The sequence below is a fragment of the Mirounga angustirostris genome, unplaced genomic scaffold (genome assembly GCF_029215605.1).
Source record: "Mirounga angustirostris isolate CCGP_5_RB_7025 unplaced genomic scaffold, mMirAng1.0.hap1 SCAF_2, whole genome shotgun sequence".
Lineage (NCBI taxonomy): Eukaryota > Metazoa > Chordata > Mammalia > Carnivora > Phocidae > Mirounga > Mirounga angustirostris.
Window position 1 is genome coordinate 163,506,212 of NW_026991710.1, and position 209,482 is coordinate 163,715,693.

Here is a 209,482-nt window from a genome sequence, read left to right on the forward strand (position 1 = left end):
CATATTTTAGTTCTATTTTTAATTTTTTGAGAAACATCCATGCAGTTTTCTACAGTAGCCACACCAGTCTGCATTCCCACCAACAGTGCACAAGGGTTCCTTTTTCTCCACCTCCTCGCCAACACTTGTTGTTTCTTGTGTTTTTTATTCTAGCCATTCTGACAGGTGTGAGGTGATATCTCATTGTGGTTTTGATTTGCATTTCCCTGATGATGAGGGATGATGAGCATCTTTTCATGTGTCTGTTGGCCATCTGGATGTCTTCTTTGGAGAAATGTCTGTTCATGTCTTCTGCTCATTTTTAATCGGATTATTTGTTTTCTTGGTGTTGAGCTGTATAAGTTCTTTATATATTTTGGATACTAACCCTTTATGGGACATGTCATGTGCAAATATCTTCTCCCATTCCGTAGGGTGTCTTACCACCAGTATTGATTTACCAACCTAAATGTTATCTATTCACTTCCTGCTATGACTGTTACAGATCTAGCTTCCTGGCACAGTTGCAACTCTCACAGCGCACTTAACCTTCCATTTCTTGTTCCATACAATGGACTGGTCCCGCCACTCCCCAATTCATGTTATGAATATTAGCCGCCCAGCTCTTTCTTTCTATCTTGGTCAGCTGAAGTTTGGTATTTGTTTTAAAATGTCAAAGTTGGTTACATTTATAGCTTGCTTGCAACCATAATGAACTTTTCTGCCATTTGTCTACAAGTTGATTCTAAATATTACAAATAATTAACAACATATACATTATTATGACTATAAATACTCTTTACTCAACAAATAGTGTCAATGAACACAGTGCTTTCTCACCAGCACTTGTGAGCACCCAAATGAGAATGGTCCTAACATAAAATTCAATCATGCCACATTTCAGTTTGCCTTGTATTTGGAAAATGTCTTTCTTATACTTTGCCTCTTGAGTTTCTAATCACCCTTTCATTGTGTTGTAAGAAAGACCTTAAGGATTAACATATGTCTTCACCCTACTCCCTTCCAGGTTCTTATTCATATTATCCATTGCTTGGAAACTATTCCATTTTTCTTTTTGAAATTCCAGTTTTTTTCTTATTTAGACTGTGGTTTTCTTTTATCAATTTTTGTTTTGCCTGGAGTTTCTGGTTACCTTTTTGGATCCAACACCTTTATTATATCTTCATTTAATTTTTCTGAGTGCACAATTATTCTGTCTGACCTCAGTAAAAGGTCATACCATTTTTCTCCCAGGGACCTCCCTTCCAGGACCCCCATGCCCTGATCTGGACCAGGCCATGTCCTGGAAGTGCCACCTTGTGTGATGTCATCATGGCATGATCCTTCATGTCTCTCCTGGCTCACACCCACTGTGTGCTAGAACTTACTCCTCAGTTACCAGGAAATTTTCCCCAAGGTTTCTAGTGAAGGAGTGCATATGGAGTAAATTTTGCGTGGACTTGCCTATCTTTACTCTGTCATCATTCTGGTGGAATAAGTGTCTTATAGACTTGTTCCTTCCTGTTTTGCTCTCTTGAGGCTTTTAGAACTTTTTTTTTTTTTTAAATCTCTGGGATTCTCAAATTTCACAGTGAAATTTCTGGGTGTGGCTCTTTTTTCACTTATCTTTCTGGACATCTTTGTAGTCTCTTTCGCTACAACTTCTAGAACTTATGTTATTTTTTCAGATAAACTCATCCATTCTGTTTTCTTTGTTCTGGAATTCTTATTAGTTGTGTGTTGGACCTCCCAGATTAAGCCTCCCTGTCTCTTGTTTTTTGGCTCAGGTTTCTGTATGTGTGTCATTTTGGTTTACTTTCTGAGAGATTTCTTTGATTTTATATTCCTACCCTTCTATTGAATTTGAAATTTCAGCAATATTTTTCTTTTTAGTTTATTTGCAAGAGCTTTTTCTAATTCTCTTACTGTTTCTTTTTCACGGCATTCTATCCTTGTTTCATGGGCATGTTACTTACTTATATCTCTGTGGTGGTACTAATTGTATTATTTAAAATGCTATCTTCGGTTTCATGAATTAGTTCTGTCTCTTCTGGGGACAGTTTTTCTCTTTGTTAACTTGTTCTTTCCCTTCCATTTTGCAGGCTTGACTCAAACATCTGATAAACTGTGGTTATCTGTTTATATTTGAAAATGAGGAAATTCAAAGTCTGACTGGGAGTGCAGGGTACAGTGGTGGGGTTTTCATCTGGACACATGTCGCTTTTGACCAGACAGGTAGGCTGGGAGGAGGCACCATTCCACAGAATGCTGAAGGAGGCGTGTTTTACCTGGATCACCAATACTGCTCTAATTACTATAGTTCTTCCTGGAGAGTTCTTTTGATGTCTTCAGAAGAGTTGTTTTTTCTTTGGGGGCTAAGCAGCTGGCTACAAGACATGTAGGGAAGTGGGGGAGGCAGATGGGGAAGATTGATTTTAATATATCTTTAATCTTTAATCTTCAGCAGATCCCCTATGTCCAGCCCCACTTCATGCCTGCCATGGGAGTCCCAAGGCTTTCCAGACACTATCATGTTGGTTTCCACTCACTCTCAATGCCTGCAGTACAGTCCTTCTTGATAATCTAGGTTTCCTAGGGCCTACTTATCATGAGACACATCTGTGCATTTTTTGTTTTGCAGAAATTTGTTGAACTCCATTGTTTGTTTGTTTTTTTAAAATATTTTACTTATTTATTTGTCACAAAGAGAGAGAGAGAAAGAGAGCATAAGCAGGGGGAGCGGCAGGCAGAGGGAGAAGCAGGCTCCCCAATGAGCAAGGAGGCCGATGCAGGGCCCTATCCCAGGACCCTAGGATCATGACCTGAGCCTAAGGCAGACGCTTAACTGACTGAGCCACCAAGGCATCCCAAACTCCATTGTTTGTTAATGGCACACTCTCCTATTTTCTTTATTGTCGGGGTTTTAAAAATATTATTATTTAGTATTTTAATGCAGAGTGTATACATTTATGTACTCAGTCTGCCATCTGAGACTGAAAATTTTCTATTTCCTTTAGTAATCAAGATATAACTTCATTATTTCTTCTCAGGAAGAAATGGGAAGAATGTTCTGAATTGCAGGCAATTTTGATGGCTAGAATGAAAGGAGTTGAGGAAATTCATGGAAGATGAAAGAGAATGTTTTTCTTCTGCCGGTCCCCAACACAACCCCCTAAAGGATCAGGGCAGGCAGAACTATCGACTCTCCCCAAACTGCATTAGATGTATTTGGTTTCTTTTCTCCCACACATATGTAGACCTGAATTTGGAACTAATATTTTCTTTTATGAATGTTCATTATGTACCATGTGTAAGTCACATATCATTTTATTTAATCCTAGCCACCCTACAAATTAGATATTATTATCTTTATTTTATAGTTGACTAAATGGGGACTGAATGCAGTTAAGTATTCTACCCAAGCTCATGCAGCTTATAAGAGACTCAACCAGAAGTTTAGCCAAAACTGTTTCCCATCTTCTCTCAACTTTCTGCTGCAATGAGAAAAAGCATATTAATGTTTAAGTTTTCATCTCCTCTTCCCCACTCTCAAAGTCTGAGGTATAGTAGAAAATGTACCAGTTTAGGAGTTGGAAAATTTAGATTTTAGTTTTGCCTCTGCCACATTTGGTAATGTTACCTTGGCTCAGTCACTAGACTTTTCTGACCTTTAGTTTCCTCATCTATATAGAAAAGTATTGGGGCGCCTGGCTGGCTCCATCAGTAGAGCGTGCGACTCTTGATCTTGAAGTGGTGAGTTTGAGCCTCACCTTGTGAGTAGAGCCTACTTAAAAAATAAAAGTATAAAAAATCAGCTCTGTCTCAGCCACAGATTGCAGGGGGATCACATAAGAGCATGCATATTAAAAGGCTCTGCAGGTAGGGGCGCCTGGGTGGCGCAGTTGGTTAAGCATTAAATGTTGGACTGTTGGTTTCAGCTCAGGTCCTGATCTCAGGTCGTGAGAGGGAGCCCTGTGTTGGACCCTGCGCTCAGTGCAGAGTCTGCTTGGGTTTCTCTCTCCCTCTGCTCCTTCTCCTGCCCTTCCACCCCCTTTGCTCTCGCTCTCTTTTTAAAAAAAATAAAAGAAAAAAGACTGCAGGTAATCACAGCAATAGCTCACACCTGTATAGTACTTTATAATTTGCAAAGTGCAATAACATTGTGAAATAAATCCTGTTTTGCAGTGGAAAGTGCAGCTGAGTGTTTTGATATAATACAGCTCACACTTTGCAGAATCAGAATTGAAACTTCATTCTTCTTACTCCAAATTCCATTTTTTCCCCACTTCATAAGGCTGCCATCTTATTTACAAGAGGATTCCTTAATTATTAAGCAATTAACAATAGAATTTCTTTACATAGCCTACTCATTTAATAAAATTCTATTTTTTCTATTCATAATTTTGTTACATGCTACTTTTCTGGAGCTCACCTATTGCATTAAGTAGAGTTCAGCTGTATTAATTATTTATTACTCATTCATTACTTTAATATATTAAATTGTGTCATAATGGCTGCAAAATATGAAGCAATTCTTTAAAGGCACTTAAGACCAGTAGCCTAACGGAACATGGCACATACCATAATCCCTGGCACAACTCAATACCATTTCTAATAGCTGGATGATATTTTCAATAAAATAAAGAGCTAGCATCTTCAGTATCTTAAAAAAAAAAAAGCATTCTAGCAAGTAATATAATGTTAACATGGTTCTTTGGCTTTAGAATACATCCCTGCCAAATGAGCATCAATCCTCCAACCTAATCTCTGGGAAGTCTTGTTGGAGAAGACCACATGGACATTCCAACCAGAGAGTCTGTTTGTCTAGATTGTGTCTGGGCCTCAATGCCGTGTCCCCGTGGATTAATGAGAAAACAAGCCATTAAGCCTTAGGACACGGGGTACAAAACGAGACACAACAGCTGGGGGCTGAGAAAGAACAGGGGGAGAGGCAGAAGGAGAAAGCAACGCTAGAAAACTAGGAGCAAACAAGAAAAAGGGCTTTGTGTATTCTCAGCATTGGCAACTCCCTGAGATGGGTAGATATACAGGAAAGAAAAAAGAGTGCTAATTAATATTCAGGTTACGGAAGCCAAAATGAACAGTTTCTAAGAATAGAGGTAATTAAATCTCTGCACATACGAAAGAGAAGCTAACAAGCACTTATGGGCCATCCACTTCGTTGGACCGGTGAGCTTCATGCCTTTAAGATGACAAGTTTTCCATCGATTCTGTCACTGCAAAGAAGTGGCTGCAGCCTGGCCTGGCTGTCCTACTTCTCAGGGCCAGGCCATTCTGCTCCCCCACCTCCCGGCTGAGGCAGCGTGACGCCGTCTACCAGTTGGGCGAAACTGTTAGTTTCACAGCAGAAATCAGTTTCAGCTTTAAGGTTTACAATTCCATTGCACCTCTACCCAAAGCAAATCCTAAATTCATCAAAATTAAAACTCAGAATGTAGTTGGAAAAATGGTGAGTTATGGGGGTACAAACTCATTGTAGAAACCAGAAAAAATATAAAACAAATTTTGAAAAATCATCCATATTCCCATAAACTCAGAGTAGTTGCATTCTTTGAAGAGTAATCTATGTATAATTAGGCTCTAAATTTTCATAATAGTCCTACGAAAGAGAACTGTCTGAGCCACAAATGCTGCCGAAACGTTACCTTCTAGACAGGATCAAAGGATAATGACTCTATTCTTCAATTTCAATGTACCTTTTTCTTTTTTTTAAGATTTTATTTTTAAGTCATCTCTACACCCAATGTGGGGCTCGAACTCACAACCTAAAGATCAAGAGTTGCATGCTCTACTGACTGAGCCACCCAGGCACCTATCTTTTTTTTATGAATGCTTTTGATATTTAGACTCCAGAGTTCTGAACAATATTCTGTACAATAAAAAAAAATCATATAGAAGCTGCTGCATGGGAAAAAAGACTACGAATGTCAAATATGATATATTTAATTCCAGAGTCATTTCTGATCTTTATTAAATGTACTCTGTCATTCTTATACAGTAGTTGCTTGTGTCTGCGTACTATTTTGCATTCTGCTTTACTCACTGTATGTTATTTTATATATACATGCTCATTTGCTAAGCTGTCACTTCCCCCCGTCACTCTGGGTTTTTTTTAAGGATTTTTTATTTATTTATTTTTTGACAGAGAGAGAGACAGTGAGAGAGGGAACACAAGCAGGGCGAGTGGGAGAGGGAGAAGAAGGCTACCTGCAGAGCAGGGAGCCTGATGCGGGGCTCGATCCCAGGACCCTGAGATCATGACCCGAGCCGAAGCAGACGCTCAATGACTGAGCCACCCAGGCGCCCCCCTCACTCTGTTTTTAACTCCATGCTGCCATTGGTTTTGTCCTGGCCAAAAATCTTCTCTTGATCCTCCATTATCTTTAGAATCAAAACCAAATTCATGACACAGAAAACCCTTCCAAGCTCGTCTCTTTACTTTGTCCCCCTCCTCCTGCACCGGATGCAGAGTATTATTGCAGGCTTTGGTAAGCACTGTGAGAATGCTCTCCAGGATGGATGCCTCTGTCCTGGAGCCTATAGTCCCACAGCCCTGGCACACTCTCCAGCTTGCTGATTTTGCTGGTCTAACTGATGCAAAATGATTGTGGGTGAATGATACTTGATGCTTTTGGTTTTCTCCCGTGGTGATTGCTTATTCACAATGTTTCCCCATGATTTTTTCATACTGATTTGCCTTAGATCCTTGTCAGTTTTAGATATTGCAAAAGTCTTCCCTTGGATCTGTCAAGACTTTATCCATAATGTTTTTCATTGGAGAGGAATACTCAATTTTGATATAAGTTAATTAATATAGTTTTTGCTTGCTTCTACTTTGCAAGTTGTAATACTTATTCTTCAAGATTGTTCTACTATAATTTCCTCTGTGAAATTAGTCATCACCTCCTCTCGGAACCTGGAAGATTTTTTCACATTTCTTTCATCTTACCCTCTTTTATTTATTTATTTTTTATTTTTTATTTTTTTAAAGATTTTGTTTATTTATTTGACAGAGAGAGACAGCGAGAGAGGGAACACAAGCAGGGGGAGTGGGAGAGGGAGAAGCAGGCTCCCCACCGAGCAGGAAGCCCGATGCGGGGCTCGATCCCAGGACCCTGGGACCATGACCTGAGCCGAAGGCAGACGCTTAACCGACTGAGCCACCCAGGCGCCCCTCATCTTACCCTCTTTTAAAGAATTTCTTTAGATGTTCTGTCTTGTCTTCTGAAGTCTGACTTCTTCCAGGACAGGAACTGGGCATTATTCACTCTTGAATCCCTAGCGGTCTGACTCATGGTAGTTCAGTGTTGGTGGAATGCATGAGTGACCCGTGTTAGTGGCCATTTCATTGTTTGTGTCGAGTTCTAGTAAAGTCATTGCCTCTCACTTCTACGATGCCTTCCCTGGTCCCTTTTGTCCACAGTTATTTGGAATTGGGGCTCAGACAGAACGAGTCCTTTAGCATCAGATGCCAGCCACAAGAGACCTGGAAGCATAGGGCAGCCGTTCAGGGGCATGAATGCAGATTAACAAGGAGTGGGAGATGATCTGCAGAGAGAAGAGAGCAAGAGTCCATGGGCGCAAGGGAGAGAGACCAGGCTTTCATTGGTTCTTGACAAGTTTTCTGCTTCTGATCTCTCATGAAGTTTTGGATGCATAAGACACCTGTACATTCCTTTACCAAGAGAAAGCTTTAAAAAAAAAAAAAGATTTTATTTATTTGCCAGAGAGAGAGAGAGAGAGAGAGAGAGAAGGCACAAGCAGGGCGAGTGGCAGGCAGAGGGAGAAGCAGGCTCCCCGCTGAGTAAGGAACCCAATGCAGGAGTCGATTCCAGGACCCTGGGATCATGACCTAAGCTGAAGGCAGATGCTTAACTGACTGAGCCTCCCAGGCGTCCTGAAAGCTATTTTTTTTTTTTTAAGATTTTATTTATCTAGGGCGCCTGGGTGGCTCAGTTGGTTAAGCAACTGCCTTCGGCTCAGGTCATGATCCTGGAGTCCTGGGATCGAGTCCCGCATCGGGCTCCCTGCTCAGCGAGGAGCCTGCTTCTCCCTCTGACCCTCCCCACTCTCATGTGCTCTCTCTCTCTCTCATTCTCTCTCTCAAATAGATAAATAAAATCTTTTTTTTTAAAGATTTTATTTATCTATTTGAGAGAGAGAGAGAGAGTGCGGGAAGGGGTAGAGGGAGAGGGAGAGAATTCCAAACAGACTCCACATTGTGTGTGGAGCCTGATGAGGGTCTCAATCTCACCACCATCTCAGATGATGAACTGAGTGGAAACCAAGAGTCAGACACCCAACTGACTGAGCTACCCAGGTGCCCTGACCAAGAGAAACCTTGAGTAAGTTCCTCTTGTTTATAACCAAAATATCCCAAAGGTACCTATCCATATGTTTTCTACATAGCAATAGAATAATTGCAATTTTCACATTTTTCACTGGAGATAATAGTAACTTGTTCAATACATACTTATTATAGCTAAGGCATCTTTTTGTTCTTTTAATAACCACACAAAAGTGGACTCATATTCAACTTGTCACCCACTGATCTCTTTTTAACTGTCTACACTTTTTATTCCTAAGTGGGTACTACCATGTTTACTGTGACTGAAATCATGAGGCCTCATTATGGTTAGATTCATCTTTTTGAATTAGCCATGTTGATTATGTGTATGGCCATGTAAACTTTGTTGCTGTCTAAGATGATATTAATTCCACTTTATATTTACAGTTGTTGGCATCCAAAATTTTTACATGAAAGTGGAAAACTCAGATAGCAATTTGGTGCATTGGTAGAAGGACCCAGTAAAAATGTAGGACACTACATTTACTTATATGTTACTCATTTACTTATATGTTAATTCTATTTAATGTGTTTTAAAAATATAATAAAACCTCCCCAAGTCAGTCTTCTATGATTTCACCTTTGTAGTAGTTCATACAGTAACTGGGTTGAGTGAATTTTTTATTAAAAAAATTTTTTGTACTGTATAATAGAACACAGGCACCAAAATCCAAACAAAACAAATATATAGCTCAATGAGTAATTACAAGACAGACACACCCTCATAATTAACCACCCAGGCCAAGAAATAGAACTTTGCCATCCACCCTGGAAGCCGCCCCCTGTGCCCCATCACAATCACAACCCCCTAGAGGTTAATTTTTAATTATATAAATGATAAAATGATAGGTAAGCAATAGTGTAATAATTTCAAAGAGAATGTTTACTGTATCAGGCTAATTTTTCATTTTTAAAATAATTTTTAAATCCTGCTTGTAGTAAAAAATTTACGGTAATATTGGAATACTCATGACTCTGTACGGTTTATTGTGTACTCTCTATAGATAGGTGATAGCCAGGTAGATAGACAGACATGAATATAGTTTTAATATATTATCCTAGGTAGCCAGACACTTATATAGTTTCAATATATTATCCTCACTACACCCTGCAATGTGTTATTTTAACAGATGAAGAAGCCAAAATCAAAGATAAGGAAATTTGCTCAAGGGACAAACCTAGAATTGAAATCAAGTAGATCTAACACTCCTTTCCAGTATATCCTGCTATGATAATTCTAAGTGGTTCTTATTTGTTCATTAAAACAGGTTTGCCTGTTATTTTATGCATGTAGTTTTGTTACTGTATGCTATTGAAAACAAGAAACTTTTATTTTTAAAATCGTGTAATACAAATATTTCACTTCTGAGAATGGTCTCTTTTCTTGATTTATCCTTGTATGTGCTTCACTTTATTCTTAGCCTAAATTATATAGCCTGGCTCAAAGCGAGTATACAACAACAACTCTTATGGAATCCATATTCTGTCAGACACCAGGCCGAGCAGTTAACACTGGGAATTTCATTTAACCCTGAAAAAGGTTCTTTGAGATGGGCGTTGTTCTCTCCATCTTAGAGGTGGGGGCACAGGGCGCTGCTGGTAAGAAGAGCTGGATGTATCATTGGCCACAGTTCACAGCGCTAGCCCTTCCAACGCATGCCCACTCTACACTGTACACCACCCGACTTCCGGGTCTCTGTGGGCACCCGAACTGCAGGAGACTTTTTTTTTTAACTTGAATATGCTTGAGTCACTCAACAGAACATAGAGCAATAAAAGAGATACACTGGGTGAAGCAAATGAACGAACCCCAAGTCCTATCTGTGCTCCCAGGACTGTGTCTCTTGGCTTTCTTTCCCTAATTTACAACGTGTCAGGGTAAGTGTTTTGAGGGAAAAGGTAGACTTCATCCAGTCATCAATAGAAAGCTCTGGTGGCTGCAGTTTCCATGACTCACAGAAAGGATACACAGGAGAAGAGGTACTGAAAACTTCCTTTCATACTTAATCATTACCATGGATATTTTTTAAAATATCAGACTGTTACGGCAGAGTGGCAATGAAACAATAACTTTTTCAATATGAACTGAAGTTATTTTGAATTTAGTTTGTGCAGCAACTTATGTAAACCTGCCTATCACTGTAAAAAAGCTTGTCTTCTGTGTTTTCAAAATCATAATTTAAATGACAACCAAATATGTTAAGTGGCTTTTGTAAACTCGCTACAATCTTTGCATGCCCAGACTTGTCTGGTACAAAATGTACAAAACAGACGTGTGATTTATAAACTATGGAGTAGTCAAATGAATACAAAGAAAATGAAAAGAATTCTCTATATTTGAGTGTTTGGGAGTGATACTTTAAAAATATTGTAAGAAAAACTTATTTGCTGCCATTTGTTTGACTTTTATCTCAAACAGATTGAATAAGGTTAATAAATTAGGTATGTTAATTATTCCCCATCAGTAATATCTGGAAACAATGCTTGAACCTCCAAATCATTTTGTTTCTATTATGAGGATCACAGAAACATAGAGTGGAAAGGATCTCAAGAGAGAACAAAAGTCTGGTTTTTGACATTTGACATTGGGCTGCTCCTTAATTTCTCTGCACCTATATTTCCTTCTGAAAAAATGGAGATTTTTTTTTTTTTTTAAAGATCTTATTTATTTATTTGACAGAGACACAGCGAGAAAGGGAACACAAGCAGGGGGAGTGGGAGAGGGAGAAGCAGGCTTCCCGTGGAGCAGGGAGCCCAATGCGGGGCTCGATCCCAGGACCCTGGGATCATGACCTGAGCCGAAGGCAGATGCTTAACGACTGAGCCACCCAGGCACCCCTGAAAAAAAATGGAAATATTATCATTACCTGAAGGATGACACAGAAGACTGATGATTCTTGATATAGTCAAAGTGAGTGATGACCTAGCTGTGTGTTCAGAGATGACAATTTGGCCTAGATTACTTGATTCATGTACTTTTTAAGTTTTCATTGGCTAACTGCCTTCCTGGTATCGCACAGAAAGCTAAAGAATACATACATTATAGGGCGCCTGTGTGGGTCCGTCGGTTGAGCCTCTGGCTCTTGACTTCCACTCAGATCATGATCTCGGGGCCCTGAGATCAGCCCCTCCGTCAGGCTCAGTGTGGAGTCTGCTCAAGATTCTCTCTCTCCCCCTCTCCCTTTGCCCCTTCCCCCTGCTCACCCACGCACGCACACACTCTCTCTCTTTCTAATAAATAAATAAAATTTTCAAAAAAAAAAAAAAAGGAATACTTACTCTAGCGGCCTGGAAGCATTAGGGATTCCATTCTTGTCTGATTTTGATCTTCAAACTTTTAAATATATAAAGTAGTTACACAGTGAAAGAATATTGAACAACAACAACAACATTGCCAAGGATCATTACATTTCTCTCCAAGGGGCTCAGGTATCATATCATTAAGAATATGACCATCCCTGGGGTAAAGGCAGTCTTATTCCCATTTAAGAAATGAACAAATTGGGGCCTAGTAAGGTTAATGATATGCTCAAATTCAAATAAATACAGCCCTGAGCAAAACAAGGCTGGAACTCAGATTTCAAATTCTGTCTTCTATTAACTAAACTGTTACCTAGTTCATTTTTAAATCTATATTGGTGCTTTTAAAGTTGTCTGAAAACATACAAAAATGTAGAGTTGCCTTTGTAATAAGTGGGACTTTATACAAACTAAATCAAATTTAAATTTTATTGTAACTTCTTGGGAGAAGGATGAACTAGATCCTTTTGATTGGCCCAAAATGACTAATTATAATAGAGTTCAAAAGGAAAAAAGAGGATTTGGACCACAAAGTGACTTCACTCCATTCAGAATTGTTTCAAGCTAAATTTACACTCAGACAGCTTGAAAAAGCCAATGTCAAGCTCAGTCAGAGCTGCCGGCCAACAGAACGGTGTCTGCATTTGTCATATGTTGGTTAACACATTCAGCTGAAATTTCTCCACAGCTCTAACTACGGACTAGTGTTTCTAAAAATCGTTTAATCCTTTTAAAGCAGATGAGATTTGCCAGGGTCCTTTTTTTAATAAACAAAGAAAGGGTATGTTTTATAAGTATTAAGTTAACAGAAGTAAGAATTGTTATTAATTCTCTTTCACCATGGCAATGGGCCACAGGCCATTAAGCAAGGCACCTAAGAAGTCGCCAAAAACATCCAGAACCTTAAGTGAGGTTAGAATGCAAGTAAATAAGCAAATTGTGAGTAAATAAGTTTCTAACCACTTTTATTCATTTATAATTTGTAGATAAATGAAAACCTGTCCTCGGAACTGGTGTTTCTAAAACCCAATCTCCAGTCTGCTGCAGAAAACCTCACAGGCGTTGAAGATGAAAAGAGAAGCTGGACTCTGATGATCCAAAGTCTCAAGGAAGAAAGGGAACAACTGCTTTCCCAAAAAGATTTGTTGGTAAGAGCGCTGACAGCCCGAAAAGGGTGCTTAACGTTTGTCTGCAATGAGCCAGGCCAGCATCCCCTCCTGTGTTCTGGACTGTTGACATGTTTCCTCCCTCATAATTGATTTCCAATCAACAATATTCTGTTGATTGATATTTTGCTGATATACAAGACAGTAACCACATGTTCAGTCTTGCTTAAGAACTAGAGATTGTGGAAGATGGTGACTTAAGTAAATTCAAGATGTGCTGCTGTGGTAACTCGCTAGATCTGAACATGACAAGGGAAGAAATTAATTTGTAAAAATGATCTCCTATGCCAGGTCTACGCTTTCAAAAAACAGAATTGGTCCCCTCAGGATTGTCTGAATACCAACTGGCAAATTCGTAGATTAGCTGTAACCTTGTCCCAGTCCCAGGCCAGCTGCCTTCCCTTCGGAATTCAGATAGCTGTGTACTTGCTGGTCATTATCATTAGGTATAATGAGTTTACAAAATTGCAAACCAATTAAAATGCCAGCATAGCAAAACCAATTTGGAAAGGCAAATGTATAACAAATAAACAAAAGTTAACATTTGTGGATTGTTTGCTTTTTTGGATTTTCCATGTAACCACTTTCATTGGTGTAATTAATGGAGACTTGATTGTTAAAAACATGTTTTAAAGATTTATTTATTTATTTATTTGAGAGAGTGAGAGAGCGTGCGAGCAGGGGAAGGGGCAGAGGGAGAGGGAGAGAAGCAGACTTCCTGCTGAGCGGGGAGCCCAACACAGAACTTAATCCTAGGACCCCTGAGATCACCTTAGCCCAAATCAAGAGTCAGATGCCCAACTGACTGAGCTACCTAGGAGCCCCTTGAAAAATAATTATGTATTTTTAAGAAATTGTAATGCCTGAAATGTATACAGTATATTGTGTTCTGGAAGATTGTGGAGAAAAAAATCCATCCTCCTTTTTGCTTTATGGAGGGTATTAATATATACAGCCCACACGGCAAAGCACTAAGGTCTTCTGCCAACAGCCTTGTGAGGGAGCCATCTTGGGAGCAGCTTCTGCTGCCTCAGCTGAATGCAGCCCCAAACTCACTGCAACGTCATGGGAGACCTGGAGCTACCCAACTGCACTACTCTTGAATCCTTCAACTGTGGGATCATGTTTGTCATTTTAAGCCACTAAAAAAATAAATAAAATAAAATATGATACATTGTTGGGATTTAACCACTTTCACAAAGTACACTGGGCTTCTAGAAAGAGCTGCAAGAGCGGTAGTATCACTGTTGCTCTCTGTTGCACTAGAAAAATAAAAAAAACTTTCAAAACTGTTATTCCCTAGGCCTGACTCCTTCCTGGTATAGCACAACACTGGATTTGACCTGATCTAATCAAGTAAATATTTGTTAAACACCTAGTATTTGCAAGGTACTCTAGTAGATAAAGGAAAAAGTTGACACCAGAGAAAAGAAACAGTCAGTGATTATTTGTATCTGTGTTTTTTTTTTTTTTTTAAAAAAACAGTCCTAAGCCTAAAAAAAGGCATTAATAAACAGTATGTTTGTCAGAAATTGCTTTTTTATATACCTGCCTTTGTACCTCTCCTGTTTGCCCCTGGAGATATTTCTTCCCACCCAATCTTCACATTTCTCAATATTGCAAAGGTGCAGGACTAGGAGACTCACATTGTTCCCCTTTACTCATTTGTAAAACAGTACTCAAAAGATCATTAGCTGTTATCATCTATCTTGCTGCCTCACAGAGATGCGAAATAAAGCAGAGTTGACTGTGCCCTGTTTTGACAGATATAATTTGTTTTTTTAGGAGTTCCAATGCATTTAACAATTTTGATGGGGAAAAGGTGACATTCTGATTGCTAAACTAAGATGATGGAGGAGGGCAGACCTGGAAATGGTAGCCAAATGAATAGGTGGAGTTTAGCTAATTGCTTATATGATATGAGGCCTTAAGAGGCCATAAAGCCTCTTATCTCTAAAAATTACCACTGCTCTGTAATGTCTGAAATCTTCATATCTCTCCAGTTAAAGGCTCTGTTAAAATGCAAAACAAATGCCCTGTGAGAAGTAACATTTTAATTGTTATGGGTCATTTATTCCTTTGTGGAAGTGTGTATTAGCTTCTTTCTTAGCAGTAGATTTTGATGGAGAACAGAATATTGAATGCTGTGGGATGAAGTAGAGAAGAAAGAAGCATAATGTTATCCAAGACCCCTTTGGACACCTTGTCTGTTCTTCAGTTTTGCCAAGGATTGGTATGACAAACACAAAAAAGAATCTGATTAACAAGAAATTGATTTACAAATATTTTTTCTATAATTAAAAAACCCCTCAAACTTATAGAAAAGTTATAATAGCACAAGAAACTTCTATATATTCTTTATCTTCACTTGGTAAAAGCACTATCATTGCGTCTCCCCAACTATTCATTCATTATATCTAGAGTTTGCTTAGATTTGAGTTTCTATCTGCTATCATTTCTCTTTTGCCCAAAGAACTTCCTTTAGTATTTCTTGTACAGCAAATCTGCTACTGATAAAGCCTTTCAACTTCATTTATCTAAACATATTTGAATAGCTACTTTAAAGTCCTTGTCTGCTAATTCAACATCTGGGTTGTCTTGGAGCCAGTTTATATTGACTATGTCAATATAGTCTTGACTGTGGACTACATTGTCCCATTTCTTCTCTCTCTCTCTTTTTTTTTTTAAGATTTTATTTCTTTATTTGACAGAGAGAGACACAGCGAGAGGGAACACAAGCAGGGGGGAGTGGGAGAGGGAGAAGCAGGCTTCCCGCCGAGCAGGGAGCCCGATGCGGGGCTCGATTCCCATTTCTTCTCTTGACTATGGATCTCAGTTTCCTGTTCTTCTCATTCCTGTAATTATTTTATTGTATTTTAGACATTGTGGGTGATACGGTACAGAGATTCTAGATTCTGTTTTCTTCCTCTGAAAAGTGTTGTTTTTGTTCTAGCAGGCAATTTGGCAGGACTCAAACTCCATCTGTTATGGTGGACAGCAGTTGAAGACTGCTTATTTCTTTCAGTTTCTTAGCTGTTTGTTTTCTGCTAGGCTCCTTTCTGCCAGAGTCTGTGATTATAGATTTGTAGTTCAGGGATCAATCAAGGACTTGTCAGTATTTATATGCAGATTTTGGGGTTCCCCCTTCTGTGGTTTGCTTCTTTCTGTAATGTTCCTTCTCACTTTCCAGTCTCTCCAGAAGCCCTGAATTCTGTCCTATTCCTCAAACCTATTTCACTGTAGCTTTCCACTTGAGTTCTAGCTATCTCAGCTATTAGACTAGGAAATACCTTCAGGCAAAAAACCATATAGACACAAACCTCAACCAATGCAGTCTTTTTCTTTCAAGGGTCATTTTCCTTCTGATTTGTCTGCTTATGGTTACCTTCAAATAGTTGTTTTTTATGTTTTGTTGTGAACTCATAATCATTATCTGTAAGAGTTAGCCTTATACAATTACTCTTCCATTGCCAGAAGTAGAACCAGATGCAGAATACTTTTTAAAAACATAAAAAATAAAACATCAGTTCCACAAATTGTTACAAGCAAATAATTAATTCAACAAGAATTCACCAGGCATTTACTTTGGGCTAGTTACTATGCTAATACCAGGTGCTAGAAAGCATTTGCGATCTAAGAATTGTATTCGATTTTAGTCCACTTGAATGGACCTGGTTTTTTAAATCTCAAAATAAAATGTAATTCAGAGGTACTTGCGATCACTTCCCCCAAAATGAATACATTAAACACACATTTACTTGTTCTGTCATGAATACTTTACCTTTATATGGTGCATTTTTTCAAGAAATTCAGATTTCTGAGGCCAGAAGCATTTGCAGTTTAAGTTTAACAACACCAACAGTTGGTTACAGTTAAAAACCTCGCTCTCTGTTTTCATCTTATTTTTCCTTCCCTTCCCCTATGTCCATCTGCTTTGTTTCTTAAATTCCGCATATCAGTGAGATCATATAATTGTCTTTCTCTGATTGGCTTATTTCGCTTAGCATAATACCCTCTAGCTCCATCCATGTCATTGCAAATGGCAAGATTACATTCTTTTTGATGGCTGAGTAATATTCCATTGTATATATGTACCACATCTTCTTTATCCATTCATCTGTCAATGGATATCTGGGCTCTTTCCATAGCTAGGCTATTGTGGACATTGCTGCTATAAACAATTGGGGTGCAGGTGTCCCTTTGAATCACTGTGTTTGTATCCTTTGGATGAATACCTAGTAGTGCCATTGCTGGGTCGTAGGGTAGCTCTGTTTTTAACTTTTTGAGGAGTTTCCATACTGTTTTCCAGAGTGGCTGCACCATCTTGCATTCCCACCAACAGTGTAAGAGAGTTCCCCTTTCTCTACATCCTCACCATCTGTTGTTTTCTGAGTTGTTAATTTTATCCATTCTGACCATGTGAGGTGATACCTCATTGTGGTTTTGATTTGTAGGGCAGACCATAAGAAACTTTTAACTACAGGAAACAAACTGAGGGTTGCTGGAGAGGAGTTGGGTGGGGGGGTAGAGATAATTGGTGATGGGCATTAAGGAGGGCACTTGATAGAATGAGCACTGGGTGTTATATGCAACTGATAAATCACTAAATTCTACCCCTGAAACTAGGAAAAAAACAAAACAAAACAAAACAAAACAAAACCCAACTTTCTTCAGCTAGTTTGAAATGTGTCAAAATGTTTTTCATAAAAATCCCTGTGGTGGAGCCACTCTTTCCTCACAGCGAAACCTCTGACCTTCGAAACTAGAAACATCAAAAATAAAAGTGAACAACACAGAGGGCCCTCAGCATCAAATTGGGGGCTAGACTACTACCCATAAGCCTGGACAGTGAGCAGCCTCCCTTGGATTTATCTCCCCTTCCTACCTAGAATGTGGGATGTTACTAATCTATATAATCAGCTTTCGTTTTTTACTATATCTGAATAAAATAAAGGTGGAGAATACGTCAGTATGAAATCCGATGCTAAATGCTCCTCATTTATTTTGGGGTGAGAGGTCAAGAACAGGAGGATGAGCTGCTGCTGAGTTTCCACATGACCTCAGGAGTTCGTAGGGCTTACCCCCTTGGTTCTGGAGCCTCTTGCCTCATCCTTACTCTCACATCCTCATTCAAGACTGTGCTGTGCATAGACTTGCAGGAGGCTGAAGAGGGACAAGAAGAGGGGTAGGAAAATTTTCTTGCTTTATAGTTTTGTATAGGTTCGGCTCTGGCTTTAGTGGGGCGGGGGGTGGGGGGATCCACCGGGAAACAGATTTAAGACTAAGCTCGAGGGGCGCCTGGGTGGCTCAGTTGGTTAAGCGACTGCCTTCGGCTCAGGTCATGATCCTGGAGTCCTGGGATCGAGTCCCACATCGGGTTCCCTGCTCAGCAGGGAGTCTGCTTCTCCCTCTGACCCTCCTCCCTCTCATACTCTCTGTCTCTCATTGTCTCTCTCGCAAATAAATAAAAAATCTTAAAAAAAAAAAAAAGACTAAGCTCGAGTTCCCACTCTGGGATCCTCACAGTTTTACATAGGCTGGAGGTGAGCCAAGTGTCCTTTCTATTTCCTTTTGGTTTTTCGGCCCCTATTCCTGTTCTGATTCTACTAGACTAGCATAGCCTCTAGAAGATCACAAGCAGCTAGCACAGTCTATACACCACAACTGCTTGTTGAACTAAGGACTTGGCTCCATAGAATATACTTTTGTCCCTCCCCCCTTTAATTATATTTTCTAAGTTAAATGTATTCTCATCTTAATCATGGAAATGACTTCTATTATGGTAATTTTATCTATTTCTCCTCCATCCTTAAAATAGTTCTGACATTACAGCAATTCAACTCTGCATTTCATTTATGAATCTTAAATAATTCCACCTGAATAGGTCAATAGCAAACACCTGTGCCCTCTGGAGGCTCACGTCTTCCCTTAGGGCAGCCAGCTGGCGTTAGCTAAACGCCCACTGATTTACCGCGATGGAGCTGTGCGCCCACAGCGAGGCTGACCAGTGCTTACTGCTGAAGATCTGCGTTAACAAGAGAAGAAACGAGGAAAAGGAGAACACAAGTGTTAGTTACCGGTTTATTAGTCATTCCAGTTTTCTTCCAAAGAAAATAGTTCCACTGAACCCTTGGATGGGCGGGGTGGGGAAGAGGTGGAACAATCAGCTGGTGTGGGCTTTGAAGTGTGGCTGCAGGGCTTCCAGCCCTTTCCCAGCTCAGCTGTTGAAGCAGGGCAGCAACTTCAAAGGCGGACTTGCTGTTGTTCCTGCCGGGGGTGGGGGGTGATTCCCATCAGTTGGCTTTAGAGAAAAGATGAGGAGGAATTCATCCTCTTCCTTGCCAAGGTTTGATGCTCACCGAACGATCTACCAGCTTTTGGTTCTGACTGTCTCTATCTAGTGGGTGCAGATCAACAACAACCGCAGTCAATTTCTTTGGGATTTACATTTATTTATGTACACTATTTTTACAAATCATCTGAGATGGCCAGTTTTGTAATTTGTCCAGATTGTGCAACATGTCAGTGATACAAGGAAACTGCTCCTGATTACATTTTCTGCTCAAAGACATATAAAGTGGCTTTCCTAAGAGCAAAGCAGAGGTTAAGAAGATTGCCCCCTTGCTGCCCTACGACCCCCTGCCTGTAATTATAACTGTTTACGTCCTAAAGTCAGTTTTTCATTCTGTGTATTGGTAGTGCATTCAGACTCTTCTGTGAGTCAAGAAAGTTATTCCATTTAGTCAACAATTCACCTTGTACAAGAAAGACATTTTTGAATAATATAATTAAATTAAAAGCAAATGTAATTTCCCTCAATAATTTTATTTGGTCTAAACCTTTCCATTTAAAATTTATGTTCTTTACTTCACAATTATAAAGGGAAAAGGAAATAATCCTTGAAATATTAACTTTTTTTTTAAAGATTTTATTTTTTATTTATTTGACAGAGAGACACGCAGCAAAAAAGGGAACACAAGCAGGGGGACTGGGAGAGGGAGAAGCAGACTCGCCGCTGAGCAGGGAGCCTGATGCAGGGCTCGATCCCAGGACCTTGGGATCATGACCTGAGCCGAAGGCAGACGCTTAACCGACTGAGCCACCCAGGCGCCCCTAACTCTAACTCTTAAAATTAAGAATAGCTTTGATTCAAAAACTAATTCTTGGACAGTGATGTGGACAGGTAAATTTCCCTGCCGCTACCTTCCACCAACTTTTATTTAAATAAATATGAAAAATTAGGTAAAAACATTTCAATGTACGGTACAAGATATGAGAGTCTTCAGGGAAGTTTATTATGCTAGAAAAGTGTAAGTAACCAGACAGTCACATTAAACGAGAGTTACATAACCAAAAAAGCAAGTTGCCAACACTAGTAGAGAGGTGCCCATTTATTCAGCAGCATGGTTCCAGCATGGCTCTAGCATGGTCCAAAGAAGACTGTTCTGGTGGGAATGAAACTGTGGGATTAAAAAAAAAAAAAGCAAACAAACTCCTGGGAACACAATGAAGGGAAAACATTCCAATCACAGAAAGCTTCCACAATTAGCAGATGGGCATGCTTCATAAAGAGAGTAGAAAAGACAGTCTCCTGTGCAAGTTCGGAAGAAGCAAAGATCATTAATTCAATTAAAGTGCAGTGACGACAGCAGGGAGAACACAAATCCGTCCACTATCCATATTACATTCATCACAGAATACAACTGAAGAGGATTATGTTCTTCCAATGATGGAATTTTTACTTTTTTTTTTTTTTTAAGATTTTATTTATTTATTTGACAGAGACACAGTGAGAGAGGGAACACAAGCAGGGGGAGTGGGAGAGGGAGAAGCAGGCTTTCCGCGGAGCAGGGAGCCCGATGTGGGGCTCGATCCCAGGACTCTGGGATCAAGACCTGAGCCGAAGGCAGACGCTTAACGACTGAGCCACCCAGGTGCCTCAGGATTTTTACTTTTTAATTTTGCAAAAATGTTTAAACCAAAGTGGCATAATCTCCAGAGTCTCACTTCCAAAGATGTATTTTTATTCCTGACTGATTGTATCCTGAAGAAATCAAAGGTCTTCACAAGGTAAAATCACCATCTCTGGTTATATTCTATCTTTCTAAGTATGTGCAGACTCTCTGAGTCCAGGTATTTTGACTGCTCCCCCCCCCCTTTTTTTTTGTATAATAAATGACTTGGAGATGTAATTTTAAAAAGCAAAACAAAACAAAAAACTGGGAAAAATGACAAGTAAAATGATTTTAGGGACATAGGGTTTAAAAAGAAAATGCTGTTCATGGATTTAGTATATTTAGGAGCTTACTACCACACTGCTGAACCATTACTTAATGTTGTTCATTTTCTGTGATTTTATTCCAACGAGAGTTGCACACTGTCAGCTTGGTTTTGTGGCTGTTGATAGTCATACTTCCTTGCTATTAAAAAACAAAACAAAACACAACAAAAGAAAGAGATAAAATTAATAAAAATAGCAAAATAATTATTAGCTAACATCATTAAATTGCAGTCAAGTCATGATTCTCAGTAAAGAATTAGCTTAGAATTAAATTTTTTTTTTTCATTAGAGGAAATTTATTATACTTTGTAATCCTTAATTTCTCAACACTGCTGATATCCATTTTTATATATTTACTTTATTATTATTATTTGTATATCAGGATTATTCAGAGCTTTAAACTATAAGGCAACCATTAATTAAGCTATTAAAGTTAATTAATATTTTTTAAAAAGATTTTACTTGTTTATTTATTTGAGAGAGAGCATGTGTGCACGAGTTGGGGGAGGGAGGGGGGAGGAGCAGAGGGAGAGGGACAAGCAGACTCTGCGCTGAGCGTGGAGCTGGATGCGGGGCTTGATCTCACAACCCTGAGATCATGACCTGAGGCAAAATCAAGTCAGATGCTTAGCGACTGAGCCATCCAGGCGCCCCAAGTTAAATTAACATTTTATAATTTCCTTCTTTCTTATCTCCCACATCCACCTTAAGATAAGTTAGTAGTAATGCTTTTGTCCGCATCATAAGGAATTTGTATTTCAACTTTTAAGTCTAAGAGACTTATTATTGAACATTGTCAGTGATATAAACTAGAAGAAAAACAGATACTCATTCTGTATTTTTTTTGTACTTCTGAGAAATGTTTATTGAAGAAGAATGGTTTTAACCTGCAACTAGAGAAAGTATGGAGTTAAAATCTTTGTGAATATCATTCCTTGCCTAGAGTTAAAACTTTCACTCTGTTCTTTAAGTTTTAACTAGCCAAGAAAGAGATACTATTTATTTATGCTACTCAGGGTGCATCCAAATTTTTGTGGCCTAAAGTTTATACAATTTTGGGAGTCCTCTTTAAGAAAAAGAATTTTGTTATTTCCTCTTGAACCGCCAGACTGTCAGGACTATATAGGTCACAAACACTAAGAATGATCCAATGTGATGGGATTCATTAAAGGTGCAAGTCCACACATATACTATTTATAAGAAAAATGGCTTCTAAAGATGTTTGCATCCTAGTCCCCAACATCTGTGAATATGTTACTTAACAGGACAAACAGGACTTTGAAGATGTGATTAAGGTAAGGATCTTGCGAGGGGGAGATTACCCTATATTATCTGGCCCAACCTAAACACATGGGCCTTAAAAATCAGAGACCCTTTCCTTAGTGCAGAGAAAGACTAAAAAATAAAAAAGGAAGAATGATCAGAAAGATTAAATGCTGCTGGCTCCCAAGATGGAGGCAGAGGGCCATAAACCAAGCAATGTGGTGGCCTCTAGAAGCTGGAAAAGGCAAAGTTACAGACTCTCTTCTAGAACCTCCAGAAAGAGTACCCTACTGACACCTTGGTTTCAGACTGTTGTAGGACTTTTCCGCTACAAAACTGTAAGATCGTACATTTGCGTTGTTTTAAGCCACAAGATTTGTAGTAACTTGTTACAGCAGCAGTAGCAAATCAACACACCTTACAAACACAGGAAATCTGATAAAAATGATATATTTTATGGCATTGCCATCAAAGAAGAAAAAAACCTGTACACTTGGTTTGTAATAGTATATTTATGTTACTGAGTGTATTACTGATAGGAAATAGCTTTGTTTTGACTGGGCATCCATGGAAACTTAATTCTTTATAATTTTCCATATAGAACTTCTGGCTCTGTACTTTTTTAGTATTTAAGTTTTTTTAAAGAACTTTTTTTATCGTGGTAAAGTATACACAAATATTGCCATTTTAACTATTTCTCAGGGCACAGTTCATAGTGCTTTGCAACCCTCACATCCTCCATCCACAGAGCTCTTCCGATCATCCCAAACTGAACTCCACACCTATTAAACAATCACTCCCCACTCCCTCTGGCAACCATCATTCTACTTTCTGTCTCTGCGAATTTGCCTCCTATAAGTAAAATATGTGTTCTTTTGTGACTGGTTTATTTGCCTTCATAAGAATAATTATGAAGCATAATGTCCTCGGGTTCATCTGTGCTGTAGCATGTGTCAGAATTTCCTTCCTCCTAAAGACTGAATAACATCCTATTGTATTTCTCTACCACATTTTGTGTATCTGTCAAGGACACTTGGGTTGTTTCCGCCTTTTGGCTATTGTGAATAATGCTGCTATGTTAAATTTTACTTCTTATTTTGAACTGGTAACATATGCAGATGGTACAAAATGCAAAAGGAACAAAGAGGAAGCAGTAAAAAGTGTATCTTCCTCCTACCTGATCAATCCTGCAGCTACCCACCCACTTCCTTCCCCTAAAGGAACTGCTCTCACTAGTTAAGATAAAATTTGTGCTTAAGACTTTAGAGGTTCTACTTGTGTTTATGCATGTGTGTGTGTGTGTATATATATATATATACACACATATGTGTTCATGTGTATACCCACACACAGACACACACACACACTTTTCTATTTTTCACCTGAAATTCTATTCCACCCAAGACATATACTAGTGATATCTCGGTGATCATCCTTTCTTGCTTCTTTTTTTTTTAATTTAATTTTATTATGTTATGTTAGTCATCATACATCATTAGTTTTTGATGTAGTGATCCACGATTCACTGTTTTCGTATAACACCCAGTGCTCCATGCAGTATGTGCCCTCCTTAATACCCATCACTGGGCTAACCCATCCCCCCATCCCCCTCTTGCTTCTTTCTATGCACACACACACCTGAGTTTTTACTGTAGACATCTTTAAAAAATGTCCAGTCTTTTCCCCTTAAATCCCACACAATCCCATCAAGGTAATGAATGTTAATAATCTGATGCATATCTTTCCAAGCCTTCCTCCATGCTTGCATAATTATATAGAACATTTATATTACACATAGATAACACAACGGATATTTTGGTCATTCGATTTTATAAGAGTAGCATCCTGGTATATATACTATTTTATCTTGTTCTTCTCACTTAATAATACACCTTGGAAACCACAACTCATTCTTTTTTTTTTTTAATTTTTAATTTTTTAGAAAGATTTTTATTTATTTATTTGAGAGAGAACACGCATGAGCAGGGAAAGAGGCAGAGGGAGAGGGAGAAGCAGGGAGCAGGGAGCCCGATGTGGGACCAGTCCCAGAACCCTGAGAATGACCTGAGCTGAAGGCAGACACTTATCCGACTGAGCCACCTAGGTGCCCAACCACAACTCATTCTTTTAAATGGTGGCATAAAAGGCTGTGGCTTAGATGTACAATTCATTCTGGCTCCATACATTTTAAACTTTATTTCTTTTCCCTGACATACATACTCATAGTGTTCAGTACTATATGACATATTAATATTGAGACATGAACTCTGGCCTTGCACATTGATATCGCATGCCATATTCCTGAAAGCTGTTGGGTTTTTCGTTCGTTTGTTTGTTTGTTTTTTAAGTAGGCTTTTTTTTTTTTTTTAAACAGGGGAAAGTGCGAATGCAGTCCCCCACTACCACAAATTATGCAGTCGAGTTTCCCACATTTGGGGAAATTGCAGAGGTCAGCACATCCGGAGTGCAATGGATAAGCCTCACCCTGGGAAAACCACCTTCGTGATCATGGTATCTCCCCTGCCAGGTAAGTAGGCTTCATGCCTAGCATGGAGCGCAAGGCAAGGCTTGAACTCACGATCCTGAGATCAAGACCTGAGCTGAGATCAAGAGTGGGATGCTTAACAGTCTGAGCCACCCAGGTGCCCCTGGAAGTCGTTCTTATTTTGCTTTGGCTTGCAGTAATTTAGTTATAATAGAAATGACTGCAAACTCCATAAATACAAAATTCAAACCCAAACTAAATGCAGCTCCAACTCAACCTCAGCCAGATCCCCAAATGCTCTTAGTCACTTCAATGCTACTCCACATGAAGGGATGTGCAGAAGAGGGCAAATTAGAAGAGACAGCAATCTTAACTGATGGTTAAAATATTGAAATTGTGCAAAATTTAGAAAAATATCATCATATGAGCACATTTCTAGGGCTGTTCTCAGGGTCCTGGAAGGGCCCCGTACAAGCAAAGGGTCCGGAAGCTTCAACTTCACAGCAGATCTGCCTTTGCTAATACTGTGCTGAGCATCTAAAAAGGGCATTATGTTTTCATTACGAATTATTTCTGATAACCGTTTGCTAATCGAACTCAATTCCAAAAAATCTATTTTAAACATGCCTCCATTCAACACAGAATATACTTACAAATGGAATACATTTCCAGTTGCTGTCTTAAACGGATTTTGCTTATTGTGTCATAAAAGCTGGGCTCTGATAAAGTTTCTGCTGTAGGTGGCACACTGAATATCCTCATAATTTTTCTTTTATTCCTAAAACATAAAACCAATATGTAAGGGAGATTTATATTAATAGCTACAGGACCGTACTGGACTCAGGACCATAGTAATCAGAAGCTACATTAAAAGGACTTAAGTAACAACGAGCTCATCTTCTCTTTTGTCTCTGTTGGATGCTTCCTTGGCTCAAGTGTTCTTCCCTTCACTAAAAAGTATGAAGCTGTCTGTGTACGGCCACAGGGCTCGAAGAAAGTGAAGAAAGCTGAGCACAGCCACTTCATACAGCAAAGTGACGTACCTCTGCTGTGCTTCCACTCCTGTCCCCCTCCAAAAACGGCTGTGCTTCCACTCCTGCCCCCTCCAAAAACCGCTGTACTTCCACTCCTGCCCCCTCCAAAAGTCTTATATGGCAAAATGCACCAACTAGAAAACATCTTCTTTTTCTCCTCCCTCTGGTGTCATCCAAATAAAGCTAAATTACTGGGTTAGAGAATAAACAGAATGCGAGTGGACCTTCATTTTGGAAAATAATGAATCACCACATTTCTTAAATACAATAGCATGGCCTTAGTGGGTCCATCTACTTAAAATCAACAACAGTGTCTCTCTGTTTTTAAAACAGGATGGTGGGGAGGAGGTGGGGGCTGTTTTTGGAGGAAAGCTGTTACCTGTGGAGCCTTCTCTCAGCTGCTCCTGAGGCCAGGCTGCCAATGGGCCAGCTGCTCTGGGGCTCATGCGGCCTAGAAGGGCAAACCTGCCTGTCTGAGAGCAGGTGCTCCCCAGGCAAACATCAATTATTTCTCAATTACTAATTACTCTGATCTATGTAATGCTTTTCTAACCTTGGTAGAGAATACCAAGAAGCATGTGGCTATACGGAGAGGCGACTTGGTCCAACTAATACCGTTTTTCCTCCTCAAAGCACCCACCTCTCTCTATATATATATTTAAAAGAAAGGAGCCAGGAAGTATGGAAAAGAATAAAATATGCTACAACATCTGGAATTAGAGCAGGAAATATTTATTGAGGATTTACCCTATGTGGCACACCAGGGACACAAAGGTTAAGGGTCAAAGTCCTTGTTCTGAAGGGACTGGAGTTTTTGTGGAACAGACAGACAAGTCGTCAGATAATACCATTATTATTCAGTAAGTGCTATGATACGGTTGTGTCCAAGAATCAAAAGGGAAAACTTAAAATGTGTGAAGAGAGAATTGCTAAAGACATAGGGATTAGGGTTTCTGCATTTCAGGGACACAGGCCAAAGAAATATGCTCATCCAAGAGTGACAGTGAACCCAGGCTGGATGACCAAACTGAGCTGTATTAGAAATGATAGAATGGGAAGGCAAAGCCAGTCAGGGTGCCCAGAGCTGCACTTAAATCTCTAGCTCTTAAAGCAATGGGCTCTTCAAAGCCAAACTGGCATCCAGGGCTCGAGAACAGACCTGAGGAGACAGTGCTTTCCTAGCAGGAACAAAAATGCTTATGAAATTATTTGTGTGCATTTAATTCGGAACAAACAAACAAACAAACAAACGTGTCAACTTTTGAAATACTAAAAACTTTACCTCTTGGCATACATGAAGAGAACAAAGCTAACAAGGATCACTACCAGGTAAACATTGGTGGCTTCGTTCCAGGCCTCATGAACGCTATAATCCATAGAGCCATCGTCAGCCATCACCCCGTAACCTCCAGGCATGGGGCTGGAAGAAAGAGAAGAGAGCAGGGTTTCTCTTAGTTAGTGGTAGTACGACCGTCTCTGCAGAAGGGCTGGCAAGCATATGGCCTACTGGCCAACTCCAGCCTGCTGCCTGTGTTTGGATGGCCCAGGGGCTAGGAATGGTGTTACATTTCTAATCAGACACATTTTAAATGGCTGTAGGTACCTGTACAATATCCTTGCTTTTTGCTTCCCAGCCCTCAAAGCCGAAAATATTTACAATCTGGCCCTTTAAGAAGAAGTTTGCCAACTCCTGGTCTAGATGACTAGGGTGTTTAACATATTTCCCCTTATTTTTGATTTGGAAACATTTTATCTTCTGCATGAAGGTGAAAACTGGAGTTTAAAAATCCTATTACAAAAAGATAACAGAAAGGATATATGGTTGAAATGTTATTGCCCAGTTTCTGAACTGTAGCTATCACCCAAATGAAAGCACCCAAATATTTGAAAACACAGACCCAAACAACAGGCTGTGATATCAAAAAATTGTGTTGTGCTCATGACCGTAGCCTAGAAAAGATGAGACAGCCATCGCAATGCTCTTCCACTAGCCTCCCCGGCAAGTGGAAAACGTTCAGAGCTTTATCTAGTTTTGGCCTCCTGGCCAAATGTGCTTGAAAGAAGCTATGGGATAAAAAGTTACTTTTTGCTATTTACACAGCTGTGACTTCTATTCAAGGAAACGCATTCTTTGGACATTCCCACAGAAAATAAGAGTGGTAAAAGCAAGTGTATCAAATAGCAAGTAAAAGAGTAATTGTTTCCTCTTTGTGTTTGGAGTTAGTTGAATTTTTCCTTGAAGAGAAAGTTCCTCCCTTCTGTTGGACATACAAGGTAAGTCTGATAAGTAAAATGACCTAATATGTGAAAGAAAACCAAAAGCATTTTTTTAGACATTCTATAAGGAGGAGGAGAAAAACTGAACAAGTGATAGGTGATCAATGTACTGTAGCTTCTAGAAATAAGACATTTTCTAATTCCAAGAAAAAGTATCTGAAATGTCCAAGAAATTGTTTTGCAATTTTTCTCTAGACATCCTACAACAATGAAGGCATTGCAGACATTCTTGCACTAAGATATCTTCCAATCTCCTGTAAGCCTCCAAAATGTTCTGTAATGTAGATCTGGCTTAGTAAGTTAGTAACTGTACATTAAGGGCAGTGTCTGTTTGCTTTCTTATAGCTTACCTCTGCATAAAATGAATAAAATTCTCCCGTAAGTTTGCTCCTAAGCCAGGTGGCATGTTTTCCCTGTTCTGACATCTGAAGTTTTTGTCAGATGTTTGGGGACATATTGTATTCATTTACGATAAAGTGAGTATCATGAATGATCATTTAACTTAAACTCTAGACACTGAGGTCAAGAGTGATCTTTTTAAAAGACCTATTGGTGTCCGATGAATATAAAGATTGGTCTTGTAAAAAAATTAGCCAAGTAATAATAAAAACAGAATTTACTTTAAATCATAAAAATTTATACATGCAAGATCTAAATATTATTTAAACATCACACCATACCCAATTCCTTGATATTAAAGACTGGCTACGGATTTTCTTTTTTTTTTTTTTTTTAAGAGAGTGGGACAAATAAATAAAAAAAATAAAAATTAAAAAAATTAAAAAGGGCACCTGGGTGGCTCAGTTGGTTAAGTGACTGCCTTCGGCTCGGGTCATGATCCTGGAGTCCCGGGATCGAGTCCCACATCGGGCTCCCTGCTCGGCAGGGAGTCTGCTTCTCCCTCTGACTCTCTTCCCTCTCATGCTCTCTGTCTCTCATTCTCTCTCTCGCAAAAAAAAAAAAAAAAAAGAGAGAGTGGGAGACACAGGGAGATTTGGTATATTCACAGTTTTAATTCTTATTCCTTAAAACTGAGCTCGAGTTTCTCTGAAAGTAACATTATGATTCATAGTAAGTAATCAGCCTATTTTAGAAATGGAAACTTTTGGACAAGACATTATAATTGTCTTTATGATTTATGGAATCTAGAATTTTACTCATGCTGAAAATAACAACGAATGTGTTTTTGGCAAAGAGAGATGACTTTGGATGTCTGATTTGAGATGCTGCAGAAGGACACTGACGATTATGCCACAAGGGTGGTAGGTTTCAGGATTGGGAGCTATTAAACTCAGGAAGAAACAGGGAACATACAGCAATGGCCACTAGAACATTTTGCAGGTGTCCTTTACCTGACAAATCACGGAAGTGTTTCCTACTTGTTTTCTAATACCTGAATGGATCTGAGCCAGGTTAATTTCTCGCTTCAATTTCTCACAAAATTCTGTTCATGGGCCACTTAAAAAGAGGGATATTCCTACAGGGCTTGTCTTCATCCTGCTACAAATATGCCAATCTTGAATTGTATTTAGAGAAGGATTTTGAATTACCAGTGACCCAGAATGGTAAAATTTTAACATGAATTAAACAACATGTATTATACAACATCATTGGTATGCAATGACACTACCATCCCACAGTTCCAGGGACACGCACTTGAATTATTTTTAGTACTGTAGTTGTGAAAGATTTGCACCGAGGGTAGGCCTTTCCTGCCCAGTCCTCCATCATGACCAATGGCATGACTTTGCTAGACTGCCAGGAATAAGGAATGGCCTTGTCCAGAGTCATAGTACAGACCCATGGCCCACATGTGGCCTGAACTCTGACCGTCACCTAGCACGCTACAGTCTAACCAAGTGTCACATACACACTTGCTAAGCAGTTACTTCATACCACCACAGCCTTCTTCTAAAGCAAAATGCCCAGGGGCATTACAATGGTTCATTCCTGGCAAGTTAATGCTTCAGCAAGATCACTAACGTAGCTAGCCATGTGCTTGGATCGTCATTCAGGGCTCTTTTGAGAAAACTGAACATTTTTCACATATTTTTCCTGGACACTAATGCCTGAACCATTTCAGTAAGGAGCTGAATTAAGACCCAACTAAAACATTAGTATCCAGAGACAGAGTTCCCATAATATGGCAATTAGGGCTTGGTTTAATTTGATAAACTTTTAGGTTGAGAACTAGGAGAAAATTTTCCAGGGATCAAGTGACTATATCTTAAGTTTTAAAATCAGTTTCCTGATTTTAGGTTCCTGATACCATGTCTAGGTGGTTCTAAAATTGAGTATCACTTGTCATTATGCCTTAAATATTATCATTTTTGTCTCTTAGACCTTTGCTATCTTAATACAAATTCAGATTAGAATCACTTATACAGTTCCTTACAACACAATCCAGTGAATAAATGTAATTTTCTTTCTCTGTCCTCTGAAACACTGAAGGTTCGGGTTCCTAAAGCAGAAGGGTACAAGGTAACAGGCCTTCAACCATGAGGAAGACGGCAATTTGTGGGTTTATGAGTAGGGCAGTCCACATACTTAATTTTTGTAACCACCCTGCTGGGAGGCACTGAATTCCATTTTACAGAAGAAACCGGGAAGGTGGTAGTGGTGGTTATGTAACTTGCCCAAAGTTGCACAGGCTAGGGTTGTCATATGTGACTGACTCCCAAACCTGAACCCTTCCCAGTCGTGACCCCGGTTCTGGGACACCCGCTCCTCCCGGAAAGAAATCCAGTCGCGCGGGTATAAAACATAAGCCCCTCCCGGTAAGTGACTACAGTAAGCCTCCAGAGCTGCTGGGACATCTTTTGCGTTTCCGCCGCTCGCAGGCTGCGGAATCACCTGCGGAACCTTAAAAACACTCGCGCTACACTCCAGCCGCCCCGGGGCCGTCTCGCCCCCACCCCTGCTCGCGTTGCCACGCGGCTGCTTCGGTGTGTTGTCTGCATCTCTGGCACTCGGAGCCCTACTATTCCTTACGACCCCGAGAGGCGCGGAGCACGGGCTGCACGTGCAGGAGCCTCAGAGGCCGGGGCTGGGGGCGCGCGGCGGGCAGCGGTCCCTCCCCTCCCCCGCGAGGCCCCGGCGGGGCGGGGCGGCGCGCGGGCGGGGGGGCGGGGCCGGTGACGCGGCCCCGCCTCGGGCCCGGGAGGCGCGGAGACGCGGGTCCACTCACGCTGCTGGCTCCGGAGGCGGCACGCGGCCAGGCTACTCCGCTCGGGGCTCTTTCCCCCCCGAGTCGGGGCCGGACGCGCGGGACCCGGTTACCGAACGGACCTGGACGACCTCTGCCTTCGTCATTTCCTGCCGGCCCGCCGGTTTCCGGATAAAACGAGGAGCCAGGTCTTTCCCCCCGCCCCCCTTTTCAGTTTTTGAACGGGAGCGACGCAGCGACGGCTCCGGTGCCGCCCCCGGGCGCGTGAGTGGAGCCGGGCTCCCTTCCCCTCCCCCCGCGGCGCGTCACCGCCGTGCCCCCCCCCCCCGCCCTCCGCGAGCCCCCGGCCCCGAGCCCGGAGCCCTCGCGGGAGGGCTGGGCGGGCCCGCGGCGCCGGGCGCTGGTGATGGCCGTGGGTCTCGCCGCCCCCGCCTGGAAGTCCACGTGGGTGTAGCTGTGGTGTGCCCAAACCGGGCGAGAAGTAGCGGGGACAGGTCATTGCCCGGGAGTTCCGTGCTTCTTCCCGCCCCACTTCGGCGCGCCCGGGCGTGACTCAAAGCGTGGGAGGGGGAGAATGTGCATTGTCCCACGAATCGGGAGTAAGCTGGGAAACACGAAGATTGTTTTTCGTAATGAGGACCTAGAGTTACTTTTAATATTTACTTTGATACCTAAGAAAGCGTATGCTCTCCAAACTGTCTTTCCATTTCCCCTGTCATAATGAATGATGCGTGGCTGAGACTGTTGAGGTGTTTTAAAAACTGGATGTCCCCAGGATGCTGCAATATTGTCAGTTGAAATGATTTTTGTGTCTTAAAAAAAAAAGTTGTGCATAGGGACTTGAAAAATATATTTTCTAGCATAAGACAGGTAATGAATTTATGCAGGATTTCAGCATCAGTATTGAAGTAATCAGATTTCAGCAGTTGGTAGCAGCCTTGCGAGTAAATGGTCACTTGTCCACATGCTTGAGGTCTTAGCTGTTTATGTTGAGCTAGTTCTCTAGGGTCAGCTGACTGCTAAGTATAATTCGTCTTAGACCTTGTAGAAGTTGTAGACTTAGTAAGCAGAGGTAAGAGCTAACATTTAGCCCAAATCCCTTAGCAAGTTTTCTCTACCTTTTTTGTGGCTCTTTCTGTTACAATTAAGCTCACCTTTGTCTGAAGAGCTTTACTTGGTACAATAAGGTACTAGCTTTATTTACAGTATTAATGCATGTTAGTTTTTATGCATTATATATACATTATCATATATTGCCTTATATATATATGTTTGACTGACGTTGGAAGAATTAGGAACAATAATGGGTAGTGTTGAGTACTGACGGTTTGCAAGGCCTGTGCCAAATGGTACATGCTTTATCTCATTTAATCTTCTGGGGTAACTTTTGCATAAGCATAGGTTGCTCAAAAATTTTTGAATACATGGGTTTGCTTTGAATAGGTCCAAATGTGGAGTATGTACATTAATTACTTCTGTTTTTGCTTTTGTGAAAAAGGGTGTTGGCAATATAAAGTGACTCATTGAGTAAATTAATATATTTTTCAAGTTGGAAGATGGCTTTAAAATTGCATAGAACTGCAAGTAGTCTCTTTATTTGGGGATTCAATAGTTTCTAAAGCACTGTGTTTCATTTATCCAAGTTCCCATAACACGCCATCATCATCCAATAAACAGGCTATTCTTGGACATTGGAAGAAGGTGACTGTTGGGGAAGCCATAATGGCCCTTCTGAAAGGCTCCCTCCTACCATATTTTTTCTAAGTGGCATTCCTAATTAGGGGTTGACAAATGACAATGAAACAGGAAGGGTAATTCTCCAATACCAGACCAAGGAAATAAAAATCAGCTGGTTGGTTATTACTTTGTTGATGAGTCTAACATTCGTGGGTATATGAAGAATGTTAGATTATCTGCATTGTAGGGTCTCTACCTAATTTTTCATTTTGCCTCTAAGTATCATAAGCAGTTTGGAGTCCAGTATTTTGTGCATTAAGAAGTTAACATTTTTTATTGTATTTAGTTGAGTAGTTTTGACTTCCTTAATCAAGAAGTTTGACTGTTTCCAAAAATACAATGTAATGATTTGTATAGGCATAACAATGATGAGAATGATAGTGAGGTCTAACAGTTTGCATCTTGTGAGAGTAGAAGTAGTTGAAAAGGACTGGAGAGGACAGGGGAGGTGCTTGGAAATGTGTCTTATTTGTGATGAGAGCATATTGGATTTAACCTGTCTCCTGATTCTAGTGGCCCATCGTTGGAGAGGAAGAGATTGGGAATGTTTTGCCAGTCAGTATTTATAAGAGGGCTCCTTTACCTCCAGGCCTTTTCTTTGGGGAGGGGATAAGTGGAGAGCTGTCTTCAGTGGAAGGATATAAGAAGAAAAAAATGCACATATTTTCTTTTGGAGTTAATATTTCCACTCATCGTGACTAACTGATTCTTGTCATCTTGTCACCACATGCATCTTCAGGCACTTTCCTAGTAGATATTTGATATTTGTGGGCAGCTGCTAGTAGATCAAGTAAAGAAAGGCAGGGGGTAGACTGGGGGTGGAGACAAAGCTCAAGGGTATACAGCAAAGCATTAATATAAGGCTTTTCATTTGGGCAAAATTTAGGAACTGGGCCTCCAATGGCCTCTGTTATGGAAACATTCTGGTAGTATTAACTCTTTGTGTTTAAAATCTCTTGTATGTTATTTGTATCCAGAAATATGGAGAATATCCCTTTGATGTGTTTTATAAACAGTGGAACATTTAGAATACAGTACATGAAAGTTACTGAATTTTTTCACATCAGCCATTTCTGTATGTTTGTCGTCGTTGGAAAGTCAGAGCGACCCTAATGCCAGCATTGGCTCCTGTTTGTAAGGCATTTAAGCAGTGTGGTTTCATCGTTTTGGAAGACAAGCTCTTCTCATTCCTTCAAAACTTGGCTATCACGTGGAGTGCCCTTTAAAGCTCCAGAGTGCAGGGATCTTTTCTGTCCCTCATTGCCGTAGCTCCAGAACCTGGAACACAGCCTGGCATATGGAAGGTATGCAGTGACTATTTGTGGAATGAACAAAAATACATCGGAATCCTCTTTTCTTTTCACTACTGAAGATCCCACTTCAGTTTAGGGGCCGGGCCACTCCAGCTTTACCTTCTCCACAGAATCTGCAGCCCACAATAAGCCCTTTGAATGTTAGATGTTTATGCCACATACTTTGGCATTTAATCTTTTATGGCTTTATACTGTTATATAAGCTTTTCCGTATTTTGTTTCCCCACCTAAAATAGAGGCTACTCGAGGGCAGAGAATATATATTTATAAGGTACTATGTTTCCTTGTTTATCCAGTATAACAATATGTGCAGAGTAGGTTTATTTACTTATTGAGTGAATATTAGATACCATAGGGGAAATGTCAGAGGTACTGAAAATGTGGTTCCAGTCTTCAAGTAGGTAGTATTTTAGTAGGCAAACATTGTGTACACATGTGAAACAGTATGAGAATTTGTAGCTAAAGGAAACAAAGTAATAATAAGAGCTAACATTTATATAGTGCTTAAATGTGCCAGATACTGTTCCAGGAGCCTTTGCCTGTAATCTTGTAACAATCTTTTGAAGTAATAGGTACAGTTAGAATCCCCTTTTTTTAAAATGAGGAAACTGAGGTGCAGCAGGGTAATTAAGTCACTTGCCCAAGATCACAATGCAAATAGTAAGTAGGGAGACTGACTATGAACCTAGGTGGTCTGGCCCCCCAGTCAGTGTTGTTTCTGTGGGAAATTTACTTTATCAAAGAGAGATCTAAAAGTTGACACTACTTTTTCAACTGTAAAGACTCTTTCAAATTTCAGAGTAGCATAAAAGATTGCAGTGAATGTGCTGTAGAAACAATGCTGTGGACTTTCCAAATACAAGTGGTTGACAAATGGTTACGGGGCATTGTGGTTTGAAATGACTAAAGGCAAGGGGACAGAAACTGAATTTTGAATCTCAGAGCTGAATGAGGATTATAACTCTTCGTAGGTATTGAATTCTAGGACAGTGATTCAGCAGGACATAGGACGGTGACTGTTTATTAATTTAGTGTCAAAAAACTTCTGTGAAATATAATACTGAATGATACTTGATGTCTTACTGCTTTTCTTTTTTAAACACTTATAGATTTCATCCCTAGTGGTAGTAATTTACCAGGAAGTGAGTGTTACTGAAAGTTTCCTGTGCACTTCTATCCATTTGCTTTGTTGTTACGTGGAATCTCAATCCGCTTTTTCAGCTTGTCTTGGGCAGTAGAGAACACTGTTGGGGCCAGGAGACCTCTTCAAACCAAGAAATATTTCTTTGCTGGAAAAAAAAAATGTAAAAATTGTGCTGTTGATTGGGTGACAGACCTGGAGTGAAGCATTCTGAAGCTGTGTGGAATTGGATGAGGGGCTGCCAACAAAAGCCAGCAAGATGAAGAAAAATGGGATTCTCTGAAAACCCACTTTTGTGTCCCTTTTGTCAGGAGCTGACAGTATTGTTTTGGGGGTGTTGGGCATCAACAGTCACTGAATCTAAACGACTGCAGAGATAGGGGCCTACATACATCAGCACCCCCACTGTCCAGGAATCAGAGGAGGAAGTGCCCTTGAATGAAGCATGGGCCACAAACCCGGTTAGCTGCAGCCAGGGAGGACACACGCTCTGCAGGTATAGTATCCTGTGTTACAGGTCCTTTCTGCTGGGCAGGAGGTCATGTTGTTTGTCTTGGGGATAGCTTTGTAATTTGAGTCAGTGAAGCAATGACCTGCTGTTGTCACTTTAATATCAGCACATATTTTGGGATGGCCTATCAGAGAAGCAACTTAGAACTATGGATATTGTCACACCGTTGTGTTCTATTTAAACATCCCAGGAAATAATTGGAGTTAAAATAATCTATGTTGAAGTGTTTATCTGATTCACATGTTAGCTTTAATCTTAATTTCAGGTTCTTCTCTAATGGGGGGTTTTAGGGAAAGAGAAAATGAAGCACTGATTCATTTATTTTAGTTCTATCAGTAAGGGGTAATTTAATAAAATCTCTACTGCCCCATTTGATGAATTTTAGGGTTGTAGAGCTGGATCCTGAATGTGAGCCAGTGCTGATCTAGTGCGGTGGTTCTTTAAGTAGGAGTACATCAGAATGACTGGGTTTATTATGAAAGTAACAGATATGTTAGCCTAACCCTAGAGATTCAGATTCTTTAGAGGTGGGCCTGGGCATCTGTATTTTAAACCATCCTCAAGTGATCCTAGTGCCCGCCTCCCCCTGTAAGTTCCAGCCTTGTATCTTATAGATAAGAAAATTGGGGCAAAGTCAGATGGCTTGCCTAGAGCTGGTTCAGTGGTACCAAGATTGTATCACCAGATAGCATGTAATTTCAGAATTTTATGGCTGGAAGATACTTTCCAAGTCAATTCAGTAGCTCATTTTACAGCTTAATATAAACTATGCTTGTTCATACAATTTCTAAATAATACACGAATGCAGCAAGATTGTGTTTTCTCAAAGCTTGTCTTCTGTCCTGGCCATGGTAAAGATTAAAATGTCAATCACCAGAATTTCTTTATAATTTTAACAGATATTTTTGTATTAATTTCAGGAATTGTCCATTATTTGCAGTATTTTTTTATTGTGTACTTTGTGATGCTGTTAAAGTTTTTTGAAAATATAGTATATTTAAAGCGGAAGTGAAAGGTTAAAATTTTTTTATTTAAATTACTTATTTTTCAGTCTTAGGTAAAATGTAATACTGTGTGAGAATTTGTGCTGCTTTATTAGAGTTTTGTGTTTTTAAAATCTGGTTGATTTTTAACTTTTGTAAAATTTTTTTTAAAGGCGTCTTACTTTGGAAACAGCAGTTTGGCTTCCATGTCATCTTTGAGTATGAGAGAGAATTCCTACTTTGAGCATGTCCTCAACAGAGACCAAAGAACCAGGTTTGTTCCTTCAAGAAGCCTCCTAAAGCCGGTGGAGCAGCATCCATTCCCAGAAGTCGATAATAATGTGTTCGTGATGCCTGTGAATGGACTGTATGGCCAAGTGACTCATTAAGTTACTCGTGGAAGAATGGTAAAAAAAATAAAGAAAGAAGAAGAAAAGGCAGATTTCAAGAAGTGACCCCAGTATCATTTAGGATTTTTGAGGAGTTGAAAGAAGAGAGTTCTGAAAAGAGGAGTGAAAGACTCTAGCACATATCTTTACGTGTTTCTTACAGTACCTCTGTTAACCCAGCTGCTTTTGTGTATAATATTTGAGTTCTTTTTCTCTACTGCGATAGCTGGTAGTCCCCTCATGAACAGAGTTTTATTTCATGTGGATAGAGAACTAGTAGCTATGGTCGGAGAAATGGGAACGGCCCCAGAAACCAGCTTCGGCTCGGTAATTACTAAAGGGACAGGGTGTTGCTGAATTGCTTCTTCATGATGTGCTGCTGCTTGTTCACAGTCTTTGCGGCTTTGGACCCATCTTCTTTTATCTGCTCTCAGCCTCTCTGTGTGCCTGCTCTTTCTTGCACGATTTTTTTAGCCTGAAGATCTAATGACCATATTTTTTTTGGTTCAAAAAATAAGACTTATATCTTCATAAATAGACCTTTGTTATGGTTCTGTCCTACCCTATGTTATTTCTAAGATCAAGAATAGAATAATTTCCATTCATTTTCAGACTTGCTCTTCTTAACTATTTTTATATTCTTGTTCAATGTTTGGTTTTCCTCTACCCTTGTTAGATGGAAATGAAGGATGATCTCTGTGTTGTGTTTTTAGTTATCTAGGAGACCAGAATAACATGGATCATAGAAATTTATAGAAAATTTACAACATCTTTTAACCATTACTGTTTTAAACTTGTTTTAAACCTCTGTCAAACTTTTTTGTAGCAATATTGATGCAAATGTTACCTTCTTACTCTGCCCTTTCTTTTTTGGGGAAAGTAGTAAGAAGCAGGGATTTCTCCAAATGCTGGTAAGTGCAGAAAGAGAGAGGGAGAGTGTGCTTTTGTAATTAACAAATGAAGCAGGAGAGAAAGCTTTTGTACTTAACAAATGAAGCATTTGGTCATTAAGGTCATTAATGTGTATATTCACATTGTCAGTGTAAAAATTAGTTTGTGGCTTAGAACTAAGATCATTAACAGTAAATTTTACTGTTTTCAACTCTTCTTACTTTTGCAACTGAGTCAGTTGACCTGATCCACAATTTTCTTCTTTGTAAATTGAGGAAACCTCTATTCTTATGAATCAGGTTTTACCCAAAAGAGAGAAATATAAGCAAAAGAGCAGCTTTTAAATTTTAATTGAATAAACTGAAATTCCAGAAACCATCTTTTTTTATAAATATGTCCTTCCCTAGTAAGCCTATTTGCTTCACCCTTTTTTCTCCTTTCTACCTTATCTGTTTATCACCTAGTGTCACTTTTACATTTTTTTTCCATCTGTCCAGAATTTCTTGCTTAGTATCTGTGTTTTGCCTACTTCCTGTCTTTTCCATAATTCAGCCTCCCATTGAAAGTGATTTCTGTTCTCCTTACCCTCTATTTCCTTGGCTGGGCCTCCTTCCTACTCCATGGCCTCCAGTCTTTTGTTGTTATCTCTTGTAATTCAGCTCCTGTCATCTCTAGCTCCTGTCTGTTTTACCCCTCACCTGTGTCCATCTCACTTCCTGTCCACTTGCATCCCACTCTCCTATCCCATCAGTGGTTATCTCGTCTCTTCCACAGCCCCGGTCTACCTCTGTCAGTATAAGCTCCCTGATCTGTTGTGTTTCATGCAACTCTGATCCCTTCTCATCTCTTAATGGCTGATGTTTTCTTTCTGTACTTTATAGTCATTGTTCATTTGCCTTGTGAGTTCTTTTTCTATTTTTCTTGTCCCTGGGTGGTAGGTATTACTAGATGGATTTGTTGTCAGTATTTGCATAGAACACAGATCCTTGCTGTGTATTTCCTGGGTAGCCAGGATGAATCAATTATTATTAACTTTTCTTGGAACATTGAGCTTCCTGTGTTTTCTGCTTCTAAGAATTAGATTGGTATTCTAGAAGACTAATGTTACTTCAAAGAGGGTCAGGATAGTCATATGATGCTGTCATTTTAACTCTTTATCCAAGAGTTCATGACATTTGAATTCACTCCCTTGTTTTGAAAGATTAAAGAAGACATCCAAACCAGGTTTGGAGAGTGGGTGGAAGGTGGGAAGAGAAAGGTAAATACTAGAAAAGGATTCATAGTCAATTTCTAGAACTGGAAAGAAGACTGAAAACACAAACCACATGCTTTAACATTTTTTAGGTAAAAGGTCCCCTAATAGAATGAAAAATACCAGTAATTTTGTTAACTAGTTTTAGTACTAGATCATCTGTATTTTTACATTTCCATTTAAGTTCCAACACCTTTATTTAATGTTTAATAAAACAGAAACTTAATCTTGTAAATATTCATTTTATTTTGAGAGACTTGATGTTGCCTTAAATATTAACCTGTGTCATTTTATAATTACACTGTAACATTCTCAAAAATGCCGTTAACATCCAACTCTGTTAGTTTCTTGTGTGTTAAAGCACATAAATTGTATGGTTTTGCCCCTCTGGACTCTGTAGTCATGTTATAATGAAAAGGTAGCTTATTGGCAAACTTATTTTATGCTATTGATGATTTATGTTGTCTTACATTTTTTTTCCATAATTTTTTATGTACTACGAATGTGGAGCGATCCTGTAATTGAGTTTTCTATAGTGTGTATGAACTACTGGAAGTAGACTAATGTAAGTGTAGATGCAGCTTTATGAAACTTAAAAAAAAGAAGAGCCCTATACAGCACGTAATGTAGTGCTTCAGATTTTAAGAATAACCATACAAACGGGTTGATTGTATGGAACATTCTTTCTGCCTGTGCCTTCTCTTAATTGTGGTGGTGGTGGTTGGGCATCTTGAAGTTGAAGGAATGGCTACTGGTCTGATAATGTGTCAGTAATATTCACCACCTGTGAGCAGCTAGCTAGTAAAAATAACATCAGAACCATGGATAAGCTACTAAGAAGAGATTTATGTAGATGTGCTAAGATACAGGACTATGTTCTGGGATTACAGAGATGAACAAAGTATAGTCTCTTCTCTCTGGAAGCTCATAGTTGAGTAGGAAAAATTGGTAAGTGCATGATTGCAGTACAGTGTGGCAAATGCTAAAATACACATATTTAGAAGCTGTTACAGGAACAGCCCAATTGTGTAGGTCAAAAACCTAAAAAAGTCAGAAAAAATACGTATGTAACTGTGTGTATATATTGTTTATAAATTCTGACTGTGATGTAATTGCTGGTATCTCCCTTATTACCTGGACAGGTTACTCAAGGCACTCAGGCTCAGTGTCTTCCCCTTGAAATAGTGATGATTATCTAGGATTGTTATATGGATTAACTGAGATAATATATAGGAGGTACTACTAGTATGGTCCTTTATTCAATTATTACTTAGAATTTGGAGAACATGATATAAGATTATACTCTCATTGCATAGATAATATTGCTGCTCAGAATGCTTGGAATTCCCATTTTAAATTTGCTTTTAATAGTTTTTAAGAAAACTAAACTTACTCAAAACCTTGTAGTCAGTCTCTTTTTTTTTTAAGCCAAAAGAAGGTTATTTGATCTATTTGCCAATTGTAGTTCTCAGTGACAGTTGTCTATTCCCATAAATCAGATCTGTTCTCAAAGAATTTAAAATTTGTTCCATTAAACATATTTGACAAAAGTGTGCCACAGGCTTCTAAAGTATTTAGCAAGAGTGACGACATCATTGGAATAGGTCTTTGTAATGACTGCTTTTGGGAAAGTTGGGTAAGACTTAATTGGGGCCAGAAACTTTTGAATATGTTATAAAATTAGTCTTTCTATAGGTGTAGTCCCAACACTGGATTATATATACCAACCTGAATAGATTTCCCAAATTGTATCTATGTTTTTGTTATTTTAAAAGGTGTTTAAATTGACTTCCTTTAAAAGAACCAAACTGAACAGTGTGCAGTAGTAGAAAATATTGGCATAATAATTTAATACGACTTTGTTCATGGTTGATTAATTTTTTCCTAAATGAACAGGTCTTTATTTAAGAATAAGGGTCTGTGTCCTAGACTATATGATAAATCAGGCTGGGTAAACTTTTCATTTGATGAAACAAATTGATTCTTCTGATTTGGGTTGTTTGGCCTTGTTATAAAAGTCCACTAAGTCGTAGCATGATTAGACTCGTCTGTCATATTGTGATTTAAAGATAACAGTACTGAGATAAAACAACCAGCCCAGAATTTTGTTACAGATCAAAATATATGTCTTGTTTAGAGCTTCTCTATTAAAGTTCATTATTTACAATCAAGAGATTTAAATAAGTTTAGTTTGTATCTTATGGCTGGTACTTATTTGTATTGACATTACAGTCATAGATAGGGAAACGATTTCCGTAGAAAGGGAGGCTTGATGTATTAATATTCCAAAGCTTAGTTTAAGTTGGTTATGATGAGAAAAGTGGCTTTCACTTGATTCTCTGGAAGATTCGCAGGTCTGTGAGCATGTTAACAATAACATGTTTAATCCCCATAATAAATATTTAGTTAGGAGAGATATTTGGGAAACTGCTGCAGATGATGTAGAATGAGCTGAGGTACGGTTTTGTCTTTTATTGTTTTGTCCCTGTTACATTCTTAGAGAAACTAAAATTTTTTTAAAAGATTTTATTTATTTGTCAGGGAGAGGTTGAGAGAGAACATGCAAGCCGGGAGAGCAGCAAGCAGAGGGAGAAGCAGGCTCCCCGCTGAGCAGGGAGCCCGATGACGGGCTCGATCCTAGGACCCTGGGATCATGACCTGAGCCAAAGGCAGACGCTTAACTGACTGAGCCACCCACGCGTCCCAAAACTAAATTTTTCAAATAGTGTTTTATTTTTTTCTTGGTTTTTATTTATCATTACCAATAAGAATAATGGTTACCATTATGGATCCTCAGTAGGGCCAGGCTCTTGACATACATTGAACTCTTCGCTACTGCTAGTTTAATTCTTTCTAATAAAATTTGATGTTAGGAAATAAGTTTTATATACTATCCATTCATATACAATATATAATGTATGTTTACTTTGACAAGTAAATAAATGTTAGGGAAGTTCTGCAGAACAATAGGTTTGTTGTATGACATATTTCCCACTATAAAAATGAGGACATTGAGGGAGGTTGTTGAACTGCCCAAGGTCATACGAATAGTAGGTGGTGAAACCAGGAATTTAAGCTAAGTCTGGTTAAATTTCATGCTTTCATTCACTTTTCTGTACTGACTTTTAAATTATTTCTCTTTGGGGCACCTGGGTGACCAGTCAGTTAAGTAGTTAAGCGTCTAACTCTTGGTTTCGGCTCAGGTCATGACCTCAGGTCCTGGGAAAGAGCCCCACATTGGCTCCTTGCTCAGTGGGGAGTCTGCTTGTCTTCCTCTCTCTCTGCCTCGCCCCCTGCTCACTCTCAGATAAATAAATCTTTAAGAAATAAAATATTTCCTCTTGGAAAAGTGAAATTTACTTTTATAAGTGCATATTATTTTGAACCAAGGAGTATTCTTATTAATCCTGTGCGGTATGCCTTTTTCCAAAAAAAAAAAATAATAACTTTGTTTATAGTTCATAAGATTATAGAAGGCTCAATGTTCAAGGTAGTCAATGCTTAGTGGAAAGAATAAAATCAGATAATACAGAAAAGTATAAAGGGGGTGGTGAAAATCACTAGTAATTCTACCACTCAGAGGTTAACATTTTGGTAATAAAATACATATATGTATATTTTTAAAACAAAAATAAGTTCATAGCATGGATATCGTCTAGTAACACTTCTTTTGTTTATTATATATTGGCCATCATTTCACATCATTGTTGTTTTTTTCCCCACATCATTGTTAGTTTATATCTTACTAAATTTTTTTTCATTTTTAAAAAATAATCGTTTTATTTTAGAACAGTTTGGATTTATAGAGAAATTGCACAGATAGTACAGAGAGTTCCCAGATTCCCCTATCATTAACTTCTTACATTAGTGTGGGGCATTTGTCACAATGAACCAAAACTGATACATTATAATTGAAGTCCTTGCTTTATTGAGATTTCCCTAGTTTTTACCTCACGTCTTCTTCTGTCTCAGGATCCCATGCACGATTCCACACTACATGTAGTTGTCATGTCTCCTTAGGCTCTCCGTGGCTGTAACTGTTTCTCAGACTTACCTTGTTTTTTAGGACTTGACAGTTTTGAGGAGTACTGGTCAGATATTGTAGAATGCCCCTCAGCTGGGTTTGTTTGATGTTTTTTCTCATGGTTAGAATGGGGTTATGTGGGGTTAGACTGAGGGAGGCCAGGGAGGCGAAATGCTGTTTTTATCACATCGTTTCAAGGGTGCATCCTATCTGTATGACTTTACTGTTGATACTGACCTTGGTATCCTGGCTGAGGTGGTGTTTGTCAGGTTTCTCTATTGTAAAGTTACTCTTTTTTTCTCTGCTTTCCATCTTGTGCTCTCTGGAAGGAAGGCAGCCCACACTTAGGGAGCGAGAGTTATGCTCCACCCTCTGGAGGGCAAAAGCAGAGTTTCTGCGTACATTATTTGGAATTTGTCTACACAGGAGATTTATCTATCCTCTCGCATTTATCTCTATTGAATCATTTATTTGTATCAATGTAGACTAGTGGGTATTGATACTTCGGGTTAAATCCAATATAACTTTATTGCTCTAATTTTTCTAGCTGTGGCCATTGGGAGTCTTTCAGTTGGTTCCTGTATCCCTTTGCCATACCCCTATCGTTGTGGGTTAATATCTTCATTTTTTTGCATAGCTGCATGGTATTCCATTGTAAGACTCTACAACAATATATTTAACTAAACCCTGACTGATGGTAATCTATGTATCAGATTTTTCACTGGTAGAAACAATACTGTGATGAGAAGTCTTCAAAATATATTTATAAAAGTATTATTTGATAATTACTCAGGAAAAATTGCTTTATTAAAGGGACTGCCTTTTATACCCTTACCTGAGGCAAATTTCTGAAGTGTGAGCATTTTTACCTTGCCTATGAAAAACAGTGGTATATTTATCACTGTGGTTGTTTCCCTGTTTTCTTTTTTTTAAGGATTTTATTTATTTTGAGAGAGAGAGAGAGCGTGCACATGAACGGGGGTGGGGGACAGGTGGAGAGGGAGAAGCAGACTCCCCGCTGAGCAGGGAGCCCGATGTGGGGCTCCATCCCAGGACCCTGGGATATGACCTGAGCCGAAGGCAGATGCTTAACCGACTGAGCCACCCAGGATGAGAGTTGATGGCGGGGGTGGCACCTGTGGTCCTAGAGAGCTGCTTTGAGATCACATCTTGCCTTCAGACACCTGTGCCTTGTTAGTATAGAAGCAGTTACTGTACACAGTGAACTCCGTTCATAAGAATAAAACAGCATTCTCAAAGAAGAAAAACTGGAAGCAATCTTAGAAATCATGGTCCATCCCTGCATTTTAGAAATCGGAAACTGTGGTACCACAGGGTAGGATGATTTGCCTGGGATTTTGCCATAATGGAAGCATTCAAGAACCTGAATTTCTGGGGTGCCTGGGTGGTTCAGTCGGTTAAGCATCCAGCTCTTGATTTCGGCTCAGGTCATGTTCTCAGGGTTGTGAGATTAAGCCCCAGGTTGGCTCTGTGCTGGGTGTGGTGTCTGCTTAAGACTCTCTTTTCCTCTCCTGCACCCCCCACCCCCACCCCAGGCTTTCGATCTGTCTCTCTCTTAAAAAAAAAAACAAACCTGAATTTCTGCTCAGAATTCCTTGTTACGTGAGTATATTTTATATCCTATTGCAAGGATATACACAGTTTTTATGTTGGAAAATTTCAAACATGTACCGAAGAAGACAGGATAGAATAATTCATCCCCATGGTCTCCATCTCTCAGCTTTACCTGTCAGTTTGTGGCTGGTCTTGTTTAAATTCGCATCCAATCGCCCCCCCCACCGTATTATATTAAAGCATATTCCAGATATTAAATTATTCATCTGTAAATATTTCAGTATGTTCAAGAAATCTTTTTCAAAACACAACCACAGTATCATTATTCTTAAAAAAAATTCTATTTAAGGATATTTAGTTGTAAAAACTTCAAAAATTTGTATTCACCATGGATTAGAATCAGGCATTACTGGGCGCCTGGGTGGCTCAGTTGGTTAGGCGACTGCCTTCGGCTCAGGTCATGGTCCCAGGGTCCTGGGATCGAGTTCCGCATCAGGCTCCCGGCTCAGCGGGGAGCCTGCTTCTCCCTCTGACCCTATCCCCTCTCATGCTGTTTCTCTCTCTCTGTCAAATGAATAAGTAAACAAAATCTTTAAAAAAAAAAAAAAAAAAGAATCAGGCATTACTGAAAATACATTTCCTTGGTATAATCCCCCCAAATTATAGAGTTTTTTTTTTTTTAAAGATTTATTTATTTTAGAGCAAGAGAGTAGGCATGTGCGAGCACAAGGAGAAGAGGAAGCAGACTCCCCACTGAGCAGGGAGCCCGATGTGGAGCTCGATCCCAGGACCCTGAGATCATGACCTGAGCCAAAATCAAGAGTGGGACACTTAAAACAACTGAGCCACCCAGGCGCCCCAGAGAGATTTTTTTTTTTTTTAAAGATTTTACTTATTTATTTGACAGAGCACAACTAGAGCCGCAGGCAGAGGGAGAGGGAGAAGCAGGCTCTCCGCTGAGCAGGGAACCCGACGTGGGGCTCGATCCCAGGAGCCTGGGATCATGACCTGAGCTGAAGACAGACACTTAACGGACTGAGCCACCCAGGCACCCTGCCCCTAGAGAGATTTTAATGTGTTACCTGTATAGCATACAAAATGGCCTAGGTTATGGCTTTTATAAAAAATGTATTAGGGTTTTACCCTGGGAAAAATAAGTTAACCTCTCATGAGATTTCTTTAGAGCAAAGAGAAACACATACAGACTGTATGACAGATATCATCCCCCAATTGTATACATTTGCTTTTTGGCCCTTCTTTACTCTATCTGTGCATGGGACAGAAATTCCAAGTATAAAAATCTCTTTCAGATTTTATCCTATTAACTGAAGCCATGGACGAGAGTATAGTGGTAAAGCCATTCTATTCCACATCTTCTGTAGAGGGATGTTTGAATGTCGAGTAAAATTCCTGCACGTTACTTCCTGAATTAGGAGTTTACAAAGCTTCTAAGAGAATCAACGTGTTGACATCATTACTGCATTTTCATTTGCTTTTAAGAAGATAATTTAAGAGGAAAGAATATCTTTTATGTCAGAGCTGATTTTAAAGGCAGAACCAACTGCAATTACTCTGTTTACTTCAAGCAGCACACTAAAGGATTACTTGACTGTCAACAATTTAAAAGGATGGCTAATACTCCCAATATTTTAAAATATCATATTTTCTTGGGGTTTCCTTGGATCTTTAAAATTAAAATTGAGGTGTTATTTTCCTCTAGAAAAACAGCCCTGTCTCACAGGCTTTACAACCAGAATAGGAAACTTCCTTTTAAATACCCATTTACTTGCATTGAATTTATCCTAGAATTGCTTCTGTTTTTTGACATGCTGTTAAAATATGCAATGATCTAAATTGAAGATGGAGTGAAAAAGAGGGCTGAAGTTTTCTTTCTGCTTTTGCTAAGCCAGACCGAAACCAATCTTAACAGCATAATTTTATTTAAAACTATTTTATTGCTAGTAAATATTCATCTTGCTCGCCTGTATTGTTCATTATATGCAGATTCATGTTTTATTCTAACCTAATTTAGACTTTTCTGCCTTGCATTTGACAGTGTTACAGCCTTTCCGTTTTCTTTCATGAATAGGCTTTGTTATAGTCAGTCAGCTTAATTTTCTTTCATTTTGAGTGCCCTATTTGTATTATTTCTGAATGTTGGCTCACTTTTATCTACTGGTTTTCATTCAGTGAACATCTTTTAAAGAAGAGAAATCATTGTTACTTCTCATTTCTGAGCAAAAGTTGAAAGATTAATAAAAAATAACCAGTTTCAACTACATCTCTGGTCAAGTGCATTCAGTTTTCCTAGGCTAATGTGTATTATGGATTTTAAGTTCTTGGAGGACATAGTATTCATCATCCTGTGCTATGATTGACCTCTGTAGCATTTCACCTACTCTGCCTATTTTAAGCTACTTTATAAACCTCTTCTTGATACATAAAGAATACTTTTCCTTAAAATCTTCTTTGCTTTGAAATTGTCTTTTCTTGACACCTTTACTACTTGTCAGCATGTGATCTTGGTTGAATTTCTTACCTTCTTTCAGTTCCCTCCTCTGAAAACTGAGGATATTAATCAGCAGTCATCTCATTAGATTGTTGAGTTAAATGAGATAAGTTGTAGAGCCTGGCGCATAATAAATGCTCCAAAAATATTATTCAAGCCATCCTTTTCTTTCCAGCCATCCTTATTGTATCTTTCCCCTTTCCTTGTTTATACCTCACTTGATTAGGAAAAATGGTGTATGTATCTTTTTTTTTTTTAATATTTTATTTATTTATTTGACAGAGAGACAGTGAGAGAGGGAACACAAGCAGGGGGAGTGGGAGAGGGAGAAGCAGGCTTCCCCCTGAGCAGGGAGCCCAATGGGGGGCTCGATCCTAGGACCCTGGGATCATGACCTGAGCCGAAGGCAGATGCTTAACGACTGAACCACCCAGGCGCCCCTGGTGTATGTATCTTAAATAAGTGACCACCTTCACGTTTTCCTCAAACTTTTATTGTTTTCCTCAAACTTTTTTTTAAAAACGTCATTTTGAAATGATTACAGATTCATAGGGAATTGCAAAAATACAGAGAGGTCCCATATATCCTTCACCCAGTTTTCCCTCAGAGGTAGCTATAGTACAAGATCAAAACCAGAAAATTGACCCTGGTGCCATCCAGAGCTTACTCAGATTTCTCCAGTTCTTTATGCACTCATTTTTGTGTGTGTGTCGTGTGTATAGTTCTGTGCAGTTTGATCACATGTGTATTTGTGTAACCAGCATCGCAATCAAGGTACAGGAGACTGTATCCCTGACCCATCAACCCTAGCTTCCTCTTGCTCTCCTTTATAATTTCCCCAAACCCTTGGTAACCACTAATCAGTTCTCTAGCTTTCTAATTTTGTTACTCAGAATAGTATACAAATGGAGTCATGCCGCGTGTGATCTTTAGAGATTGGCTTGTTTTACTCAGCATAATGCTTGTGAAATCATTCAAGTTGTTGCGTGTGTCAAATAGTCTGTTCCGTTTATTGCTGAGTTCTGTTCCATGGTGTGGATGCACCACAGTTTAACCGTCTGTCTAGTGGAAGGACATTTGGGTTGTTCACAGTTCTGGGTTATTACAAATAAAGCTGCTGTGAACATTTGTGTACAGGTGTTTTGTGTAGACCTAAGTTTCCATTTCACTGGGATAAATGCTTAGGAGCTTAGTTCCTGGATCAGAACTTTTTAAATGGACCGTTGTAAGCTTCTTTGAAAATACATGCTAATGCCATATGCAAAATATAAAAGCAGTTATTTCTTAATGCCAGCCATTATAAATAATATAGTATCCTTTGTTTTAAAATAATATTTCTGTATAATTTGCAGCATCAGTGCAAAGTATTGAATCCTGTCTTTTTGTACTGTAACTTTTTAAATTTTTTAATTTAAATTCAATTAATTAACATACAGTGTATTACTAGTTTTAGATCTTTTTGTACTGTAATATAATGTGTACTAAATAAATATTTCATTTTGTTAATGAATCCCCTTTCATACTGTATTGACATTTTTCTTGGGTATATTACTGTTCTCAGATACTAAATTCAAGTGGGGGACATATTTCAAGTAATGTTTTTTTCTTTTTATCGATTCTTCGCAATGTGATAGATGTTGAAATTTTAAAATACTCGTAAAGATAAGCATGAAAATTCAGGAAGTCCGTTAATTAATATCCAGCAATATTTCAAATAATCAGTAGACTAATGTTGGACTTTTGTTTTCCAACATAATGTTTGGGGTCCTAAGATGTTTCATAAGCTCACTGTCTCCAAGATTAGTAATAAATGATGTCATTATTAAGGCAAAGCTACAAATACTGTTGACATGTAAAGAGCTCCTAATGATAATACCCATAGATTTAAGTAATGTTATTGAAGTTGGGCATCAAAAGTCAGCAGTAGGACAATATCAATTACATGTGGTGGACAGGCATTAGCTGGTTGATCAGTTTGGCTTTCCCAAATATATCTAATAGCCTTAAAATAACTGATAAAGGGAAAGCTCTGTAAAAATTGGTAGAAGGGAAGGAAATGAAATGTAGAAAGCAGTGGTTCTTAACTCTGACTGCTCATTTGAATAGGTAACTTTTAAAGTGAAACAAACACCTTTCCCTGGGCCAGTTAAATTAGACTCTGGAAGTGGTGCCCAGGCGTTGGTATTTTTAAAATGTTTCCAGGCAGTTTTCATGTTTAGCTGGGGTTGAGAACCACTGACCCAACAGGAATGGCCTCTATGTGCTCCTATTTCTTCACCTTAGAATTTGATAGTGTTTGTGCTGTAAGCATCCATCTCTTATGTATTGGACTAATGTGGGTTCCACATACCTTTTATTTATGGCTCTGTGGAGATGCCTGTTTTCCTAAGGGGGGTGGGAGGCAAGCCACACTTGTAAATTGTGGACACATTGAAACTATAACACAGCTTTAATATGTGTAACAGAGGAGTGCCTATCTTTGGAATGAAATACCCCAAACAGTGAGAAACTCTAAATCACTGACAAGTCAAAAGGAAACTAGGTTTCATCTGGGGCATATTATGGGTGGGACACTTTTTGGGAAATTGGGCATTTAGAAAACCTGCATGGGGTGTTGGGGTGAGAGGCCTCAGTTTTTACTGATAGATCCTATTGTCAGCCTTACTTAGTTTTTCTTTTTTTATTTCAATTTTTCCTTGGCAAAAGTGTAACAAGTGAAAGTATGCAAAGATGAGTACAGACAAAAAGAATTAATATCCCACCAATGTTCACAGCCTGATGTGAATTCTTCCACACCTTTTTCTATATTCATAAAAGTATTTTTAACAACATAAAGTTTATGAGTTTTTTGTTTTTAAAATAGGATCATACTCTATACTTTATTATGAAGTGTTTCCTCCTTAATATATCATGGATATTTCTTTAGGTCAATATAGATCTAACTCTTATTTTCAAAAAATGAATAACATTTTCAATATGCCATAATGTATTGAGCCATTTGCCTGTGAATGGACATTCAGAGTGTTTCCTCTTTTTTTTTTTTTCAATTTCCCATAAACAATGGTGTATCTTTGTATATTTAAGCTTAGGTACTTTTGCTTTTGTTTGTAAAGTATTCTTATAATCCATGGTTTGGTTTTGGTCAGATTTCTTAGTTTCTGGATACTTTCTTTGATACTGAGAATTAGTGGGCTAATAATGTCAATTGATTTCCAGTTAATTGGCTCCTAGGTATTAAGTTGGGCATTAGATAGGAGAATCAGTTATTTTAGAAATGGATATTAATAAATCCTAGTGGCCAGAAATGTTTTTCGTAGGCCCTAGAATCCCTAAGGTAGAGTACCTTAATGGGACGCCATCAGATGGGCTTCATGGGGTCCACGAACCATCTGATATTGATTGAAAAGTTGTGTATAAATTGTACATTTAATGGCTTTAACTAATCTTTTCAAAGGGGTTTTTATTGCCCCTCAAAATGGTTAAAAATTGGTAATACAGGTATCAGAGAGTAGTACTTAGTCTACAGAACCTGTAAAGTACTGAGTTGCCATCGATAGCAACTGTTTAATCACAGTATCTTCTCTCTGTAAAGATCTGGATGGAAATACGTTTCTAATTTCCAGATGGCATAAGCCTAGGAGAGATGGCTAATGCCATAGCTAGCAGACTCCAGACTCAGAATAACCTGAATAGGTCATAATGATGTTCTAAAATCAGCAAGATGAAAGATATTAAGGATAAACATCTGCAGGAACTAAAGAATGCTTGGGCATGGAGGACAATCTCAGATGCACCTAAGATGAAAAAGAGCTAGGAGTTGATTTGCCCACAGGCTTGTGTGGGCTAACTCTGTGATGTGAGTGAGTTGGACCACATTGGATGAATTGTGTTTGCGTCTGAAAACCACATTTGAGATGAGACACAAGCAAAGAAGGAAGAAAAGGATAGCGATGGACTGAGATGTGAAGGCACATGAGCAACCACTGCAAAAGGAGTTTGGTTGTTGGATCTGAAGGGAGAGGGTGTAAAAGAACAGTGGTGGCAACCATTGCAGGTTAAGGAATAGGAAGACCAGAAACTGTGCCCAGTAAATGTTTGAATGAATGACTATTACAAGGCTAAGGATTTTGACTTGACCTAAGCTCTTGTGAGAGTTCTCCAGTAATGGGGTGGGCTCTTCTAGAAAGCAGTGACTTCCCAGTGGAGCCCTTTAGTCATAGTGATGGGTGACCGGGATAGGGCTGTAGAAGGTGTCCTGTTCTCAGTGATAAACTGTTGAACAGGACTTCAGAACTCTGTTAACTGAATTTTATATTTCTCTCAAGTACTTTAATTCTAGAACAGGAGACAATTCCAGGATAATATTGTAGGCTCTTTAAAAGTACTTTTATAGAAGGAGTGTTTTTGACTCACAGACTACATGATTGTCTGTACAGATGCTGCAACACTGAACTCTAATAGGTTTTTATCTGAAACTGTGATGTATGCGTTTTCCTGAAGTTAACCTGAAGTAGCTAGTCTAGACTTGTAGAGTGAGTGTGGTTAAAGATTGTATTTTTGTGACTTTAGAGAAAAGAAAAACCACATTCTTTTCAAGCTACAAAAAAGAGTAAGAAAGGAAATTTCACCACTTCCGTGGCCTCAGGAAACAGGCACACTATCTCCATTAGACTAATTGTCTGAATCCTGACTCAGATAATAGTAACACACCAGAGAACTGGTGTCCTGCTGTATCATTTACATAGGTGTGCCTCTCGGTGTGCATACTGCCCTGTGAAAATGGATCTTTAGTATTTGTTTAAGTTGGTTAACAGAGATATCTTTTTTTTTTATTCTTATGTTAATCCCCATACATTACATCATTAGTTTTTTGATGTAGTGATCCATGATTCATTGTTTGCGTATAACACCCAGTGCTCCATGCAGAATGTGCCCTCCTCAATACCCACCACCAGGCTAACCCATCCTCCCACCCACCTCCCCTCTAGAACCCTCAGTTTGTTTTTCAGAGTCCATCGTCTCTTTTATTACCCCTCAAATAGTCAAAACAATATAAAAGACCGTTAGGTTATAGAAATGGGTATTGTCCAAAGTATTTTCTATGAAGCTTTTTAAAAAACAAACCCCATGTCTCCCACTAGCAGTTTTCAAAGAGATTGGGGGCTGCTGCCTCTTAGGACCCCATGGTTTCACTCCTTTTTATAGGGCCCTAGAGGTTTAGGTCAGGGTTTAAGATGGGCTCCACCACTCACTGGCTTGGCGGCCCTGACATTCCCAAGAAAGATAGTGCTGGTGCTTCTGGCATTGTGAGAAGGCATGGTGCTGGGGGGATCGGGAGAACTCAGTACCCGTTCTGTTCCTGTATCTTCTGCTCTCACCTCATGATCTCCTTTCTGTTTTTCCCGATTCAACAGATATTGTCATCTGTATGTCTTGTACTATCTTGAAAATAGCCCATCTAAAACTAATTTTTTTTATCCCCATCCCCACCCCTTCCTCTTCTCATCCTAAACCTGCTCCTGCTCTCTCCTCCTGTCTCCTCTTTTTCATTCATGGGTACCACTCACCAGAGGTAGCACTGGGAGAGGCTAACATTGCAAGCTCTGGAGTCCTCCCATCTTGGATTAAATTCCGGCTCTATCACTATTGCCACGTGGCATTGGACAAGTTACTTAATGTCTGTTTCTAAATTTCAGTTTCTTCAATTATAAAATCAGTATGGTAGCCATCTATCTTATAGAATCGGGAAAATTCAGGGAGATACATACATGTTAGCACTTGGTATGGTTACTGATGCCTAAGTGAGTGCACAATATGCACTTATTATTTATAACTCAAGCTAGAAGTGATGATGTCATCCTTAATTCTTCTTTCCCCTCACCTAAGCATCCTCAGTGCTGTTGATTCTACCTCAGGAGTCTTTCCTCTTTCTCATCACTGCTTTTAGGTCAGGGTTTTTTAATTTGAATTTATCATACTCAAAGAGGTTCATAATCCCTTGAAATTATATGTACATCTTTTGACATATGTGTGTTTTTCCTAAGGAGAGGGCTTTTAGCCTTTGTCATTGACTTTCACACAGGTCAGTGACCCACAAAATGTTAATAACTACTGGCTTCGACACTTATCTCTAGCCTGTATCCAGTAGCATACACACTGACATTCTTCCTCTCGGTTCCATGCCTGTAATCTCTTCACACTGTTGCCCAGTTAACTTTTTTTTATTTTTTAACGTTTTTACACCACCGCCCTGCTAACACGGTTATGTTGACTCTGTTGCCTACAGTAGTGGTTTTCCCCCCAGACCACATACTAGAATCACATGGGAAGCTTTTAAAGAAATACCCAGGTCCAGTTAATTGATACTAACAAATAACAGGCATCAATATTTTGTTTTAAAGCTTCCCAGGAGATTTTTTTTTTAAGATTTTATTTATTTATTTGACAGAGAGAGCACAAGTAGGCAGAGCGGCAGGCAGAGGGAGAGGGAGAAGCAGACTCTCCGTTGAGCAGGGAGCCCGATGTGGGGCTCAATCCCAGGACCCCGGGATCATGACCTGAGCTGAAGGCAGCGGTTTAACCGACCGAGCCACCCAGACTCCCCTTCCTGGGAGATTTTAGTGTGTAGCCAGACTTGAGAGCCTCAGGGCTACAGGATACTGGCCGAACTTGTTAGCGTGGCACTTAAAGTCCTCAGCAACCCAGTGCTGATCTACCTCTTCAGCCTGATCTGCGTCCTCTCCCATTCATAACCCATCACTTGCTCTCTGGATTTATACTTTTGCTATTCCCAGAACATTCTGTGTTGTTTCCTCCCTCTGAGCTTTTGCCTGTACTGCTCGCTCTGCCTAAAATGCCTTTCACACTTCTCTGCCTGGTCATTTGAATCATAAAACAAACCTTCCCCCAACCCCTGAGGAGAATTGCAATGCTACTTTTGTACAAACTTCTATTATAGGCCTTAAAGTGTATTATAATTACTTGTGTATCTTTCACATTACACTGAACTCCTAGAAGGTAGGATCCTTCTTTATTTCATTTCTCTAGTGTTGACACCAGATTTAAGAAGCTAATGAGAGTCTGTCTAATGAATGAGTAAATGACAGTGAACAAACAGCAGCCTACTCTGGGAATTCTGGAAATCCATGGGGTTGGGGAAAGTAAAATATGGTATACTAGTTGTGGTAAGGAATGCTCAGCAGAAGTTTTATCCTCTACTATTGCTCTTCCATACTTTTATAAGAATGAAAGATCAATATATGGAGTTTCTCATCTGAGACTAGGAAAGTCAAGACCAGCTTTGAAAACATCTCTAAACACTATTGAATATTATCAAACATAATAGCGTAAAGTTGTATCATGTTTGTCTCCTGAGACTCCAGAGATTTCTTTTTTTTTTTTTAAAGATTTTATTTATTTATTTACTTGAGAGGGAGAGAGAATGAGAGAGAGAGCATGAGGCGGAGAGGGTCAGAGGGAGAAGCAGACTCCCCGCCAAGCAGGGAGCCTGATGTGGGACTCGATCCCGGGACTCCAGAATCATGACCTGAGCCGAAGGCAGTCGCTTAACCAACTGAGCCACCCAGGCACCCCAACTCCAGAGATTTCTAAGTGAGAGATGGAGAATCAGCCATTACGATGATGGCAGCTTTATTTTCCTCAGTGGATTATCCTAACTTAGTTACTGATTTAAAGACACCCTTATATGGACAGTTCTTCAGACATTATATGTTTCTAATTTTGATCTCACCCCTGGCCTTTATGTTTAACTGCTGCCTAGTCCTTCTGTTGGCTATTTTTAATACTTTTTTTTCTCTGTGTGTCTCAGAATTGTCCAACACATTCTAAAGAACAGTAACTTCAATGTGATTTATTCTTCCTGTTTCTTCAGTGCCCAGGATTAATTTAATGGTGATTTCAGAAGAGATTACTTTAGTAAACGATCTGAGAGAGGCTCTTTTGGATATTGTTTGGGGGATGTCTTGGGTTGTTTATTTGCCTTTTATCTTAGTTATTTTTCCTGAACCCCCCCCCCCCGCACTACACTCTGACAAGAAGAGATGGCTTATTTAACACTTATACAAAGGACAGTGAGTACTAGTCTGATGTCATGGGTTGGGTGTACATCGTTCTGATATGCTGTGTATGAACAACTAGAATACCCTTTGTCTAACTGGCTTCTGATTATTTTATAATCTTATAAGCTTGAATAATAAGGACAAGATTTTTCTTACATCAGAATGTTAGTTGGAATGTATTAATATGCTGTCCTTTTATGCTTCCATTCATCTTATTTAAAAAGTATTTTAAAAAGCCTTAAAGAAATCTGGATTTATCAAGAGCCCTTCCTTTAAATATGTTTATATAAAAGGATCTCAATCTGTGAAACTAAGAAGAGTAATTTTTAGTCATTTTTAAAGAGGATTTTTAGGAACAGATGTGAGTCAAAGAATTGGGAAATGCACCCTTTCCTGGCAACTGTAAAGACAGGAAAATATAATGTCAACCAACTCTTACAGTGACCACATTAAGGTCTAAAATGGATAATTGTCTATTATTTCACAGTCTACAATCAACCACAGATACCCCGGTACTGTCTGTCCACTCTTCTTTTGGTGAGCCAGGGCCTACAGAGAGGAACTGGTCCATGGTGTTTCTGAGAATGGCTTCTTGGATTATTATAATTACTGGGCTATTAGAATTCTTAGAACTGAGTTGTTAATCCTCTGGTTTTTTGCTGCTTTGAAAAGTTAGCACCCATCATTGGAGCACTGTTTTAAATGAACTATTTAGTGCTTAAGAGATACAATTATATATGTCTATCATCAAGAGATTAGGCTATGCCACCCCCACCCCTGGAAGAAACTAGCCACCTACTGGGTTCTTGTAGCAAGTGAAATTAGAATCTCTTATGAATATGTCAACAGACCACATCCATTGACAGCAGAGCTTTCAAAAGTTAGAGAATACATCTTGATTTCCCAAGTATCTGGGTAAATTGGTGCCAAGTATTGTATTCTGCCACACACTTAAGCATTTGCCCTTCACACAAACCTTACAAATGCTCAGGGACCCATAAGAACATATTTAAAATTATTAGTAATAAAACCGGTGGCTTTCAGCTGTTACTATGAGGATCCTTTCTTTCTTACCCTGCAAGTTCCCTCTTCATCCAAAATAAGATGGAGAGGGAACCTAAAAACCCAGAACCCCAAAGTAGATTCTCTACCACATACAGGTGGTTTAACCTGGAATTCCCCTTCATTGTTACTTTCTATAGCTAAAAATATATATATAACTAAAAAATATATAAATATATTTTATATATAGAAATCTGTGCCACGTACTGTTCTGAGTGCTATATGTACATTAACTCATTTTCTGAACAATCCTTGGAAGTGGGTTCTTATCCTCATGTTACAGGCGGGCAGAGAGAATTCTGAGTAACTCACCAATGGTCGCAAAGCTGGTAAACTTTGATTTGAATGATCTCAGCAGTATGACTCTGTTGCCCTCTTTTCCTTAGAAAGTCTTAAATCTCAAGTGAAAAAGTAGAGTAGCTCTTACCCTAAAAAGACTGTACATGCTCTTGAAGTAAGCTCGATTGCTGTGAAGCAGTGTGCATTGGAATAACAAAAATTAATACTTGGTGCTAATGTACCAAAAGCTTTTGGAGGTCAGTAGCCTGTTGCCTGGTTCTTAATAGTTTTCTTGTAATTGGATCAAATAAATGGAGAAGTGGGTGTTAATGATCCACAGCTCAGCCGGCGTGTTAACCCATGTGCTGGCCACCAGCACAGGAGTGGTAACAAAGTTTGATTTGTGGTGGGTGAAATTTGCCTTCGTATTATCTGTAAGAAAGAGGTTTCTAAACAAATAAATAGTATGAGATTGCAGGACATTTTTCCTTATTTCAACAGACTATTTTCAAGTACTTTTGCCTTAAAAATGGAGAGAACTCACTTTAACATTTTATTAATAGATTCAAGTAATGAGGCTGCATTTAAAAGTATTTTCAGTGTGGATTTATGACTACCTTGAAGCCAAATTAGAGTACAATGAGTAAGATTTTGTTACTGTTGAAATACTTTGAAATATCTTTTGAAGTACTGTGCCTTTAAATCTAATGTTTTCCTAAAATTTCAAATTATGGTACATTTGTTTGTTGTTTTGGGTTAGCTTGAATACTAATAAATTATAGCAGTTCCGATTGTACTTAATAAGCTTGTGCTTATTTTTTCATTTAAGGTGTATTTATTACATAAAGTACTAGTGCTCGTTTGTTCAAATCTGGCTGCTAGGCTGTGTCTGTGTAGCACTTTCAAGCAGAGCATCTTATATCAGCAAATGCAGAAGTGTTGCCCCAAGAGAAAGGAGGCAACTCCTAGTTTCCGAGTAGAGGAGGGACGGTCTGTGCTCTTCTGAGTGGAGGCTAATGTTGGGGCGCATGAAAACATGTCTGACCCTGTGCTCTAGTGTGATTCTCTATGAACTCCAAAGGGAAAGCAATTAAAAGCATATTTAGCACCTACTACATACCAGGTACTCTCTTTAGCAGTATAGCTGTGTCTATATATTCATGCAAGTTTGTCTATCTACCTTGCTGTTATGCATAAACATGTGAATTTATTTAATAAAATGTTTATATATTAAGCACCAGTGTTTTACATGCTTTACAAACATAAACTCGTTAATCTTCATAATAACCATATGAAGTGTTTATATTACTATCCCCATTTTAAAGATGGTGAAACTAAGACACAGCAAGAGTAATTGCCTAAGGTCAGCAACTACTGATGATGAAGCTAGAATTTGAACCCAGACAGACAGAGATGAATTCTGCATCTAGTCCATTCCCCAGACATACATTATAGCTCTCCTTTTTCTTTACCTTTGCTTAGGCCATTGCTTCTCCATAATGTTCTTTCCATTCCTTTTGCTCTTGAAAGCTCACCAGCATGCAAAGTCTCAGTTCAACTGTCACTTCCTCCAAGATGCCTTTCCTGATGAACCCAACTGGAAGCCTCTAATTAGATTCCTAATTGAATGGAATTTTACCCTTTGAGATACTTACTGATTATTCTCTTCTATGTAGAAGGTTTATATTTACTATCATATCTCATACCAGATGATAAGCCTCTTGAAGGCAGAACTGTCATTCACACTATTTTGTGCTATAGTCATGGGCATCCTGCCATTTATACAAATGTTGCAGAGGCTTGGGAGTTTCATGATGGCAGGAACCAGCTGTTCAACAAATGTTTGTTAAACGGGTGACCATTAGGAATGTATGCAGAGGGTAAAATTTCCCAGCATTATTCTAAGATACTTTAAAAAATCAACTATGTTAATGGGGCGCCTGGGTGGCTCAGTCGTTAAGCGTCTGCCTTTGGCTCAGGTCATGATCCCAGGGTTCTGGGATCGAGCCCCTGCATTGGGCTCTCTGCTCAGTAGGAAGCCTGCTTCTCCCTCTTCTGCTCCCCCTGCTTGTGTTCCCTCTCTCGCTGTGTCTTTCTCTGTCAAATAAATAAATAAAATCTTTAAAAATAAATCAACTATGTTAAAATAAGTATTCAAACAACAGCAGTAATAATACTGCCTTTATATTCATAGTCCTGATATAAATTATGTTATAAATGAATAGGGGCACCTGGGTGGCTCAGTCGGTTGAGCGTCTGACTCGATTTCAGATCAGGTTATGATCTCGGGGTCTTGGGATCAAGCCCTGCTTCTGGGTTCTGCGCTCAGTGAGGAGTCTGGTTGAGGATTCTCTCCCTCTCCCTCTGTGCCTCCCACCCTTTCCCGCCCCCGCTCAGGCTTGTGGGCGTGTGCGCACTCTCTCAAATATAAATAAATCTTAAAAAAAATAATAAAGCATGCTGAATTAACTACTTACCAAGGTTTTTATTTTTATTTTATTTTTTTAAAAGATTTTATTTATTTATTTGACAGAGAGAGATAGCAAGAGCAGGAACACAAGCAGGGGGAGTAGGAGAGGGAGAAGCAGGCTTCCCGCTGAGCAGGGAGCGGGATGCGGGGCTCGATCCCAGGACCCTGGGATCATGACCTGAGCCGAAGGCAGACGTTTAATGACTGAGCCACCCAGGCGCTCCTTACCAAGGTTTCTAAAAAGAATTGTCTTTAAGAGTTTGCTACTATGTGTGTCTTTTACTTACTTATTTATTTACTTTTTTATTTTTAGCTTACAAAAAAAAGAATGCTCTTTTGGAGTTAGATTTTTCTGTTCATGTGTGGGTAAATTGGTACTCTAATCCATTTTTAAAGTATTTTGACAGATTGAATAGCTATGAACTGTGCCAATATAATCACTCTGAAGCCTAGGATGAAAGAATCATCTCCTTAGCATATATGTATAGTTGTAGCATTGAAGGCCCCATATATTTGTTTCAAATTATAGGATAGAATAAATAGACAACTTCTGATTTTAGCAATTTTATAATCAGACCATATCACTGTTTCATTTTAGTTTGATTAACATAATAGTTGATTTGATGAAGTAAATACAGTAATCAGAATTGTGAATTTTAAGAATAACAGACATCAATTAGTCTTAAAAGGTTCAATTTGGAGATACAGGGATGGAATGTTACAGACTTTTTGAAGATATGTGTATCAGTGAGATTTTGCTGTGTAACGAATCACCTAATACTAGTGACTTAGAAAAATAAGCATATGTTATGTCTTACAATTCTGTAGGTCACCTGGGTGGTTCTTTTGGTTTGGGCTAGCCTGGCTGGTCTCTGCAGTCAGCAGGCAGCTTGGCTGGGGCCACGTGGTCTAGGATGGCCTCCCTCACATGTCCTGCGGTCGTCATGCTGGCCGGTGTGGGGGCCTCGGCAGCAGATGGTGCATCTTTGCTCCATGTAGTCTTCTCATCCTCAGTAGGCTAGCCAGGGCTTCTTCAGGTGGCATTCTTGGGGTTCCACAGTGCAGCAAGAGAGGGCAAGCAAGCCCCAGTGGGTCAGCACTTTTCAAGTTTGCCCTTGTCCTTCTGGCCAAATCAGAGTCAGTGTGGAAAGGGACTACCCAAGGGTAGATGCAGGGAAGCAGGAATAAATAGGGGGTCATTACTGCAATGGGCTGCCAAGATATGGAATTCATAGGTACTTATTTAGTCAGTGTTCCTAAATTCTGATGCAACCTTAGGCCAGCAACGTGAGGTGATAAAATAGAGAAAAAGTGAGCAGGCTATCAAAGCTACAGAGTTTTCAGAGAGAGAGTTTATAGACCCTAGGTTCCCCTGAAATACTTCATAATCATCTGAAGCCCCTTTCGGCTTTTTATTTTTTGAAGCTTTGAGCTATAAAAGTGGGGAGCCTTTCTTCCTCCCTCAGTAAATATCCCAAATTGATCTTCAGTGAGGACCACACCAATGATAGAAGGGGTATGATCATAATGGCTACGGCCACTTAGTGAGAGCTCCCGTGTGCTGGTGTGGTGTGGCATCTCGGAGAGCTCGGACACTGGCCCTATCTGTTGGCATTATTATCCCTGTTTTATAGGAGAGAAAGCAGACTCACAGAGGTCATGTAGCTGGCCGGTGAGAGGCTACATTTTGAACCCAGGTCTTTCTGATTCCATAGCTACATCCGAAGAAGAGTTGCTTACTAGTGGGTTGATTGTGTTTTTTTCCAGCATGAAGCCTTTGAGTATTTTATGTCACCCTTGAAAAACTGGGAGCGATGGAAAAACAGGAGGGTTTTTTTTTCCCTTTCTACTCTCCCTACCCTACAACCTCACTAGTTGGACCAAACAACCATGTTTAACTTGAAGATGATAAAAGCTCAGAATAGAAATATTACTGCTGGTTCCAGATGTAATTTTTAAATCTTTTGGAATAACTGATCCCTCCATCATGTCACCATGACTCTTCTAAGGTTCCAAAGTAAAATTTAGAATCCTGAGATATTCTGGAACATATATTTAAAATGTCGTTAGAAGATAACCTTCATTTAAAAAATCAACTGCTCCTCTCCCCAACTCTTACCCCGATGTGCGCTCCCAGAGCACAGTGCACATAACTGTCTCTTCATACTCACCGGAACGTTGTGTTTGCCTGGGTGGGTCTGTCCTTCTCACCAGAGTGTGAGCTTCTAGAACATGGAGCCCTTGTCTCTCCTCTCTGTACCAGCAGCACCTAGCCCCACGTGGGAGCATTCCAGTATCTGCTATGTGATTTTATAACTGAATTCCATGCCTGGGGAGGAATTCTTTTCTTCTCCCTCCTTTTGGTCTATTTGTCCTCCTTTGGTCTTTTCTCCTTTCTAGATCATTTTTCTTCCCCTTTCAGGCTGTCTCTCGTCTTCACCTTTCCTCAGCTTTCCTTTTCTCCCACTAGCTCATTAGTCATTTTTATATTCACTTCATGTTGAATATAAAATATTCATGAATATATCCAAGATACATTGAGTTCAATAAAATGTTATTAAAATTAATTTTCCCTGTTATTTTCACTTTTTTAACCTTACTATGAGAAAATTTAAAATTATGTATGTGGCTACTCTAGAGGGTCGATATCCAGGTGAATTCATTAATGCAAGTTCGTAAAAACAGTTGTTTTTGTTTTTGTTTCAATTGCATGGATCTGTTGCACTAAAGATCCCATAGATCACCATCTTCCACTCACATAACGCTGCCTCCTCTCCTGCCTCCCCCACCACCAAAAATTCAGGAGAATGAATGGGGTGAATTTACCTTGCTTTTAATAATGCACACAGATTTTTCTCTACTGTCATAAGTATGCCTGGAACAAAAGTACAGTTGACTCTTAAATTATTTTCACTAATGAAAAGGAAGCAGCAGAGTGACTAATGTAAATTGGAGGATACACTATTTTCTTTGGAATGTTTGGGTTCTTCCATTTTGGAACAGGTGTGGCCACTGTTGAAAGAAACAGTGGAGTCACACTCAGCATATTTGATACATGAGAAACTGGAAAACTGCTCAGCGTTCTCTGCCTTCCATATAATGGATGTAGGATTCATCATATTGTTCCTTTGAGGTGCAAACTCCAGTGCCTAAGTAAACTTGGTGTATTTGCTTTTTCTTTCTGGGTTAGAGAAGAAATCATGTTTTAGCTCCGAACTGTGACATAATCAGGTAAGGATAATTGTGTCAAAAATAGCCTTACAACATCCTCTTTTGGCATCAAGGATTCCAGAATTGCTGTGGATCACTAAGAATTATATTGATCTGAGGTTAGTCATCTTTGATTAGTGCCAACTTGTTTCCCTTTAGCATGGAGTGGGAAATTGTGCACCTCCAGTGACTTTGGCTTGGATGGTGGTGAGTGCACATCAGCTACCATCTCATGGGGGTGGAGCAAGCACAGCCTACAGCTGGGCAGCAGGGCTGGAATCCCAGACTAGCAGCTAGCAGTTTCTGTGAACAGCCTGGAGAGGGGGTCTGTGCTGGTGGTTACCAGCTCATGCCGATGGGAATCAAACTGTTTACCACTTTGGGTGTTTGTGCCATAGGTGGATAGTGCTTCATAAGGGCACAGTCAGGTCTTAAGGATCCATGTTATGGGATACCTGCCTGTGACAGAGAGTCAAGGAGTGAGCCAGCCCCTGGAGCACAGACCTGGGGTTTGGGAGTTGAGTAGGAAAAAAATCTTTTGAATTCTAAACTGACACACATTTTAAAATCAGGAAAACAAACAGCTCTGAAAAGACCTCTAGGATTATAGCTAAATGGTTAATATGGAAGACGTGTCCTAGAGAGGTTAGGAGGGGGATAGAATAATCCAGTGTTGATTCAGAGTGAAACTTTGGACAAGTCATTGAATTTCCCTGTTTTACCCATTTGTTTAAAAAAAGGAGGGGAGGGGGATAATATCTCTCAGAGGTGTTTGGAGATTTGATTGATGTTTGATTGTGTTTTGATATCTTTCATAAAGTGACCAGTCAGACCAAAGTATGTCATCAGAACTCAAATGTCTAAAACAAACTAATCTTAACCATCTTGAGTAGATGTTAAGCAGTTCTGTGGCTTTGATATAAACTGTACTTATTAAGGAAGTGTATATATTTTAAAGAAAGTTCTATGTTACTTCTAATTTTCTCTTGAATGTCAGATGTATGCTTGGGGTCTTTAGCTGTTAACCTGAGTTTCAACATGCCTTATAGATGGTCAGTCACCTAGAGGGGACCATTTACCAGTTCCAGCCACCCAGGCAGTTAAATGCATTTCAAAATGCTTCTTGCCAAGGACGATGGCCTTTTTTAAATATTTGAGATGTTTGTTCTCAGTTCTAATTTATCAGTGAACCTGTGTCCTCATAGCAACTCCTTGGGAGGTGCAGAAGACAAAGCAAGTAAGTGACATGAGCTCATTCTGTATCAGAAAAAAAAGCTTTCATTGAAGGGTACTTGTTGATAGACTTCTTAGTATGTATATTTGATGCCTATTTAATTTCACATCGTACCGCATCTAATCACACTGTTTAAGGAATCTGACAGCATGTCCTTTCACTCTGCTTTTCCTTGTGAGGAGCAAACAGCACTGCCACCTTGTTGTCAAAGTTCTGTCTGATTTGAATGTGCTTAAAACTCAAGTGAACGCCTGTCGTGAAAAAGAGCTTATGCTTTCTCTTTGTCAGTACTTGCGAAAACATCTTAAAAGAAGTTAGTATTATTGGACTGAATTCAGTAATTAGCATAATCATGATGCTATGTATTGTTCAGCAGAGCACGCCCCTTGGCCAAATTTCCCATTAAGAGGACACCGATGTTGTCCTAGTGAATAAATCCCGGCACACATGATGCAAATCAGCGAGTTCCTGCCTGTGGCGCCGGTGCGGTTAATTTTAGCCAGGGTTTTTGTTCGATGAGTTGTAAAACTGTTCACCCAAGTAGAAGTTAGTAAGCTGAAATGTGACTTGTCGGCCTAATGTGATAGGATATCTATTTTAGACTTCAGATTGTGTTTATGGTCGGGAGAGCAGTCTTCTGAAGAATTGCGGCTCAGGTTTCCTTTGGAAGTGCTTGTAAGTAGTGAGTGGTTTTTTAGGATTTCTCTTTGTTCTTTTCTCCTTAAATCTTCCTATAGTAATTTTTTATCTCTTGGGAAAACTGGAAACTTTGGGGTGGGGATTTCAGAGGATTCTAAGAATGGTGGCAAACGTTTTCTTTACATGTATCCTACTGCAAGAAACCTGCCTTTTTTGGTTTTCCCGAGAGAGAGTATTTGATTCTTACTGTTTTATCTTTGCAGAAACAGTCTGTAGATTATTTCTTATTTTATCTGTTAAAATATTTGACTAATGGAATGGTTGTCTCATTGAGCTTTATTTCTATGGTAACCTAACTCTTAGGAAAAAAAAAAGTTAAAAGTGGATTCCTGTTATACTTACTGTGAGCTACAAGTTTATATACAGAAATAATGGGAGTGTCATATGTAACTTTGTAAAATGTATAGATGGACGGTTTTTATTTTTTTAAAAAGATTTTGTGTTTAAAAATAGACCCATGTACTCCTAGAGAGAAGTACTTAAAAAAATAAATTCAGGAGGAAGGCTTTACAAAGTAATTGAAAGCATCCTCTGGAAGATGGAGTTAGTTATCAGAATTAACCAAAGGTCATGAAATTTTTAAATCTTAACTGCTCTTAATTTAACAAGTCATTGCCAACTTAAATTTAGACTAAAGAAAACTAAAGATCTTAATATCGAGTATTGTTAATAAAATCTGAAGCACCTTGCTTAGTTTGAGGTGTATTTTAATTCAGAGTACACCTGACTTCATGCCAAACAACATGCTTATAACAGAGAACCAGGCAGGACATTTTTTAAATCAAGTAACACATACATTTTATCCCCTGTAGGAATATTGGTTTTACTGAAACAATTCTAATAGGTCATGTAGTTGCTGCTCCCCAGGCATCCCGTCCTTATCAACTCTGTGAGCAAGGAGGGAGGCATTCCCTCAAATGCCATTTGCAAGCTTTATTCAAAGACTTCTTTGTTATTATGTATTGTCTGATTTTAAATCCAAATGACCTAAGGTGTCAACAATGAAAGGAAATGTTTCAGTGGTACATTTAGTAGGAAAAGAATGTAAGAAGGGAAAAACAGAACTGAGTTCTTGACCTATTTTTAGAAAGCAACTCCTCTTAAAACTTAAGTTTTTTGTTGAGCAGAAGAGAAATTTACAGTCCAGATTCATTGTATTTATAACAGAAAAGTCTGTGATACATCTTGAGTGGTAAAAGGGACTTTGTTCCAGTATTTGCTTCATGATACACACTTCCATCGGAAGAAAGTAAACGGGGTCTTATTCTTACTTTTAATTGTCAACGAGGCGCCATGAGCATCTCAGTGGAGTGTTTGTAAAAGTGCACCGTAGTTGGTACTCGATGGTTTTCAAGCTGTTATTCATTGGCTCTGCTGTCGATTAGTCCTGTGGAGAAGAAAGTTTGTTCAAAATGTATCCATTTTTAAAATTTAACAGAAAGACGCTTCCATAGGTATTTTTACTAGAGGAAGCGTGTGTTCTTCTAGGAGTTGCTAAAATGCTCATAAACACTTTCAGAGTGTCCCTTTTAGTGATTTATGTGCTGTGAGAGCCTGATATAGGTGAATGAAAGAGGAGATCATTTTAATGATGTGTCAGTGTGGGAATTCTTGCGTTTGCTGGGGCGGTGATTCTCTTCACTCCTTCTTATCTTGTGTGCCTGATGAAATGGTACTGGTTATGGTTCCCTCATTAGTAGAGTCTCTGTTGACTAGTTAGGACCTTGGGCATGACCCATCACAATGAGCTCAGTTCAGGGTCACAAGTGGGGGGGTCCAGATGCTGAGCAGCCCAGGCAACTGTGGGGCCTGCGGAAAGAGCCCAGCAGCCCACGGTTCCGCGTATGTGCTGTGCGCACCCGCACCTTCCATCATCGTCACCCTCCCTGCAGTTGGCTTTGTGCATTTCTGTCCTCCAGTCCTGTTTAAGCTGCTTTCCCCGGCGGCCTGCCCTCTCTTCCTAGCCCTCTGCCTCTTAAAATAGTTATAGACCCAGAGGCTCTGACAGAGTAGCTCCTGCTTGCAGTAGATTTATTTTAATGTTTCTCTATTCCTAGAGAATTAGCCTTCTGCTCTGAAGCTTTGAGAGATTTTTCAGGGAAGCAAGAATCTTTTTTGGGGGGGGTCCTCTTCATTCACATGAAGTTTTTAATAGGTAACTGGACTGTGGGGTTATATGGGAACTTACATTATCTAACACGTTGTCTTTTGGTTTGGAGCTGAATGCAGGTGCACGGTGATCACATCTCTAGAATGTTCTCTTTAAAAAGGAAATTTGGGGGGTTCCTGGGTGGCTCAGTCTTTTAAGTGGCTGCCTTCAGCTCGAGTCATGATCCCAGAGTCCTCGGATCAAGCCCTACATCGGGCTCCCTGCTCCATGTGCCGCCTGGTTCTCCCTCTCCACTGCTTGTGCTCTCTCATTCTCTCTCTCTCTCAAATAAATAAATAAAATCTTAAAAAAAAAAAATAAAAAGGGAAAGGAAATTTTGTAGTAATAGGCTTTGTTATACTGAATTTCAACTCTTTTATCTAAAATGAAAGGAACAGTGCACAGAGGGATGCCTTGAGCTCTGCCTGTCTTGTATACAAATAGATGGTAATAGGATTGGACCCTCTGCTGGAATTCTGATTTCTCCTGGAAATACTGGCACTGCTGTTATTATTTAGCATGTGTTAAGCACCCCCAGAGCACATACAATGCACAAAGACAACATAGTTCCTACTTGCAAAGGACTCACATGCTGAAATTAGGCAGTACACAGAGACTGGGCCCCCGACATCACACACTAAGTAAACTGGCAGAAACCAGAATATGAAAGGGAAGAAAAGGAAAACAAAATGGAGTGGGAGGGTTGGAGGAAGCTTGTGGGGTAGTTTTCAGATTGTCTGGGCTTTTGCCAAACAGGACAAACTACATTGCCCCCCAGGGTGCTCCTTCCCTTTCTCTTCCAACAGCTGGGGAAGTGATGGAGATAGATGAGACTGACCCCAGCAACCAGATCCCCAACGCCAGTTCCCTGTTAGAATTCCCCACAAAAGGGAGGAGATTCACTAGTTTCTCTGCACCTGGAACGCTTATTATGTGGAGGAGGTAAACTTAGTGTCTTATAAAGTCCAATAAATGTAAGAAGCATCTTTCCCAATATCATGGTAATGGTATTTGGATAGAAATCTGAATATGTGTTCCAGATTTTCTCTCTCCTCCTGAACGGATAAGCACTTGTCAAAACTAGTTCCTTAACCCTGCACTGGGTTAGGATGTTGAGTCACCTGTTGAATTAGAGCAGTGCTTCGAGCTTCTCAGAAGAAGGGCATTATGAAGGTTACCTAAGCATTACTGCAGCTCATAAAGGAGTCAGAAGAACATGAATCAGAAGGGAGCTAGTAAGACAAGCTTCGGGTATTGGAGATTAATAAATAGGAATATACTATATGAATCTGTGAGTCATTTTCCCCTTTATAGGCAACCTCAGCCAGTCTCTGACTAAGGTTCTGGGTCTAGTTCATGGCTCTACAACTAAGAGACTTGGAGAAGACTCAACAAAGAACCTCACAAAATGGTTAAAGGGTTGAAAAATGATATCTATAATAAGATGTTGGGAAACTTCTATTATTTAGCCTGGAGGGAAAAAAATGACCAGGGGACTCTTAAATTGTTAGGGAAGTAAGTATATGCCTCAGAACCAAGGAATGATGACCCGCTAGTATCTATTTCCATTGAGAATATAAGGGTTCAGTCCAGCAAAGTTTAGGTTAGAACCGTGGTCCTCACAGGGCAGTGCTGGTTCTCTCAGCATCAGCACCACCTGGGATCTTGTGAGAAATGCACCTTCTCAGGCCTCACCCAAGATCTGTGGATTCAGCAACTGAGGAGATGGGGCCCAGCAATCTCTGTTTTGACAAGCCCCACAAGTGATTCTGATACACACTAATGTGGGACCACTAGATGACATATAAGGCAAGGTTTTAAAAAATGGAGAATTTGAATACTGGAAAATGTAAGCCTTTTTCTGGAAGTTATCTAAAATATGGGTCTGTATTTGTTTCTGATGTTTTCGATATTCTTTCTGAAGTCTAGAGATAAATGACCCCTCAAAGTCCCTTCTAGCCCTGACTTTGGTCTGGATTTCCTCTGTCACTTAGCGAAGATTAATAATTAACCAGGAAAATTTTGCAATTACTTTTCTGAACTCAGTAGTTAAGACAGTGCCCATTTCAAATGAGAATCAAATGAGAAAATGTGATGGTACTGTTGTATTATCAGATAATATCCCAGTGTTATTCAGTAGACTCCCTGCCCCCCATGGGACTTTTTTACAGCCACCTGAAGGGGAATTTGGGCAGAGGTCAAAACAAGGAACGTTAGCTGGTGATCCTTTTGTGTCACAGACTGCTGGCTGGATTGGTCACTTTCTTCATGAAGCCTGTGTCAGAAGATAGGTGGCTATCGGGGAACTTTGACTGTACCCCATTTTCCCAACTCTGTCCCTTCTGCAGCAGGAGAACTTTGTCAGTGAGCTCTTGTATCACCTGTGGGAATGCCATTTCTCGTCCCTGCCATGGGGCGTTCCATCTGATGCCCTGGGTGTAGGGGTATGTTAGCAGTTTGGAGGGTCTCTGCTAGTGGTGAAGGATAGTAACCTGTTTCATCTTGACGTTTTTAGATCTGCAGCAGTCAGTGGTACATGTGCTAGACACTTAGTGCAATTGAATGGTTAGTTATGGAGTAGAAATGTTAAAGGCCACAGGCGCTCTGCCCTCCCCTGTGTAATAAATTAGCTCGAGTTAGGAAGGAGGCAGTTCTTTCTCTTCCCAATCAAAATAGTTACTCCTCCTCCAAGTCCCTCTACTCTTTGTGCTTTTGCCTGATGGAATTGTCTTGGGTTGAAAACACAAACTACTGAGAGTGTGTCTATTTGTTATACTTTGTATAGCATTCTGTACCATAAAAGCTTTTTGGGGTCACAACAAAGCATTCTCTGAGGACGTGTTTTGCCAGTGCTGCTTAAAAAGTGTCACCCAAGTGGCACAGGGCTGTCTCCAAAGAAGACATGGTCTGTCTTGGCGAGGATACTGTGCGCTCCTATTTTAGCACTTAAAAACGGGTTAGGTAGAATGCTTGGCTCTTATGGCTATAGTTAATTACACATTTGCAGAGTATTAAAAGTTCCTTGAAGTGAGAAAATACAAGTGAGGGCATCCTGGCTCAAACTCCAGTTTGCCTTGTCATGGGAGACAGAGGGGTAAAGGTGGCAAGTGTATATAGCAATGTTGCCCAATCTGCGGACCGGCCTGTGTTTGAAAACACTGAACTCCCAGACGTGAAGCTGCACGCACTGTCATTTCTCCTTCTGTGTCGATTTACAGAGTGTATGAAATCCTGTGAATCCTGGTTGCGCACTGATAAGATAGCCATATTTCACCAATCCAGAGGACAAAGAAAGCTGATTCTTAACACCTTGAATTCATCTGAATATAAAATGTTCTCTTTAAAACCGGCGAACTCTCAATAACTATAAATCCAATAGAAAATTCAAAGGTTTGGTCGGTTTGGTTCCTACTGAGAGCAGGCAACAGGCTATTTTCATTTCTATACAAAGAAAAATTAAAGTCATCCCCTTTGGTATTTCAGCCTGGCAAAAATAATTTTGGTTTTAAAATCAAGCTTATATCTAGTCCACATATGTTTCATTCAAAATGAGAGTGGGTCGGAGGGCGCCTGGGTGGCTCAGTCATTAAGCGTCTGCCTTTGGCTTAAGCGTCTGCCTTCGGCTCAGGTCATGATCCCAGGGTCCTGGGATCAAGTCCCGCATCAGGTTCCCTGCTCAACGGGAAGCCTGCTTCTCCTGCTCCCACTCCCCCTGCTTGTGTTCCCTCTCTCGCTGTCTCTCTCTCTGTCAAATAAATAAATAAAAAATCTTAAAAATAAAAAAAAAATTAAAAAAATGAGAGTGGGTAAGTGGCTTGGGCTAAACCTTTTTTATTATAGTTGTTCAGTCCAAAAAAATTAAACTTGAAGAGAAAGGAGGGGGAAAAGCTCCTTTGCTTATTATTAGACTACTGAAGAATTACTGACCTAATGATTCAATAAAACATCCCCAGAAACAACCTAATAAGGTACTAGTTAAATAATTTATGTTGTTGCCACATAATGCAACTCTGTGCAGTGATTTAAATGATGATGTTCCATCTGTAATGAGTGAAACTTGCAGGTTACAAATACATAGGTATAACCATTTTCCAAATGGAAGGCATTTTTTTAATGGCCTAATGGCTTCATTTTCTTTTTTAAAAGGAAGGTACTTATATGTAAATGAAAAAAGAATGCTGTGCACCAAATTAAGCAATGGTTATCTCAAGGAGGTGAGCTGATGTATGATGTTTTCCCCCCTTCTTTTTGGCTACCTATATGTAAGATTTTTTTTTTCAATGAGCATGTATTATGTAATAATGAAAAACTTCCTTTTCAAAACACAGCTATTATAATTCATTTTGATTTTGACTTTTATATTTTATTTAATTTGGCAGTGGCCTCCCAGTGCCTTACGTAAGTAATGTGTCCTCGGGTGGATAAAACTAGTACACCAAAATGTACACAAAACAATGGTTATTTTTCAGTGGTGAGCTAGGAGCATTTTTCCTTGTTTTACTTTCTTGTGTTTTTACCATATTTTTATATGAGTGTGTATTATTTTTGTAATGGGAAAATTTTGACTTATTTTTAAGGCAGAGACTTGAGACCTTGGTTCTTAGGAAGAGGCCCACACAAACTGATGGGTGGCAGTTATTGACAAAGGGTAATTCTGTGAATTCTGTAGCATAAGAGGTATTCCCCAAGGGTCTGCTTTCACTACTTATAGCTGTGGATGTTCAGTGAACTCTATTATGACCTCAAATTGAATAGGATCTCAGGTTTAGTGGTATTATTTAAAGGAAGGGAGCTGGGGAATCCAGCATATTTTTAAGTCATTAAAATAATGCTTTGTGTTAGGATTATCCATTTAAATTTTATAAGGGACCATCATTCTTGATCTTAGCTATAAAGTAGTGAATGGTGGACCCATATATTGTAGAGCTCAAGAGAATATTTTGAGTGACAGTGATGAGAGTTGATGGAAAGAACAAGTCACCTAGCTAGTATTTCCAAAGCACTTCTCTTTGCAGTATCAAAGTGTATCTCACCAGTGTTTATTAAAAGTGATAGCACTTTTAAGAGAGTACTGGCTCCCTCAATTATTTCTGCCAAATGCTGCTAGGATGTTCTTCTGGCCATAATCAGAAGGTTATTTGGGGTAACTATTTGGTACTGGTGGCAGTTGATTTAAGAAAATCGTGAGCAAAAACAGTAGCCCTCCCTTTTAGCCCGTTTTGTGTGGTTAACGTGTGAGAATAAGTACTTTTGATGGTTATTTAAAGGGTCTCTCTTTGAAGTGTCTTCCTAAGTCTGGTCCTAAATGAATAGAATCTGTCACCAGGTTTACTTGGGGACAGAGATTTAGATTGAGACTGTATTGAATCCACCGTCAACAGGACTGATACCCTAAACTGAAACCAGGTGCCTTGAGAAACCACAAGAAATCTAGTAGCATGTATGTACTACCATGTTTTGGCCTAGCCTTTGTTGCACGACCTTTGTTACTCATAGAAGAGTATTTCCTGCGATACTTGGAACTAAGAAAGCTGGTTTTTCAAGTTTCCTTCTTACCATTTTTGATCGTTATAAGGAGTGCCCCTCTTGTCATCCTCTCCTGTATTTCTTTATCATCTTGTGTCTCTCTCTCCTGCAGTTAGAAGATAGGAATAATCGAGTCATTCCTCTCTGCACTGTTGGCTCTTCAGGAAAGTAAAGACACATCCCACATGGGTTTATCTTCATTTCTTCTGGGGAGGGGAGGGGAGAAAGAGATGTTGGGGAACGATTTAACCCCAATAGTCAGACACGCAGTGGATTGAGTACTGCTGCCAATGAGATTTGTGATCCCCACAGTGGCATGTCCAACAGCGGCTGGCACAGATGTGTGACACGCCACATGCGTATCAAGGAGGAATGAAATAGGTGCTTACAGCCTGATCGATAGAATGCCTTGCAGGTTGAGTGGCCCAAAGGAAGAAAGAGAACAGCTTTTTTAAAAGTGATAGAACAGATAAAAATATTTCTAGACTATATTCTGAGAGTCTGAGACTCTAGACCAAGTTAGAAAAGGTAGAAAACCTCTCTGGTTGCTGTCAAGAGAAAGGGTGGCTTTTGGAAGAGCAAGAGGAGACTGGATCTCAGCTTAAAGATTTAGAGTGAGTTTACTTTCTTCCTTTTTATTTGTTCATTTGTTCATTCATTTCTTTGTTTTGTTTGTTTTTGCCTTTAAAAATTAAAGCCAAAGTAGGAGGATATGAGTGCACTCAGCATAGTGAGGTGGTTGGGAGTTACAGATGAGCTTATCTAATATTATAAAGGTTTTAAAAAGAAGTGATTGCTTAAGACTTGAAGTTAAATTGGCAGCTAGAGCAGGAAGAGAGAATTGCTGGGATATTCTGTCACTTTCTGCCTCAGCCTACTATGCAGAGTTCAGTATCCCTAGGAACCTAGAGGGTAGAGTGTCCAGCCAAGCACCTCTTTCTGTCAGACCTGATTTTTGCCATCTCTCCTTTTGTTTACATTTTTTTGGTTTTTCCTTGATCTTTAAATCACAGTGTCTTCAGGCTCTGCGAGACTTGTCAGTAACAATTAAATAATCCCGAATTTTTATTTGAAGAAAAATGACTTAAAGCTTAATCCAGAAGAAACTTCTGATCAGGGATAGAAACTTGACATTGTCATAAGAACTATTAAGTATTATAATGACACATTTTTTAAAGTTGAATTTTTATTTTATTGCATTCTGAGAGGAAATGACCCTCAATTGGCAGTAGTATAATGAGAAAGATTTTGTTTTCTATCTCCTCATTAAATATTAAGTAGTGAACTTCTAAGAACTCAAATGTCCTAATTGGATCCAACTATGTGAGAGCAATACAGGTTTAGAAGTATCTTTTTTTAAAGGCAAATCATGACCACTTCAACAAAAATTATATATAGTAAAATTTACTTTTTCTGGTGACACTGTAGTTCTGTGAGTTTTTACATACACTCAGGGTTTTGTGACCACCAGCACATACAGGATAAATAATAATTAGAACTCCCCAGAGGTTACCTTTGTGCTGCCCCTTTGCATTCAGACCTTCCCTCCTTCCTTTACTTCCTAAACTATGAAAGTAATCTCTAAGTTCCATATGCAACCATGGTAAAGGGTGAAAATCTAACTACTTAAGGGGGCTTATGCACAGTCTTTGACCAGTTAAGTGGCTTATGGGTGATTCTTAGGAAGCCAGACTAAAATGTGAAAACAAGGAGGAAAAAATATGAGCAGGGACATCAACAGCTGTATACTGTGTGGAAAGTAGACTTCACAGAATTAGATCAGCCAAATAAACAAATATCAACAGCAAAACCTCTGGGGGCTGGAAATATCAGTAACCAGAGTTGCTACAATACGTTATTTAAAATGTCCAATTTTCAACAAAAAATTATGAGAAAGTAAAGAAATTGGAGACTGTGACAGATACATAGGAGAAATAAACAATAAAGACTGCTTTTGAGGTGGCCCATCTATTGAACAAAGCAGACAAAGACTTAAAGCAGCTATTATAAATATGTTCAAAGATTAAAAGAAACCATTCTTAAAGAATTAAAGAAAGGTACGGTGGCAGTGAATCATCAGATAGAGACTATCAGTTAGAGATAGAAATGATAACGAACCAAATGCAGATATGATACCAAAAACACAAACAATAGAAGTGAACATAGATAAAATGGAGTACAGCAACATTAAAAGCTTCTGCACAACAAAGGACACAGTCACAGAATGAAAAGGCAACCTTTGGAATGGGAGAACATATTTATAAATCATTCATCTAATAAGGGCTTAGTATCAGAATGTATAAGAACTCTTTCCTACAACTCAACAGCCAAGAGCAATTCAATTTAAAAATGGGCAGAGGACTTGAACAGACATTTCTCCAGAGAAGACATACGGACAGCCAACAAGCCCATGAGAAGATTCTCCTCAACATCACTAATCATTATGGAAATGCAAATTAGAACCACTATGAGCTATCACCTTTGTGGGACTATAAAATGGTGTGGCTGCTGTGCGAAACAGTATAGTAGTTTCTCAAAAAATTAAAAACAAAATTACCACATGACCCAGCAATTCCACTTCTGCACATACACCCAAAAGAACTGAAAGCAGCAGAAACTTGGAAATATATTTGTATACCCATTTAATTTAATTTAATTTGTCTATTTATTTATTTATTTTTAGAGAGGGAGAGAAAGAGGAGGAGGGGCAGCGGAAGAGGATGAGAGAGAATTTTAAGCAGCTCCACACCCAGCACAGAGCTCCACATGGGTCTCAGTCTCACAACCCTGAGATCATGACCTGAGCCTAAATCAAGAGTTGGATGCTTAACTGACTGAGCCACCCAGGCGCCCCTGTATACCCATTTTAATAGCCTTATTCACAGTAGCCAAAAAGTAGAAGCAGCCCAAATGTCTATCGCTGGATGCGTAAACAAAATGTGGTATAAGCCATACAATGCAATATTTTTCAACCTGTAAAAGGAAGGAAATTTTGACACATGCTACAGCATGGATGAACTTTGAAGACATTATGCCAAGTGAAATAAGGCAGTCACAAAAACACACTGATCTCACTCACATGGATGTATTTAAAGTAGTCAAACTCATAGAGACAGAATGGTGGTTGCCAGGGATTGGGGTGAAGGGGAATGGAAATTACTCTTCAATGGGTACAGAGTTTCAGTTTTCTAAGGTGAAAAGAGTTTTGCTGATGGATAGTTGTGATGTTTGTGTAACAATGCAAATGTACTTAATGCTACTGTACACCTAAAAGTAGTTAAATGGTAAATTTTATGTTTATTTTATGTTTATTTTACCACAACTTATCTCAATCATTCATAAGGAATTAAGTACCAGGAGCACTCTCATAATCAAGAAATAATATTCAAAGAAATCTTAAAAAATTTATCTCTCTAATATTTTTAAACTGCTATTTTCATCATTCTTTGAAGGTGATATCAAGCAAATGCTTATGGTTTCTTAAGTTAGTAAAAACATTTCAATTTCAGTTGTCTCAGTGAGAGATACGAAGTGCTAGATTTTCACCTGACTTCCTGACCCGATGAACAATTTTTTGGACTTACTGCCTTGTTTAGACTGTTTATACCACTAATTTGGGTGGAATTGAATCAAGTTTGCTGACTTCTGATGAAGCACTTGAACCAACTTTCCTACATTGCAAATGTAGGAAAAGTCTCACTGAATCAACTTAATCATTTGCTCCCTCTTGATTTTTTTTGCTGCCAAAGAACTATTGCTTAAGAACCTTTGGAATGAGAACAAGAACTATGGGGCTGTAAGTTGAGCATGGAAAATAGTTAAGATAATAATCTCCACCTATCAACTCTCCTATTTATATTAACGTTCTGTTAGTAGAAAGAATATGTAGTAGTATCAGGAATCAATCTTTTATAAGTATCATTCATATTTCTGTTGAGCTTCTACTGTAATCAGAACAAAATTAGCAAATAAACCTGTAAGAACCAAGATATCTATTTACATACATAGTTCCATTTTAAACTGTGGCTGAAGAGAAAGTATTTTCCTAATATAGCTCTTGGAGCTTAGCCAAACAGTCCAACACTCAGGGCACAGAATCGGAACAAGTGCTCCCAGGTTTGCCATGTGATAGAAATGATGCTAAGTGATTTGCTCATGAAAATGAATCTATTTTTGGTTATGACTGAAGAAAAAAAATTAGACTATCTGAGGGGAATGTTTAGAAGCCATTTCTCTGCTCGAATGGGAATACATATATAAAGGCCAGCTATCCTTGATCCATGCTTCCAAGCAGTATTGTACCTACAGCACTCCAGCAAGGTGGTCCTAATCCTGAAAAAGAAAAATCTCTATGCAGGTTAATTCCACATTTCTAATGGGAGTGCACTGTGTGCAGTAAGCCGTTCAGTTAGAAATTTTTTCTTCCTCTCCAAGTGCAGTCTTATTACAATGAAAGACTGTTTGCCATATCTCCAAATTTGATCAAGAATGGCCGATATGTATTTCCTTATACTAACTTTTTCATGAAATCATCAAATTATAAAATCGAAATAGAAGGAGCAGGGGCACCTGGCTGACTCGGTTGGTAGAGCATGTGACTCTTGATATTGGGGTTGTAGGTTCGAGCCCCACGTTGGGTGTAGAGAGTACTTAAAAATAAAATCTTTAGGGGCGCCCGGGTGGCTCAGTCGGGTAAGTGTCTGACTCTTGATTTTAGCTCAGGTCGTGATCTCAGGGTTGTGAGATTGAGCCCATGGTCAGGCTCTGTGTTCAGTGTGAGTTTGCTTGTCCCTCTCCCTCTGCCCCTTCCCCCCCCAAATAAATAAATAAAATCTTTAAAAAAAAAAAAACAACAACAAAATAGAAACAACAAACTAAAGTTTCTGAAAATAATTGCTCAGTCATTAGATTCCATTTGAACATCTCTAAGGAAATGGCACTTCCATGTCCTGAGGCAGTCTTTCAGTTTTTAAAAACTATTTTTCACTTAGGTACTGTAGGGCCTTCTCCATCTTCTCTTCTTCAGGTCAGATTGTTGTGATTCTTTTAACTTTATCTCCTTTTTATTATTTTTGCTGTTTCTTTCTTTATCCTTTTAAAAACCTATTTACTTAATGGATTCATACAGTGCCTTCCCAGAGAGCAAAAGGCTACTGGAAGACATCTAAATAACACACATGCTTTATGAGCCAAAGAGAAACTTAAATGTCAGAATGACAAAAATGCAGGAGGGAGAGTTAATACAGCAGGAATGAGGCCCGGAAAAGAAACAGGGTCCAGAGGGGCTAAGCCCGCAGGGTCTGCAGTAGAAACTTTACGTAGAGGACCAAAATGAGTTTGTGCAACGTTCCATAAATTCATGAAGGCCACTGACTGCATTGTTTTAGAAAGGGTCAAGAATTTCCACTCCTCTCCCCACAGCACAGTCCTGTGGTCCACAGTTGCAGGCTGTACTGCCTCTTCTTAGTCCTGTGGTCTCTGGTTGATACAGAATAAGAGAGCTGGATGGGACCTTGAAAATCTCCAAGGATCGTGGCTCTGCGGCATTCTTTGTAACCCATTCTCTTTTTCACCGTTTTCTCCTTCCCTGTTGTCCCTGCCTCCCACTCCCCAAGTAGGAGCTAGTATCATTACGAAGGCCTGGTGAAGGCCGACCAGGGGCACCACTTACATTGCTCTCCTTTGAGTCCCCCCCGACCCCCCGCCGTGCAGTCAGTGGATAGCACCTCTAGGGAATAATCATCTTGCCTCTACTTTCAGTTATGGCAGTCACATCTTCAGGATGACCAAAATTGGACCAGATGCTTCTCAAGTCTTTTCAAACTCTAATGTTCTCTGATTCTCTAATTCTGTGAACCAAAATAAGGAATAAGAGACTAATTATAGGTTGTTTCTTGAAAGCATTAACCTCAAAACTGTTTCAGTCAGGCTTGCAGAGTACTTGGCACCAGCAGGACATTTTCTTACTCTCTGGGTACAGTTCGGTTCTGATGGCCAGTCCTCAAGAGAAGCACAGAAAAGATGAAGGGAGAATTCTAAAGGAGGACCAGGTGTGACTGAGGATGCGCTTTAGAATCCTGTAGATGGGAATATGATAGAAGGCTCTGAACTGTGCAGCGACCTTTCCATCCTATGCTCAGATGCCAGAACAATGGGATGTTCTTGAAAGTGAAAAACAAAGATAAGATCAACAAAAAGTATAGAAGATGTATTTACCTCTTAAGTTGTAGGTCGTAAGCTTGAAGGAAGAATTGTCGGGGAGGCCTGGGCTGAAAACAGACTCATGATAAATTCATTTTGTTTATTGTGAAAATGAAACATATTTTGGTAGACATTCCTAACTTCTCAAAAAAGTGTACATTCCTCGGTAGTGTTTTGAAGGGTTTATCCGATGCTAAAAGTAGTAATTGCTCATGGTAGGAAGTTTTGGGTAATATAGAAAAATGTCAAGAGCACCTAGAGGGAGCCACTCTGAACCTTGGGCATATTTCTTTAGTCTCATTGCTGGTGCATTCTCAAACACAGTCGAGATCATTTGGCACACACCATTTGTATGCTGATTTTTCCCTTAGCAGACTATGTTCCAATGCCGTGAAAAACTCAAGTTACATCATTTTATTTTATTTTATTTTTTATTTATTTGAGAGAGAGAGAGTGCGAGAGAGATAGCACGAGCAGGGGGAGGGGCAGAGGGAGAAGCAGACTCCCCACTGAGCAGGGAGCCCCACACGGGGCTCAATCCCAGGACCCTGGGATCATGACCTGAGCCGAAGGCAGATGCTTAACCCACTGAACCACCCAGGCGACCCTCAAGTTACATCATTTTAGTTACTATATAATATTTCTTCTTTAGAAGTCATCAGTGTTTCCTTAGCCTTTCCTCCTGTCTGGGGTATAGTTACATGGTTTCCTTTTTTTAATGATCGTAATAAATAACATCTTTGTACATCAGTCTTTGTTCCCATTTAAAATTATTTGCTTATTTTCTTGGACGTGTGAGGTTAATGTCAGAAAGCCACCCATACCCTCCCTTGTTCAAGACAGAGCCCTGGGACTGCCATGCATCTGACCCAGCCTGGCACGTTTACAGGCACCATTTCCCATATGAAAAATAAGTGCTCCTACTTAGAACTGTTTAAATAACTTCCAGCTGTGCTTATGAGAGAGAACATTTCCGAACTGATTTTAGAGTCAGTATTGGAGTAGGTGACTCTTTTATTTATAGTTTGCTTATGCTCTTATTTTAATTGACCTCCTTGAAGCTTTTGGTGTATGAAGTGTCCACAAGTCCAGATTTAAACTGTCTTTAATCTGTGGGCCTCCGTAGGAGTGATTTTCAGCTGAAGTATTTATATTTGCCCTAAACCTGAATGCTAATGAATGGGTTTCCACCTTTTAGATCCTTGAGAAGCGAGGTTGAAGACTTGTCTCCACAGGAACGCCCTGCTTTTCTTTCTCTGTGGAAACAGTACGTGCCTGGTTGGAAGAGAGGTCACTAGTCGGTCCCCACAGCAAGCCTTCCTCTTTGATCTCTGGCCTCGAAAGAGTTGTGTCTGAGTCCCTTTCTGTGGAACTTTGAATTTGCAATTCTAAGTCAGCCACATCCTCTCATTGATCTGTGTTTGCTCTTTGCTTCTTGATGCCATTGTTTTAAACAAGGTGTGACACCTTGTCCCTGAGCCCTTGCTCAATTGGTCAAACTGGCTGCTTTTATGGAGTCTGAGTGGAATGTTCCTTCTTTCATTGAATAAGGAAGCTACTCTTTTCTCTTCTCTTCTCTTTTCCTTTTAACTATTTAACTTTTATAACTTACCCTAAGGGGGTTGGGGATGGGGGTGGGGGAAGGCAATGCTAGCAATAAAGGAAGGGAAAAATAGCAGAAGTGAATATTACCTTTTATGACCAGTATTGTATTGGTTTTTTACCTCAGCTTTACTGAGGTATAATTGACAAAATTGTAAGATATTTGAAGTGTACACCATGATGATTTTATACACATATACATTGCAAAAGGTTTCCTCCCATCTAGTTAATGAATACATCCATCACCTCACGTATTTATATATGCCAGTGTTATTTATAGTCCGTTTTATTGAGGTATAATTTATGTACAATAAAGTTCGCCCATTACAAGTGTACAGTTTCGTGAGTTTTGACACACATGCTCATAGTGTAGCCACCACCGTACTCCAGATAAAGAATACAGAGTTCCCTGTGTAGACATAGGTTTTCATATCTCTTGGGTGACTGTGCCTCAGAATGGAACTGCTGACTTATGTGATAAGCATATGCTTTATAAGAAACTGCCATCCTGTTGTCCAAAATGGCTTTACCATTTTGCATGGTATTTTTTTCTTAGCACCTTTAGAGGTATCTTCATCTACCTCTTCACCCCCCTCCACCCCCTCAAAACTGTTCCTGTGCCTTACAGTGTATATCAGTCTTTAATCAAAGACAAGGCCAGAATTTGTACGTTGAGGAAGAAGAGCAGGACTAGAGGGAAGTGGGCTGGGTATATCCACATGACTACTGGGGGGGGGCGGTGGGCATAAGAGTGAGAAAGATCCTTCTAGAAGGACTTTGGAGCTTCAAGTTGTTCTTCCTGTGTCTATAGTGATACTGATAACTTCAGGTTGCTTGAGGCTAACCACAACTACAAAACACTTATGCATACGTTAGGTTTGATCCTAACAATAATTCTGTCAAGGACATATGTTATTACTGTCCCCATTTTACAGATGATGAAACTGGATCAGAAAGTGGATGTGACTTACCCAAGGTCACACTGCTAGTTATTAACAAAGCCAGGATTAGGCCTCAGGTTTCCTAACCATGACCCCAGGGCTTTATCTGCTAATAATGGTAATAGTCACCATGTATTGATCCCTGGCTCTGAGCTAGGACCTTTACCTAGCCACCACATTTTGTATCATTATTCCCATTTTCCAGATGAGTCCTTTAAATGACTTTGCCCCAGTTGTGTAGCCAGCTAGATGAACAGGAATGGACCCAGAACCTCTGACTGCAGGTCCTGTGCTCTTTTCCTTTCTTCATGCAGGAGAAACAGTGTTCCTTTTTTAACAACAGAGAGGAAAGGAGAAGGTGAAGAACATGCAGTGCTGAGAATGGCCACAGTGTGTTAGTAAACTGTCCTTGCCATTTATTTCCAGTTTATGTTGGGTTTTAAATCTGCAGCTTGTTCACTTTGAATGTCTTTAATAAAGATTATCAGGCTTTATCCCTGTTGAGTAAACTTGCTTCTTCTTGCTTCTGTGTCCCCATGTTCCAAGCTGGGTCTAACATTTGGCTTGGTTGTCTTGCCTTCCCTTTGGACATTTTTCCCCTTTCTCCCTCCCTCTTTCTTTTCCCTTCCCCTCTTCTCTATCCCTCTCTTGCTTGCTTTCTTGCTTCTGCTTCAGTCACAATATCATCTGCCTTTCTCCAGGCTCCTGTGCTCCCATAGACTGCTTTGCATCTTTGTAAAATATGCCATTTAAAGGTACTTAAAGCAAGTTTCAGAGCCATTCTTGTCATGTTTCCATTTTTTATCATTATTATGAAAATATGAAACTCAATATGTTTTATCATAAATATACTATTACTTTTTAAATTAGTTTTTGAAATTTAAGAGTGAAAAGTAGATGTTTTCATGAGCTATTCAAGAATGTTGGTGTTGATAGAAACTCCTTATGATAAGATCTACATCCCGAGTGTTGAAAAAAATGCTTCTGCTGTAATGTTCTGTAAGTAAGATTTCAAAAATGAATCTTCCATTTTATCTTTCCATATTATCAGGAAAGGCTAATATTTTTTATGGCAGAGTAGTCAGGTTTACTCACAGGTAGCAGTGAGTCGTTAGATTTTACATCATACCATTGAAGAGATTATCTGTGTTCAAATTTCTACCAAAGTGTCAGAATTCAAGATTCAACCCTAGCTTCTAGGAAAATAGGTTTTACATTTTTAGAGGGTAGGTGTGAGGCACTTTGGGTTTTAGGTGAGGTGTTGGAAAATTACTTCAAAGCACCGGGGTCCTCTGCATGGGGGGATCTGGCTCCTTCTCTTCACCTGTTGGAGGGAGAGCTTGGCCTGGGTGCAGTCCATGAAATCTCAGGGAAAAGCTTGGCATAGGCCAGAAGCAAACATGAGGAAGGGAGGCTATGGGCCAGGCCTTTAAAACCGCAAGGTCCCTGGGAAGGAGTCCTAACTAAGCCACAGTCCACTACAGACCTGATTGTCTGGGACGGGTTGTGCCAGCTGAGGAGCTGGTGGGACTCCAAGGCTGAGAGAGAGAGGAAGGCGGATGGAGGGCTGCAACAGGCATCTCTCGGCATGTTTGCTTGGGAAGGCCAAGGGTCATCACCTTTAGCAACGTTTCAAAACAGGGAACCTCCCACCCAAGGTTTTTTTTTTGTATTAATGTCTATTAAGTGCTACAGCTCAGCCACATTCCTGCTTTTAAACTGTGTACAAATTCATCTAGAAATATTCTGAGAATGTTTGTTTTCACTTTTTCTTCAACATTCAGCTTTCTAGTGTAGATAAGAGGGTATGAGGTAGAGCTGAAGCAGATGCTCACAGAGGAAGTTCTAAATCCTGACTCTGGAGTCCCGCTACTGCTCTCACTGGGCCTGGTGAAGGAAGCAGGACTGGTTCAGAGATCAAGGCAGAGAAGGGATGGTGGGCAGGACTCAGAGTTGAGGAGCTTGCTCAGAAGAATTGAGGGCACTGAGAAAAGAGAGTGAGGATCTTGTTAACGTTACAAGTTTGGGTGGTAAAACTTACAAAACCCCTCAGGACCTCTTCCAATGATTCAAAACATTCTAAGGTCTCTGTTCCTCAAGCGTGAGAGGTTGGTGGCACTTGAAAATTGAAGAATATCTTGGAACGTTCAGTCCTGTGCGTCGAAGCCATCTAAGGGCTTTCATACTGGGTGAAGGAGAGAGAGAGAGGGAGGCTTGTTCTGACCCTTTTCAGAAAAGCCCTTGCAGGAGAGAGAGAAGAACCAAGGCATTAGCTGGAAGATCTAAATACTGTTGCACCCTCATTGAGAATCACTGCTGAGGAGGAGAGGAGGCATTTCCATGCGACGCCTCCACACATCAGGCCTCTCTGTCTCCCAGCGACATGATTTCTATGAACTCAAATGAGTCGATTCTTCAGTATCAGGTCCAGGCTCCCCCATTGCAATATTAAGTAAATATTTGCCTCTGTGTTTTCTTCTTTTCTTTAGGTTTCAGTTTTTACATTTAAATTTTCAGTTTATTTTGGATGGAGGTAGGGATCTAACTTTTTTCTTCCTTCCAGATAGTTAGCAAGTTGGCCCAACATCACTTGTTGAATAAGCCAACCTTTCTCCGCTGACTTGATTGCCCACCTCCGGAATCCTGCTTTCAAACAGCCCGCACTGTCCGGTGACACACTGGCCAAAGCTCAGCCGCTCTGGATTTGTGCTTCCATACTCCTGACAGATTCCCATCTTGGCCTTGTGCTTGGTGCTCCCTGGCCCCCCTGCCGGGGGAGCCGAGCTCTGTTTCGGCAGCAGATCATGCTGTTGTTGAAGTGCTTTATTTTGATAAAGATTAATGGGAGAGGGAGAAAATCAGGGTGTTGGTCCTTGCCATAAAAAAAACAGGTCTTATAAATAGAATACAAAATAGAAGTCATTTGGTCTCAAAAAAGCCTTTCTCCTCATCCAGATGCTTATTGGATATAATGTGAAGGAGAAAAGCTGCATTAAAGAACACAGACATGGTTGTAGAAATAAGTTACCTAAGATTATCTGAGTAGGATAGGGGAACCCTGGTCTGAAATGGTGCCTAAGGTATCATAAAGACAATTAAAAGCCTCCCCAAGCCACCCTGGGCTGAGGACATACCTGCTTTGGTGCTCCTGGACTTGACCTCTGTGTGCATCCTGTCCCGGAGTGAACTTGTGGGCGAACCTTGCTTTAACATATAAAAACAAAACTAGAAACAGTGCAAAGGAGAAAACATAAAAACCCTCCTCGGCTGTTTCTCAGCCCAGTCCCACGAGTCAGCAGCCATCTGTCTCTCTCAGTCCTTGTGTGCAGGCCACCACCACTTGAGCCCCTGAAACCTCCTTAAGTGTCCTTTCTCTTTGGTCAGTGCCATGGCCACACCAGGCCGGGGGCCTCTACAGAGGCCTGCCTGAACCATGCAGTAGCCCCAAATCAGTCTCAGCAGATTCCCTCTTCTGTCCAGCCCCTTCTGCACATGGCGGCCAGTGTGGCCTTCTCGAAATGAAAGTCTGATCACGTTGGCCTCCCTCTGGTTACAAGCGTTCAGCGGCACCCCACAGTCTTCAGCTTGCTGGACACTGCCTTACACCGGCCTGCCTGTCCCGCCCCCACCCCCTGCTGCTCCTTCCCACCCGGGCCATGCCTGGAATGCCTCCCCCAGCCCAGAGTTCGCTGCCTCATCCTTAGGTTGCCTTCCCTGTCCTCTTAGACTGGGTCCTGGCCCAGAACTGCGCTGTCACAACGCAGTGGGCCGCGGGCCTCCTGCCTCCATAGCACTGGCCCCAGCCAGTCATACATTTGTGTGTTTATGTGGTTAGCGTCTGCCGCCCTCACAGGTCAGTGAGCCCCACATCCATTTTCATTCATTGTCATAGTCCTAGTGACTGGCACAAGGGAGGTTCTCAATAAGTACTTGTTGAATATTGTTCTTGTTTGCCCTGTTGGCAAGCTAACCTGACAAACAAGATTTCATCAAGAATTTAAGATTAGATCATACTGGTCCAAAATATTCCTATTTTGTATTTTCACATCTAGATTTAATGTGTCCATGATATTAATAAAATACTCTTTTAATAGGATATTGTCCTTTGCCTTTATAATGGTCTTTTCATTTGTCTCACATGGGATCTAAATCTCTAGAATTGCATAGGCTTCAAATCTTAGCAAATGATAAACTCTATCAGTATATATTTTCTATTTCATTATATGCCTATAACATTGCATACATAGATGACTCTATGACCAAATATGATTTATTATATACTATTTTAATTTGAAAAGCATGTGATCCAGTTTGCAGTTTTGGGTGGAAAGGAAAAATCATCTATTACGCTACCACTCACACTTAGCCACTGTTCTGGTTTTAGTATGTTACCTGCCCGTCTTCTTATATGGATTTGAACATCACCATGATCACAATATACATAAAATTTAGTGTCCTGTTTTTTCCCCCTAAGTAATCTTAATGTTAATTGATGATTATACTGTCTATGACATGACATATGAGCCTAATTTATCCAGTTCAGGTCAATAAGCATCTATGAAGAACCACACTGTGCTAATAAGTACCATTCTGCACACCTAATACCATTCAAAAAAATACAGATTTGGTACCTTGACTATATAATAATAGAATACCACAGTTCCAAAGCTTTTAGTGACATTTTTACTTCATGGATATATTAATTTTGTGACATCGCCTCTTTATCTTGGAAGACTTTTCTCCATGTTTAATAGCCTCTTTTTTCATGTATTCAACAAATTGATTAGGGCTTCCCACATGCCAGGCACTATTCTATGACCTGGAGATACAGCAGTGAATCCAATAAAGTCCCTGCGCCCTCCTGAAAGGAGACAGATAAGAATGAATGAATAAATGAATGAATGAATGCAGTGATAAGTAGAACAGACAAAAAGCAGGGTGAGAGGGATGGATAATGGCATGGGGGAGGAGCTGGTCTTTCACGAGGTCAGGGAAGGCCTCTCTGATGGTGACATTTGAGCAGAGACTTAAATAGCATGAGTAGGTACACAGCTGTCAGGGAGATTTTTTCTGGCATAGGAATCAGCAGGTGCAAAGGCCCAGAGGTGAGAGTGCTTGGTGTTTTCAAGGACTAGAAAGGAGCCTGTGAAGGAAGGGGCAATAGGAGCTGAGGACAGTGGGCTGGGGCGGGGCCCTCAGGAGACCTTGGAGGGCCTTCCAAGCCATGGTGAGGCCTCTGGCCTCTCCTCTGAGCGAGGTATAGGTAGGCATGGAATAGTGACATCTGAATCGTGTTTCAGTAGGATCATTTCATTCTGCAGCTTTCTCTCTTCCTCCTGAGGACTTCAGTTTCCACCTTTGACACCCTCTGGATGAGTCATTTTATACTAGAACCTATAAGCTTCCTTTCAGACACATGCATGGTATGCTGGTAAAGTGCTCATTCTTTGTGTGTAAATGTGCAGGCAGGTCATTAGCCATACCCTGTGGCGTCACAGAATCATATTTGGTCATCATCGGTGTAAGAAATTAGGCACATTCCACATATCTGAAAAACTCTGTAACTAAATTTCTCATTTCTTTACCTTTTTCCCATTTAAAGCAATTTTCTTTCTGAAAATAATGACCAAATGTATTTTTCAGATTGCAAAAAGTCATATCCTATTAAGGCTTATTGTCAGACTGTAATTATAAAGCATACTTCAACCTCTGATATTCTAGAGACCAGCTTTTTTTGGTGGGGGGGGGCGCCGTTAACCCATTATAATCTTCCTTGAGTTGCTTTATGGTTAGATCTGTCACATGCCGAAGTTAGATCCCATTAGTAGGCTTAAAACACTTATTTCTGAAAAGAACAAACCGTTACAGGTTGCTTAGGGTAATTGATTTCTTTTGTTTTCTTTTCTGTTACAGGAGGAGACATCACAGCTTTCCCAGATTGGGAGGAAAAATATGGAATGTGTTTTACCGCTGACTGAACACAACCAAATGAACTGTACTGACAGTAGTTTGAAAACCAGCAGTTAGCAGTTTGTTCAGGCTCTAACATTGTCCAGCACTTTCCAGAGCAAACTCACTGTTTACAAGAACTCTCGGCCTTACGACGTTTATAACCTCAAGCTTTGTTTATTTAAAATATTTCTGCAAAAGAAAAGTACCCGGAGCCCACTTTCCAAAATGGCCATGGATGAGTATTTGTGGATGGTCATTTTGGGTTTTATCATAGCTTTTATCTTGGCGTTTTCTGTTGGTGCAAACGATGTTGCCAATTCATTTGGTACTGCTGTGGGCTCTGGCGTGGTGACCTTGAGGCAGGCGTGCATTTTGGCTTCAATATTTGAAACAACCGGCTCAGTGTTACTGGGAGCCAAAGTGGGAGAGACCATTCGAAAAGGTATCATTGATGTGAACCTATACAACGAGACAGTAGAAACACTAATGGCTGGGGAAGTTAGTGCAATGGTTGGTAAGTAGCCTTATTCTTTACATCAGTGGGAACTGTGTCCGCTGGCCTATTTCCCTACAATGTTTCTGTCGTGTCCATAAGTGTGATTTTTGCTTTAACTTCAAAAACTGGTTTGATGTTCCATATTCACTACATCTTATTTTGCTTTCTGCATTTTAATTTGATTTTTTTTTTTTTTTTAGTGTTCAAATATCAAGCAAACATTTCTCAGTTTTTTAGCAAAGTTGGTTGTTAAAATAGATTTGGCTAAAAGTACTTTTTATAAAGTACAGACAAAGATGTTTGTAGACTAGCTATCATTTTAAAGTGGTTTGAGAGTTCTTAAAGAAATAACGTGTCTCAGTGAATGTGTTTGTAAGGTTGACTTGTGAGATATCCTTGACAGTTGATGTCTGTTTTTCCATAGATTATTCATCAGTTAGGATGCAATGTTTTGAAAACGTGGATGCCAAAAACCAGTATTTATTAAGTTTTGTATTCTCAGCTCAAGGTTTTGAGTTGACTGAATCAATCTCAAGCGCTTGTGTTTCAGGAAATTCTAGTCTTCTACATTGTTTGTAATCCCTTTGTTGGCTTTTGTTTTGATTTTCTGATTCTACCTCTGGGAGCTCCATTTGGGATGATATTTGTTTTGTTTTCTGGCCAAATGACCATTTGTGTGTCACCTGTTTATATTGGTAGTTTCAAGTTGTCTAGATGAGAGGGAAGTGTTGAGGGCAGTGAAACATGTTAACAAGCAGACTGACCGGCCAGTCGGTGTAATTTCTCCGTTGGCCAAGCTGACCATCAGCTTAAAGCACCGTGGGGGCGCTGCCCTTCCTGCCCTCGCTACCACCAGAAAGAAGACTCGGGCAGGAATGCTTAAGTGCAGCTGACAGGACTCTTGCTCTGCTTGCCTCTGGGTAGAGATGACGTCACAGCAGACAGTGGATCTATATGGGTAATTTGGTTAGGGAGAAGAGGGTTAGAGAGGAATCCTACCACCTTCTGCTTTCAACAGGACATATCCTTTTGTAGGAAGGGTCCTGCAGTAGGAGGTAAGATGCTAGCATACCAAGAACACAGCTACATTCCACAGGTCCCTAGTTCTTTACTGTCACTAGCATCCCTGAAGCTCCCAGAATGTGGACATTATTTGCCAAAAAAAGATGCACCACCATCTTTTTTGCGACAGCAAGTTAGTCTGAGAAGTTGTTGAGGCGTTTGATCCATATCCAATACCGATGTACTAAGGTATTAAATACTACTAAGCACAGGACACTGATAATACATGCTAAGGAGTTCTGTTTTGTGTTTTAACGATGTAAGGTTCATGACTGCTTTCATTCCAACAGCTGTTGTAATGACTGAATCTTATTTACCTTCACTGGGTATCTATTTCCCATCATACTCAGATAAAAGTGAAATTCCCCTTAGAAAAATGACAGTTCTTTGTAAAAATCACCCTTGGTTATCATGATAGGTATCTAAGACATAATCATAGTGAGCTGAAATTAAGATTTCTCCAGTCAGGATGATATGGGCAAGAAATGTTGAAAGTAGGGGTGAAATAAAGAAAAGCATTTATAAAATTAAATCTTAACAGCAGCTTCTCCTTTCAGTGGATAAAACTTCTGAGGAATGGTTGTGGTGTTTTTTTTTTTTTTAAGATTTTATTTGTTTATTTGAAAGAGAGAGTGAGTGAGAGAGAACACAAGCAGGGGGAGTGGCAGGCAGAGGGAGAGGGAGAAGCAGACTCCCCCTGAGCAGGGAGCCCAATTCAGGACTTGATCCCAGGACCCTGGGATCATGACCTGAGCCGTTGGCAGATGCTTAACTGACTGAGCCACCCAGGTGCCCCGGAATGGTTGTGTTTATTAAAGAGACTTGTTAGCGAGGCCACACAGAGGCCCCAGCTTAGACTGAAAGCCTTGTGAACTCAAAGCTTCATTCACTGCTCACTTTTCTTTTTTTTTTTTTAAAGATTTTTATTTATTTGACAGAGAAAGAGATAGCGAGAGTAGGAACACAAGCAGAGGGAGTCAGAGAGGGAGAAGCAGGCTTCCCACAGAGCAGGGAGCCCGATGCGGGGCTCGATCCCAGGACCCTGGGATCATGACCTGAGCCGAAGGCAGACACTTAACGACTGAGCCACCCAGGCGCCCCCACTGCTCACTCTTCATGTGGGCAGTATGACTCGTCCAGTTTTTCAGTTCTCCCACCCCTGGCCTTTGGCTCTTCACTGAAAGAATGACGAATACTTACCTCAACTAGAATTTAGGTTAACCAAAGCAATTTGAGGTTTTGCTTGAATAACTTGATTTTGTTTGCTTTGGTTTCTTTCTTTTAGTCTTTCTTTTTTTCTTTCTTTCTCTTTTGGTGTATGGGTAGATGAATCTCAAAGCCTATTTTGTTGGGAAGTTGTGTGAGTTACCTAGATTTTTAGAATTGGGTTCCTTGCAAACGAGAGCTTTGTTAATTTAAGGTGGTGGTATAATTATTATTGGCCAAAACCAAAGCTGATTCTTTCCTGATGCCTGAATTTTCCCCTTCTCCCTCTTCTAAATTCAGTATCCATTTCTTCTCTCTTTTTCTCCCCCTGTCCTATTCTGTTCTTTTATTTTTTATTTTTTTCCTTTAGAAATGTCTCCCCAAGCCCTTGAGTCTCTGTGCTTTCTGATAGAGTGGTGGTAGGTTTGGGTTGGTTGGGTGGAAGAAACTATTGTGCCAGCTAAACTTCCAGAACAGGGTCCCTTTTTGAACATTAAGTTCAGCGCTAAAGCACTAGTCGGTCCACTTAGTGTGAAACCACCAATGGTTCCAAAAATCTGAGAATTCAGAACTCACCATCTGCTCATGGAAATACCCCCAATAGCATGAACAAGCTGTCTCCTTGAACCAAAGTAAGAAGTGCCCCATCCCCTTAAAGCTCCCTAACTGCTGAGCCTTCTCTGCGCCAAGCACACTCACCCTGCCTGCCTGCTTCCAGCATAACCCCGCACCTTTGTGCGGTCACCCCCCAACCTTCCCAGGAATTGTTGCCTCAGAGATGCCCACCTTCCCCCCGACTTTCCCTAGGTTTTGTCTTACACTCTTATTGAGTACTTAATCCCTTCCTCTTTATAAGATATCATTATCTTAAGGTAAAATATCTCTGACTTTTTTCCCCACTGTTTTTCTTAACACTAATGTAATCCCATTGGCCTTCAGAAATTCCCAAGGCTTAGGAGGCCTTGCACTCTCGCTTTGCCAGGCGCCCTGCAAATACCTGCCTCTGCCTTCCCCTCCTTTCCGCTGCCCCTCCCCTTCTGCCCACTGGCCCCCATCCTGGCCAGGCAGCCCTGTCCCCCTGACCTTTCCTTACAAACCCTGCTGCCCCAGGACCTATGTTATAAAGTCAGCCAGAGAAGGGAAAGCAGCTTTCAGGAAAGAAAATCTCATGGTCTGAATTCATCTGGGTGAGTTTATACTCTTCTGTGAACATCACTAGATTATTTTCAGTTGGTAAGAATAGAAATCATAGAGTTTCTTTCTCAAGTTATAGTTCTGTGCCATGTAACATGCTCTCAACTCTGGCCCTGTTTTTAACACAAACGAGTCAGTCACTCGGGAGCTCAGGGCTTAGATGTGAAGGCTTAAGGAATTGTCCACAGGGAGGCCTGGCGGCCACCATGCAGCCTGTCACCAATTCGGTGGCACGAGGCCGGCCACTCCTCCTCCCGACACATGACACACGCTTCAGGGGTAGACGCGGACAGGGTCAGAGCCCAGTTTGGCTCACAGGTGGGCATGCCCAGCACTCACGAGCAGTCGTCAGCGTTGCTGCCCAAACTAGGGCCCGTACAGCTAGGAATGATCCTCTGTAACTCAGATATTTTTGAACAAAATGCCAGGGATCTGCTTAAAAGTGCTGCTGCCAAGCAACCAGATTTCCAGAATTAACATTTGGGATTAATAACGTGCCCTGCTTATCAGCCAAGCCCTTTGTTCCCTTACAGTTCTGTATGAGCTTTTCAACAGCTGTTTCTGAAAGTGATCTCACCCAGCTGATGCTTTTAATACGCGCTGCAAAATTTGATCTGCTTATGAAAATATCTGAAGTGAACTGTAGCCTAGAAAAACAGTAAGCCTGGAAAAGGAGGTGAAATTGAGGTAAAAGGACACAAAGCCAAAGCTAAGGATCCTCTTAACTGGTAAGAATTAGAAGACTTGAGGAAGCATACAAAGAAAATGCTTGGCATTCTGGGCAGGGGCTGAGAGCAGATGCCCACCTGTGGGTTAAATTTCACAGTGACTTCTCATATGAGAGGCACAAATACAAAAAGCAATGTGGAATTACTCTCTTTTTTTATTGAGGTGTCATTGACATGTAACACTATTACTAGTTTCAGGTGTACAATGTAATGATTCACTGTATATTACAGTTTTTCTTACAGACTAATTGATGTGAGTTCGCCAGTGTCCAGCCCTCCTCGTTACATGACCATAGGCTTAACTGCAGTGACATCTTTTCCAATGTGCAGCCTTTCCTACTTTGCTGTGCTCACTAGAATCTGTAATCTCTTGCTTGGTCTTGGCCACACTTCACATCAGAACAAATTCATCGTCAGCACCCGTACATAAATGTGACAAAGGCAGTTAATAATTGGCATCAAGAGACTTTCCTTTAAATATTTTCAATAAATCATCATTATCCCTTCAGTGTTGAAGAATGTTCCCTTGACTAGAGTTAAGTGAGTGATTTTTGTCAGGACTTCAGCACTCCGTAAAGAAACAATCCCGGGCGCCTGGGTGGCTCAGTCATTAAGCGTCTGCCTTCGGCTCAGGTCATGATCCTGGGGTCCTGGGATTGAGCCCTGCATCAGGCTCCCTGCTCGGCGGGAAGCCTGCTTCTCCCTCCTTCACTCCCCCTGCTTGTGTTCCCTCTCTTGCTGTCTCTCTCTGTCAAATAAATAAATAAAATCTTTTTAAAAAAAAAGAATCCAGGGCGCCTGGGTGGCTCAGTTGGTTAAGCGACTGCCTTCGGCTCAGGTCATGGTCCTGGAGTCCCTGGATCGAGTCCCGCATCGGGCTCCCTGCTCGGCAGGGAGTCTGCTTCTCCCTCTGACCCTCCCCCCTCTCATGTGCTCTCTCTCAAATAAATAAATAAAATCTTTAAAAAAAAAAAAAAAAGAATCCATAAGAAAACAACCCTAGAGAGATACTGTTGCAGAGAACAATAATTTGGATTTCTTCCTTTTGTGGCTGTTTGAGATACTGTATTCTATATCTGACTTTTTTTTTTTTTTTAATCTTTCAACCGATAGGTTCAGCGGTTTGGCAGTTGATTGCATCCTTCCTGAGACTTCCCATCTCAGGAACTCATTGCATTGTTGGTTCTACTATAGGATTCTCACTTGTCGCAATTGGTACACAAGGTGTGCAGTGGATGGAGCTCGTCAAGATTGGTAATTGCCATTTTCTTTTACCTGTCAGAAGCAAAGTTGACATTCTCTAGAGTAAGTCTTATTAAAAGTCGCCATTATAATCTGTTTTTCCCTTTGAATGTTAAGGTTTAGAAAACAAGACCTATGTGGGTAATACATTTTCCCCTACGATTTCTGCTAACGGAGATTGTGAACTTTTATGTGTTAAATAGTTTTTTAATGCCACTCTTTTCAAATGTCATCTGGCTTGGAAAATCAGTATCTATCTGTTGTTTCCAGACAGAAAAGAAATTTATCTGATTGAAATCAGTCTGTAGTCAGAAAAACTAGGCCCTGGTGAAGAAAATACCTTCTGTGTCCAGGAGGCAGGGTTCGTGGTCATGGCAAAGCCTGGGAGCGAGGCCAGGCTATTTACTTCACTGCATTCAAGAGGTCTCCTAGTCTGCCCGCACACAGGAGACACTCTAGCGCTCCTTCTGGGTTGTAGGCTGCCCAGCAGGGATGGGTCTGACAGGTCTGATGGTCTGCCTCCTGGCTCTGGCTTTTAGCAAGAGGGAGGAAATCCATTCAGCCCCATAAGTACAGACCCACCCATTCTGAACAACATTCTCTCGCCCCATCTCCATCCACTGGGTTACTCATCCATATAAGAATCACAGTGGCCTCAGGAGCCACTGTGTCAAACAGATCCCTGACCTACCAAGCCAGGGACATGGATGGCCAGGAAAATCACCTTAGATCCCAGGAGGCTTCTAGAACAATGTCTCTCAACTCTGGCTGTACTTGAGAATTACCTGGAGAAGCAGTTAAAAAATACCAATGCCCAGAACCCCATTCCAAACCTTTTAAACCAAAATGCTTGGGGTGGAACCTGAGCATAACTAGTGTTTGAAAACTCCCCAGATGTTTCCAGTATGCAGCCAGAAATGAGAATTGCTGGGCCATAGTGTCAGGATGGCAGTACCAGGCTGACCTAGGAAAATGAAATGGAAGGTGGCTCACCTTTTAAATAACTTTACTGTTGGAGCAAGGACCAAGTCTCCATATGTGGATGGGTAAGAAGAACAGACAGAAGGAGCTCAGTGGGAATCAAAGGAGACTGTTTTTCTGAGGCCAGGCTCAGGGATCCCTTCCCGGATTGTGTGCTGGGAGTGCGCTCCCTTACTCGGGACTCTGTGTATGTGTGAGGATTAGCTGTGCACGTGTGAGGGTCAGCCCTGCCAGGGAAGTGGGGTTGGTTAGGTTCTGAGTTTAGGTGAATAATTCCAGGAATATTTATTGATGTATGTACTGTGTGTTGGTTATCATTCTATTGTATAAATATGACTTGAGTTACGTAGAATTTTAACATTCATTAGATTTTTTTTTTTTTAATTATTCAGTTGCTTCTTGGTTTATATCTCCACTCTTGTCTGGTTTCATGTCTGGCGTGCTGTTCGTACTGATCAGAATTTTCATCCTAAAGAAGGTAAGTGAGGCTGTTATGTTTTTAAGTTTTAGAACTAATTTGGTTCTATTCAATAGAAATTAATAGTTAGGGAGTCAGAGGAATGGTTGTATTTTTACGTTGTTAAGGCACGTCACCCTGCAAGTTAGAATTAGACTTTATTTTAAAATAGGCAGAAAGGGGTGTCTGGCTGGCTCAGTCCATAGAGCATGTCACTCTTGATCTCAGGGTTGTGGGTTCGAGCCCCACATTGGGTGTAAAGATTACTCAAAAGTAAAATCTTTAAAAAAATAAGGTAGGCAGAATGAGTCGAGGTAGGGTCCCAAGGGCCCCCCCCCCAGAAAGCAGCATTGTAAATAGGGTTCCGTGCCCTGTGATTTAGTTCGTGAGCCAGTGCTCCCGGGTATTGCACACAGACCTCAAAAAAGGAAAAGTAATTCTTTCCTGATTGTTAAGTAGAACGGAATGTGATAGTGTGAAGATTTTGAAGTAGACTATCACTAAACACAGCTGGAAAATTTCTTTCCCCAAATATAAAGTGTTTGCTATATTTTAATGGAGAAAGCAAGCTTGAGACACTGACTTTTTCCTCTCCCGGAGGAAAGGATAAAAAGAAGGAAATATACCTATTGGGGGTAGATTTTATAAAAAATGAAAGGAGATTGAAATTAGAACTTACTGAGATCCCTATTCTAGGGAAAAAAACTCGACTGTATTTTTTTGACCATCAAGGGGTTGTCGCAGTATTTTATACTCCCTAAAGCAGGCCCCGGGTCCCTGTGTCACAGCGCACGCTGAGCACGTCCGGGACAGGCCTTCCCTCAAGTGGATCCTCACTTGAAGACGCCGCTATTTCCCCTTGGCACTGCCTAGCAGTCTATTGGAGGGCTCCTTCTCTTGGATCCATACAAAGCTGCATTCCTTCTCTTGGGTTCTCTCCATACTAATATTTATTTACATCTTGGAAGGTGCCACCCTCTCTTGCCTGCTAGACTTCACTTTTCTGACTTCCTCTGCCTGGAACCCATCCTCGCCTGGCAAACTCCTGCTGCTACCCAGCCATCACATGCCACTTCCTTGAAAGCCTTTCTTCTCCCACCCAGTTCTGGTTGCTTCCCTCTCTCTCATGCTTCTGCAACGCTCCATGCTTTCTTATCATTGCACTGTGGTGCTGTGTGGTGTTGTATGTCTTGCGTGCTGGCCTGGTTGCCATCGACTACAAGATCCGTGAGAGTAGAACCACGACTGTCTTGCTTACTTTGGTATTCCAGTGTCCAGCGCTGTTCTTGGGAAGACACTGGTATTTAAGAGGGAATGATGGATGCTTACATAGGTGGCAGATGATGGATGGATGGATGGAAGGAAGGAAAGAAAGGAGAGAGGGAAAGAAGGAGGGAGGGAGGGAGCCAGGAGGGAGGAGAGAAGACAGGTCTCGAGACAATTGGCATTTGAGTTTTAAGAATAAGTTATTTGAGAAAACATAAGATGATTCAATTAAAAAAACCCATAAACTCAGCATTCAACACCTTCAGAAGTTTCGGGTGGGAGTCTTTCTTCAGCAACTCTTGTCCTAAGAAAACATTTTGGAAAGGAGGGCAGTAGGCATTCGAGCACCGGAGCATTTCATTTGTAGTGGGGCCTGGGTTCTTGTCACGTGGTATGTGACAGGTGAAGAGCACTGTACCTCATCCCTGGCTCCAGCCCTGGCTCCTGGCTGCTTCCTGTTCACTGGTCTGGCTATGAGTCTCATGCAGTTGAATCCCGTGCGACCCCTGCTCTTACTGGTCCTTCTGCCTCATTACCATTCAACTCAAGCCTCTTGACAAGTGCTGATGGCTACTTGAGACATTCCAGAATAGGTTCTTAATGGGTTGTACTGTTCTGCAGACACACTTGATTTCCATACATGTTTGCATTTGATAGTAAGAATCTTAGTCTCTATTTCTCCTTACTCCCGTAACCCACAGCAGTTGTTAGATCTCATTTTCCTTTCATCACGGGTGGGTGGCAGAGTCATATAAATACCGGGGTCTTACACGGTTATTAGAAATTAGTCCTTTCTTGAATTAATTAAGTGACATCTAATGTGCCAGGGCTGTATTGAGTTCCCAGTCCATGGTTTTTTTTTAAGATTTTATTTATTTATTTGTCAGAGAGAGAGTGCACAAGCAGGCGGAGCAGAGAGAGAGGGAGAAGCAAACTCCCGGATGAGCAGGGAGCCCGATGCAGGACTCGGTCCCAGGACTGTGGGATCATGACCTGAGCTGACGGCAGACGCTTAACCCACTGAGCCACCCAGGCATTCCCCCAGTCCATCTTTTTGCTTCAAAATCTTCTGTAGATCTGCTTAAAACCTTCCAATTCAGGGGCACCTGGGTGGCTCAATTGTTAAGTGTCTGCCTTCGGCTCAAGTCATGATCCCAGGGTCCTGGGATCGAGCCCCGTATCGGGCTCCCTGCTCAGCGGGAAGCCTGCTTCTCCCTCTCCCACTCCCCCTGCTTGTGTTCCCTCTCTCGCTGTGTCTCTGTCAAATAAATAAATAAATAAATAATCTATAAAAAATTTTTTTTTTTTAAAATAACAAATTTATAAAAAAAAAAAACAACCTTCCATTTCAGATATTCTCTCAGATATTATTTAGTGTAAAACATATGCAGTACCATTCTTGTTAAATTATTAGATTTAGGGAATGTACCAGAAGCCTAAAGTTGCAGGTAAGTGTTTTATTAGACAAAGAACCCACAGTTCTTTTCAACTTTCAGTAGTTGAAGGTTAAATACTACGCTTTATGAAGAGATCTTAAAAGTCACAACACATGGTAATATATTTGCTTTATACATTTTAGTAGAGCTAAAATGTATTGTGTAATAGGGTGAAGTAAAATCTCACAGTCATGCAGTGGTGTTTAAGTCACTTGGCTCTCTTAGAGCGTCCTCCGAGGGCCAAGTCTCAAAATATTGGTTGCAAGTGGATTTTCAGGGCCAAACCTGAACTTAGCTGGAGTAGTGAGCACCATGGGTTTTGAAGTAGATGTTGCGCTCTGGGTTTCAGTCCCCAAGAACTGGCCTAACCTCACAGTTCTTCTCTGTTTCTAAATCTGACATCAGCTCATGTGATTCCAGCACCCCAGCGTGTCTGCTGGCCACAATAGTGCTCTTTGAAACAGTATTTGTGTAGGAGACCTGGCCCAAGCTGATGTGCAGCAGATCACACAGCAGTGACACAGCCCGCTGTTTTGGCCACACCGCCATTTAGAAGACTTCCTCGTAACAGTGTTTTCTGTCATTTCGCCTGTGTTGGCTCCAGAGTCTTCCTGAATCCTGACCTTCCACTTTATCTCATTGTTGTACAGGAGGACCCTGTTCCCAATGGCCTGCGGGCACTCCCAGTGTTCTATGCTGCTACAATAGCAATAAATGTGTTCTCCATCATGTACACGGGAGCACCAGGTAAGAATTCCTTGGAAGCTTAAATCCAGCAGGCAAGGCGTATTATTACCGTTAGACCTCACAGTATTGGTTTATTTGGTGCCAGCACTGTTGTTGGCTGACAGTAAAAAAAGCATCATTCATGCTCATGATGGAGCAGGAAAAAGAGTAGTAAATGCATGTCCTTGTTTTAAATACTCAAGAGGTATGTAAAGGACAAAGGCAACAAACAGACTTTCAAGTGAAAAAAGAAATTTGAAATCCTCATTCTGCTGTTTGCGCTGCTGTGTACCCGAACTGGAGCAGCCTTCTTCTGCACAGGATCTAACACCGCACTCCCCCCCTGAGCCGCGGAGGAGTCTGGGGCGGGGGCCGGGGGGGGGGGGGCGCACCTGAACAGGAGCGGCCCATCATCGGTGACACGCAGGGAAGCTCTGACGTGGCCCATAGCGCAAATGCCAAACTCCCTGGCATTTGTCTGACCAAAGAATCCAGTGAGTAGAAGCTACCCCCCCTTTTTTTAAGATGCTGAAACCAGTGGGTGATTTAATTTTCAGAATTACTTCTTCCCATTCTGATGCCTTTTGTTCTTTTTACAAGGTCTTCGGGGCTTTGGGGTGGGGTGGGGCAGGGTTAAAAGGTGTTTTCTTTTGCATTTTGGATGGCTAAAGAAAAACATATATGGTATTCCTCTGGCAAACATTTCAGTATGGGTGAGCATCTAATTAAATATTCCTGTACATGTTTTGGTAGAGAGGATTCCTCCTGTTTCTCTTTGTGGTGGCCTCCTACTGTGAGATCCCAAATATACCTATTTCTGTGGGGATATCTGGAGTCAGCAGATATTAGTTTGTGTTATTTTTCTTCTTGTTAATGTTCTTTATGGATTAAGATTCAGTTATTGGCCGTATTTGACAAAAATCTCCCTCTTTCTGTTCAAAAAGATAAAATTTCCCCTAAATAGCATGTCATAACATAGTTGAGAAGTGCCCTCTTCCAAAGTGGGGGAATGTCCTTATTGATTCTTCAAACTCGGTGTCCTCAAGGCCATGTTTCTCATATTTTATTTTATTAGACATATATATTTATGTTTGTGTACTTAAGTACTGCAAATAAGAAACTTTCTGAATGAATGTTAACATTATATAACTTTCTGCTTTGGCCTCCCTGCAGCATTCAAAATGTTGATCTTCAGGATGTAAATGCTCATGATCAGGATTTCCAGACTTTGGGTGGGAGCCCAGAGGTAGAGCGTCACAGCTGCCTTAAGTAAAAAGCACAAAGCTGAAGGTCATGGGGATGAGGAGAGCCGGAGAGGGATGGAACCCTAGCCTCAGATATCAGCAGCCTGGTGGCCCTGGAGGTTTTGTAATTCATGGGCTGGGAAGGGTGTGTGTCACAGACTGTCTTCTCAATATATAAGAAAATTGGAGGCGGGGAGAACACAGCTCCACACACAAAGTTAATCCCACCACCAAGTTGAATCTCCCAAAGCATGCACATGGTGCTCGGCTGGCCCTGCAGCGCCAGGAAGGGAGAGAGCCGTCTCGGCGCTGCTGTGAGCCCCCCATCTCCTCGCTCCTCTGGAGTCTTGTTCTTAACTTTATATCGGTGCCCGGAGCACCAGGTAGCAGAAGGAAAAGCCCAGCGGGTGTCAGCCGCCACCTCTCGGCTTAATGATGCCCGGGACTAAGGGGGGGCTGCCAATGCCTTTGTAGTGTACCAAGTCCCGGAAATGTGAATTGGTATAAATCAGGATGATTTATTTTTATTTCTGCATTTTGTTTTTTTCTGTTCTCTATTCTTCTTGCTCCTGGTGGTTCTGAATGTCAGAAGTCAACTGTGTGATTTTAATTAAAATTTGCCTTTTTCTATACTTGGCCTAATTTTTCCCATCACTTCTTTCTTGTTTCCTCATCGTTCACTGCAGTTTTGCTGAAAGAATCTTCTGGGTGGAGTAGTAAATACTATAGAGAAAATGAAACTGTATGATGGGTGAGACACTAAGGATAATATCAGTACTTCATAGGGAGGTTGTAAACAATAAAGAATATAAATGCGGAATTTTAGTGAGCCGAATTACACATGAGTTAATCCTTTTGGTCCCCTGAGCTCCTCTGGGACACTGGCAGTGCAGACAGGGAAGTGAAGCGCAACAGGGCTGAGTCTGCAAGGGCATAGAACTAGTGAGGTGGAGAATCCTAGTCCCGAGCCCTGGGTTCTGCGGGATGGCATTACACTGACACGTGACACAGCATGGGTTGGACACCTGCTCTACAGTTCCTGGTCCCGTCTGTCACCATTAATGACAGTCAGTGCTGGGCATGGAGCCTACTTAAAATACACCAACCTTTATACATTCTTTCCTTTCTTTTCACTCTCTTTACAAATGGCTTCTAATAGGGGCACCTGGGTGGCTCAGTTGGTTAAGCGTCCAACTCTTGATTTTGGCTCAGGTCGTGATCTCAGGGTTGTGAGATTGAGCCCCGCAGCAGCCTCGCTGGGCATGGAGCCTGCTTAGGATTCTTTCTCTCCCTCTGCCCCTGCCCCAGCTCACTCTCTTGCTCTCTCTTTCTCTCAAAAAAAAAAAAGGCTTCTAATACTTAGAAACCTGGTTCTATGTCTTTCAGATATATTTAATAGACAGGGAGTATAAAGAGGGTAGCTACTTCTTTTATTAGGGACATTAAAACATCTGCACAAGAATCTCAAAGATCATTCCTCATTTGAGAGCACAGACAGTAGTCCCAGTGCTGGAGTTAACATTAAGGACTTTGGTTGGGCAGCCAGGCTATCAGGAACGTCACATCCTACCTCTCTGAGCCTCTGTGCGTCATGATAAAGTGAGGACAGCAGGAGGACTTCCGTGAAAGGGCCACCACACTCTGTGAGACAATGCAGGCGGGGTGCGGACGTGGTGCCTGGCCCATAGTGACTCATAATATGTGTTAGGGCTATTTTGTGACTGTCAATCATAAGTAGCCTCATCTTTTCCGCCTTAAGTTGCCAGCATATCCTGACTCATCCTATCTTTTTATTTTTTCCACACATGTTGGTTTGGAAAGCTTACTTGAAGTTTTCCGGGGTGGGGGGGGGGGGGCGTTACCTAGAGGAGAAAGAAAGATAAGAAGGCCATTTTGTTTCCCCATTGAGTCAGAAAGGACTTTGCTAATATTTTGGTTCCTGGGGCATGTTTGTAGACTATCCAGTAGGTGCGTCCAGATCTTCTGTTTCTTTAAACAAAGGTTAACTTTTGCCCTTCAAAGTGGACTTTGTCTACTCCTCCCTTACGCGGGAACTCTGCTTCATAACAGTGGTGTCATATTTGGTGATAAGGCTCAGCTGAGAAGGGTCCCTTCGATGGTGACTCAGTCATCCTCCTTTCAAAATCTGTCTGCCTTCCTGCCGGTCTGGAATTTATTCCTCCTAGTTCCCTTCCTTCCTTAGAACATTTCCGTTCAACATGTAAGTGCCTCAGAGGTAAAAGGAAGGAACGAAATTCTCTAATAAATGAGTAGCGGCATTAATCTTACCCTGTTTCAGCTGTAAGAACTTTTGATAAATAGCATTTTTACGCATGGACATAACTTCAGTGGGGCTCGTTGGCTGTTGAGATCTAGTGCTGTGTTTTGATTTCCTCTGCTCCTCCATTCTAAATTATTTTGAACTTGTTTATATCTTAGGCTGAGTTTGATTTGTTTTACTTTGCATTTGACATGACTTCTCAAATAAAAGTCATTCTTCTACTTCAAAGCCTGAGCACTTTAAAAAACTGTCTCTGCATTTTTGTCCTTAAAAAAATAATTTGCAAGAAGCAAAAATAACTTTAGGAAATAAAGTGCTCACTTGGGTTGGATATAAGCCTGAGGTTTATTTGTAATGAAAAAGTCCTCAGTTGTGTGGGACCTGGTTTTGTGAGTGCTGAAATTCATTGCATGCTTCTTTGAGCTGTCAGAGCTGATAGGCTAAGTACGCCTCTGGCGGTTGTGTTTAACTTCCGAGTTGAAGCGTGTTCCCCCGCCCGGCAGCATCAGCATCTGCACAGGAGGTAGAGGGGTGTGTGTGTGTGTGTGTGTGTGCGCGCGCGCGTGTGTGTGTGTGACTGTGGAGAGATGTCCACAATGTATTGTATGTGGGAAATGAAATCACAGAACAATACATACAGTATGATCCTACATCTGTTCATTTTTTTTAAAAAGGAAGAAAGACATTCTCAAAAACATTCTACACTGTATGTTTATATTTAGAAAATACCTGGAAAGAGACACACAAAATAGTTAACAGTGTTTCTCTAGAAAGTAGGTTCAAGAAAGAAGAGTGATGAGGAATTTTCATATTTGTACATCATACAGTTTTGTACTGATATTTTCATAATAAGCATATGTTATTTATAAAATTAGAGAAGAAGAAGAAAGGCTTTAGAGCAATGCTGAGGAGTAGGGGTATAAGGGAAGTAATATAGTTAACATGCTATTGGTTTTATAGGAGTTGTATTTATTCTGTAGATTCTAATAATGGCCGTCATAGGTGAAAAATGAGAGGTGTAACAAAGTAATGAACCCAGAAGATAGTGTTTCTGAAGAGTCTCCTGCATATTCTGATCTTGGGGGGATTTGAGATGGAACTGTAAAGATGTTTGAGGTTAGAGCTGCATCCCTGTTCATCACGTCCCAGCTGTTGAGAAACTGGAAGGAGCTTGAGCTGCACGGCCGTTGAGTGCCTGGGCCGGAGGGCTGGGCCTCTCAGCCCCGGTGTCCATCTGGGCGTCCGTGTGGGCTCCTGAGGCCACTCCTGGCCCAGGGAAAGGAGCATTACACCGTGTCCACAGAGTGAAGAGGCGCCCCGTGTCTTACTGCTAGTTTAAGGTTCATGATTATTGGAAAACAGTTTGAGATCCTCACAGGCAAAGGAGTTTTGTCAAAAGTTTTGCCTTGGATGTGCATTGATTTAAGTGCCTTTCTACACTGAATTTTTTTTTTAATATTTTATTTATTTATTTGACAGAGAGAGACACAGCGAGAGAGGGAACACAAGCAGGGGGAGTGGGAGAGGGAGAAGCAGGCTCCCTGCAGAGCAAGGAGCTTGATGTGGGGCTTGATCCCAGGACCCTGGGATCATGACCTGAACCGAAGGCAGACACTTAACCGACTGAGCCATCCAGGCACCCCTACACTGAATTTTTGTACTTAACTGTTTGTTATCCATGAAACTCGATTTTATATATTCAGTACCAATCATAGCTGTGTGACGTAACTGTCCGTTTGCATGTGAATCTTCGTGTTCATTTGCTGCCTTGGTACATTAGTAAATTGCTGGAATAATTTGGTCAGATCCAAATTCTGTCTCCATTCTGCTCCTCTCTGCTCTCACTATCAGTGACTTTCCCCATCTTCCTGCATTCCGTCCATTTTTCTTTTCCTTGATTTTTCTTACTGTCTCTCCCCCACTTCCACCCTCAGTGATGTGTTTACCCCCGACTCTCCCTACCAGTTTCCCGTGACTTAGCAGGGGGATTGCAGAGCTTTCTGGCCACTTCGCAGGCCAAACTGATGGCAAAAGAGATTGTGGTGATAGAGCTACAAAGGCAGGTGGTGCTGTGGCTTATTGTCGACGCCAAGGATCAAAAGTCTTGTAGCCAGCCTCAGTTTCTCTTTTTTGGATGTTGCTCCTGACACCTCAGGATTCCCATGGAATGCCAGCAGAAAGCGTGGAGATGGGCTTGGAAGGAACACAGAAAGCAGCCCTTCTCTGCTTTTGTTGTGGGCTGTGCTCAGCATGGATGGAAAAAGATAGTGCCCAAGAGCAAATGTGCGTACTCATTTAGAATAGCTAGATAGATTATAGAGAGGTAGATAATACATAAAATCTATGAAGAGATTGTTTCTCTCTTCCCATAGCATCCGGGGCTTGCCTCTCTTACATCAGATTCACACAGTGAAGCTACAAGTGGCACAGTTAACAATTTTATCATCAACTAAACCAGAAGGCACAAAGGAAACCTCTTCAAAAACCAAATACTTGGGGTGCCTGGGCAGCTCAGTTGGTTAAGTGTCTGCCGGGGTCCTGGGATCAAGCCCTATATCGGGCTCCCTGCTCAGCAGGGAGTTTGCTTCTCCCTCTACCCTTCCCCCCCTGCTCGTGATCTCTCTCTCTCAAATAAAAAAAAATACTTTTAAGCTATAAGAGTGATTGGTACTGTTCTTAGTTGATCGGTTCGATGTTGGTAATTACCAGTTACTGCTCAGTTCGGCAAGAAGCAGCTTTGGCGTGATCTTTTATCACATGTATTAAGACACTGACGTGAAGTTGTAGAGCAGAAGGCAGGAAGCCAGGACCCACGGGCCCAGCACAGTAAGGGGAGCCCGAGTGGTTTTACAGGTGGCAGATTGAGGGGCAGAGCCTGAGCTGGAGCTGGGCTGCCAGCTAACAGGGCACAGCCCCACCTGAATCGACAGCTTTCTGACGTCGGAGTGAGCGTTAGGACTGGAATAGTCTAGCTCCTGAGTGGATGTACTCCCACCAGTGACTCCTTAGCTATAATTAGGTTAGGTGATTCTGGGTTTTTGTTTTTCCTATTGATATATGCTAATCCTTGCTCTCACCTACAGTATTAACTACCCATTCTACCTCTTACAGTTACCGAAATGTTTAATAATACCTAAATTGAATAACTTTGAGTGGATTTGTGTGTATGAAATGGTTAACAGTGTAACAAAGCCTGCATCATTAAATATTTATTTAATCCAAGAGCAAAGAGCACGGTTTTAAATAGTTTATTCCTTTAAAACTTTTAAAACATGTTTAACAATTTACAAAAGTGACATGCTTATCATTTGTTGTCCAAGCTAACATTACAAAAGTATATGTAGTGAGAAGTGAAAACCCCCTCCGATTTCCTGTCTCTACAGGAATAGCCATTGTATCATTCCAGAACTTTTTCTATACACTTGTGCGTATGGTAAGAGTATAAATATGGGGTTTTCTTTCTTAAACATGAATTGGATCATGGTATACATCCAGGCAGCCTTTCTTACTTATTAGATTGTGGGCCTCTTCCTTATAAGTATATAGAGATCTACCTCATTTTTATGACTCTGTCTTACAATCATTTCACGTTTCCATAATGATGCAGGTATTTGTTGTCTCACATATTCTTACTGTTACAAATAATGCCACGGAAGTATTCTTGTACACATCTGCTCGTTCCTGTGCAAGCATGCTTTTTTAAGTTGAAAACCTGTGAATGTGGGTGAAATGTTGCCTGTTGCCACCAGTGACAGAAGATGTACAGAATGCAGAGTGATGAGTTCTGGAGACAGTACAGTGCCAGGAAAATGTGATGTTCCTAAGCCACGTGCACTTCTGCCTTTTTATTGGCTAATGTAATTGCAACTTAGTGCGCATTATTGAATTTTAATGAAAAGTTTTTTATGTTGTAATTCCATGAGTTGACACTTCAAAGAAGAGTTAAGTTCGAAGGTCAATGTCTTTTGAAAAAACTTTTGTTTCCAAGCTGACTTTAAAAAGGTTTGTGTATGTGGTCAGAGCGTCATGGCCATTTAAAGCAGAGCTGCTGACTCCTCAGAAACCCAAACAGGCAGCAGTCAGCAGCTGTGTGCAGTGAGGGTTCCAGACCTCAGCTTCTTGCTGCCCTGGAGGGGGCCAGTGACAGGGCGGAAGACAGCAGAGTCCTTCTTGGCCGTGCTTGTCCACTCCGGAACCTTGCTGTTGAGATAATGTGTAAATGGTTTTAGTCCAACTTAATACACTGTTTGCGCCACATTGGTAAAATGTTAATAGTTGGCTTACTACTCAGTTTAACCACATATTGACAAGGTGTAGTGTGTCTTAAACACACAGCTTCCTACCCCCAAAACGATAGCATTTTTTTTTTTGGTTGAGAGTTTTATTAAATACGAAGTCCAGGTGATTCATTTTGGATTTAAGAAATGTAAAGTATGTTGATATGAGGCTTGACCTTTCAGAAAGTATCCACTGACAACACGACTGTCCTTCTTCCTTCCCAGTGCTTGGTCTGGTCCTTCCCATATGGGCAATAGCACTCATCTCCTTTGGTGTTGCGTTGCTGTTTGCCCTTTTTGTATGGCTCTTTGTGTGTCCATGGATGCGGAGGAAAATAGCAGGTAAGGGCTTTTTTATTCCTCTGATTTACAAAATCCCTGGTTCCTGGGGCTTCAGGTATAATCCATAATCACCCTTACTAACACAGGAAACTGAAAACATGGATGAGTCCAGAACATAGCACTGAGATACAGGCCCCATCCTTGTCTCTTGGCTCCTGACTGCTTTCCCGCTCAAGCTTTTTCTTGGTCACTTGTGACTTGAGTGAGCAGTAAGGTCCTGGTTGCCTCGGATAACTGGAAGTTGACTGTTTGGTCAGTTTCTACCAGCCTGATGAAAAACATTAGTCTTCAGGGAAATGCAGATTAACACTATAATAAGATATTAGTTCATACCCACAGGATTGGCTAAAACTAAATAAACTAGTATTTTGAACTGTTGATGAAGAAGTGAAATAATAGAATTTTCATGCATTTATGGTGAAAAATGGTACAACCACTTTGGAAATTAGAAGTTTCCTGTAAAGTTAAGCATACATTTACCACATGACCCAGTAATTCCACTCCTAGGAATTTATCCAAGAAAAATGAGTATACACATCCATAAAAAGACTTGTATGCAATCATTCTGTCCTAATAGCCAGAAACTAGAAACAGCCCTAGTGTTCCTAAATAGGTGAAAGGATAACCAAATTGTGGTATATTCATAGAGTAGAAGCCTGCTTAGCACTCAAGAGAATGAACTACCCACAACATAATGAATTTCACAGACGTTGTTTTGAGCAAAAGAAGCCAGCTACAAAAGAGTACGTACTGTATGATTCTAGGGAAAATTAATCTATAGCAATAGAAACCAGTGGGTGCTGGAGATGGTGGGGAGTTTCAGGAGACTGATGGCAAAGGGGCACATGGGCACATTCCAGGGACATGGAAATGTTCTCTCTCCCGGTTGGGGGAGTGTTTTTAGGGTGTACTCATTCATCACAGGTCATCTGCCTGTACACTTAAAATATATGAATTTTATTATGTATAAATTACACCTCGACATAAACAATTTTTTTAAAAAGAAGAATATGGGTCAGAAAGTTGCCAGAGTTGTTTTTCTGTCACTAGCAACATAATTCCAAGCCTTGAGGCCACATGCTTTTATAGGGTTCTCAAAAGAAAAGAAGTATTTACTTTTGGCCTCAGAGTGTGCCTTACAATTGTGTTTTAGTGTGGACATATCTGACTTTGAAAACCCATATTTCAAAGAAGGGCAAAAGAAATGAGGAGACATACCATATTCATGAAGTGGAAGACCCAGTAGAGTTACGATGTCAGTTCTTGTCAAATTGCCCTCTAGATTTAATACATTTTAAATTAAAATCCCAGCAAGATATGTGGTAGATGTAGAGAAGTTACTTTTAAAATCTATGTGGAAAGGTAAAGGAACTAGAATAGCCAAAAACAATTTTAAAAAAGAACAAGTTGGAGGATTCATACTACTCAATTCAGACTTAATATAAAGCAACCAGACCATGTGGAATGAGTGAAAAGATAACCCACATTAATAGAACAGACTAGAGTCCAGAAATAGACCCACACAAATACAGCACATTATTTTTCAACAAAGTACAGAGGCACTGCAGTGGAGAAAGAGACATCTTTCAACAAATGGTATTAGAACATTTGGACATCTATATGCAAAAAAAAGAACCTCAACGTAAGCCTCACACCTGTAAAAAAAAACAATTAACTCAAAGCGCATCATAGATTTAAATGAAAATAGAAAGTGATAAGACTTTTAGGGAAAAAAATAAAATGCATAGAATTTGTCCATATTTTTTTGAGCCATTCAGATTGGTGTGTAGTGGTATCTCGTGATTTTAATTTGCACTTCCATGATGACTAACAATGTGGAGTGCCTTTCCATGGACTTATTTGCCATTTATATAGCTTTACTGATGAAGTGTGTGTTCAAATTTTTTGCTCATTTTGTAACTGCGCTATTTTCGAAGATTTCTCTGTGTTCTGAATACAAGTCCTTTGTCAGAGGATTTGCAAATACTTCCTCCCAATCTGTAGCTTGTCTTTTCATTCCCTTAATAGTGTTTCTCACAGAGCAATAGTTTTTAATCTTGATGAAGTGCGGTTTACCAAATTTTTTATAAATTGTGTTTTGGGTGTCCCATCTAAAAATTCTTTGTTTCACCCACTAACAAAAGTTTTTTTCCCCTTTTTAAAATTTTTATAAAAATCACAAATTCTGTGGTTTCATTTATGTGATAGTCTGAAACAGACAAAACTGTAGGGACAGTGGTTGCCAAGGAGCTGGGCAGGGGGTCTGACTACACGGGGAGCTTTGGGAGATGATAGAACCTCTCTGCATCCTGATTGTGGGGGGGGGTTACATGGATCTAGACACCTCTTAGAATCAGGACGGACACGCACATAGGCACATAGTCAACTTACTGCATATAAATTCAAACAAAAACTAAAAAGATGCACATTAATATACCTACAACTTCAGATTAAATGGTGTAAAGCCACGTCAGTAATGGGTTGATAACTAGCTGCTGCTGCTTCCCCCATGTAGCCCCGCTCCCTGCTCTCTGCTGAGAATAAATATCACCTCCTCTATTCATACAGAGTACTCGCCTAAGATGAGCCTCTTAAAACATGCCACTGGCCTGATTTAACCCCATACTTAAATGCTTTGATGTTTAAAGACTTTTCCTACTATCTGAACATTCTTGTCAAATAGACTATAAAATCTTTGCTTTTCAGCTTAAGGCTATTAATATGACAGCAGGAAACTGATATTGCTCCCCGTTCTGGCTTCCCAGGAGGTTTTTTTTTTTTTTTTTTTTGCCAATGCCATATTTTGATATTTTCACTATATATTCTTGTTCGGTTGTTTTAAGTACACACTAGTGATTAAGGACATGGACCATAGAGCTAAACTACCTGCATTTTACCACCTGGGTGACTCTGGGCAAATGGCTTAATCTCTCTGTTCCTCGGTGTGCTCATTAATAAAAAGCAGAAAATAATGAAACCTGTATCATGTAAGTGTTAACAATTTTTGCTTAATTATTATTGTAATCTTTACAAATATTATTTCTCCCATTTTGATTATAAGCACCTTGTGGTCGGAGATCTGTGTGTACCTTTCTTCGTTCCCCGTAGTACAGAACAGAAGTGTAGTTTTGGAAGATGTGTGTGTGTTTCTTCTGACTCTCTAGATAGAGAGAGAGAGGTGATGGAGATTCTGTGAGTGTATCCAGCAGAGGAACTGAGAAGAATTCTTGCATTTTAGTCCTGTAGGTGAGAGCTTAGATATTTGCCCAGGGGAATTTACAAGTAGCGACATCATTAAATCAGCCGTACCACTTATCAGATCGGATTAAAAAGAATGCTACAGAGCTTTCAAGCAGCTCTTTAAAAAAATCCCTTCTCTCTTATGAAAGTAAAGAATTTTTAAAAGTAAGTAGGATCTCTCTGTTCCTTTTTGGAAGATGATTTACTTGTTTCCTAAGATTTGGTGACCTGAAGAAATTGGAGACCAATAATTTATTGAACAGAAGAAAACCAAACAGACTCTAACTAATATCTCTGAAGACAAAAAGGATAAACAATTCAGTGATTTTGAGGTTAGTTTAAGAAAACACAAGACCAGTCCAGATAGTTGTAGGATTACAGAATGCAAGCCCTGGAAGGGACCGTGGGGACCGGATCTAGCCCTCTCTATTTGTTGGTTTTGGAGGAGATGACTGAGGCTTGAGCCCCCCTCTTGTCCTCAGTAGCTGAATTTTTCTGGCTCAAGTTTCCCAGATAATTGAACTCTCCACTTTATTTTTTCTATCTAGCTATAACTATTTTTTTTCATTTCCAAAGTAACTACTGAAGTATAAAGATAAATATTCATTTTTATATTCATTTTTTAATAACAAGAACTCTATTTCACCATTTTCAGTTATGACTATATGTTCTTTAGGCAAATTACAAAAAGAAGCCGCTTTATCACGAGTGTCCGATGAAAGCCTCGGGAAAATTCAGGAAGTGGATTCCCCGGTATTTAAAGAGCTACCAGGTGCCAAGGCCAATGACGACAGCACTGTCCCTCTCACGGGGCCTGCAGGGGAGCTGGCTGGGACCTCGGAAGGCACATCAGTGGGAAACCACCCCCGGGCCTCCTATGGTAAGACGTGTGCAGAGGATTGGGGTTTGCATGGTTGGCAGAAGGCAGTCTTAATGCACAGAAGTGCTCCCCAGTTTCATGTTTTGGGAGAACCCAGGCTAAAGATCTCAGGAGACCATGCAGTCACAGAGCAGGAGCAGGCTCACTCTGGGCCTGTGATTGTCTTCCAAGAGCTATTTCTGGTCTCATGAGGGGCCGCACACCATGCCCGCACTGCCTCCGTGCGGCTGGGCTCGGGCAGCTGTGCGCGCATCCTCCCAGCTGCCGGAGCTTGGCCCTTCCAGCTCGCTAAGTGTGCTTTCCTCCCGGAAGACACAGAGGAAAGCTGAAATTGGAACCAAGGAGGTCGTCCTACTGTAGAATCACAGGAACCTCAGAAAACATCGAGACTGTCCTGTGGCAGGGGGGTTCTTTTGTTTCCTAACATTTGTGGAGAACAATGGGCGAAGCACCAGCCTCTGCCAAGCCTGTCTGGGCAGCTCCCCGCCTCCCTGCAAGGTGGCGCCCTGGCACCTGCTTTCGCTTCCCGTAGGTGCGGTCTCCGACGTGGCCCAAAGAAAGCAAATGGATTTTGCCCCACTGATCTGACAGATAAGTGCCTCTAACAGTCATGATTGGCCTTTAAGGAGCACCTAAAATATCTGTCTCCCAGTGAACTGGATTTTGTCCCTCATGTATGAAGTTTCCCCAAGATAAGTTCCTTATAAGGATTCTCCCTTTATTGGTTACTAGAAACAGGAAAGAGTGCTGTGGTAATTTCTAGAAGACACTTTTTAAGAGAAAAATAGCATCATTTTCAAATGCCATATTATTAGTTTGTATGTTTCCAAATTTCCTTTTTTATTTTAACCATATTACATGTTCTTTATAGTTAATGTGGAAAAGAAAGCAGGTGGAAAAAATTGAGAATCCCCATAACCCTAATTTCCAGAGATAACCACCATGAGGAGTATTTCCTTCCAGAAACCAATTATATTCGAAAGGCTAGAAAATCAGACTCTCGTTAACCCTTTTCAGGAAGGGCACTTTCCATGACTCATGGCTCTGCAAAATCGCCCATCTCCAACGGTACCTTCGGCTTTGATGGCCACACGCGGAGCGACGGGCACGTGTACCACACGGTGCACAAAGACTCGGGGCTCTACAAGGACTTGCTGCACAGAATGCACACGGACAGGGGCCCCGAGGACAGGCCCGCCCCAGAGAACAACTACAGGCTGCTGCGCCGGAACAACAGCTACACCTGCTACACGGCCGCCATCTGTGGGATGCCCGTGCACTCGACCTTCAAAGCTGCCGACTCGTCCTCCGCCCCCGAGGACAGCGAGAAGCTGGTGGGTGACGCCGTATCCTACTCCAAGAAGAGACTTCGCTATGACAGCTACTCGAGCTACTGCAATGCGGTCGCAGAAGCTGAGATCGAGGCCGATGAGGGAGGTGTGGAAATGAAGCTGGCCTCTGAGCTGACCGATCCTGACCAGCCCCGAGAGGACCCTGCAGAAGAGGAGAAGGAGGAGAAGGACACAGCCGAGGTCCACCTCCTGTTCCATTTCCTGCAGGTCCTCACCGCCTGTTTTGGATCCTTCGCTCATGGTGGCAATGACGTGAGGTAAGTTATTCGTTCGTTCAGCGAGTATGTGCTGAGGGTCTGCCTGCGGGCCAGGTGCTGTGCGGACAGCCGACTAAGACCCCTGTCACTGGGAGTAGACATATGTGGTGTGCTAGGCCGTGTAAGTGCGCAGGGGAGAATAAGGTAGGAAGGGGGATGGCAGCGCCTGGGGGACTGCAGTGTTGGCTAGGCTGCTCAAGTTAGGGCTCGCTGGGTGAGATCTGAAGGGGCTGAGGGAGCCAGCCGAGTGAGCATCTGTGGGAGAGCAGTCCCAGGACAGCAGGTGCAAAGGCCTGAGGCAGGAGCGGGCCTTGGGTACCGTAGGAAGAGCAAGGAGGCCACGGAGGGAGAGAGTGTGGACTGTAAGGTCAGCAGGTCATGGAGGCCTGGAATATGTAAAGAGTCTCTGTTCTCTTCTTCCGAGCTGGGAAGCCCTAGATAAGCCGTGTAGTTTCCCAAAGCCTCAGTGTCCCAATCTGTAAAATGGGGGTGAAACTAGTACCAGCCTCATGGGGTTTCCAGGAGGATTAAGTGAGATGCTGAATTTAATGCGCTTAGGACGGTGCTCCTCACATAGTCAGTATCTGTGTATTTTCTTTATTACTATTACTATAATTATCATCAGGCCTAGTGTTTTTTTCCAAATCAGGAAAACATGCAGTTGTCGTAGTTCTTACTGCGCAGATATATGACTGGCATTCTATAGCTGTGGCTTTCCAGACTCTGCCTAACCAGGTGCGGTTCAGTGTCTGTTCTTTTTAAAAGAAGTCATCCTCCCAGACGAGAGGCCTGGACATCTCAGGTTCCACTCACTGTTATATAGGTGTCGCCGTGTTATTGCTTTTGAGGCATCATGTTCTGTCCTATCTTAGTTTCTTGACTGCCCCCCCCCCGCCCCCAGCACCACTCTGCTTCCTCCTCCTCCTGATCAAAAATTGTTCACTGAAGCCCTGGTACTGGTAAAGTGCTCTGAATTGGGTCCCTGTTCTTTGGGAGTTTAAATTCCAGCTGGGGAGATTAAAAGAACATACATGGAAAAGTACCGAACCACCCCAGAGCAGTATTGCAAGGCCTCAGGAAGAGTCCGGTGGGGACTGCTTCAGAAGGCTGGAGTCTCAGGCAATGGCTTGCAGTGCAGGGGCTGGTTTTGAGGCTTCTGAGTACAGACATGGTCGGATAAAAGCAAGATTCTGGAAGTAACGTGACAGTAGAGAGAGGCTTCTGTTCCTTTAACCATAGATTATTACCTTTACCCCAGGCTTCAGTGCTGAACCATTTGTAACTTACTCTAATCCATCTCAAAACGGTCCTTTGAGGTCATAAGTGGTATCCTTCAAAGACAGGGAATCTGAAGCTCAGTAATGTGACGTTTCTGACCCAGGATCACACAGCTAATGAGAAGCAGTCTCGAATGGCAGCTCTCTGTGACCCTCAGCCTCCACTCTGCCTGCACAGCGTCGAGCGGGCTGAGAAGGGGAGACTGGACCTGCAGACAGCCGCCGTCGAAGGCCTGCAGGGGGCTCCGCACGCGGGAGCTCAGAGGTTGTTGCTCCATCCTCACAACAAGTGAAAAAGTGGGCAGACTGAAAAATCAACAACCTGCCTTGGACCCATAGAAAGAGGAGGACCCAGGGCAGTTGGCTGTTCCCAAGTACAGGAGAGACAGAGAAGTACAGGGGGTCATGGAGGAGACTCACGAGTGGAAAGTGCTGTGGGGACCAGTGCCGGGCAGGAGAGCCTGAACTGGAATGATGAATTCCTGGAGGCTCCGTGGAGACAAGTGTGAGGGGTAAAGACCCCAGGAAGAGCCCCCCTCCCCCACCGCAGATTGTCAGTTTTACCTCTACTAGGAGCTCTATCAGCTCCTCATGGTGAAAATGAGAGAAAACAGTCCCCTCCTATTTCCATCACGGGGGAGAGGCAAAGTAACTATTTTGACATACCCAGAGCACTGTGCTCTTAACAAGCTGCCCTCAGGGGAAACTAGTTAACCAGAGCCTAGCCCTCTGGGGTTTTATCACAGCCTAACCTGGATGAAGGGAAACCCTAGCCCACATGAACCATCCGTCCTACACGAAGCGGAGAAACAAACAGAAATACTTGTGAAGTTCGCAGTCCAGAGGCAGAGCCTCACGGAAAGACCGAGATCTAACCACAGGACTAGCGAAGCCTTCCCCGCCCTGCTGTACCTCTCCACCACATCACTGCAGGCCTACTTACAGCAGCTCCTTTTACCTGGCACCTCGTGTCTGCCTATCAAGAAAGAATACAAGACATACCAAACGGCAGAATGCACAATTGGAAGAGAGCACAAGCATCAGAACCAGTCATGGCAAGGGATATTAGAATGATCAGATTGGGAATTTAAAACAACTATGACCAATATGCTAAGGGTTCTAATGGATAAAGTAGGCATCATGCCAGAACAGATGGGCAATGTAAGCAGAGACATGGAAACCCTAAGAAAGAACCAGAAAGAAATACTAGAGATGACACTGTAACAGAAATGAAGAATGCCTTTGATGGGCTTACTAGTACACTGGACACGGCTGAATGAAGAATCTCTGAGCATGAGGATATGTCAACAGGAATCTCCAAAACCAAAAAGTAAAGAGAACAAAGACCGAAAGAAACAGAATAAAATATCCAAGGAGTGTGGGACAGTTACAGAGGTGTTAACATATGCATAATGGGATTACCAGAAGGAGAAGACAGAGAGAAAGGAACAGATGAAATATTTGAAACAATAATGACTGAGAATTTCCCTAAATCAGTGGTAGACACCAACCAACCCATAGGTCCAGGAAGCTCAGAGAGTAGCAAGTGGGATAAAGGCCCCCAAGAAACTATACCTAGGCATATCATTCTCAAACTATAGAAAATCAAAGATAAAAGAAAAATTCCTGAAAGAAGCCAGAAGAAAAAAACTTATAGAGGAACAAAGATAAGAATTACATCTATCTTCTCCTCAGAAACCATGCAATTGAGAGTGGAGTGAAATATTTAAAGTTGTGAGGGGGAAAAAATCCACCAACCTAGAATTATGTACCCTGGGAAATTATTCTTCAGAAGTGAAGGAGAAATAAAGACTTTCTCAGAAGAACAAAAAGTGAGGGAATTTGTTGCCAGAGAAATACCTTGCCTTGTAAGAAATGTTAAGAGAAATTCTTTAGAGAGAAGAAAAATCATATAGCTCAGAAACTCAGATCTACATAAAGAGAGGAAGAACAGCATGGAAGGATTAAGTAAAGGTAAAAATACTTATTTTTCTTATTCTTAATTGATCTAAAAGATAACAGTTTGTTCAAAATAATACTAACAGTGTATCAATTATTCAATCATGTATGCTGATATATATTATTATACGTATAGAGTTACCTGTAGTTTCATATATAGACATATCTCAACAAGTTAAAAAGAATATAAATAATTACAATGTCTGCTCTCAGACCACAATTGAATTAAAATATATATATACACACACACACCCGTATATGCATACACACAGCTGTATATATGTATATGTATGTACATATATATAATTGACCTTTGAACAATATGGGTCTGAACTGTGCATCCACTTACATGCAGGTTTTTTTCAATACTATAAATACATTTCTTTATAATTTTCTTTTTTTTTAAGATTTTGTTTATTTGGGGCGCCTGGGTGGCTCAGTCATTAAGCGTCTGCCTTCGGCTCAGGTCATGATTCCAGGTCCTGGGATCGAGCCCCGCATCGGCCTCCCTGCTCCGCAGGAGGCCTGCTTCTCCCTCTCCCACTCCCCCTGCTTGTGTTCCCTCTCTCGCTGTGTCTCTCTCTCTGTCAAATAAATAAATAAAATCTTTAAAAAAAAAAAAAAAGATTTTGTTTATTTATTTGTCAGAGAGAGAGCACAAGCAGGGGGAGTGGCAGGCAGAGGGAGAGGGAGAAGCAGGCTTCCCACCAAGCAGGGAGCCCGATGTGGGGCTCGATCCCAGGACCCTGGGATCATGACCTGAGCCAAAGGCAGACGCTTAACTGACTGAGCCACCCAGGTGTCCCTTCTTTATGATTTTCTTAACATTTTCTTTTCTCTAGCTTACTTTATTGTAAAAATATAATACATAATACATATAACATGCAAAATATGTGTTAATAGACTTCCAGTCAATAGTACTATTAGTAGTAAGGTTTTTGTGGAGTCAGAAATTATACACAGAGTTTTGACTGTGTGGGGGTCAGCGTCCTAACCCCCACAGTGTTGAAGAATCAACTATGTATGTATTTTATATATTTTACATTTATATGTTTTATATTTATATTACATATTTTGCATATATATATCATTATGTATGCCTGTATTAAGTGAAATGAATGATAGCAGTGATACAGGGGATGGGAGGGAGAAATGAGGATTTTTTTTATTTTAAGGACCCATGCTGTCTGTGAAATGGTATAGTCTTTTTTGAAAGCAGACATGGATTAGCTGTAGAGGCATATATTGCAAAGTCTAGGGCAACAACTAAAAACAGTTTTAAAAAAGTATAATCAATATGCTAAGAGAAGAGAGAAAATGAAATCATATAAAATACTCAATTAAAAGGCAAAAAAAAGTGGAAGACAAAGTAGGAAAGAACAAGGCCAACAAATAGAAAAGAGTAACAAATATGGTAGATATTAATCCTCCTAATCAGTGATCACTTTGAATGTCAGTGGTCTAAATGCACCTATTAAAAGACAAAGACTGTCGGACTGGATCAAAAAACAAGACCCAAGTATATGTTGCCATAAGAAATCCACTTTAAATATAAAGACACATTCAGGTTAAAAGTAAATGGAAGGAGGAAAATATATCATGCTAATACTAATCAAACAAAAACAGGAGTCGCTATGTTAATTTTAGGCAGAATAAACACATTCAGCAAGCAGAAAATCAGTAAGGACATAGTTGAATTCACTAACCCCATCAAGTCAACTGGATATAACTGGCGTCCGTGGACTGCTTCCTCTAACAGCATAATTCACATCCTTTTCAAGCTCATATGGAACATTCAGCAGGATATGCTATATTTTGGACCATATAACACACCTAAACACATTTTAAAAAAAATAAAGCTAATATAGTGTCTGCTCTCAGAGCATAATGGAATTAAACTAGAAATCCATAACAGAAAGATAATTAGAAGATCCCAGAATATAAGAAGATTAAACTTCTTCTTCTTTTTTTTTTTTTTTTTTAAAGATTTTAGTTATTTAACAGAGAGAGACACAGCGAGAGAAGGAATACAAGCAGGGGGAGTGGGAGAGGGAGAAGCAGGCTTTCCGCTGAGCAGAGAGCCCGATGTGGGGCTCGATCTCAGCACCCTGAGATCATGACCTGAGCCGAAGGCAGACACTTAACAACTGAGCCACCCAGGTGTCCAGGAGATTAAACTTCTAAATAACACATGGATCAAAGGAGAAATTTTTTTTTTTAAAGATTTATTTATTCATTTGAGAGAGCGAGAATGAGAGAGAGAGAGAGAGAGCATGAGAGGGGGAGGGTTAGAGGGAGAAGCAGGCTCCTTGCTGAGCAGGGAGCCCAATGCGGGACTCGATCCCAGGACTCCAGGATCATGACCTGAGCCGAAGGCAGTGGCTTAACCAACTGAGCCACCCAGGCGCCCCAAAGGAGAAATTTTTAAATATTTTAAACTAAATCAAAATGAAAACACATCAAAATTAGTGGGAAGCAGCAAAAGCAGTGCTTAGAAATTTATAGCACTGAAAGTATATATTAGAAAAGAATATATAAAATCAGTAATCTAAATTTCCACCCAAGGAAACTAGAAAAAGAGGAGAAAATTAAATCCAAAGTAAGCAGAGGAAATAATAAGAATTAGAAAAGAATCGGTGAAATTGAAATCAGGAAATCAAAAGAGAAAATCAGTGAAACCAAAGGCTAATTCTTTGAATAGATTAATAAAGGCGATAAGCCTCTAGCCAGGCTAACTAAGAAAAAGAGAGGATACAAATTACTAATATCAGAAATGAAAGAGCGGACTTCACTATAGATCCTATGAACATTAAAAAGATAATACTCTGAACCACTCTGGCCATAATTTTGACAACCTAGATGAAAAAGACTAATTCGTTGAATGACACAACTTGCCGGAACTCATGAAAGACGAAATAGACTATCTGAGTAGGCCTATCTCTATTTAAGAAATCAAATCAATAATTAATAACCTTCCAGAACAGAAAGCTCCACGCCCAGATGGGTTCACTGGTGAATTCTACCAAACATTTAAGGAAGAAATTATGCCAATTCTCTACAGGCTCTTTGAGAGGATAGAAGTAGAGGGCATACTCCCTAACTTATTCTACAAGGCCATTGACATAAAAGAAAACTACAGACCAATATCTGTCACAAGCGTGGATGTACACATCCTCAACAGAATATCAGCAAATTCAATCCAGCGGTGTATAAAAAGAATGAAACACCATGACCAAGTGATATTTATCCCAGGTATGCAAGGCTGATTCAACATTCAAAAATCAGTTAATGTAATCTATCACATCAATAGGCTAAAAAGGAAAAAATCACATGATCATATCAATTGAGGCAGAAAAATCTTGAACAAAATTTACCACTTAATTCATGATAAAAACTCTCAGTAAACTAGGAATAAAGGGGAACTTCCTCAACTCCTGAAATGAATAAGCAGTTATAGCAAGGTTGCAGGAATGAGGTTAATATACAACTGCTTTCCTACACACCAGTAATGAACAGGTGGCGTTTGAAATTAAAAACAGGATATTGTTTACATAATGAAACAGGTATAAATCTAACAAAATATGTACAAGATCTAGATGCAGAAAACCACAAAACTGTTGAATAAAATCAAAGAATTAAATGGAGAGATTTTCCATGTTCAAGGATAGGAAGACTCAATATTGTCAAGATGTCAGTTCTTCCCATCTTGATTTATAAATTCCTTACAATCCCAGTCAAAATCCCAGCAACTTATTTTGCGGATATCAACAAACTGATTGTAAAATTTACAAGGAAAAGCAAAAGACCCTGAATAGCCAGCACCGTATTGGAGGAGTAGGACAAAACTGAAGGACTGACACTACCCAACATCAAGACTTACTATAATATAGCTACAGTAATCAAGACAGTGTGGTAATGGTAAAAGAATAGATAAATCAGTGAAATGGAGTAGAGCTCAGAAATAGACTCCTGTAGGGGCGCCTGGGTGGCTCAGTCATTAAGCGTCTGCCTTCAGCTCAGGTCATGATCCCAGGGTCCTGGGATCAAGCTCTGCGTCAGGATCCCTGCTCTACAGGGGGCCTGCTTCTCCCTCTGCCCCCCACTCATGCGTGCACTCTCTCTCTCTCAAATTAATAAATAAAATCTTAAAAGAAAAATAGACTCCCATAAATATAGTCAACTGATTTTTGACAAAGGAGCAAAGGAGATACAGAAGAGCAAAGAGAGTCTTCTCAATGAATGGTGCTGGAACAACTAGACATCCGTGTGCAAAAAAATGAATCTGGAAACAGACCTTACACCCTTCAGAGAAAGTAACTCAAAATGGATCACAAACCTAAACGTAAAGAGAAAAACTATGAAACTCTAGTGGGATAACACAGGAGAAAACCTAGATGACCGTGGGTATGGAAATGATTCTTTAGATATAACACCAAGGGCACAGTCCATAAAGGAAATACTAGATAAACTGGACTTTATTAAAATTAGAAACTGCTGCATGGTGGAGGACAGTGTCACGAGAAAGAGAAGAGACGCCGGAAACAGAGAAAATATTTGCAAAAGACATATCTGCTAAAATAGTAATATACAAAGAATTCTTAAAACTGAACAATAAGAAAAGAACCCAGTTTTAAAAATGGGCCAAACACCTTACCAGACACCTCACCAAAGAATGGGGTGCGTGGGTGGCTCAGTCGGCTTAGCATCCAACCCTTGGTCCTAGCTCAGGTCTTGATCTCAGGGTCGTGAGTTCAAGCCCCGCGTTGAGCTCCACTCTGGGCATGGAGCCTATCTTAAAACCCAAACCAAACCTGTGGCATCCTCCAAAACAGTCCGCGTGTGCCTCCAAGGGCCTGAGTGACAGCAGCGGGTTGAGGGGAAGGGTGTAAGCACTAAGTCCTGCCGCCTGCTGGTGACAGGACTTTGGCATCCACTTCCTCATCAGTAAAATGGGAGCAGCAATAGCTGGGGGGCAGGGTGGGCGTGAGAACCAACGGTTAGAGACGGTGTCTGTGGCCCGTCGTGTGGGAGCTGACACAGCCACCCTGCTAGCTAGTAGTAGGAGCAATGCTAGTAGTGACAATGGAAATAGAGGAAAAATAGAAGAGAAAAAAGAACTGGGTGTTTGTGTCCACTTGTCATGACATTTCAGTACTCCTTTAAAAAATTAAGAAGGCACACACCCATTAAGGGGCCTCCTGTAAAAAAAACCCACAATGACAAGTGTCGGCGAGGGTGTGGAGAAATGGGAGGCTCGTGCGCTGTTGGTGGGCATGGAGACTGGCCCAGCTGCTGTGGAAAATGATCTGGAGGCTCCTCAGAATACGAAAAATAGGACCACCGTGTGACCCCGCAGTCTTCTTCCTTCCGAATGTGTACCCGGGAGAAGTGCAGGCGGGGTCCTGAAGGGGTATTTGTACACCTGTGTTCACTGCACATTACTCCCGGCGGCCAGGGGGCGGATGGAGATGTGGGCTGTGCATCCGGGGGGTGTCCAGCCTTGCAGAGGGAGGAAATTCCCACTCGTGCTCCCACGTGGATGAACCCCGAGGACATGATGCAGAGTGAAGTAAGCCCGTCACACAGACACGAATACTAAGTCATCCTGCTTCTACAAAGTACCTAGAGTAGTCAAATCCGTGGAAACAGAAAGTAGGGTGGCGATGAGCTGCGGCAGGGGTCGGGGCAGAGGGACTTACTGTTCCGTGGGTGTAAAGTTCCAGACTTGCAAGGTGAGAACGTCCTAGAGATCTGTTTCACAACAGCGTGAACTGCAGAACACTACTGAACCGCACACTTAGAAATGGTGAAGGTAGTACATTTGGTGGGGTTTTTCACCTCAATAAAACAAGTTAATCATTTTGATTATGTGGGCGATCCACAAATACAGGCAGCTGGGCTTTCCTCAAGCCCGGGAAGCCGCCACCCACTGTGCACGGGGCCTCGTGCACGTGCAGACCGTGTCTGTGTCACCATCTCTTTTTCCCCCCCAGTAATGCCATCGGTCCCCTGGTAGCCTTGTGGCTGATTTACGAGCAAGGCGCAGTCCTGCAAGAAGCAGCGACCCCTGTCTGGCTCTTGTTTTATGGAGGAGTCGGCATCTGCACCGGTCTCTGGGTCTGGGGGAGAAGAGTGATCCAGACCATGGGGAAGGACCTCACTCCCATCACGCCGTCGAGGTAAGCCGAAGCGCCAGGCTGAGGGGCAGGGCTGTCCTCCCAGGCCTGCCACAGAACCCGGCCGCCCCTCCGCCCCCACGCCCTCAGCACAGCCTCCGGGCCGCTGGGGGCCCAGCGGGGACAGGGCTCGCCACCCGTCGCCGCCCTCCGGCCCGTGCACCCGGCCCATCTGCAGTGGCACCGAGCGAGGGAAAGTGAGAGGCTGGAAGTTTAGGAGGAAGAGAAGCTGAAGCAGAGCAGGAGGGAAGAGGAAAAGAAACCCCGGTCCAGGCTCCCCGGGGGTCTTACCCCACGGGAGGCCCAGAGGGCAAGCGGGCCCAGGGTCTGCATTTCCTGAAAATTCTCTGCCACACAGCTTCACCTGCTGGATGGAAGCAGCTCTCGGCTGCCACCCTTCGAGGTTAGCCTGTGCGAGCTTCCTGGGGCTCAGCAGATGGGGGACGGTGCCCCGCTGTCCTCCCACACGGTCTCTCCGTGGTCCTTCTGTTGTGTATTCTCCACATATATTTGGGGTTCAGTACAAACTGACAGGAGAACTTCGAGAACACAACTAAACTTGGAACCCCCTATTATAGGAAGTCTTTCCCCCCTTGAAACCCACTGTAATGAAAGATGCTTTTATAAGATGGATTTGAAGAAAAATGAGCAATCTGAGGGGAAAATTCACTTTTTTTGCAAGAAGTACACATTTTAAAAATGGGAGTATGGTTTTTTTCTTCCTCTGCCACTTTAGAAATGACTAATTTAGCATTTTTTACACAGCAGGAATTTCTGACCCAGTTACAACAGTGTGTGCTTTTGGAAAACATATCAGAAAAAGAAGGCTATTTAGGGCTGTAAACAGTATCATGCACAGTCTTAGTGTGAATTGTTGTCATTATGCAGCAGTTTCTTTTCTGCTAATGTCATCTGGCCCCCGTCAGCAGGCCAACAATCGACCCAAAGAATGTTCTGGTGAGACTCTGGCACCCCTGGGGTGCCAGTGAGGCTGATACAAAGAGCGCCTGTGATGTGTGTCTTGTGCCCCCTCCCGCAGCGGCTTCACCATTGAGCTGGCCTCCGCGTTCACAGTGGTGATCGCCTCCAACGTCGGGCTTCCCGTCAGCACCACGCACTGCAAGGTGGGTCTGGCCTCGGGCTGCTGGGTTCAGTCCACAGTTGCCGAGCGAGTGGAGAAAAGCCAGCGGCGCTTGGTGTATGCTTGTTTGTGCAAACAGTCATCTCAAGGTTTGGCTGGGTCCGCTGGAGTGTTGCTGGATGTGGGCTGTCCCTCTCGACCTTCCAGGCTCAGCAGCATGATGCCTTCTGTCGCGCACACTTGGCCTTCTCAGTGCATGCATGGCAAGAGCTCTCCCTCCTTCCATGTATGCTTCACACTTTCCATTTGTCCTGTTTCTCTCTCGTTTCCACAGTGGATTTTGCAGTGAAGTCATGTGTACGCTAACCATATTCGTTGGCTCACATGGGGGCATGGCACCCAGTTCCAGCCAGTGCAGGGGACTGGGCGTTGACAGTGGAAGTAGACTAAGCAGAAATCATCTCAATGGAAGTGTAAGACTTGGTTGTTTCAGTTCTTTGTCCTTATGTGACTGGTCAAAGTGACTCGATTGCCTTAGAGTCCATTCCAAAGGAGGGGTAATGCTGAATATCGATCAAGTGCTCTAAAACTCAGGCCTGGGCAGGAGGGAATTCCTTAGAACGGGGGAATGTTGGAGCTGCAAGGAACCTGAAAGATGAAGGAAGAGGAAATGGTCTCGGTGAGTTTCTGGGAGTCCTCCAGCGTCACCCAGGGAGGAGCCAGGACTAGAACCCAGGTCTGCCCCTAAAACATACTCAGTGGGCTTCCCAGGCACCGTTCATTGTGGGCACCAGGGCCACCAAAGTGACCAAGGCAGAGACAGCCATCCACATTCACACACAGTTTAAAAACACCAACCGATGTGTTTATTATAAACAAATACCATTACGTGTGAATGGCTTAATGCTTCAAATATTAAAATGACAGGTGGCGTTTATGGGAGTATTTTAAGTAGGCCAGCTGACAAATCCGGAGCCTCGTGGCATGGAGAATCAGCCTCATTGGAAAGAGGCTTTTTGTTTCCTTGTTTTCTCCTTTTTTGCTACAGTATGTAGAAAACCCACAGTTTCCAGAAATTTTTATTATAAAAATCACTGCCACTTACTGAGTGCTTGGGAAATGCCAAGTGCTGTGTTTAGGGCTTCATACATGTGCAACAGATAAATCACTCTACCCCACAGCAACCCTATGAAATTGGTAGTTATTCCCAATTTACAGATGAGAAAACTGAGGACTCCCGAGTTAGATCACTCTCCCAAGATCATACATTCAGCATGTGCTAGAGCCAGCATTCAGACGTTGACCTCATGCTCTGTGCCTTCTACTTGTCACAGTGATCCTGGTAATGGTAACCAACCACAGCTAAGACATGCGGGGCAGGTGCTCTCTGCGGGTAGCGTGTTAAGTGCCCTGTGAATATGAACCCATTTAATCCTCCCAAGAACCTTTGGAGGTGAGTGCTAAGGTGACTTCAGTTTTAGCAATGAGGAAACTGAAGATAGCAAGGTTAAGTAACTCACCCAAGCTCACATGACCAGGGAGGGGCCCAACTGAGGTCCCGCACCAGCAGGGTGGCCCCGCCCTGCTTTCCGCACCCTGCCCCCCACACCTGGCAGGTGCAAAGAAGGAAGGCAGGAAAAATGCGCTGCGTTCTGCCATTCTGTCACTGTTACTGTTCTGATTCCAGTGATGTAAAAGTTACAAAAGAAGCACACATTCATTGAAATATTTCAAACAGTACAAAACTCTATGGAATGGAAAGTGATCCTCTTCCGCCTTACTCCACATCAACTTCAATTCACTGGTGTGTGGGAGCAGAGAGGAAATGCCTCTTACTAAATATATTTTTCTCCCAAAGAAATAGGCTTTGAACTTTACTGCAGGCACGAAGAGTCTTTGGGGCTGCTTTTAAATAAATGTTACTGTCTTCTTAATGATTAACCCTGCACGTAAGCAAGCCTAGTGAAGGCCACCTCTTTCCCACCAGTTGAAAGATCTCTTGAAAAACCGAGTTTGGTTTCCCTGGGCTGTTACCTAGCGTTATCAGCAGTCTGACCTATACAAATGTATGAAGTGTTATAACAGACAGTACTTTTGCTGATAACACTAAACTTTATTTTTTTTTTAAGATTTTATTTATTTATTTGACAGAGACACAGCGAGAGAGGGAACACAAGCAGGGGGAGTGGGAGAGGGAGAAGCAGGCTCCCCGCGGAGCATGGAACCAGACGTGGGGCTAGATCCCAGGACCCTGGGATCATGACCTGAGCCGAAGGCAGACGCTTAATGACTGAGCCACCCAGGTGCCCCAAGACTAAACTTTATAATACTACTTACAGAAATAGATGAAAAGTATTAAGTGCCCATAAAAACCTACACTCTTATGTCATTTCCCCAATATTTATATTTATACTATAATGAGGAGGTGTGCCTAAGGAATTTATATCCAGTTTGTACAGGACCTTAATGAATAAATGTGTATGTCATCATTATCCTAAAATATCCGTACAAATCATGTGATACGTTTTGTTTCCTTAGAGCTGATGATAAATAGAGTTAGGATAGCTCGTTGGGGACTTAAAATAAGTCTCCTTAACACGAGGCCACAGTCGATGTCGGCTGTCAAATAGACAGGAGCCAGACCTCCACTCAGATTCTGACCAGTCTGGCCAGTGTCACTGATGGTGGACTGATGGAAAAAGCCCAGAGCTACTCGCTGCAGTAGCTTAAGTCAGGGTCCTGGCTTTCCGGTCCTCACCGCAGGGTGCAAAGCCTGGGTGGTGAGGCGCTGGGACGAGCTTGCAGCTGCCCTCTGGCCGAGCGCCCCCCCCCCCCCCCCCCCGCTGTGCCAGTCCGTGTGCGGTAGCCCCGCGCAGCAGGTGCGGGCGGAAATATGAGAGACACGGCGTGGCGTTAGGAGCAAGGCCCCGTGTGGGTGACACCATGATTCTGGAAACATTCAAAGGGTGCTGACATCTGCATAAAGTCATAACTGAATGCCATTGTGTTTTTTCAGGAATAATCACACCACCTGTTCGATTTTTCCAGCTCTCTGCTTCCTGTCCTCTCTGCTTGTTAGGTTTCTTGCTTAGAGCCACCTTCTGCAGAAGGGGGGCAAAAGTTAGGAACTTGGCAAGAAAAGATGGAAAGTATTGCTGAAAATACACTTTTGAATGTATATGGGTACATTTTATTCATTCATGCTTTTTTTCTAAGTGTACATAACTAAGGGCATAGTTTAAATTTTATTGTACCCCATTTAAAACACAAACCTCCATTAAGTGATCCAGATGTTAGCTGAATATATAATTTAGAAAAGCATAATTAGAAAAATCATATTATCCAGAACAGTATACTGTATTAGTATAATCATGTATTTCAGAACGCATAGGCAAAACAAGTTTTGCTTTCTATAAATCTTTCGGTGTTATACATTTTTGTATTTTACATCAGAGAGTTCAATTCATTAGATATTCTCCTGGGACGCTACCTCTGGCTAAAGTTAAAAGCCTTCATTAAAAAAATAGAAACGACTCTTGAAAATAAAAGTATCAACAGTTGTATGTTTCAGTAACTTGAATTTCCCTTCCCTTCTGTGAGCCTTGATCAGCTGCGGTCTCCAGCCAAGGCTACTGCAGACAGGGGCCACTATGAACACATCTGTGAGCTTTTTCACAGTGATTCAGAGTGGTGGTACCCAAAACGGGCTGGTTTGGGATGATTCTTTTTTGGGAATTACCCACATCGTTCATCTCTATTGATGACATAAATGATTATGCAACCAGTCTTTGGATTTGGAAGTGCTTTTAGGAAACACTGCTGATTTTAAAAGTTAGTATTATAGGGCACCTGGGTGGCTCAGTTGGTTAAGCGACTGCCTTCGGCTCAGGTCATGATCCTGGAGTCCCTGGATCGAGTCCCGCATCGGGCTCCCTGCTCAGCAGGGGGTCTGCTTCTCCCTCTGGCCCTAACCCCTCTCGTGTGCTCTCTCTCAAATAAATAAATAAAATCTTAAAAAAAAAAAGTTTAAAAGTTAGTATTATAATTTCTAATTTAATTTTCTGATTCTTGCTCTTTGGTTCCCCGGCTCCTCAATAATTCTATTGCTCTTGGTGCCTATGATGGCCTTAATATGGAAACACATTTAGCTTACTAAGAGGGAGGTTACAACACAGCAATGAATAATACAAACAAAAGACAATTAGTAGTGAAGACATAGTACTCTGGGTCCCTTGTGATCCATATAACATAACAACTAAAAAGATAAGGCAAAAGCCACTAGAACTCAAAAATTAATATGTCTAAGTGTGTGACAGATGAAGAAGACAAAAAGTATTTAAGAATATAAAAGATTTGGGGCGCCTGGGTGGCTCAGTTGGTTGCGTCTGCCTTCGGCTCAGGTCATGATCCCAGGGTCTGGGATCGAGCCCCACATCAGGCTCTCTGCTCAGCAGGGACTCTGCCTCTCCCTCTGCCTGCCACTCCCCCTGCTTATGCTCTCTCTGTCAAATAAATAAAGTTTAAAAAAATAATAATATAAAAGATTTGAGGGACGCCTGGGTGGCTCAGTCAGTTGAGTGCCTGACTCTTGATTTTGGCTCAGGTCATGATCTTGGGGTCCTGGGATCGAGCCCCACATCGGGCTCCCTGCTCTGCGGGAAGCCTGCTTCTCCCTCTCCTTCTGCTGCTCCCCTTGCTTGTGTGCTCTCCCTTTCTCTGTCAAATGAATAAATAAAATCTTTTAAAATAAATAATTTTAAAAGAAGAATATAAAAGATTTGAATAATAGATTTTGAGCGGTATAATAAATATATATCAAAGTTTTACCCTGCTGATCATATACAACTTTTTGTCAAGTATCATCAAGCATTTATGAAAATAAATTCAGAAGGCCATGATAAAAATCACTTTAAAATTTATAAAATAAGAACAGAAGTTGTGCTGAACACACTAATCACAATGAAATTAAAGTATAAATTTATTATGTGTTGAAAAAGGGAAGTATCCCCTTGGGTAGTTTTAAGTGCTCTTTTTAAGTAACAGTTGAATCAGGCAGTTTTTAAAAAATTATAATGATAACTTCCTTTAAAAAAAAAAGTGTGTGTGTCTATGTGTGTGTGTGGAGATACATGGAAAAACCTTTGGCAGCCAGTTAGACTCAGTTGAAAAGTCCTATCTTTGAATGGTTTAATTGAGCAAAGAGAAAATAAAAGAGCTAGACATTCAAATTAGGATTTTTTAAAAGGTGCAGAACAATTAAAATTCTGAGCAAACTAAGAAAGGTGTAGTAATTATAAAAGCAAAATAAATTTTAAAAAAATACTAAAGGGGAGGGAGAGAGAAAAGTGGTTACTAATAAAATAACATCAATTCACATCAGGGAAAAAAGAAAGGGAATTAAGTTAGGAGAAAGACATAACAACAGATAGAGAAGGGCATTTTTAAGTTATACAAGAAACCACGAAGCTGTATGCTAAGGAATTTGAAAATTTATGTAAATGAATTATTTTCTGCAAAAAGTATACATGACAAATAAATATTGACAAAGAAGTAGGGAAAAGTGGAAAGTCTGACCAGAACCAGAGGAAGAAATTAAGGACAATCTCCAAAAACAATTCTCATCTGAAAAAGCAAAAAGGAGGGGGCACAGCTGATTGCAGTTCTAGATGGATTCATTAGATAACCTCTTCCATTGTATTTTTTTTTAAAGATTTACTTATTTATTTTTAAAGATTTTATTTATTTGAGAGAGAGCACAAGTGGGGAGGGGCAGGGGGAGAGGGAGAAGCAGACTCCCTGCTGAGCAGGCAGCCCAGTGCGGGGCCGGATCCCAGGATCCCAGGATCCCAGGATCTTGACCTGAGCCAAAGGCAACCGCTTAACCGACTGAGCCACCCAAGTCCGCCCGAAGATTGATTTATTCATTTGAGAGAGTGCGCATACACACGAGACAACAGAGGGGCAGAGGAAGAGAGAGAACCTCAAGCAGACTCCCTGCTTGGTGCAGAGCCCAACTCAGGGCTTGATCTCACAACCCCAAGATCATGACCTGAGCCGAAACCTAGAGTTGGACGCTCAACCAGCTGAGCCATTCAGGCCCCCCATAACCTCTTCCATTTTAAAAGAATAATTTTCATGTTATGTAAACTTTCTACAGTGTAGAAAAAAAACAAAATAGAACAGGAAACTCTTCATTTTGTTCTATAAAGCATATACTGAATAAGCCTAATACCAAAACCTGATTTAAAACATGACAACGAAAGCTATATTTACTTATGAATATTGGTATAAAACTTAAGGAGCTAATAAATGACATGAACGATTTTAGAACATTTCAGCAGGATCAAATTGATTTTCCAGATTACTAGAAAACAGGCTCTGAACAGGGCAGGGTTTATCCACCACCTGCACCTACACAGGGCTGGCCCTTCGTAAGTGCTCAACAGACAGGTGTTGAGTGAATCCCAAGAAGGGTGTTCTGACATCTTCAAAATAATGCGGTTCATCAGTCTATTAAAAAACAACATGTGATCATCTACTGAATATATGCCAAAAAGACATTTGATAAAATTCAGCATGTGTCTCTAAAACACTGCTAGAGGGCGCCTGGGGGGCTCAGTCATTAAGCGTCTGCCTTCGGCTCAGGTCATGATCCCAGGGTCCTGGGATCGAGTCCCACATCGGGCTCCCTGCTCGGCAGGAAGCCTGCTTCTCCCTCTCCCACTCCCCCTGCTTGTGTTCCTGCTCTCGCTATCTCTCTCTCTGTCAAATAAATAAATAAAAATCTTTGAAAAATAAAATAAAATAAAATAAAACACTGCTAGAATTCAGTAAAAATGACCCAGCCCACCATAAAAATACAGAACTCTAGAGCTTCTCTGTCAGCAATAGCCAGTACGAAAATGTACTAAAAACAAGAACACCTCCAGAATTATAGCAAAAAGCTATTTCAGAATAATCCTGATAAATGCAAGTGGTATATATGAAAAAGGCACAAAACTTTGCACAGACGTGAAAGAAGACCGGCAGATGAGACAGACTGTGTTATTGGATGGGAAAACTAAATTTTATAAAGATATCAGTTCCCTGCGGAGCACTTGCCTGGCTCAATTGATGGAGCACACGACTCTTGATCTCCATGTCGTGAGTTCAAGCCCCACGTTGGGTGTAGAGATTACTTAAAAAAAAAAAAAAAAAAATCTTAAAAAAAAAAAAAAAGATACTATGTTCCCCGCAAATACAACCCCAACCAAATTTTTCTTCTAACTTTACAAAAGGAGACTAAAGTGAATTTGGTAGGTTAAGTTAGAATATAAAATCTAAAAAGAAAAGTGATGAGGAGAGACTAGTCTTACCCGAGAGAAAGTTGAAAATACATGGAGGCAGGGCAGCAGTGTGGATGGGGACAGTTTCAGTTGGGGAAGATACAAAGTTCTGGAGATGAATGGTGTTCATGGTTGCAAAACAATGTGAAAATACTTTATGCCACTCAATTGTACACTTAAAAATGGCTAAAATGATCAATGTTATATGTATTTAAATACATATTTATACAATGAAAAAAATCTGATATTTCTATAAAACCGTAGATAGGCCAGAGATAGAACCTACGATATACGAGCAATATAGTTTGAAGATGTTGGGTAAGTGACGTTGGATAGCTGGCTGTCAATCGAGAAAAACAAAATTGGACACACAACTCTCAAAAAATATATCTGATGGCCTAACTAGCATTTTGAAAACTTTTTTTTACAATCTATTGCCATCTTTTATTTAATTTGATAATTATGTAGTTTAGCACAACCCACAAGTAAGATGAGACATGGTGCTTGTTGGGCCTTTTTGGATTTTGAAGGCAGTATTTGCCACATTTGGGTGTGATGCTATGGCCCATTTACCTGGCTACCCATTATGAGTAAGATTCAGAGTATAAACTACTTGGCAGCAGTTCCCAAGCTCAGAAGCAATTTTAAAATTTAGAATAGAATAGAATCTTATTTTAGAAAATGTATAGTAAAATAGAATTAAATATCAAATATTCAAGGACAAATCACAGGAGAAGAGCACAGCATATTTTATTGTATGGAATTAGAAACTTGAAACAAAGCAAAATAGTGAATTGAGAAAATATTTGCATTAAATAAGAGTTAATATCATTCAATGAAGACCACACATAAATAAATAAAGGGACACATTTAGATTCCAATTGGGCAAAGTACATGGAGAGACAATTTTATATAGAGTAAAGACTAGAGGGGTGCCTGGGTGGCTCAGTCGTTAAGCTTATCTGCCTTCGGCTCAGGTCATGATCCCAGGGTCCTGGGATCGAGCCCCGCATCGAAACCTGCTTTTCCCTCTCCCACTACCTCTGCTTCTGTTCCCTCTCTCTCTGTCTCTGTCGAATAAATAAATAAAATCTTTTTAAAAAAAGACTGAGAGAATACAATTGGATAAATAAAAGTAAGTTCAGCCTTAGGAGTAATTAAAGATACGCAAATTAAAGCAACAGTAAGACATGTTTTTGTTGATTGGTTAACAAAAAAGAAAAATTTGCAGGATTATTACAGTGTACCAAAATTCACAGATTATGGATGATCTTGTACATTTACAACTGTTTATAAAACTATTTGGCAGTATGTATTAAGATCCTGTTCTTCCTCCAAGCAGCATTCCATCTGATACATGCAAGGGAGTTGGTAAATTGCCATGTTGCAACCACTGGAGTAAAGAAGGGGTGGCTGAGTCTTTAGCCCAAGGGGAGAGGGAGGTGGATGAGGGGCAGGATATTTTAATAGTATGAAAATGTTTCTTCATAGATTGTGGCAAAAGGTTAAAAACTGGCGAATTTGGGTAAAGGGTGTGTGGAGTTCTTACAACTTTTCTCTGTTTCAAATTATTTCAAGATGTTTTTTAAATGCTCCCTTTAAGTTGTTGAATCACTATTGTTCACCTGAAATTAATATAACCCTGTATGTTAACTATACTGGAATTAAAATAAAATAACAAAACTAAATAAATGCCCCCTTTAATAATCCATTTCAGGGAATATTATTTTGTAAAGCCCAAATATAAGCTATATGAATACATTAATCATGGAACTATTTTTTTTAAGATTTTATTTATGTTTGCAAGAGAAAGAGAGCACAAGCATGGGGTAGGGGCAGAGGGAGAAGCAGGCTCCCCACTGAGCAGGGAGCCCAATGTGGGGCTCAATCCCAGGACCCTGAGATCACAACCTGAGCTGAAGGCAGACGCTTAACTGACTGAGCCCCCCAGGTGTCCTGGAAATATTTTTAATAGGGAAAAATTGGAAGCAAACTGGAAGTGGTTAAATTAAGGTGCATCCATCCACCTAAAGGGTGTGCCATTTTTCATGATAATCATAAAGGCTGTGAGCACTATGGGAATATGCCTGTGATATAATGTTAATTTTTTTAACAAAAGGAAATAGTGTGCCCTATTATTTACAAAAAAAGTATATTGATAAAAAAAATACAAGAAAGGAATATAAAATAGGACGGTAATGGGGGTCTGGGTAATTGTCCATCCCTCCTAGTATATAAACTTGCTATAATATTATTCTAACTTTATGCTTTTTTTTAAAATTTTATTTATTTGAGAGAGAGAGAGCACAAGTGGGTGGTTGCAGAGGGGAGGAGCAGAAGGAGAGGGAGAAGCAGACTCCGCAGTGAGCAGGGAGCCCAATTCAGGACCCTGACATCATGACCTGAGCTGAAGGCAGACACTTAACCAGCTGAGCCACCCGGGCGCCCCTACCTTTATGCTTTTTGAAAAAGTTTTCTAAGAAAGGAAGAGGGCATGATAAAATGGAAACTTGAACGTGTCCTCCTTCAGGGAATCCAGGACAACCAAAGGGGCACTAAAGAGGACATGCTCTGGAGAGACAGTGTTTAACAGGAGCTAGAGTTTGTGAACTTGACCATATTTGAGGACCAACAGAAACTAGCTGATCCTTAGGCAGTAGAAAAATCTCGATTGTCATGTTTTAGGAACTGCTAAACAGGATTATCAGGTTCATACAGGGTACTGGTTACAGCCAAAGACTTTAAATACAATAATCACTTTGAAGGCCTCCCCTAAGGGTTAGTTAGTTGCTGTCCTAGAGATGTTGGTCAGTCACGGCTTGGGTTGACAGAATGTCAGATTAACTGCCTTTCAACATACTGCTGTTTTGGGCGTTCCAGTTTGTGTCCATAAACAATCTGATGTGTTGGATTTTTTTTGTGTGTGGTTAGACCCTGGTTGTTATTTGAACCTCATTGGCCCCTGATGATTCTGGAGTATTTGAGGGTTAGTAGAAACAGAGCCTATTTAATGGAGATCCTAAAAATCCAGCTCACAGATGGGCATTCTGTTGAACTCTGAGCCCCACCAGAGTGAGGCATGAGATGTTACAGGAGTTGTACTTTCTTATGATTTTCATTTTTAGGGTACTTGAAGCTGAGTCTTTTTTCCTTTTTATTAAAACTTTCAACAAACCATAAAATGAATGGTGAGTGTTTAGAAAAAGATTTGAATCCATGTTAACATTGTGATTTTCAAGTATCTGTACCTGTCATTTTGTGAGGCATGAGTGAGAGTTCCGATCCAATAATATTTATGCTCCATTTTATCTTATTTAGTGTACTTTGCTGTTTGCTTTTTTACTTCCCTTCATACTAGCTAAAGTACAAAGATGGCCAGGCAGCTTGAGATAGAGGAGAAAACCAGTTTAAAATCAAGAGGCCTGAGTTCTAGTCTGCAGGGGCTGTGATGAACGGTACCTCCTCGTGCCCCCGGATCCTCTCGGGACCTGTTTCATCCTCTGTAAACGAATGATGTGGATTGGATATCCTCAGAGGTCTTCTCCAGCTCCAACATTTATGATGCTGTTTTTCTAAGAGAAGGGCACATTAAAGCAGGTTCATACGTTGTGTTAAACAGTAGCCTACCTGCGGAATATTTAAGACAAGTTATAGTTTATAAGGTGCAGAGAGAAGACAAGACATGTAATTGGCTAACGTTCCACTCAAATAGAGCAGAATATACGTGGAAAAGTATATCGGAACTATATGCTGAGTAGAATAATCCTAAAGTAATTATACCTAAAATCTAAATTATTTTAAGAACTTTTAACAAATTGAGGGGAAAGAATTGGTCATTTCATAATGCAGTTTACTTCTGAGATTAGCCAGTTTCCATCGGCTGAATGTAGAGTCTGTGTCTCAGCTTCATATTTGCGGGCCTCCATTTTCACTGTGAAATGTCTGTGCTCCCACAGGTGGGCTCGGTGGTGGCCGTGGGCTGGATCCGCTCCCGGAAGGCCGTGGACTGGCGCCTCTTCCGGAACATCTTTGTGGCCTGGTTTGTGACTGTCCCCGTGGCTGGGTTGTTCAGTGCTGCTGTCATGGCTCTCCTCATGTACGGGATCCTTCCATATGTGTGATTTGTCTTCTTCCACCCAGCGCACAAGGCGTAGTCTGGTGTGGGGACATGGGGGGGCGTGCGGCACGCGTCCTGCCCATGCACGGGCTGTCCCCCCACCAGCTTCTCCAGGTCCCTTTCCTATGGTTCCGAACCACACTGCTCACCTACACTGTAGAGAGTCATCCTCCAGAGCTAACTTAACTACTGTACATAATCATGTGCATTAAACTGGTATCGTGGTGACAACATGGTGCGGTTACTTATCTGTTAAATATATATTGTATACATAGAATACATAGCATTATTTCAGACATATTCAAAATGGGAGTGGAGATATATTGCCTAGAGTTCAATATTCAACAAATCTTTGTATGTCATGATTTCAGTGGCAAATTTTAAGAACCTTTTAAAAGTAAAGTGTAGATTGGAAAGTGATGTTTTCCCCATTGAATATACTGTAAGATAAGCGAGAATCGGGATGGATGATGCCCATTTGGGCAGGTGTACGTCCGTGGGTGTGCTCTTGACTAATACCGGGGTAGGAGTTCACAAGTGCTTTCACTGAGGAATCTGTTCATATACTGTGTATTGATTCTGTAATATATCATAATTGCTTCTGTAAATACTTAAGACTGTAATTTTTTAATGGTGTGCTTCCCTATACTTTTTTGATCAGAGAATTTTGGAAAGTACCAAAGAAGCAGGGGAATAGTTTGCCAGTATTATATTTTCATGTTGTCTGTCTCCCCTTCTCATTAATCCTACGTTAGCCCGTGTCGTAGGGGGACCGCCGGGCTCCGGCTGCCCCCGGCAGCGCACATACTGAAGCCCGAGCCCCCTCCGGCCCCCAGCACGCGCGGGGCCCGCTTTGGGTCCCCTACCCCACCCCACCCCCACTGCCGCCACATGCCAGATACTGGTGAAGCCCGCAGTGGCCCTTCGTCGTCGTCGTGTAGAGAATGTACGTACGGAAGGATGCGTGATCAAGCACCACATGTCAAGTCCAGTTTAAATTTTCACCCCTCTTCTCCCCCCGCAGCCTGAAGAACAGAATTCTTGTCTCAAACACTAAGGCGAGTGATTTGACATTCTAGAAATTCAGGAGCAGGGAGAGTTGAAATATTAGACAATACACTGGATTTGAGGATTTCCTTGAGGCCTTTACTAAGCTGAACATCTTGATGCTCTACTGTAGTCCCATTGGATTCTTTTTTGATAGCGGGAGGGAGGAAGTATGACTAATGTTAGAGCCTGAAACTATGGAAATGCTGCTAAAATTTTTATATTGACAAACGTTTTCTTGGTACTTCATTGTGATTTTTCCATTAATCAACCACATTAAATTTATAATAAAAAATGCCCCTCAAAGTTTGCCTCTGAAGTCTTTTTCTAAATATCTATGTTTTTTGTTCAGTTTCCACAAAAATAAGCGCTACATAATTGGTTTACTTCTATTTTTCAAATAACTTTCTTATTTACGACTGTTATATGTTGGTACACAAACTCCACATGAGCAAGAGAAGGAAGAAATGACGGCCACAGCCCAGCACCCTGAAATCCCCACTGTTAGCATTCACACGTTGATTCTTCAGCAGAGAACTGCTAACGGGGCGTGTTAGCAGTGTGTGAACTTAGCCAGCCTCTTGAGGGGGAGTGGGGCGGGGGGGGGGGGGGGGGGGGGGGGCAGTCGGGTCACGTGTCCAGGGCTAAGGGCCTAGCGGAAAAAGGCACGTCCTCTTTCTTCTCGGTTCAAGCAGCCCCCCACACCCCTGCTTGGAGCTTCGGAAGCCAACTCCTGCAGCCTGTGCCTCAGGGCTCTCAAGCTCCGTTTCCTTCTGGAACGAGGAAGGGGACAGAGATGAGGGACACTGACCAGGTGTGACAAGTTCTTCATCTCCACAAAGAAATTTGCTTTCTCTGATTTTTAAAATGGCATTCTAGGCCTTTCATGGCCCCACTTATGATAAAACTATAGATTCAAGAACAAGTTCGATTTCTTCCTAAATTCATACGAAGAGTAAAAGCAAAACAGCGCCAACTTGCAAGCGGCGTCCTGGGAGAAGGGCTGCAGGAGCAAAGACCCAGGGACCCGAGTGGGACGAAGGTCGCACGTACACCGAGCCTCGGGATGACGAAGCACCGTCACCGGCAATACTGAAGAGAGAAGCCGGCCCGGTGCACCCCTCCCCGGCCCCAGCCCCTCTCCACGAGGGCAGGGAGGTGAGCTCTGGCAGAGGATGGGTCACCCAGGACGGGGACGCGGACACTGGGAAGGGGCTCCCCTGCCCTGGCCGCCTGAGAGTCTTCATCGGAGTCCACGCACTCCTCGGACCGCGGTACCTCCGACGGCCCTGGCATCTTAGCTGGGGTTTGGTCGCCAGATCACCGTCCACAGAAGGGAGCTGTGCGGGGCTAAGATGGGCGCCCTGGAGACCCTGCCTTCCCCGTGTCCGGGGCCCTTGCAGAGGGACAACGTCTGCACGGAGGACGGGCGACAGCTCCCAAAGCAGCCTGAGCTCCCAAGACAGTGTTCCTTCACTTCATTTTCTGCCTTTCCAAGAGGACTGAGCTTCTGAGCAAATATGTAAACACATTTACTCATTTTTCACAAGATAATTTTTTAAAATAAGTCCTCTCGTCTCCTCAGAATAAGCTGCAGAATAAACAAACCCCATCATTCAGAGAATGGCGTCATGTCAAGTTCTAGGGCGTCGGTGAGTTCATCCAGTTACACCATGAGGCGGAAGAGGGCGCTGGAAGGTCAGGCGGTGTGTTCCGTGCAGCCCTCGGGTGGGGCGGGGCGGAAACCACGTCCCCCCAACGCCTTGAAGTGCCCCTGCCGGAGCGGGTCCTGCAGTCTGGGAGCGCTGGGCGCCGATGTCGACAACCACCCCTACCCTGTTAGCACGTTTCCTCGCGGGGGCCCCGAGGCCTCGCGTGGGGCTGAGACGAGTTCTGGGGGGGAAGGTGTGGTGAAAACGGCCACTCCGGGCCTGGCTCAGAATAGGGCTAAACTAGCGGGTGTGCCTTCCCTTGTTATTATGGGAACTTTTTGTGGACGATTCCCCTCAGGTGGACTGCTTGGAGGAAAACTTTTAAGTTGAGATGATGGAGAGAATGAATAGAAAATAAGCCACAGTTCATTGAACAAAACAACCAGAGACTAAAAGAAACTGGAGAATGGGTTCTCTGCATGCTAGGTGGAGGAAGAAGATTGATGAGACCTGTAGAATATGGTTAAATTCTCATGGAGGTGGGGCAATGTAGCCCTGACCTTGGATTGTCACCCTCTTAAATATTTTCCTAGCACATCATCCTTTATTACTGAAAAGACAATGAAACAACCCTGAAGCATATTATGAAAAAAAGGGAAAAGTCACCTGCACTCCATCATCCCTCCCACATTGAGACACCCGTCTTTGGAACACACGGAGCTGGCCAGGCACTGGGGAAACAAAGGCACAGAGTGAAAAAAAGTGTAGGCAGCCAAATGGTAAGATGACCAGAGTAAGCCCCAGGCTTCCCGACGTCCTCTCAGCCTCTCCCTCTGAGGGGCTGTCAGACCGTGTCCACGACTGTGGTCTCCAGAGGAAGGAGGGGGCTGTGCCAGAGGCTGGGAGGAGGGTCCCAGAAGGAACACTGGCAGGGGATTAAGAACCTGGAAGCCCAGGAGGAAAGGGTGAGAGGTTTCTCTGGCCTGTTCTTATAAAGGAAACATGAGGAATTCAGTCTGATTTAAATTAAGGACTTTCAGACTCAACAAAGGTGATCAGCTGTTCTCTAATCTCTACTGGCTAGAACAAATTGAGAACTTGAGAGCAAGAAAGATTTGGGCTACAGTAGGATGGACCGTTCCCTTGCCTCTCCCCCAAGGCTTGACATTTGGAGGTTCAAACAAACCCCGAATGTAGACGTTCCCAACTAGGCGTCGGGTAGGGTGCTGGGGAAGGGAGTGAGGTCAAAAGGAAGGAGACAGACTGACCTGCAGGCCAGAAGGCACTGGACTCCACAGTGGGACCATCACCTTCTCTTGGCAGTGACAACAGCGACACCAAGTGGGGTCAAGTGCAATTGCAATCGTGACCATCTCAGCACCTTTTTAAATTGCAGCAGTGAAATCACCTCCCAGGATAATAATTATAATTCAAAGAGTTGCTAGAAATGTCAATATCTGTTTCTTTGATGGCCACAGGAAAATACGAGTACTTGCTGAAGGAGAACTTCAGTCCGTATGCAGAAATCCCCATGACTTGGAAGCCAAGCCACCTGCCTGCTGGCTCATTCCCATCCATTCAGTAAACACCCATTGGGTGCCTATCGTGCCAGGAGTTGGCCTGGCCACTGGAGGTAGGGAGACAAAAAGGCGTCTGGGAGTTCACAGGCAGGAGGGGAGGTGGGTAAGCAAAAATGCAATACAATGTGATTGCTGCCCCCTGAGGATGGGGAAGCTTTCACGGAAGAGGCAGAAATGGGGCGGGAACGCCAAGTGCAGGGTGGACCGTGAGAGCACTGGGTCAGTTTGGGGATCGGTGTTAGATGCCGGCGGACTCTCCGAGAAGAGGGTCTGACAGGCAGCTTGCCCGGAAGGTTGGAAGGTCCCGAGGGCCGTCTTACATGGCGCGAGGCTTTGGGAACACCTGTCGGAGGCAGCTCTCAGGAAGATAGGACGGGTCATACTCAAGGGCCGAATGCAGTGGGTACGTAGGGATCCCCAGGAGCTGTGCCGAAGCACAGCCTCTACGGCTCCCGCCACCGCGAGGTCTGCATCCATTTCCGCAGCGGACAAGCCCCAGCTCTGGGCGTGCACACGCTGAATGCGGTGTTCTGTTCTCAGCGTCTCCTTCCCCGGGACGGCCCACCTTCAGCACCACACTCGGGCCTCTGCTACCCTCATACCGCCTCCCCCGGGGGCAAGGCGCGCGTGTGAATGGCACACTGGGGAAGAATGAACTGGGCGTGTTGGAGTTAGTTCCTTCCTCCAGGAAGCACTAGAATCCCCCTCCTCCACTGCCCCCCACCCGGGCCTGGGGGAGGCCTGCCCTGGCCCGACGCCACGGTCACTCTTCACCCTCAGCAAGTGTCAAGCAGCCTTCATCAAAAGATGCAGCTTTTGGCTTCTGTCCACTGACACCATGTCCTAGTTTACCATTTGTTTAAAACCTGAGGAAGAATGGTGCTATTATCTGACATCCTTTATTCTGAGAAGGCCCGTGAGGCTGTTAGAATCTCTGAGGACAGGCAGATGTCATCTGAAAAAGCCACTCAACACAAACGTAACGCCAAGGTATAGAATTAGAGAAGGCTGAGGATAGAAGCCGAATGTCGACATTTAAGTGAGGGCAAAAGAGGGACTTGATTCTAAAGGGCAACAGGCAGGGTACACAGAGCATGCGCCGTCAGAGGCTGTCGCTTTTTAAAGATTTTATTTATTTGACAGAGAGCGAGACAGCGAGAGAGGGAACACAAGCAGGGGGAGTGGGAGAGGGAGAAGCAGGCTTCCCATGGAGCCCGATGCGGGGCTCGATCCCAGGACCCTGGGATCATGACCTGAGCCGAAGGCAGACGCTAACGACTGAGCCACCCAGGCGCCCCCAGAGCCTGTCATCTTAAAGGGAGGATGGTCTTCATGCGCAGAAAACACGGCAACCCTCCTGTGTGTGCAGGGCGGTAACACTGTGGGCAGCCCACAAACGGCTTCAGCTGTCTTAGAGCTCCTCCTGTCCAAGGTTCTAGAACCCGAGGCTGGGCCACGTTACTGGTGAGCTTCCAAGGACGGATATTTAGTAACGAAACTTTGGGACATCATCATCCTCCGCTGTTTTTTTTTTTTTTTTTTTTGAAAGATTGATTGATTGACAGAGAGAGGGAACACAAGCAGGCTTCCTGCTGAGCAGGGAGGCTGATGCGGGGCTCGATCCCAATCATGACCTGAGCCAAAGGCAGACGCTTAACTAACGACTGAGCCACCCAGGCGCCCCCCTCCTCTGTTCCTTAAGCAGTGATTCTCAGAGTATGAACATGGATTAGCAATGCATTGTGTTGTCTTCTTATCTCTTGGAGAACTAATATTTAAAATGTGATGTGTATCAAACATCTGCCTTCGCCTCAGGTCATGATCCTAGACTCCCAGAGAGAATGCTCTGCGGGGAGTCTGCTTCTCCCTCTGCCTTTACCCCTCCCCCCTGCTCGTGCTCTCTCAAATAAAATCTTGTAAAAAAATAAGTTTAAAAAATGTGATGTGTAAACTTCAATCTCTTAAAATTTAATAAAAACCTCATGCCTATTTCTTATCACAAGAAACACTAGTACTTTGATCTATTTGGGTAACTCTCCTAAGGGTGGTAGGAGCCCCTGGTGTTTTTTTTTTATTATGTTAGTCCCCATACATTACATCAGTAGTTTTAGATGTAGTGTTCCGTGATTCATTGTTTGCGTATAACACCCAGTGCTCCATGCAGAACGTGCCCTCTTCAGTGCCCATCACCGGGCTAACCCATGCCCCCACCCCTGCCCCGCCCCTGGTGTTTCTTGCCTCGGCCGGTGCCTTGGGGCTCCCTGTCCCCTGAGACCAGGACGCACACCATCTGCTGAGCTGCACACACACTGACCACCCATTAGACGTGCCACCCGCTGTGCTGCTACAGGGGGGCTGCCTGCCTTTTCAAACAATGTGAATTAGAAGAGCATTTCCCTAATTACAGAAATAAATTCACTTTAGAAAACCAGAAAAATATAGTAAAGGATAAAATCAATAAAAATTATTCATGATTCCAACTTCCTGAAATAATAAATATTAGTATTTTGGACTTTTTTCTATTTCCACATATACTTTTCTTTAAAGATTTATTTGAGAGCATGAGTGGGGGTGGGGGGGACAGGGGGAGAGAGAATCTCAAGTAGACTCCGCACGAAGTACAGAGCCCCACATGGGGCTCTATCTCCCCACCCTGAGATCACTACCTGAGCCAAAACCAAGAGTCAGACACTTAACCAACTGAGCCACCCAGGCACCCCAACATCTACTTTTCAAAAAAAATAAAATTGAGATTAATTCTTTGCTTTTTCTATTTAACATATTGTGAACAATTCTCAATGGTTATTCTTCAAAAACATGATTTTTAATGGCTGAATAATGTGCCATTTGATGAATCCACATACCATCATGTAGCCAGTTATGCCCATTACACACGTGGTACTGTGACACATTTTCTCTGATTAAGAACACCGCAACGAGCATGTCTGATGATTTCCTTAAGGCGAGTTCCTAAGAGCAGAGTCACTGAATCCAAGAACCCACTGACATTAAATACATATAACTGGAATGTCAGTTCTCTGTTCCCGGTGCAAAGCTTACAGGCTATATGGTTGAGGCCAAAATAAGTTACCTTGAGAGTAAGGCTCAAAAGGCAACATTGACGATCCTGGCAGTGTCCTGAACGAGTCCATTTAAAATGTAAATAAAATCAAATGATTACCCTAGGAGCTGTAGGCTAATTGGGGGGGAGGGGAAGGAGAGGGTGAAGAGGGAAAATGAGGAGAAAGCTGGGGGGTGGGGGGAGAGAGTTGCTTGTGTGCATTTTACGGTGGAGAGAGGGAGCTACTGAGAATTCCCACTATGAGCAAGCACCACGCACTGCTCTATCCTAGAACACCCCGCATGGCTTTCCTTCCTGGACTACCGGACTCCAAGATGTCTGCAGTTACTGCTACGAGGATGAAGATTACGTCCTGCATGGTGACCGCTCCAGAAGCTCCAGAAGCGTGCCCGTCTCTCTGCTCCAAGTTGCACACCACAGAAGCGCGCGCATGTGCAGCACTGACCCGCCCGCCCCAGCGCCCCACCAGCGCTCGGGCTGCAGACGAGCTTCTGCCGGTAACGGGCAACTAGCCACAGAGGTCAGCAGGACAGAAGGAACTTGTGTACTCCTCGCACTCCCTGTTCCTTTCCTGTGGTACTTTAGCTCCCATAATGGTGGTTCAACCCACAAAGATAATGAGAAAATCAAATTACATCGTGTGGTTGATATCACAGATCTTTTCCAACATAAAGAGTGGTGGTTGGAATCTGGGTGCTAGTAAAGATAATCTTTGGTGGGGGGGGGGGGGGGGAGTATCTTGCAGCACTAACATCTTTCAAACAGCAACCATCGTTTCTAGTTGTTTTTAAGATGACTCATTTGGAAACTGAGCAAGAATCTGGACAGGCAAATCAGAGAATTATAAATGATCAGTAAATACATGAAAACAGCTCCATCTCACCGGCAATTAGGAAAATACAAATTAAAATAAGATACCGTTTTTCATTTCTAAGACTGGTAAGAATTTTGAAGTTTGAGGACATTCAAAGCTATTGAGGATGTAGAAAATGGGCACTCTTGACCACCAATGGCAGAAATATAACTTGGTATAAAATTTCTGAAGGACAATTTTGTACTAATCAAATGCACATTCCTTATGATTTAGCAACCTCTTAAATTAAAATGAAATAGAATTAAAAACTGAGTTCTTCCAGAGCTCCCAGCTGGCTTGGTTGGTAGAGCATATGACTCTCGATCTTGGGGTTGTGAGTTCAAGCCCCTTGTTGGGTGTAGAGATTACTTTAAAAAAAATTTTTTTTTTGAGTTCTTCCATTGCCCTAGTTACATTTCAAGTGCTCACTGGCCACATGTGTCTAGTGGCTACCGGACGAGGCAATGCAGACAGATCAATTTCATCATCAGAGAAAGATCTACTGGGCAACACTGCTCTGGAAATATTTACAGAAGTGGACAAAGATATTCAATGCAGCGTTGTTTATAAAGCAAAAAACGCAATACAGTAAAAAGAACAGTTAATATCACCTTTATAAGTCAGGTAGAATAAAAAAATGTGAGGCAGATCTATATGAACAAACAGAAAGAAGACTGCGACATGTCAAATTTAAACATGTATAGCAGGGCACCTGGCTGGCTCAGTTGGTTGGAGCATGTGACTCTTGATCTCAGGGTTGTAAGTTCAAGCCCCATGTTGGGTATAGAAGTGACTTAAAAATCTTTAAAAAAATAAAATAAAAATAAAAGTATATTGCATCCCACTGAATCTGATGGACCCTCCTTGATGACCTGAATGACAGAAGCAAAAAAAAAAGTATATTGCAAAACAAGATGCGATTTTCACATTTTATAAAGATATTTATGTAATCTCTAAAGACACTGAAAAATATTTGCAAGGATATACATCAAACTGCTAGAGATAGTAGGAAGAGGGACTGGAGAAAGGAATGGGAATTTGCACTCTTTTTGTGTCTGAATTTGTTGCAACCAGCATATATTGTTCTTAGAAAAACATTTCAAAAAGAGTTCTATTTTTAAAAAGGAAGATATTTACAAGTAAGCCCTGAAGGTATCACAGCCTACTCATTTCTTTTCTAAGCCGAGATCTCCATTCTTTGGTTATAATTTCTCTAAATCCAGTACTCGAAAGCACTTTCCTGAGGCCCTGAGGGGAGCCACAGATGGGCCTCCTCCAGCGCTGGCCTCCTCCTACCAATCTCTTCCCCACAGCATTTCCCCAAACGTACTCTTCCACTCCCCCCGCCCCCACTCTTTCCCAGCCACTCACACAACTACCAGTATGATCCTGCTCTACCAGTGCAACAGGAAGCAAGCACCCCAAAAGATGCACCTCTGCCCAGTGGGACACAACTCACGGTTTCACTCCTTGACCTGAGTGCAGAAGAGCAGTCAGAGTGATAAACAAGAGTGGAAGGGACAAGCAAGAGCACAGGTATGTCAGACCTACCACTTCAGATACAAATCCCGCCCACCACTGAGGAGAGTATTTTTCAAAACAAAACCAATCACACCAAATATAAGAAAACCACCACTAGCAAGTCAGATGAACGATTATGTTCCAAATGTGATGGGTTTATTTTATTTTACTCTGATGCAAAACCAAAGATTCCACTACAGCACAGAGACCAATATATTAAAAGGTCATGAAAAAGTGGTGTGGGACATGCAGGACGTGATGTACAAACTGGAGGATCGGGTCATTTCCTTTGTAACGTGACACTACATTGTCGCTGAGGAACACATTTAAAATAACACTGCGGAACTCAACTGAAATGTGGCACAAACATGACAACTTCCAGGCATGCCTTCAAGTACCTCCCTTAGGATGGACTTGCAATCTCTAGACCTCAGTGTGGGGAGGATTACAATTCTTTGGAAGAATAAAAAGTTCACACTTTTGAAATGTCACAGAATTTTAAGGCCAAAACATAGTGGGTTCTCTTCACCTCCAGGGACAAATCGGATGCTTTACTCAAAACCACATTAAGCTTCTAGTTCAAATCCCAACCCAACCTTGTGACCTCCTGCATTGAAGTTCTTTCCGTCGATTAAAGCTGATAGGGTCAGTTTGACACCTAGGAAGAAGAAAACACCACAATCACTCATAACAAGTATTATAATCAGATCTTCATTCTATAGAAACAATGGATGGAGTCAAGGGCACAGATTACAGCTGGGTGTAAGAGTTACAAGCATTCAGGTATGACTAAGTCAACACAGGGTTATCTATAATCATCTGATCTGCAATGAGCAAAGCATAATCACAGCAAACTTCATCTGGAGTTCAGGGTTAAGAATAATAAGTGATCAACCAAACTCACAAGCCAGAGTGACCAAATTCTAGTAAGAAATATATAAATACTTTTTAAGCAAAAGCACTTGATCTGTTTTACTTTGTATGAACAACTGTGACAAAATGGTCTGAATTGACCTGCAGTTGGTTGTAGGTTTTTTGTTTATTTTTTTTTTAAAGATTTTGTTTATTTATTTGACAGAGACACAGCGAGAGAGGGAACACAAGCAGAGGGAGTGGGAGAGGGAGAAGCAGGCTTCCCGCGGAGCAGGGACCCCGATGTGGGGCTCGATCCCAGGACCCCGGGATCATGACCTGAGCCGAAGGCAGACGTTCAACAACTGAGCCACCCAGGCGCCACCTGGTTGTAGGTTTTATAGGTTATTTTCATTATTCCTCCATTACCTCCTACCCACGCCCATTGTTATTAATTCCTTTACTCACCAGGTCGAAGGGTCTGAGTATAACCCAGTCCAATCAGGCTGGCATTATTTACTTTAGCCTAAGGTTAGGAGATGAAATAGAAACAGTTAGAAAACAATCAACTTCATAATATGTAAGTCCAGTACAACCACAATTTCATGCATCAGATTTCCAAAACTAAAGCAACTTCAGGCCAATCTAGAACTACCAAAACTGAAAATTTAATTGGTATGGATAGGAGGGTCCTCGAGAATGCATGCTTAAAGGGCTCAAGCAAAAATTTTAAAACACTGTGCATCCAAATACCCCTGGTGTACTGAATTTTTTGAGATGTCAGTTTACAACCTCTGACAGTGGTTAAAACATGAACTCTGGTGAGAGAAGATCTGGATTCCAAGACTTTGGGCAAGTTACCTGACCTCTCCAAGTCTCAGTTCCCTCATCTATAAAATGGGCATGAGGATACTACTCACCACATGGAGTAGTTGGGAGGATTAAATGAGATACTACACATTAAGCCCTTAGCACAGTACCTGAAATTTAAGAGCTCAATTAGTGTCATTATTAATAAGAATTATTAATAGCAACAGGAATAGTAATCAAATCCCATGAATTTACAGATAAGAAAATTTTGAGGCCAAAGGGATAAAATGACTCCAGAAGGTCAGACAACAGCCTATATTTAAATATAGGAGGAACTCGGACTAGAATCCAGGTTCCAGGACTTGAAGTACAATACTCTTTTCACTACACAATGACCACCTCACTAAAGTTAATAAAGAACATGCACACAACAACCAAATCACAACATTCATTTACAACTTAGCTGAAACCCAATCTTGTAGCACATTCTTACAGACAGAGAAGTTCTACAATCCAGCTTGTATTTAGCAGCGATGCCAAAACGGGTATTGTTACTGCCAGCCGTCCAAGCAAGGTTTATTGACGTTTCAATCTTCTCGTTAACCTTCTGGTAGATAGACCCTCCAAATTCAGTGCCATCATTCCTATTTTCATGGTACAAGAAAAGTCATAAATACCTAGTTTGTACCACTCATGGAAACAAATTCTAAGACTCTTTAAACAAGGATCTCATTTTGCAACTATCTATTTCAGCAAACTTCTAGTATAAATGACTACCAAACAAAACAAGGAACTAAATCCAGTTACGTAATTTATAACTGGCTAATTAAAGTGTAATTAACATTTGATTCATTTACTTAGCTCCCCACAATGTAAATTTCTTAGACATAATTCAGTTATGCACAAAGGCAGATACCTCAGGTAAATATGAACTATGTCTTTGAGATGTTCAAAGAATTTAGAACCCTAAAAGTAGAGTTCAATAAAGATTTCTGCAAAACAAAAAATACAGCAGTACAAGAAAAAAGCCAATCCTGGACTTCATTTGAAACGACCCTAGAGTCAGAAAGCACCACCCCCACAATACCTAGGGTGTACTGCTCTAGAGAAGTGCCTAAATTATTGCTTCAAAGCATCCCAGAACTTAAGAGTCCCTGAGTTTTCATGGTTTTCCTGATCATACTGTTTCATCGATTTTAATGCCACTGTCTAGGCCACTGCTTGACTTTATTTCAGGCATTACATTGAACTGGAATGTCTAGTGGAGAGCAATCTACAACACTTCGAAAACACAGAGTTCTTCCTTTGCCTTTTTTTTTCCGGTATACTAACAGTGCCCAGTAGGCCAAGACATAAACTATAATTTAAAAGTTCAAATTCATTTAACCAATAAGATGCAGCCTACAGAACTGAATCCAGGATTGCTTTGAGGACTTCTGCTTCTTCTGAATGCAATAAGGGTGGCTGGGTTGTGACCAAGGGTACCCGAAAACCTCCGCAGAATCACTGGGGATGGTCCAGGATGCTCAGATCAATTAGGTGGTTGCTCTTCATGATCCAGACTGGCTTCCAGATACTGCTAAGCTGAGTAAGGCACCAGAGGAAGCAGAAATATTTCCAAAGAATTCCTTTTATCAGGAGGTAACCTATGCCCGGGCTCTCTCCATCCCAATGGTTCTTGTACAGATTCTAGACCTTCCTAAAGTTTGGGGTACAGACTGAGAGGCCAGTAACTACCAGTAGCCCAGCACAATGCACCAAGTGCATTTACCTCTGGCAATGTTTTGCTGACTCAGAAAATAGTACAGTGAGGCTGGATGTCCACCAAAGCATATTAAATGCAAGTACGATCATTTCTAACCTTCTCAACATGCTAATGGCTACCATCTTTTTGGGCGACTGCACCAGTGCTAAAGGCGGAATAAATTATAAACACTCACACATGAGTGTGCAGCTGGAAGTCTGCAGCCTTATAACCCAGGGCAAAATTATTCTGTGACAGTTTGGATTTGGCTGTGTCAAAACTCATCTGATAGCCAGCAAGCCAACCCTCAAAGGCTAACACAGCCCAGCCATAGATGGTTGGTCCAGAAAAATCTATATCAACATTACTGCCAAGACTGAAACAATCCCGTTTATAAGAGGCCTTCAATTTTCCACTCTTCTTTCTGTTAGAAATAAAAACAACACAACGAAAACAACATGAGTTTCTACTACTGTCCAGAAATCTTTATAGAGTAAGATATCCTCTCTCCCCCAATGTAAATACAATTTTGGTAGATGGCATACATATAGTAAAGTTTCAAATGACTTAACTCTACAAATATACTTTTGTTAGGATTAGAAATGCATATACTGGGGTGCCTGGGTGGCTCAGTCATTAAGCGTCTGCCTTCGGCTCAGGTCATGATCCTGGGGTCCCGGGATCGAGTGCCGCATCAGGCTCCCTGCTCAGCGGGGAGTCTGCTTTCCCTGCCACTGTACTCTCTCTCGTGCACTCTCTCTCTCAAATAAATTCTTTAAAAAAAAAAAGAAAAAAAGAAATGCATATACTATTTTTACCTTTTCTTCACTGTAAGTTCAAATGACAGGATATTTCATGATTAATATCATGGAGGGATGAACAAAAGTATAAAAAGGAATAAGCTATTTCAGTACCAAATTAATAACCTGAATATGTATTTATTCATGAGAACCCAAATTTCTTTAAATGTTTTTATAAATGCCCAAATGCTACAAAATGTTAACACCTGACACACTTCACTTCTAAGTTATAACCTATCATGAAGAGAAGTGGTTTTTTTTTTTTTTTTTTTTAAAGGATACAGTCCTTTGGTAAACATATTTATTTTCCTTAGGGTCACTATTTTCTCCCTGGACAACATTAGATGGATGGAAGAGAAGTGTACACTTTTGAAAGACAGTACTGAAAACATGAAATTGGTCTTAATCATCCTTGTCCTATTTAATCAGGCTTCTGAGAATATTTGTCTGGAAGATAACTGTGTGGCAGGAATGACACACGTTGTTACAGCTAAGGAAAAATGACACTTTGACTTTTTCTAGCACCGACCCATGTGAGGCGGAATAGGAAACAACATGATCCCCATTTTTTAGACAAAGAAACTGAAGCAGATAGGTTAGCAGATTTCTAAAGGCTAAGAAAGCACATCAGTAGCAGAACTACTGCTTATAGTGTTCCCCAGCCAGATTACACTGTTTTCTTAAGAAATTAACTTCTCAGGGGCACCTGGGTGGCTCAGAGTTGAGCATCCGACTCTTGATTTCAGCTCAGGTCAGGATTCAGAGTCCTGGGATAAAGCCCCACTCCTGGCTCCGCACTTAGAGGGGAGTCTGCTTCTCCCTCTCCCTCTGTCCCTCCCCCTGCTCTCTCTCTCTCTCAAATAAATCTTAAAAAAAAAAAAAGAAATTAACTTCTCAGCAAAATACCACATCCATGAATCTTTAGAATAGCTTAAGAATTATCTAGTCTTGGAATGCCTGGCTGGCTCAGTTGGTAGAGCGTGCAATTCTTGATCACTCGGTTGTGAGTCTGAGCCCTACACTGGGTGTGGAGATTACTTAAAAATAAAATCTTTAAAAAAAAAAAAGAGGGCGCCTGGGTGGCTCAGTTGGTTAAGCGACTGCCTTCGGCTCAGGTCATGATCCTGGAGTCCCGGGATCGAGTCCTGCATCGGGCTCCCTGCTCGGCGGGGAGTCTGCTTCTCCCTCTGACCCTCCTCCCTCTCATGCTCTCTGTCTCTCATTCTCTCTGTCTCAAATAAATAAATAAAATCTTTTAAAAAAAAAGAAAGAAGAAAAAGAAATATCTGCCCTTCTAGCTCCTGAACTTTTCCTACACATGCCTCTTTGGACTAGCTTTGTATTTTTGTTCATCTGTTCAATTTTCAAATCAAAACTTTACCCTGCTTCAAAGGAATCCTCCTTTCTCTTTACTAGACATACAAGGTCTCTCTGGTGTTCCTAACAGCAACCTCCTAAGTTCTCCCTGCATCTAAACTTTTCATTGCAATTCCCTAGTCTAAAGCGCTCTCTCCCTACAGTCTACAAAAACATTTCAGAAAATAGGGTTTGGATAATTACCCTGTGTTTGGTACAAATATGGTATCAAGAGTCAGTTTCAACCCTTCAGCCAACTGAAAAACAAAGATTTAAAATAAACAATTAGTAATTTTCTATTTTTTCGACCCAAGAAACCAATTTAAAGTTTTCTCTAACTTCCTAACAACAACAAAAAGGAGTCATTAAAGTAAGCCAAATATTAAGTTACTTACTAAATTACATCTTTATCCTTCCCCTCCCTCCTTACCCCAGGTTTCATCAGATTCTCTCACCAAAAACCAGGTTTAAATATGTGGGCCAAATTCTATCACAGCCAATAACATTAATTACAGTAAAAAAACAACAAAATTCCAATACAACCAGGTAATCTTGATACTCTCTTGAAATTACTGTAATGAGATAACCTGACATTTAACAAACCAACCTAAGGAATTTATTCAGCTACATATATATGTTAACTACCTATGGTAGTATGCATGTAGACAGACCTCAAAAAACAGTGCCCTGTACATAGCAAATACTTAATAAATATCTGCTGATTAATTTTTCTCTTTGAAGACATTACAGAATTTAAAAACATTTTTCTATGGAGCAATTTTGCAACGATTACAAAATAAAATCAAACTACCTCACTGTGAATAGTTTGGTTTACCCAGAGGAGGCTCAGTTACAATCAGAACTGGTCAGAACAAAGATGTAATGTCATAATTATGGACTCACAGTTTTACTTTCTAGAAATCTAAGACATATCAAAGAAGGCCACATGCACAGAAAAAATATGGCTACTATCTAGGTTATGGATAATAACATTTTATCTGCAAGATAAATTTAACCTACAAATAACTTCTAATGCCTTCTCTTACCTTATTCTCTAAAGAGATTTCTGTTCCGAGAGTATTGTCTGTGTTCCATTTCTGGGTGAAGGTAAGTCCATAGTTACAGACCTTATATTTGGTCTCTAGGTTGCCTGACGCTTTCCCTGTATCAGTGTAAGCATGACCAGAAGTAGAAAATTCCTGATAAGCAAGAAAAATAATTACTTTAAAATCAACTCATCAAACAGAAAATACTCATCTCAGAAAGTAGTGTTCAATGCATCAGAAACCAATAGTTTGTTACAATGTATTTCCTGCTTTCTCATTTCTAAAGTTTAACCAGTTTCAGATCTTTCCATTATTCCACCTCTCTTACTAATACTTCTTGTTCCATATACTCTCTTACTAAAATGGGAATCTTAAATTCTCTCCTTTAAAAGAGAAATATCTTTACTGAAAATAAATGCCTTTACTAAAAAGACAAAAATATTGAATCATAAACATTTTACTTTCATGACCTGAAAAAAGATTATTCATTCTCTATCATATCTTTCAAGCCATTAATTAATTTTAAAATCCTTAAAAATCCCCAAACACTAGAAAGGACTACCCTACCCTCTTTTTTGTTGTTGTTGTGTTTTTTAAAGATTTTATTTATTTATTTGAGAGGGGAGAGAATACATGAGCATGCAAGAGCAGGGGGAGGGAGAAGCAGACTCCCCACTGAGCAGGGAGCCCCACATGGGGCTCAATCCAAGGACCCGGGGATCATGACCTGAGGCGAAGGCAGACGCTTAACCAACTGAGCCACCCCGATGCCCCATCCCTACCCTCTTTAAATAGAACTTCAGTGCATTAAAAAAAATTTTTTTTTAATTTTTATTATGGTAAAATACACCTAACATAAAATTTACCATTTTTAAGTGTGCAGTTCAGTGGCATTAAGTACAGTACACGACCACGAAAACTTTATTGCTTTGGTCCACAAAACTATCGGTAAAATTTTTGATATAAACAATCTCAATATTTGAAAGTATGTACCCATTTTTCAAAACAAAATGGAAGGGTATAAATTATCTCTCTTTCTCCCTTCTCCCCATCTACCTTTTAAAGTGCTTTCTATCAAATAGTTACTATGAACACCTTAAAATATATCCTCCTCCCTAGGTAGGTGTCCTTTCAGTCACATGACAATGAGCAACAGGAAACAGATCTCCCTCCAAAAGGAAGCAAACAGTCAACACCTGTCACTGACAATCTATGAACTGTCAAGAAAAAAAACCCTTCTGATTGGCCCTGTTTTTAGAGAACATTTCTGAACTACTGCCAACAGTCATGAAATGCTGCCAGCCCTGAGCAGTTCTGTTTCCCTGCCCACAGTATGAATCCTCCCTTTACCAAACAGCCTGCTCCTTACCTCTAGCTCTACATGCTGATGAAACTGGGAAACTATGATCTGTTTATCAACACCATGCAGGAAGTTTTCCAAGAGAGTATCATGCTGCACATTTTAGGGTAAGGCCTCAGTACAAAATGACAAACGCTAATCATGTTTAATAGTCCACACAATTATTTAATGCGAGCACTGCTTTCTTTTAGTAGATCCAACTATCCAGTGTTTTATTTTTTACATATACCTCTCATAAACTTGAAAGTATAGCACAGATAAACCTCATTTTTAGTGTTAGGAATACTTCACACACAAAACTAAAGTAAAAGTGTATTTAGTCTACATTTTTTCCTTGTTACCATCATTTCTTACTTTGAAGCTCTCTCAAAAGTCTAAAATATCAGAAGTACAAATCTTAAAGGCCAGAATTTTTCTAAGTTAAAAAGTTTAACTGGCTCACAATTGCTTTAGTTGTTCTCTAACTTCTTCATTAGATCAAACAGTGCAAAATACATTTATGACGTGCATATAACATCTGTAGCTCTACAGTAAAGGCTAGTAAGCAACAAAACCACCATAAAAATGTTACTGTTAAAAAGATGGCATATGATAAAAATATTAAGTGCAATCTAAGAACTGATTGAAGCAATGGATGAAATTTATCTTAAATCAATACCAGAGACCAAAAGCAGCCATAAAAACAAGCACACAAATATGCTCTATTTTTCTTACCATCTGAATCAATAGTCAGTTCCACACCACAGCAGCATGGAAGGGAGATAAAATTTTAGCCGATGATTTTTATAACATAAACCTAATTTGACCAAATTCTGAAACCCTATTCAAAGTTAGTATAATTTTCTATTTTAACAGAACCATATAACAATATGCCCAACCTAGTAGTAGCTGCATATATATTTATTTACCACTAGAAAAACCTAGGGAAAAAATGATAATGACAAACCAGGAGTATGAGACAAAGTATCATACAAATTCCACATTCTTTTAGCTCCTCTAATTAAATTATTATATCTGGAAATAAAATTAGCACTGGTTTAAATAGGTAAGTACCAAAAAGGTATGCTATCAATGAGCAGAAATCAGACAATGAGGTGAATGTAAAGTTCATCTATTTACCAGATTTACTGAATAAAAGTTCTGGTTAATGACACTTTGAAAATATGTCTATAGCCTTTACTATATTCTTAACTTCCAGTAAAAAAAGACTTCATGAACATCCAATAAAAACTGTAGATTAATCCTTTACATGCATTTTTAGTTCTACATTTGTTTTGATCAATCAGGAAGGGATAGACTAAAATTAATTTGTTTTTGTAAGAAGGCAATAAAACTTACATGAACCCAGTATAATGGAAGTAAAGTTTTTAGGACCCATATACATACTCATGAAAGTATAAACATATGATATGGGTCAAAAAAATACAGATATTTTATATCTCCTGAGAGTAAGACTAAGCATATTCTTATTATGAGGGGGGAGAATTCTTCTTCTTATTATTATTATGAGAACCTTTGTTCTCCCCCAAAATTCAACCTGATTGTCTAGGGCTAAGGGGAAGATACTCACTGAAATCTGAGAGTATGACAAAACTGTAAGGAAGACAGCACAGTGCCAAATGTACAGACTCACGGAACTAGACTAAACAACTTTTTAATAGCCTTTAAGTTAATTATGCTACATCTATTAAAATTATATTAGGTACTTACCACTCCACTACAGGACTTGGTTCTCAGATCTATTTTAACCATGCCAAATCCTAGACAAACAGAAAAACACAGTAATGTACAAAATGTGTTTTCACTCCAGTTTTTACAACTTAGAGATTATGAAAACAGTCCATGTACCTTCCATATGGAAAATACACAGTATCCTCGTTAGGTGAGAGTTCCATTAAAAACTGACGTATAATGAAATAAGTATAATTTTTAAGCTCTCAAAAAACAAAAATTAGCAGAAAATATTATGCTTATGTAAGTATAAACTTAAATAATTACACTAGTTAATAAGAAAAATCAAATGTAGGGGCGCCTGGGTGGCTCAGTTGTTAAGCATCTGCCTTCGGCTCAGGTCATGATCGCAGGGTCCTGGGATAGAGCCCCGCATCGGGCTCCCTGCTCCGTGGGAAGCATGCTACTCCCTCTCCCACTCCCCCTGCTTGTGTTCCCTCCCTCTCTCTGTGTCTCTGTCAAATAAAATCTTAAAAAAAAAAAAAAGAAAAATCAAATGTACATAGCACAAAAATTAAAAGATTAAGTTTTAAAAATCAAAAATAAATATCCATTGGGGATCAAGAATATGTTACTCCAAAGAAGTCAAAAGTTGTGTCTTCACGCACTGCCATTATTTGGAGGAGGAAAAGTGCACCCCCCACTTTAACTGTCGCTAGGGCTAGCCAGAGGAGACAGAAGTATTACAGATTTCTATTACTTCATCTTACAGATAACATTAAATATGCAAATGTATATGCATGCATATATGTATATAATTGCTTTTAATGCTTGTAAGGCAGGCACTCTACCTCTAAAGAGTCAAGTCTAATAATCTGTTGACAGTTATCCCCTTAAATCTTGTGAAGTAGATTAATGTTAACCTCATTTTACTAGCACTGCATCTTGCATATAGTAATAAGCATTCAACACTAACCCTTACCCCAAATTGGAAATGTACAGTAGCATACTTACCATATCCTTTATTGAAGACATCCTTGGCGGCCTTTCCTAGGTCACAGTAAGTCGGTGTGTTACACATATCTTATAAAGAAAAATAAGGACAAAGGAATAAAAACAGCCATTTAGTATTTATTCACCCACAGTCCTCGTATTTTTTCCTGGGAGAAGAGGTATACAGTTTTCTCTTCCTTTGCATCATTAATGCTTATACCCTAATGCAAGCAAAGTTAGGAGAAGGCATTCTGCTTCTTTACAAAGAACTTTCCAGAATACTGGATAATAAAAGGGTTGTTTTCATGAGATTCACAGAGATCATCTTTCTGACTGCATTTCAAAGAAAAGAAATTTCTCACAGGCTGAAGGAGATGCTTTGTTAAACTGGGACTTTTTACTTAAAAAAAAATATATATATATATATATATATATGCAAACTTTACATTGGAAAAACATTTCTTGGGCTGTTATAAAGCCAAGGGCTACTAAAGTGATAAGGTAAAACTGTTTTTGAAGAACTGTAAGAATAGATGCATTAAAAATCTTCAGGGTTAACATTTTTGCCACTGTGAAATTCAGCTCTTAAAATAAGAATTACCATACTAATTGGAATGCATTCATCCAGAATATGTCCTCTCTCAAAGCTCTTTTAAAAATAAAATTATATAATCTTACCCATTAGCCACAAACAGGATAAATTCTACCTGCAGTAATTCTGTTTATCAAAAATTGGTGTATACTCTGAAGTTAAAGCCTTCAAAAACCAAAGGTGCCTTCACTTTTCACCTTACCTACTTGGTATTCACACAGCTTTTCTACTGCCGATATGGCTCTCACATTAAAGTTCTCAGAAGCTCTATCTACACAGATAAACATACCACCCTTCTGCCCTCTTTGTATAATGGGAAATCTCTTCCTGCAGCAGCCTCAACAGCCATGGCTAACCAATTGTAGAACCATCTCAAGCAGTCCCATTCGCCCAATACCAGAAAAATCCAGAGCACCAGCTATCCCATGCAATTACTATGCCTGAACTACCCACACAATCAAACTAATATTTACTTATATTTAGCCTGGCTCTTAATCTGCCCTTCTGCTAAGTTTCTGCCTATACCATCACACCTGAACACAACACACCTTACGATGCACTTTTTAATTGTGAATCCATTAAAAATTTGTTCCTTAACCTAAACCTGTCAAATATGACAGACATTATATATATATGTGTATATATATATATATATATAGACTATATATATATATTAAGAGAGCAGGGTATAACATAAAATACATATCTAAAGAGGAAAGAATATAGTAAAGGTGAAAGAGTGAGTATAAATGTACTGACTCATACGATAATAAAACTTTGTCCTAAGCCAGGGTTTCAGAGTTCACTTCCAGGGCAATTCTTTTACAATTCAATTCCCTGCATTCAAATGATCCATTCTAGAATTGCCAACTGCAATTTGATATTACTCTTTATTATTTCAACCGATGCTGGTATCTGATGAAATCTGCCAGAAGTCTAAATTTGAGGAGGTCGGTACAGAAAGGCAGGCACTATATATTCAAATAAAAGTGTTAAGCCTTTACAGTCTGGATTTTCATCTACTGACAGGAGAAAAGATACACTTAACTCTTTAGAAACATCCATCTAATGACAGTCTTTTAGCATTTTGCTTTATTTTTTCAAAACCACTGCTAGACACTATGCAAAAGTGTAGCCCGTTTAGTTTACTAACTGATCTCAATTCTGCCTACTTCAAGCTTACTTTTTCAGGCCCACGATTCTGATGGGTAATGCACTGCTGGTATGATCAAGCAAAAAACAGAGAAGACACACAGACTTCATGTCACTCAGGAGTAAAGCTATCATCACATATTTCTATCAGCTCTACAAAATGCACTTGTTCGTTGGCATGCACAACGTACGAGGTTGCTTTAGATGCAGACAGAGGGGGAAGGGTTAATTAGGTAATACTGCTTTACACAATTACTAACTTGTCCGTAAAGAGCCCCTTTTGTTCCTCGTCTCGCCTTTTTCAGTTGCACGTACAGCATCCTCCCCTTGGCGATAAGGAGTGCTACAGAGCTCCCCTGATACTGGACAATTCCAGAGAGGAAGCTGGGGGCAGAGGGGTGGGGGTGGGTTTGGGGTTCGAGGATCCAACTTCCCTAGAAACCAACCTCCTTTCTGGCCTGACGCCTAGAAAGAAAGTCCTGTGGGCCCACCAGGAAGGGAGAGGGTCAGGCTCGGCGCTCCGAGCGCCGCTCCCCACGCCGGCGTTGCGGCTCCATCACTTGAGGCGGCCAGGGGAGCAAGGTCCCTTCTGCCCTCTGCGGCCCGGCCGGGCCCGCGCCCCGTTAGGCTCCTCTCTCCCTTCCAAGCCCTACGTTAGGCCGGCCTCCCGTTGGGTCCCCTGCTCGGCGGCGTACCGCCACCCACTCCAGCCCGCCCGGGCCGCCAGCCGCCCGGCTCACGGTCTCGGGCCCCCTCACCTCCAGCCAGAAGGCCTGTCTCCGTTCCGCTAGGGCAACGCTGAAGGTCTTCTTCAAACCAACGCCGTCCGCGCCTGCGCGGCCTCACTCTCCCCGCGGCGCCTGCGCGCCCCTACCCGCCCCTCCTGGGCACGGCGTTTGCGCCGTAGTGTCGCGCCGGAGTCGCGCGCCGCGGGTCTGAGTCCCGAGAGGAACAGCTGGAGCGAACCCAACTGTCTGGCTCCGTGTGCGCGCGTGCGCGAGAGGGCCCGGCGAGCAGGTGTCAGGAGCGGGAGTTGATGTAGGCAAAGAGGCCTGAGGGATCACACCTCTGTCCCTGAAGGGGCTCGCTCTCGCGAGAACGCCCGGAGGTTACTAGTTACTGTTGCTATGGGAGGGGCTGCGGGCGAGGCGGGCGAGGCGGGCGGAGAGGATCTGGGACGCAGCTGATGGATGCTGTGGACTGGCACGTTTCGTTCAGATGCCGAGCAGATCTTTATGGGAATTTCGTCTCCGACTGACTAAAATTCAAGAATGTGACCCTTAGGTTATCTCATCTTAAGGATGAGTAAACGGGGCCCCCAGGGGTAAGTGACGTGACTTATTCAAGATCACACGGGTAGCGATTGATTATAATTCAAAGGAGAGAGGAGATGGAGGAGAGAAAGCTCTTCTTTAGAGAATACCAACTAATAAATATAGAAGAAATTATAGAAAGAGGAAATCACCACTCTGGATCCACCAGTTTCAGGCAAAAACTATCAATAGATGCTAGACATTTGAAGATAGTCATACAGTTCCAAAGTATCAGCCTACAGATTCCTTACTAAAGAGAAAAAGAGTACCTTCACATCAAAGAAGTCACCCTTAACCAAGTAATCAAACTTAACATCACCAGGGATGGTACAGAGGACACAAAGGTATTATTCTTGCTAAAGGTGTGTCTCTCTTCATGAGAAAACAATCAGACAAATCCAAATTGAGGGACATTCTGCAAAACAACCGCTGGGTCTCTTCTAAAATGTAAATTTCATGAAAAAGGCTAATGAACTGTTCCAGATTAAAGGAGACAAAAGAAAGGTACGGCACTGCAAGCAATGTGATCCTAAATTGAAACCTGGATCAAAAAAACAAGAAACAGCTATTGAGAAACATATTGGCATAATTGAGAAAATTTGACTTTATTATGTTAGTATTGCAACAATGTATGGTTTTCTGATGTTTATATTCGTATCTTGGTTATGCAGAAATGGCCTTGTTTTTAGGAGATGTATGCTAAAATATTTAGGAGTGAGATAGCATGTATCTGCAACTAACTCAAATGGTTAAAAAAAAAAGACAAAAACATAATGTATAAAACATTAACAATTGGTGATTCTAGGTGGAGGATATATGGGTGTTCATTGCATTATTCTTGAAACTTTCCGTAAGTTTTATAGTTCTCAAAATAAAAAGTTGGGGAGAAAAACCCCACAAAGTTATTGATGTTCAGTCTGCAAGTTGCTGCTTGAGTCAGTAGGCAGATATCATGATTTGCCTGGTGTGTGTAAGGCATTTCAGGCTAATAGACAAGTAAGATAAATGCTTCCAGAGGACTCATAATGTAGGACTTGGACAGGCAGAATATGATCAATATAATAAGCAAAGCAGTATAACTTAGTAGGCTAAATAAAATGAGCTGTGGAGGGGCGCCTGGGTGGCTCAGTCGTTAAGCATCTGCCTTCGGCTCAGGTCATGATCACAGGGTCCTGCGATTGAGCCCCGCATCGGGATCCCTGCTCAGCGGGGAGCCTGCTTCTCCCTCTCCCACTCCCCCTGCTTGTGTTCCCTCTCTCACTGTGTCTCTCTCTGTCAAATAAATAAAATCTTTAAAAAAAGAAATGAGCTGTGGAGTCCAAAGAGGCTGAATTTGTATCCTAGATGGGCCAAGTCTTTGGTCTTAGGCAAGCAACTTAACTTCTCTATGCCTCAGTCTCTACCTCTGTGAAATAGAAATAAATAATATTTACTTCAAAGGATTGAGTGGATAGTAAATAAAGTATCTATAGCATGTAACAATCTACCTGGCATATGGAAAATGTTCATTAGTTAATAACAGATGAAAATGAATATGCTGTAAGAGTTTAAAAGTTATACAGAATTTTATGCACACACACACACACACACATATACACATATATGCACACATACATATATTAGAGCCACACTTCAGCCTGTACTTTGGCACAGACCTGGCCTTTGTCAAATACAGCAGGCCATTCAAGGCTATTATAAAGAGCACTTGAATGGGAATTTGGCAACATTTCTTCCCTCAGCTTCTGTTATCCAAAGATCTCTCTTCTGAAAGGACCTGACAACACCAGTCCTAGGTCATGTGGAGAGACTTCCTCAGGAAGGTGATGAAAGAAAGTGTTAAGGAAAACACCTGCCACTGAGGAGATCCTTCCTTTGCTTCGTATCCCTCTGGCCCTGTCAACTTAGCCGGATCCAGGTTCATGCTCGATGTCCATAGCAAGACCCTGGCCTTGACCACCTTGAAACTACAGCCAGTTCTCATTACCCCACTCATACTGGGATCTAAACCCTTGGGACCTCCCCAGTCCAAATCCTAGTAACATGGCATTCTTCTCCTATAAAGTCTCTAGAACCAGGATTTTAGAGCAGGGAAGGGATTTTAGACTCCTTCATGGGTGCGACATTTGTTAAGTACTTTCTATGGGTAGGGCACCATGCTCGGAGCTGATGTAGGAGGAAAGAGCACTATGTGTCAGTGCTGTCTGGGTCCAGAGGCCCGTGTCACCTTGAGGGTGAGCAGTTTCCCAGTACAAGTCACCTGCTATAGTCAAGACAGCCTGCTGATCTGCCTCCATTACCTTTTTGAGAGAAAAATCTCAGAAGGTTAATACAGTTTTACCCTCAGAAATGAAAAACAACTGAAGAGCAGAGGCCCCACTATGAAGATTTGGTAGTTCAATTACACTAACTATAAAAAATAAGATTCTGAAGCCAGGGGTATTATTTAATTCCGTTTCTTTTCATTAAAGCAAAAGGGCTCACTTGTTTGTTTTCAAGGACTCCAAAATTCTGATGAGGGGTGAGGATCCCCTAGTTACTGAGCAGCTGAAGGCATCTTTGAAGAGGAGGAGGTACAAACCATGTCTTTTGGCCATCTACAGGGAGGCTGCAGGGCACAGAGGGACCCAGCGGTGAAAGCCCATCTGTGTACTGGGGGAAGGGACTGAAGGCTGCTCCCGAGGAAGTGATGTCTCAGAATGACTCAGGTGGACAACAGGGGAACAGCTTCCAGTGCAGGGGGGCAGAGTGATCAAAGATGTCAATACACCATACCCCGAAATTCCATCTCTAGGGGCTTGTCTCAAGGAAACAGTCATGGATATGTGCAAAGATTTCTCTTAAATAGCTTGAATGATTTAGAATAGCAAAATTTTAAAAGCAATCTAAATGGACAACATTTACAAGATTCACTAAATAAACTATAACATACCCATATTCGGGGTTATAGTACAGCCAAATGTTCTGATTAATATTTGATGATCTGAGGGAAGGTTCAGTGAAAAACAAAGAGGAGGAAGCAAAAGTAAATACGGTGTAACCTCAAGTTGTGTGTGTGTGTGTTGTAATTTTACTTTAAGAAGAAGCAGTGGAGGGGCACCTGGATAACAGTTAAGCGTCTGCTTTCGGCTCAGGTCATGATCCCGGGATGGAGCCCCACATCTGGCTCCCTGCTCAGCAGGGGAGTCTGCCTCTCCCTCTCTCTCTCTGCCCCTCCCCCTGTCAAATAAATATATTTTTTTAATATTTTATTTATTTATTTGTCAAAGAGAGCACAAGCAGAGGGAGCGGCAGTCTCCCCGCTGAGCAAGGAGCCCAATGCGGGACTCGATCCTAGGACCCAGTAAATAAAATCTTTAAAAGAAGAAACAGCGGAATGATAACCCAAAACATCAGTGCTGGAGAGACAGACAGGGCAACGGGTTAGAGGAGGTTCACATGGGGAGGTGTAGGCATTAGTAATGGCTAGTTCTGGAGCTGGTGAAAGATTAATTATATTGTACATTAAATAAATAAATGCTATATGTATATGTGTATATGTACCTGCATAGAAAGAAATTGGGAGAATTTACCAAAATTTGACAGTGACTGTCTCTGCTGAGTCAGAGTATATGTGACTTTTATTTTCTTCTTTGCACTTTTCTGTACTTCACAGAATTTTTAAATTTGGAGATACGTTTTTCAGTTATAATTAGAAAAGTTAAGGTCACTCTCATAAGGTGGGGAAGTACTGAGGTTTATGAGAAGGGAAGTACCGTTCCATGGGGAATTTCCACCAAAAATTGGGAACTGCCCCTGGAATGGAGTACCTGGAATTTCCATTGGGCCTTCTGAGTGCCCACTTCACTTGACCACAAGAGGGCGCAAGGAATCAAAGTAAAAGCAAAGCTAAACCTGTTAGCGCGCACTGGGCTTGGGTTTGTGCGTCAGGGTGAGGAGCCCTGCCCTCCTCTTGCTCCCCGGGGGCTTCATCCAAATTCTTCACAAGGTTTGAACACAGTTATGAATCCTACAGGATTGGATGGTGTGTCTAGGGGCTGCCCTACCAGAGTCAGGGTCTACGTTGAATGTCAAAAGGGCACCCTTCAATCTTTGCAAGTTGTCTTTATGAGGAAACCAGTTTCGTCAATGTACCACATATAGATTAGGGGACAGCCTGGTTGACACAACCTTCAAGTTATTTAATCGTAACCACTATAATCACATTTCCAGAAAGGATAATTTGGGGGAAAGATGACATAGTCCTACGGTTGTATGTAACCCAAATATGGCAACAGGCAGTGTTCCCTGTGATTTTATTTCTCAGTGGATATATAGCTATGTTTCAAGTGATTTGACGTTTGGGGACTTCAGGTAGCAAGCAGTGTAGTGTGGCGTAGAGGAAAAAATAAACTTTGGAACCAGAAAACTGATGTTCAAATTCTACATCTACCTGCAACTCACTAGCTGTGTGCCTGGGGCAAATTACTTGACCTCTCTGAACCTCGGTGTCTCCATTTTTAAAATGGGGACCTCCAGAAGTAAGCTCCTGGTCAAATGGGGCCCACCCAGAGGGCTCCAGGCACAGATAGCTGTCTTTGACGGAAGTTGTGAGGAGGCTTGGACCACCTCCAGGGTACATCCAGGGTAGGAGCCTGGCCAGAGGAGACTAGATCACGCCCTGTGAGTCAGATACATCACAACACCTGGGGACATGGAGTAACCACATGAAGACTTTCCCTGGAAGGGTGACTCTCATGGGGAGGGATACTAGAACTAGGCGGGCCCCCTGGAGAACACCCCAGGGAAATTCAAAGCAAGCAGCTTCCCCCCTCCACAAGGGGATTCCAGAGTGCATGTGTGCAGAGCTCATGGGGGGGCATTCTTTTTTTTTTTTTCTAGTGTCACTAAGATATAATTGACATATGACACTGTGTAAGTTTAAGGAGTACAATGTGATGATTTGATACACGTATATATGGCAAATGTTTACCACAGTCAGGTTAGTTAACACATCCTTTATCTCACAGAATTACCATCTTGCTGTTGTTACGGTGAGGACATTAAAGCTCTCCAAGTACACAGCACAGCATTGTCAGCTACAGTCACGACAGCCACCCATTTTTAAAAATGTGCTTCTTCGGAATTGGGACTCCAGGCAGGTTTGGGGTCTCCTATTGCCGGGGAGTCACCCCTACTTTTGAGGGAGAAGAATCCGACCCAGTTTGGTCTGCATCTTAGGGTCTCAAGCAAAAGACGGCGGAACAGGAAGAGGCCGCAGGCAACCAAAAGGCTGAAAGGGCCTCAAGAAGTCAGCTGTAAACTCCTCTAGAAACGTAAATATCAAAAATGTTTACGCATGCTCAGTAGACTGCCGCTGGGGCACGCAGGGGCATGGATGGAAGGACACGCGCCACAGGGCGGGAGCAGCCCCGCCACAGGTCACCCAAGTACGCACACGTCCTCTTAGCTCACTGACTCCTTCACTGACCCAGGAAGGGCGCCGTTACCTTTTCCGACTAATATGTATTGAGACATGGTCAGCTTTTTCATTTTTCCTTGCCTTTTCGTAGTAGCGTCTGCAGTCACACTCCCCTGCCCCCTCCCCCACCCCCATTTTGTGCAACATGATATGTCAGCGATGACAGGGCACAGAGGAAGAAGAGTATTGCTATGGTCTGACTGTGTCCTCTCCAAATTCCTCCGTAGAAATCCTAATGCCTGATGGGGTAGGTTTAGGAGGTGGGGCCTTGGGGAGGTGCTGGGTCGTGCGGGTGAAGCCCTCATGAATGGGATTTGTGTCCTCTCTTTTGAGACCCCAGAGAGCTTTCTCTCTCCTTCTACCTCATGAGACAGCCACTTAGGAGCCAGGAACCAGGCCTGAACCTGCCCATTTGGGCACCCTGATTTTGGACCTCCAGCCTCCAGGCCTGTGAGAAATCAATTTCTGTTGCTTATCAGCCCCCTAGTCTGTGGCGTTTTTGTTGTAGCCGCCCGAACAGACTAAGACAAGTATGGAAAGTGCCTGGGGAACAAGGTAGGGTGGAGAGGCATTTGGCTTCATGAAGTCACACACAACCTCATCTAATTTTTTTAAGTAAAGGGAAGGCAGAGCCTATCCTTGAAGAGGGAAGCTTGTGGACGCCTGGAGCTGCTCCTGGCTAGACGCCTGGAGCCGAGTCAGAGCTCTGAGGCTGTTGCCCTCTGGAAAAAGGGAGGTCCGAGCACCATGTGTGGGGCGCCTCCAAAGGGGGCAATTCACAGAGACTAGCGTCTGGACGGTGTCTCCTGGGGCTGAGCCACATGGTGGCCAGGGACCCCCCCACACTCCCACGACACTGGCCTACAAGAGGCCCTCGAGAAGATGAGGACCTAAGCTGAGCGGCCACACCGTCAGGGACGAGGCCAGAACCGTCTCCCCGGCCTCCACCCCGCGGCCTCCGGGTGCTGCCCCCCACGCTTAGTTGCAAGACATCTGCCAGACTCCTCCTCAGCAGTTGCAAGCGGTTTGCTTTACCTCCTGACCTCACCTCACTAAGCCCTAACGTTGACAGCCACTCTGTGATTATATCCTGCGATCTTTGTCTCCTCTAGACATGCCCCTCTCATCTTTTATTTTATCGAGCATTTCCTGTGAGATTCTGCCAAAGGCCTGCTTGTTTCAGCCACTTTGATTTTCTTTTAAGGAAAGCAAAATTTATGGAAATCAAACTGGTTTTGACACAGGAGCCCTAACAAATAGAAATTTCCATTCCTAAGTGCATATAAATCATGGGTTCTGACACTCTGCCTTCGACTTGACCCAGAGCACTGTCCCTCGGGAGGATGCAGGTGTTGGCTCTCACATAGCAGCCTGCGGGTGCTACAGGGGTACTCGCGGGAGGGGGGGCGCAGCAGACCCACAGAGCTGAGGCGGGGGCCCGCCGGAATCGCGCTGGGAATTTTCACTTCTTCTGAGCTCAGTCCATATTGCTCCATCGGAATGGTCCTTTGGCCCGGATGCTCAGTGTGGAACTAAGAGGATCAGCCTGAGACTTTCAGTTAACCCCTAATCCCTGCCAGGGGGCGTCCAGATGGCAGCATCTGGGCCAAAACTGCAGGGGAGGGTTGCTTTGTTCTGCGGCGGACAGAGCTCCTAGGGTCTCCTGGAGAGGCAACCACGGCGACCCGGGAGGCCCCGGGGGGCGCACGGGGTGCCCTCTGCAAGAACTCTGCCGACGCAAGCCGCCTTTGTGAGCTTTGGTGCCCTGACGTAGGAGCAGAGGGAACGCCTTTGAAACAGACACGTTTGTAAAGCTGTCCCCTCCCTGCCATCCTCTTCTACTGCCCCATGATCTCTAATCCCCAAATAATTGAGATGCAGCTTCACGGTAAATGCTGCCAAAGGGGCATCTCAGTTCTCATTTCGGTTGCTGGCATCCCAGCTGAGGAACGCCATGATTATTAATGAGCCAGCAGCCTTGGCAGATTTGAAAATGTACCAAAAGCCATTTTCCAAGGAGACCTCACATTCTTTTTTTTTTAAATTTATTTTATTTAAATTCAATTAACATGTAGTGTATTCATCAGGTCAGTGTTTCATCAGTTGCATATAACACCCGGTGCTCATCACATCACCTGCCCTCCTTAATGCCCATCCCCCAGTGACCCCTTCCCCCACCCCCCGCCCCTCCAACAGCCCTGTTTTTTCCCTAGAGTTAAGAGTCTCTTTTGGGGGGCGCCTGGGTGGCTCAGTCATTAAGTGTCTGCCTTCAGCTCAGGTCATGATCCCAGGGTCCTAGGATCAAGCCCCGCATCGGGCTCCCTGCTCAGCCAGGAGCCTGCTTCTCCCTCTCCCACTCCCCCTGTTTGTGTTCCCTCTCTCGCTGTGTCTCTCTCTGTCAAATAAATAAATAAAATCTAAAAAAAAAAAAAAAAAAAGAGTCTCGTGGTTTGTCTCCCTCTCTGATTTCATCTTATTTTATTTTTCCCTCCCTTCCCCCTATGATCTTCTGTTTTGTTTCTTAAAATTCCACATAAGAATTCACATTCTTACTTTCCTCAAAACTGCTCCGGCTTTTTCGGAGACCTAGAAATAGTGGCCCTGTTGCCAAATAAGGCCTCAGGTTAGGGGAGAGTTATCCTTGGTGAGCTGGCTCGAACAAAGACCTGTGGAGAGCCTGCCATGGAAGGGCCATGTGTTATGCTGGTACTGAAGTTTATGTGACAATGGAAAGTTCTGGCCTAGAAAAGAGGTTAAAGACACTTGTTTAGAGTGTTACCAGTGCCAGCCACTGTACCAGGCCCTACACATGTATTCCCACGTTGAACCCTCAAGACGTGGTCATTATGGAGGAGGTAGTGCCCGCTTCTGGTTGGGGGGGTTGCAGCTCCAAAAGCTGAAGTAACTTGCCCAACGCCCCGAAGTTACTATACATTTATTTGTGTATCCATCGATCACATAAAAATTGTATGGAGCTTCTACTGAGCCAGGCACTCGACGCATGAGGTTATCAAGATGAATCAGCTATGGCCCTGCCCTCACAGAGTTTGTCATCTAGCGGGAGAGACAAATAAGCAGACAATCACAATAGAGCTTTGCAAGTACCGTGACTGGTAGGTGGACGGAATGCACGGGGGCGGTGGGTGTTGTGGGGACACAGGAGAAGTCAGTCTTGTGATCAAACCAGGCCAGCCCGACCCCAAATCCTATACTCTCCCAGCACAGAGAGAGACAGAGACAGAGACGTCTGCTTTTCCGTCTCATTCCGCGCCCTATTTGTGACCCCCTGGGGTCTAATGTCTGCATCCTCTCGTCCCCTCTGTCTGCGGGAGGCAAGATGGAGAGTCTTGCTCACGGAAAATATCTCAGTATTAGAGATCCAGCCCAAACTTGATGATCTGGACAGCTTTCCTCATGGCCACCTGTCACCCTGCCTCCCCTAACCTGCTCTTCATCCTGAATTCTCAGCTTTTGCGCCACGACAGTCCACCCAGGGTGTGAAATTAGAAACGGCCACGTTCCCTCAGCCCCTCCGCCCCACTCACTCCCCACCTCCCACATCAACTGATTGGGGTTCCACTTCGAAATCCCACCCTTTGGTGGGTTCTCGTGGCCATTGCGCCCCTGCCTGAAGTTGGACCTCCTCCTCCTCATCTGGGCAGTTACGTCTGAGTGACGGCCCAGCGTCCACTTTCACCCACCACAACCCCAGTTCCACACTGCCACTGGCACCGCTTTCTGAAGAAGCAGTATAGATCATGCCATTTTCAAGCTTCAATGTCCCTGATGACTTTATGCTGCACGTAGAATAAAATCTGGTTTTCTTGGCATGGTGTATCCGGTTCTTCATCATCTAGCCTCATCTCATCTCTCCACCACCTGCCCCAGCCACACAGAATCTCTCCCTAGAGCTGAAGTGCATCTCTCTGCCCCTCCACATGCTTCACCCTCTGAGCCTGGGGTGAGACCATTCCCTACTTCTCAACCCAGGAAACTCCTACTCATCCCACAAAACCCAGCTCAAATAGTACCTCCTCTGTAGATGCACTTCTTCACTTCTCCAGAAGGTCTAGTCACGCCCTCCTCTGTGATCCTCCAGCCCTGCATTTACGCCTTTATCTTAGCGCTTGTTATAATATATTGGAATCATCCCTAGATATATTATGGTCCTCAGGGCCAAGGACTGTGTTTTATTTGTTATTCCCAACATCTAACCAGAGGTTCTGCTACATACGAAGTGTTCAGTGAATGCTTCTGCTGTGTCACGGGATTTCCCATCAGTCCTTTTGTCTGTGTTTATTGCCAGAGGCCTTTGGTGCCCTGATATTCTCTCTTCAGTTAGGTAACAGGAAGCAAAGATCCCCAGCAGAGAGGGAAACCTGGGGCTCTCTCCTTTATCCTTGGTCATAATTGTCCAACTTCAAAATAAATCCTGTAACACACCTAGTCGCCAGGCTTATCATACTCTCAAAGGGTGTTTAATGTTTTCAGTTGTAGGACAAAAAAAAGAGTACTTGCAGAAGAAGTAGCTCCCATGCACCATTTGAGCGGTGGACAAGCAGCCCCAATCCAAGGGAAGGAAGCCTCGGCTCACCCACTATTAAATGGCACCAGCCATTACTCAGGACAGGGAATGTTCCTGTTGCACAGACTGCTGAGATACATTTCAGTGGGCTGATGTTCTGGAGGAAGACCCAGCAATATCAAGAGTGCCATTTATGGCTTAGAAACTATGCATTTTTAGATTTTGTTGTTGTTAAAGATTTTATTTTTAAGTAATCTCTACATCCAACGTAGGACTCAAACCCACAGCTCCCAGATCAAGAGTCACATGCTCCACCAACTGAGCCAGCCAGGCATCCTTGCATTTTTAGATATTTATTTATTTATTATTTAAGTAATCTCTACACCCAACATGTGGCTTAACTCATTTCCCCGAGATCAAGAGTCGCACACGCTTCCAGTTGAGCCAGCCAGACATGCTGCCCACCACCGAGTATTACAGCAGCTCACACCTGAGATACCAGGATGAGTCTACGCTGAGAACAATGAAACCAAGAAGTGAGGGGAAAAAAATGTTTTGACCCAGATCTAGATTGTTCTCCCACTAAAACACTTAGGCAGTGATAAGCACGGGTCTAAATGATTTGACTTTTCTAACAGTCTGGCTGAAAATCAAGGAGACAAAACGGGATAAAGCAGAAGCAGATGTTTTTCAAAATTCAAATTAGGAAAATTGAAAATGAATGAAATCCCACCTGAAATCAGCTAGAGACTTGGAGACCTCTTCCGCTCAAGCCCATTTAACACAATGCAATACAAATTAAATACACCTCACATAAAATGCATCTGACCCTTCCTATCGAATTGTATGAATCTGCATAAAATGGGCTTTCGGCCCGGTTGTCCCCACCATCAAGAAAAGGAGGGGGAGGATTGTTATAAATCTCATTATTTTCCTAATTAAATAACCCGGGCTTCAAATGGTTCAATTTGCATTTTAGGAAGGATTATTTGCTAATTGACACTGAATCAGATCAGGTGCTATTGTGTTCACAGCTTTTAAGCTGTTGGGATTTTTACATCTGGATGTCAGAGCTAATCAGAAGGCATTTTCTCTCTTTTCTATCTGTCTTCACTATCTGAAGCAGAGTTTAAAGCTTCTCAGGATATTTTGTAACTCATTAGTTTTTGGCATCCTCTATAACCATATTGACCAATATGATTCATTCTTTCTTTGAGCACAATTAGCTGTGAAAACAGATCTTAGAACAGACTCCCTCCACCCGCAGAGGATTACCGAAGGTAGGAAATGCAGGTGATTATCAGAGTTTGCCTTTGATACAGACATCCTGCTCTTCTGCTAACCCTTTGAACTAACTTTGATATGCAATAATTAAGAGGGATTCAACCCCTGGAGGAGAAGCCGCTGTGGCCCTGCCCCTTCTCTCCTTCTATTGAATCCTTGTTTTGAACTATTGATCAAACAGATTTAAAGGGATTTGTTGAAGCCTGTGTGCGGTAAGGAGGAAGGAAATGAAGGAGGAGGGGGGTGGAGAGAGATGAGGGGGCACATCTGGTATAAATAGTTTCACACACCTTACTGGGACGAAGATTTGCTTCTCCTTCAGGAAAAGCAGTTCCAGACGACCTTGAAGGGTTTCTGTTTTGCTCTCTTGGGGGTGTAGAGCAGCCCAGTTTGGAGAACGCAGAGAGGCGATTAAAGGATGGCAGTGGTGGTCTTGCTGTGGCTCAGCTGGTTCTGCGCCCCCCTGGGAGCTCTGGTTCTGGACTTCAACAACATCAAGAGCTCTGCCGACGTGCACGGGGCTCGGAAGGTAAAGTGCCACTAAGGGAGCAGGGGGCAGTTCACGGGGGTAAGGCTCACCGACGGGCAAGTTGGCAAATGGACGCAGGGTTGATGTGACCCACTAGAGGAAAAACATCAAATAGGAATGGCACAAACACCAGCACTACACGTGGCTCAGCTTCTGGAGGTAGTAGATAGACATCAAAAATCTCACCATCATCTGTAAGACACACATGGGAAGGCATTTTCTTCCATTTTCACAGAGTACAAGAAAATGAAACCCTGAGTTTTAAAAGTAGGACAAGTAGCATCTCGAACACAACCTTTGCAGCACATAGGTTTCGTCAGTGGAGATTTGATCTCCCCTTTGTGGGAGAAAACCAATTATACTGAAAAATTAAGGTGCCACCGAGGGTCTTCCGCTGCATGCCAAGTGCCGCTATGACTCGGCTTCCTCCACCTTCCACTTTGGATTAGAAGTCCTCTTACATCTTGTTGGGTTCCCCAGCCCCGAGACAAGTTTTTCCTTGCAGGGTTCACAGTGCCTGTCTGACAAGGACTGCAGTTCCAGAAAATTCTGCCTCAAACCCCAAGATGAGAAGCCATTCTGCGCTATGTGTCGTGGGTTACGAAGGAGGTGCCAACGTCAGGCCATGTGCTGCCCTGGGACGCTCTGCGTGAACGGTAAGCTGTCGTAAACGCTTGCAGCGCAGCCGGCTCCAAGAACAGTGGTTTTCCACTGAAAACAGCCTGAGTCTCATAGGCTAGGATATTCCAAGATAGGCACTCTCTGAAGGTCCCTTGGATTCATGCTTGAAGACATTTATGCAGCTGCCTTTTCTTAATGCAGAAAAATAGTTTACTTCCTGGCAATAATTTTTGTCAACTTAGAGATAATGATTTTAAAGGAAGGGCTCAAGATGGAACCTTTCAAATTCTTTCATTTTCACTTGGATTCCACTAATTACTTAACTACTTTCCTTGCCATATGTGCATGTAAATATTGAGTGCATATGTCCCAGAAATCATGAAAGTTATATATAAACTGAAGGCAGGGGTACTGCCAAACTACGTAACAGTGTAATAATTAGCATGTCTGTGGTCGTAATCCTTGAAGTTAATAACTCTAACCACACCTGCTTGTCTTTCAGATGTTTGTACAACAATGGAAGATGCAGCGCCAATGTCGGAGAGGCAGATCGATGACCAAGATGATGTGCACACAAAAGGAACAACTGAGCATCCAATTCAGGAAAACAAACCCAAAAGGAAGCCAAATATTAAGAAATCACAAGGCAGTAAGGGTAAGAGAAGCATTATGAGCACTTTTGTTTTTTTTTTAAGGAAGACTTTTCTTGGGGCGCCTGGATGGCTCAGTGAGTTAAGTATCTGCCTACAGTTCAGGTCATGATCTCATGGGTCCTGGGATCGAGCCCCTGCTCATTGGGAAGCCTGCTTCTCCCTCTCCCTCTGACCCTCCCCCTGCTCGTGCTCTCTCTCAAATAAATAAAACCCTAAAAAAAAAAAAAAAAAAAAAAAAGAAGAAGAAAAACATGTCCTCCTCCTAGGCTATTAAGGATAGGCTGAACCTGACTTGATTCCTCCCCACTTCAGAAACACAGAGGGATTCTGTCCTGTTTCTAATCTCTCTCCATCCACAGCTAGGAAGATCATGTAGGGAGTAGCATAAGGCAGTCAGCCAGTCAAGAGGACAGGGGACTAGCCATAATTATGAACTGGTTAGCAAAAAAATCTTTAAGTGAATTTTACACATACATGTTTGTAATTTAACAAATGGAGGTTTCCCCTTCTTGGTCTTCAGGACACAAAATAAAAGAGAAATGAAAGTAGATGCATTAGCTTCTTATTCTCAGACAAAATACAAACTTTCACTAAGATGAAGCTTTTTACAAAATTGTAGTCTCAAATTCCAATCTTGGACATAAAATAATTGGAATGTCTGAAGGCAGTGAATTGGCCAGTTTGTGTCTCCAGGTTAAGCAGCCCCTTTATAAGTCATGGTCTGTGTCAGTATAAATCCCATTTAATAAAACACTGATAAGGGATACTGATTTCATTCCTCAAGACTGGAAATCTCATCTTTCTTTGAAAATGTTTTAACTTTATAAAACAAATTCTATTAGGTAGGGCTAAAATTTCCATTTCATCTACTCTTGGCATAAGATCTAGCTCTGGGAGACCTGCATGCTGCTTTTATTTTTACTTTGTGGCCCTCAGTTCACCTTCACCCCAGCTTATAAGCCCCCTACATGCCACTTTCCCCTTTTATTGCAACAGCACATACGAATCTTGTTACAGGACAAGAGGGAGAAAGATGTCTTAGAACTTTTGACTGCGGAGCTGGACTTTGCTGTGCTCGTCATTTCTGGACTAAAATTTGTAAGCCAGTCCTCCTGGAGGGACAGGTGTGCTCTAGGAGAGGGCAGAAAGATACTGCTCAAGCTCCAGAAATCTTCCAGCGCTGTGACTGTGGTCCTGGACTATTATGTCGAAATCAAGTGACTGGCAACCGACAGCACGCGCGGTTAAGAGTATGCCAAAAAATCTAAAAAGCTGTGAAGATTTCAAAATAAAGACAACTCCTTATTGTATTCAAACAGAAATCTCAGACATTAATTTAAAAATCTTTCCATAATATCTCTGTAAATAAAATCTTGTAGCAACTGGGATAGAGTGACCTAGAGCACTGTGAGGTGCTGCCTTGTGATGAATGAAAACTGGCTTTGGCTTTTTGTCTATTTCTGCAAAGTAGTGTGATTCCACAGAAAAGTTTAATTTGATCTAGTGACTCAATTAGTTCAAATAAATCTTTACATAATTTCTGGTGAAATTCTGGTAACTGACAGTAGCTTGGGGGAAAAAAGTGATGGTCTGCAGTTAATTCTTATCTTACCAGTGAAAATTATCACAGTAAATTAAAGAAAAAAAATTTTCCTTAAAATCCCTCTTGTTTATTTTCTTTCATTTCTTATAGGGGAAATATCTCTTCACTACAAAATAATTTGGTTAATAAAGAAATAAAATTCAAAAGGTAGTATTTTACGTGCATTATTGTCCTCTGCAAGTTATAAAGCATTTGCACGTATTTTGTTTTCAACAGCTTTAATCATTTGATAACTTTTTACATTTTACATTTATATAATTAAAATTATATAAATATATTACATTTTATATTTTAAATTACATATAATTTACACAATATATAATTATGTATAATTTATATATTAAATATATTAATCTAGTTACGTTAATTATATAGATTATATAATTTCAAAGCTAGGGCCTTCAAGGAGTGTTTTTACTTTCAATAGCTTTACTTAACCATTTGGTAACTTTTTATATTTTACATTTATATAATGTTAAAATTTATATTAAATACATAAATTTATATAAAATTTATATATAAAACAAATTATATAGAATATATTAAGATATATTAATTATGTTAATTTAATTATATACATTATATAATTTCAGAGCTAGGGCTTTTTACCTTGGAGGAAAACTAGGGCAAATAAGTGAAATTTTTGTTTGAAGTTGAAGAGGCCATATTTTGTACATATGGGCGCATATTATAAGTGGTTTTGCTTAGGGAAGCTCTTTCTCATGAATTACAACCACTTTTCAGATATTTCAGAGATAAGCCACACACCTATTCTTAGGTTTTAAGTATGTATGACAAAATTGAATATGGGGGCCAAGCCACCCAAAGAAAAAAATTAAATTTATGAAGGTCCCTAATTTCTAAAGAATATTGAATCATCCTCCAGTTCCCAGTCTCTGACTAATCTGTAATTAATAAATGGGAGGAAAGGTAGTAGGGTAATGTGGTTTACAGCAGAAGGGCAGAAAGTGAGAAAATAAATATTCCCATTGAACATTGCTAACATCTCATCTCTTCTCTCTACTAAACCCTTAGTAAAGTGTGATCATGAACATACATGATATGTTATTTGCTAATAAAATAAGAACAAGAACATCTGATAGTAGTATGAGAGGCTTTATTGACTACAATGCAAGCTAAAGCATGAAGAAGAAACAATCATTTAAAAACACCAAAGACCCTTACATAGCAAAGGTTAAGAAATAAATTAAGACTCCTGCTGAGCTAAGCTGGCCTGAAAAGAACGGGCCTTATTCACTCCTATCCTTGGGTTCTCGGTATTTCCACTGGATGTAGTCAAAGATGTCTTTCTCACTATCCACCGGCAGAGGTTCTCCAGCGACTCCTTCAAGTACAGAGAAAAAAGAAACTCACTTATAAACCACTTTTGGAATTTAGTTATGAGGATTTAGGGATGACAGTTGTATGGGACTCACTTTCAGAAGGAAAAGACAATGGTAACCAAGTCACTAAAACATGATATTGACCTCCCCCTCGCCCATCCTCCCACATGAACTTGTGTTTGAGCTTTGCACATATATTACCAGTGCTACAAAAGGAACCTGAGCATCCCAACTAGGGCCATTGAAGTGATCCTAATCCATGATTTTCCTTTCTGCTGGACCTCCACTGTAGCCACCGTGGATCATATGAAATACTCTAGTTACTTTCCTTTACAACTCAAAATGTGGCCCCTGGACTAGCAGTATGGGCATCACCTGGAAACTCACTAGACATGCAGAATCTTGGGCACCCCTCCAATTAGAATCTGCATTTAATGAGGTCCCCATGTGGCACGTACACACATTTACATGTGAGAACCACTGCCCTCATCTACCAGGGAAGAAAGCCCTATTTTATCCTTTCTGGACAAAATTTTCATTTTCCTGGTAGAGAATAATAAACCACACAGTACACTGTGAAATGTTAACAAGCACAGATTAAGCAATTCTTACTCTTTAAACGTTTTTTATTTTTAAAAATTTTTTTAAGTAAGCTCTATGCTCATCGGGCTCCCTGCTCGGCGGGAAGCCTGCTTCTCCCTCCTTCACTCCCCCTGCTTGTGTTCCCTCTCTCGCTGTCTCTCTGTCAAATAAATAAAATCTTAAAAAAAAAAAAGTAAGCTCTATGCTCAAAGTGGGGCTTGAATTCACGACTCCGAGATCAAGAGTCACATGCTCTACCAACTGAGCCATCCAGGCGCACCAACTCTTTAAACTTTAGAAGGCATGTAGCCAAAGCTACCAGGTTTGTCCTGCACTAAAAGCAATGTTACCGAGATTCTTCAGATGTCTTGGAGATACATGAAAAACAGACAAAAAAACCACTTTAGACCAATAAGATTTTTTTACTGACCATCATTAATTCGGTCTAATAGAGCTAGAAATAACTCTTGCTATCAAGGCCTCCAATTGAGGGCTTGAGAGCACATATGGATTTAAAGACCCTTTTGTTGCCTGAGGGACTCACAATACAAAGAAACTACAATTAACTGGTATAATCACTTAAACGCTTTTGAGAGAAACCAAAGCTGCTAACCCAAAGTAGCTTTGAAAATAACTTTCTCTCCAGATGACCACGATTATCTCTAATGCAGACACAAATACCCACCAGTGACTCCCAAGGGACGGATTGTGTACTCATTGATTGTGAAGCCCTTTTCTAGGGCATGAGCTCTCATATTCTTATTGAAAATATCACTCCCAGTGAAATAGAGAACACCACAGTAATACTGATCCTTGGGTATCAACCTAAAATAAATAGATAAATAAATAAATCTTTCACCACACATTTCAAATTTGGCAAAAATAGGACTCTTATAATCAATAAGGCACAAAACACCTAACATAAGTCTATGTGGTCTAATAACCTAAGGAGGAGACTATCATTAGGTAGACTGTTGAAATTACTCCCAGCTTGCAGTTAGTCTAGGTTTCAGTAAACTATGCTCTGCAAGAAGTGTGGAGAAACGAAAAGCAGTATCACGTATTACAGCTAATTTTCCCCAGGCAGGAAACTATTTTTGAGCTGTGGAAGGCATCATGATGAGATGCAAATCTAGAGAAAACTGATGAGATTCTGTAGACAGTCATTATTATTTGCATATTTTCAGGCTAAGCAGTGTCCATACCACGAACACATAGCATTTCAGAATGAAAGGGAGTTCTAGACATTTATGTGAATTCCAAGATACACAGAGGACAAAGGAAGGAGAAAAGGGAAAAATTAATAGGTCAGCAACAAATTTTGAGTAATACCTTATATCAATTCTCCTGTGTGGATACTCCTTTTCATCATTTTTACTTGGAAGCTGGCAAACACCCTAAAATGGATATTTCAAAGAATGCTTAAAGACGTTTTAAACTTCAAGCTTAACTTTAATCGAATATTGTTAAATGTGAGGTTTTTGCTTTAAATGCAAGCAGTTTTAGAATCCCGGGCACTTTTAATTTAGTGGCTTTCCTATGCACTATATATTTTCGCCACCTTTCTCTTATACTTTGTGGTAATTAAAGAACTACAGAAATAGCAGACAAGGATTCTAGGTATGAGGATTGGCCTTTGTGTGATTCTAAACAAGAGCTAATCAGGGAAAGCATCAAACATAAAAGACACAGACCAAAACAAACAGAAAAGCAATCTGCAAGAAACAATTATGATTGAGGGAGAACATCAGAAGAGCTATCGGTAATAGTTTAAGATATCAGAAAATATTCCATACATGAAGAAAGGGCAGAATACTACAGAAAAAGAACACTTAAGGAAAAGGCTTAAATCAAAATTAAAAGTGCAATAGCAGAAGTAGAAGAGTTTAAAATTGAGGAAATCTCCCAGAAATTAGAAAAGAGAGATGAAAAATAAGAAAAATTTAAAAGATAAAAAAATTAGAGGATCATTTTCTTTCTTTTCTACAGGTGAGTTTTCATTATACTTCTACAGTTTTCAAACAAAAGTTATCAAGGTCTATTTAGTAATCTTTTCCTTTTCTAGAAAAATGGGTTAAAATTCTGGACTGGGGAGCAACCCATAAATACATTAAAAAGAGCCACAAACATCAAAAGTTTCAAATTAAAAGTTTCAAATGCAACATTCAAAGAAAAGTACACATGTGACAGGCTTCTGGTCCTAAAGAAAGTTGACTGAGTACACATGTCACTAAAAGCTATACTTTTTCACTTAGCAACATAGAAAAATTAAAATCTAGAATCTAAAATGGGTATTTTCTTTATCTGTTGCTATGGCTGAAAGATTAAGTGAAACCTGTTTATCTTCAAAATATGAAACCTACCTTCTTAGGCATTAACAAGTTCCAACTCAACCTTCAAATGGATCAGAAATGCTTTCCATCTGGAATTACCATGAGGTATTACCTTGCGGATATGGATGTTTGAGTGCCACAGGCAATGATCTTGCCGTTTGTCACATTAGTAATAGGATTTTGTCTAATGGCTTTGTTCCTTTCCTAAAGGCTCATTTTATTTCCTGCACTTTTTCTGAAGTGTTAATATTAAAGAATTTCTCCGTATTATTGTAAATTCTTTATTAGATTGAGTGGATTAGTTTTGTTTGGCATTTCAATTGGGTAGCTTCATGCTGAGCGTCTGAAATTAAAGCCTCTTTTATTGCCTCAGGGTAGTCAAGGGATCTTCTATTGTCCCTTGAATCCTTACTGTAGATAGTTCACAGAAAATCATCCTGGGCCAAACTTGCACAAAATGCTAAAATCTGCATATATAAGGCAAACAGGCATCTAAATGCAGAGGAAATTTTTTTTTTCCTTCCAAATGCTATTTTATTCACAGGAAGATAACTCAGTTACCTAAAAATCGTGGCTTTACAAGAAGATCTGGAACATTAACCCTGGCTTTCCTAAGGTTTGGTGACTATCAGTCTAAAGGAATTTATGTTTTGAAGAGTACTTGAAAAACACATGAACGGTCATATGTTTTAAACTACAGTCAGTGGTTACAGCAAGAAGAGGTTTTGAAATCAAGTGGATATGGAATCAGAATGGTTTATTCCACTCTGATGTTTTTGTTTTTTGTAATCTCTACACCCAACATGGGATTCGAACTCACAACCCCAAGATCAAGAGTCCCATGCTCCACAGACTGAGCCAGCCAGATGCCCAGGTTTAATCTACTTTTGTAAGCTGAATTCATTTTGCAGCCAATTTCCTTTCAGAAACAGAGATCCCAACTTTTTTGGCTATCTCTGCTAAGGTCACACCCCATCACTGCTCCAACTCCTGCCATGCTCTCGGACTGGCTAACTCCCTGACCTCAAGTCCCTCCCCAAGGCTCCTCCCTTCAAACAGGCTGCTTCCTACCATCCTATTCAATGGGTTTCCTGCACGTCCATCTCCCCATACCCTGCTCTTCCTTTTTTAAAAATAGTACTTATTATCCTGATGCCTGGGTGGCTCAGTCGGCTAAGCATCTGCCTTGGGCTCTGGTCACGATTCCAGGTCCTAGGATAGAGTCCCATGTCAGGCTCCTTGCTCAGCGGGGAGCCTACTTTTCCCTCTGCCTGCCACTCCCCCTGCTTGTGCTCTCTCTCTCTCTGACAAATAAAATCTTTAAAAAAATAAAAATAAAAATAGTACTTGTTATCTTAACCTAACACGCAATTTACCTATTTATTATGGTCATTTTTTTTTAAAGGTTTATTTATTCATTCGAGACACAGAGATACAGAGAGAGAGAGAGAATATGAGCAGGGGGAGAAGCAGAGGGAGGGGGAGAAGCAGGCCTCCCGCCGAGCAGGGAGCCTGATGCGAGGCTCGATCCCAGGACCTTGGGATCATGACCCGAGCCGAAGGCAGACGTTTAACCAACTGAGCCACCCACGCGCCCCTATTATGGTCATTGTTAACTATCAGTCCCTTCTCACACCCCCCAAATATAAATTTGACTGAAATTCGCTGGTACATCCCAAGGTCCTAGAACAGTGCTGAGGACTTAAGAGATGCTTAATACACAGTTCTTGAACTGGCCGAACACACCTTCTCATCCTACTCGTGCTCATTCTCCCTGTCTTGTTCTTCCACATCACACTTCTCCTTCACTTTCTGTCCCTCTTTTGGTTTCCCAACTTACACCTTACCAGGTCACTTTCACAGATCTGTTTCCAAACAAATATTATATCTACATTATATCATATTAGTAGAGCACTGTGTAATTCTTTGAAGATCCAGTCATATGAAGATACATGTACAAACTCTTCAAAGTTTCCATGTATATTACTTAATTTGATCTGCACAATAGTCCTTTGACACAGGAGAAGTATATCATTTTATAGATGAAGATATTAAGGCCTTACAGAAGTAAAGCAACTTGCCTAATGTCATACGATGAATTAGTAATGGAGCCAGAATAAGATTTGATAGCTTCCGTATCCAAGTCTACTCCTCCACAATGCAACATAGCAACACACACCCTTTCCTTTGCAACTAGACATAAATCACCTCTTACTGCCTCTACAATAAATTGATTTGAGAGCTAATTTGGACTGTTCCTCATCCTAACATATACTAATTATAAATGCCAAAATAGCAGGCTCAAACATGGCATTTTTTTAAGCTTCAGAGAATATATGAGCCACATGTACAGTATCTGAACTTTATACACAAACCATCCATCCACTAAGATGGATTCCTACATCACAACATAGAGGCCTTAGTTTCTTGCTCTAATTGTCAACTGGGTCTTCTCTACTTTAAAAACAAACAAAAACCTGCTTTCTTATTTTTTTAACCTGTTTTCTTCTGGAAATTGATGTGAGGGATTCTCTTTCTGGCAATAGCTGTCTATGTGCTGCTAGGAATAGACTGAGAGATTGGGAAGGTCAGATAGAGCAAAGGTTTCCACAAGTCCAGCCCTGTCCTAGGACTGATGAGTGGCCTTAGCCTTTCAAATATCACATACACAAGAAGGTCTGAACCAGCCTGGTTTGCAGCAGTCACTGGAATTTGGCTGCGAGACAAAGGTCTTCTCTGCTACAACTAAGCAGCTACTGGGTTAACCCAATTCCACCACTGCTAGCTATTCTCTATGTTCACATTCATGTGGCTACCCACCTCTCCTTTTCAGCTTATACCCAGCCCACCAGCTTATAATGTGTCTTTGTATTTTTGCTAGCTGGATTACTAGCTTCTGCTGGTGCTTCCTCTGGATCTCTCTTTGAGCACAGCACAATACTACTCAAACTGCAAAAAAAAGTTTCTGCTACTACATCGCATAAATACCTTCCTGGTTGCTGACTCTGAAAAGAGATAGTGGGCTTCCCCAGTAGGAAGTCCTAGGGCCTTTCACAGAGATGACTGTTGGAAGTAGGCCAGAAGGGGTCCCCAGAATATGTCCAGACATACCAGGACACTCTCCTAACAATGAAAAAAAAATTTTTTTTTCAACTTGTCTAGCACATGTTATTTTTAGGATTTCATCTGACTGAGTGTTCTTTAAATGTAAGATTTGCGCACATTCATTTTGAGTGCATTAAAATCAATCTCAATTTAAAAGGGATAGTCCTATAACATATTTAAACCCTATTTTGAATAACATCTCATGTGTCTAGGGGTGCCTGGGTGACTCAGTCAGTTAAGCGTCTGCCTTCGGCTCAGGTCATGATCCCAGGGTCCTGGGATCAAGCCTGGCATGGCGCTCCCTGCTCAGCAAGCCTGCTTCTCCCTCTCCCTCTGCCCGCCGCTCCCCCTGCTGTGCTCTCTCTCTCTCTCTGTCAAATAAATAAATAAATAAATAAATAAATAAATAAAATCTTATAATTAAAAAACAACAACAACAAAAAACATCTCATATGTCTATATTTCTGGGCATAGAGTAAAAGCTCCAAATCTGATAGATTTGGGAGAACAACTCATAGATTTGATTCCCAAAGACTGACTAGAATTTTTATTTTTACCTTTCCCATAGTTCTTTTGAAAACATTATAAAATGTGGCCAACTTTGGCAATCAATACAGTTTCATAGCCCATTAAAATCACCACATTGAAATTAATGACCTGATTTTTTTGGGTGTCTGATTAAATATACACAACATAAAGTTTGGCCATTTTAACCATTTTTAAGTGTGCAGTTCTACAGTATTAAGTATATTCACATCATTGTGCAACTACCACCACCATCCACTTCCAGAACTTTTTCATCTTCCCCAACTGAAACTCTGTATCTGTTACACAGTAACTCCCTCTTCCCCTTCCCCATAGGACCCTGGCAGGCACCATTCTACTTTCTGAATGACACGATACTTCAATTAGCTCTATCTACCACCTTCTACTTTTAGCTAAAACCACTGTCAAATTTATACAGTAAGACTCTCGCTAATATTAGCATGTCCATTCCCCAAAAGCACAGTCTCTTTCCATTTCAGGCATATAACTTGGGAAAAAGGGAATTCAAAGTACAAATTTAAGTGAGCAGTAGAATAAAGGTAACTATTACCTTAGTCCTAGATTTCTATTCGCCTTCCTGTCAGTTTTTATGCAGGGACGTTTATTAATCTCTTTTTAATTCATCTGACATTTGTTTTGAATCTTCAAAGTTTAATTCCCTAGGAATATTACAGGATTTTAACAGATCATCATACGGGTGTCACCCTGAAAATCTCTGCAAGCGTCCCCCTCTATTAACTCCTCTGCTTATCATGTCACAAAACTTGTTTGTATCACATACCCCAATTTCTTTTCTTTCTTTGGTGCTGTAACAGATTAATATTCTTCAGATAATTCTAATCTCACATACTGAAGAATTCTGAGTCAGAGAATATGAGAACATTTCCTATGTTAAGGAAAAACTTATGATGTGTCAAAGTCATTTACAGAAATTTTAAAAAAGAGTAGATTATGCATAATTATGTGTTCCAATGGCACAGATTATTTACAAGCGGGGGAATTTAAAACAAAATTCTTTACTAAAATATTCTGAGATTAGCATCCTGTTAATTCTTCTATATATTCTCATGGATATCCTATTTATTGACTGTAATACTGAGATGCAGTGAGGTCACATACTCAGAATGGGCACTGAACAGTTTCCAAGGTTTTTTTTCAGCAGTGTTAACTCAAACGAGTACTTACCATGAACTTTGTTTCACCTTTTGACAGAGTATCTGTAATAAAATGGACCTTCTGTAACTGCTCCACAACACGATGTAACAGTTTTGGCTGTGGAAACATAAATAGGAAGTAAGAAAAAGAACAATTACTCTTTTATAGCAAGAATAAGAGTTTATGTTTTGCATAACCTATGTTTCCTGCAACATTTTTAACATGAGTTTTTTGATTATCTATGGACAAATGCCTAGTTTTCCTCTAAGTACTTTTTTCTTCAACACAAAATTCATTTATCAAATGAAACCTATTTTTAGGAACCACCATTCTTCACCAGTATCAAGATACCCCCAAACAGACATCATCTGTTTATCTGTTTCATTAAATCAAAAAGTTAGCTGCTTTATCTTTAAAAGGTATATATTCCAAAGTCAAAAATGTTTTGCCTTCATGGGTTTTCTAATAGGAATAAAGTTTAATATAATATTGTTTAATAGAAAAATATACCCTTAATAAAACCCTGAATATTATACTGGATATTTCTAAAATACCCATGAAAGGCAATAAATAATTCTGAAAGTGTTTTACTAAATTTCATTTTTTTCCCAAAAATCAGACTATCCCCTCCATTCCTTGTAGAAGAACACACTGTGTATCCCTTTCAACCACTTACTTTGCCTTTCACAGAATTCAGTCAGTACAAAGCACTTAAACTGACTTTTCAGAAAGATTTAAAAAAAAAACTCATTCTGAAATATCCAAGTATCATTTAGAAAATGATATTCACTGTTGTGTAACACTTAACACATTTGATTATAAATTCTGTGGTACCTGTTTGGTTGATTCAGAGGTAAAGCTTGGATGGGTCAGAAGAACATCCATGTCACCACTGGACTCTGCACCTATGAAAATAAAAAATATGTATGGAATCCTACATATAAATCTATCAATTAGGCAAACAGAACCAAAGCGATGTCACATGGAGGAGCCTTATTTCTTATAGCCTAACTCTCTTTTTCACTGCACTTCATATTCAGAATTAGTTACAAGATTTCAATTTTCTGTCCAACTATTCAGGTATACTGATGTAAACAGAAGAATCTGGGATAACAACAGTAATTGGCATTAGATATGCATTATACACAATTGGCTAAATGTATTAAAAATGCACCTAATTACTCAATAATGAATAAAAACATTTAAAAACAACATTCTTGCAAAGAAGATATTCAGATGGCCAAAAGATACATGAAAAGATGCTCATCGTCATGGAAATGCAAAGCAAAACCACAATGAGATACCACCTCACACCTGTCAGAATAGCTAACCTCAACAACACTAGAAACAACAGGTGTTGGCAACAAGGATATGGAGAAAGGGGAACCCTCTTGCCCTGTTGGTGGGAATGCAAACTGGTGCAGCCACTCTGTAAAACAGTATGGAGGTTCCCCCCAAAATTAAAAACAGAACTACCATATGATCCAGGAATTCCACTATTAGGTATTTACCCAAAGAAAATAAAAACACTAATTCAAAAATATACATGCACTCCTATGTTTACTGCAACATTATTTATAATAGCCAAGATGACCAAGTGTCCACTGATAGATGAATGGATAAAGAAGATGTGGTGTGTGTATATGTATACACACACACACACACACACACACAATGGAATATTACTCAGCCATAAAAAAGAATGAATCTTGCCATTTGCAACAACATGGATGGATGAAGAGTGTATTATGCTAGGTGAAATAATTTGTCACAGAAGGACAAATACCATTTGATTTCCCTCTTTTTTTTAAAAAAAAAGATTTTATTTATTTATTTGAGAGAGAGAGAATGAGAGACAGAGAGCATGAGAGGGAAGAGGGTCAGAGGGAGAAGCAGACCCCCCGCCGAGCAGGGAGCCCGATGCGGGACTCGATCCAGGGACTCCAGGATCATGACCTGAGCCGAAGGCAGTCGCTTAACCAACTGAGCCACCCAGGCGCCCTCCATTTGATTTCACTCTTATGTGGAATTTAAGAAACAAAACAGACAGAAAAAAACAGACTCTTAAATATAGAGAACAAACTGGTGGTTGCCAGAGAGGACATGGGTAGGCAGGGATAGGTGAAATAAGTGAAGGGAATTAAGAGTACACTCATCATGATAAGCGCTGAGTAGTGTACAGAACTGCTGAATCATTATATTGTACACCTGAAAATAACTATATGTTAATTATACTTGAATTTTTTAAAAAGCTAAAAATATGAATTTAAAACAATTAAAAAGGGTAAACCCCCATCTAAAAAAAAGCTTTAAAATACACCTATGAACACTATATATCTGAAAACCTCAAATTAAACAGTATGTCCTAACCCTGTAAAGATTAATCAGAAAATCCATTTCAATTCTTATGACTGAATTCATTTAATGAATATTGGTAAAAATTACTATTATGGTATCATGGATAAGAATATAGCATTTGAGGGGTGCCTGGGTGGCTCAGTCAGTTAAGCATCTTTCGGCTCAGGTCATGATCTCAGGGTCCTGGAATGGAGCCCCACATCAGGCTCCCTGCTCAGCAGGAGTCTGCTCCTCCCTCTCCCTCTGCCCCTCCCCCCGCTCATGCTCTCTCTATCTCAAATAAATAAATACAATCTTAAAAAAAATATATAGCATTTCATAATGACTTAGATTTTTGTTTTGATCCCCACTCTACAACCACATAACTTTAGGAAGATTACATACAATTGTTTATACTTCCTTTTATTATAATACTATAAAGTTTTGTTTCCATTTAATTGGATTTTTTTCACTTAAAAATTTTTTTTCAATATTGCAAATAAGGACTGTATATTCCTTTAGACCTCAGTTTCTCTGTCTATAAACTACTAAAAACTACTCTATAGGCCATTGTGCAACTAAGAACATATGTAAAAGCATCTAGAATAGGGCCTGCCACACAGTTGGCATAAAATAATACTATTTCCTTTCTTTGTACTTTTATTAAGGACAATATATGTAAAACATATTTTTTTCTTCCAAGATTTTATTTAAATTCAAGTTAGTTAACATATAGTGTAGTTTTAGTTTCAGGAATAGAACTTAGCAATTTGTCACTTACATATACATAAAACATATTCTTGGGAACCGAAGATATGGTAGTGTCTCTGGACCACCATTTTATACATCAATAATGTTTAACCAGATATTTAAACATAAAGAAGACTAGATTCAATGTGTGCTGATCCCAGGACATTCATGGAAGCTATTTTAAGAAAGAAAATTTTGTCTTCTTTTCATTTTTCTCTTAAAAGTTAAGTGTCTTTTATCACCTACCTACTACCAAAAATGTATTACTCTATTCATTTAATTAGACTCTTGAGTCACAGACCTATACCTCTGAAACAAATAATACATTATATGTTAAAAGAAAAAAAAAGAGAGAGAGAGAGTAGGAAGGGAAAAATGAAGCGGGGGAAATTGGAGGGGGAGATGAACCATGAGACTACGGACTCTGAAAAACAAACTGAGGGTTCTAGAGGGGAGGGGGGTGGGGGGATGGATTAGCCTGGTGATGGGTATTAAAGAGGGCACGTTCTGCATGGAGCACTGGGTGTTATACGCAAACAATGAATCATGGAACACTATAACAAAAACTAATGATGATTAACATAATAAAATAAAATTTAAAAAATTTTTAAAAATAAAAAGCAAAACAATTTACTTTAGCAAAAAAAGGAAAACAATCCAAGAATCTGTTAACAAAGGGACAGATAAAGTATGGAATATCCACATAACCAAATGTTATACAGCTATAAAAAAGAATAAGGATGCTCTCTATATACTGATGTGGAAAGATCTCCAAGATGTATTTTTAAGTGAAAGAAGTAAGGTACAGTACTGTGTATATATTATGTTATTTTTGTGAAAGAAAGGGGGAAGAGGACACCAAGAATGTATACTCACTGAATAAAGAAGATGTGTACAAATATACAATGGAAAATTACTCAGTCATAAAAAAGAATGAGATCTTGTCATTTGTGACAACATGGGGGGACCTAGAGGGTATTATGCTAAGTGAAATAAGTCTGACTGAGAAACACAAATACCACATGATTCACTTATCTGTGGAACCTAAAAAACAAAATAAATACACGCAAAACAGAAACAGGCTTCCAAGTACAGAGAACTAGTAGTTGTCGGAGGTGGGGGGTAGGTGGGGAATGGATAAAATAGGTGAAGGGGATTAAGAAATGCAAACTTCCAATCATAAAATAAGTAAGTCATGGGGATGAAAAGTACATCATAGTTAACACAGTCAATATCGTATGAACATTGTATGGTGATGGATGGTAACCACACTTATGGTGAGCACCGTGCAGTGCACAGAACTGTTATCCCTATGGTGTACACCTGAAACTAACATAACACTGTATGTCAACTATACTTCAATAAAAACATTTTTAAATAAATAAAAATAAAAAATAAAATGGGAAAAAACAATGTATATTCACATTTATTTATTTATATTTACATGCAAAACCACTGAAAGAACACACAAGAAAGTGGTCATTAATGGGACAGTGGTGGGATGTAGTGGAGAGGGTGAACTAGGACGGGGCAGAAGGCAGACTTCTTAGTGTATACTTTTTTTATATTAAAGCATGCAACCATATAACCTACTCAATAATAAAAGTAAAATAAAACAGAAATATTGAAATCCAGAAAGGTTGTCATCTTCAGCTGAGCCTGCATTTGGCTTGCTGTGTACCCAAGTCTGTGTTTTGAAAAATTTAGATTCCAAGACCCCACCCTAAGAACATTCTCATTTAGTAGGTTTGTAGCAGGGTACAACAATGTTTTTTGTTGTTGTTGTTGTTTTGTTTGTTTGTTTTAACTTTTTTAGGTATTTTCTGATGCACAGAAAGACTTGACAACTGGTTAACTTTAATCCTCTGATTTTGCAAATATGGAAAATAGGATGTGGAGAGATAGACAGACTTCAATCTACAGTGACAGTAGATTTGGTCTCAGGATCCAGTTCTTTAGGCCCCAACCCAATGTTCTTTCTACTTATCAGCAATTATGGATTTAGCACTTTCCTCTCCCTAACTCCTGATTCTTACAGCAGCTACCCCGAGAATTTGGGACAGCTCATCACCTACTGCCTAAGCAAAACTCCAAAGGTGGCCAGAGATTCAGTCAGATATCTATTCCAAAAGTTTTAAATCAAGTTTTTGTATTCCAATTTTTAAAGTTAATATTTTAAAATTTATGTTACCCTTCCAAACTTTGAGCCAGTAAGAAACCAGGATTCTCTTGGTTCTCACTTAGCTCGCATTCACATAGGAGAAGGAGATCTTCTGAAGGACCTGGTTGTTGTGAGAATTGGTTTGGAACTAGTGCTTCAGCGACATTATTTTTAGATTCATTATAGAAAACTTAGAAAATAAAAAAAGTTAAAAAAACAAAACACCCCACCACCTACCCATAGCTTCACTTCCATCTAGCCAAACAATCACTCTTAGGATTTTAATACACATAAAATTATTCTATAAAATTTATTAAAACTAGTCATTAAAACATCATCCTATAATAAAATCAGGATGAATTTCCTCTCATTTTTAATACATATTCCTATCTATAAACAAATAAACTTAGCTAATACTCTACTGGATCTTAGTAAATCTATTAAGTAACACAAATTACACCTCTTTAACCCACTTTTTTGGTATACATTAGGCAATTTTAACATCAAGGCATGAATAACCTAAGATTAAGAAGTATGTTACCTCTTCTGAAACTGCCACAGACTGTAGCAATGTACTCAGAATCCACTTTTTTAACTTCATTTAGTACAATATCCTAATAGAAAAAAAATTAAGTCAGTATTCTAAAATGGCTTTTCACCAAGTGACATTCTCAATTCTAATCAAAGAATACAATTCAGCACACTCTTACTTGCATTTGTAACATCTCTTCACGAGGAATTCTTTTCTCAAAGTCCTCAAAATATCTATAAAGACAGAATAAGTAGACAAAAGATTTTTGTGAAATTTAAATCTTCTTAAAAAGTTAACTGCCTACTATATCAAGTGTCCTTAAACCAGCAGATCATTCAAAAATCAAGACTAAAGTTCAGTAAGAAGATAACAGTAAAGCTGGGGGTGGGGATAGGTTTATTTCTTAACTGAGACCAAAATTTTTAAGTGCCACCCTTTATTATATTCCAGATACTCCATCAAAACTTATCTTAAATAAACTTCATATTCATATACCAAGAGTAAATAAACAGTTTAAGTTAGTATGTTTCCAAATTAGACTGCTCCCTACTGGCAAGTCAAGGGGTTACAGTTTATTGCTCTTATATCCTGCAAAATTATCATATTTTAAAACGTTATCCAGATAACATTATGAGTGAAAAAAAGCCAGTCACAAAGACTACATATTGTATGATTTCATTTATATGAAGTGTCCAGAATAGGCAAATCTATATTGACAAAAAGTACATTAGTGGTTGTCAGAAACAGGCAGGGACAGAGGGGCAGCTGGGGAGAAATGGGGAGTGAAGGCCAACAGATATGGGTTATTTTTGGGATATAACAAAGAGGTTCTAAAATCAACTGCAGTAATGGTTGTACAGCTTTATGAATATACTAAAAACCACTGAACTGTATACTTAAAGTGGGTGAATCATATGATATATGAATTATATTTCAATAAGGCTGTTATAAAAATATCTCAGTATGAAATAACGTCTAAAAATGATAAAGCACCTGGTCAAAACCAATTCTCACAACAACCAAGTTCTTCAGCAGATCTCTATTATGTAAATGCAAGGAGAGTGAGAATATCCTGGTCTCCTACTGGCTCAAAGTCTTGGAAGAACAGTGTAAGTTTAAGGTCTTACGGTAAAGCATCAACAGCAAAGTTCAGGGGGTTATTAGGACTGAATTGCCAACAAGACTACATAAGACAGGAGGAGATACATGTTTATGTACTATGCATTAGAAAAAATCAATTAGAAAAGGGGTTCCAGCACATGAAATAATTATGGATGCTGATATACAACATTCCTACTAGTTATTCCTACACCATTATTTAGGTGTTTGGGTTTTTTTCTTTTTCTGTTTTTAATTTAGCATTCCATGTTCATGTCCTAGCTTCTCAGGTAGACTCTAAACTACTTAAGGGCTTTACTGACCCTGTTTATATCCTTACCCCAGACCTAATGCAGTGCTTTCTACAATGTTTAAGCACAATATAAGCACCCACTGACTGACTGATGTACTCAGTCCTATATGTTTTAAGACTCCACTAAAGTCAAGAGAATGAGGGAAATACTCAAAACAAGAAAACAGACTAAAAGGTAATAACAAAACGTGTGAAGACAGGCATATTCTCTACAAAAGTCTGCAACAAATCTTAGCATTCCTGAATAGAAAAATGCTTGTGTTTATTTAAATTTGAAGAATTATTATGGTGTATGGAAGAATAGCTATAAGAAATTTTATACTTTTATATCTCAAATGTCAAAAGAAAAGAAAATTTGCCATCTTACTTCAACCCAATTCGCTGATGATGGTTCAACTTATCTTCATTTTTTCTGAGATCTGTATAAAGGACATATAAAGTTGAGGTGCTAATTTAAACATTTTTGGGAAAAAGCTGCTAAATTTAGTGATCCTTTTTACAAAGAACTACTAGGAAAATACGCTAAAATGACTGAAAAGATAAGAAAAAAAAGAAAAGAAAAAGAAAAGAAAAAATTCAGATATTAAGAACTAGATAAAAGGTTCTTCAAATCAATGTAGTAAAATCTAACAGTTGATTTCATGATCATTTTTACTTACTGAATCAAAATTTCAATTATAGTTACATAGAATAATAGATAAAACATACCAGGATCATACCACACTTCACTAACTATAGTAAAAGCCAGCCTTATAAGAACCTACATTGCTAACTTATGGTAATAGCAGCAATCACAACTTCTGAATGTTTTAAGTATTTCTATTGCCCATCTGCTGTTCATTCACTCCTTCATTCAATTAGTATTTATTGAGTAATAACTTGTACAGGCACTGTGCTTAAAATTCCGTTGAAAGGAGAGGTATTATTTTCATTATTTAAATTAAAAAACATCATATCATAACATCGTATCTTAAATCTAAAAGTGACTTAAGGATGCCTGGGTGGCTCAGTTGGTTAAGCCTCCAATGCCTGATTTTGGCTCAGGTCATGATCTCAGGGTGGTGAGATCAAGCCCCACATGGGGCTCTGTGCTCAGCAGGAAGTCTGCTTCTCTCCCTCTCCATGTGTCCCTCCCCCGTTTGCGTGCACAGCTACCTCTCATTCTCTCTCAAATAAATAAATCTTTAAAAAATAAATAAACAAAAGTGACTTAATTCCACTTGGATGTTCCTTTACTGGACATGAGTATAGGAGTAAGCCTTATGAAAGGAAAAGCAAGATAAGTATGCTCCCAAAGCAATTCCTATAGTCACCCTTACATATTCACAAACAAATTCTCCCTGGAGATATAAAATGGAGAGAATCTTTATGATACATGGAGCACTTAGTATTTCTCATAGCTGTGTGTACACAGTAAACACTGAAAATGCAATGGAAATAATGAGCTTGTTACATATAGGCACATAGATGTTGATAGTTATCATATTACGTATCTGTGAATTGTGAAATAATGTAAAAACCATTACAGCAGATCTCTGACACTCCCAAGGGATGCAACTTTTGTTTGAGAAACAAATTCTTGACCCCTTTCACCCATATTTCACTCAGATAAACCAAATACGCCATATGCAGAAAAGCACACACCCTCTCTGAGACACAGATACAGTAGAGTTTATTCTCTAGTTATAGGACTCACACAAATTCTTAACTTTGTAGTATTACTAAGTAATCATGCCTCTTAAGAGCCAGTTACTATTTTTAAGTACTTATTAGGTATCAACCGCTGTGTGCTAAGGGCTTTTCATATATTACTGCATTAAATCATATGAGGCAGAAATTATGATAGCATTTTGTAGCTAAGAACCCAAAACACCATAGTCATCCATTCTAATCAAGTGGTGGAGATTAGATTCAAACCCAGATCAGTCCCTAGAACCTGTCCACTTAACCATTTGGGTACAAAGAGCTGAATTCACAAATATTAAACCCCAAATGCTACAAATATACTGCAATACATCTCTATTTCTATCTCCATCTATAGTATATACCCTTAAAAGCATGAAGAAATAAGTTATATTCAAAGGATTAAGCTATCCTAGGTTTAAGGAAAATGTTTTATAATTACTTGACTTAGACTCTATTTTTATCACTTCTTTGAAAGCAAAAATTCCTTCAATAAATATTGCAAGACTCTTACAGAATCTTTCTCAGTATATATATCACTTGGCCTTTAGGCTGAATGTGTAGGATTCTGTTGTCCAAAATTTTACTAGAGAAACAAAGGCAATTTAAATCTAAAAGTCTGCAAATGAAATCATTTTAAACTAAGAAGCCACTTCTTGCTCTTCTTGATTTTCTTCTAAGTTACAAACCTAAACATGTTTAACACAGGAATAAAAACTACACTTTATATCTATTCTCTACTATAGAGCTAAAAAGAAAATCTTAGCATTCCCTTTTACTAGCTGAATAAAAGTTTCTCAAGTTCTAGTTTGCTAGAGCATTAACCATCCTTCAGGAGCATATTTGACTTGGAATTGATGACCTATTGTACATACTCACCTTCTAATGTTTTAATTCCTTCATCTACAAACTTCCTTGCAGCAGATGGACTACAACGAAAGAAAAGCATTATCTCACTATCAAATGAAACTCAGTATATTGAATGAAACTCTATTATTATTATTGTCTTCTTTTGTAAAGAGTTACTATGGAGCTAAACAAGACCTGCTAAAATGTTGTGGTTATTTTGGTGATTTTATCCAAAGAGAAGAATTCTTGAAGCCTCAATCTAGGAAGACAACCATGAACCTGGACATGAAAAAGACATCTAAGCAGCTAGGTGTTATAATGTACATGTACTTCATAAAACATACATACAAACAGGAAAACAGTTCATCCATTCAAATGAGATTAACTGAGGTCCTGTTATGTGCCAGATAATCTTCTAGGTGCTGAAAATACAGCAGGAATAAGACAAATAAGTGCCTTGGTCTTCCCCATTTACATTTCAATGAGTAGAGAGAGAAAATAAGTAGGTATAAACAAACAAAAAAATATCAGGCAAATGAATTAAAATAGGGTAATGTGACAGACTGGATGGGTCCTACTTTAGATTGGGTAGCAAGGGAAGGCCTGTGAAATGGTATTTAAACTGCAACTTTAATGACAAAGAGTCTTTGTACAGAAACTGTGTGATACAGAAACAGATATTCATAGCAGAAAGGCAATGTGACACATAAGAAGTAGAACTGAATTGGGAGTCAGCAAACATGGATTCTGACTCTGCCAGTTTTCCCACTTTCTGTATTCAGTGTTCTTGCGTGAAAAAAGAGGATAATAACACAGAGGCTCTCTAAAACAACTTCTAACATCTTAGAATGGCTTTAAGTCCCTAAGAAGTCATGCTTACTTTCAGTATACTAAGTTTAAGAATTTAATATATTTTAGAGTAACTTTCATCAAATGTTGCCATTTAAATGAACAATCATCACATATCTAAAAGAATGCCTCATTCCATAAAGATGAGACTTAAGTAAAGCATTATAGCCTTAATGGCTTTTTTTTTAAGATTTTATTTTTTAAGTAATCTCTGCACCCAACGTGGGGCTCAAACTCACAACCCCGAGATCAAGAGTCACATGCTCCACCGACTGAACCTGCCAGGTGCCCCACAGCCTTAATGTTTGAATGTTAATCTTTATGTTGTCAAGAAGTGTCCAAAAAGCCCCTTTTGGTGCTAACTCAAATTTTAAGATAAAGACTCCTTCAGGAAAAAATGCTTGGGTGCTTGTTCCAAATTTTTAAGGTATTACGTTAGGTGCTTTGAAAAAAGTTTAAATGCTTAAGATAAATATGCTCAGAGAAGCAAAATCTGGAGGGAGTGAGAAGATGTACACAGAGCAAGTGTTAGTGGAGTTTAGAAGGAGATTAGAAGGAGATTATTTCTGGCCAGGGAATCAAACTGGCTTTATGAAGGAGGTAACATTTGCCTTGGATGGGCTTTTAAAGTAGAGGTAGCACCTGAAGGGCCAGCCTCAGACACATAAGATATGGAAGAGTGAACTATATGGTCAAAGACACAGGGGTGGAAAGGTCCAGGTTTTGAAGAGAAATAGCATGTACTTATTTTGGCTCACGTAAAAAAATAAAACCAACCCTACTGCTGTGTCTGCTTAGAAAATACTTCTTACCCAATGCCACTAACTCGAGTCAGAAAATTGATAGATGAACTCGTGTCATCCTGCCGAATCTTTAAGAAAAAAAAAAGTCTAATAATGATTTAGCAATGCTTTGAGGACTCAAATTATCTTATTGGAAATGTACCAGTCTACTAAGAGACCTGAAGAGCCATTTACATCTGCCTGGATAAACCTCAGTGGTTTTAGATAAGTAACAAAGCAGAGAAGATGTCTCATCTCTTAACTTATCCCATACTTTAAAAAGGCTTATTCATAAAAGAGCCTAAGTAGTATAATTACAATCAGGGTGAAATAAAACCATAAAAATGCTTCGGAGAGTTTAAGAATAGAAATTCTAAAATATAACAATGTTTTATCGAAGTTTATAATCTACCTTCTGAATGATACTGAATATAAGGAGCTAATTCTATCACAGATGCTAACAGTCTCTAAAATGTCACATAAAATAATTGAATATTTTACAGGAACAGTATTCAGAATTTTTAAAATAGAACACTTAAAGCCATAAACGCCACTCCTCTTTTCCTTCCTAGTCTCACCAGGTAAATAACATCAGTCACCCTGCAGTGATGCTACATGATAGTTGCTATAAAGGCAGACACTACCATCAAATAAGCAAACAAGTTAAAATTTTACCTTTTCCAGCTTACGCAATTTTCCAGTCGCTAAAAATTCATCAATCTTTTCAGCAATTTTTGTTCCTACTCCAGGCTAACAGAAAATTAAAAATATAAAACTCATATAAACATAATGCTTACCAAATCACTCAAAGATAAAGTAAAAAATAGGAAGTGAAAAAAAAATGATTGTCACATGACCCGTTTTAAAACAAAGGACACAGAAAATTGAGCCATGGCGAAAATACATATTCTCCCAACAAAATCCTTAAATGATGACAAAAGAGAAGCCCTAATAAAACAATTCTAAATGACTTACTTTTTTTAAAAATTAATTTTTGTTGTAGAAAAATTAGAAGAAATAGAGTTGCATAAAGAAAAGTATATAAATCACTTGTTAATTTCATTGCCCTGAAAATTAAAATAAACTGTAATCTCATCACCTAACATCTGCTACATTGACTTCTTTTAGGCTCACATACATAAGCAGAGTTATATGTGCATGTACATATATATCTGTATATGTATATACATATTTTTCTTACAAAAATAGAATCATTCTGCTTTGTAAAGTACTTTTTTAACTTAAAAATACATCATGAACAAATTTCCATATCAATATATAAATACAACTATCTTTAATGGCTGCATATCACTGCATGACTATATCATAATTTACTTAACAAATACCCTACTATAGGAGACATTTAGATAGTTTACAAATTCTGATATAACAATGTCATGAACATCCTCCAGAGCAGAGGTTCTTAAGCTTTTGCATCGTCATCACCTTGGGGATGTGTTAAAACACAGAATGCCGGGCGCCTGGGTGGCTCAGTTGGTTAAGCGACTGCCTTCAGCTCAGGTCATGATCCCAGGGTCCTGGGATCGAGCCCCGCATTGGGCTCCCTGCTCTGCGGGGAGCCTCCTTCTCCCTCTCCCACTCCCCCTGCTTGTGTTCCCTCTCTCGCTGTGTCTCTCTCTGTCAAATAAATAAATAAAATAAAATCTTAAAAACACAGAATGCCAAGTCCCACCCTAGAGTTTCTGACTTAATAGGTTGTATTTCTTTTTTTCCTTTTTTTTTTTTTTAAGTAAACTCTGTACCCAAGGTGGGACTCAAACTCACGACCCTGAAATCAAGAGTCATGTGCTCTACCGACGAGTCAGCCAGGTGCCCCAATAGGTCGCATTTCTAACAAGTTCCCAGGTGATGCTGCTGCTGGTCTAGATGTAGCACTTTGAGAACCACTGCTCTAGAACGGCACAAACGTGATAGCCACCAGCCACATGTGACATTTTAAGTTTACATTATTAAAATTAAAAATATTCATTCCTCAGTCCCATTAACCACACTTCAAGAGCTCACCGGCCAAATGTTGCTCATGGTTACTTTAATGGACAGCACTGCTCTAGAATATAAACCCTATGAGAGCAGATCCTGTTTTTACTGCTTTACCCCCAGCACCTGGATGAATACCTGGCATATAGGTGCTCAAAAATTATGAACTAATGAATCCTAGTATACATATATCTCCACTAGTTTCCTCAAGATAAACTCCTCAAAGCGGAATTGCTGGGACAAAGGATATATACATTTTGCCAACATTCTGCCAAATTATCCTTCAGAAAAGCTGGAAATAACCAGGATTTCCATCCTTAGTAACTGAATGTCTTTTTCCACATCTTTATCCATACTGTATAATATATTTGATGGTTTGATAGCACCATACAGCATCTTGTTTTAATTTGCAACTCTGATTATTAGTGAAGTTGAACTTTTTCATGTTCTGATCCTTTTTTACTTTTCTCCTTTAAATAAGGGCTTTTTTTGAGTAGTTACAGGTTCACAGCAAAACTGATCACAAAGTACACAGTTCCCATATACCCGCAGCCCCCATACATGCACAGCCCAGCCAATTATCAACATCCCCCACCAGAGTGCTACATTTGTTATAACTGATGAACGTACACTCAAATACCATCATCAAAGTTTACATTAGGGTTCATTCTTGGTGGTGTTGGTCCTTTTTAGTTAAATGTTCAAATGCATCAACATGTGTGCCAGTCATTCCCCACTGTCTCTTAGCCCTAACCTCACCCTTCGATATTCTTGATTTATTTAATGTTTAAGTTAAGTTAATGTTAAGTGTTCCAAGACTACTGAATATTCAAGTTCTGAAAATAGCAATTACCAGATAGAAATAAACAAGATTCAGGAAATGAATAGACTAGAAAATGGAAACTGCTCCAGTTTCTCATTTCCTATATCAGAAGATACATACTGGCCTAAAGCAATTTAAGACCAGGCTATTTTCTATACTTAACATTAATGATTAAGAGGCAAACACTCATTCTGGAAATATCAGATTTCTAGAATTATTGAGAAGCACTCGCATGGGCCAAAGAGTAGGTCAGTGGTTTTTAATATAATAGTGGAAAGGAATAATGATGAGATTTTCATATAAGTCCAGTCTCATGCAAAAGGAATTTTGGATACTTTTGTGTTCTTTTTAGGGATAAACCATAAGCTCAGATTTGGGATAAAGTGCATCAGAGCTTATCAAAAGTTTGAATCTAATAAGTGAGCAGGCTACATGCAATTAACATAAAAAAAGAAATTCAGTAGTGATAAAAGGGGAACAGAATGGAAGCAGAAGTGGCTTTGGAGGTTAACAATGCCTGCGTTCACCAAGAAACTCAGAATTAAAATCCAATGTATTTATAACTTCCTTGGCTAGTCTAGTTGGGGAGGATATACTGATGTTGAGAACTATCTATAGCACTAAGAATTTAAAACCTATATACCAGGGCATGATTAGCATTGAGTAATAAATTCAAGATAAAGATGTGACACATAATTAATATGGATAATCTGTCACTCGATCATAAAATGTGTAAGATTTATAATTCTATGACCCTGAAAGGTGAAAATACAAGGACAGTTAGGGTTCATATTTTGAAGGCTCTCATGAGAAAATTAAGGACAATCAAATATTGATACCTAAATTCTAGAGGGCTTTTGTGAACACAAATGGGTAAAGAAAAACAGAAGAAGGTGATAACCATCAGGACGACCTAGACTAATCAAAAACCACATCAGTTTGACATCTTTCACAAAAGACAAATAAGATATGGTCCACAATTTTGAGGAACTTAGAATCTTTTGGTGAGATTTAGATGAAAGAGAAAAATCTATCAACAGGTAGACTTTCCTAGGATATTCTTAGCAATATTAATGTAAATTACCAAGACATGTGATCCTCTAGAGACTGTGACACATACCGTGACATAGCATACAGGGCTTTAAGGAAATTACAGAGAAGAGGGCTAAATGCAGTAATATACAAAGGGGCTTAATTATGTGATTAGTAGGTCAGATTTCTTTGGGAACACCAACTCTCATTAACTCACATAAATTCCTATACCAGGGGATGAGAAAATGATAGCTGGAGACCAGACATGCCAATACCATTCTGTCACTATACAACACTGAAGCTGAAATTCAATGTGAGTACATGTATATATGGCAAGGTATAGAAAAAAATTGTAATTATATATATTTAAAGTGAAATTTCAATCCACACCCTTCCCAGTAAAAACAAGAGTGGTGAAATCTGCCTGTGTGGGTCAAGGCAGCTTCACAGAGGCAAATTTAGTTTTGAGGGAACCCACCAAATTTGTACATGTGTGAACTCTTCATTCAGCAGCTTGCTCACTAAACTTACCAATTTCTTAGCTTCTGCTCCACTCTTTATTTTGTGTGGGTACTTTGCTATCACAGATGCTGCTTTTCTATAAAGAGCAAAAAAAAAAAGAAATTCAGTTAGAAATCTTTTTCTTAAACTGGAATACACACAAGCAAAGATGCAGCTTCAACTTTTATCACAATAACTAATTTCCCACATCTGTGTCGAAAACTCAGGAGCTGACAGACCACCTGCATAACTTTCAGAAGTATCTTGAAAATCCTCACATTTAAGGATAACATAATTTTACCTGTATATTTAAAACTAGGGAGATTCGGCAAACCAGCAGCCTTTCCTTTTTGGGATTAAGCTAGTTTTCAGAAATTGTTCATAACTCTCATAAAAATGTGCCACCTAGTGGTATTTGGACTACTAGATACCAAACTGGCTTAAGGATGGTTTTTGGGTTTTTTAAATATTTATTTCTTTATTTGGGGGGGCAGGGAGAGAGCGAGAGACAGAAAGAGAGCATGGAAGCATGTGGAGTGGGGAGGGGCAGTGGGCGAGAGAGAATCCCAAGCAGACTCCCTCCAAGCTCAGAGCCCTATCCAGGGCTTGATCCCATGACCCTGAGGCCAGGACCTGAACAGAAACCAAGACTCAGACGCTCAACTGACTGCACCATCCAGGTGCCGTTGGATGGCTATTTTTAAATTCATGGCTTAAAACTGCAACTGGATTCCCCTGTGTCCTTATACTTATGTTCTTTTTCTTCATTGCTCTCATTTCCATTCCACGTAAAGCACTGACCTGTGATTCTTGCCCATCTCCACACACATCCAGCTCAGTAATCTGGTGACACACTGGGCACACCCTGGGAGCTCACTGATGGTCTCCTGTCTATAATTTCAATGCTAAATGTAGTTTAGTAGTGATGCTGATAAAAGCCAGAGTACATCTAAGTCCAAAGCATAAATACTGGGTAGTCTTTGCTGCCTTGATTTTTCATTCTATTCTAATACATATAAACCTTTAGATTTGGATTTCAACTTCTCTATTAGGATATTACTGATGATGAGTCTGGAAAAGTAGGTTGAGGGCAGTTTGTTGAGGGAATTGTTTCAGTAAAGACAAGTAGTTCCGGACAATGGTATTATGGGGCAAAGCGTGAAGGAAAGAAGAATTAAAGCATGAAAGGCTTTTTATATGCCACAATGCATTTGGGCTTTATCAAGGTAAAGAGGAAATATTTAATTATCTGATATGGAAGAATGACAGGATCAGGTAACTATTTTCAAAAGAGTACTTTGGCCACAATCAAGAGAAATGTATAATCAGGGTAGGGAAGAACATGCAGGCAACACCTGCTTTTCCAGACTTATTTCCCACTCAGACAAAGTGCATTACTGACTTCTGGGAAAATGTTATACTCCTTCAGGTCTCAACTCCTTGGCAGATTTTGTTTCCTTTCTCTAGACTGTTCTTCCTTTCATTTATCCCCTGACAGGCTCCTTCAAAACTAAACACCTCCTCTCTGAACTTAAACAGAATATAGGGTTGATTTTTAGATCATCAAATGTGTGGATGATAGTACAATTACTTTAAAGAGGCAGTCAAGAGAGATAAGGAAAGGAGCATAATCAGTTTTTAATTATGTTGAGCTCAATTTTGAAAGGATGAAGATAAAGGTAAAAGAGGCCTAAAAATCTTGAGAAAAGCTTGATTTGGAGTCAATGACATAACCAGTATCCAAAGCCAAGAATGGTTAAGATTGCCAAGGAAATTATGAAAATGAGAAAAAAAAGGACTAAGGGCAGACCTCCAGGAACTACCAGCATTGAAAGGAAGATAAAAGAACAGATAGGAGTGCCATCACGGAACTCAAGGGTAAGACTTGAATGGAATGAGCTAACGGTGAATGCCAAGGAGAGTCCAATAAGGTGAGATGTAGGTGAGACATTTTCAGAGGAATGGCAGGACGGAAATTATACCACAATGACATAATGAATGACTAGGGCTAAGGAAGTGCAGGCAAGAAACACAGATTATTCAAGAAGTTTAACTGTAAAGTGGAGGAAAGAGACAGGAGCTAGCTAGAGGGCAGAGGGAAGTTAAGATTGCTTTGTTTTTGTTTTTAAGAGCTGAGGGACTTGGACATGTTTGTAGGCTAAGGGGCACAAGTAACTGGATGTGGGAATAATGACTACCATAAGGGCCCTGGTGAGATGGACAAGGACTGGATCCAAGGATCAGCCAAACACTAACCAGATGGAGAACTGATTCCTTGAATCACATCTATTTCACAGCACAGACCTCATCCACTATCTGTCACTATGGCTTAAAATCAAACTGCATTTTCAGCAATTCATAGTTGATGATGGGAAAAATACACATCAGCTACACCTATTTTCAATCAGAATTGGGAACTCATCAGAAATGATCCTACAGAGTTCTGCCCGAATTATCCCAGAAATATTGCAGTAAGGTACCACCACAGAGTCAATACCCTCAGTTCTTGCTTTTTTCTCCTCTTGCATATGGTCCAAATATCCACTGGCCCCTCAGCCCTGTTAACTGCCACACATCCCAGGACGCATGCTACCAGAGAATGCTGCACCGTCCCACCTGTAAGCATTGTACTTGTGGATTGCCTGGTTCACGTTCTTCTCAAAGTTTGCGAGTTCTGCAAAGGCAACAAGAGGCTGGGGTGAACAAGAACCGCCAGTAAACAAACGAGAACTGAGTTTTTCAGAAGGGGATGTAACAGCTTCATAAGGGACAGTGACCCCCCGCTTGTACACGGGCCAGGCCAAAGACAGCCCAAACGGTGACACGGGAATCCCCAGCAGGACTGACATTCAACCACCAGCAATGGGCGCCGAAAGAAGATCCGCACGGAAGACTACCCGCTGCAAGGGGCCGACCCCATCCACAGGGCTGTGGGGACGGGAGAGAAGCAAGGGAAGGCAATGAGGTGGGAAGAGAGGCGAAGAAAGCCAGCAGCGCCCGGCCCGGTGCTAACCTGTGAGCATGTCGGTGATTCCCCCGTTGAGCGTCTCCTGCGGCGCCTTGCGTTTGCTCATGGTGGCCTGCACCCGAGGACGGCAGAGTGCTCAGAGCCGGGGACTGGCCCCCTCTCCCAGCTTTAAGGAGGGGCCGGGACTTGGAGAGGGGGGCAGGACCAACCCAGCCCCGGCACAGCCAGCACGACCCACTGAACAATGGCTGCCTCTGACAGGGGGCGCGGCACGGCGCGCGTGGTGACGTCACGCGCTCGGGGCGTGTCGGAGGCGGGGCTCGAGCGGAGCTCCCTGGGCGTGAGAGGGAAGGGAACGCGATGGCGGAGGAGACCTGGAGGGGGAGGCTGGGTTTGGCCAGAGCTCGGGTTTGGCAACGGGGTTTCTGTGGGAAGTCCTGGATTCTTAACCTAAGACATTATGTCTGTTTTCCCAATACGTTCCTCCGGATTCGTTTCCCCAGGAGAGGAAAAACAAGGAGTCCGACTTTGTGAAGTCAACACCTGAGATGGTGGGGTGGGAGATAGCGATACCGAAGACTACTCTTGTGCAGGGATCATCTGTGCACAGTAATAGTGATTGAGCGCAGGACTTACTGCATGTGGTAAGAGGCGAACACCGGCATCGTACTTACTGTCCAAGCTTTCTGTAAGAATACAGTGCCCGTGCACAGTGCAGTGGAGTTCCCTCCCTCGGGTGCAAGCGGGAGAGGAGAAGGAAATATGCCAGTTATAGGAAAGGCTCCTATACTAAAATTTTTAGCAGATATGCCAACCAATGTCAAAGATATTTTATTTTTTTATTCCCCTGCCTTTTGCGGTAGGAGCTAAAACGGAAAAAAAAAAAAACCACCCAAAACAGTAGGAAGGGGAGAGGTGTTAAACCTAGATAATGAACAATAAAACTGTCGTTAAAACATGATGGATGACGTGGGTGCCTAGCTGGCTCAGTCGGTGACTGTGAGCATAGCACTCTTGATCTGGGGTTTTTAAGTTTTGGCCCCATGTTGGATGTAGAGATTACTTTAAAATTTAAAAAGATGGAAATGTGACATCAGCAATATTTTATTTTACAAGTGTATCTCCTGGGTTCATACTGAACTGCCAATTCCAGGCAATTGCTTTGTATGTAAATAAAATTAAAAGCTTATTACAAAATAATACATGGGTGTTGTAGAAATATTTGAAAAATGTAGAAATGGAGAAAAAATAAACGATTATCTCACCATCCAGCTTAATTACAATTATTTTTTTTGTGACTTATACTTCTAGTCTTGTAATCCAGTTCTTTAAAAATTACCATTATTTTTCAATAATGGAATAATGCTTTAGATACAAGTAATTTCTTTGATTAGCAAGGTTGTGGTTGGTTGTTTTTTCATAATACCAGTGTACATCTTAAGTTATGCTTATTGGATACGTGTATTTCTTCTTTTGTGAATTTCCTATCTCTATATCTTTTGTTCATTTTAGTTGTTGGCTGTTAATTTGTTAGCTCTTTTATATATAAAAATACTAATCCTTTTTTGTATACTGTATCTGTACACTTTTTGTAAATATTTGTATTTTCTCAACTTGTACCTTGCCTTTTTTTTTTTTTTTTTTAAGATTTTGTTTATTTATTTGACAGAGAGACACAGCGGGAGAGAGAATGCAAGCAGGGGGAGTGGGAGAGGGAGAAGCATGCTTCCCGCGGAGCAGGGAGCCCAATGCTGGGCTTGATTCCAAGACCCTGGGATCATGACCTGAGCCAAGGCAGACGCTTAACAACTGAGCCACCCAGGCGCCACTGTACCTTGCCTTTTTAACACAATTTCTTAACACCTTGATAACACCTTTGTCTAGATATATGAGTTGTCATAGTATTTTTCTCAGTTCAGCTTTTTTCCTTCCTAATCCTTATTCCAGGCTATATTCATATTATTTTGTTCTGAAGAATGATCATCCCTCATTAAATAAAAAAAGTTTTTATTCAGTAGCGCCTGGGTGACTCATTTGGTTGAACATGTGACTCTTGATTTCGGCTCAGGTCGTGATCTCAGGATCCTGGGATGGAGTCTCAAGTCAGGCTCTGCCCTGGGGGTGCGGGGAGGCTGCCTGGGATGCTCTCTCTAAAAAAAAAAGAAAAAAAAAAAACCGTTTTTAATTAACCTTTGAAAAATGAAAGTTACAACTTTAGGGAACTGTAGGATCATTTTTTATATAGGTATTGTGAGTATTTTATATGAGTATTATGCCATTTTTATATGAGTATAAAATTTTATAAGTGGGTAGTGTATATGAGGATTATACTTTTTAAAAATCAGTGCCAAAGAATCCAAGGGAAGTGATCAATTCTCAGTCCTCATTTTCTTGGACCAACCAGTAACATTTGATCCACTTTAACCACTCTCTTCTTGAAATAATTTGTTTTTAATTGACTTCTAAGATAGCACATGCTCTGAGTTTTCCTTCTTCCTTCATACCCACTCCTCAAGTTTTTGTTCTGCATGTTTGTGCTGGTTCTCGGCTTCTCCTCCACTCTCCAGCCTTTCTGGGAAAGTGCCTTAGGCTTTGCTCCTCTAACCAGCTTTTCCACTCTGTCCGGTTTCACCTTTTAAAATGCCATGCCAGTTTGAAGGCTCCCAAATTTGTATTTCTAGCCCTGACCTCTCCCTTGAGTTCCACTCATATATCAAACTGCCTGCTGGCTGTCTCTAGTTGTCCATAGTAAGCATCTCACTAATAAATGTCTTAAAGAACTCTTGACTTTTGCCCCACTAACTTCTCCTTAACTTTTTCCCAACTCAGTTATTGACATTTTAATCCACCCTGCCATCAGGTCAGAACCCTAGGAGCCATTCTTAATGGCTCTTTTCACACCGCACATCCAATCTGTCAAGTCTTGTCTGTTCTGTCTCCAGAATTCATGCTCTGAATTGGATGACCTCTACCACCACTGCCCTAGTTCAGTCTACCATGATCTCACTCCCCAATTGCTGTCATAGTCTCCTCAGTGGGCTTCCCGGTTCTTCTCTTGTCCCCTGCAGGCCATTCTCCAAACAGGACAAAAGTAGTCTTTTAAAAATGTATATCAGCATATCATTCATTTACTTAAATAAGCTTTCACTATACTTAGAATAAATTCCAAATTCCTTCCAATGGCCCACAAGGCCTAATGTGATCTATCTCTTTCCAACTCTCCTAGTTTAGTTCTCACCACGTTTCCTTTTCTTAGTGCACACGTATTGTTATGTAGCACACATGTACCTGCTTCAGAGCTCTTTTCTCATTGTTCAGGGCTTTTTCATCGTTTAGGGCTTTGCCTGGCTGCCTTCCCATCATTCAAGTCTCAGCCAGGTGGTCACATCCTTATCACATTCCTGAGCAGCACCCAGGCCTTTTACTGTGGAACTACTCCATTCCGTGAAAATGATTTGAAACTTACTCAAGTGTTACTTGCCTATTATCTACTCCCCACTCTATTTTTCCTCCCCTAATGTGGATTTTAAGCTCCAACAGAGTAGGGACTTAATTTTTGTTTGCCACAGAGTAGGGGCTCAATAAATACGTAGTGAGTGAATATCCTAAATTGCAATTTTGCTGAAGTATCAGATACTTTAAGATTTTATATATTTATATGACAGAGAGAGCAAGAGAGCACAAGCTAGGGGAACAGTAGGAGGGTGAGGGAGAAGCAGGCTCACCGCCAAGCAGGGAGCCCGGTGTGGGGCTCGATCCCAGGACCCTGGGATCATTACCTGAGCCAAAGGCAGACGCTTAACCATCTGAGCCACCCAGGCGCCCCGAAGTATCAAATACTTTAAATTACAGAGGATATTGACACATCATGATGTAGGGTGGCTAACTGTCCAGTTTGGCAGGGACTGGGTGGCTTCCTGGGATATAGAATTTTTAGGGCTAAAACCAAGAAAGTTCAGGGCAAACTGAGACAAGTTGGTCCACCCTAAGATATGCACCCTTAGATATGTCACTAATAAAACCTAATTTGGAAAACAACACTGAGTACTGCTTAAGGGTTCCTAACTGGGTAAAATTTTTTCTATGTAAACAGTTATTGAATGAGATTGAGCATAGTAGGGGGAAAGGAGGAAGAGGGATTAAAAGATATATTAAGCAACACTACTTGTGAGAACTGAAAAGATTCACCATAATACAAAGGAATGAACCAAAGCTGATTGAGGATGATGGAGTAAATCAAGTGATAACAGACCTCAAATTTCAACACACAAATAATGTTTTGGCTTTTACAAAAAAACTCAAAAAACCATTCTCTACTTTAGAACCTACAAGCCTGTGGACTCTGGGGAAAATGAGAAGTAAGAACTGCCTTGGTGATAATATTTTTGAAATATGAACTGTCAGTTTTCTTCTCCCTTCCACCTATCCCAAGCAAATAATTTTACTTGTTTCACTTCCTCAGCATAAAGAAGAGACAGAGCTAAACAAAAAAATAATAAAATAAAATAATAAAAAATAAAACACACACACACACACACAAAAGAAGAGACAGAGCTGAAAGCCCATAGTCTCTCATTTCAGGATTCCAAAAGCCTAAACCCTTTGAAGAGATAGTGCTAGGTACTTCTGATAAAATATGTGTGAGCTAGAAAGTACTCATTCAATCAACAAACATTTATTGAACACCTACCAAGTGCCTGCCCTGCTCTGGGTGCTGTGTATATAGCAATGAACAGACTAAGTGTCATCTCGTGGAGCTTTTTAATGGATGTATAGAGGGACAAATAAATATATCAGGTAGTGACAGTAGCATAAAAACAAGTCAAGATAACAGAGTTACAGGGGCAGCTTCCTGGGTGGTGGGGTAGGAGATGGGTACCAGTATAGAGGATGGCCTGGGAAGGACTCTCTGATAAGGCTGCATATGAACAGAGGTGTAAACAGAGAGGAAAGGAGCCATGAGGCTCTCTGGGAGAGAGAGTGATCCAGGCAGAGGACAATGTAAGTGTAGACTCCAAGGCTGAAACTAAAAAGTTCTAGGCAAATGGGTACAAATTACATGACCATTTCAACAAATGGTGATACCAACAAAACCTAATTTGAAATGTAGTCTTTTTTTCTCATTAAAGATAAGCGAGGAAGATAGTGTGGGTGGTCCAGAGTGAGCAAGGATGAGAGTGGAAGATGATGGTACCAGGGAGCGCGCAGCATGCCCAGTGGACCGAGAGGGGGCCAGTGTGTGGTAGCAAAGTGAGAGCAGGGATGATGCTGAAGGAAATGGGAAGCATTCAGGTTCTGGATATATTCTGAAGGTTGAACCAACAGGATTCATCAGATAAATTGGATGTGGGGTGTGAAAAAAAGAGTAGTCAGGGTGAATCCATGGTTATTTAACTGGGTAACTGGAAGAACAGAGCTGTCATTTAAGGTATTAGGAAGACTATGAAGAACAAGTTTGGGAGGGAAAAATCAGGAGTTGACTTTTGGAATGTGAGATGTATATCTAGTTGACGATGCTGAAGGGACAGTGGGATATATTATCCTAGGGTTCAGGAGAGAGGTCCGAGCTGGAGGCATAGCTTTTGGGTTTTTTTTTAAGATTTTATTTATTTATTTGACAGAGAGAGAGCGAGAACAAGCAGGAGGAGTGGCAGGCAGAGGGAGAGGAAGAAGCAGGCTGATTGATGCAGGGCTTGATCCCAGGACCCTTAACCACTGAGCCACCCAGGCACCCTTGAAGGTATAATTTTGAAACAATCAGCATCTGTATGGTATTTAAAACCATGAGGCAGGAAGAAATTGCTTTGGGAGTAAGGCTAGATTAGAGAGCTGTGTGTGTGTGTGTGTGTGTGTGTAGCTAGTTTAGAGGTCAGGGAGAGGTCACAGAATCAGCCCAGAAACAGGAAGAGCCACCGATGAGGATGAACAGGATGAGATTAGGTGAAGCATGTAAAAAAACACTTTTCACGGAGAAGAAACAGTATGGTGTCTATCAGGAAAAGAGAGTACTGCACAGAAGTTGATGGAGTACGAGGTTAGAAATCAAGATGAGTGTCAGTGTCTGCCGGACTATGGAAACTAGACATTAGATTTGGTGCTGTAGTCACAGAGGGTTTCAAGCAGCCAAGTGACATTTTCCAATTTTCACTCTAACAGCACTGTAGAGGGTGAGTTTTTTTAAGTGGGAGATGTCAGAACCAGGGAGACTAGTTAAGAACCTAAGGCAGGAGAGCATGAGAGGAAAATGTTTTAAAATTAGGAGGGAAAGGGCACCTGGGTGGCTCAGATGGTTAAGCGTCTGCCTTCGGCTCAGGTCATGATCCCAGGGTCCTGGGATCGAGTCCCCGCATCGGGCTCTCTGCTCCTTGGGAGCCTGCTTCTCCTCTGCCTCTCTCTCTCTGTCTCTCATGAATAAATAAATAAAATCTTAAAAAATAAAAAAAATAAAAATAAAATAAAATTAGGAGGGAAAAATAGGCAGGTCTTGGATGAGAGGGGTGAGGAAGAGTCTAGCATGATCACTAATCTCTGCCTTATAGGACTTGGTGGAATGCAACGTCATTACCTGAGCTCACAAATATACAAATAACAGGTTTGGGGGATAGGGAGAGAAAAAATTCAGTATTTTTGAGGTATTTAGGTATGTTTACCACAGAGGTAAATCTACATATTTGAAGTTTAGGGATATAAATGTAACCGTCAACATAAACATGATGCATCAGCCATGGAAAAATTCATTTCCCTTCAGTTTCATAGACTACATGTTCTATTTCGAGTGCCCATGAGAAAAGTACAGGCCCATTGCAAATATAAAAATAAATGTAAACATCTCAAATAAAATATTAAGTAATTAAATTTTTTTATTTTTTAATTTAATTTTATTTTAGAGCAAGAGAGCATGAGAACAGGGAGGGGGCAGAGGGAAAGGGAGAGAGAGAATCTTAAGCAGGCTCCATGCCCAGTGTGGAGCCCGACTCGGGGCTTGATCTCACAACCTGAGCTGAAATCAAGAGTTGGAAGCTTAACCGACTGAACAACCCAGGCACCTCTAAGTGACTGAATTTCAAAACAATTACAGAGCAGTGAAGCTATTCTGTATGATACTAAAATGTCTTTATAAGTTTGTCCAAACCCATAGAATGTACAACACAAAGGTGAACTCTAATGTAAACTATGGACTCTGGATGATAATGATGTGTCAATGTAGGTTCATCAGTTGTAAATAATGTACCATTCTGGTGGGGGATATGGATGGTGGGGGAGGCTGTGAACTTGTGAGCACATGGGGTATATGGGAAATCTCTGTACCTTCTATGCAATTTTGCTGTGATCCTAAAACTGCTTTAAAAAAATAAAGTCTATTGGGGCGCCTGGATGGCTCAGTTGGTTAAGCGTCTGCCTTTGGCTCAGGTCATGATCCCAGGGTCCTGGGATCAAGCCCCTGGGATCAAGCCCGGTGTCGGGCTCCCTGCTCAGCAGGGAGTCTGCTTCTTCCTCTCCCTCTGCTCCTCACCCCTGCTTGTTCTCTCTTTCTCTCTCTCAAATAAATAAATAAAATCTTTAAACAATAAAGTCTATTTAAAAAATCATGGGCATGTAGAGTTTATTCTATCAATGCAAGAACAGTTTAACATCAGAAAAATCTAACAGGATTCCTCACATTAGTAATAGGAGAGAGGAAAAAATACATCACATTATCTCAGTATACAAATAAAAATAAATATACAGTATACAAATAAAAAGCATTTGATAAGTTCAAATCAATTTATGATTTGATTTGATTTGATTTTTTTAAAGTAATCTCTACACCCAATGTGGGACTTGAACTCATGACCTAGAGATCAAGAGTCACATGCTCTTCCAACTGACCCAGCTAGGTGCCCCCCAATTTGTGTTTTTAAAAGGGCTCAGAAAACTGGAATAGTAGAAAATATCCTTTACTCCATAAAGACTCTGCCAGAAGCCCACAGGAAACATAATTTTTGACAGAGAGGGGCGCCTGGTGGTTCAGTCGGTTAAGCGTCTGCCTTCAGCTCAGGTCACGACCTCAGGATCCTGGGATCGAGCCCCACCTCGGGCTCTGCATTTAGCAGGAGGCTGCTTCTCCCTCTCCCTTTGCCCCTCCCTCCGCTCAGGCTCTCTCTTTCTCTCTCTCAAATAAAATCTTTAAAAACCTTTTTTTGACAGAGAAACTTTAGCCTCAAAACAGGGCAAGGATGTCCGCTTTTACCACAATTGTGCAAACAGTAAAGGCATTAGTATTAGAAAAGACAAAACCATAATTATGTGCAGCTAAGAGTAACTCATACAGATAATGCTATAGAATTAAGATAAACTATTGGAACTAATAATAGTTCAGTAAGATTCCCAGATACACGATTGACTTACAAACATTAATTCTTCTCTACCAGCAACAACCAATGAAAAAGAAACTGTAGAAATAAAACATACTGAAAAATAACTTAACTGATAATATAGGAAGTTCAAAGAGGCAAAACTGCTGTATTGTGACTGAGATCAGAATACTTGTCCTCTTTGGGTGCTAAGGGTAATTGGAAGAATATCCAAAAGGGTGAGTGAATTGCATGAGCAGGTGGCTCAGACCCCTTCAGCCCTTCAGTACTGTCTGATGTTGCTCTGTGTCCTCTCAATCTGGGTCTGTGGCATTTGGACAATGTCCTTTATGACAAGTTACCTAAAGAAGAAAAACTGCAGCCTGGTTTATAGATGGCTCTATGTGACATGCAGGTGCCCCCTGAAAGAAAAGAGCTACAGCCCTACACCCCACTCAGGGGGAGCTCTTGAGGCACTGTAGCGCAGGAAAATCCTCTCGGTGGGAAGAAGTACAGTTTTTGTCCATTTTGTCTGGAATAAGAGATGGCTAGAAGTATGGGTCTACTCTGATTCATGGGCTGTTACTAACGGATTGGCTGGATGATCAGGAACTTGTAGAGAGTAGGATTGGAAGATTGCCCGCAAGGAAGTCCAGAGAAGAGGCATGTGGATGAACCTCTAAGAACGGACGCAGACTGAAGATACCTGCATCTCGCGTGAACGCCCACCAAAGGATATCCACTGTACAGGAGGCTCTTGATGATATGGCTGACAAAACTCCATGGTGAGTCATTTTGCCCCATCATCTCTCTGTTTGCTCAGTAGACTATGAACACAGAGGCCGTGGTGGCAGGGATGGAGGCTACGCACAGGCTCAACGATGAGGCTCAATTTCCTCTTACCAAGGCTCACCGGGATAATGCTACCTCTAACCTGCCAACAGAGACTAACACTAGCCCCCAGGATGGCACAGCTGCCCTGGGAAACAAGGCAGCCAAATAATGGCAGTTTGATGATATTAGAAGGGGCAGATGTTCATCCTTATCATCATTCCTCACTGGAATAGATACATAGTCTGGACATGGGCTTGCCTTCCCTGGCTGCTTCTGCTTGCACCACCATCTGTGGACTCCCCGAACTGCAATCCCTCACGCATTGCTTCTGATCAAAGGACTCATTTCACAGCAAAGGAAATGTGGCCACATACCCTCTCATCCAAAAGTGGCGATAAGTGAAATTGGAATAGCTTAATGGAGGACATGGTTACAATACCAGTTGGGCCACCATCCTATGAAGATGGAGTTCTGTCTTACAGGATGCAGTCTGTACATTGAATCAGAAAGCATTCTATGATGCTATCTCCTTATAGTGAGAATGCATAGGTCTGGGATTCAAAGGGTGAAAAGTAGGAGGGACTTCTCTCACTGCATATACAAAAACCCACTTGCAACATTTGGGCTTCCCACACTGGCAGTCTTGATCTCTGCTTGTCTGGAGCTCTTAGTGCCCAAGGATGGGGAATACTTCAACAAGCAGCATCACAATGATTCCACTGAATTGGGACATGAGGTCACTACCTGGCCATTTCGGGTTCCTATGCCCCTGAGCCAAAAGGCCAAAAAAGGTTACTACTGATTAGAATGATTGATCCTGATTGCCAAG

At 40.9% G+C, this 209,482-nt stretch overlaps 5 protein-coding genes and 1 non-coding gene across 27 annotated transcripts; 2 read left to right on the forward strand and 4 right to left on the reverse strand.

Annotated features, from left to right (window-relative positions):
* Positions 1-20,086: 20,086 nt before the first annotated feature.
* SMIM19 (small integral membrane protein 19) lies at positions 20,087-31,480 on the reverse strand. 3 transcript variants are annotated; one of them, XM_045879931.3, is made up of 4 exons: positions 31,341-31,480; positions 27,159-27,296; positions 25,496-25,620; positions 20,087-21,233 (listed from the first exon to the last, which is right to left on the reverse strand). In XM_045879931.3, the coding sequence occupies exons 2-4, from the start codon at positions 27,290-27,292 to the stop codon at positions 21,169-21,171; spliced, it is 324 nt and encodes a 107-aa protein (XP_045735887.1). In that variant the 5' UTR covers positions 27,293-27,296; positions 31,341-31,480; the 3' UTR covers positions 20,087-21,168. The 3 variants fall into 3 exon arrangements, with proteins under 3 accessions (XP_045735887.1, XP_054364604.1, XP_054364603.1); XM_054508629.1 differs by having other exon boundaries at positions 31,442-31,460; XM_054508628.2 differs by lacking the exon at positions 31,341-31,480 and adding an exon at positions 28,945-29,083.
* On the reverse strand, positions 24,729-24,892 carry LOC123849183 (U1 spliceosomal RNA). The gene has a single exon (XR_006792009.1). It is a non-coding gene; the product is annotated as a U1 spliceosomal RNA (small nuclear RNA).
* SLC20A2 (solute carrier family 20 member 2) lies at positions 31,368-135,015 on the forward strand. 15 transcript variants are annotated; one of them, XM_064585469.1, is made up of 13 exons: positions 31,369-31,507; positions 34,034-36,006; positions 37,178-37,278; positions 87,009-87,561; positions 92,847-92,987; positions 94,349-94,434; positions 97,766-97,862; positions 105,869-105,985; positions 109,881-110,105; positions 111,123-111,714; positions 120,944-121,129; positions 122,166-122,250; positions 133,489-135,015. In XM_064585469.1, exons 4-13 carry the CDS (start codon positions 87,273-87,275, stop codon positions 133,651-133,653), a joined length of 1,983 nt encoding a protein of 660 aa, XP_064441539.1. In that variant the 5' UTR covers positions 31,369-31,507; positions 34,034-36,006; positions 37,178-37,278; positions 87,009-87,272; the 3' UTR covers positions 133,654-135,015. The 15 variants fall into 15 exon arrangements, 13 of the variants coding, with proteins under 13 accessions (XP_064441544.1, XP_064441539.1, XP_064441540.1 ...); XM_064585470.1 differs by having other exon boundaries at positions 34,124-36,006; XM_064585475.1 differs by having other exon boundaries at positions 35,822-36,006.
* Positions 135,016-143,482: 8,467 nt separating this feature from the next.
* VDAC3 (voltage dependent anion channel 3) lies at positions 143,483-156,810 on the reverse strand. 4 transcript variants are annotated; one of them, XM_054508626.2, is made up of 10 exons: positions 156,519-156,810; positions 156,021-156,144; positions 154,038-154,106; positions 153,063-153,112; positions 149,993-150,145; positions 149,151-149,203; positions 146,987-147,214; positions 145,540-145,690; positions 144,705-144,762; positions 143,483-144,042 (listed from the first exon to the last, which is right to left on the reverse strand). In XM_054508626.2, the coding sequence occupies exons 3-10, from the start codon at positions 154,102-154,104 to the stop codon at positions 143,951-143,953; spliced, it is 852 nt and encodes a 283-aa protein (XP_054364601.1). In that variant the 5' UTR covers positions 154,105-154,106; positions 156,021-156,144; positions 156,519-156,810; the 3' UTR covers positions 143,483-143,950. The 4 variants fall into 4 exon arrangements, with proteins under 4 accessions (XP_054364601.1, XP_045735880.1, XP_064441553.1 ...); XM_045879924.3 differs by lacking the exon at positions 156,021-156,144 and having other exon boundaries at positions 156,519-156,809; XM_064585483.1 differs by lacking the exon at positions 153,063-153,112 and having other exon boundaries at positions 156,519-156,808.
* Positions 156,811-168,758: 11,948 nt separating this feature from the next.
* On the forward strand, positions 168,759-171,411 carry DKK4 (dickkopf WNT signaling pathway inhibitor 4). The gene is made up of 4 exons (XM_045879921.1): positions 168,759-168,869; positions 169,375-169,525; positions 169,993-170,145; positions 171,161-171,411. The coding sequence occupies exons 1-4, from the start codon at positions 168,759-168,761 to the stop codon at positions 171,409-171,411; spliced, it is 666 nt and encodes a 221-aa protein (XP_045735877.1).
* Positions 171,412-172,846: 1,435 nt separating this feature from the next.
* Positions 172,847-199,855, reverse strand: POLB (DNA polymerase beta). Of its 3 annotated transcripts, XM_045879918.3 has the most exons (14): positions 199,532-199,855; positions 199,135-199,192; positions 196,549-196,615; positions 192,840-192,914; positions 192,195-192,253; positions 190,564-190,613; positions 188,369-188,420; positions 186,769-186,823; positions 186,600-186,672; positions 181,645-181,715; positions 180,841-180,927; positions 175,004-175,068; positions 174,357-174,496; positions 172,847-173,091 (listed from the first exon to the last, which is right to left on the reverse strand). In XM_045879918.3, the coding sequence occupies exons 1-14, from the start codon at positions 199,590-199,592 to the stop codon at positions 172,997-172,999; spliced, it is 1,008 nt and encodes a 335-aa protein (XP_045735874.1). In that variant the 5' UTR covers positions 199,593-199,855; the 3' UTR covers positions 172,847-172,996. The 3 variants fall into 3 exon arrangements, with proteins under 3 accessions (XP_045735874.1, XP_045735875.1, XP_064441555.1); XM_045879919.3 differs by lacking the exons at positions 174,357-174,496; positions 175,004-175,068 and having other exon boundaries at positions 199,532-199,735; XM_064585485.1 differs by lacking the exons at positions 186,600-186,672; positions 186,769-186,823; positions 188,369-188,420 and having other exon boundaries at positions 199,532-199,735.
* Positions 199,856-209,482: the final 9,627 nt, after the last annotated feature.

Bases quoted from the DNA above. Each gene is read 5' to 3' on its own strand.
- SMIM19 (XM_045879931.3), bottom strand. From the start codon at position 27,292: ATGCCTGGAGGTTACGGGGTGATGGCTGACGATGGCTCTATGGATTAT. The intron at 25,621-27,158 runs GTAAAGTTTTTA...TTTATGTTTTAG, and splicing joins CTCTTCATGTATGCCAAGAG to GAATAAAAGAAAAATTATGA. The intron at 21,234-25,495 runs GTAAGTATATTC...GTTTTTTAATAG, and splicing joins ACTGGAAATGTATTCCATTT to CAAGGAAGTATGACTATCAA.
- SLC20A2 (XM_064585474.1), top strand. From the start codon at position 87,273: ATGGCCATGGATGAGTATTTGTGGATGGTCATTTTGGGTTTTATCATA. The intron at 94,435-97,765 runs GTAAGTGAGGCT...ATTGTTGTACAG, and splicing joins GAATTTTCATCCTAAAGAAG to GAGGACCCTGTTCCCAATGG. The intron at 111,715-120,943 runs GTAAGTTATTCG...TTTCCCCCCCAG, and splicing joins CATGGTGGCAATGACGTGAG to TAATGCCATCGGTCCCCTGG.
- VDAC3 (XM_054508626.2), bottom strand. From the start codon at position 154,104: ATGTGTAACACACCGACTTACTGTGACCTAGGAAAGGCCGCCAAGGAT. The intron at 150,146-153,062 runs GTAAGTACCTAA...CTTGCTTATCAG, and splicing joins CCAAGTCCTGTAGTGGAGTG to GAATTTTCTACTTCTGGTCA. The intron at 144,043-144,704 runs GTGAGTAAAGGA...TCTTCTTCCTAG, and splicing joins TACTCAGACCCTTCGACCTG to GTGTCAAACTGACCCTATCA.
- DKK4 (XM_045879921.1), top strand. From the start codon at position 168,759: ATGGCAGTGGTGGTCTTGCTGTGGCTCAGCTGGTTCTGCGCCCCCCTG. The intron at 169,526-169,992 runs GTAAGCTGTCGT...CTTGTCTTTCAG, and splicing joins TGGGACGCTCTGCGTGAACG to ATGTTTGTACAACAATGGAA. The intron at 170,146-171,160 runs GTAAGAGAAGCA...ATCTTGTTACAG, and splicing joins GAAATCACAAGGCAGTAAGG to GACAAGAGGGAGAAAGATGT.
- POLB (XM_045879918.3), bottom strand. From the start codon at position 199,592: ATGAGCAAACGCAAGGCGCCGCAGGAGACGCTCAACGGGGGAATCACC. The intron at 196,616-199,134 runs GTGGGACGGTGC...TGCTCTTTATAG, and splicing joins CACAAGTACAATGCTTACAG to AAAAGCAGCATCTGTGATAG. The intron at 174,497-175,003 runs GTATTACTCAAA...TATTTATTTTAG, and splicing joins CACAGGAGAATTGATATAAG to GTTGATACCCAAGGATCAGT.